This window comes from Canis aureus, chromosome 13, assembly GCF_053574225.1.
Source record: "Canis aureus isolate CA01 chromosome 13, VMU_Caureus_v.1.0, whole genome shotgun sequence".
In the NCBI taxonomy this organism is placed as follows: Eukaryota; Metazoa; Chordata; class Mammalia; order Carnivora; family Canidae; genus Canis; species Canis aureus.
This window is the reverse complement of record NC_135623.1, coordinates 19,366,815-19,650,312: the sequence shown is the minus strand read 5'-3', so window position 1 is coordinate 19,650,312 and position 283,498 is coordinate 19,366,815. Positions and strand designations below refer to the sequence as shown.

General features: G+C 54.9%; 2 protein-coding genes and 3 long non-coding RNA genes across 17 annotated transcripts; 2 read left to right on the top strand and 3 right to left on the bottom strand.

Moving 5' to 3' along the window:
* Positions 1-64,403: 64,403 nt before the first annotated feature.
* TRABD2B (TraB domain containing 2B) lies at positions 64,404-278,018 on the bottom strand. Of its 13 annotated transcripts, none has more exons than XR_013350368.1 (10): positions 277,893-278,018; positions 275,354-275,914; positions 104,916-105,062; positions 99,020-99,194; positions 84,350-84,440; positions 81,100-81,372; positions 80,833-80,913; positions 75,300-75,436; positions 74,148-74,965; positions 72,842-73,814 (listed from the first exon to the last, which is right to left on the bottom strand). XR_013350368.1 is itself a non-coding variant. In XM_077845029.1 (9 exons), the coding sequence occupies exons 1-9, from the start codon at positions 277,992-277,994 to the stop codon at positions 72,023-72,025; spliced, it is 1,911 nt and encodes a 636-aa protein (XP_077701155.1). In that variant the 5' UTR covers positions 277,995-278,018; the 3' UTR covers positions 66,912-72,022. The 13 variants fall into 13 exon arrangements, 8 of the variants coding, with proteins under 8 accessions (XP_077701159.1, XP_077701155.1, XP_077701156.1 ...); XR_013350369.1 differs by having other exon boundaries at positions 72,847-73,814; positions 74,148-74,355; XM_077845029.1 differs by lacking the exons at positions 72,842-73,814; positions 74,148-74,965 and adding an exon at positions 66,912-72,366.
* LOC144281998 (uncharacterized) lies at positions 92,543-108,457 on the top strand. The gene is made up of 3 exons (XR_013350372.1): positions 92,543-94,540; positions 94,871-95,472; positions 106,328-108,457. It is a non-coding gene; the product is annotated as an uncharacterized LOC144281998 (long non-coding RNA).
* On the bottom strand, positions 99,212-100,666 carry LOC144281999 (uncharacterized). The gene is made up of 3 exons (XR_013350373.1): positions 100,388-100,666; positions 99,675-99,791; positions 99,212-99,577 (listed from the first exon to the last, which is right to left on the bottom strand). It is a non-coding gene; the product is annotated as an uncharacterized LOC144281999 (long non-coding RNA).
* LOC144281560 (large ribosomal subunit protein eL37) lies at positions 140,601-140,978 on the bottom strand. Its single transcript, XM_077844373.1, has one exon. It carries the CDS (start codon positions 140,947-140,949, stop codon positions 140,656-140,658), a length of 294 nt encoding a protein of 97 aa, XP_077700499.1. The 5' UTR covers positions 140,950-140,978; the 3' UTR covers positions 140,601-140,655.
* On the top strand, positions 231,062-233,731 carry LOC144281559 (uncharacterized). The gene is made up of 3 exons (XR_013350023.1): positions 231,062-231,208; positions 232,245-232,456; positions 233,375-233,731. It is a non-coding gene; the product is annotated as an uncharacterized LOC144281559 (long non-coding RNA).
* Positions 278,019-283,498: the final 5,480 nt, after the last annotated feature.

Below are 283,498 nucleotides of genomic sequence, written 5' to 3'. Positions count from 1 at the left end.
TTCTTCCCACGGGGTGAGCAGAGCCGGCTGTCTGATAAGGGGTCCCCCTGGCTTGTCTCGGGTTTTTCTCGTCATTCATCTCTTTCTTTGGCCTCGCCGCCCCTCAGCAGGTTGGAAGCACTGGTGAATGGCTGGGAGACCACGGGGCATATGAAACAAATTAGGTCTCCCTTACAGCCACCCAGAGGCGGGCGATGGATGAGGGCCTGCGTTCACAGCAAAGCTAATTGGCAACACACAGAGACATCCAAGAAAGTGTATTATTTCGCCAGACATCGAAGTCATTGGTGTTTTTTTTTTTTTATTGTAGAACATTATACAGCCAGAGATAAAAAGCACAGTGAAAGTTTTAAATCTAATAAAAGCATTTGACTGTGGAGTAAAAATAACATACACAGAGAAGTTTGATTTGGATTCAGGTTTTATTAATGTTCTTTCATTGCAAAATGTTTCCAATTAAAAAACAATTCCAAGAGCGCCACATTAATAAGCTGCTTGTCTTTTCGGAAGGGCCAGAGGTTTTGAAATGCAATGGTGGACAAACACACACACAAACATACGTGGGGCTACTGGGAGTAGGTTCCAAATCGGGGCTCATCCCTGGATGGAGGGGGAGAAACCTCATGGCTGAGCCAGGAGAGAAAGGACCCAGAGGTCATCCAGTATCACCTGATCCAAGGACACCTCCCACAGGGACCTGGCTCCTTTATCAGCAGCTGGGGTCGGCAGAGATGGGACCATCCCTGGTCTCCTTCTCCCCACTTGTAAGACAACGCTGTTGGGTTCAGTGGTCATGTAGGATTTCCTCCTTTTTGATTGTTCCCAAAGATTTCTTTTTTTTTTTTAAGATTTTATTTATTTGACAGAGCGCGCGCATGCACACGCAGGGAGCAGCAGAGGGAGAGGGAGAAGCCGGCTCCTCACTGAGCAGGAGCCCCATCCATGGGTGCTGGGGGGGGGGGCTCGACCCCAGGACCCTGGTATCACGACCTGAGCTGAAGGCAGATGCATAACTGATTGAGCCACCCAGGTGCCCCTCAAAGATTTCTTTATCCTTGTTTTAGGAAACGTTAGTTAAATATGAGACTGACTAGCAGCCAGGAGACCAGAGCACAGTTGGAACCCGTCAAGCCAGGGGCCGGCGCTTGTGCCTAGTTGTTTGTAAAGCTTAACTAGTGACTTGACTGACTCCAACTGGAAGTTTGCAAGATAACCAGCCGGCTTCATAATGTGGGGGGCGGGGATGTCAGGTTATTTTTAAAGGGTGGTTTTCAAAGGAACTTCATGTTTGCAAAGTGAGTGGTAAATTAATCAGTTCCTTGACTAATTCCCAGCGAGTTGTTTTTAGAGTAATTGGTCATTTTCAATACAAGCGCTTGCTTAACTGTATCCAACTGTTTTGTTTGCTTCCCCCACACAACTGGAGTTCTGACGCTGGGGAGGAAATAGAGCTCTAACTCGGTGCCTTTGGAGGTGAGTGAGCTGTTTGGCCTGGAGGCCTGGCCTCTGAGGGTCAGTTTGGGGAAGTTAATCTCTCTCCTTAGGAGACCTTTCACACACTGATCACTGATTCATCCCGGGGGCGGGGGCGGGGGGGGGGGCAGGGACACAGGCCCCAAACCTAAAGATAAGCCCCTCCTTCCCCAAAGGCAAGAAGCCGGGCCTTTGTGCTGGGAGGGAGTCAGGGAGGGCTGGCCTCGGGTTTTGCCCCTGGCAGGTTTGGAAGCTGAACGCAGCCCTCTCCACCGCGTCCCCATCCCCCCGCAAGGCGACTCCCCAGTCAGCCTCCCAGCCCAGGCCCTGAAGGGGAGCCCCCCAGAGCCGGGCGGAGGCGGCCCTGAGAGCCCGCAGAGCCCCTCCGTCATGCAGACGTTCCGAGCCAGGTTTCCTGCGCTCTCCTCCCGGCGGGCCCGGCGCAGCCAGCTCAGCACCAGCTGAAAAGCCCTTCTTGGGGCAGCTTCCCAAACGGACGAGAGGAGGGGAATTAGCTCATGCTTCTTCGCGGCGGCCCCTGATCCTCTTCCAACTTGCCCTTCCCACACCTTCGGTGTCTCCCGCCGGCTTCCGGGGTCCTGGGGAAAGGGCACGGTCCCCCGCCTCGGGCCTGGGTCTGGTTTCCCCGAGGAAGGTCAGCCCAGCTCCCCGGCCACCCATGACCCCGTGACCTGTCCCATGCCCCCGCCTGGGCCCCGCACCTCGGCACCTTGGAAGGCGGGCTCGTCCCGCGGTGACCACTGCCCCGGGGGCTCTCTCCTCTCCACCTTCCCAGGGCCTGGCCGGCCTTTGAGTAAACAGATAGCCCAGCGAGGTATGTGATCAATTAGCTTTGCTGAAAATACAATCATTTTGTTATTCCAAGCTGATGAGAAGGCCTCTTCGGCCTGCCCTCCCAGCCTCCACATGCCAATCAGCCCGTGTCACCGATATAATTTTCCACATAAACACAACCTTTGTGCAACATCTACTCTTGTAAATAGATGTAATTCCCAAACCAAATAACGCACTTGGAGGGGAAATGATATTATGCATGCAAAAAGGAAAGCCAGCGATTTTTACACTTTCCAGGCAACAAAAGATTACCCCTAATTGCGACGGGGGAGGGGGGCCGAGGCGGGGCGAGGGGGCGGCGGCTGCTGCTGGGAAGCGGGGCGGCCGGCTTCCAGGCGGGTTTTGTCCTCCCCCTGCACATGTGTGAGAGCAGAGCGGACCACCGGGAACTGCTTAACCCGGGATGCGTCCTGTTTAGGCAACGGGGAGGACGCGGCGGTGGTTGTTGATTCTTCAAGGAAACGGCGAGTTACTTAATTATAAGGTTTGGTCTCCCTTGCCAGGAGAGACCCCCTCCAAACCCGACACCGTGCACATCCTGTGGCGGAACCGACCCCCTAAATTCTTGGACACGAATGGCCTCGGTGGGCTGCGGAGTGGGAGTCGCTCTGAAATGCGCTGCTGCGCCTTTCTCAATGTTCTGCTCACTTACGTGGATCCCTAAATTAGCCCTTGAAAGCAGCGGAAGTGCCCCCAGCAGCCCGGAGGGAGCGCACCCCAGAGCCCACTGTGTAATCCTGGCCAGGTTCTGGGCCCCGGCTGCCTCCTGGGCTCTCCGGATGGCACGGAAATGAAAGCCGGGCGCCCCCTCCCATGCCTCTCGGCTCCCCAGGCTCCCTGGCATTGGAGGGGAACAGCCCCTTGGGGTCCTAGTGGGCCCCCCAGGGGTCCCGGGCCAACAGCGGCCGGCACAGGGGTGCTCTCAAGGGAGAGGGTTGCTGGGGAAGAGCTGCCCCCCTGGGGCAGCGTCCCCCCAACACCGGCCCCAGGCCGGGGCATGCAGCACGGTGCCCACCCAAGTCAGGCTCCCCCGTGTATCTGGACAGCCACAGTCACGGAAGATGTCGATTCCGACAAGGATTATTTCTGTCTGTTGCAAAGATGCTTCTATTAGCAGGTGAGTAATGACATCGTGGTCTCAGGAAGGCCGGACGCTTCTGGGTCTTTATTCTGTCCAAGTTTGAAACAGCGAGTGAGGAGTTAGCGCGGTGGCCCGACCACGGGCTCTCTTCCAGGTTCTGACTCCAGGCCCGGACTGGAAGGCCGGGGACGCAGCACTTCAGCTACAAAAGATTTTTCTTTCTGACCCCCGCCCCCCACCTCTCCCCCCTGCCCACGAAACTCGGCCTAAGAACCCTTACCCCCCAGCTTCCATCCGTCCCGGGCTCCTGAAGGCCATCTGAAACTCATTAGCTGCTTGAAATGATTGTCATGGGAGCCCTTGATGGGGAACAAGAAAGGGGAGAGGGGTGCTTTTAAAGGACAGCAATCGGGACCCAAATGCTGGCAGATGTTTGGAAACCTGGCTGTGGAGGAGGGGCCCCTGGGAGGCGTGGGGGCCACCCCCTCGGCCTGACCCTGGGCCGGGGCCCCCACCTCCCCACGCCTTTGTCTGCGGCAGCTCTGCAGCCCCGCAGCACAGACCAGCCGTTTTCACATCCCTCTGACCCAGGAGGAAGGCTCAGCGGCCCTGGGACTGGCTGCGACCTGCCTGATTCGGGGGACAGCTGTGGAAGCCACGCAATTCTTTGCCAGTCGCAGCTGAATTCCCATACTTTGCCACGGAAGCGACTTTCTGTTTGCAATAACGAAATCATAAAATAAGTGAAATGTTGGAATTAGGGGAACGTGCAATATGAAAATCACAGAGCTGAGAATCTTAGAATTACAGACTCTTCAAAAGATAAAGCTTGGAATAAAAATATCTTCGTGTTGTAGGATCTTAGAAACCCAGAATATTAGAATTATAGGCTATTAGAATCCTGGGACAGAATGATTCGTAGACTCATAGGAATGCTTTGGGTTCTCAGTAGCCTAGAACATTAGAATTATGGAATTTTAGGATTAGGAAGTCAGAAGTCTAGAATACTAGAAATGTGGAGCATTAGAAATGTAGAAAATTTTTTAGAAACCCAGAATCGTGGTCTCTTAGAATCACAGAATTCGAGAACGGTGGAATGTTAGAATATTAAATTAAGGAAACGTCGAATGATATAATCTTAGAATCACAGAATATTAGCATCATGGAATGGAAGAATTAAACAATCACAGACTTCTATAATCATAGCAGTTTATAATTACAGACTCATTGGATTATAGACTCTTAGAATCACAGAACATTTGAATCAAAGAGTGTCTGTTTTGTTAGAGAAGCATAGGATCTATGAACTATAGAATTTTGGAATTACAGGCTTTTAGATGTAGCCTTGAAGAATCTCAGAGGCAGAAAGGGATTTAGGGGTCATTCGGGCCTGCTCCTGGCCCAGCCCAAATCTTTACCTAACCCTGTACACACCCACACCCACACTCACACTCACACACGGAGCAGCCCCTTGGCATCCCTGTGTTTATGTCTAGACAACACAGTCTGGTTTGATCATTCTCTGTGTTTCCTAGAGCCGAGGATCTCCCTTTATGCCTCTCTCTGCTTTGCCCGTCATCATTATAAATTCCTACCACCCTTTGCTTTCCGAGGGATGGCTTTGCTTTTCTTTTTGCAAGCCATCCGGAGCCTTAACTCCTCATGCTGCTGCCTTGCAGGACAAGACTATCTCTATCATTTGAGTTTTCATGACACGAAGCTTTGGCCCCTCGGAGGCACAGGACGGGGAGCAGCGGGGACAGGGGGACAGGGCAGTCTTCTGTGTCTGGCATGTGTGTCTGTGGCCTCTGTCTCGGAAACAGCGGCCGACAGGTCCAGATTTGAAGCTAAGCTGCATATTCCCTCTGGAAGGACATGGAGCCATAGTCGAGGCTGGGACCAGGCAGCCCGGCCTATCAGGTGAGAGGAGATTGGAAACTATAAACCATTTCATGCTTATTTATTTTATGATCCTCACGGGCTGGGGTTTACACAATCCGGACAACATGTGGATTAGATAATTGGCTGGGAATTACCAGCCTCTGATGGTTATCACACTTGGGGGGTGATGGAAGCCGGCTTGAGGAGGATGGCTCAGTGATGAGTTGATGATGTTATGTCCTCGCTGGGTTCAGAGCCATGTGGAGGCTCCTCACCGGCCATAAATCCCAGGGGTGGGGCGGGCAAAGGGGTGGATGGTAACACTCAGGCTTCTATTACAAGGGTGAGCAATAAACCAAAAAGCAAAACAGCCAGCTTCAGAGTCCCCCTGCTACCTTAGAAAACATTCACTTCCTAGTGAGTTCATCCCCAAACTCTGCAAAAGGACTAGCCCGAGAAACAACTTAAATATAAAACCTCCTACTTTTTATGTAAGCATTATAAAGACAGAGTCTGTGCGGTGGTCATTTAAACGTGAGGCTGTCTTCTTCGAAAGGTCTTCTCTCTGGCTCAGCTTACACCCAGAATCTCCCAGGCCGGTGTCCACCTACAGCTCCCCAGAACTCCTTAAGGAGGGAGGTGCTCGAGTTAGAAATGCTAAGAGATCTTGCAATTTTCCTCCGTTGACCAAACTTTGTAAACAACCTCTTTTGCCAATTTCAAGTCTTTCCTTAAAAACCAATTTAGTTTAGAAGCTGCAAAGCCCCAAAACCAAACTGCAGTGCCCAACTAGTTCGAGGAATACCATTTCGATGCAGCCGAGATTTTTCCAAAACTGAAAAGCCTGCCTGAGAGGCAGAGCGCAGCCCAGGGCCCAGCCCTGCCTGTGATGCTGTGTGCCTTGAGGCAAGCAGACCTCCTCTCTGGGCCGCAGTAGGCCCACCTACAGATAGGAAGTTGGATTAAATAATCTAAACGTGGGAGCAAAAATATTAGAAACAGGAAAAGAACAATTTGGCTTTGTTTCCTTTTTGTGAGTTGAATTTCAAATTAGTCAGGCCAGTGTTTCTATTTATTTTTGAAGTAGTTCAACCAAGATTGCTGTTTTCATGGCTCTAGCTTTTGATTTCAGATGCTAAACAACAAAACCACGACCCCCAACTTCCTCAACTACTGACTGCAGCTTTTATACACATTTTCAATGGTGCGGCATATTGGATTAACACAAATGACAAATGCCGTTGCCTTCTCAATACTGAAAGAAACAGTGGAAATGAGCTAATGGGACGGCAAGCCGGGTGTCAAGGGGTCTCGCTGTGTGACTCTTGGTTTCCCCGTTTGTAACCTAGGGAGGGGAGGGAAGCAGGGAGAGATCTGCATCTTGCCTTCCTGCTCCGAAGCACAGTCCAGGTTTCCGAGGCCCCAGCCCCGATTCTAAGCCAGAGGCTTGGGTGTGCTCTTCGCTCTTGCTCTTACATCCGCCACCCCCGCTGATCCCAGTGATGGGAGGGGTGGGGCCCAGGGAACCTGAGAGCCTTTACAAAAGGGATGATGGCAAATCTCCAATTTGTGGACAAGTCCCTTTCACTGGGAGCCTGAAAGGCCAAGGGGGGGTGGCAGGGTGAATGGGGCAGATGGGATGAGGACTCTTGCCACGGCCCCATTGAAAGTCCGTGGATGGGTCAGCGATGAAAGGAAGTGAGTTAAAGAGACAAGTGAGGGGGGCTGTGCTGGGGGCGCGGCGAGCCCCCAACTCTGGGGACAGGGTGATGGCTCAGGCCCCAGGGAGCACCAGCCAGGCCGGCAGCTGAGTGGTTGGCCGGGTCCTCCATTGGGCTTTCTCCTTTCTTGATGTGAAGCCCGATTTTTAACATGTGACAATACTGCACGTCCTCTCCCGGTGGACAGGGTGGGGTCTGGGGCTGGAACATTTGAGATGGAGTCGCCCGGGAAGGCCAGCGTTGGCACTAAGGTGGAGGGGTGGGGTTGGTTTGGGCCTGTTTGATGCAGGCCCCAGCCCCGTCGACTTGGCCAGAGTATCCTGTCAGGACAGCCCCCAACCAAGCCCGCGGGTCCCACAGCTGGTCACTAGCCGCGCACAGCCAGGCAGTTCCTCCCGCAGTGGGTCCATTTAGACCAACAATGGGGCAGTCCAACCAAAATAGTCAGTCCCAGCTGTAAACACGGTGGGGAACGGGACCGAAAAACAGCAACAATACCAGTTCAGTTTTTAAAAAGGAGCCATGCAAGCTCCTTGGCTGTTGTATAAGGGAACGACCAGCAGGTCACGAAGACTGTAACCGCCTGGTCTGTCGAAGCAGTCCATGACTTGAGAACGCTCTGGAGGTGGAAACACTGAGCCACAGGCCTTTGGTCCAGGCCAGCGACCTTGTGACTGGGATTTCTCACTGTCCTCCCCTCGCAGAGACCCAGCCAGACATTCCCCAGCAGGGGGAATATCCCAGACCCTTTGAGGAGGCTGCTGGAGGGGATTTAGAGACTTCCCAGGCATTTCCCTGTGGCCCCACTGCCTTCCTGCGGCCTCTGTATTAACAGCATTAAAAAAAAAAAATTCAAACAAGACAAAAACCTCTCGGTTGGTAAACAACATTTCTCAGCTTACTGGCTAGGTAGAGAAAGGGGTGTACGGACTTTCTCTCTTAGGGGAAGTGGAGAAAGAAAGGAGGAAGGGTAGAAGGAGCTTGGGGAGGGAGAGACGGAGGGGGAGGCAAGAAGGCAGGAACGTGGAGACCATACATCCACTGCGCCCTCCTGAAGCACTTTACGGATCGAACTTATCATAGTGGATTTTGCGTTGATCCATTCACAAGTAACCCTTCGATAACTAGCCCATCTCAAAGATGGGGAAGCCGAGGCCCAGGGCCGCAAAGGAACTTTGCCCATGTTCCCACAGTCGGTTGCCGGTGGAGCTGGGATAGAGCCGGGGTCTCCCACTCTTGTCTCCCACCATGAAGCTCCCTAACATTGTTAGAATAGGGAGGGGGGGCTTGGGAATCATGCAGTCTCATCGTAGGGGTGATGAATAGAAACTAAGTGCCCCGAGTCCTTACCAAGAGAGCACAGTACTTCAAGAGACTCCCCTTCTTCCTCCGAGCTGATGGATCCCTCAGTGGTGGGAAGTTCCTCCTTGGGTCTACCCAGACTCTCTCTTGCTGCAGGGCCAGCTTGGATGCTCCTCCTTGTGGCCGGTCTCTGGAGGCAAGAGTGCCAGTTTTGCCGAGCCTAGGAGCGGGGCTGGAAACCCCTCTCCCCCAGAGGTAGCAGAGGGGCTGGATGGCGGAGGAGAGCCCAGAGGGCCAGCTCTGTGTTTGGTGAATAAACACGGGAGTCGGGTTTCTGGCCTGTCACTCTGCAGCCTTTCAGCGAGTGAGGGGCCAGGTGGGCCGGAGGGAGTTCCCGCGGGCGGCACATGAAGAGGCCGGGGCCCGGGGGGCTGGGGCCCGGGCAGGGCCGGCTCCGGGCAGCCAGCAGAGTCGGCCTTTGCAGGCCACGGAACTTCACACCTTTGAAAGGCTCCAGAGCGGCACGCAGAGAAAATAAACCGTTCCTCCCATCCGTGGCAGGCCTGCCATCCTCAGGGGCTCCCCGTCATGCACGCGGAAACCCTGTAAAAGGACCCAGTGTTTCCTTTTCCACTCCCCGAAAGGATGCGTGCTGAGCCCTGGGAGCACTGCCGGGGCTGGGTGACAGTGTTCCGTCCCGGCGGTGAGCTGCCTGCCAGCCCCCTCCCGCTGGGACGAGCCCCCCAGCTCTCTGGGTTGCGTGGGACGGCTGGGAAACAGGAGTGAGAACGCCTCCCTCGAGCTCCGTTTTGTGTGTGCCTGATGGTGGAAGGAGGCCACACGTGAACGCACCTGGCCTGCAGTAGGTGCTGCCTCAACCTTTTCCTGCCTCTATAACCTAAAGCAAGTCTCAGCTCCTCCCAGAGCCTCCGGTCCCTCCTCTGCGAAGCGGGGCTCCCGCCCCCCCAGGTTCCGGGAGGCGCACAGAGGCTCTCCAGCCCTGGTTTCTTCCTTGCTCCTGTCTTCTCATCCACCCTCCTCCCCTCTGGGTCTCGGGAGCACCTCTTGGCCCATGCGACCCGGCGGTGCCCCTACAGGTGGAGATGCCGCAGCCTCGCTGGGCCACAGAACCACAGGACAGGCTAGGGCTCAAAACACTTCAGCAAACAGCAGAGAACACAAGGATCAGAGTGTCCCAGGGACATTAGAACCAACCTCACGCTCAGGCCTGGGCTCATCGGGTGTGACGGTTCGGGCAGGAATGGTAGGGGCCTTGAGAGAGGTGGGCCCTTGTCACCTCTTGGCACCCAGGAGGGCTTCCTGGAGGAGTGCTCTGTCCAGCTCTGTGGAGCTGAGTCTTTGTAGCCAGGTCTAGTTTGTTGCAAATGCTTGAGGCCCAGACTGGGCTCCCAGGAAGTTGTGAGATAGCCCCAGAAGTGCTCTCCTTTTCCCATCTAGGCTTTTCAGAGCTAGGAGAAGACAGACCTAGGACCAAGAGGTGGTCAAATGTAAGAGCAGATCCCAGCTGTCTCCGGAGGGAGTGAGCTCCCTGTCACAGCACATGAGTGGCTGGAAGGCCCCCGGACGGCGCAAAAGGGGGACTGCGCCCAGGGGTGAGAGGTGGGAATATCCAAGAGGCTTTGGAGTCAGGCACACCTGGGCTTCAGTGCCGGCTTTACCACTCACCCCTGTGCGACCTTGGGTTAGTCTCCTAAACTTTGTAAAATCCCAGTTTCCTCCTATGTAAATAGGGAGTGATTCCTACTTCAAAGAGTTGTTTGTTTAAACTGGAGAGTAAATGAGGGAATGCATGTAAAGCATTTAGCACAGTCAGAAACGTGGGTTCCCCTGTCCCAGTTGAGAGTCTAAGCTCAGACAGGATGAAGTTTGTAGGGGCTTAAGATCCTGTACTTGGAAGATTCCGAAACTGTAGGAGATGGAACACTTCGTGTCAAATACTTTCTTAGGGGCTTTACAAATACTCACTTGCTTAATTTTTTAAAAAAGATTTTATTCTATTTATTTGAAGGGGGGAAAGAGAGAGAGAATGAGTGGGGGTGGGGGGCAGAGGAAGAGGGAGAAGCAGACTCCCCGCTGAGCAGGGAGCCCAACACAGGGCTCCATCCCAGCATCAGGGGATCATGACCTGAGCTGAAGGCAGATGCTTAAAGCAACGGAGCCATCCGGGCACCCCTGACTTGCTTAATCTTTGCAAGAACCCTATACGCTCCACAATCTACAGATGAAGGAATGTAGACAGAGAGAAAGGTAAGTGGCCTGGCCGCAGTCACACATCTGAGGAAGTCGGGGAGCTGAGACTGGAGTCTGGTTCCACAGTCGGTGCACATGAGATCCTAAGATCACAAGATCCTAAAACCACTCCATGTTCCTAGGAGCCAGGGAATTCGATATTATGGAGCTTTTATTAGTAATAATGAATGTCCAGGATGAGAAGGTTCTAGAGCAGGAGTGGGCAAACTTACTCTGTGCAGGGCCAGTCAGTCGATATCTTGGGCTCTGCAACCCTGAAGTCTCTGTCAAGGCTACCCACCTCTGCTGGCTGGGCGTGGCTGTGTCTCAATAAAACTTTATTCCTAAAAACAGGTAGCAGGTGGATTTGGCCTATAGGCTGTTGTTTGCTGACTACTGTTCTCAAGACACAGGTTGTGCATCTTCTGCTCTGCTGAGCATCCTGCTGAGGGTTCCACTTGGGGATGATCCTCAGGAGAGCCCCGCTCTCCCCTGTTTTGGAGAGGCAGAGGGGCCTGGGACGGCCAGGGTGGCTCCCCGGGGCGTGGGTGCCTCTGAGTGTGGCTCTCTGTCTCCGTCCTAGAGAGGCTGTTGAAAAGGCTCCTCTCTCCAGCCACGGAGCCTCATTACTCACGGGCTGGAAAACAATGTTAATTTTCCCCAAGCGGGAAGCAGCTGCACTTGTAGCCAGGGCTCATTTTGCTGTATGAATATTTATGGCATGTCCCCTAATTAAGCCCAGAAATAAAATTTACCCTGCTCACAGGGGCAGTGGAAGAGTGGGAGGCCATGTCAGGAACCAGCCTCTTGTGCCTGGAAAGTTGGGTTGTCAACGAAAAATTTGTGTCCAGAGCCACTTGGCCTGGGCCAGTGTCCATGGGGGGCGGGGGGTTGCTTTCCCAGAGAGGGCAAGCACCCTTGGTCTGGTCACAGGCTGGCGTAGGGGGACATTCGGGCCACCTCGCTGAGCCCTGGTGGGTGACTACTCTCCCAGATGTGCATGGGGGGACACAGAGGTGCCTCGAGGCGAGGGCCCTAGCAATATTATTTTTCTTTGGTCAGGATGACTCAGATATTTTGTGAACGGACTTCAAAGGTCATGCTAGTGGCAGCAGCTCAGGGAGGAAAGCCCCGGCTAGGAGCTGGGTCTGAGCGCCTCCTCTGACATAGATTCTGTAGGACCTGGGCTGACCCAGCAGCAACCCCAGCCTCAGGTCCCCCATCATCTCAGTGCAGGAGGAAGCCCCCAGGACTAGGCAGCTTGGAGCTCCTGCTGGGAACCATGGGGGGGTGTCATTGTGGGGAACGGTTCCCACTGCAGTTCTGGGGTTTCCTTTACCTCTAGGCTCTCCTCTCAAACCTGGAAGCGGAGGACAGCTGGCTCGGCCTGGCCTTGAGTAACCTTGAGGGTTTCCGGAAACCATAAATCTTAGATTTCCTCTAGGGGTCCTATCTCCAGAGAACTGCTTGGGCCTCATATCCGCTTCCGAGGAGCCAATAAACCAAGCAAATACCATAAAGCTTCTCACTGCGGCCCGAGCTCCGAAGGTTGGAGTCAGACCTGGAGCGCAGAAGCCAGAGTTTCAGCATACGGCCATCAGGTTGACCAGGAGTCCTGCCCCTTTCCTTCCCAGAATGCAGCTTGCCTTTGAGGTCTCCCTTCGGTCACCTTTTCAATTATTTCCCCCTTACAATTGTTCGGAGCACCGGAGAGATCCCGTCGTGTGTGTGCCCGCCTCCACCCCAGGCCTCCGGTGAGCGTGGAGCAAGGAGGATGCTTTCCTAAGGTGGGTCCCGGTGTGTAACCGTCCCGGGGCCTTGACAATTGGCACACCTTGTAAATCCCAAAGTCAACAAGACAGGGAAGCAGGGGAGACCGCCAGGCCGGGGACGTGGCAGGTTAGTGCCCTCCACCTCCCACACGAGGAGCTCTCACTCTCCACCATCCTGAGCGCCGCTCTGGTTGCAACAGCCCAGACCTGAAAGGGACCTGAGAGGCCTCTTATCTCACACCTTCTCACCACAGGTGGGGAGGCTGCCAGTGTAGAGGGGGCCTTGCCCAGGTCAGCATCAGGGCAGGTCAGGCGGCAAGGACGCTGGGCTGGGGTCAGGATGACTGGACTCAGGTTCTTGTCTAGGCTGCACCCCGATCCTAGTCACACGCTGAGCCCGGATCCTCACACTGCTGAGCCCCGACCCAGCTGCAGAATGTTGCCTCAGCCTGTGACCCACGGTCACAAGAAAGTAGGAGGAAAGATCACAGCTTCCTATGGCCCCGGGCAACTGCAGGAACCTCTTACTGCATTTCACACCCAGGACGCCGACCTCAGGTGCCCTCTTACTGGTGCGGAGGTTTAAGCAGAACCCTTAAACAGAGGCGTGGCTTCGGGAAAAATCACTCTACTTCTCTGGGCTTCAGTTCTCTCATCTTTAAAATGGGAATGATAATTCTCATCCCACCTCTCCCCTCAGCTTCAAATGAGACAATGATTATGAAGGCGCTTCGTTAGCCAAATGCATGTGAAGAATAAGCATTAAAGTTATCCTGATTGTCGTTCTTGCGCGTTTACTCTCCTTCCTGCCTATCCTGGGGGTCTCCCCTGTAAACCTAAGCCCGGCGAGCAAATTCCCTTGGTCGGGGGCCAAGAGGAGGCCCGGGTGCCCAGAAGACTTGAGAAGCTGCAGAGTTAGAGGCTGAGCACCCTCTGTCCTGTGGCCCCCACGTGGTTGACACCCCTTCATTTAGTGCTAATACAGGCTCCCTCGGGAGCTCAAGCACCCTGGGTGCCCAGGCTTGGGCTCTGCCTCCTCCTCACTTCCATGGAGCCCCCACTCCTCCGGGGAGGACCCAGGAGGTTCTGGTGAGTCTGGACCCCCAGCTCTCCTTCCCTCTCCCGATTTTCACCAGCTCTTGTATTGGGGGAGGGGAATGTGGTCCACACACCTTGGTTCATTTGCGTTAAGGCTATCCCAGAGCTTTCTTCTTTTAAGATTGTATTTATTTATTCATGAGAGACACACACACATACAGAGGCAGAGACACAGGCAGAGGGAGAGGCAGGCTCCCTGCAGGGAGCCCCATGTGGGACTTGATCCGGGGACTCTGGGATCACACCCTGGGCCCAAGGCAGACGCTCAACCGCTGAGCCACCCAGGTGGCCCTATCCCAGAGCTTTTTTTTTTTTTTTTAATAATAAATTTATTTTTTATTGGTGTTCCATTTGCCAACATACAGAATAACACCCAGTGCTCATCCAGTCAAGTGCCCCCCTCGGTGCCTGTCACCCATTCACCCCCACCCTATCCTATCCCTCCTCCTATCCCAGACCTTTGTAAGAGCCGGACGTGCTGGTGTGTCCTGTTGGAGAGTCATAAGCATCTTTTGAAGGCTTTTGTCTCCTCTTCGGGGGTGGTGGTGGGGGACAGGGAACCTATTGCACGAGGAGCAACCAACTTGAAACCTCCGGTGCTTCCTTGCCCATCCTCTGCCCTGGAAAAGGCCCAAGTCAGTCTCCCCTGGAGCCCAGCAAGCCCTTAGGCCTGGCGGTCAAAGCCTCCGTGATTTGCCCTAAGCGGACTGGACAGCAAGAGCCCCTGGCTTCCTACCATGCAGGACCCTTTGCAGTCAGGACCCACCGGGCTGCGAAGTTTCTCGCAGCTTCTGTTGACGCCGTTCCCTCCTCTCCCGGACTACATTTCCTCCCCGCCAGTCCTGGAGTCTTACCCGTTCTTCGAGATTCAGCTCCAGCCCAACCTCAGCCTGCCCTTGATCATCGCCAACGAAGGCATTTCTAGCCACGGATTTGGTCCTGAGCGCGACAGTACGTGTTTCCTGAAGGATGAACAGAAGAAGGGATGCGGGCCGGGCTCAGGCCCACTCTTGGCTCTCTATGTTCCTTTATCTTCTCTGTCTCCTCACATGTGCCAGGCTGAGGTTGTGACCCACGCAGAGGTTCGACCGCACACCAAGGCATGAAGGGGTGTGCGGCGAAGGAGGGGGTACGGGCATGCGGGCACGGGGCGCGTGCCGTGGGCCAGGCGCCGATGTCAGCCCTGCCCGCGATGCGCTTTCTGCCCCCTGCCCTGTCCTTGTGGCTGAGAAGCCAGCCTAACAGACAGTGGCACCCCCAGTACTTACTTCGTTACTCTGGTGATAAAATGCCACGAGAGAGGGAAATTAATAAGTGAGTAAGTGAGTGTGTGAGGAGTGAGTGAAGACAGGGGTAAGCAAATAGAATAAGAGGGAATGAACGTGCAAATGAATGCGGAGGCGCATGGATGTGGGAGCGGAGGAATGATGGAGGCAGCTTAGTCCCAGGGCCGAGGCCTGGAGGCCAGGAGGCCAGGGTGGGCCTCGTCAGCCGCCGCCGTCAGCCGGTGCAGCCTCCCTGGGCCAGGGCAGCAGGCGGTGAGGGAGGGAGCCAGGCCCTCCGTGCGGAGCTCAGCGCACCGGAATGGAAAGTCCGCCTGGGAAAGGGCTGCAGACTCTGCCTCGGACAATCTCAGCGCCTTCAGGGCCTGACCCTGGCTGAGCCCCAGGAACAAGGCTCAGACCAGGCGGGGCTGCCCTAGGCACACCCTCGGGGTGCCCACTCCAGGCACACCTCTGACCTTGCCTCACCCCCTCTCCAGGGCCCCCTCCAGCCCCCCTCCCTGCTCCTGGTGCCTGTGGGAAGCCTCAGCTCTGAGTTTTGGGCTCTGCGTCTCTCTGCAGGGGGTGCGTCTCTCTGCAGGGGGTGCGCGGCCACACACCTGTAGGCTGGACTCGCACTTCCTCAGGCCTCGGTACCTGTAATTCTATCCCTGGCTGTTTCCTTCCCTTGCTGGGGTTTTTCTTTACACACTCATCCTCATCTAACACACTGTACGGTTTTCTTATTTATTTTGTTTAGTATCCATTTCTCCACCAGGAGGGCAAAGATTTTCATTGCTTTGCTCACCCCTGGATCCCAGCGGCAGGAGTAGGGCTGCCACTATTTAGTGGGTAAACCAAGCAGAGGCTCGCATCCAGCCTCGCCTCTCCTTCCAAAGGCCGTAGGCACTGTCTTTTCTTGCCTGGACACTGCAGCGGCCTCCTCCCTGACCCTTAGCTCCCTCTTCGGCCCAGAGTGATCTTTCCTCTGTGATAAACATGAACATATGAATCCCCTTCTGGAAATTCTTTACTGTTCCCCTCTTGTCTTTCTCTTGACTCTGTCTTTCCTGACCTTATAAACTAAAGATCTAACATAATACAGGAGGAGCATCTGACACAGAGCGCATAGTAAGTGGTGGTTACCGTTACCTCCGAAGACAGGGGCATCCAGGTGGAAGGTGCGATGAGGTGGGAGTGGGCTGTTGCAAGGTGTAGCGGTGTGTCGAACAGCATGGACCAGCTCATGGGAATGGCAGCAGCGTGTCGCAGGAAACGGGGGGTAGGCTAGGGTTGTGGGCACACTGATATCAGTGGGAGAATTGGTTGGGTCAGATCCCAGAAGGTATTGACTGAAAAACTCAGGAGCTCTGCTTTATCCTGCAGGCTGTAGGAAGCCTCTGTGACCTCCTTCAGCAAAATTCAACTCGTAGTCCAGCACTGAGTAGGGGTCAAGTGCTACAGTGGGCACTTTCACATGCAGGCTTCAGTGGATTCCTTTTAACTATACTGTGAAATCTGTATCATTGTCCCCATTGTACATATGGGAAAACCAAAACATGGAAAGGTTGAATAACTTTCCCAAGGTAACCTGCGGCAGAGATTTGAACCCAGGCCTAGGTGACCCGAAATCCTCGAAATCTTTTTTTTTTTTTAAGATTTATTTATTTATTTATGAGACACACACAGAGAGGCAGAGACATAGGCAGAGGGAAAAGCAGGGTCCATGCAGGGAGCCCAATGTGGGACTCGATCCCGGATCCTGGGATCACGCCCTGAGCCAAAGGCAGACGCTCAACTGCTGAGCCACCCTGGTGTCCTGATCTGAAATCTTAGTATCTGTTTATCACCCAGAGGCCTATTGTTTGTTGGTTGAGTGCAAGCCTTGCCACAGAGAGACCCCAATAACCTGGGGGCTTATGATACTTAAACCCACCAGCCTTCCTCGTTCCCAGAACACTCTCCATAGCTCCACACGCTGCGAACCGGGCCTTCACACAGCCTTTTGTGGACTTGGAAGTCAAGAAGAGAATTCACAGTACTTTGGAAAACACAGTTTCTTTTAAAGAAGAATTTTTTGTTTTCATTTCAAACAGCCCTGGCTGGTGATGAGTGGTGAGGAGAGGTGCCCTGTTTTCCATCCTAACACCTATTTCCAGGTGGGGGCAGGGAGGGCTCCAGCCCGAAATGTTATTTCAAAACCTTTCCGGGCCTTGCAGCTCCATTTCCAGGCCACATGCTGCAAAGAAAAGCACGATTTCCCATTACGTCGTGTTGCCCTTTCTGGTTTGAGCACCTTTCAAAGTGGGAAGACCCAGTCTGCTCCAGCACAGCCCCTCCTGTCCCCATAAATAAAGTCTCACCACTTGATGTGGGGCTGAAATAAATAGCCTTGCCAGGTACCCGATGGCCACACTCCTGATAGGCACGCTTGCCAAGAGCAGCAAACTCGGCCTGCAGCTCCCAGCCCTTCGAGAGATAGAGAGAAGCCGAGGCCGGCGTGACATGTCGCTCCCTGCCCGCTTTCTGCCATCGGAGGCACATTCCGAAGGAAGCAGGCCAGCGACGTCTTGTCTTCTGACGGGGTGCCGACAGAGATGGATGTCGCACTCCTGCCAGGGGAGGCCACGTTCAGACGCCCCCCGATAGCCAGCTGCCACTTTATTAACAGCAAATATCCCCATCTGAACCAGGCTGGGAAAGAAAATATTTATGCTTGCCTGTCAGGAAGACCTTCATTTTTCTTCCGAGGGAGCCAGCCAGGGTGCTGGTCCAGAGCTGAAAGAATGTGACATGTCTGTGGGCCCTTCTGCCACACAGGCTCGGGGAAGGTTCCAGGACACCCTCAGGACAGCTCCGGACAGGCCCGAGGGGCTTGAGGAGAGAGGGACGGGGAGCCCAGCAGAGGAGGGGCCCCACCGACCTGGGCATATGGGAACCTGGGTGACAGTAGGGGGGGGCTGCCGTTAGTGATCACGTCCCCACGCACCCTTAAATGATCTCATTATTAATTCAAAACACGTAGCTGTATCAATATGAAAAGTGACTTTGTACTGAGCATAAAATAATCTTGTATTTCAAAAAATGCCAACACTGAAACTAAGCCTTGTCCTTTAGCGGGGCATATATTGAAGTCAGTTAATGTTATTACTGTACGATGGTCATTTTTTTTAAAGATTTTATTTATTTATTAATGAGAGATACAGAGACACAGGCAGAGGGAGAAGCAGGCCCCATGCAGGGAACCTGACGTGGGACTTGATCCCAGGTCTCCAGGATCACGTCCTGGGCTGAAGGCGGCGCCAAACCGCTGAGCCACCCAGGCGTCCCAGGATGGTCATTATTTTGAACAAAAGTCACAAGCCAGTTCTTCACTGGCTTCAGGGACGCCTGTCCCTCCGCTCCGGGAGCCAGCTGTACCCAATTATGGTAATTGGGTTACAAGGTGCAAGGCTGAACAAGTCAGGTGGCCCCGGGGAATGGAAGCTTTGGTCTCATGGGCACCACAGGACTGTTCTCCCAGGACCTTGGAGAGACTTCCCTTCCCCAGCTTTGGGTCTGGGTCTCTATTATCCCTACAGAGCCTGCACAGTGCAGCCGGGAGACCTGGGTTCAAATCCTGACCCAAGTTGCAGTTGTGCAACCCTGAGCATGTTATTCGAGATGTAATCTTTTAGAGAAAATGGAGCCAATGCATGTGTCCCTCTCGGGACCATCTTGACAATAAGGTAAGGTAAGGTCTGTAAAAACACTCAGCACAGCGATAAGCAGCAGGAATGGTGGGAATGGTGGGAATGGCACACATGACTTTACTCTCTCTCTAGGAGTATGTCAATAATTTGTATTCACATGTGAGTCAATATTTGCAAATGTGTGCAAGTATAACTCCTGTATTAGCCTGCTTGGCCGCCGTAACAAAATACCACAGACTGGATGGCTTAAACAACAGACTTTATTTTCTCATAGTTCTGGAGGCTGAGCAATCCAAGATCAAAGTGCTGGCAGATTTGGTTCCTGGTGAGGGCCCTTTTCCTAGTTTGCGTGTGACCACCTTCCCACCATGTCCTCATGTGGCAGAGAAAGGGGAGGAGCTCTGTTCTCTCTTCCTTTTCTTATAAGGACACTAATTCCATTCAGAGGACCTAAACCTAATTATTTCCCAAAGGTCCCACCTCCTAATACCAACACGTGGGAGGTTAGGGCTTCAACGTATATGTAGGAGTACTGACAATACTGACTCCATCTTTGGCTCTCCATCTTGTTCATATTTGCTCAATAGCCTCTCTTGCAGCTATGTGTTCCAGCCCCCCTAAGAGATTAACATACATGCCTTAGATGTGCCCATCAAGGCCAGGATTGGGGAGACTTGCTTTGGCCTTCCTGATGCACAGGTGGTTCCACAAGATCTAACTAAAGGCTGGCTGTCAATTTGGTGTATACAAATCTTTTGAGATGCACGTCAGACCTGACGTGTACAAGAGAGCCTAGCACGGGTTAAAGTCATGGGCTTAGGCTGCAAGCGTGAGTGTATCCATGTGTAGCATGTGCATACATATGTGTGTACAAGTGTGGGCAGGGCATGACTCCAACCACAGTAGGCAGCTGTCCCTCGGCCCAGCCTGGCGGGGCTCCTGTTCCCACCAGCCCACAGCAGCTGCTGGAGGGACCTGGGGAGAGGGGCTCTGAGGCTCTCTGGGATGGGGGATCTGGTGAGCCTGGATCCTCAGCTGCATGTACTGGAGGTTGTGTTCTATGTTGCAGAGGAGCCCCAGCTTCTGAGAGCAGTTTTCCTGGCGAGGGGATATGGAACCTGTCCTTGATGTTGTGGGGAACTTTATTAGCTCATCTTCATCCAGCCTGGGACCCATCTTCATCTATTCAAATGGATCATTTATCTCATTTATAGCCTTCCGAGCTTCAGCCCAAATGACATTTGCTTAGCAATTGGCCTGTTTGAAAAAGCCGATGTATTAGAGCAAAACACAGCACCATCTTTCTGAGCTGGGAGTGCAGGGACACAGCCCCAGGGGAGAGGGTAGGAGGGAGGTGGGGGGCATTCAGGTGGTCAAGGATCCCACGGAAACAGGCAAACACATTATCCACTCCAACACAGGCAATTTTTTCCCCAGGGTGGCTAATTAGCAGGTGGCTGCCCAGGCTTTCTACTTGACTTACTGAATTAAAATGCTCAGCACAGAGATGTGTGTTGATGCTCAAAATCTGTTGTTCCTCTTCTCCAACCAGGAGAGGAGCTCTGGCTGTTAGCTCTGGAGCCTGGAGACTGCTCAACTGGCATTTCGGGGGCCTGGATGGAAGGCCTTCTCCATAGAAACTTCTGCCCTGTTGCAGGCCTCAGAAAATAGCAGGCTCATCAGTGCAGGCACCCAGGACATGTCTGCAAACGGACATGAATATCTCCCCTCTTACATAAACATGACCAAGGTCACAGGCACACAAATTCGCCCAGTGGTACAGGCACCCACCCTCGGAGACCCACACATGTGAACAGAGAGTTGCAGGTCCTCACCCAGCACAACCACTCACACAAATACCCTGAGACCCCCAGAGACACGTAGAGATCGTACATGCCTACAGTAGCCCACACAGCCTCCACAGCCTCCCTGGAGCGGGCGTGTAAGAGCACACACGGCGAGTGAAGGCATCTGGCAAGATGGAGCCAGAGAAACTCTCAAACGAATCTAGAGAAACAAAAATTCTCAGAACCCAGCCTCGGTGATTCCCAGTCACAGTCTCCCATCCGAATCGGATGTGAGAATGATATATCAGATATCTGCTATCAGATTCAGAAATCATATGCAAATCAGAATTCTCGGGTTAGAATCATCAGTGTAAACCCTCATACTGGGTTCCCCCAGAATCTGATAAGCCATCGGTAAGGCCTGTAGTAGAGTGGCTGCCGGGAGAGTTGGGAAAGCCTCCCTTGTATAATGAACACAGGACCATTTCATGAACAAAAATAAAAGTAAAAATAAATGGCTTATGGCTGATTATTAGGAGGAAGAATAATTTGATTGGGTGAGAACTCTTAGGACTTTTTAAAATGGCTTTTTTTTGTTTTGTTGTTTCAAGAACACAGAATAACTGGGAGCCAGCTTTTTCCCGGTTGGCTTTCTTGTATCTTCATTAAACAGATAGGAACAATGACAACACACACACCATGTCCAGATTTTCATTCAATCACAGATGTTTCAGACTATCTAAACTGGAAGGTCCCACCCCTTCTTGCCATGGAGAGGGAAACTGAGGCCCAGGGAGGGCATCCTATTGCTGAAAGTCATATAGCTGTTAGTGATTTCTTTGGGCACACAGCAAGAGCTCCATAAGTGCTCTCTGCCATATTATTATGATTATTGTTCTATCATTAGTCATTCTCATTAGCCGAGCAAGGCTAAGAATCCAGGTCTTCCTCCCATCTGGTTTCTGGTCAGGGTTGCCTTCCCAGTTGAGAAGACACTGAGGCAGTAGAAATCTGGGCACCCCGCCCAGTCCCATCTTCTCTAATTATGTCCTGATTCCAATTCTTCCACTTTCCAGGGAAGGGAGCAAAGGGAGATTTCTGAGAGTGGACAGGGTGGTGGTAGGATGGACTTGGAGGGGGAGGGGAGTGCCCCCTCTCATGAGGCGCTTCAGAGGACAGCATCCTCCTTCTACCTCTGGGGGGTGGGGGCCTTCAAAGGCACAACTTTGATTAGCATCTGGCAGGATAGAGCAGTTGCAGGTACTGGGACTGGGAGCGCCCTTTCTGCGGCAGCTCCCAGGAGAGTCTCTTCAGGCCAAGGGAAGCTTTGTTCTAACCACTTCTACTGAGCCAGGGTTGCTGGGTGGTCTCGGGCAGGAGGGCAGAGTGGGGGTGGGGCAGGGCAAGGCCAGGAGTATGGGGTCGAAGGCTGGGTGTGTGTGTGTGTGGGGGGGGGGGGAAGAGGGCAGAATCTGCCCTAGGGTTGGGGTGGGCTGGTGCAGAGGGAGAGTTGGGGTCAGCATAGGGAGGTTTGGGGGCACTGAAGGAATAGGAGGGACCAGCAGATGCCAGAACCACTGGGAGGGTCCTTGAGAGTGAGGGCATCGACAAAACCCCTTCCCCAGACCCTGCGCCCCAGGTGGCTAGTGGGAGGGGTCCACCGCGGGCCCTGAGCCCCCTACACTTTGTGTCTGGGGACCCAGAACATGTGGCCGCACGCCCCCCACCCCCTTCCACCCCCGCCGAAGGACTGCCATTTGGAACGCATTTGCAGACACATGGATTGTTTTTAAGTTAATGCTTTTTAATTCACTCTGTTTCCCAGTTGTCGTTTTTTATTGAAAAGGCGGATTCTGCTGGTGTGTGTTCCTTTGCGGGGGCGGCGGAGGGGGGGTGGGTTGTGTGCTTCGCAGGCCGATATCCGAGGAGAGGCAGAGACAGGGGCAAAGGCTCAGCCAGACCCGGGGACTGAGTAAACTGAGTCAGAGAGCGAGTGAGGGATGCCCCAAAGGCGGGGACTGAGACACCCAGAACTCTGGAGGGGGAGGGGAGCGACACAGGCCCTAGAGGCAGGGCGTGGGTGCTGGGGGGCCCCGGAGGACACCCCACTCCAACTAAGGCCCCTGGGGTGCGCGCTGAGTCGCATCGGCGCGGACAAGGCTCAACTGGCCACAGGGAGCGGGACGGAGGGACGCGGCGGCGGCGGCGGCCGGTGCGCAGGAGCGGGGAGGCCGAGGGCTAGGGGTGCGAGATCCCAGAGAGGGGGCCCGGGGGCAGGGGCGCCCCCCTCCCCGTCCCCGCAGGCCTCGGGGTTCCCAGCGCAGCGAGTGGGGGCCTGCCGCCGCCTGCAGCCGGCGTTAACCTCTCTGGGCCCCGTAGCCACCTGTGGGAGGGGCGCGGGGGGCGGCGGGGGGGGGGGACCTGGCGGCGGGGAACCGAGCTCCGTGACGCCTCGGCCCGCGGTCGCCGCGAGTCCCGGGGATTTTTCGGCCGCGCCGCTCCCCGGGGGGCTCCTGTCCACCCGGAACACGGCGCCCAGGCGAGCGGAGGAGCGCTCCGGCCCCTGAGCACCGCCACGAGCACCCCCGCAGCCCCTCCCCCGCAGCCCCCCAAAGTCCCTCCACCGCCCCTCCCTCGCAGCCCCCCTCCGCCCCGCAACCCCTCCCCGCAGCTTCCCCGCAGCCACCGCCGCCCCACCCCGCCCCCTCCGCGCCGGCTCCTGCGCTCCCTCCCCTGGCCCCCCACGCGCCGCGCGGAAGCAGAGCCGCCCATGTGCCCGCACGTGGTGGCGGTGAGCGGGGATGGGGGGCGCACACCGACCCACGATGCGAGGTGCTGGGGGCGCGGGCGGGCGCGGCGCTGGCGCGGAGGGGCAGTGGCCACACGGCCGAGGTCCCGGCGGCTCTCCCGCGACCTGGGTGCCGCTGGTGACGGGGTGCGCACCGCGGGCCGCCGGGGGCGCGGGTGCGGGTGCGGGGGGGGGGCACCTCGCGGCCTGAGCCCGCCACCCAACCCAGGGGAGGGGCTTCGCCGCGCGGCGCGGCCTGGGGCGCCCAGGGGCGCACGGAGGGGCCTCGGCCTGCGGCGCGGTTGGTCCCGGGGGCCCGGGGCTGTGGGGGCGCCGCCGGCTCAGAAGCCGGGCCCAGAACTGGGTCCGAGCACCCGTGGCCTCGGCTGGGGGGCCCGGGGGATGGGTCCGAGCATCTGGGCCCTTGGGCTTCTCTGGTGGCGGGCCTCGGTGGCGTCCCTGTCTCCGTGGCAGATTCGGGGCGGCTCTCGGCACTCCGTCCCCGGGCTCGGAGCCCCCGGTGCCTGCGGGGCGGGAAAGCCGTGGGGCCGGTGCTGGCCTCGGGGACCCGCCGGCCCTCCCCGGAGGAGCCACCGGCCCGGCAAGAGCGGCCTCCCTGAGCCCTCCTGTGCGCGCCCGCAGCCGGGAGGGGCCTCGGATGGATGCGCAGGCCGGGGGGACGGAGAAGGGGTCCCTCCTGGGTGACCGGGCCACTCCCCGCGGGCTCCCGTTGTAGCTTTGGGTTGGGTGGCCGACTGGGGTGGAGTGGCGAAGGGGAGGGAATTTTATTTCTAGATTCATAGGTGAAGCTCAGAGAGGCCGAATGTTTCATGAGCGGTCACGCAGCGGGGCGACGCAGCCGGTTTTCCGGACGTGGGCTCGCGGGTTCAGCCTCTGCGCGCCCGCGGCACCGCGCCCGGCGCCCCTGGGGCCCGGGCACCTCCGGCGCTGCGCGGAGCCGGCCGCGGAGCCGCGTGCAGATCGCCGACAGCTGTCGCCGGCTGCGGTGGCGCGGCCCGGCTCGCGTGGGCCCCTGGCGCCTCCTTGCGCTCGAGGCCGGAGGCGCACCTGCCGGGGCCTGGCCGGGCCCCGCCGTCCTGCGCGACCGCTGCTGAGGCGTCGGATTCCTCTGCTTCGGTTGCCTCGCGGGAGAGGGTGACGGGAGGGCGGGAGGGATGCGCTGCGGAGCCGTGAAGCACGGTGCGCGCCAGGCCCCAGGGGCGGGACTCCACGGTTCCCCTGCACTTCCCGTCCTTTCTAGGAGTCCCGGGAGCCTGGCAGGCGGGAATCCTTATTCCCCGCACACAGATGGGGCAGCCGAGCCACACCCGGGGCCACTCACTGGCCAGAACGGGAGTCCGCACCCGGACACGACCTGCGCTCCGTCCCCGCGGGGACCCTCTCCGAGGCCAAGGGATAGAGCTTTGGAGTCACGCATGTACTCAGATACTCCGTCTCGTGCTGGCTGTGGGACCTCAAGCAAACCACAGAACCTCTCTGGGCCTCAGTTGTGAATCTGGAAAACCGGACTGATGGCACCCTTCAAGATTGTTGGGGGAGGGGTGGGTTAATGGGGCTCAGGGGGTGTACAGAGAATGGAGGACGGTGACCTGTGCTGGCGCGGTTGGTGCCTTCATCAGGGGGGTGGCAATTGCTGCGACTGGGAGGGTCAGGGCTTGGAGGATTGTACCTTTCCTGGGGCCACCATGAGCCTAGCATCTCAGGGGGCTGGCAGCTGCTGGCACTTGAGCAGCAGCTTGTTGCCTATGCCCACAGCCCTGAAATCCAGTGACAGTGTCCAGGACCCCAGGGAGGCCTCCTCCTCCTTATGGGGGGCGGGGGACATACAGCCCTGAGACAGCAGCCACTTCCCCAGGGCCACAGGAAAGATTTGGGCCTTGCTCTAGAGACCTGGGGCGCAGGGAGGGCTGAGGCTATGAGGGGCTAGGTCTTGCGGGGGAAAGGAGGAGGTACCAGGTAGGATCCTTGCTTTAAAGAGATAAGACTCGAGAACCTTGCAGGGAGGCAGGGTCCCAAGGGCACTTAGAGGGACCCTGTGGAAAGGCCAAGGACAGGAGGCCTATCTGCGGCAGAATGATGAGAACAGGAAAGAAAGCTGTAACCCCTCCACCTCTGCACGACTGCGATCAGGGGCAGGAGCCCTACCCAGGGTGAACCAAAACCTGTTTGGTGCAGGTAGGGCTTCCTGAGACCTGGCTGGGGAGACAGGGCCCTGGGTGCAAGTGCAAGGAGATAGTGCAGTTTGAGCCCAGTGGTTCTGGAGCATCAGAGTCACCTGGAGGGCTTGCTGAAGCGCCGGTTGGTGCCTCCCCTCCCCCCGGGGTTTCTGAGGCCTGTTTGGGGTTAGAAGTAGCATTTCTAACAAGTTCCCAGGTGGTGCTGACGTTGCAGGTCTGAGGACCAAACTTTGAGAATCACTGCTCTAATGCTTCAGAGAACTCCCTGGAAGTTCTCACCAGCTCCACATCTTAATAGCACAGCTGTCCGGGTCACTCTTACTCTGGTCAAGTTCAGGGAGCACGTCCTGGCCTTGCCCTCAACAGCAGAGGTGCAACGTGATGGGCCCTCCAAGCCCTTCTCTGGGTCCCTTCACTCCAATGGCTCAAAGAAGAGTAAGTTCTCTGTCTGCCGGTTGGGGCAGTCAGGCAGGCTCCCTGGAAGAGGCAGACTGAACTTGAAGGACTGCTGGAGGGGAGTTAGGGCAACAGCTGGCCAGAGGCTAAAGGGTGGGGATGGAGATAGAGTACGACCCTCCAATGGCTGTGTGTGACATGGCAGGGACTCGGGGGCCTCCTCTGAGTACCCGCTCCCCCCACCCCACCCCGCCCCACGACAGGGAGGGGGGCCGCAGGAAGCACTCAGATGAACGAAAACCAATGTCCCGTCGCCAGGTGGTCTGGCCGCGGCAGCCCGGGTGGCCGCAGAGTCCTTCGGATGGTGGTGCCACCAGGGGTGGGCCGCAATGCGCTCAGCGGCTGCCCTGCCTGCCTTGGTTTCTCCATCTGAGGAACGCGTCACGTGTTTGCCGGTTCCCTGACCTTCCCAAGCTGCCGGCAGGATAATATATGGAAATTGCTTTGACCTCCTGAGAAAAGAGGGTCTCCAGGAATAGAAAGTTCAGCCACTAATCCCGTCCCTCCAGACTTCCCACTAATTCCTGCTTCCGATGTCAGCCTGGCAGGTTGAATTTAGCAAAAGAAAGAACAACTTAGAGGGATGATGGTTTTTCTAATGGCCCCAGTTCTCCAAACACATCCACACACAATACACATGCACACACAGCCTGGTCACAGGCCCACCCTCACGCACAGCCCTTCTCTCCTCTGGCGCACACACACGCCTCCCACAGAGCAGTCATAATTGTGGGGAATAATTAGAACTAACATTTGCGCAGTGCCTTGCCACTGACAGAGCAGTTCCACCATGCCCTGACGCTGAGTCCTCACGACAACCCGAGAGGCAGAGATGATTGCTATTATTAAGAGAGGCTCGGAGGGGTTAAGTGACTTGCCCAAGGTCACTCAGCTAGTAAGTGAGGCATGCTCCAGTTTGGGTCTCCTGACTCTAAATGCTGTCCTCCCTCTGCCGCCCCATGCTCCTTCCTCCATGCAGTTACGTGCATTCCTTTGTTCACTCATTCATTCATTCGTTTTTTTTAAAAGATTTTATTTATTTATTCATGAGAGACAGAGAGAGAGAGGCAGAGACACAGGCAGAGGGAGAAGCAGGCTCCACGCAGGGAGCCTGATGTGGGACTTGATCCCTAGTCTCCAGGATCACACCCTTGGCTGAAGGAGGCGCTAAACCGCTGAGCCACCTGGGCTGCCCTCATTCATTCATTCATGTATTCACTCCACAGATATCTATTGGGCATCAGTCACAGGCCAGACCTGTGCTAGGTGCTACCTGCTGACTGCACCTTCCTGCCTCACTCTCCTGACAGACTGATGAGCTGGGCACTTTTCCCATCCCCATTTTACAGTAGAGGAGATGAGGACAGACCAAGTGACAGAGTTGAGATCTGAGTCCACAGTATGACTCGAGAGCTCCAGCCCCATGCTATCCTGCTCCGGTGCGCGCACGCCCGGATTCACACACACCTCTGTGTGCTGCGGGCGTGCACTCCTCCAGCCCCTACTCTCCTCGGCAGGGGCCCAAGCAGTGAGCGACCTACCCAGGCCCCACATATCAGAGCCCCCAGCCTGTCCCTGTCACCCAGACATTTCAGCTGAACAGGCCCAGAAAATCAAGGATAGGATTTTCTCCAAAATGCCATTGGCATCTCTTGGGACCGAGTCACATTTTCCTACTGATTACACAACACCGTAGCATTTACAATAGTCACTCCGTCCGTCAATACTGGTTGGAGGTGGTAAGAAACGTCTCCCCCACCCCCAACCCTCTGCCGACCCAGGCTGAGAGCAAAGGCAGGATGCGGGGAAGAGGGGACATGGCCCCTGCCCTTCTCAGAACCCAGGGATAAAGGAGAGATGTACCCCCCTCGGGAATGGCCTGGGGGTTACTGTCACTAATACCCGTGGACCTTAGAGTCGCACAGACTTAGATTCTGATCCAGGCTTTGTGCTCTCTAGCCACGTGACTGGCGAAATTTAATTACTTCTTCTTTATGAGCCTCAGTTTCCTTGAGTGCAAAATGGGGACAATGACACTGCCATCACAGAGCTACCTGTGCAAACTGAAGGGGGTGCAGTTTGAGCACTGAGAGAGTGGGAAGATGTAGGCTGGTGGACCTGAGCAGAGACACAGTCTCAGACTCCGTCCTGTCCTCTCTTGGAAGGACAAGCCCCATTTCCCAATGGGATTGTCTGGTGTCTCCTCTGCTCTGTACTCCAAAAGAGGGTCTAAGTGAAGGCCAGTGATGACGTGGTTGACGTCTGCGGTGTGCCTCTCATGCCAGTACGAGGCCAGGTGTGCTTGGAAGTCTGAGTCCAGAGGCCTTTCTTCTCCTGACACTGAATCTGTGGGTCAGAAGGTGCATGAATCCATGACCTCATCCAGGCAACCCCAGGGAGCAGAGATGGGATAAGACTTCAAAAAACAAGTGGCCTATGGCACAGGAGCCATGCGTGCGTGCACATGCACCAGTGTGTGGGTATGTGTATCATTGTGGAAAGAACGTGGTTTCTGAGGCTTGGGTTTCTCTCCTCATTTATTTAGTACACGTATATTGAGCACCTACTACGTGCTAGGGTTGTTCTAGATGCTGGGGTTGAAACCATGAACAAGATGGGCAAAATAGCAAACCTCATGGAGGCTGGATTCTAGTTAGGGAGACAGACAACGTTCACGTGAACAAAAAAATCATGAATCCTAGCTCTGCTGTGGGTCTCTGAGCAAGCTACTTGGCCTCTCTGAGCATGAGCATCTCCATTTGGGATATTACATAAGGACTCCTGCCTCACAGTACATTTCTGAGAGAATATATATAGACTGAAAATGTGTAGCAAACTCGAAAGCCCAGTGCTCATGTGCATTACTCTGGGTGTGTGTAAACATTTGTGCTTGCCAGCACCTGTTTTCCTTGGCTCGGTGAATATAGCACCTGTGGGACTCCGGAACTGGTCCCGAATTCCATAAAACCCACAGCTCCTCCCACCAGAAATGAAGGGAGGAAACCACATGGCTCTGACACACTGACTTTGGGTTTGGTTTTGCCTAGAGACAACACACCCTGCAAGTTTCTCTGCTGAGAGTGTGTTTCTCAAGCCCCTTGTGCTAACAGGTCTCATTTTAAGGAGGGCAGAGTACGGGGAGCTGAACTCTGGGAGTGCCCTGTGCCTGGGGAGAGGGGATGCGAGGCCGGTCCCAGGCGGTGGAGAGAGAGCCCAGCGAGGGGCATGGAAAGAGCAAACTGACCTCCTCCAAGCGTTCCTTCCCTATCACTGGCTTTGAAAAACCTCGCACTCCACTGGACACAAAGGGCTTGGCACTGGCATCTGAGCATCGGCGTCATAGTGGCTCCCAGTGCAAATCACCCAGCTCCGTCCAACCCCTGCCCACACCGCCCAGCCCAGCTCAGTGTGGCTCCACCACACATTCCAAACCTTCCAACTCAACCCAGTCCAACCCCTCTCCCCAATGCCGGCCAACCTCGCCCATCCCACTCATTCCAGCCCCTCCCGGCCTAGCCCAGTGGTGGCAGATACTGCAGACTGGCTCCTTCAGCCTGGGGTCCCCTCTCCGTCCAGTGTGCCTTCTTGTCCCACAGCAGCTGAGGAGCTAAAATCTACATTTCCCAGACTTCCCTGCGGCTAGAGGACTGGACGTGAAGCAGGTTTCACCAAATGCCACGCACTCAGGAATGAAGCAAATGGACAGAAAGTCAGGAAATGAGATATCCACTCAAAACGGTATTTGCCAAAACAGCATATGCAAAACCAGAGAGGACAGCGTGGTGAACCCTACGTCCCTGTCACCCGGCTTCAACAATTGTGAACGTTTTCTCACTTTCGTTGTTATCTTCCTGAAGAATTTTCCCAATCACATTTTTTTTTTTTTTTCTGAAGACAGAACCTGTCTATGCTTTCATACTGAGGTGTGCATTTAGCTGGTCTGGACATACAGAGGAGCGTGTTTCTGGAGCCAGAAGCTCAACGGGCGGCTTCCTGGCTTGGCAGATGGCTTCCTGATGGTTGTAAAAGGAGCGGCTGCCTTGGTGGTCCGGTTCTGCAGCATTGCTTTGGGAGTTGGTCCTGAAGATGCAGCCTAGAATCTGTTTCTCCAGCTCTTCAAGCAGTTCTGTAAGCCATTAAAAACCCATTCATACATTTATTTCTGCTGAAACTATGCAGAGCGGAGTCTGTCTCTGCAACTAATCACCAAGCAATCCCCGACCTACCCTACCCTACCCTACCCTACCCTACCCTACCCTAACCTAGTCCATCCCCAAACCATTCCAACCCACCCAAGACTCTTCAATCCGCCTGACCCTGATCTGTGTGGCCCAGCTGAACTCAGCCTTTACCCATGTGCACCCCCCTCACTTCCTTCCACCTCGGCCCATCTAGATACCATGCAACCTGTCCCGGTCAGTCTATGCTAACTCCCTTCAGTCATTTATTTCCAACTCGGTCAGTATGGTCCCAAATTCATCCCAACTGAGTCCTTCTGAGTCCTAATCCAACCTATCCAGTGACTCTCAACCCATTCCATGTGAATTGGGCAGCACAGCCCTTTACCTTCACACATGTTTACTGAGTCTCCTCTGGGAGCCACCACAAGGGAACAGAGTGAACCTGAACTTCCCTACAGATATAAGGCTGCATTCTCTAGCATTTCTGTTCTGTCTCCCTCTTCCCTATTTCTCCCCCATTCACACTCCCCACCACAGACCCTGCCTCCTTGTCTGTCCATCCACTTTGGCCACCCAGTGGTCCCACAGTACTTTCTGGGTGTTCTAGGCCTCCCAGGGAAGCCTCTCCATCCCAGTCTCACCCTCTTGGAGAGGGCCCTTAGGACCTCTACTTCTACAAAGCCTACGCTCTGGAGTAGGCAGGATTTCTACAATGGCTTTCCAGAGATGTCCTGTCCTAATCCTAGAACTTGGGAATATGATGAGATGTGACTCCTGTGATCGTACTATGTCGTATAGGTCAGTCAGCCTTGGATTGGGGAAGTTATCCTGGATTAGCTGGGTGGCCCCACTGAAATCACACGAACCCTTAAAAGCAGTGATTTTTTTTCCACCAGAGAGTAGAAGAGTGGAAGTTAGAGGTGATGGGAGCATGAGAATTGCCTTGCAGCTGCTGGCCTCACAAATGGGGGAGGCCATGTGAAAATGATGCATTTGACCTTTAGGGAGATGAAGTCAGCAAGGAGACGGGTCATACTTTCAAGAACCTGGATTTTGCCCACAATCTGGAGGTACATTTTTTCCAGAGCCTCCCTGTAAGACCCCAGCCAGCTGACACCTTGGTTTTGGCCTTGCGAGGTCCTGCCCAGAGGACCCAGATGAGCCCATTAGGATTTCTGGTCTACAGAGTGCGAGGTAATGAAAGCTTGTTGCTTTAAGTTGCTAGGTGTGTGGTAATGTGTTACATAGCAACAGAAAACAAGTGTGCTCATCTTACTTCCAAGCTCTCAGAATTTTCATGACTTTTTTCCTAGTCAAGCTGAAGAATAAATTCCTGTAGATTTGGAGAATAGAATATTGGACACAAATACACCTGCGTTCCAGTTCTGGCTCAGGCCCCTGCAAGCCACATGACTTCAGCTAAGTGATGAAACTCTTCTCAGGAGAACTTGACTTATCAGCAAAACGTAAAGATGATGACTTTCCTGGTCAGTTTGCTTGGAACGCTAAGTATAATACACATTACATGCATAGCACATAGTAGGGTTTAACTTTTGGTTTGGGATAGCAATAAGCTAATATGAAGAATTGGTTCATAGGTTTTAGAATAAGTGAAGTTATTTATTATTTATTTATTTATTTAGTGTGTGTGTATGAAGCTGGTTTTTTTGTTTTGTTTTGTTTTGTTTTGTTTTTCCCCCACCATCACTAAGAGTAGGACAATTTTACTACAAGACCATCTGCTTAACACAGTGGAAGAGCCAATGGTGGAGTTTAGGGCACTCTGATGGGGAGGGTACTCCGCAAAGATCACCAGCTCTGCCTGTGTTTGAATCTGGGCCTCGGAGTAGTTGCCTGGAAAGCACTGGAAGACCAGGCCACAGGAGGAAGGAAATGCAGAGAAAAGGACCAGCGTGAAACAGAAATAAATCCGTGCAGTACTCACCAAGTCCCCACCTGGTCCCCCTGTCTGGTCGGGGGCGCAGCTGAGCCTAGCCCTGGTTCTCTTCCCTCAGGGACTGCGAAGCAAGCAGAATCGAGCTCACAGCAGAGTCTTGTAATAATCAGGGAGGTTACTAGGGACCATTTCCCTCCCCGCCCCACCACGTCTGAGCTCTCGGAGTCATCGCTAGTACGCAGACTGCACACCGAGCAACCCTTGCTCTGGAGAAGGATGGGTAGGCTAAGGCCGAAGGCCATCTGTGCTTCAAAAGGAGCATGAGAAGAATCCTGCGGAGTCTCCAGGGGACATCGCCGGGGGTTCCGCCTTTGGGCCCCACCCTTCGTGGGACCCCTGCCCACCCCACGGTCCACCCCACGGTCCACCCCACGGTCCACCCCACCACCACCGAGTGCAGAGCTGCTTGGCGCCCGCGCCCCAGTGCCCAGAGGACTCGCAGTCCAGCCCCACTATTCGGTGGCCTCACTTTGGGAGCTGGAAGTCGGCCACGGCCGGTCTCTACTCCACAGGAATGGGCAGAGGCTGCACCTGGGGCTTTATCCTGCCTGGAGCTGGTGTAAAACATTCACCAACACTGACGCTTCTAGCTTTGGTGGCCTGGGGGCTTGGGGTGCCCACCCCTTTCTTGCCCTTACTTCCCTCCTTAGTCAAGTTTGGGCTGCCTTAGCTACCTTCTACCGGACTCCTTCCTTCCTCCCTCCCTCCCTCCCTCCCTCCCTTCCTTCCTTCCTTCCTTCCTTCCTTCCTTCCTTCCTTCCTTCCTCCCTCCCTCCCTTCCTTCCTTCCCTCTCTCCTTCCTTCCTTTCTCTTTCTCCCTCTCTTTCTTTCTCCCTCTCTTTCTTTCTTTCTTTCTTTCTTTCTTTCTTTCTTTCTTTCTTTCTCTCTCTCTCTCTCTCTCTCTCTCTCTCCCTCCCTCCCTCTCTCTCTTTTTCTTTTTCATTAGACACCAAGGGAAAGAGAGGAAGTGCCGATAACAAAATTACTGTTTTTGTGGTTAACGCTTCAACAACAAAATTCATGCTCATAGTAATCACATCCAGGAAGCACTTTGTCTGTGCGAGACTCCATGCTCCATACTTTATCTCAGTCCTCTGTCTCATTTCAGCCACACACGTATCTTATTCAATTAGCCAGGAAGCTACTTGGGGCAGAGAACATTTTTCCCCCTTGGCTCTGAAATTTGAGTATCCAGATATAAATCAGGTCTCTACCTCTTCCTAAGTGACTTTGACTAAGGCACTTAATTTCTCTGTTTCCTGATTTGTAAAATGGGAATAATAATAACAGTTTCTACTTCTTAGGGTTGTTATGGTGAGAAAATCTATGTAAAATGCTCGGGCCGGTGCTAGTCACATGGTAGCACTAAATTAGTGTTAAATATCACCATCCTTGTACCTGTAGGGCCCACACAGGCCCGGGCCATGGCAGGTGGCCCATCGGTGTGGGAATAGGAAAAGATAGCAGATGACAGAGAGGAATCCTTTACCTGTACTTCCCTCCATCTTCTGTTTATTTTTACTTACTTATCTCAGTCTCTAGCTCTCATACGGACTCTAGAAAGAGTTCGAAATTCATTCATTGAGTCACTCATTGAACCTTCCGGTGCCAGGCCCTGGTTTGATGCTCAGGAATGAGCTCCGGGTTTCACCCACGAGTCGGGGAGGCCTCCAGACTTCCAGTGGGGGTGCAGTGAGCCCCCAGACCTGCCAGAGGGCACGAGCTTGGCACTTGCTGGGAACGGGGTGGCAGCAAGTTGAGAGGGTGGGATGCCCACCTCCGGGAACCGCTGTGTTCCTGCTGCCACCTGCCGCCATGGGCCCGAGAGTCAGGTGGCCCTTGGTTTGAACCTTGGCTCTGCTGCCAGAGGTGCTTGTGCTCCTGGACCACGTTCTAAGCCACGGTTCCTTCGTTGGTCAGAAGGAGCAAACCACCTGCCGTGCGAGTCTCTGTGTCCATCTTCTGGGCCTCCTGTGAACTGTGCACTTGAGTGAGGTAAGGATTTAATCCCTCCACGATCTACTTGGTCGGTCCCCCATTTTGCAGATAAACTGAGGCCCAGAGAGGGGAGGAAACACCCCAGGTTCTCAGGTTGGCCTACTGTGAGTCGTGGGGAGCAGGATTCCAGCCCGGCCCTGGAGTCCAGGCTCTGCCCCGGGGAGCGGTACCCCCACCCCCAACCACCCAGGATGGAGGAGGGGCCACAGGGGACCTCTGGTTGGAGGAGGCCACCTGTCTGCTCGGCCCAGGCAGGCCCCAGGCAGGGAAGCCTCAGCTGTGAGATTCAGCTGACCCCACACAAATAAACCCTGGTGTGGGGCCGGCCTGGGGCTCGTGGGGATGGCTCTAGGGCAGCGCTTGAGTTTCACTTTGTGCCGGGCTCAGATGGAGAGTGACAGGGCTGGGGGCCTCCAAAGGTCCAAAAGGTTATATGGCTGGAGGTCGTGGCTCGCCTAAGATGTGGTTCCCTGTGCCCTCAGCTGGGAAAACGTGTGCAGGAAAAACGTGCCCTCAGCTCCCCGCTCCGGGTATCCTGCTCCCCTCCTCTTGTGGCTCGCCTGCAGTGCTGCGGGAGGGGACCCTGGGGACCCCCTGAACCTGCCTCCAGGCCCTCCTCCTGCAGGAAGTCCACCTGGCACTCTCCTGCCCCCACCAAGCCCCTCCTGCCCCTTCACTGACTTCAGTGAGCACTTACTGTATGCGGGGCCCTGGGCCGGGCACCGCTGATGCTGGGTCCAGGGTCATACTCTGTCGGGTAAGATCACTCATGGGCTGGGCAGGAGCAACAGACAAAGTCAGATAATGTCAGGACAACACGGCCCAAGCTAAGATGGCAACTTCTATTTCATGAGGCCTTATTACAAGCCACAGGTTTTATTTTTATTTATTTTTATTCTTTTTAAGAGATTTTATTTATCTATTCATGAGAGAGACAGAGAGAGGGAGAGACATATGCAGAGGGAGAAGCAGGCTCCCTGCGGGGAGCCCGATGGAAGACTTGATCGCAGAACCCTGGGATCATGCCCTGAGCCAAAGGCAGAGAGATGCTCAACCACTGAGCCACTCAGGGGCCTCAAGCCACGGGTTTTCTCTTTTTTCTTTTTTAGATTTTATTTATTTGTTCATGAGAGACACAGAGAGGCAGAGACACAGGCAGAGAGAGAAGCAGGCTCCATGCATACAGCCTGATGTGGGACTTGATCCCGGGACCCCAGGATCACACCCTGGGCCGGAGGCAGGCGCTCCACCGCTGAGCCACCCAGGCATCCCTTCCAGGCCTTTACCCCTATCCTGCTTCTTATTCCACTCAACCCCCTTTCCCTACAAGGCCTCACCATGCCCCCAGCTTCAGCTGCCATTTCTCTGACAAAGACATGTCTCTCCACTCAGCCAAGAGCCATGCACCTTACTGCCCACTTGACCTCTTCATTTAAGGGTCATGAAGGGACTTGAAATGCAAATGGGCCCCAAACACAAGGCCCGTTCCAGGGCTCCATCTCAGTGCCCAGCCCCAGCAGCCAGCCAGCGGCCCATCCCCAGGACGGTCAGCCTGACACGTTCCCCGTCACCTCCCAGCCTCGCTGTCACCAAAGCCTGTGTATCCTCTCTGCACCCGCGTTGCCGTCTGCAGCCCTCCACCTTGTGTACCATCGTGGTATCCCATTGGAACACCAGCCGCCTCGCTGGGTGCCCTCTCCGCTCCTGCTCACGGTACACCCCCTCCCAGCACAGTCACCAACGGGCTTCTTTAAAACCACAGGCCATGCTGTTGCTTAATCCGTGGCTTGCTATTGCTTTCAGGATAAGATTCCAGTTCCTTCTCGTGGCTCCCAGGATCTGCTGACTTCTCCAGGTTTACCTTTCACCCTGGGACCCCTGGGACCACCACACGGACCATCAGATGGATGGGGTGCTTTCTAGTTCTGTGAATGGCCCGCCTGCCTCCCACCCAAGAGCCTCCGAGTGCACAGATTCTTCTGTTGGGAAGGCCACTCCGAGTCACAGCTGGTCCCCGTGGAGGGAGTGCCTGGTTTCGCCAGGTTCCATCCCAGATGGTACCACCTCAGGGAAGCGTCCCCAACCCTCAGAGTCCATCGCCGTGGCCTGTTAGATGCACTCATTGTCCCCTGGACTTCCCTTGGTAGCACTTATCCGTTTGTGATTACATATTCAATTCAAAATGACATTGTTTCTCCAGGAGACAGACCCTTGCCTGTTGCTGGCCACCGGCCTGTCCCCAGTGCCTGCACAGTAACTCTTTTTTCAGTCGAGTCCGTCTTCTTTCTGGTCATGTTCTCTCCCCTGTTAGACTGCTGGCTCCTCTGGCAGGGCCATGTGGGGTTCGTCTCTGTCCTGCTCGCAGTGTCCAGCCCAGCCCAGGCCGGGGGCCAGCAGCTGCCAGGGCAGACCCCCGGGATCTGGTATGGTTTGGAGGTGTGACTGTGGGTGCAGGCTGAGGCTGAGATTAGCGGGAGGTGCTAAACCCACCTGAGAACAGCCCTGCATCTGTCACTGACCCTTATATCTCAGAGTAGACACACTCAGGCCTCCCCACTGGCTTTCCTGTGTCAAGAGCTCTCTGTGCCTTAAATCACTCAGGGGATTGGACTCATGACCGTGTTCTTCAGCCTATGACTCCAAACTGAAAAGCTGCACGGTGCTGGTGGCAAAGGGGTTGGGTTAGAAGCCTCCGGAGAGGCTAGAATGATTTTGAGGTTGTGGGAGACGTGGGCGCTCAGGGCCCAAGGGGCTCCTGCTCCTGCTCCCACTGCACATGGGAAGGCAGCCAGCAGTCGACCTTCCTTTCCACCCTCTTCTCCTCCACGACTGCTAGCACTCACCCACACACCTCCAAGGTCACGTTAGGACAGAGGATGTTACATCTTGTGTTAAAAGGTTCACAGTGGTGACAGATGGGGACCTTGGTCCCCAGAGAGGTGAGCACTGCTACTAACGTGCCTGTATTTTTATCTCAGGTAGCTGGTTTATCGTCTTTGTTTTACAGTTGGGTAAACTGAGGCCTAGAGAGGGTAATTGTTACTCTAGGGTCACACAGCCAGGCGATGATGACAGAGCTGGGACTGGCCATCTGATGGCAATGTTCAGGAAGCTGCTGGTTGGTAAGTCAGGCCTGTTGGTGCCTGGGGGCAGGTACTCTGGACAGAGACCCGGGCAGAGAGTCAGGATCCCTGGTTCTAGATCCATGGACTCAGGTTTGTGACTTGGCAAGTCAACCTGCTTTTCTGGGCCCTGATGGGAAGAAAGCAAAGGGTCAGGACCAGATGGCAGAGCAGGTGAGAGTGTTGGTGGTGAACTCTCAGCTCCCAGAGTTCTGACTCTGGGTGTGGTGAGCCTTCTGCGTGGCACGGCCTTGCCATGGTGACCGATGGGGCTCATGGCCAAGCCCCTTTCCTGCATGCTCAGACATTTGTCACTCATTTACCAGGGCGGAGGTATCATGGGAACAGGCCTGGGCCTCTTAGATCTTATCTAATCAAGATAGCAGAGGCTAGGGGTAGAGGGAGGAGTGGAAGGAAGGAGGCCACCCCCTTCTTTGAAGGCCACCCACTTCCCTGACTCCTCAGAACCTCTGGTCAGCTCCTTCTGGACAAGGCTGGCATTTGGTGTAGGCAGGTCTCTCATGCAGGACATTAGCATCCCAGGGTCATCCACATGTGGCAAAATGTCCCCATACATTCCCCTAATGCCCCCGAGGGTGGAATGCAAACACTTCTGGCCCACCCCATCACCTCTTCTGCTCAGCACCCAGGAGTCCGTGTGCTTGGTGTACTGCTTAGGGATTGGGCCACAAAGGAGCCAGGGTCTTGTGCAAGGGAGAGCAAGGCACACATTTCCCAGTGGGGAGACTGGTCTCTTTCCCCTCCAGTCCCCTCCCCTGTCACACCCACTCTAATGGTGTCCCGTAGGACACAGGCCATAGGCAGCCAGGCAGTGAGCAAGAAGCACACCGCTGGGGCCCAGCCGCTCACGTGTTTATTTATTTATTTTATTTATTTTTATTCTTATTTTTTTTGCTCAAGTGTTTAATCCCTGCTCTGATGCTAATTTGCTGAAGGAGCCCAGGCCTTTCCCTCTCAGAGCCTCTGTGCTCCGCTGCCAGGTGGGAGATAAACAGGAGCTCAAAAGGGGTCAGCCGACTTTACCGGAGGGGGGTTCACACAGCATTCCCATCACCCCCTACCTGCTGTGGATCTGGCATTTTAGGCTACCTGTTTCCAGAGGGCCGGCAGCAGCCGCAGGGCGTGGTGGGGGGAGCATGGTCTGAACCCCAGTCCTCTACTTCCTGACTTTGAGGTTCTGGTCAAGGGACTTGCTTCCCCTCTCTGTGCCTCAGTTTCCTCATTTGTAAAAAGTGGAGAAAAGGATAGATGTGGGGATGAATGTGATCTCTGCAGCACTGGACACTTCCAGGCAGTCATTAAATGTGCTCTCTGGCAAGTGTCCTCATGGTGCAGGTGGAGTGGACAGGTGGGAATAGGCCGAGGAGCCAGGCGGGCGGCAGGACGAGCTGCAGAGCCCCCGCCCCGGGGATTCCCAGCCGGGAACTGCCCGGATTTACTCGGACCTGCGCTGGGCACGTGTGGCAGGCACGCCTGGGGCACTGGGTCCAGGCGCGCAGCCCCGAGCAGTGAGAACGCAGCCCCGCGGGCCCGACCCGGCTCCCCGGGGCCACTGCTCCCGAGATGAGGCTGAGGCTCGGCCGGCACAGGGCAGGGACACAACCGGAGCTGCAGGGAGCTCCCGCGGCTCGGGGCGAGGGGGCACCCCGGGCACCCCGCAGGCAGACCTCGCATTCGGAGGGGGCCCTGGGGCGCAGAGGCCTGGCGCCGTGGCCCTGCGTCCCGGGGCCGCGCAGGGGGCCCCAGCACCCCGCCCCCCGCCCCCGCCCCCTCGGCCGCAGCGGCCTCGGCCTCCCTGAGCCGGGGCGCGCGGGGCGGGCGGGGACGCGCATTATGCGGGCGCATGGCCGGCCGCGCCGGGGCGCAGAGCAAACTTAACCTTCATTTGGGAGCGGCGGCGGCCGGAGCGCGCGCAGCCATCGATCGCGGCTAATGGCCTCGTCTAAATGCGGAGCCGCTGCCTCCGCCCCGCGGGTCAGGCCGCCCCCGCCCCGGCCCGCGCTCCCTGCAAAATGGTGTTTACCAAAGTCAATATTGGCCGCGGCGCCCGGCCGGGGCGCGGGGGACCCCTGGCCTCCCCGAGCCCGGGGCGCGAACGGGCTGCCACGGCCTCGTCCTTGCGGTCCCAGCTGCCCCGGCCCGCGCGGGCCTCGCCCAAGGGCGCCCAGGGTCGCGGAGGAGCAGGGGCTCTGGCCTGGGATCCCCGGGGTGACGCCTGGCTCCGTCTCTGTACCTGCGCGCGCATCCCTTCACCTTTCTGAGCCCCCGGAGTTGGCACCTTTATTTTATTTTAAAGGTTTTATTTATTTATTCATGACACACGCGCACGCACAGAGGCAGAGACCCAGGCCGAGGGAGAAGCAGGCTCCATGCAGGGAGCCCGACGCGGGACTCGATCCCGGGTCTCCAGGACCAGGCCCTGGGCTGCAGGCGGCGCTAAGCCTCTGGGCCACCCGGGCTGCCCGAGTTGGCACCCTTAAACGCCTCCCCAAAGGGCTGTTGAAAGGGTGGCAGTAGAGACGGTGTGAGGCAGGGCCCAGCACACAGCGACTGGCAGGGGCGGTTGCCCGGTGGCTGGGCCGGCCCGGGTGGTGAGGTGTCTGCTTCCCCCGCAGCCCTCCCCGCCAGCCTGTTTCTGCTTATGGACCAGCACGCTCTGGAAGGTTCTGCAACTGAGTCCTGGCCTCGCCACAGAAGAAGCTGAGACAAATCCTTGACCCCTTAGATCCTCTGCTTTGTGTCCTATAAATGTGGCAATGATCATTCTTGCCCTCCCAAGCCGAGGGATGTCCGAACTGGGGTGGGGGGGCGGGCAGTGAAGACCGCACAGCTTCCAGACAGCCCAGAAGCTGGGAACATGTGGCCTCGGCGGGGTACGGCTCCCTGGATGCAGTTACACCTTTCCAGCCTGTGCCATTAGGTGTTTATATGGCATTGTATTAAGCTCATTTGACAATAAAACCACCTCCCTGCTCAGGTCCCCTTTCATTCTTGCGCTGTGGATCTTTGGATTGATAAGAAGCACGTAGTAATCGCAATTTCTCCTCCCTCGCCTTTCACTCTGTTCCCATCAGAGAAAGACATTTTTTTAAAGGGAGAGATTCCCCAGAAGACGGGTTCTGGTCCCACCGCTGAGCTTGGGCCTGGCGGGTTTCCGCGGGGACCTGTAACCCGAGCCCGCCATCTGGTGGCCGCAGCTAGGCTCACAGCCCTGCGCCCGAAAGGATGGAGGAGCCCCAGTCCCTGGGAATTAGACTCCGGCTCAACCTCTGAAGAGTCACAGATTTAAAATCACAAGACAGTATTAGGATTGGGGAATTCTAGATGCCTGGGTATTGCATGCATGGGATTTTAAAATGCAATAATAACTGCCAGGCAGGTTGCTCTGTGCCAGAAATTACAGTAAATTGTCTTTCTTTCCATCCTCTCCACAGCATCATCCCATGGCAACAGTCATGTCCTCATTACGTGGGTGAGAAAAATGAGATCTTCCTTAAGCAGTTTGTCCAAAATCACACTATGGTCAGCAGTGGGTTAAAATGTGAACCCCGGGTCTCTAGGCTCCACACCCAGGCCGTTAACCACCATATCTTACCATTGAGCCTTAAGATAGTCTAGTCTAAGATTTCACAGTCTTAGTGTCAGAGAATCAGAGGGTATTAGGATCTTGGGGAATCTTACGATTTTGGAATCATGAAATCCTGGGAAGAGGGCAGCGTAGACTTGTGGCCTGAGGAGCTGTGCATGGGTAGGAACAGGGGAGGGTCCTTGGTCCATGGGGGTCCCTCTGGTAGGGCAGGCTGCTGGCTGGCTGTGCAGGACAGAGTGGGAAGTGTGGGCTTCCTACCTCCTGACCCAGCATTCTTTCCACCTTGGGTTTCTCAATCAAGGCTTTTCCAATCATGTTCTTTTATAGCCACTGCAATAAAGCTGTGGACTTTTGCTCCAGAAAGCACATAAAATATCCCATTATTTGCCTCTTAACCCAGGCTTCTGTTTTACATCTTAAGTCTAAAGTGTAAGCCTCATAAAAGGTAATCATCTAAGGCCCGTTCAAAGAGAAGCCATAAATTGGCCATTTAGCCTGATGGGTCATGATTGCGTTCCTCCGGGCACCCAACCAGTACGAGCCTGTGCCCCGCTGAGAGGACAGGGGAGCACAAATGTCCATCCCTGATAATGTGCTGCTTAGCTTTCCTTTGGGGAAGAGCGTGCAGATGCTGAGTCAGTGCAAGACACATAAGTGGCCCTGGGGATGCCATTCCACGCTGGATGCAGCGACGGGAGGGGCCGGCGTGGGCCGCGAGGGAGTGAAAGCAGAAGGGGGGCTTGTGCGTGTGCGCACGTGTGTGTGCCCGCGCAGGTGTGTGCTGCTGATCGTTAAGTAATTAGTACACACTGGACACTGCGCTGTGTATGGGAGGCATGTTCTCACACGGAACCTCACGTAATTTTATGGGGCGGACGTATGAGCAAAGCGAGGCTCAGAGGGGTGAGTTTGGCCAAAGTCGCAGAGCTGCTCCATTCTGGAGGTGATTTGGACTGAGGTCTCTCTGACTCCAAAGCCATTGCTTTTAATCTCTATGTGCCACTGCTTTGGGGTTGGGCCTTAGGTAACCGCAGTGTAGACCTTTGAGGAACGGAGGCCGCGTGGATTCTGTGGATGTGCAAGGCCGGGCGGCCCGAGGAAGATGGGCTGTACTGGAAAACGCCTCCCCTCTGCGGGCTCACCCGGCTCTTTCCAGGCTCGTTCTTGGCTTCGGAGGCTGATCAAGGCAACTGGTCTTCTTCTAGGCCCGGTGACTCAGAATTCAGCTCTATCCTTAGGCTGTCTTGGCCTGGGCAGCCCAGACTCCTGTGAGCCGCCTCTCTGTTCCAAATCTCATCACTAGAGGCTCCTCTGGTGCTGCCTCCCCTCTCTCCCACCCACCACCCACCCCCAACTCTCTCCACAGCCCACATGCGTGTAGGAGAGCCCAGGGTAGGGGTCCTGCTGCCTCTCTAACAGGGGTTGTCACCATCTTCCTGAAGGCATGTCCGGCATAGGCATGGGCTTTGCCTGTGACCGTGGGGACCCCTGGCTCGGAGGCTCTTCCTGGCTTCACTCTCTCCCTCATACTTAAAGGTCACCTGCCTACCTTCCTCCTTAATCACTCCCCCCAACCACAATTCTCACCCTAACGCCATTTCCCATTCAGCCCTTACCCAGGCCTCATTATTTCATACCTAGAAGAGGGCACAGGTCTCCTCACTGGTGTCCTGTCTCCTTTACCTTCTCTCTACACACAAATGCGGGCAGTGTGTAACTGAGAACCCTCCCTTTGCTCTCAGGACAGCTTCCAGTCCCTTTTGGGGGTGAGAAGGCCCCTCTTACCCACATCTATTGGCCTCTTAGGTTTCCCTCTCTTCTGGTTCCTTTGCAGATAGAGTAAGCCTGGACTAGAATCTTAGCCTCACTGCTATGAGCAGAATGGTCTTGGTCAAGTTACTCAACCTGTAAATCTACAAATTGGAGACAATAACAGAAGCATCTTTGTAGGATTGCTGCAAAGATTCAATAACCAGCCCTCCAAACATGCACAAGTAAAATGCTTTTAATGCTGCCTGGCACAGAGTGAGCGCTCAGTAAATACTACTTTACCATCACCATCATCACCTGACACCGTAATCCTTCTCTATGAAGCTACATGCCATTCTCTTAACTCACTCGGCTGTTTCACAGTCTCCTGAATATTTAATGGTCAAGGTAGATTCAAAATGGCTATAGGTTCTTTGGTCCTACTTCTTTGAAGAGATGGAGTCTGTATTCCCTCTTCATCAGGGTGGTGTGGACTGTGACTACTTTGATCAAGAGGCAGAAGTGATGCTTTTCTGGTGTCCCGCCTGCCTTTAAAGAATCACTTTTGTCTTAGGGAGCCTTGGCCCACGCTGTGGCAAGTTCGACTATCTTGTTGGAGAGATCATGTAGAGAGACCCCGAGACCTCATGAAGGGGGTCCAACTAAGGCCAGATCTCCAGCCGTGCCCACCAAGACACTAGGCATCTGAGTGAGTGTGCCTAGGCATCAGCCAAAAACTACTAAGTGGCCCAGTTGACACTGTGTGGAGCAGAAAACATGTCCTGCTAAGCCCTGCCTGAATTCCTGACCCATGAAATCAAAGAGATATAATAATAAAATAATTGTCGGTTGAAGCCACTAAAAGTTTGGGGACCATTTGTATGTAGCATTAGATAACTGAATTAAAAAAAAAAGATAACTGAATTAATGACCAAGGGGTGTTTGGGTTTGCAGAGAAAGACCTCTACTACTGGTATTTTAAAAATATTTGATAATATTTTTAATAATATTTGATTTTAGTAATTACATCTAATAGTAAGATGTTAAAGTTTTCTCAAATATTTAAATGTTATATGTAAACTTAAACATATTGCTTTATGTAGTTTAAACTACAAGTACAAATTTTATTTTATTTTTTTACAAGTACACATTTTATAATGTGCTTTTGAATCCTCCAAATTCATGAAACAAATAGGCAAAACATACAAAACAGAATTATTAAAACTCAAGACTATGTTGACATTTATACTTATCCTAAGCATCTTGTCTTTGGGTTATTTCTTCATTATTTTTATACCTTCTTTGTTTCTTGGATTTTTTTAAAGATTTTATTTATTTATTCATGAGACACAGAGAGAGAGGCAGAGACACAGGCAGAGGGAGAAGCAGGCTCCATGCAGGGAGCCCGACGTGGGACTCGATCCTGGGACTCCAGGATCAGGCCCTGGGCTGAAGGCGGCACTAAATCGCTGAGCCACCAGGGTTGCCCTTGATTTTTTTTTTTTTAATACTCAGCTAGGGTTGCAATAACTTTCCAAATTGAAAAGAAAAGTGAGTGACTCACACCAAGATCTGGGTTACAGTCATTTGGTTCTTGGTTGGACATGGAACGTGATTGTCTCTCCCAAGGGCTTCCAACAAGAGCTGTTGGTCAACAGACTGAACTACCTTTCTTTTCTTTTTCTTTTTTTTTTTTCTTTTTTGGCTTAATCTTCACATGTTACATCACTAAAATTTGTAAGTCCAGGCCTTTCACACAATTATTAGTTTTATAGCAGCCTCGGTGTCTCTCCCCCAAACTTTATGCATTGCCAATTTTACTTGATCACTGTCATGTAACCCATTGTCCTGCCATTGTGACATATGGATCTGGTCCAGGAGCATTATTTAAGACTTCTAGATACCTAATTGTCTTATAATTAGTGAGGTCATCTAAGGTTTGATAGGAGCTGAAGGATTGGGGCTGTGTCAGTTTTCTCCTCCCTGAGACATTCAGCTGATCCATCACCGTGGGACCCCTGGTGAAATGCCCTCTCTACCTTTACCTTTTACACTTACCTTTTAATGACAACCACCTTTTTGCATGCTTTATATTGACTTAAAAAAAGATTTTATTTATTTATTCATGATATATATATATATATATATATATAGAGAGAGAGAGAGAGAGAGAGAGAGAGAGACTCAAGCAGAGGGAGAAGCAGGCTCCATGCAAGGAGCCTGATGTGGGACTCGATCCTGGGACTCCAGGATCACGCCCTGGGCTGAAGGCAGGTGCTAAACCACTGAGCCACCCAGGGATCCCCAACTTCTTTTTTAAGTGTTACAAAGTGGCAGTCTTTCATTAATTTACTTTGTCTAATAAACCATCATTTTTCCTGTCCTCCTCCTTGTCTTCCTTCTTTTTTTTATTTTTTTATTTTTTATTTTTATTTTTTTGTCTTCCTTCTTTTTGATGTTCAGATGATCACAACTTTGCCAGTAGAAGGTGCTTTAAACTGCCCTCTCCACCTTTTAATACACTGATATCCTAAAGGTACTGTTGTTTTCTGGGAACAGCAGTATGCCCCATATCCATCTGTAATTTTCCTCTATGTCCTCCGGGACGTAGAACCACCTGTCCTCTAAAACATACTGATTCTTTTCCATGGAGAATGGTATCAGAGACCCTGGTGTGGGCTCTAGGCGGGCAGACATAGTCTTGATGCTGTGGCTCTAGCTTTTCCTTTTGGGTCTCATGTGATGCTCCCACGAAAGGACCAGAAGTGGTCATGCTTCAGACCCACAGGGCTCTGTTAGGATGTGCCGTTGGCCTTGGGAAGTGGTGGACACTGCTCTCCCCTCCACCGTGCTGTCCTAGCCTCCCCTTAATTTCTCCAGAAGAGCAGACACAGTCTACTTCCTTTGATTGGAAGGCTCAGAGACAAGGGAGTGGCATTTAGTAGAGAATAAACCATCACTACTATTTGTGGCTTCCTTAAGAGCCCTAACATCTAAATCCACTCTAAGATCTCTTTCAGAGCATTCTCTGCCTCCCTCCCAGCCTGTCCCTGCAGGGGACACCCACCCCTGTCCCAGCCAGGAATCCACGGAGGATGTCTCCATCAGAATTTCAGACCAACTGCCAGCAGGACTAATGAGAAGGAATTTCCTCTCATTCCCAGGGAAGGTCCACTTTTCCCAGGATCTGGATTGAGAGCTGCCTGGAGGGTGGGCAATAGGAATGTGACGTCCTGATCCTTACTCACAAGAATGAGACTTTGTCCTAAGTGCCCCAATGACTACCATGCTGGAAAGCAACAACTGAACATCCAGTGGCACCTCTCCAGAGTCCAGGTCACATAGCTGAAGTGGCCTGTGCAGGACTGTAAGACATCCAGGACTGACCTCAGTTGAGCTCTGTCCAGTCCGGCCCAGCCGGTTGTTACCAGTGGTCCTTCAAGGATCATGCTTGGACCTCGTTCTAGGTTCTTAGCTCAGACCACGCGGTGGACTAGTTATAAATAAAAATCATGTGCGCACATACAAGTACAAGGAAGTCTAACTCCTACAGAGCAAAGAAGTATTTATTACTTTTCCTTTGTAAAAAATTTATTTTATTTTTTGTTTTAAATTTTTTTTTAGAGGGGGCCAGGAGAGGGGGAGAGGCAAGAGGAGGGGCAGAGGGAGAGGGAAAGAATCCATAGCAGGCTCTGTGATAGCGTGGAGCCCAGCGCCGGGCTCAACATCATGACCCTGAGATCATGATCTGAGATGAAATCACGACCTGGGTGCTTAACTGACTGAGCCACCCAGGCATCCCCCTTTCTGTTTTAAAAAAGGACAAAATCTACAGAAACACAGCACTCACCACAACTACATGTGCCAATTTACGTGGCCAAATATCTGCTTCAAGCTATTCAGACATTCCCCCCACGAGGAATTGGATGGGACTTGCTTTATAAGATGTGACTAAAGGGCCGGGTCTAGTGCTTTTCCAAAATAAATGGTATCCTTTCCCCAAAATATCATATGTAGATTTAAAAAATGTAATGCATTCTCACAACTCCAACTTCAGAAATTACAAAGGATACACAATGAAAAGTCTCCAACCTGCCACCCCACCTCCTGCTGCCCCAGGATCCAATGCCACCAATTTCTTATACCCCTTCCCTCTTTCAAAAAATGCATGTTTTATGCATTTGCAAATAAATGTGCTACATGGTCTTCTTCCACTCCTTTAAAAAAAACATGAATGAGAGCACACTACACACTGTGTTCTGCATCTCATTTTTTTTCACCTAAAAATGTATCTTGCAGATCATTCCACAGCACCTCATAAAGATGTTCTTATTCTTTTCTGAGCCAGAGAACCACGGTGAACATACCTCAGTATGTTTAACCACGTCCCCTGTTGATGAACACTTCGTTTCTAATTCTTTGTTACAAATTATGCTACATTTACCAATTTCTGTACATACATCATGTAGCTCGGGTATTGTTGTATTATTGCATCTGCAGCATAAACTCCTAGAGGTGGAGACCCAGGGTACGTGCAGGGGACTTTGACATTGCCAACTGCCATCCAAGGGACTCAAGCCAGTTTGCGATGTGGGCTGTTGCCTTCCGTGTGTGTATCCTTGCCAACAGAGTATAATGTCATGATCAGTCTGGTCAATGAAAAAAAGGATCTTAGAAAGTCTTAATTTGCATTTCTTTTATTACAATTCTGAGCATCTTTTCGCGTGTTTAAGAGCTATTTGTATCTCCTTTTCTCTGAATTATTTGTTTTATATCCTTTGCTAATTTTGGAGGGTGGAGTGGAGTGTTAATCTCTTTAGTTGGTTTTCCACCCTTATATATATATTTTTAAAGGTCTTATTTATTTATTCATGAGAGATACGGAGAGAGAAGCAGAGACATAGAGGGAGAGAGAAGCAGGCTCCCCACAGGGGAAGCCTGGTGTGGGACTCGATCCCAGGACCCCACTGGGATCATGACCTGAGCCAAAGGCAGACACTCAACCACTGAGCCCCCCAGGGCACCCCCATGCTTATATTTTAAAGGAAATTTACTTTTGCCTGTGATATAAGTTGAAAGTATTTTTCGCAGCCCATGATTTATCCTTCATTATATTATGAATATTTTTTGTTTATTTACTTTTCAATGTGAACTCTAGAGTTTGTATAGTTCTGCACCCCGCCATTCTATAGATATTTCTATTGAGTGTTTCTTGCCATGAGTAAAATTTGTATTTTTTATAGTCAGATTATTCAGTTTCCTTCATTTGTGGCTTCTTAGCGTTATCGTTATCGTATTTAGACAGGCCATCCCCGTCATGAGACTATAACATTATTTTCTTTCCATGTTTCTTATAGTACTTTAAGTTTTTATATTCAGACCTTTGATCCATTTAGAAGCTATCTCGGGTGTTGCCTCCTGTGTCTGCCTTGCTCCTCTCAGTAGACTGTGGTGCCTTGTGGCAGGCACAGTGGCTAAGATACAGTCCCCGCCACAAAGATTGAACCACCCAGAATATGTGCACAGCTGCTAAACACCTGGAGATGCAATGGACAGACTGGCTTGTGTTTCTTGACCTTAAATCAGGTGGGTCTCAGAAGACCCCAGAACTCTGTGGGAAAGAAATAGTCTAGAGATTTCCCAGCCTCTGGTGAGGAGTCTTGTAGACTATTTGAGAACAATTTTTATCCAGGTTTTCCTATTTTTAATTTTTTCTCAGATTATTCTGGTAATTTGGGGGCTAATTCTAATATTTCATTGTAAAATAAAAATCAAGGTCTTTACAAATATTTTAGGAAATAAAAGGAAAAAAGTAATCTCCTGGAACAACCACAAAAGATCTTTGGGTCTTCTCTTGTAATCTCTCCCCACTTGTATTTGTATTTTATGTGATTGAGATCACTCCTATACAAGCTATAACCTGTTTTCTACCCCACAATAGCTTACAAGTATGTCCTTACGTTACGAGAAAGCATTGGTGTGCACTATTTTCGGTGGCTGCATACTATGCAAACAAGAGGATGTGCCATACTTAGCCGGTTTTCTATTGTTGGGCAGGTGCGTTGTTTCTGCATATTTGCCATTACGTACAGTGTTGCACCCAGAATCCTGGACATAAAGCTCTGTACACATGATGGAATAACTGGAACAATTTTAAAGGCAGTTGGTCCAAACTTCCAGAGTGAAGCCCATGTCTTTAGAGACAAAGAAATGATAGCTAAGACTAAGTGTAAGACTTGCTTCCATTCACATGGTTACCTCAGTAGCTCTGCAAATTCCTATTGTTGTTACTCATGGACTCCTTTTTTTTTTTTTTTTTTTGACTCATGGACTGTTTGATGCATTGTTATACCGATTGGAATCACAGCTAATGTTCGATAATGAGCCACAGAGCTGGGAAGAGGAGGGGAAAGGCAGGGAGACCAAGGGATAGAGGAAGCTCCCACCTTGACCCACATTGACGGCCCTTGCTGTCTGCTGTAGTTGTCTCTCTTAAAGTCTCCACTAGACACTTAGAGGGTTGTAGAAATGGTGAGGTCTCGAGGCCAGGAAGGCCAGGTGTGAGGACCCAGAGATGTGCCCAGAACACACGGTAGCGCTGGGCTGGGCCGGGCTGGGCAGGGCTGGACAGCGGCCCACTGCTCTAGGTTGGCCCATCTCAGAGGTGGACTCTAGGTGGCGCCGTGGCTGCAAAAGTTTTGGGCTGAGAAATTTTGGCCAAGCTGTCAGGACTCCAGGAGGGAGAAAGGAAGCCAGAGGAGCAAAGAGGGAGCAAGAGTGTGCCAGAGGGAAGGGGAGTAGGGGGGAGTGGAAGGAGTTGGGGGGATCAGGAGAGAGAGAGAGAGAGAGAGAGAGAACAGTTAGAGAAGGACAGAAAGGGGGAAAGAGATGCTCCAGGTGTGCTTGGTCCCCAAGAGATGAAATAAGCCGAGGACCCATTCATTCCCGCCACGAGCCCTGACCCTCGCCCAGCCTGTGCCTGGCACTGGGGTAGGAAATGGGGATGGACGTGGGCTGAACAGCTTCATTCCCAAGTCCTGTTGCATATGAAAAGTGAGAGACACCAACATTAATCAAACCACCGTGAGTAAATAGTGGCACACGTGCGTGGGCCCCGAGGAAGGGAACCAGGACCTAGGAAGGCCTGTGATGGCCTGCGTTGTGGGCGCCCTGGGAGGAGGTACGGAGGCAGTACTGCAGGTGGCCCGGAGTGAAGGAGGGGAGAGAGGAGAAGGAGGGAACTTCTGGGCAGAGAAGACAACATGTGCACAAGCTTGTGGCCGGAGGACATAGTGTGTCTGAGGCACTGGGAGGAGAATCAAGGCCAAACCAGGCCGAGGGAGACAGGCTGTGAGGGGCGCTGGAGGGGGGACGGCGGTCCAGGCCATCCAGCACCTTCTTCCCCGTGGAGATTCGGGTTTGGGCAGGGGTGCGTGTGAGTGAGTGTGAGTGGGTGGGGGTGTGTGCAATCTTCAAGATTTTCTACATGGAGGGACACGTGTGTGGCTCAGTGGTTGAGCGTCTACTTTCGGCCCGGGGCGTGATCCTGGGGCCCTGGGGTCGAGTCCCGCATCGGGCTCCCTCTGCCTGCCTCTGCCTCTCTCTCTGTGTCTCTCATGAATAAATAAATAAAATACATATTTTTAAAAAGATGGTAGATCATGTTGTCCATAATCAGAGATAATTTTACTTTTTCCTTTCCAGTTTGGATGCTTTTTTATTTTGCTTATTTTATTTTACTGCTTTGCTTAATTGCTGTGGCTCCGACTTCTAGGACTATGTTGAATACAAGTGGCCAGACTGAACACCCTGGTCTTGTTCCTGATCTTAGGGGAAACGAGTTCAGTCCTTCGCCATCGAGTATGGTGTTAGCTGCGGGTGTCCCATATATGGCCTTTGCTTTGATGAGGCACTTTGCTTCTATCCCTAGTTTGTCCGAGTGGTTTTGTTTTGTTTTTTCTTCTTTTCCATTTTGCTTGCCCCCTGCTCCCTACTCTGGCAACACTGATCTGTTCTCTGTACCATGACTTCAGTTTGTTTTTCTTTTTTTAAAGATTTCATATATAAGTGAGATCATACAGTGTTTTTCTTTGTCTGTCTGAGTTATTTCACTTAGCATCGTGCCCTCGAGGTCCACCCATATTGTTGCAAATGGCAGGATTTCCTTCTTTTTAATGGTTGAAATATACATACACACACCATATTTTCTGTATCCGTTCATCCGCTGGTAGACACTTGGGTTGTTCTCACGCCTTGGCTATTGTAAATAATGCTGCAACAAACCTGGGGGGTGCAGGTATCTTTTAAAAATAGTGATTTCATTTCCCTCGGATAAATACCCAGAAATAAAATTGCTGGATCACGAGGTGGTTCTATTTTTAATTTTTTTGAAGAAACTCCAGACCGTTCCCTGCAGTGGCCCACTTTACACTCCCACCAACAGTGCACGAGGGTTCCTTTTCTCCACATCCTTGCCAACACTTGTTATTTCTTGTCTTTTTGATAATAACCATTATCAGATGTGAGGGGATATCTCATTGTAGTACACATTTTCCTGACGATGAATGATGTTGAGTACTTTTCATGTACCTCTTGGCTATTTGTGAGTTTTTTGGAAATATGTCTGTTTGGATTCTCTGCCCATTTCTAAATGGGATTGCTTTTGTTGTTCTTGTTTTTGCCAATATTGAATTGAATTGTATGAGTTCTTTATAAACATTTTTCCTTTCTTTTTAAGTTAACGCTTTTTTTAATTAAATTTTTTTCCTTCGTTCTGTGAATGTGGTATATTATACTAATTAATTTTCATATGTTGAATCACCTTGCATTTTAAAAATAAATCCCGTTTGGTTATAGTTTCCATTTGCTGGTATTTTGTTGAGGGTTTTTGCATTAATATTCATCAGGGATATTGGTCTGTAGTTTTCTTTTCTTGCAGTATCTTTGGCTTTGGTATCAGAGCAATGATGGTCTCATAGAATAAGGTTGGAAGTGTTCTTTCCTATTTTATTTTTTGGGAAGAGTTTGAGGGATATTGGTGTTATTTTTTATGCTATATCCTTTTGCAGTGAGGGGAACATACTTTCTTCACACTGACATTGGATTTGTTTATGTGACTTGATTTGGCCTGTGGCAAGTTGGTGACTATGACAGCAGAGTACTTACAGGAGCTGGGCTTCTGGTGATTGCCATGAGAAGAACAGGCCTAGAGAGCCACCTTCAGACTGCCCCAAAGTGAACACACATGGACTAGACCTGAACCTAACCTTGTAGCCTGATGCTCACCTGGATGGCCGTCAGCCTGAGCAAATCTACACAGCTGAACCTAGACTAGAAAAGCAAAGCTGAAGCTGACCTGCAGTCTCACAGGCAGGGTAATAAATATCTATTACTCTAAGCCATTATGTTTCGGGCAGTTTGGTATATAGAATATTTGTAGCAGTTACTGACTGATATAGGACCGGATCTTGTGCTAAGTGCTGACTTGAATTAAAGAGATGAATCAGACACCATCTCAGTTCCCTGAAGCTCACAGTTTAGTGGGGGTGGGGGTGGTATAACTTGAGATAATTTTTAAATTAAATTCTAATTCCTAAAATTCCTATCTCAATCAAAGAGGCAAATACAAATTTTCTAAATGTGTTTTTTACGGACAGCCTTAGACTATTCTTGAAAGGCAAAGTCAACAGGTTAAAAAAAAAATGCTGCTGAATCCATACAGCGTACCAATGGCAGGATCTAATTCATGATTGCAAGAGGCATCCAAGCTGGGAAGGCGCCTTTATTGAATGACACCATCCAACAACACATTTAATGGACTCAAACAACTGATTTAATGAATGAGGTTAACTTGACTCTTTACCCTTGAGTTGTATGAAAACATGGATGTTAATGATTTGGCCATTTTTCTTTTTTATTTGTTTTGTTTTGCTCAGTGTATAATGATGATGTCTATGAAAACATGTTAAAACGTGCTTGGAGCACTTTTCAGCCAAATATGAGGTTTTGGGAGGGTTGAGTCCACTGGACAAATACAGAGCTGTGTGAGTGGGGCAGTCGGGGAGCGAGAGCCTGTATCCAGGCCACTGCATGTGCTCACTCACTGAGAACACCTCACCTCAGTGAGTGCCTCCCAAAGTTGATGGTGCCTTCCACAGGGGAGCCCAAAAGACAAATTTTATTAAGATATATGAGTAGTGACTTTAATACTCAACGCCGAAAGTAAATTTTTTTTATGAAGTCAGAATTGGCTATGAAAGCACAGATGCGCTTTGGAGGACTCAGAAGATGCTTGATAAAGTTTTCAACATCTTAGGGTCAAGTTGTTTTATTTATTATCCTTGATGGCTTGAAGGGGGTGGTGTTATGGGGTGGAAGGCATTTCACCTTTGTTTTATTCTGAAGGAAAGAGCCAAAGAAGAGGTAGAGTCTGAAGATGAAGGAAAGAGGGTCAACTGAAGTGTCGAGGCCCTGGAGGAGGTGAGGGAGAAGGTAGGGTGTTGTGTATGAGAGGAGGGGCCAGCCTTGCAAAGGAAGAGGGATCTAGCTGAGACTGGGGGTGATGACGTGGAAACAGTTTGGCTGGCATATTGGGGTTGGCAGGGCAGAAGGTTGAGGAATTTCCAACCAAACGCCTTAGTGAAGTAGGAGGCAAAGGTCTGCCCTTGTGAGTGGAGGCCACAGCAGTGGGAGAGAATGGTGAGGGGAAGGGCAGCAGAATGAGAAGACTGTCCAGGGACCAGGGCTGACAGAGGCTCAGGGGTAGGAGGTGGGGTGGATGGGCGGTGGGGGTGGGTGTCCTGTGTCCTGATGCTGCTGACTGAATTTGTACCTTCCTGTCTGCTCAACTGTGTGACTTTGTCTTTCACAAATGCTCTTCTGGGGGCACCTGGGTGGCTCAGTCAGTTAAACATCTGCCTTCAGCTCAGGTCATGATCCCAGGGTCCTGGGATGGAGCCCCACGTCAGGCTATCTGCTCAGGGGGAGCCTGCGACTCCCTTTCTCTGCCACTCCCCCTGCTTGTGCTCTCTTTCTGTCAAATAAATAAATATCTTTTTTTTTTTTTTTTTTTTTTTTTTTAAGAAATGCTCTTCTTCATGATTTTACTCCTATAGTACTTCTTCAGGAAGCCTTTCTTAATTCTACTCTGTTTGCCCAGGCTAAGTGGGGCCCCTCTTGGGTGCTCTGGAAGCCCTGAGGGGTTCTCTCTGCTGGGAGCCTTCCCTGAGTTTGCAGCCTTCCTTCTTTGTATCCTCAGACCATGTAGGACATACATGTGGGGTCTGTCTGGGGCTCTTGATAATTAAGATGAGGAGGCTGAGGTCATAAGCTTCCCCTTCCCCCAGTCAGACTCAGGTTAAATGACTGACCCAGGGCCAGTCCTCCTTTCCTGCCTGTCACCCCCTCTCTGCCCTAACTCCCGGTGGCCCTGTCTCTTCCTTCTCTTCTTACCTTGAATCTCTCCTGGGCCTTCTGAGGAAGTGAGTTCCGTCACTCCTGAGAGGAGCCCATGGGCTTCCTCTACCCTCCCTCTGGGATTTAATTTTCCCATCTGTAACACAGGATAGTAACACATCCTATTTAGGATTATGGGGAGATTAGAGGCCTTCCAAGTGGAGCACAAAACCCAGAGCCCGGCACAAATAAATGGAGGTCCCCCTCTGCCAACTTTGGCCTTCTCTCATCCCCCTTACCAAGGTGTGGTTCTCTGACGCTGTCACTGATTTGCACGAAGTTTCCCTCTCTGGCCCTCAGTCTTCCCATGTGGAAATCACCAATACTGAGCACAGAGCTGAGCCTAGAGGTGAACTCCATCGATGTCAGTTTTCATGGCTGCTATTACTGTTTCTGTGGTGGCTCCTGTCACTATAACCCAGAGCTGTGCCCTTAATAGTGCAAAGGTGGGGTGGTAGTCCCTGGTTAAGAAGCCCTCCTATGGGGGCGCCAGGGTGGCTCAGTCAGTTGGACATCTGGCTCTTGGTTTTGGTTCAGGTCATGATCTCGGGTTCTGAGACTAAGCCCCATGTGGGACTCAGTCCCTTATCCCCTCAGCATGGAGCCTGTTCCAGATTCTCTTTTTCTCTCTCCCTCTGCCCTCCCTCTGCTCCCCCTCAAATAAATAAATAAATCTTAAAAAAAAAAAAAGAAAAAAGTAAAGAGGGAGTCCAAAATGGTGGAGGAGTAGGAGACCTTAGTTTCATCTGGTCTCAGGAATTCAGCTAGATAGCTATTAAATCACTCTAAACACCTGCACACTCAACCTGAGATCTAAGAAAAGAGTAGCTGTAACCCTACAAATAGAAAAGTGACCACTTTCTGCAAGGTAGGCAGATCGGAGATATCACGAGCACCGGGTGTTATACAAGACTGATGAATCACTGACCTCTACCTCTGAAACCAATAATACATTATATGTTAATTAATTGAATAAAAAAAAAAAAAAAGAACACACACCCCAGGACTGGCACCGTGCCAGAGGTTGGCTAAGATAGAAACATCTGCTTTCTAAATATCAGGAAATGTAAGTTTCCTAATTAATGTTATGAATTTCAAAAAAAAATGGGATTTCATTGATAAATGTTGAGGTTTAGCATTCACCTAATGGATGTTAAAAATGTGTACTCAATGTGGAAAATTAGAAATATTGATTGACAGAAACCTTCTAGATGCCGTCCTTACTCTTCCCCTCCACAAAAAAAAACATGGTAAATCTTCTTATAGCCTGTATACTCAGCACAGAACCTGAGACTTGATTCCCGAAGAGTCAGTGGCTAACCAGTGATTCAGAAGAGTCTTGTGTAAGTATGCAGACCCTGAGTCCTACATCCCACCCCAAGAACGCTGTCTTGATGCCTTGAGCGAAACTTTTGTAAAGAAAGTCAGATCACCTAAGTGGACAGAGATTTGGGACTTCTGTAAGCTCAGCAAACACCATGTAGGAACTTACTACTACTGCTTGTAAATATGTGCTAGATTTTGATCTAAAAGCTGCTTTTGTTAAAACTTACTAGTGAGTTAGGGACGCCCGGATGGCTCAGTGATTGATCATCTGCTTTTGGTTCAGGTCATGAGCCTGTGGTCCCGGGATCGAGTCCCACGTCGGGCTCCCCGCAGGGAGCCTGCTTCTCCCTCTGCCTGTGTCTCTGCCTCTCTGTGTGTGTCTGTCATCAATCAATAAATAAAATCTTAAAAAAACCTTACGAGTGAGTTTATCAGGGGCTAGCTTATGCATCCAAAAGCACATAAGATGTGCCTGATGTAACTGATCAAATTCACTTTGCTTGTGTCACCACAGGTACCTTATTTAAAATTTAATAACTGCTGAGTCTTGGAGCAGTTTTGTATATTATTATGTACACTGTGTATCCAATTTAAAGCATGAATAAACTATTCACTAAAAGTGAAAAAAAGAAAGGAAACCCTATTGTTAACGGATGGGCCCTCACAAGGGGCCAGAGAGAAAGTTGTTTGCCTCAGACTCTAGTCCTATCCCAAGGAGTATGTGGGTCCCTGGGGTCCACCAGGAACAGACGGGAGCATGCATCTGAGATCCGGCCAATGGATCAGTCCCTGAGTTGAGGTCTGGGGTGAGACCTCCAATTTGCCTGTAATTATATGCCTCTCGTTAAAATATGTAACTCTAATTTCACCACAAACAGAACTTTTCAACATTCACTCCACAAATATTTTTTGAGCACGAGCTCTGAGTCAACCAGTGGAGACGGGGTAGGGAGTGCGCAGAGAAGGTGTGAGCTGTGGGGGCTCTAGTTCTGGGTCTCGAGGAGCCAGTCAGTGGGCCCATCAAGCACATACGGAAACCTGAACTAGAATGACAGGCGGTAGGTAGTGGTATGAGGAAAATGAGTACTCCAGGATGGTGGGTAGAGAGCCGTAGGGAAATACTTCATACAGATGACCAGGGGGGCTTCTCTGGGAAGGTGGCATGTAAGCTGAGAGGTGAAGGGGGCGAGGGGAAGTCAACAAAGATATGGGGGAAGAACATTCTGGGCCAGAAGAACAGCAAGCACTAAGTCCTAACACTTAAAGGTGTTACCAGTCTTCAAGGAGCAGTATGGTTAGCTTGGAGCAAGCAAGAAGAGGGTGGGGGGTGGTGCGGGGCCCAGGCCGGGAGGCCCGGTTGGCTGGGGTAAGCAACTGTGATTTCACAGAAGAGTCTGATGAGAGAGCTTGGGGATTCAGGGCTGGGGACTGCCATGATCTCGTTTACATTGAAAAGGATCGTATGACCTTGTGGAGTGTAGACGAGGGTCGGCAGCAACAGGGAAGCTGGTTGGGAGGCTAGAGAGATGAGGGAGGCACAGCCCAGGGTAGTAGTGGGGGTGAGAGTCTTTTTCTGCATATATTCTGATGGTAACAGGATGGAAAGCATATAGGGGATGAGGGGAAGAGCAATCATGGTCACCTCCGCAGTGTGTGCTCTGAGGGACCATGGGAACCGTGGCACCGTACACTGAGTGGGACGTGGAGGGAGGAATGGGATTAGGGGCCGAAATCACAAGTTTTGCTTTGAATGTTGAGACGTGGAGATGCTTTCTGACATCCAAGAGCAGAGGTTTCGGTATTAGCTGGATGTCAGGGCGGAGGACAGGCTGGTGTGTAGCTTTGGGACCCATCACAGATTATTTCGAGCCGTGGCACTGGCTGAGGTCACCAAGGGAGTGAGCGGAGACAGAGAAGAGGTCTGGAGCAGAGGGAGCCATTTAAAAAAATAGCTGGCTACCTACGAATGTGATTACATACGTCAGAGTGACGTGGGCCGTAGGGGCAAGCGGCGTAGTGTGATGGGGGTCACAGGGGCAGGACGCTTCTGCCTGGAAATCCAGGGACAGTTCTCTGAAAGATGGGGTCAGGCCAGGGGCCAGGAGTGAGTAAGACGAGGGCATGACCGAGCTGGAGTCTCCAAAAGGCAGGGGCTGAGGCTGCACCAGACTGACGTAGGGTGTTGGAAAAGCTCAGACTTAGAGTCTTATGGGCCTTAATTCTTATTCTTGCCGCCACTTCCCAGCTGTGAGGTCCCAGAAGAGTTCCCTCATCTTTCCAAACCTCAGGGTCCACGCCTATAGAACAGGGCTGGCCGCACTGACTTCTCAGAGCCCCAGCAGGCCGAGCGCGGGAGACGGTCACGTCCAGCGCCCGTGTGGGAACGCCCAGAAAACGAGGCCCCGACGTAACGGTTGGATGGTTGATACTGGCCTTTTGCAGGCGAGACAGGAGCTTGAGCACCACGGTTGTGAGTCCAGACCCGTTTCAGGCCAGAGGAGACATTGTCAAGGGTCTCAGGCGAAGGGTCCTTTGAGCCGATGCTTCACCACGAGGTGGTGCCTCTGGGTGATGCCTTGGTTCTCTCAGGGGGGCTCCAGAACCTGGACTCTAACCCTGTTTGGATGTGTCCACACAGTCAAATCTCTAGGAGTTCAAAAAAAATCTATAGCGTGGACTCTCATTTTGAGAAAGTTTGAACCTATCCTGAGATGAAGATGATACACGGCCCGTTGACACAATCATAGTTGGATCTACTGGCTCTGAAGCCCACGGGAGTGGCTTCTGATATGGGGCCCCCATGCCCTTTGACAAATGAACATGTGAGCCGGTTACCAGGGCGGCCGGGAGCCGACTCCGCGATGGTCTGGTTTGGATTCTTGTTCACCTTGTGCTGCCTGATGCTGCGCACTCGGCCAACTCCACTGGCCTGGTTTCCAAATATAACCTGCTTGATCTGCTTGGGCTCTGTGGGGTTCAGAGAGAGAACAACTTTAATTTCTTTTCCCCAACCACTCCCTTCAGCTGGCTGTGTGGCCCCCCACCGCCCCTGGATCACATCCTGCGGGGATCCAATAGCGCTCCCAACACCCATTAGATGGGTCTCCTTTTCTGGTATTAAAAACTCTCATCTGATCAAAACCAGTCTAAATTTCTCACAAATTCAAAGTGTGTGCCTCCCTCCTCCTTCCAATCTTGGCCGCAGCGCCGCTCAGAGTAAGCCCAGTCACACGCTTGCGTCATGGGAGGCTGCCCACGGCTGCTGCCAGGCCGGGCAGGATGGTGAGATGAAGAAAAAGAGGGAGCAGTGCCCTCCGGGTGGCAGATGTCCAAATGCTGGCCGTTCCTGGGGTTGGGGACGTATGTGTGGGCGTCTTCAGGGACACCGGGCCCTTCCCTGCTGCGGGCGAAGGCCTCCCTGGCTGGCGTATCCACCGCCTCCGCAGCTCCCACCCTGTTGATCTGCTCCTCCGGCCTCACCCCTCCTGTGTGCTGGGTGACTGGTGTGCGGGTGTTTCCCACCCTTGGTGCATCCTGCAGGGCTGCTCTGGTTTCCTTCTTCCGAGCGGGGCCACGCTGTGTTTATCCTTGGGACCTGGCCTGTGGCTTGGAGACGCCAGGAAAAGTCCGAGCAACACTGGGTCAGACTCCAGCTCTGTCCCCTCCACTGCGCAACTTGGGTCTCAAACACAGTGCGGGTTCTGGGGTTCAGCATTGGCTAGCTGACCACGGCCAAATAACCTGACCTCTTGGAAACCCTGTTCCCTGGTTTGTCTCGCAGGGACGATGGTCTTTACTCTCAGGGACACTGTGGAGACTCGACTGTTGCCCCTGCGTCAGGTGGCCTGGAGCGAGCCGCGTGGACAGGAGGGATCATCCGGGGAGTTTGGAACCGTCCTTGGGTCCTGCCCGGGTGCGGGGCCCGCGGGGCTCTCTCGGTGAGTGCCGAGCCCACCTGGAGCCCACCTGGAGCCCCAGCACCCTAGTCACATCTCAAGGGCCCTGCAGGACCCTGATGTTGTCATCGTCACTCCCATGCACAAGGAACACAACAGACTCAACCCAGGCTTGTCTGGTCCCTCACTTCGCCTCCCTGGCCTTCTTGCTCGTGCCCCTGTGTCAACGGCTCTTCTTCACTCTGGACCTAACGGGGCATCACTTTGAGTGAAATCACTTCCGGCCCGGAGTGACCCCGGAAATGGTCCCCCCCCCCCCCCCCCCCCCGCTCCACCAAATGACGCTTCCCGAGTTGCAGCTGTCACAGGCAGGGTCGTCTCCATCCACAGTCTGCCTGCCAGTACGTAAGCTTGCATTTTCATGAAAAGTGTCCGGTTAGCACTGACTCAGCATCAACCTCGGATCCAACATTGGATGAGTCATGAAGGGTCATTTGTTTTCTGATTTTATGCCTCAAATCCATTTAGAGAGATAAGAGATATATGTGTGTGTAAAATTGCCAGCGAGGCTAAGATGCGTGTAGCGGGTGAAGGCACACAAGGGCTGCCCCCCTAGGAGCTCAAAGGCAAGAGCAGGCCGGGGGCTGGCGGCTGGAGAGGTTAGAGGTCGTAAGAGGTTGCCCGGGAGAACCTGGGCGGGTGCTGAGCCCTGAAAACCAGGTGCGATTTGGACAGGTGCGGGGGAAGACAGCATGCTTGGTGTGTTGGCGGCCAAGGGGATGTGGGTGCCTGGAGCGGCAGGCACCCAGCAAGGGTGCAGGGACTCGTTCTTCCAAAGGAGCCTCTCTTTTACGACCATGAGCCTCTTTGCTCCCTGCTTGGGGGATTTTTATGACCCCATCCATCTGTTTGCAGTCAGGTTTGCTTTGAAATTCAAAAGCTGAAAGGGAAGTGCTATATTGGAGCCAGAGCGGGGCTGGGCAGCTGTCTCTAGAAGGAGGGAGCGGCTTCGTGGAGCATAACCCACAGCAGGCAGGGCACCTCTTCTCGTTGGCCTGCGTCCCCGGGAAGCTTGGGACGCGGGGTGCTCGAAGAGGTGGCGGGCGATGAGCTCCCTGGAGGCTCTTCTTGTGGGTCTGAGCTGGCAACCCCTTGCCCAGCAGCGGCCCCCCGAAGGCGGAGGCCAACAGTGCACACTCGGGGTTCCTTCAGTGGGGGCTTCGTGCCTGCTCCAGATCCGGCGGCCTGTGTTTGTTCCTCCTTCCCGCTCCTTCCTGCTCCGGCTGACGGGCCCAGGCCCGCTGTGAGCGTCGCTCAGCCCTCCAAGCCTCCTGAATTCCCTGGCCCAGCTACCCCCGCTGCATTCCTCACGAGCCTCCGTATCCCAGAGAGACAAGATTTTTTCCATCTTCTTGGATAAAAGACTTTTAGTGACAGTTGTTGATCATACCCAAAATCCACAGCAGGGACTTCCAAATAGTGCTCCAGGCCCCTGTCGTCCCTCAGCCCCATGTCCCCTAAGACCGCCCCTTAGCTGATGGCCTTTACTGGGGCCAGATCCATCCCCTAGCACATTCCCCGTGCCCTCCTTCCCTGCCATGTACACAGCCAGCAGAGGTCTGGACCCATCTCTCTGGGAAAATCCTTCCTACCGGCTCCTTCTTGCCCACCCTATCCACGTCTCATGCTCCCATGGCTGCTCTCCCTGCCCCCATTTCAACACCCCTCGAGCCCTTTCTCCAGGCCACCACCGACCACATACCTGGGTGTGTCTTTGGATCTCTGTTTAAAGATGGGTGCTGCTCAAATGTGTTTGGAGTGGCAGCTGAGGCTTCTGTGGGAGGGCAAAGACTACTAGCTAGGAGGTGTTTTATTTTTTATTTTTAAAGATTTTATGTATTTATTTGAGAGAGAGGGACAGTGAGAGAGCGAGGATGAGTGAGGGGGAGGGGCAAAGGAAAAGGGAGAAGCAGACTCCCCATTGAGCAGGGAGCTCAACAGGGGGCTCGATCCCAGGACCCTGAGATCATGACCTGAGCCAAAGGCAGATGCTTAACTGACTGAGCCACCCAGGCACCCCGAGGAGGTGGTCTTAAGGACGTGGGGCTGAGGGAGGTCAGGGGGCTGTAGCACAACCTGGAATTCCTTCCTGTGCATTTTGGATTTGATCGACATGGAGCTCGAGCTCCTGCTGCCCTGGAGAGGCCAATGGCCCTTTTACAAGACAGTCAGGCTGCTGCACTATAAGCCGCAAGGCTCTGAGTTTTAGCATGTGGCGCAAACCGACATTTTTGAGCGGGTGTTTCAAAGCCTCGAAGCTGAGTTAAGAGCTTGGAGGGTGGAGAAAGATTTCGACATCCCAGCCTGTAAAAGCTAGGAGATTCTTTAAAGATCATCTGCTCCAAGTCCTGCTTTTTTCAAATGGGGAAACGGAACTTCAGAAAGGAGGTGTCATTGGCCTAGTGTTATGATGGAGTCAGTGGCAAAGCAGGCCTGGAACCCACTTTGGGGCTTGAATTAGCCATAATCTTCTACTCATACCACTTGAAGGCCCCAGGAGAAGACTGGGGGGTTGGGGAAATTCAGGGCACAAGCCCTTTTCCTCAACAACCGTAATAATGTGCGTTGATGTTGACTTTGCAGAAACGAAGCACTTCTGGCCCACGGTCTCAGTCACCATTACAGACTATAAAGTAAGTTATCCTGGTGCCCATTCCCCAGATGAGGAAAGAGGGGACGAGGGTTAAGTGACATGCACAACCAAAGGTGACCAGTAAGGAGCCAAAGAGAATGTTGTGCCCAGGCCTGTTGCTCTTGGCAATAATACATCCCTCAGCACCCCCATTCCTTGGAAGGTGCTATTCTCTTTTGGAAAATCAGGCATTAAAGGCTGGAGGAGAAAATAAGCTACAAGGACTGTAGCTACAGATCCTGGGATCTCATGTAGTATCTTTTTTCAAGGTTGAAAGATACATGTAGAGCAGGGTCTCTTAACCCTTCCAGGTCCAAAGTCTCACTTTATTATAAATATATATTTTTTTATTTTTATTTTATTTTTTAAAGATTTTATTTATTCATGGGAGACACACAGGGAGAGAGAGAGAGAGAGAGAGAGGTAGAGACACAGGTGGAGGGAGAAGCAGGCTCATGTAGGGAGCCCGATGCGGGACTCGCTCTTGGGACCCCAGGATCATGCCCCGGGCCGAACGCAGGTGCTAAACCACTGAGCCACCCAGAGATCCCCCAATTAAAAATATTTTATAACGTCCCTTTCTAGACTGATATGCCCTGAGTCTTCACAGTAACTCTGTGGGTTCAGGGCTGTCCCCTCCCATCAGGGCTGTGCTGAAGGGGAAACTGAGAGTCGGTGGGAAGAAGAAATTGGGCCCAGGGCACCAAGCTTTTGTGCTACTTCACCCCACTTTGTAGTCAGCTGTCTGGGGCTCCCCGCTACCCGCAGGGCAAGTCCGGTGTCTCAACCGGTAGGCGACAGCCCGTCACACCTGAGCCCAGCCTCCTGCTGGAAACCTCCCTGCATGCTCTAGGCCTGAAGTCAGTCGGGGTTCAGATCCCTGTGACAAAGGGCACGTCTCCTCCACCCCCACCTCTCCCGAGAACTCAGACTCAGAATGAGTATTGGGCCCAGCCAGCCGCCTGAAAATCATCTCCGGAGAGCCCACCACCTTGGCCTGCTCCCCTCCAGGCTGAGGCATCTTCAGGCTCCCAGCTGCCACCTCCAGGGTGCCAATGACAGTTCCCTGGGTGCTGGGACTTGTTTGCAAAGCTTTTTTTTTTTTTTTTTTTTTTAGATTTTATTATTTATTTATTCATGAGAGACACAGAGACAACGAGAGAGAGAGAGAGAGAGAGAGAGAGAGAGAGAGAGAGGCACAGGCTGAGGGAGAAGCAGGCTCCATGCAGGGAGCCCGACATGGGACTCCATCCCGGGACCCCAGGATCACGCCCTGGGCCGAAGGCAGTGCTAAACCGCTGAGCCACCCGGGCTGCCCATGCAAAGCGTTTTTAACTGCGTATCTCATGAGACCTCCATTACCAGCTGTGCCAGAAATATTTTTATTAACCCCACTAAAGAGAAGAGGAAAAAGACTCAGGGAAGAAGAGAGCAGTACCTGGTGCCCAGCCCGTGACCCTGGCAGAGCCTGCACCACTTCTGTGCAGGGAGTGGCGGGGGGGGTGACCTGTCCCTAGAGGCCCGCACATCCTCCCCCAACCCCGCACCCCAGCCTCTGTCTCAGCGCCACGCTCCTCGGAGACCCTGCTGTCTTCCATCTCGGGGACCCCACCTGACCATCTGCCTCTACCTTCTCTCTCACCGCTTGCTCATTATCCTTGCTGTGTGTCTCTGGCACCGTCTGTCTGTCCGTCTCCCCGTGGCCCCTGGCTCCGTCCTTCTGCGTATTGCTGTCTTTCCAGCTCCTCCTGCACCCGCCACCCCTCGTGGCCACCCCGCTCAGCCCCTTCCACCCTTCCAGGGTCTCGGGGGCGGGGGGACGGGGGGTGGGAGCCGAGCAGGTGCTTGCCTGGCAGCTTGTGTCTCCAGGTCGGAGATGTCATTGTCCTTTTCTTGTGACTGGTCAGGGAGGAAGAAATGGAAAGGAGGATAAAAGAAACCATGGGAGCTGTTTGGTCAGCCCAGAGCCGCCAGGTTAACAGGGTTTTATGACCATTTTCTGCAAAGAATCTCTTTTTATGGTGCTGTAACTGGCGGCCCAGCTTGCCCGGCCCCGGTCAGCGGGTCAGGGTGGCCTCCCGCAGTGGCAGCCCTGGAGGGCTGGTGTGGGCCCGGCTGGCCTGGCCGGCTCGTGAGCCCGGAGCTCCCATACCCTGAAGGTCTGCGGCCGCGTGTGCCTCAGTGACCTGCTCCGGCACAGCAGGTTCGGAGGGCCTGGCCAGCCAGCCGTGGGGCAGAGGCCCAAGCCCTCCCGGAGTCGTGAAGTCCCCGGGGCCCCTCACTCCCTCGTGTGTGTGTGTGTGTGTGTGTGTGTGTGTGTGTGTGTGTGAGATGGTGTGTGTGTGTCTGTGTGTGTGATGGTGCGTGTGTGACTGTGGGCGAGGGTGCACACCATCATCTTGGCCTCCAGCTCCCTGCCATTGACCTTGCCACGTCTGCTTCCCACCATGCTGACCTGGCCACGCAGACCAGCCCTGTCGTGCCCCCCGACCCCGCACCTCACACCCCGCATCCCAGACTTTCCTAAGCACTGGGGCCAGGCCCGGGGCCAGGCAGGGCCATCGGGGGCAGGTCCCCACCGCAGCCGGCAAGTGCCCACTGTCTGCAGGGTTTCTCCCCACCGAGGAGTACTCCACCTGTCCTAGGGCCTCCCCATCTTCCCAGCTCCTCACCTTCCTTCCTTCCTTCTCATGAGTCAGTCCTTCCTTCTCTTGCCCTCCTTTTCAGGAACAAAGTGACAAAAGGCCTCCATTGGTCAGGAGTATCTTCCCTCGGGCCCCCAGGAGGAGGGAGAGGGTGGTGGCCCCTGCTACTCCAAGCCCCCACGGAGGCCGTCTTCCAAAGACACTGCTCTTCCTCACAGGGAATCAGCGAATGCAGCTTGCTCCTCCTTTTGTGCAAATAAGGAGCCTGAGGTCCAGAGGGGAGAGCTTGGCCCAGGCCACACCGCGGTCCAGGGCAGGGCCGGCTGGAGCTCAAGGCTGTGGTCCTCTTGCGGCGGAGGATGGGGTGGGCATGTGCCCAGCACGCTGTCTGATGCTGCTCTGTGGGGTTGGGCGGTAAGGGTTCGGGGTGGGAAGGAGGGCATCAAGGAGCATAGAAAGAGGGAGAAGGAGGAGGGGCGCCGAGGTATGAGAGCAACAGAGACAGAGGGCGATAGATGGCCAGTTGGCCAGCCCCTACCATGTGGCGGGGATCTCTTGTCCCCTGGGCTACCCCGTCACACAGCTCCCCTGTCAGGGAACCTACTACCTCCTCAGCAGTGTGACCTGCTGGGGGTGGGGGTTGGGGTGGGGCAGGGTGTACAGGCCACTTGGGCCACTCCCGGGAGCTGGAAACTTCCTCACTCCCCTGTGGCTCTCCCTGTGGGCTCAGCTCTGAGCTTTTTTTTTTTTTTTTTTTTTTTTTTCAGCTCTGAGCTTTGTATCCGTGCAGAGAAGCCTCCGGTCCGGGGCAGCCCTACAGAGATTTGGGATCCCCTGGAATCTAATGACCGACCATCAGGCAGGGCTCCAGTGTCTCTCGGTAGAGCACCACAGTGGGAGCCCGCTCAGAGCAAGGGACCGGATCTGCCCGGGCAGGAGGGGGCAGGGCTCCCAGTTAGGAGCTGCAGGCACTCCAGTGTACCAGGTACAAACACCTGAGTGTTCCCTCTTGCCCTCATCCATTCCATCACGTCTCAGACCCTGTTCCTGGCCGTAGCTTCTCTCCAGGGACCACTTGAACTGAGGGCTGCATCTCCCAAGGAAGGGCCAGGGCTCACTCTCACTGAGCTTCTAGAAAGTGAGATGACAAGAGCCTCTTTTCTTGAAAACAGCTGGTGCGTGAGGGGCAGAGAACACCGGGGTCACAGGCCACAACAGGACTTCCCAGACCATTGGAGTCAGCCCTCTAAGACCAGTGTGGCGGTGTGGGGCGGGGGACAGGCACCTCCATGCAGTGTCGAGTAGGTGGGACAGAGGTCTGGGCAGGCTCCTCGACATGGAAGAGGCTCATTTCCCTGGGCCATGGCTGGGTACTGACCTAGCCTACCTGGCCTGTGACATGGGGATGGGGACACCTCCTTGCCCTCCTCACAGGCCACAGCCCACGCACGGCCGCATAGCCAAGTAAAGGTTAAGAGAGTCATCCTGGAGTGTAGCTACTTGGCTTTCCGTCCTGGCTCTAGCATCTACAAGCTATGGTTGTGGTCAAGTCAATCTGTGCGCATGTCAGTTGCTTCATCTGGAAAATAGAGATGGGGAAGAGGAGCCGTGAGGGTGACATCGGTCAGGCTGGCAAAGGCTCAGAACGTTGTGTGTGCATCCTTAGTGCTCACTCTGCGCACGCTTGTCTGGAGGCAGGCCCGCCACGGGCAGCCCACGTCAGTCTGGATGGGAGCCACCAAGAACCCGTCAACCATGGCCAACAAATCGCCTCTGGTGAAGGCTTTGTGGCCTCAGAACCAGGGAGGCCTCGCCTACTCCCAACCCCTCAGCGACCTGCCCCCTCCCCCAAGTCCTAGGAGCCTGGGCTTCATGGAGCAGATGCCATGGGGGCTGGGTCACGGGGGCTGGGTCACGGGGGTGTAGGGGCCCCAAGAGCGGGAAGCAAGGAGGGGAGAGACGGGAAGACGGTCAGTGCTGGGAGCAGCAGGTGCAGAGACAAGGCGGGTGAAGGGTGGGAGGCCTAAGGAAGCATCGAGGCAGGCGGTAATGGGAGTGCTGGGTATGAGAAGAGGAGCTGGAAAACCGGGAAGCTCATGCTGGAGATCCTTCTTGCTGGGAAGGAGCCGGGCTGCAGAGAGCTTTGTGTGACCTTGACCTTTGCCCTGGGAATAGTGGGGACACGCTGATGGAATTTCAAAGCAGAGGAGATACAGGGCCATTTGGTGGTTTACAGAACTCGCTTTGGCCGCGGGGGTGGGACAGGGAGGGAAGTGGGGGGCACAGCTGCAGGTGGCCGTGGTTCAGACGAGGAGGCCTCGACCGGGGCGGGAGCAATGGCGATGGAGAGAAGTGGAAGGTGGGTAAAGAAGAATTAGTTGGTCCTGGTGAGGAAGGAGGCTCTGACGGTGACCCCAGATGCCAGCTCATTCTGGCTGGCCAGGCCTGTCTGGATCCCCACTGGCATGACGCCTCTCCAGTCGCTGGACCCCTGCCTAAGCCACTCCCCACCCCCCCAATCCACCCACACTTTCGCATGGAAAATGGGCCCCGTCCAGTTCCTCCAAACCACTGCGTCGGTCGTGGACCTCCCAGCAAAGGCGATTTCCCCAAATGTTCCCTGGCAGGGGAGGGGGAGCCATCAGGACACAGAGCCACCGTCCCATGGAATTCATAATGTCTTTTATTAATATATTATGCTACAAAAATATTTTTGGCAAAATAACATTAATAGCATCTTTCTTTGTCTTCTATATTCTTAAAGGACTCTTCCTGATAATTCACAGAGGTGAAGGGAGGAGGTGGTTAAACGAACAACGTCACCAATATCTTTCAAATACATTAAGATCTGAAGCTTGTGTCACATAATGAGAGTCAACTGGGGACCTTCTGCAATCTCTTTGAGGCCCAGGAATGGGGCAGGAGCTCCAGCTGCCCCTGCTCTGGCCTAGAACCTCCCCTGGCCAAGGGTCAGCCCCCGCTGCCCGGGCCACTGGGGCCCAAGATGCCACAGGGCCTCACCGATGTCCTAGACTCGGGCTCTGCCAAAGCCCACTTTCCCTGCAGCAGGTCTGGGATGGAGCAACCTTGAAGGCTTGCCCGTCTGTCACCTTCCCTGTCTGCCACATGCTCCGAACCCCGGGGAAGTCTCCCGGCCTGGGAGGAAAGCCGAGCACTGAGCCCGAAGAGGGGTGGTGCCTCACCTCTACAGAGCCCTGCGATTGCACATGCCATTCCTCCAGCCCCCAGCTCAGCTCACGCAGGAAACAAGGTCTCCATTTAACAGATGAGGAAGTGGAGGCTCAGGAAGGAGCAGGTGCTTGCCCAAGGTCACCCAGCAAAGTGAAGGAGTATCCAGAGCGCCTCTGGAGAGGAGGAGCCAACAGCTGGAAACAGCATGAGGAGATCGGAGGGTATGCTGATACTCCCGGAAAGGGCCAGGAGGGGGGCTGATCAGTCCTCGTGACCCCTCCCTACCGGCCCCCAAGGTCAGGGGCACGGGGGAAGGAGTCCCGGGCTGGGGCCGGGGGCCCTGGGTTCTATTCCAGCCCTCCCCCAGCACCCAGAGGCCCCCTTGCCTCAGGGTAGCAGGCAAGCCTGCCAACTGACGTCAGGCCTGGCTGGGGCGTTGAAGAACGGGGGTGTGAGGCTGGAGAGATTCCTGAACCCTACTGTTGAGACAGCCAGCCCGGGTGATGTTTTTGGCTGCATAGATGAATTTTTGTTAAAATAACAATGTTCAAAGAACCTGAGCATTACGGAGCCAGGAGGGACCCTCGATGTCATCTACACCAGTCCCCTGCCAAGACTTCAGCTCTCATACCACATCTCCAGCCAGCGGGCCTACTGCCCTGCTCACACCTCCTGCGACAGGAAACTCACCACCTGCAGGGGACAGCTTTGGCTTTGCAGGGAGTATTCCACTAGCAGAGCTAAGGTCTTGGTCTCTCCTTTCCGCTCTCCAGCTCTTTCTTCTTCCTTCCCTCTCTACACGTCTATTGAGTGTATCAAATGAGGATACGAAGACGAATTTACATGACCCCTGCCACCCAGGACCTCACGGTCCGATAGGAGGGAAGATATGCTATTACAGTCCCAACACTGGTCAGTGGGTGCTGTGATAGATGTTAAAGAAGCAAAAAAAAAAAAAAAAAAAAAAAAAAAAGAATCACAGGGGCCTCCCTGGAGGAAGTGCTATATGAGTTAATCTTCAAAAAATGAGGACTTGGGGAAAGAGAAGGGAGTTTCCAAGTCCAGGGAGTAGAAACATCCTATCTATTCTAGAAATGACAGGATTTAGTCTGGTCAGGCACAGAGTGGGAGATGGGAGATGGGCTGGCAAAGTCAGCAGGGCCCGATCACGGAGGGTCTGAGGACTTCTGTTCTTATCCCACAGGCACTGGAACACTATCAGCAGCCCCAGCTCTGCTCTCTCCACCCAGGATGCCATCAGGGCTGCAGTTCCAGGCAGAACTGCCCTTGTCCTACATGGTGGTGTGCATAGACTTTCCTTTCGATGGAGGACCATTCTTTGGGATCCACTGTGATGAGGGCACCAGGCTGGAGACTGGGCAGGTGGAATCAGGGTCCCGAGCCCTGGGGCTTGCCCAGGCCTAGCTGAGGCGAGGCAGTAGACAGCAGAGCATTTCGTATGAGAAAAACCAGCTCATGGTTATTTGGCGTCGAGGCAAATTTGCCAGTCAGTGCAAGTTTCCACGCGTCATTGGCTCTGGACCTTGGCATCTCAGCTGGAGGGGACCTTGTTCTGCTGCTGCAGAACAGCCTGGAGGAAGACTAGAAGGACGTGACCATACTGGCAGCTTCTAGAATGTCCCTGGGTCATTGGGTCAGTGTTCCTGAGACAGGAGACCTAGGGCCACCACTAACATGAGGCCTAACCTCAGGCAGGTCACTCAGCCTGCTGGGTCTCATCCTTCTATCTTGTCTGCCACCTGAAGGTCTAACATGAAAGCCCTAAGAAAAGTACACGATGCTCTCAGAGCCACAGGGGCGTTTTATGAGGCCAGGCATATAGAACATGCTGGAAAATATGTCAGCAGTGGTGGAGAGATCATCCAAAGGGTGTAAGTGGGAATGGATGGTGTGGTGGTTCCCTGGCTCAGGATGAGAGGATTCAGCGCCCCGGCCCTGCAGGTTTCCACTGACGTGCCGCTGGTCTTCTGGGACGTGAACCAGCAAGCTCCGTTGTTTCCGGCCCCGGCCAGTGGGGGGGCCGTAGGGGTCACCGAACCCAGGCTGCCGATGTCTGATCCACATGGCTCAGGCCGTCCCCTCGGACATGCCTACCTGATGAACCGGCCCAGCCACCTGCAGCCTTCCATCTTTCTTTAAACACTTGAGCGCTTGCTGGAGGGGAACTTTGGAATCTCTCAGTCTATCCAGAGGAGGGATCTGGGGAAGACGAGGGCTGAATCTGTGGTCAGGGGCCTGGGTAGGAGAACCTCTAAGGTTCCTTCCAGGAACCTGCGATTGGGCTGCTTGTTCCACCTCGATGACGAGGAGTTCCTCCCGGCCAGCAATGGTGCGTGGATGAGGCCTCAACACAGAGCCTGGCACCGCGGGTGCTCAAGAGGCACACACCATGTTGCTTTACCTCTCTGGCCCCGTGCCTGGCACAGATCTGGGCATGCAGTCAGGTACCTGGGCTGTTCACCCAAATGCTTCAATTTTAATTAACCTCAGCTTGGTCTGAGTGCATCTCATGCCACACTCTGCCCCGAACAGAGAGAAATCTGGCCTGTGCGCTTCTAATTCCTCGACACTTATCTCATCCGCAGAGTGCTCCACACGATCTGTTTGATGTCCAACAGGCCTTCTGAGCCTGCTTTATAAGTCAGCTAAGCCCCTTCCCACTCAGAAATAGGAAGTCACATCTCTGCCAAAGATAAACGGACTCCAGCCCTGGTGGGGTCAAGTTCAGTTTACAACGTGATGCCCATGGGGCTGGCTGGACCCTCTGAACAGATCTCAGGGCTCCTGCCAGGTCTCAAGCTCAAACATGTCCGTCCAGGGCTGTGATGAAAAGAATTTAGCTGCCGGCCAAGATGCTCACAGGACCTCTGACCATCCAGAGCCGCTCAGAGTTCTGTCTCAGAAGGGAGACAGCTGCTGGGCTGGGCACAGTGGCATTGGGTCCAATCAGCCAGTGCCAGGCCTGCCAGGGAAACCCACGGCGTGCTGATGCTGTGGAGCACTGGGCTGGGAGTCAGCAGACCTGCCCAGCTGTGTGGCCTTGGGGAGGTGCCTCCCCTTTCTGGGCCTCGTTATTTCTCTTACTGTCATTATCTGTCAAATGAGGGGCCCTTTTGACTGTTGGGTTCCAAAACTCTGTGATGAGCTGCCAGCCAGTGAGGATTTAGGGCCAGGAGGCAGCCAGCCGGGACTCTCTGCTTTCTCAGCTATGGCCTTGGAGGCGGAGGAGTAGGGTCAGTCTCTCTGAGTCTCAGTTGCCTGCCTGCCTCCGTTTGGCTGCTCTGCCTCCCCAGCTGCCCCAGCTGCCAGCCACTGATTTGATAAGAAAGCCTCTCATCGGCTCCGAGATAGACAAGTTGGGGCGTGGGACTATGTGGCACAGGCTGCTGGCTGAGCCCTTCGTTCATAGGGACCAACATGAGGGACTGTGGCCCAGTGGCCTCTTGGGCTGGAGCAAGGAGGCTGTGCTGGTCCATTCGGGTGAGATCTGCCTCCCTGGAGCTTCCCAGGTGGAGAGAACATGGGAAAACATGGTCCAGGGGACGAGCATCGCTTCTGAATCACACTGACCTGGGGCCGCGTCCCAGCTAGGTAACCTTGAACAAGTCCATTTATCTATTTGGGGTGGGGGGCTCAGTTCCTCATCTGTGAAATGGGGACACATCTCACAGAACGTCATGAGGATCAGTGATAAAGTGAGTGTGCAAAGTGCCTGCCACGCTGCAGGCTTTGGACTAGCGGTGGCTTACATTAAGATTATTACCATGCGACTCCTAGAGCCCCTGTCCCTAAAATTGTCCTTCTGTGCCCACTCCTGTCCTTTGGCCCAGCTCACTCTGTTTGGCCGTGACTTCAACAAGCTCTTTGATAAGCCATGCTTATAGAAGATTAATGAAGCCAGAACAGAGGGGTCTGGATTCACACCCGGGGTCTCCCACTTGCTGCATGACCTTGGGCAACCACATTCCTCTCTTTGGATCTCAACTTAACCATCTGTCACCGAGGGCTGGGGGATGACCTCCCTCAGTACCAGCCGCGCCCCCTACCCCCATACTTTGGTCCAAACACTTACCAAGAGCTCTGGAGGGCCAGTTCACAGACACTCCGGGTTTTCGAAATAGCAGCATTCTTTCCTAAAGTATCTTCCCGCCCTCGGATGCACCCAGGGGAAGGAAGGATCGTCCGTTCACATCTCTGGCTCCCAGATCCAGCTTCACAAAAGCTAAGCCTGTCTGCCTGCCCCTGTCTCTGAGGTCCCGTGGTGGGAGAAGCCAAACCCAGACACGGAGGCTTCTGCTGGTCTAGGAGCAAGCCAGCTCCAAGCCACAGTCTGCCTGAGGCTGCAGGCGTCCTGGCAGCCTGGGTTCACTCCCTGGGTTGGCGTTGGGGCTAATTAAAGGGTTAACATAGGCCACATAAAAATAGTTTTATCGGTAGAATAAATACATTTTTCTTTTTTAATATGGACACGTATTTTACAAAAGAGCCCCATAGCACTATGGGAAATTAAGATCCTTCTACAAAAAAGAAGATGTAACCTGGGTACAGTAAAGCTCTACCGTTCTAAGGATCCCGCCTGGACCGCCCGCGAGGGCCGGGCACCCGGCGGTGGCAGCGGGGCCAGTGGGGGCGGCTGCGGTCCCCTGCGGTCCCCTGCGGCTCCTGGGCTCCTGGGCTCCTCGGCGGCGGGTCAGGAAGGCCCGAGGCTGTGCAGCAGGAGGGGGGCGGCGACGCCGGCCAGGACGGCGCGGAGGAGGCCCGGGGCTCGCTGCAGGCGGCCGGGCGCTGAGCGGCTGGTGGGCGCCGGCTCCTCCCGCGGCTGGAGTGGCTCCGAGGGCTGCGGGGGCCCGGCTGGGCGGGCGCTGGGCGTGGGCGGCGGGGGCGGCGGGGGCGGCGACGCGGCGGTGCTGCGGGGACACAGAGGGCGGCCGGTGACGGGGGGACAGAGGGCGGCCGGTGACGGGGGACAGAGGGCAGCCGGGTGACCGAGAGACAGAGGGCGGCCGGGTGACGGGGGGACAGAGGGTGGATGGGTGACGGGGGGACAGAGGGCGGCCGGTGACGGGGGACAGAGGGCAGCCGGGTGACCGAGAGACAGAGGGCAGCCGGGTGACGGGGGGACAGAGGGTGGCCAGGTGACCGGGGGAGAGAGGGCGGCCGGGTGGCGGGGGGACAGAGGGCGGCTGGTGACGGGGGGACAGAGGGCGGCCAGGTGACGGGGGGACAGAGGGCGGCCGGGTGACAGGGGGCTAGAGGGTGGATGGGTGAGGGGGGACAGAGGGTGGACGGGTGATGGGGAGACAGAGGGCGGCCGGTGACGGGGGGACAGAGGGCGGCCGGGTGACATGGGGACAGAGGGCGGCCAGGTGACAGGGGGACAGAGGGTGGACGGGTGAGGGGGGACAGAGGGTGGACGGGTGACGGGGGGACAGAGGGCGGCCGGTGACGGGGGGACAGAGGGCAGCCGGGTGACCGAGAGACAGAGGGCGGCCGGGTGACGGGGGGACAGAGGGTGGACGGGTGATGGGGAGACAGAGGGCGGCCGGTGACAGGGGGACAGAGGGCGGCCGGGTGATGCCCACAGCCTGGCCCTGGGCTCGGGCCTGAGGCTCAAGGAGGCCTTAGGGGATCTGTGTGCCTATAAACCGGGGTGGAGACAGGGAGCTGGGCACGGAAGCCAGCGGCCCCCAGCCTCGCAGCCGCCCACTGTGCCCCCGAGGCCAGGTGCCCGTGTTACCGCGCACACGGGCCCCAGGGGCAGGAATACCTAGGGCGCCGTGGAGGAGCTGGCCTGGTCACCCCCGGGCAGTCAGGGCCGTGGAAGAACTGGACCTGGGTCACCCCTGTGGCAGTCGGCTGCACCTGTGTGCGCAGGTGCTCCCCTGCCATCCCTCATCCCCACCCCGCCCCAGCCCGAATCCACAGGAAACAAACTACACAGCCACCTCCACTGTCCCCTCCCTCCTGATCACGGCTCCCAGGTACTGTCATCTCTCTGACCTCAAAACAAACCTTCACAGTGGGTCTCATCACCCCCTTCCCCAGACGAGAGAGCCGGGGCTCAGGGAGGCTAAATGCCCCAGGTCCCGGGAGGCCCGGGACAGCCACCCTCTACGTGAGCACAGGGAGGCTGAGGGAAAGCCACGATGAACTTATAATAGAAGAGTCCGGTTTTGGAGGGAATGGATGGTTGGCTCAAGAGAACCTATGAAAGAGAGAAAGAGGGAGGGAGAGACAGAGAAGTAGGGAGATTGAGTGCAGGAGAGCCTGCTGGCTGAGCACAGCACCCAGCGCCATGGAGAGCTGCAGAGGGTGGGGCCAGGTGGGGTGCAGGACCCAGTGACCGGCTCAAGTCCTGGAAAGAGAGAAGGGCATGATCAACAAAGAGAGGGTCAGGGACCGAAGAAGAGGGGGTAAGGACAGACAAGGACAGAGGAATAACCCAAAGAGGCCTCGGGGATAGAAGGCTCCAGGAGGGTGCTGGGCCCCACGGGCTCTCATAGAGCCCTGGGCGGGGGAGGCAGATGGAGATGCAGACAGAGCACCTGACAAGTCCCATCAGAGCAGAGGGGCAAAGGTGGGAGGGGAAGTCGGGCAGGGGGCACACAGAGGGGCCCCTGTTCAGGGCAGGGCCGGGAAGGCCTCCTGGAAGAGGTGACAAAGCAGTCAGCCTGAAGACAGAGTGTACCTTGCACGTGCTGAGAGTGCTCCTGGTGGCCAGAGAAGTAGCAGACCCAGCCTGCGGCAGCTCTGCACCAACACGTAGTAGATGTTAACCCCTCGTCCTCATGGCAACACTATGAGGCAGGTCTGCCTCTTATGCCCATTTTACTGATGAGGAAACCAAGGCAGGAAGAGGTGGAGTAACTTGCTCTAGGACTCAGGAAGGCTGGGATCTGAACCAGGCACACAGAGGTGTTGGCTAGCAGCTGCTGCACGGGCACGAACTCGTCCCTCCCTGGGTGCTGTGCTTGGGCAGCCTCCTCCATGTGGGACACAGCCCTCCCCAGTAGGTGGCTCACTCGCTGGGTTCCTGGAGGCCCCCCTCTACCTTGGGCCACACTTGCATGTGCTAGGCACAGGGTCTCAACAATGGCCACAACCCGTGGGAGCTCTGTACTCATCACCACCAAGGTCCAGCCCCTTGACATCGTGGCCAGACACCTCGCACACAGCCTGGCTCAGCCTCAGGCTGGGAGGGTATACGGGGGAGCCTGGGGTCTCCATGCACACCCCTGCCTCCAAGCAGGCTGGGACCTCTGCTCTGCGAGTGGGTGTCCAAACGCCCCAGTCAGGGAGAAGCTCCTTGCTCCCTGGCCTGTCCCTCGTTCTCTACTCCTGGTCATGCTCCAGCCACAAGAACCTGCCACACGCGAGGTTCTTCTCAACCTGGCACCTACACTTGCCATGTACTGGGTTCCTCTATCTTTAGAAGCAGCGATCAGGAGAGGGAGCATGTCACGCGCCATGGACAGAGGGAGGATGCTCCTGGGGGGGACACTGTGCCTGCGGAACAGAAGCCACCAGGTGGCTGGTACTGCGCCCCATGAGCCACAGCGCCCGGCAGATGACGCCCCACCCTGTACCAGCCTGTGGAGCACCGGGACCCCCCACAGCCTGGGGCCGGCCGGCCTCACCTCTCCTGGCTCTGCCCGCACACACCACCCTGTCCAGTCACACTGCCGGTCCTGCTGCCATTTCCAATCCGCCTTTGAAGGCCTGGCTCAGCGTCTCCTCGCTTGGAGGCCTCTTTGCTGGGTCCCCCTCCCCCAGGGCCTCCAAGGAGAATTAAGGTTCCCACAAACCCTGTACGTGTGTCCCTGATGGAGCTGCGTCATACCTATTTCTGCATCCGAGGCTTGAATGGGCTCCTGCGTGGGAAGTGCTGAGAGCAGTGCCCGGCCCGGCAGCAAGCCCTGCAGGCTTTGGCTCTCTCCAGCATCACTGTTTGTCCGTGTCTCTCCCACTAACCGCCTCCTGGGAGCCAGCAGACACTGCTCCTGTACATGTCACCTCATTCTCCCCATTTCTGGGATGAAGGGACAGGTGCAGGGGCTCAGGCTACAGATGTATACCCGTCAGAGGGCACCGGGGTGCAGCCTGGCGCTTCCTGCTGAGACCTGGAAAACCTGTGTGTGGAGGCTCCCCAGGGTGGGAGGCGAGGCCCACTTGGCTGCAGGGGCGGGGGGGGGGGCGGCGTTCCTGTGCCCATGCCTCTGCCTGAGCCCCTTCCCTGCCTTTCTCTTCTAACGATGAGAGACATTCCAAACTCTACACAAAGAGTCCATGACGGACCCTTCCCAGCGGCTGCCCTGTCCTTCCAGCCTGAGAGTCCAGGAGGCTGGGGGCCCCGGCCTCAAGAGAGAGGCAACGGCCGCCTGGGGTGCCCGGAGCGGGGACCCAGGCTGGCTCAGCCAGCCCCGCCATCAGAGGGACCATCAAGTTGGACTTATGAAAATTATGTCTCGCACAGAGCCCCAAGGCTTTTGCTTTCACACTTTGAAAACCAAAGATGCTCACCAACCCCCCCTTGGAGCCTGAGCGGGGGTTTTATTGCTTGGAAGGGGTCCCAGGGAAATGGGGTGGGGTGGGAAGAAAGCCCTCCCAAGTGGCCCCCCTCCCGGCCCCCTCTGCTCACAAAGCTCAGTCCCCGGGTCCAGATCGCCCGCTCGCCCCCAGGCGCATACGGGGGAAACCGTCTCCTGGCGAAGCGGCCTCAAAGCCAAAGCAAACACTGAGTGTTCCCAGGCTCCGCGGGCGGCTGGCACCTCGGGCCGAGTCTGCGCCCAGCCCGCCGGGCCCCTCGCACGGGGACGAGCCTCGCCGCCTGGGTGGAAGGCTGGAGCCCCGTTCTAGCATGCCCTGTGTCCCTGTTTGCCGTGCCTTTGGGGCGAGTCCTGCCTTCTCGGCCTCGGTTTCCCCGCCTGTACGAGGAAGGAGCAGAAGCAGACCCCTGCATTTTAAAATGTTTTCTGGCAGCCGAAGCCAGAGGGAGATCTCAGGCAGAGGCCCAAGGTGTACGGCCCGGGGAAGGCGGGCTGGGGCTTGACACAGTGTCGGCCGTCAGCCCACTGAGGCCCTCCAGGGGCTTCCTGGAGCCCGCAGGCCGCTCTGCACCTAGAAGGTCTCCAGCAGCTGGGTGCCCGGGGTCGCGGAGGATGGAGTGGAGAGGGGGCTTGGGCGTGCAGGGCCCGGCTGGCGGGTGGTCCTGCTGCCCGGGGTGCAGCTCTCGGTGCCGTCGGCTGGAGGAGACCCGCTGTGGGTCTGGTCTGGCCTCGGCCTCTCTGAGCCAAGCGGGCCAGAGGCCGCAGAGATCTGAGGCGACAGGCCCGCCTGCAGCCCGATGTCCCCATGTCTGAGGCCCACGCCTGCCTCTGCCTTTGGCCTCACGGCCTTCTCCGCCGGAGAGGCCCTCCCGATCCCCGCAGCCCTGGCTGACCGATTCCTTCGAAGGCACGGGAACGCTGGCTGGGGCTCCAGGGCTCCTCCAGCCACACCAGGCCGGGGAGCTGTCTCTGCCTGGCCATGATCTAGGCCTCTCAGGCTCTGTCCCCCCGGCTCTCACCGTGGGACCCAGAAGCCCTTCCTCCCCAGTGGCTCATTCAAGGCTCGAAGCCTAAGACAGGCTAAGGGCCCATGAGCAGCACCAGCAAGGCGGGGGCAGGGGCGGGGGCGGGGGCAGGGGGACAGCATCTCAGACCAGAGCAAGCCTCCCCAGCAACTCTGGAGACCACGGCCACCGAGGGTCACCAGGGCCACCTACCAGTGCAGCACTGCGTGTGCACCCTCGTTTACTCTCCAGGCATCAGAGTGAGCACCAGGGAGGGCTGGGGTCTGAGGCCCACTCTGCCTGCATGCTGTGCTTTCATTCTCGGAGCAGTCCTGTTTCCCATGTCTCACGGGGTATCGTCTAGCTCTGTCTCAGGGTATTCTGGCCTCACACAGAGATGCTGAGCACGCCGGGCCCTCCTAGAAGGTCTGGCTCTGCCAGGAGAAACGAGCTGGGGAGCCTCAGGCAGGATGAACAGGCCAGCGAGAGGTGTGCAGAGCTCACACGGGGGCCCAGGGGGTGGAACGTGGTGTTTCTTCCCCTTCGAGGGGGCCCCGGACATCTGCTCAAACCTCGGGGAACGGGAGGTCTGGAGGACAACGACACACTGTGTGTGTGCCGCCCTCCCTCCTCTGCACGGAGCACCCACAAGGCCCGGGGTCTGTCTAGACTGACGCCAACCTATGCCTTGCTGCCGGCCACGCCCAGCCCTCGGAAGGAGCTCTCTTCCTGCACCTGCCTCCTCGAGACTGTTTCTGTCCTGCTGGCCCAGCACGCTGCTCCCCCGTCTCTCCAGCCCTCCGCCCCCATCACATGCTCACACACCCCAGCTGTGCTCTGAGAGAGCAGCAGGGCTGGCGTGACCTTCAGAGACCCGGCAAGGCCCTAACTGCACAAAAAGAGAGACAGAGGATGGTCATAAGTCCCACATCTCGTGACCTGGGAAGGAACCCTGTCCTGCCACCCCCGCTCCTGGCCCTCAGATGTGGGGCTCCCTGAGAGCTCTGTGCCGTTGCTACACAGCCGTCTGCAGACACACGCTTGGCCCTTTCCACGGGTCCTCATAAATCACCCTGCCAATGGGCTGCTGCTTCTCTAAGCTTCCTCTATGTTTCTGTCTTGGGTAATGAGGGGCAAAGGGAGGCCGGCTTGTTCCAGGCGGTGTCCTGGCCAGGCGCTTGTGGCCTCCACCCCAGTGCTCTCCTGCCTTGTCTCACTCATGCATGCGGTCAGCAAACCCTCAGCGAGGCCCCTGGCAGCCAGAGAAGCCCAACCCAGATCTGGTGCCCAGAGCCTCCAGGCTTTGGAACACAAGTGAGGAACTGTGCTAAGACAGGAGCACTGGCTGGGGGCTGGGGGGTGTAGGAGAGAGAGAAGGGGCACAGCCAGTGAGGATGCAGGGGACCCTTGGAGGCAGGGGCGGGAGGGGCATCTGTGTGGCCACGGGTGACTGTGACCCTCAGCATTAGTCAGACCTGGGTGGGGGCTCTGACTCCAGAGCTCACTTGCTGTGTGGTCTTGGACAAGTTACCTGACCTTGCTGGGCCTCAGTTTCCTTGTTTGTCAAACAAAGCTTACTTCTGAGACTATTGACAGGCCCTGGGGCATGAGGGACGTAAGAGCCTGCTGCGGTGCCTGGCACAGAGTGGGGGCTCAGCCATGTGTTCTCATGCCCACCCTCGGCAGAGGGAAAAGCAAGAATGAAAGTGGGAGGTGGGCCAGGCATGGCCGGTGGAGGCGCAGCACACAGCCTGGCGAGGACCGGGCCTGCAGGAGGGGCAGCCTCAGGCAGGAGGAGAGGCCGCGGCTCTGCATCCAGGCTGAGCAGCGGGACGCTCACTGGCGGGGGCAGGGAGCAGTGAAGAGTCTCAAGCTGCTAGGGGCAGGTGCGCTTGGGGCTGCACCTGCTGCAGGGTCACAGGGGGAGGATGAGCCGGAGAGGTGATGGATGGCTGCGGCAGGATTTGGGGGCAAGGAAACGAGAAAACTTGGAGTGGAATCATGGCTCCAAGGCTAGAGGGGCCACAAATGGGCCTTGGGTTGCTCCTCGGAGAGCTCTCCTCTGCTCCCTCTCAGAGAACCAAAACTTGGGAAACCCCAGGGGGGCAGGTGAGTCCCCCCAGAATGACAGAAGCTGTGCCCTCCCTAGGCCTCTCGAGGAGCTCAGGGCCTGCTTCCCTGAGGAACATCGAGAACTCAGACAGGGTGCCCATCCGTGGAAGCTTCCTTCTCCAACCCAACCAGATGGAAGAAAGCCATCCAACCACAATTTACCTGTTAGGTTGGAGAAAGAGCTCCCTCTTGCCAAAGAAAAGCTATTTTCTTCTCCTGAAGCCAGGCTCTGTTTCAGAGCTACGTGTTCTGAAAAGGAAACTGCTTGGAGTCGTTTGACAAAATTTATCTTTCAGAAGTGGTTAGGGCTGGGAGTCTGCTGCTGGAGTCCACAGCCAGCCTCCCGTCACCTCATGGGCCAGGCCCACCGCTGGCTGAGGCTCATGGTTGTCCCATCAGGTTGACGAGGGTCCTGAGTGACCCTCCTGGGGCTCTTCACGGGCTGCCAGTGCCTCCACGTGCCCCGCTCCCCCTGCAGCCCGCAGGCCCTCCCCAGCGCCGAAGTGGCTCTCTGACGTGACTGCATGTCTCTGCTCCCGGCTTGGAGGGGGCGGCCCGTGCTGGGCATGGGACCCAAATATGTCACAGCTCAGGTAGCTACGGCGGTGCCTCTGCCTTGGGCCGGCCAGGCTGGCCTGGGCTCCACAGAAGTCCATTTCCCGGGAACCCAAGTCAGATGCTTTGAAACCAAAGCCCAAAGGAGCAATGGGCTCTACTCCTACTTGCTGGAAGTCTTTTTAGAATAGCACACATCCCAAACCTTAGGAGAGTGGACTGCACTATGTCAGCTTTTTGTCATTGACTCAGAGACCTGGCTGCAGGAGGACCATGAAATCCATGGGGCAGGAGGCAGCCCCTGGTGGCTTGAGTGACCCTGGACAGACACTCCCACCCCCCCAGCCCGTAAACGCAGAACTGGCTTCACATCTCCCAAAGCCACTGAGACGACTCTCCAGTGCACATTCAACCCAAGGGTGGATTCAACACACGGCTTCCCAGGCCCGTGCAGGGCAGGGTCACATTTACAAGGTCTGCAGTGGGGCCTGGCCGCTCGTTTACCCCAGATGATTCTTTCTGGGGATGCTGACGAAAACCCAGATGATAATATTCAGGGTTCTGACTCTGAGTTTCCACAGGCCTACTGCTGGGACACGAGGTCACTCCCTGGGACACCCTGGCTGTTCTGGTGACACTGTTCACTAAGCCCTGGGATTCCTACCCTGAAGTGGAATTGAGGGAGACTGTTCTGTATGATGGCCCTGCCGGCGGAAGCTGGGAGATGGCATCCTGGTTACAGCAGGAGCTTTGGTGACAGACAGGTTGAGAGGGTGGCACAAGGGGTGGCAGGTGCACATAGAAAGGGGACGGACAGGTATTGGCACAGTAGGATGATCTCTGCACATGCCCACTCTCAACATCGCTCACCGTAGATCCCCCACGCGCTGCCGAGGTGAGGCCCAAGCATGAAGGTCATCACCGGCCTTCTTTCTGCACCCTCCCTGCCCGGGTGTCAGCCACTCAGACCTCTGGAGACAGGGAGCTCACACCCTTCCGATGCAGCCAGCCTGCTCTGTGCTCTCCTAGTGCCACCTTCTGGCCCCGGGGCGGGGGGGCAGACACAGGCTGCTTTGCCCCCCAGGTACATCCAGGGAAGCTAAAGGAAAAGTAGACTTTTGTCCAGTGCACCTGAGCGAACTTTCTATTCTCTTACCTTTTGAAATGGAAAAAAATGTACTTGCTCTCATTTTGAGAACAAAAATGAAAAATCAGACGCGAGCATGCTCTGCAAACCCTGCAGGAGGAACGGGAGGGGCCTTTGTGAAGGGATGCGGTCAAGCTATGCTGGAAGTTTCTGCTCAAGTACCCAGCTGGCCCACTTCCCCTGGAGCTAGGCCCACGGAGGGCAGGGGGCCCGGGCCCGGCGGGGGGCGGCTGGGAGAGGCCTCCAGCCCTGACAGGCAGCGCCGTGCCCGCTCACCTGTCCTCGAGGCGGACCCACAGGTCATTGAACTGCCGCGGCCGCTGCTGCTTGTTCTGCCGCTTGTGCCACTTCTTCTGCCGCCCAAACTCCTCCAGCTGGCTGAGGCTGTCAGGGAGCAGGAGGTGTGGGGACAGGGCTGGGTCCTCCTCCTCAGGCGGGACAGTGGGGGTCGTCGATGGCGCGGTGGGGACGGCGGCGGCGGCGGGGGTGGCTGGGGCCGGGCTGGCCGAGGTCCCCTCGGGTGGGGGTGCAGGGCTCCGGGTGGCGGGGCTGGGGAGGAACAAGAGCACATGAGGTGCACTGTGGGCTGGGCACTCACGCGTGACATGGATGCCACCCAGTGGGAAGGCTGTCGCCGCAGGAGAGGGTGCCGGGAGCCCCAGGAAAATCAAGTCGGGTGTCGAGAGATGGAGGTCTGAGTCCTCCCACTGAGGGACTCCAGGCGCCGGGCACTCTTCTAGCAATTGGGCAAAAGCAGTAACCAAACCAGGTCCCTGTCCTCAGAAGTGGAAGATGGACAGTAAGAGTGGCAGATGCTGAGAGCCCCTGCGGAGGGCAGGAGAGGCAGGAGAGGGAGTGTGGGGGTGCAGGGTGCCAGGCAGGGGGGGGTCTGGTCACTACCGGGTGACATTCGTGCCCAGACTCTGGGAGGGGAGGGAGCGAGCCGCAGGCAGGTCTCTGGGGGGACATATCTGACCTCCGTCAGGGTCTTTCACCCCACACACTGGCTGAGCAACTTGGGGCAAGTGACCTAACTGTGTGTGCCTCCCTCCTGCTCTGCAAAATGGGGATGCCACAGCCTGCACTTCCGGGGGGCATCAGGAGCGTTTCCTGAGTTACCACACGCAAAGCCCTTGGCACAGTGACCGGAGAACAGTCAGCAGCCGAAATGTTTTAGGAACTTACATCACTCATTCAATATCATTAAATATGGATGTGGTCGCGTCTATCATTCATCCAACCACCACCCATCCGTGCGTTCAACATCAACTTCCTGAACACCTCTCTGGGGAGGCCGGGCAGCGTGAAGCCCGTGAGAGCTCCGGGGGGAGGTAGATGGACGTGGGTTTGCATCCTGGCTCCGCAGCTTGCAGGCTGCATGGCCCAGGGCAGGTGCCATGGTCGCCCCGAGTAACAGGAAGCTCGACGCCGGCAGTAGTCATACCACCACCTACTTCATAAGCTTGTCACGAGGATGAAGGACACGAGGTCTTAACACAGTGCCTGGCACATAGTGAGCATTTCTTTAACGTCAGCCGGCAAATAAAGGGACTTGGCTGGGTGGGCACGGAAGCACTGATTAGGTGTGTGTTTGTGCAATTCACGTTCCATACAGCGCCATGTACACAGGTCTCCTGGCCTGGGGACATCCTCTGCTCCTGTCCCTCTTCTTCTTTCCTCTCTGTGGCCCCGACACACTTTCCCTGGAGGACATGAGACCCCGAGGAAGGCTGGACGTGGTGCGGGGAACCACACAGGTGCGGTGGCACCCGAGGCGGCATGCAGCCAGTCCTCCTCCTCCTCCACTCCCGTGTGCACATGGGGTGAGGGGCTTCTCTCTCCTTGAAGGAGGGAAGGCCATCAGCTGAGCCTGCCCGTCCCCAGCCCCCACAGCAACCCCAGATTCCCAGGGTCCAGGAGATGTTGCAGCTGCTAGGGAGATAATTCAAAACAGGCAGACAAAAAGATGGATCCAGGAAGCACCTGTGGCCGATGATGGCTTTTATTGTTGGGGCCTCCTCAGCATCCCTGCCCCTGGCCCCACCCGCAGGATTTCAGCGTGTGCTGGAGGCTCGGGCTGAGAGCTCTCAGAGCAGGGCCGGGCAGGGGGGCGGCCTTCCTCTGAGATGAATAGGAGCCCAGGCAGCCTCACCTGCCCGTCTGCCCACCCCGCCTGGCCTGGACAGACACAATGGGCTTCGAGATGAAGTCCTTGGGGCCGTGAAGGGGAGCGTGAGGAATGCCCTTGTCCCCGATGCTGCCTTGGGTCCCTCACTCCTCCAACACACCCCTGCTCTGGCCCAGGGTGGACTGCTTTGTGCTGCACTCCAATATTCAGGAAGAATGGTCTCATCAGGTTGACTCAGAAGAGGAAAGAGTCCAATGTGAGGGAGCTTTAAGTTCCTCTAGAAGCGCCACGGAGACAGCGGAGAGCAATGGCCCAGGGCTAGGAGACCAGAGGCTCCAAGCTCCTGGCAGGCATGGGGGGCAAGCCTCATCTCTGCAGAGCAAGGAGCAAAGCCTCAGTGTTCCTGAGCACGCACGCCCCCAGCCCACCTCCAGTCCCCAGAGAGGGGGCGGGGACTGGTTAGGGCTTAAGGACGCTCTAGGGCCAGACCGCCATATACGTGAGCTGTGTGTCCTTCTGCAAGTGACTTTACCTCTCTGGGCCTCAAGTTCGTCAATTTTCAGATGGGGACACTCATAGTTCCCACCTCATGGAGCTGTTGTGAGGATCTAACGAGCTAAAAATGCTTAGAGCCTGGAGTACGGTGAACCATCAGTGAATATTCGCTGTGATTGTTCAAGCTTCTTTCTGACTCTGGCTCATTTTAATGTCAGAGACAAGGGCTGAAACTGCACTGTGGTCACCTCTGTGGGCTAGTGAAGGAGAGTCTTGCCTTACGGTTGGAGCGCGGGCTGCATGGAACCCCCACATTCGAGGACCCTGCCATTACCCCCCTCCCGGAGCTGCCCAGCATGTGCTGACACCCTGTCATGCCTGCCCTGGCACTGTGGACCCAGCTGGGCCCTGCCCTCAGGGCACCCCCAGCCCAGGTGGGTCCACAGTGGGAAAGCAGGGTAGGAGGGCCCAGCCAGGAGGTGTGGTCAGAGAAAGGTGAGGACCAGGTATGGGAGGGGCTGGGCGTCCTCCCCCCCCCCCCAGTTCTCTGGGCACTGGGCAGCACCCCAGGTGTCCTGCAGAGCCCTCCCACCCCACCCGCTCACTAGGCTCTACATCCTGAGCATCTCTCAGAATCTGACGACCCTCCCATTCCCACGGCCCCAACCCCCAACCAAGAACGCAGGGCAGCTTCCTTCCTGGGCCCCTTACCTCCAGCCCAGCCCCTCCACTCCCAGCCGCCTGGGCAAAGCCGGTCCCTACAGGGCTTCTTCATAATGCACCCTGCAGGCCCGAGCAGGAAGACAGGGTGCAGCCCAGCCATGCAGCACGGGGTCAGGTGTGGTTCGTGGATGGTGGCAGCAGGTGAGCCAGGCCCGTGGCCCCAGCTGCCCAGCTGCTTACCTGTGGATGGTCTGCCCCGCAGGTGTGTGCTCCACCTCCAGCCCTGCCTGCCGAAGGACGTCGATGACTGTGTTGTTTCCCAGAAAATGACCTGGAACACAAGAGACGGAGAGGGCTCAGCCACATGCCAAGCCACCAGTGGCTGGGGACAGCTTTGGTGACCCATACCGAAGGCAGTGCAAAATGTATCTGGAAGCCATCCTGCTGCTCCCTGCGTAGGCTCTGCTGCCTACCCATCATCCCTCCCCTGGCCCCAGTTTGTGCGTCCCCTTCCCCTCTGTGAAGTGGGAATGATGGTAGTGGCAGCCTGTGGGGCTGTGAGGACCGCGGGGACGGCGGCTGGCCTTGTGGCAAAGGTTCACAAGTGTTTCAGGTGGCATCACTGTGGCTTGTACCGTTAGGCTGACCCAGCCCCAGACTGTGATGACCCGCAGCACAGTCTCTCCGGCTGGGCCACACGCAGTTTTATACCAGAAAAATGAAGTGAATTAAGACAAACAAACAACAAAAAGAAACAGTCAACAGGGGTCATGCAAGGCCCAGCTCTGAGAAAACCTCCTCCAAGAAGCCCTCCAGCCCTCAAGAGCTTTGTGGCTCATCTCGCCACAGCTCGAGGCTCCCTTCCTTAGCACGGGGCTGGGTTCTGGTGTCCACGTCTGTCTCCCCACTAGGCCCCACAAGGCAGAGACCACTACCCTGTACACGCCGGCTGGACCTGGGCCTTCATGGATTCATTTGTTCACCTTCTATCCAATGTGTATGGACCACACATAACAACCCAGGCCCCTGGGTGGCTCGGGAAGATCCGTGAGCTGTACGATTCCGGGGAAGGAGAGAGCAGCGCATGGTTGTGCCGGCTGCAGGGTCCAGCAGACGGCAGCAGTGACCCAGAGGAGATGTGAAGCCAGAGCTGCACAGACAGGGGTGGCCCCTGCTGGGGGGCCGGTCTTCATCTCACCCCGAGCCATCAATCATTCATTCAACACATGTTTATGATGCACTCGCTCTGTGGCCGCCCTGTGCTGGTGGCTCAGACTGCAGAGAGGCACAGCCCCAGACGATCCCAGAAATCACCGTCCTTCAGCAGGACGTAGGCCTGAGGTCTGGGAACACAGCGGAGGCCCTCCAGGGCTCTGGGCAGGAGGAGTCTCCGGAGGCAGGACCTGCTGGGGGGCCGCAGCCTGGCAAGCCCTCGCTAGGCCTCGGTCTCCCCACCTGTAGGCTGCAGGCAGAGTGGCAGGGGCCGCTGGTGGCCTCCTAGCCGCCTGCCACCCTGCGACCCCCCCTTGCTCAGACGGCCATTCCCCTCGGCGCCCCATCCATCCCAGAACCTGGGGGAAAATCCCGTCCTGTTACTCTAATCGCCTATGACAGGTGGTGACAGGTGGGGGGCCACAAGGTCAGCACGCTGACAGCCCCAGGGAGGTCTGAGGAGAACGGAGGGTGGACAAGCTGTGTGGGAACTAGAGGTTCCAGCCTGGGCGGGCGTGAGGCTGGGAGGCAGGGGGAGCCCGGGGTCGGAGGGCGGGGCCTGCAGCACCCCTGGGCCCCCTGCATACCTCTGGGCTGGCTTGGGCTCCCTTACGCTGCCTGACCACGGCCTGACTCCACCTGGGGATCACTGTGGAAGGCCGTGGGCCTGGGAATGAGAGACCCGGGTTCTAGTCCAAGGCCCACCCGGCAAGCCCATGAGGTTCAAATGCTCTTGATGTCTCTGTACAAGGAAGGGATCCATGGCTTTTGTTTGACTCCAAAGACCCCTTCGAAGATGTACTCTCCGCCCTGCTTCCCTTTCTCCCTTTCTGTACCTATTCAGTTCAGTCATCTGACAGAGGCCAAACGAGTGCCCATCCCGCGCGAGCCAGTGGTGAAGCGACAGGGGCAGGTTCCAGGCACTCAGTCTCAGAATCAAGGTCTTGATCTGGGCTAAGTAAGGACGTTGCCAAGGGAAACATAACCTCAAGTAGGGAAGACTTCCTGGAGGAGGCAGTGATAGCTGAAGGGTGGGGTGAGAATCAGCCCGGTGACAATGAGAGTTGGGTACATGGTGGGTGGTGTTGCGACAGGGGAGCGCCAGGGGGAGGGCTAGGGGATACGCGAGGCTCATTTGGGAAGCTGACTGCAGGAGACACCCACGCCCTCCCAGGGCTCTGGCCTCCACCGGGTCCTGGTGGGGATAGAGGCCCAAGCTCCTGCCATGGCTGTGATCCTGCTGAGCGAGTGGCTTCCCTGCCCCCAGCCCCAGTTTTCCTGAGTGTCACATGGGCATCCATCCCTTTGGAGGGCCGTAGGGTCCTAACAAGGCAGGGGGAGTGGCTGTCCTTTGGAAAAGCCCAGTGTGCACTCGGGTGACGAGCTAAGCCAGTCTTCGGCCAGGAGGGACCGCAGAGCCCTGCCTGGAGTGTGACGAGCTGGGGGGGACCCGGGCACACAGGTGGCAGGAGCGCCCTGCTGGCCGTTCTTGGAACTCAGTCCTGGCAGCCAAGGCAGTTCCTTCCCTGCCTCCCTGGAGACCCTGCACAGGCAGCGGCATCTGCCTGCAGATCTCAGGAGCCCCCGGGGGGATGGAGGGGGCAGCGCATGAGCCGCAGTGTCTGTTTGCTGAGGCTGTGCGACTACTCTGCAAGGAAGGTTCCCGATGCTCTGGAGGCACTGTGTGGAAGGGCCCAGCCGCCAGAGCTCCAGCTGGGTCCCAGCGCTGCTGGACAGCCATCCGGAGGCCCCTCGGCGCCCATCGTGTCCTCAGCCTCAGCAGCTCCGGGTTCTAACTGTGCAGCTCAGGACCCCGAACAGAAGACTTGAGATGCTTCGAGAAGTTGGAAGGGATCAGAAGGGTTTTCTCAGGCCCCAGCTGTCCTGGTCTTCACCCACCTTCACTGCCTTGCCTGTGGGCAGGGAGAGGCCATCGGGGCAGACGGGGCTCCTGCCTGGCTGGGGGGCGCCCTCCCCTGCAGCCCATGCCCCAGGACGGCCTGAGCCCATGTCCCCGCCCAGCCCCCCTCCTGCACAGGCCCCCACGACCCTGTGCTGTCCCGCTTCTCTTTGTAGCCCTCTCACTGGCCCAAGGCCCCTTCTTGGTAGGTTCCTCCTTCTGCCCTGTGAACGTGGGGCCCCCAGAACCCTGTCCATAGCCTTCTGTTCCCTCACAAGCTGTGGACAAACTGTCTATCCATGTGGCTTCAATTACCATACAGCACGGACCACTCTGGAGCTACTGCTCCGGCCCAGACCTTTTGTCGGGCAGCCCATTGGACGTCTCCACCTGACATCCTCCAGAGCCTACAGAATCCAGCTCACCCTCCCCTCCTAGCATGTGTCTCAACTGGCTCGGTTATCCAAGTCAGATGGGCCCTGTCTTGTCTCTCCCCTCCTCCTCGCCCAATCAGTGACCGAAGGCCCCGATTTCTCCCCCTAACCATGCTTGACCAGCCCAGGGCACCATCAGCTTCTGAGTCACTGCACACACGCTCTTCCCTGTTTTCTCTCTGCAGCGAGAATGATCTTCCTACCCCCGAGATGCCCGTCAGGATGTTCCCAACAAGCCATTCGAGGGGAGGAGCCCCGTCTGATTCATCCTTGGCCCCATGTCTGGCACACAGCGGTGGCTTAGTATGTTTGTTGAATGAATGAGTGACAAGACCTGTTACTCCACATCCTTGCCGTGATCTCATCCTATCCCCAGAAGGCTTGTGCTAGCAGATCCGCTTCCCTTGTAGCCCCCGCCCCGCCTCCTGGTGATGCTCCTGCAGATTCCACCGATCCCGGAGCTTGGGCCTCGCACCAGCCCGAGTCAGGGCCCGGTGCATGCTGTCCCCAGGGGCTGGCAGACAGGGCCTAGGCTTGCCTCCAAGGTCACAAATCCTGAAAAAGTCACCACGCCCATCCTGGAGACTGGAGGAAAGGGATGGAAAGTTTCCAGAGGGGCCCCACAGTGTTGGGGCTTAGCCTGCAGGCTTGCCCAGGCTCCTGGGGTCTCCTGGCCACTGCGCAGCACCTCCTTTCCAGTACTGACGGCTGTTTTCTGGCCAGCTCTCTGCAGGAAGGCACGTTCCATTTCATCTGCTGAGGCTACATGCATGGGGAGAGGAGGGCGGAGAGGGAGGAGAGCGAGGGGCAGGGCGCACAGAGCCACAGGGACAGAGAGTAGAGGAGACGGGACAACAGAGGGCCCAAGAGAGAAGAGGGACACTCCCAGGGAGAGCCAGGCAGAGGAAGAGAACGCCAGGACACAGAGAAACAGAGAGAAGACAGACAGAGGTGAGGGGGGGAGAAGGGCTGGGAGACACAGAGATGGCAGGAGGGAGAGAGGGGAGGGGAGAGACACTGAAACACAAAGCGAGAAATAGGAAAAGACAAAAACAGAGCAGAGATACGAAGCGACAGAGATAGAGAGGGAAGGAGAGAGAAAGAAAGAGGAGAGAAGAGACAAAGAACCCAGAAATGAAAACTGGGGCACAGCAGCAGAAAGAGCAGTCTACCGAGGATATCATGGAAGGCTTCCTGGAGGAGGGCCTTGTGTAGCCAGGACTCCCAGGACGGGTGGGGTCGGGCAGGCCGGGAGGAGGGGGATTATTGGTCTTACAAATGGTGGGACTGGTTTGCCGGTTGTCTCCCGCCCCACAAGCCAGGGTACCACTTAAGGACATTCCTATGCAAACGGGAGGTGTCCTGTGCTGAGTGGGCACAGCCTCCTGATGTCCCGGTGCAGAGACAAGGCTCCCCTTCTTCCAGGTGTAAGCAGCCGTGCGCCAGGGCAACGGGCCCACAGAAGAGCAGAGGCTGGAGCTAGCCTCTACCCGTCAGCTGGCCATAGCACCCTCCCCGTGGAGGCAGGGGAGGGCGGAGCGCGGAACCCTATTCTGGGTTCAGGACCGAGAACCTGGCTCAACAGCCACCTGGCTGTGTGACCTCCGGCAGTTTCCTTCACCTCTCTGTGCCTCAGTTGGTCTCATGGGCCTTCCCACCTCTAGGAGTCCATCACCGGATCACCTCAACACAAGCTCTGGGAATCTCCTGGGTACGCGGTGCTCCTCACATGTCATCCCACTTCATCCTCGTGGCACCGCACTTTACAGACCAGGCACTAGAGCTCAGAGAGCGGAAAGGCCCTGGGTGGGTGGCACTGCTGGCAGGAAGCTCCGAGTCCTCTCCAGCAATGTCCTAGGTCACCGCTCGCTCTGATACATTTGCTCTGAAGTCTTAGCGTCTGCGAAGGATCCTGAGTTCACACTCGGGGGGCAGGGAACTGTCAGCAACGTGTGTCCTTTCAGCCTTCACCAGATTGGAGAGAGGGGCGCGTGAGTGCTCAACAAGGAGAATGCGACAATTAACAGGGTAACATCAAGGTAGTGTTGCGGGGCCGGGCGGAGGGGGAACCAGATGTTCCCACAAAGGCTCCAAAGTCCCACGGGCTCCCCTCGGCCAGCGCACGTGTTTTCTCTCCAGTGGGCCCGCTGGGTTTCCAGTGTTCTCTCCTGGAAGGGGAATCCCAAGCTCATATTTATGTTCTGTCTGAAATTAATGCACAGGGAAACTTTCAAATGCTAATCTAGCTGCCAGGATTAGCCGGCCGGATGTGAAGGGACAGAGGTGTTTGTTTTCCTGAGGAAGTGACAGGAGAAGGCTGCGTGGGGGGGATCTGGGGGTGCAGGGGCACCTGGGGGCACCAGGCGGCTTCTGGTGGCCCAAGGAAGGTCCGCCTGGGAAACTGGCAGGGCTGGGCTTCCTCCCTTCTGTCTTGCCAGCCAGGCCGGGGCAGGGCGGGGGCATTTTTAGGTCAGTGAGGACTGAGAGGACGCCTCCCCTGCACCCGGACTTGTGCCAGGAGCTGAGACACCTGGCCCGCGCCCCAGAGGAGATGGCAGAGGGGTGGGCTGGGGGCGGCAGGCACGCAAACCCTTCCAGGGCGGCGAGGGCCCTGCAGGGACGGAGGGCCGCCAGGGGCTGTGCGGCTAAAGGAAGGCCTTTCCCGAAGGAGGACTTAGCGCTTGCGGGGGGCATGATGGAAAAGAGGGTGTGGGTGTGGTTCCGGGTGGTTGGAATATGAAGTGAAAGGGGAGGTGGGCTGTGGTGAGGGTCAGGGCAGTGGGACAAGCCAGGGAACTCTGAACCGTGGCAGGACGAGTCTAAGGGGGCAGGTCTCAGCTGGGCCAAAGAACACTGTCCTGGGCTACTGTCCAGCTCTGTAAGGGGGTGGGGGCCCCGTCCCTGGAGGAGTGCAGGCAGAGAGTCAAGGAGTGCTTGTCAGGCCCACGCATCCGAGATTCAGATACCCTCCAGGGAGCTGGGCATATCTGGCTGGAACCTGATTCTCCCCCTTAGCCATCTGCTCTGCTCCGGACGCTGCCAGAACCCAGGACGTCAGAAGCTAAGAGCCCTGAGCCTTCAGCTCAGCTCTGCTGTTAAATAACAGGAGGATGGATACAAATACCAAGAAAAGCAACCCCACCCTCCATTTCTCCAGAACTCAGCCTGAAGTGGACACTGATTCCTAGTGTCACTTGATGCCACTATGATGCTTCCGAGGCCAGAACTCCCCAGTGTCACACAGGTGGAAGGCAGCAGAACTGGGGCTCGCCTGAGCCCCTTCAGGGCTTGGAGTGTGTGTGTTTAAAGGGCATTTCATGGGGGCAGCTGCTGAGGTGGGGGCTCCCTGGACACCGGGCAGCCCTCCCCCTCTGGGGCTGGAGCTGCTTCTGGGCCTCTGACACCTGTCCGAGGGTTGCCCAGCTTGGGGGCCCGCTCGGGACCTCCCCCAGTTGTGCACTTCCTCTTAGAAGCATGCCCCTACCTCCTCGCTCCAGGCCCATCCCTCTACACCAATCCTGTTGGTTCTTCTAAAATCCCCAGGGTTTGAGCCTTTTCATTCTCTTTGGACCAGATCCTCTTTCAATTATTACCGGTTAGAGGTGAGGAGGCCTCCCCCTTGCACCCCACCCTATCGGTGGGACAGAAGCCCTGGGGTTTGGGCCAGTCTGCACCCTGAGGGCTGGAGCCAGGAGAGGCTCCTCAGCAAACTGTTAGGGACCTCCTACCCGGCAGGCACGTGCCAGGCCCTGGGGACGCTGAGACTGGCCAGACACAGTGGCCTTTCCTCCTGGGGCCTGACACTACTCGGGACCCACGCGATCATCAGGCAGAGTGGTTCAAGATCATGGCAAGGCGCCGGGGGGGAGCCCCAGAGACAGAGCCTGTGATGGGTTCTGTGACCCAGGGGGTGGTGCCCAGCCCAGGGCTCACTGCTCTACAACATCCAGATGCTCCTTTCCTAGATTTATAGCACCCGGGACCCCAGGAGAGCTCCCTGCTGGCCAACGTGCTCCTGAGCCTCACTGTCACTTGGAGCTGAGGCCAGCTCTGGGGTCTCCGTGTAGTGACCTTGCCGGGGCCTCAGAGGCCACAGAAGTCCTGTCCTTGGGGGACTGTGGGCTCTGAGGGGCCAGGACTCGGAAGTATTTAGGACACCAAGAGCTCACATTTATCCAGGGACGGCGCTGCCCTGGGGCCTGAGCGAGGCCAGTGCCAGCCCCCCGACTCTCAGGCTCCTTGTCCAGAGGAGGAACCTGATGGCAGAGAAGCCAAGTACCTGGTCTGCCCAGGCCATTTCCTCTAAGGAGAAGCACCAGGTTTCCAACTCAGGTGGTCTGGCTCCAAAGCCCATGCTCGGAATCTAGACTACTCTCTTCTCCGGCCTTTGTTCACGGCCCAGCAAGAGTGCCGAGCCCATGGCCGATGGTCCATAAATCCTGGCTCACAGATGCAGCCTAGAACATGGCCCTCCATCCTCCACTGTCCCCCACCCACAGGGCAGGGTTGGCTCCAGTGGGGGACAAGCCAGCAGATGGGATGTTCCTCTGGCTGGCTGGCTGCTCTGGGCTGAAAAAGGAAGGGTGACTCTGGCCAGGGATCACAGCCCGGAGCAGCGTGCCAGCTGCCAGATGTGAACATGGTGGGAAGCAGGGCCCTTTGAAGCTCCATTGGAAATTCTGAAGCACTTCCGGACGCTGTGGCCTCATGTTCCAGCGTGGGGAGTGTGGCAGGCCATGGGCGTTCCCCCGGGAGAGGAGAAGGCAGCTGGGTGTGGGCTGCCTGCTTGCTGGGTCCCTCATTTCTAAGGTTCAAAGGCCCCACGTGGGACATGGCTGCTCTTCTGTGCTCAGCTGTGAGCTCTGCCCCTGAGGCTACCGAGTGGAGAAGCCAGGTGGGAGGGAGGTGGGTGTGAGTATTGTCCTGAGGACCATGGACATGGTGAGGAACCAGAAGGCAGCTGGACCAGCATCAGGAAAAAATGTAACTGGTTTCCACCTCCTCCAGGAAGCCTTCTCTGACTTACCTTCCCTCCTAGAATGGGGACGACAAATGTGCTCGGCACAAGCAGGGCTGTGATAGGGAAATCCTGCAGGGCTGTGGGAGCGTAGAGAGGAGGTGATAGAAAGCCCAGGCAGGAGAGGAAAAGGGTACCATCAGCAGAACAGAGGGCCCAAGTGGCAGCTGGATTTTTTTTGGGGGAGGGAACTGGCCACCAGTAAGAAGGGCCTATCAACGTGACCATCGTTCCACTCCAGTTCCATTTCTCTCACTTGCCATCTGCCTCTTGATGTCCCCGTCTGCCAAATGGAATAATAAATACCACCCCGCCTCCTCCAAGAGGACTCGAGGACACAAGGGTCATATGGACGTCCTTCAGGCAGGAGATGCCACTGGCAGGGAGCTGTGGCCGCTGCTATTAACATGAAAGATGTTACGGTGGTCGGTAGGCTGGGCTTCTAGCCCTTCTCTCAAGCAGAGGTCTTCAGCTCAATCGGCCTGTGTCCCGGCCCCCGGCGTGCTTCTGAGTGTGAGCCTGTGGCCCTGGGTGATGCTGGGTGAGCTGGATGTGCGGGCACTTGGTGGCAGTTGGGGCACCTCTCTCTGCTGCCCACACAGCCCGCCTGAGGGCTCTTCGAATCCCACTCCCCATCTGGACCTCTGTTCCTGGTGGGGCAGGTGGCAGCAGCCCCGCAGGGAGGGATCTTAGCTCCCACACCCTCCCACTAATCTAAGGGTGACTGAAGCAAACTACACTAGAACGGGAGAAGCCCAGATGATAGGCTGCTGGGGTGTTAGCGCCACCCCGCCCGAGAACAACAGGATCAAAGGGCTTTGGAAGGTCAGAAGGTAGAACCATATTCAGATTGTAGCACTTCAGGGTTCTGGAAAGTACGGTAACTATCGGCTCTAGCGTTTGAAGTGAATGGGGCAATGGGGCCTAGTGATTACGTGGTCCACCTTCGGGTCTGGTTTGCATCTCCAGCCCAGCTCTGCCAACTTCTACATCACTTAGTCCATTCCAGATTCTGGGATAGCTGACAAGTAAACACATCTCAAGAAGGCCCAGTTCCCCGGAGCTAGGGACAAAATTACAATTTTCTTTTAGTGCCCGGGACACAGACTTCCTTCCCCGCTTCTGCAGGGCCCAGGCGATACTGTGTGACTACACCTAATGAACTTGATTCGGATTCTGGGCCATTTGGTCTTTGTAGAACGTCTCCTGGGTGTTGGCGATTCTGCGAAGGCGTGGGCCCTGCCGTGGGGTAGCTCACACACAGTGGGATGCTCACTGAGCAGGGGGTGCTGGCCAAAATCAGGAGAAGGCCCGGGGCACAGCATTCACATTTACAACCTGGCCGTTCGGTGTTGCTGTGACTGGAGCCCCCACAGGTTGGCGGGCCCTCGCTGCCGGTCAGCGTCTGTGCTCCTAGTGGTCGGAGCAGATCTCGGGGCCCAGGGCCGACATCACTAGTCAATCAAGACCTTTTCTGTGCTGAGCCCGGATGTGGCTTTATTATCCTCTATGCCACCAGGCTCCAGGCAGCCACCACGCATCGATCGCAGTCGGCCCAGAGACCTGTTTAACTTCCTGTCCATGCCAGTTCTTACGGCCGGTCTCGCTTGCATTTACGCCAATGTTCTCTTTTTAAACTGAGAACCCTCCTCCACTTGCTTCCTCATTCTCTGCAGATGACTCCCCCTCCGCCCCCCCTAGAAAGTGGAGCTCTGATTAGAGAGCCATCGGGTGACTTTCCCACTAGCAAGTACCAGTCTGCCGGCCTCCTTCCTGCTTCGATTGCAGGTAAGGAGGTGGCCTTTACCCGTGGCCAGACCCTCTACTTGAGCTCTGGCCCCACTCTTCCTGCCTCCTTGGAAGCCTGGGTGAGTATTTTTCCCCGCTGAGCAGCCTCACCCCTCCTATGGCATTCTTTCCATCACATTTCAGGCATGCTCAGTTCTGTCCCATGGTAAGAAAAGGGGGTAGGCAGGGGGGACAGTACAGTTACCAACTTTTTCTTTGGTCAAGTAAGGCCTCTGAAAGCTCCCTTTGCTTTATATTACCATGTTTTGTTTTGTTTTTAAAGCAAAAGATGTTTAACTTCAAACATGGTAGAAAGGAGATAATTTCAGAATATTAGATGAGCTTGTAAATTGAAGACATTTAGCTAATAAAAACTCATTATCTCATACCTATTTTTCTGCTACTTACAGAGGAACAGAAATCCAAGAACCTGCACAAGATCTCTGGGGGCCCGGCAGGCTCAGCTTGTCCTTGAGCCTGAGAGTGGAGAATCAGGCCTTCCCTCCCCCGGGGCGTGCACTCCTTTCCATGGCCGTGGTCTAGGTCGCTCCAGAACATCTGGGTTTGCACACTGGCCGCAGCCACCTCCTGGAGTGGCAGGGCTTCCGTCTGGGTCCCTAGATGTCACCCAGGACTGCTGAGAACTATCACCCATGTTCACACCCCAGGTGCCCCTGAACCCACTGAATAACCTTCAATAGGGGTCATATAGAGCCTTGCTACAGAAACATCACTGACACCACCGACACTGACATCACTGACACTACTCTTCTGTGGGATGTGCCAGATAAAAAGATGCCCTTCCCACAATTGTGACCATTTCTGGAATTCTAGAGCAAGGGCCCCATGCATGGAGGAAACCGCGAGGACTGGGACCCTAAAACCAGGGCTCAGGTTGAAAGTCCGCCTGCGTGGCCTTGAGGAAGCCGTTCTTCCTCTCTGGGACTTAAGCTTCCATCTGCAAAGGGAGTATCATAAACCCCACCTCATGGAGTCATTGCGGGAATCCAAGGTAAGATACCCCATGAGCGTGGAGTGGTGGCTGGCTCGCAGGAGGAGTTTTTATTTATAAAGATCCCTCCACCGTGGCTGAGAATTTTAACCTGTGATCTATAATGAACATATTGAGCACAATCTGATGAGGCAGGTATCTTCATTTTGCAGATGAAGACACTGAGGCCCTCGGAGGGGAAATGGCTTTCCCGGGGTCTCTTAGCTGACAGTGGTGGAGGCACACTTTACACCCAGGCATCCTGACACCAAACCTCCTACTCTTTGTCCCAAATGTCTCCATAGAGCAGAACAGAGAAGGAGTGGCCGACTGCCATCAGCACTGGAAACCCCAGTCTGTGCCCCTGGGCGTTCAGGAAGGATTCTGGAGCAGCGGTGGGCTGGGGAAGGGTCTGGACGGGCACTGTGGGAGGGGAGGGCAGACAGGGGAGGCTCTCCAGAGCCGCAGAGCCCGAGGCTGGCCTCTAAGGCTGGTCTGTCAGAGAACAGCAGAAGCTCAGCAGGGGCCTGGTTCAGCATCACGTTTCTGTTTTCTGACATTTTTCCTAGAGACACCATGAACCTGGATCTGAGAGGCCTTTGCACGAGCAGCCACGTCCGGGGGATGGGTAGGCCTGTTTCCAGGGGCAGAGGCCCTCCCCTGCTTCTCATAGCCTTGGGGGATCCGGGCCTTGTTTGAGGACCAGACAGAGAATGTGGAGTAAGGGTCAGTGCCCGATGGTCTAGGGGTGCCGGGGATGGGACTGATAGGCGCCCAGACAGGAGCGTGTAGAGGACTGGAGTACCTGCAGCTTGTCTGCAGGCTGCATGCTGTCCAAGATGCTCATCCTGGCGGGGCACGTAAATCTTCGGCTGGGCATAGGATGTGGGATGCGGGAGCCACATGGCCGTAAGAACGCCATGAGGCAGGTGTGGGCTTTTCTGGCTGCAGGCCGTGTGAACGTGTCCCATGCCAATACAGTGGCTGTCACACGTCTGCACAGCTGGCTCCCTGACGACACCTAAGAACAGAACCCCCTGGATCAGAGCTCCTGGGCCTGGGCTCCAGTCTGGCCTCTGACCCTGACTTGCCAGGAGCTTCCCCCATATCTTGGCCTGTAGGGACCTCAGCGTGTCCCGGGCTCGGAAGAGGTGGGCAGGCTTGAGTTTGGAGGCTGCATCCAGCTTTGAAATTCTCAGGTTGAGGGTAGATGTGCAGCGCAGTGTAGACCATTGTTTCTGGGGCGGCTGGGCCTCCAGTGGCAGCTGCCGGCAAGATCTGTGCAGGGATCTGGGCTTATTATTGGACAGCAGGCCTCTGAGAGCCGAGGCAGGGCTCACATTGCCCTGACCTGTGCACCAGGCCCAGCTGAGACCAGGAGGAGAGGATCTGGTCCATATTCATTCACTTGTTCGTCCTTCCACTCATTCATTCTTTCATACACTCATCAAGCTTGAAACCTATTACATGCTACTAGAGACACAGGGTGAGTACGTGGCACGTGTCCTCCCAGAGCTCAAGGCGGGGTGGGAGACGGAGCCAGCAGGGGTCACCGGCTATGTTGTGGGGAGCAGCCTACAGGCAACGAAGGCTGGGCTGGGGCTGATGGAGGCTTGGATGGGGACAGTGGCCCTGGGGATGGACAGAGTAGATGGATATGAGCCTTTTCAGGGGTCTGTCAACTGGACCAGCCAGGGACCAGCTGGATTTCAAAGATGGGGAAGAAAGTGGAGGTGAGCATGGTCCCTGAGTGGACATTTGTGTCTCCACAGATGTGGGTTTCAGGAGAAGCAGGCCGGTGCCCAGAGCCCACACTGCTGTGATTTTCATCTCCAGGCTCTCCTGTTTCCTCACCCGCAGGGAAGAGCTAGCCTCGGACCCTGGTGGCTCTGGTCTCGGGCCCTGGGACAGGTGGGGCATGTGCAATGCTGGATCTCTTGCTGGCCTCCCTCAAGGACAAGGTTCACCAGGGGCCCCTCTTACACTTGAAGAGAAGCCTGGCGGCTGGCTTGGCTCAGAATGCCTCCCTTTTTATAGTCAGTGAGGGGCCATTCGGAGCAGGAGCACTGCCCAGATGCCCATGGAGGGAGGCAGCTGGATGCTGACCGGGTGTGTTGGGGAGCACTTACTCTCCTCACCATCCACAAAGCTGTCCTAACTCACGCCTGGTCCCCAGGATGTGTCCTGCACCTGGAGAGTAGCCTTGCCCTCTTCATCAGCCAAGGTCCTGCTCCTGCTGGCTTCTCCGGACACCCATACGGGAACCCCTCTCTTCTCTGAAAACTGTTTAAATAGCTGCTGGAATCACTAATGGCCCAAGTGCTTTCTGAATCCTTCTGTTCAGATGAGGAAACTGAGGCTGCCAGAGGGGACAGGAGGCCATGGCAGTGCTCTCACACAATCTGGGAGTCTTCTGGTCCAGCTGCAGATGTGGCTTCACAGAGGCTGTCCCACGAGCCTCTCCTGTGCTGAGGGCCCCCCAGGAGGGAAGACAGGCACAGGCTCTGGCTCTCCCCTCGAAAGTGTATGAGGTTGAATGCAGAGCGGGGGAGGCAGGCCTCACTCAGTGGACATGCCCACTGCAGAATTGGCATGGTCCTGGGCTACAGAGACGCGCGGCCTGAGTGGGCAGGCAGGGGAGGGAGGGCGGAGAGGCAGCGGCCGTGAGGGCTCAGCCCCAGCACCCCAGGCACGGCCCCTCTCCCTTCATTGTCAGGCAGCAGGAGGTGGACGGCGTCCACGTGAGCAAGAGATCCATTTCTATGCTGTGGCTCTGCAGCCAAAGCTGACCGACAGAGGAGGCAAGTGCGATCCCCTGGTCCCATGGTAGACATCGCTGTCATCACGGGAGACAGCACAGGGAAAGGAAGGAGTGAGGGAGGAGAGGGAGGAAGAGACCGGAGGGCCAACAAGCCTTGCACCTGGACATCGCGCTTCCCTTTGCACAAAGAAGCCAGAGGAGAAGCACCAGGCTCACGGCCCGCGGCGGGGTGATCAAGCTTGTAGTGACTCAGGGTGCTGACGATGACGGTGAGGGAGCCCCAGCCTGAGTTCCTACCATTAGGTAATTGAAATGTTGCCGCTAATCTAACGCTTCCCCAGATAGCGGTTTTCAATTCGTCAGATGATCATTGCTATCACCGCCCACGCACGGAAGAGGGGCCTGAGCCCTCGCAGGTACCGGGCAAGGTCACGCGGCCCGAGCGGGCCGGGCCGGGCCACAGGTCGGGGTGTGGGGCACCGGAGCTCGCAGGCGTGGCCCGGCTCCACCGGGTGGGCTCGAGGCTGGGCTGCCAGGGGCCCCGGCTCCCGTCTGAGCCCTCCGCACGGCCTCCTGGGGCGTGAGGGGCTCCCGAAGGCGCCCGGCCCTGGCTCGGCCCCTCCTCCGGCCCGCGGGGCCTAATGCGGCAGAAGCCTTGGCTGGAAACCGCGGAGTGGGCCGCGTGGCTTGCCCTGCTCCATCCGGCCTGCGCCTCCTCCTGCATGAAGGACAGACCAGGACAGGGTCTACGAACCTCCCAGCCCCCCAGGATTCTGCAAGCAGGCCCTTCCCCACGCCGGCCCAAACCTGCTCCGAAGGCGAAGAAGCAGATCTTGTCCTCGTTCTCCTGCAGAAGCGCCATGACCCTCTTCCCCATCCGCTCGTTCCTCTTGTAGATGAGCTCGTGGCGGAAGTAGCTGTCGATCTCCTGGGCCGTCACCTGCTCGTGCGGCGGGAGGGTGGTGTTGATGAAGCTGGGCAGCTGCAAAGGCAAGACAGAGGCGCCCTCAGTGCTGCCGGGCCAGGGTGGCCGGGGCTTTACGCAAACGCGCCCCGGCAGCGGAGCCTAAGTGCCCCTGCGGCGGGCTACACGTTTGGTCTGGGTTTTTCATCAATTCCAAAAACGCTTTGAGTGGAGTGTGGTCATTCCAGTTTTACAGATGAAGAAAGCAAGAGTGGAAAGATCCAGAGACTGAGCAAGGTCACACAGCCACTGAGGTAGCAGCGCGGGGAGGAGAGCCCGGCTGCCGCCTCGCACGTACGGCTCCCGCGTCTCTGCCCTGTGGACTCTCAGCTTCCCGACGCCAGGGTCCGCAAGGCAGGACGGCTCTCAGCTCCTTCGCTGTCCTCCCGTCAGCCGCCAGCCTGGAGTGCAAGGAATTCGGGTCAGCAAGCGGGTGTGGAGGGTCAGCGGAGCTGCCTGGCGGGGCAGAAAGGCCGCAGGTGACAGGGGCAGGCCCACCTGGACTCAGGCCCGGTTCTGACGCTCTGCGACTTCGGCCAAGTTACTTAACTTTCCTGGGCTCTAGTTTCCTCGTGTGTGAGACGGGGATTATGTGAGAGCTACGCCCAGGGCACCCTACAGAGATGACAGGAGAGGTCACAGGCTAGTCCCCCAGTGCCGGAGCCCCGGCGGCCACCACCTCCCCTCCCCAGGCCCTTGGCTCCCAGGGGAACCCTTCCATCCCTCCTTAAACACTGCAGCTCCGGGCCCACGGCCGCCTCCCGTTATGATGGTTGAGTCTACAACCTGGCTAGAACTTTCCCCATTTCTCAGCTCCAGGCCCACTGTCCACGCCCAGTTCTGTGGCTGGGGGCGGGTGTGGGGGCAGCATCACTGACACGTTGCTGAATTAGGCAGAGAGCTCCCTGAGTCCAGGGACAGAGCTCTTGCCCTTCCTGGCCCCCGGGCCCCACACAGGGCAGCTGCCCAGCAAGGCTTCTGGAACCACGAACATAAAGTCGTGCTGTCCTTCCCCACTGCACTGCCTCCTCCTGGGCTCTTCCATTCCCAACATTTTGTCTTCCTGGCCTGGATGTCAGGCCCAGTGGTTCTGGCACCCTGGCCTCCAATGGTGGATGGGGCCTGAGAAGAAGCCACGGGGCCATGGGGGAGACTGAGGCATGAGTCAGAACATACTCTCTATTTCCCGCAACCCCTCACTGTCATTCCACCTTCCGAGCTCTTGTCCACAGGATGTCTTGCATCTGGAGTCTCTTCTTCCATCTCTCTCTCTGTCAACTCAGGCCAATGCACAGAACGGGAGGCCTCTCTGACGGATGGGCTAGCTAGGTGGAGCATCTGGCAAGAGACAAGGTCCTGCAGGGCTTAGCTCCCAAGGGTCATGTGACCCAGCCACATGGCTTTTAGAGCCACTGACAAGTTGTCAACACTCTTTCTGAGGAAAATGGAGACGTCAGCAGAGGCTGAACCTTCAAGGATTTGGACGGGGCCAGGACATCTGTCTCTGATATCTGTTGGGACATCTGTCTCTGATATCTACTGGCCAGGCACCAGGGTGCTCCCCAGAGTGGGAGGGGAGGGGCTTTTCCACCACAAACTCCTGATTCACTGTTCTGGGATGACAAGGCAATGATATGACTGATGAAACCTAAACTTGTTCAGTGCACAACCCGAGTGGCTGTGTGCAGCAGCCCTGCCAGTGCCCAATCAGAGATTGGTGCCCAATCAAAGTTGGGGTTTGTTTGGTAAACAGATAAATGGAGGAATGGAGCTTCCACCAGTGACGGGGAGGGATGATTGGCAGCCCCGACAAAGCAGGCCACATTTGGGCTTGATGCAGCTCCAGGAGAGGCTCCTGAATGGGGGAAGAGTTGTGGCTTAGAGGGTTATTTCTAGAAATGTGGTCCTCTCTGTTCCTCAGGCCTCAGGCAGGGGAGAGAATGTGGATGATGGTGTACCGAGAAATAGACATTTATTCAATCGGTGAACAAGTACGTGAGGGAATGAGCTGAGAGGCAGTCGGTGGTTATGGACGCGGGTTCTGGAGTCAGACAGCCAGCGTAACCTGGGACGGGGTCCCTCCTTTCCCAGTTACCAGTTGGGTTGCCTGTCTGTAACTAGCAAGTTCCTTGTGCTGTCTGAGACTCCGTGTCCAAATTGGTGACATGGGAGTAATATATGTTGTTGTAGGAATTAAATACAGTCAGTTTTGGAAAGTGCTTATTAGCACAGCACACAGCACAAAGAAGGTCTTGACTACACGGCAGCTTTCTACACCTCGCCTGGGGGACGGAGCGGGCTTCGTCACCTTTCCCCCACGATGGCAGAGGCTACAGTGAAGGGTGGCCTTGGGCAGAGGGTAGAGGCAGGTCCAACAAGTAGAAGCCTTCAGAATCATCAGAGAGCCATGAAGGAAGCATCCTGCTTTCCTTCCCTCCCACCAAGTGTCCCGGCAGAGGCTCTTCCTCCTCTGATTCTTGACCATGAATGTGCATTTGTGGAAAGACAAATCTCCATTTGTTCCTTAGGGAGCTAAAGACATTTAACGAGGACAAGAACCAGAAAGGTCGATGTCAAAGCCACGACGGAGTTAGGCTAGCCACCAGGGTTTCCGGGGCTGCCCGGCAGCTGGCGGCCATTCTCTGCACGTTTCAGGCTGACGGGCCCTGGCTCCATGCCAAGGATGGGACTTGGGTTTGGGCCCAGGCTGGGATGGAAACAAATTAGTGATGTCATTAGACTTGTCAGGAGCCTTAAATCTCCTGCGACAAGTTTAAGTGCAGGATGTACCATAAAGGACATGTCAGGTCCCTGGGGTGCTAGAGCCGTGAGCTGGAGGTGGTGTGATGAGATAGGGCAGGGCGGGGGGTGGGGAGTGACTGCAGTGTAGGCTCCCCGGGCACACAACCAGGACAGGGTCAGGCCTGGTGGTCAAGTGCTCCGGTCTACTGATGTCATTGACCTCGATGGTCTCACCCCTGCTCTTTGGCCCATCCATCCAAAGCCACTTTCCATGAACTTCCATGGGTCTAGCTAGGCCCGTGTCAGGCTAGGGGTCACAGAGCACCCTCAGCCTGGGTCTGCTGCCCTGGATGAGGCTCACAGCCCAGAGAGGAGTCCGAGCACTGTGGGATCCGTGCTTTGAGAGGGATGTGGGAGCTTGGAGCCTGGCCCCTGACAGACAACCATGTGTCTGCTTTGTTCAGGACGGTCCAGTTTCATGGCTAGGCTAGACTGCCCCATGCCTGTTACTTATTCTGACCCCTAATTATATTTGACCTTTCACTCTCCAAAGTGTCTGGGTATGGATGGCAAGTATATGGCTACTGTACACCTAACACAGGCTGAGGGCTCAGACAGGGCCTCCTGGGGAAGCGGCCTTCGGGTCCCTGCTGATGATGGGCCATTGATGGTGCAAGGGACCTGGGAGCTTTGGAAGGCTGGGGCACGAGCCATTTCTGAAGGCGAGATGGAGGGGTGGGGAGGCAAGAGAGATCGTGGCTGAGGTGCACCCAGCCCCTGCCCCCATCCTGGACCCTGCACCTGTACCTTTGTCCTGCTTCAAGTCTGGACACTGCCAGGGGACCCAGTGCAATTCACCTGCCAGGGGCAAATCAGGCTCAAAGGAAACCTGAGCTTGCTATCTGCTGAGGTCATCCCATTCCTCCGCCTCTCAGCTCAGTGTCAGCCCCGGCCCCGGCAGGGCCCTGTCCTGCACACTCCTGCCCCCAGCCCGGTTACTTCATGCCCAGGCTACCCTGAGTGTTGACCGGGTCCCCTCGGCCACAGAGCTCACCAGCCTCTCCCCCGGCGAATGACACAGGGCGGGGCTCTGGCCCAGAGCTCTCAGACAGGTACATCAGAGTCAGAGCTCTCAGAGTCCTGGGCCTCCTCTGCAGGGTCTCCAGATCCTTCCTTCACTGTCTACACTTCATGGAGCATGGAGCACACCCACATGGCATCCTGGATAGCCGTTCCCTGATCCTCCCTCTGTCCCAGCAGGAGGGAGCAGCAGGGCAGCAGGACAGAGAAAGGTGCAGGGTGTACAGGGCGGCATGCACGCTCAGCCTGGTCCCCGGTTACACCTCCAGCCCAAACCCACCTCCTCCCCTGCTCCTTCTTGCCTCTGCTGGAACATGCCTCCTCCTCCTGTCCGTGGCCAAGTGGGGTTCTTCCCTGACCTCTCACCTTGCAGGCATCCTTCCTTTTTGTCCCAAGTCCATATAAACTCTTGCTCCTGCCACAGGCCCCAGCTGCACCCCGTACTCTCTCTCGGAGCAAAGGTCACACTTGGGTGCCTTTGCTTGGGGAATGTCCCGTTCTCTCCTAGGAGACTGGGAGCCCCACAAGGGCCGCTTTCTCCGGCTGCCTTGCCCCTCACGGCCCCAGATCCCTTCTCATAGCACTGTGCCTGGTATTTACCAACAGTTTCATTCATTCCTTCAGCACCTATTTACCGAGTCCTGCTCTGAGCCAGGCACTGGCCCAGCGTCAGATTACAGATGAATAAAACAGACCAAATCCCTGTCCCTAGGGAGCTTATGCTCTAGTGGGGAGGACAAACAATAAATAATCACTTATCGATGAATCAAAATACGAAAGTATGTGAGAAGATGATAGAGACCTCAGCGGGGAAGCAGAGCCTAATAAAGAAGTTGAGGGTGTGGGAGCAGGGGCCAGGCTGCAATTCTCGATCAGAGAGTTGGGGCCCACCTCCCTTGGATGACGGTGTCTGGGTTAAGATGGGGGTGAGCCCTGCTGATACCTGGGAAAGGGCAAAAGTGAAGCACCCCCAGGAGGTCCATGGAACAGCTCGGAGGCCCACACCCTCGAGTGGTGCATGTGAGGGGAGGGCAGAGGACATGGGGCTGGGGGTGGGGGAACACCCAGGGCCCACACAGGTCATTACATAGACTGGCTTTTACCCTGAGAAACGTGGGGAGCCACTGAACTGTCCTGAGCAAGGAAGTGATCTATTCTATCTCAACTGCTTCTTAAATAAGTGGTTAACCAAGCATCATGACGGAAGGCACAGGGACCTGGAGAGGCCTGGGGGGAGCATCTAACTCCATCCAGGGTATCTGGGGGGGCTTCTCGGAGGAAGTAACAATGGGCCATGGCCAAGCAGGAGGAAAAGAGGAGGGAGGAGCCTGAACAGAGGCACAGCGGCATCAACGTGTGAATGGCGTGGGGGAGGCTACAGGTGGCACAGGTCAGCAGAGCAAGGTGCACGCGGCAGGGCGCCTGGGCCAGGACATGGTCAGCAGAGGGCGAGGTGGATGCCTGGCAGAGTCATGCTCAGCTCTTCGGGGTGCTCCTCACTCTCTGCCCCACCTGTGGGTGGCTTGACTCAAGGCAGAACACCTTCAGCTGGACTCCAGCCCAAGCTCTAACCACGAGCGTCTCCTCAAGGCCTCTAATTTCCCCAGAGGCTGACCTGAATCAGAGGCCTCCCTGCTCTTACAAGGCTAAGCTCCTTAAGCCCACACACGCCAGACTCAAGTGCTGCTCTGGATAACTTGGGAACTCAACAATTAAGTGGTGTGGGCTTGCACAAGTCTCTTTGTGTCTTTGAGCCTCAGTTTCCCCGACTGTAAAATGGAATACCTGCGGAGAGAAGATTGCCTGCACCTGGCACAACATCGTAGGTGTCTAATAAATGCCATGTGGGTTCATACGGGCCGGGCCTGTGGAGCTGGGGACCTAAAGGCTCTCTGGGTGGGAGGAGGGGAGCCTCACCTGGGCTGTGTCGTGGTTGAAGATGACAGCGTTGAGATCCCCACAGTTGTAGTGCTTGATGAGGTCCTCCGTGGTGTAGGGCGCCTGCAGGCTCCCCGCCCGCACGCTCTCGTGCTGCAGCAGGGTCTGGTTCAGGGCAAACAGCACCTGCGCAGAGGAAAGAGCGAGGAATGAGGGCTGTGATTCTAGATCAGCCGAGGGCCCTGACACCTCCAGGCCCGGCTGGCCTCACTCTGCACTTTGGGGCAGCGGACCCTGAAACGGAGACGGTGCGTGGGGCCTAGGCCTGAGTGGTGCAGCCCGAAAGCCTCCGCTGGCCTCTGTTCTCATCTGCAGCCCTTTGCCCACGCAGGCCTCCACATCCGATCTCATAATGTGGCAAAATGAGAACCTAGCTGTGTCTGGGTTTTGGAATGATGGGTGAGTTGGTCTTTTGACTAAATTTGTCTTATTCCTGTGCTAGGGAAGCTCTCAAGTGAGCACAGACTAATTCTGTAATCAGGAGCATGGCAAACAAAGCAAGACAAACGAACAAAACAGAGAACCACTTAGATGTCAAGGCCCCCACCAAGACCACTTTTCGCAGGGTCCCCCTCACCCCCAGGCGAGGCCTGAGGAGCCAGGCCTCTCTGAACCATCCCCATGCTGGCGCCTGGCACGTTCCCTCAAGCTCCTCCACTCTGGGCCGCTCTGCGGGGCCCTGGGAACACAGCTGCACCCTCTCCAAGCCTGCCTGGCATGGGGATCACGTAGAGCACCGGACACAGTATCAGATGCCCTGTCCCCACGCCCGGGACCGGAATCTCCGAGGGGGAGCCCAGGATGTGTACTTTTAACAGGCTCCCTGGGAACAACGTTAGTGGTCTGATTGCTTCTGGAATGAGGACCACCGCTCTAATGGAACATGGCCTGCCCCAGGTATGAGGGCCCTGAGAGATGATCCCAAATGTCCCATTTTAGATGGGGAAACTGAGGCTCCTGAGAGGAAGGGACTTGTTCAATTCTGCACACCTGGGGCTGGAACTATCCCAGACCCCTCTGGCCGACCAACGGGAGGAGTCTGACCATGATGTCGATTCTTCAGCACAGGTGCAGGGAAGGCTGCTGCGGGTCTGGGCAGAAGGTCGGAGGCAGTCTCAAGCCACCTGTCCTTGTCGTCGCCTGGCCACCAGCGTGCCAGTCCTCAGGCCTTGCTCGTGCTGTTTGCACGTCATCATCTGTTTGCCATCTTGGACCACAGTCCCGGGCGGGCCTCTCACCGCCAGTTCAGTCCTGAGCATCTCCCACTGGGCCCAGTGCAACCTGTCCCACTTGCCCCGTCCCATAGTCATCTGCCACAGTCACCTTTTGAAAGCACAAATCTGATCGTCTTCCTTCCTTCTTTTTTTTTTACCCCCTCAAAACTTTCCCAGGTGCCTCCTGCCCTCCAAATAAAGGCCTAGCTGTTCAGTAGAGCCTGCAAGGCGGTGACCTGGCCCCTGCTGTGGTGATGACCTCACTTCCTACCCAGCCCTCCGTGCCTCCAAATACCCAACTACTCAGCACTCTTCCGTCTCTGGGCTGCTTCTACGGTGTTCTCTGTGCACGAGAACCTCCCGCCTCTGCGCTCCACTTGCAAATTCAGACTTGGCCTTCCAGGCTCTGCTCAAATGTCTTCTCTGGGAAGCAGCTTCTCTGAGCACCTGGGGGCTGAGTCAGGCCTCTCCCTGGGGTCCCCCACAGTCTCCTTGTGTGGCAGACTGACCTAGTAGTGGCTCCAAACTTTAACCTGTCCACGTATCCATGCCCTTGGCCGTGGAACTCTGGCTCCCTCTCATTCTGACTCTGGGTATAAGTAACCATGACGCACAAGCACAGAGGCCAGGGCTGCTGCTGCCTCTTGTACCTCTGGGGCCCTGACAGTAGCCTGTGCTAGCCCACCAGGAGTGGGCAGAGCCGAATTGCCTCAGTTGTCCCACCAAGGCCATCCCAGTCCAGCCAGCAGTGGACTCCCAGACTATGTGAGTCAGGACAGCTGAGCCCAGCGGGGGCCCCCTGCCACCGGGTTCAGATACCTGAGCACATGCTCAGTGCTGGTGCTGCCCAGCACAGCTGAGGTGATGGACGAGTGACCCGCCATGCTTTTGTCCGCCCCGTGTGAACATGACATTGTGCCTGCTATTTAGCCGCCTGGCTCTTCCGTTAGGCTCTGAGCTTCTTGAAGATCAGACTGGCATCTCACTCATTTTTTATCTGCAGCTCTCTGCACAGGGAAGAGAGGAGGCACTCTATCCTTTCCCTAGCACCTTAGTGCCACCTAGTGCCACCTGCTGTGGTCAGTCACTTCAGGTTTCAAGGCTCCTCATTAAGCCCCTCAGACTAGACCCCAGAACTTTGGCACTCTGCATTTGGGGCATGCTGCTTCCATGTGGCATAAGTTTCCACCAGTGGCATCAGCCACATGATTCCAGAACACACGATCTGAACAGAAAAGCTCAGGTAATAAGGGGCGTACTGAGGTGGGCAACGGGGCCCTTGGGAGGTCCCCTCTGCCCATCCTCCCCACACTTTTGTTTCTGGTAGGCAGAGAGCTGGATAGGGCTGGGGTGCAGCAGCCCAGGCTGCACCCTGTAATGAGCTGGCTGGAGATAGGTCAGACCCCACCTCTGAGCCTTCTCCTAGCTCTGGCGAGCACCCTGAAATTCAATCCATGACCACCTGGTGCAGGGTGTCAATGGCAGCTTGGTGGCTGGGATGAATCACAGTAGGCTGTGGCCCGTTGCTGTGCACATCACTAAGGCAACAGGCACTTCCTCCCACACAGAACACGCCTCGCATGAAAGCATCCACGTCAAGCTGGGGTGCTCCACTTCTCCTGGGGGCGGGGGCCGGGATGCACAGGTTTCCTGTGACCACACCCTGCCACTGCATACACCTGCTGCTCTTCAGTGTCAGCACCACCTGGCCTTGGTGAGGTCATCTGTTCAAGTGCCCAGAAGACCCCACTGGAGGGGAAATGGCTCCCCTGGGCCTTTCTAGACACACAGAGTCACTTCTGCAGTCATGTGGCTTTCGTGGAGCTAGGAGGTGTTCCCAGGAGTTGGGTTACAATCTGTAGGGTGCTAGGAACGGCCCTGGCGTGTAGTCAGAGAATGCTTGGTCAATAATAAGACTTGAACTTTCCCAGATTGGACCTGGAAGGACCCCTGTAGGTCATCTGGTCCAGTGTTTTTTTTTTTTTTTTCTTTTTAATGTTTCTTGGCCACAGAATCCTTTTTTACTGTTACTGTTTTCCAAAGGACTTAGAACTCCATATGTGGAGCAGATTAAAAAAAAAAAAAAAGTGGAACTTTTTGTGACTGATGGGAGAAGACCTGCAGCAGAGACCCCAAGCCTCCTTTGTGGAACCCATGGGTCTCCTGGAGCCCAGTCTGAGAACCACTGATCTCATCCTGTGCCCCCATCATGTAAAAGAGACAGGAGACAGAAGCCCAAAGTGGGCAAGAGAGAACTCATCCAGGCCCACGCAGCAAAGCTGGGGGCAGAGCAGACTCAAAGCCAAGTCTGACGCCCAGCCCAGCACCCTTTGTGGAGCTACAGATTGGGGCTGGATGTCTGGATATTCACTGGCACAGCCCAGGTTCATCCCACACACGTCTTTCCTCTGGAGCCTTATGATACAGCCAGAAATAGCCACAGAGTATTTATTATTAGCGTGTTGCATATAGAAAACTGAGACCAGATCATTTAAGAGGCATTCCCAGTGTGGCACAGGCAGTGTGGTGGGGCGTGGGTGGAAACCCACGCCTATCATTCTGGACTCTCGTGACCCCTGGGTGAGGTCTATGCCTCCCACCCCTGGTCTTGGCACTTATCCCGTTAAGTGTCCATCTCAAGTGATTCCCTGTTCCCTGCCTGTATAGACCAAAAGCTTGGTAAGGGCAGGAAGCCTGCCTCTCTGTTCATGGGTCACTGCTGGAGCAAAACAGATTTTTCGGGAACCGTTCTGGAAGGCAGACTGTGGACTCTGAGTCACATGCCCTTTCCCTACAGCTCTCACCTCCTAGCCATCCTTTGGAACTCATAAAGAGGTCCTCAGCGGTTCATTATAGGGTTGTCATGTTTTTTGAGCACTTACTCTATGTCAGGCATCTTCTAAGCTCATGTTATTTTTTTTTTTTATTTATGATAGTCACAGAGAGAGAGAGAGAGAGAGAGGCAGAGACATAGGCAGAGGGAGAAGCAGGCTCCATGCACCGGGAGCCCGACGTGGGATTCGATCCCGGGTCTCCAGGATCGCGCCCTGGGCCAAAGGCAGGCGCCAAACCGCTGCGCCACCGAGGGATCCCTAAGCTCATGTTATTTAATCTTTACAGCAACTCTGAGGTAAATCTAGTATTAGCTTCAATTTATAGATTTAGAAAACCCAACCCTACAGCAAAGAGACAGTAAGCAACTCACCAAAGGTGACACAGCTGGACAGGGATGGGACGCACGCTTGGGCTTGGGCAGGCCAGCCCTGGAGCCCATCCTCCTAACTGCCCACTGCCCACTGGGGCCTCCCTCTGCTCTCCCTGGGAGAAGGCCAGCAGAGGTGGTGTCCTGATTCATAGATGGGAAACCAAAAAAGCAGAGAGTGCCCAAGGCCACATGGCTTGTAAAGGGCAGAGCTGGGCTTTGGAAGGATGTCTGTCTGGCTCCAGACCAGGTTCCCATGACTGGAACTTCAAAATAATATGTGCTTCTTCATAAGCACTCTTGGTGCTTCCAACAGATATAGGGAAGCTACACTTATTCATTCAATCAACAAACATTTACTTTCTGTTGATTCTCTGACCTCCCAAGGGCCCCAATGCCCACGTCAGTACGCTGCTTGTTACGTCTGCAGAGATCTGGGGTCGGTGGATTAATTGGGCTTAGTTTCCACCTCTGTGGGGGCTCATCTCAGAGGCAGACATCCCAACTGACCATGACGGTAGAGGGTGGTAAGTGGGGCCTCTGAGGCCCCGTGCACAGGCACAGAAGAGCCTCGCCCTGATTTCTGCCTCCCCCTTACTCAACCCTGAATTCCCAAGCCTGGCGCTGGTCACAGACTCCCGGGCCTTCACGTCTTCTGCTCCCAGCCACTTTAGAATAACAAACCCTCCTCGCCCAGAGCCTCCGTGGCCCACTCTGGGATAATGTTTATGATAAAGCTTTGACATGGAATAACAAACGCTGGGTGGAGGCTAGAGTCCCCTTGTTCCCCCTGGATAACCACGTGAGGAGGCCCAGCCACCAGGAGGACCTGAGCCTCCCGGCGCAGCCCCCCTTGCCAGCGCTTGCCCGCCAGGAGCTGGCCCGCGGTGTCTGCTGAGTGTAGGCCCAGAATTTAAACACAGCTTCAAAGCAGGCTGAGGATGGAGTGAGGCAGGCGCCAGGAGGGTGGGGGCAGGTTTATTGTTCCAGATTAGTCTAGTAAACAGTCCTGAATGGGCTGGGGTGGTGAACACCAAGGCCTTGTGCTCACTTGCTGGCCCAGCACTGTCAGTGAGGAGAGGCAGGCAGCAGGACCCCTCTGTCAGAGAACATGCTGCAACCCAGGGCTCCGTGGGCCATGCCTGGCTCTCGGGCTGGGGTTCTGAGGTGGATGATGAGCCCTTCTCACCCACCCCGAAACACAGGGAAATCACAGCAAGGGCCCCAACCCACTCAGCCCTGCTTACTGAGTACCTGCCATGTGCCAGGCACTGTTCTAGATGCTGGCAGTTTGGTTAGGGACAGAACAGACCCAGATCCTGCTCTCATGGAGCTTACGTGCTGGGGGCAGAGGATAAACAAATGATTAGTGAAGCATTGGTATCTAGCATGTTAAACACACACAACAATGATTCCATTGAAGAGGGGATTAAGACGGCCTCCGGCCACTTAGAGCTCCTCATGCCTCTGAGTCAACAGGTAAAGAAGGGAGTCACTGTGCTAGCTGGCATGACTGGTCCTGATGGGCAGGGAAAATGGACTGCTGCCCCACAGGGAGGGGGAGCACAGGACATCTGCAGCACACGAGATCCCTCAGGGTGCCTCCTCAGATCACCACGCCCGGTGATTAGCCAACGTCAATGGAAAACCACAACAACTCAATCCAGGCAGGACTACTAGTAGCCCAGATCCTTCAGGAATGAAGCTGTGGGTCATCCCACCAGGTGGGACCCGCAACCAGCCGAGGTGCTTGCAAAAGATAAAGGGATTACAGTAGTGATAGTGGAAGGAGAGGAAGGTGGTTCTAAACAGCAGCCGTGAGCACATGACGGGCAGGCAGAAACAGAAGACTCGTTGTCAAGAGTATTTCTCCCTTAGTTTAAGAATATTTGTGTGTGTATAAAATGTTTTCTTCACTCTCCTCTTTCTTTTTTCTCCCCCGGTATGTAGCATAAGACAAACTGACTTTATGTCATAGCATTTAAGTATTATTAACGCTACATCATAGCATTCAAACTGTGGTATATCAAGGAGAAGAGTACACGTTACCCAAAGGCTTTGCCTCATCTGGGGAAGGCGCTGACATACTCTGGTCGCGCGCAGGATCATTGTATCACGTTGGGTGGAAGTATGAACTTGTTATTGTCTTTATTTGGAGATGAAGAATGGTTTAAGGAGATACTTGTGGGTGCCAAGTTAACAAGGGATGCACTTATGATGGCTGATTTCATTTGTCCACTTGGCTAGGCCAAGCTACCCAGAGATTTGGTCAACCATTATTCTAGATGTTCCTGTGAAGACACTTTTTAGAGGCGATTGACATTTAAATCAGCAGACTTTGAGTAAAGCAGATTATGCTCCAGAATAACTAGTTGAGGGTGGCCTCATCCAGTAAGTTGAGGCCTTCGTAGAAAAAGACCAACTTCCTTTCTCAAAGAGAATTCTGGTGGCACATTGTCTTTAGGCTGAAACTGTAGCATCAGTTCTTCCCTGGGTCTCCAGCCTGAGCCTACCCTGCAGACTTGGACTTGCCAGCCTTCACCATGTGTAAGCTAATTCCTTAAAAAAAAAAAATCCATCCATCCTTCCATCCATCCTATTGATTCTGTTTCTCTGGAAAACCCTAACAAATACAGTATGTATTACAGAGAGAAAATAAAGCAGGAAAGGGGGCAGGGAGTGATGAGGTAAGGGGGGGTGGCAGGTGCAAAGGCCCTGTGCGTACATGAGGAGCAGCAGAGGCCAGGATGGCAGGAGCTGAGTAAACAAGGAGGACAGAGATGGGAGATGAGGTCAGTATTGGTTAGTATGCCAGGCTCCATGGGCCATTGTAGGGATATTGAGAAACTGTCCTCTACCATAATTCTTCCAGAGAATGGATTGTTCTTTCATGTGACATATGAGGAAATAGGCCTTGAGGACGGTGAAGTCATCTGCGCAGGGTCTTGAGTTGATGAGCTAGAACTGGCATTCCAATTCAGGTCCAGCTGACAGGTACTGGGGTGTTTCTGCGACCCCTGGGCCTGACCTGCCAGGCTATCTCCACCCAGTCGTTGGCAGGAAGAACAGACATAAGGAGACAAACAGGGACTGTGTGGGAGGCCCCATGTCTGAGTGGTCAGCTGGGAAGGAGGGATGCTAGAACCGTAGCCACAGGCCTGGTCAGAGCTGACATGAGCAGAGGAGAGAGGTCACGCTTGCCAAGGTAGCCCGCCGGGGGAGGCCTTCCTGCACTATGGCTCTCTGCCCTGGCCTGTGCAAGTCTCTTTCGTGCCACATTCTTCCCGGCCTCGGGACCGTCCCCCTTGCTCCTGCACTGCCTGAAACCACCTTTTCACCTATTAGTTCCCGCCCGCCTCTCACTCGGCTGCCTGGGCTCCTTCCTCAGGACATGGGACATCCCTGGGCCAGGGGCCGGCCAGGTTCCTTGGGGGAACCAGCGCTTCTTGGACGCTTATGCTACCCCAGCTTCATGACTGTTCCATGCTGGGTCTGCGTGCTCTGGGGTGACGCGCCAAGGGCAGGCCCATCGTCTGACTTGGTCGCGGCTGTTTCTCCAGCAGAGAGCGCAGTGCCTGACCCCCAGTAAGTGCTTCAGAAATACTTGGAGGATGAATAGAAAGCTGAGTGAGTTAGCCAGCCCGGAACCCCCTGTCCCGAAACCCCCCGTGGAGCAGCTCCCTGCCTTGACGGCTACCCCCCAGGGCACAGAGCTGGGGTAGCCGAGCCCCCCATGCCCGCCGGGTTGGGGTGGAGGGGAGCTCCGCCTCATGGGAAGGTTTCTCCAGCCTGGGGAAGATTTCCTCAAAGGTTAGAGCCCAGCGGGGTCTGCTGAGGTTTATTTGTGTTATGCTCCCGGCCCCATCGACAGCACCAGAGCCGACGACGTCCCTTCTTCCTGCTCAGTGTTCTGAGTCCCCTGGGCCGCCCGCACAGAATCCTGTCTCCGGACACTGGGCTACTGAGAAGCCGGCATCCAAATAAACACGGGGCTTCCTGGAGCCAGGGCCTGGCTCTGGGCTGGCAGGTAGGACCAGAGGTGCAGGCTCTGTCTGAGTCTGTACTATGGAGACCCCGGTAAATCACTTTCCTTCCCTGGGCCTTGGCTTACCCACTCTTGTAAAGGACCAACTCACACATTCATTGAGGGAGCATGTGTGGAGAAGTTCTGTATCAGATGCTGTTCTGGGCCAGACGTACAGCCGTGAACACAAGTAAAGATCCCTGCCCCAACAGGGCTCTCACAGGGAGGAGGGACAATGAGCAAAACCAAAACCAGCAAAACATCCATGTTAGAGAGTGACAGTAGCTAAGGAGAAAACGAGGCAAGGAATATAAGAAGTGTGTGTGGGGGGCACTGGGGGTTGACATTTTTGGGATGATGTCCAGTAAAGGCACAAAGAGAAGTGAGGTTGAAGAAGAGATCTGACGGAGAAGGAGCTGAGGGAGGTGGTCCCGTGGACACCGAGAGGAGACTGGTGTGGGGCAGAGGCAGCACGTGTAAAGGCCCTGAGGCAGAGGCAGGCCTGCTGGGTGTGAGAGGCAGGCAGGAGGCCAGTGTGGCTGGAGAGGAGTGAGCCAGGGGGAACAGGTAGCTGAGCTCAGGACCAAACAGAAAACAAGATGGCGCATGGTCAACCATGTGAGCTTTGGTGAGGTAAGTGCAACTGCAAGGGTAACTGATGGGAACATAGACAGAGGTGCAGACAGGGGCTGGGGAGCACTGGAGAGAAGCAGGTGGAAGGCTTCCTGCCCCTGGGTCTTAAAGGCAAAGGAGGGGTGAGAGGCCTGGATGTTGGAGGACAGCACGGCTACCCCTTCATGGCCTGGGCCATCAGGGCGGCAGGGAGGAGGGGCGGGCAGGGGCGAACTATCCCAACTCTCTTCCCCTCCCGCCTACCTCTCCTGCCAGCCCTTCCCACTGACGTCAGGATGAGGGAGGCAGGTGATGTCCCATGGGCCCTGGGCTCAGCGTGGGGCGAAGAGAGGGTCCCTCTGGAGAGGAAGGCGGTTTGCAGGACAGAGTCAGAGTAGGCGGCGTGGGCAGGGGGGCACATCCAGAAGGTCTGTGGGCTTTGGCGGCCTTGGCTCCGGGGAGTGAGCTGGGAAGGCCTGCAGCCTGAGCGGGGGAGTGCTGGGGGGCTGGGGGGAGGCCAGGAGGGAAGCTGAAGGCAGCTCTGCCGTACTCCTGAAGGGGGAGCAACGGAGCCCACTCGGCCCTTCCCCTCACCATCCCCATCCCAAATCCCGTGACCCGAGGAGAAGAAAGGGGACTTGGCCTCCAGCAGGTCCCAGCCACATCCGCCCTCGGCACTGCGGCGTGGGCCGGCCGAGCCCTCTGCCTCCCGGGGCGGGCAGCGGAGGCTGACTCACCCTTGCTTTCTTTCCTTCTTTTCTCTGAACGCCTAGTTTCTCCACCCAAAGACCACCCTTCAAGATCCCTGCGTTCCTCTTCTGTCCTTCAAGTCATGCCAGGAAATGCTCATAAATCCGGAGCCACCCACATGAGGAGATTAGCATTCTGCTGGGTAGGGAGGCTGATACCGGGCTGGGTATGGGGGAAAGGCAGGCCCGGATGCTTGGGTCTCCAGGAAGGGAGCTGATAGGGGGTCTGTTCCACTGGAGGGCAAAGGGGTCCCCTGGCTTTGGGTTTTAGGTGCAGGTGGGCCTGAGGCAGACCAGAGACCCAGATTCTGGGGGTGCCAGCTCTGACCCAGATCAATCGTGGGACCCACTCTCCGGGTCACAGGGTCCCCCTCTGAAACACGAGAGTGTGAGCCTGCAGCTCTGGAAGTCGTGTTCTGTGAGCATAGCGTGTTCTGTGAGCATAGCGTTTCAGAACAGTGCTACCCGACCCCCACCACAGGATTTCAACAACAGTCTATGATTCTAGGCACTTTGCATACGGAAGCTCATTTCTTCTCTGCAAGAGCCGTGTGAGGCCACCATTAGTGATCCCATTTCACTGACGGGGAAACCAAGCTCAGAAAAGGAAGTGACATCCATGTGTCCCTGCTGTCAGGTCCATGCGGACCAGGGCCTCAGCTCGGCCAGGCGTGAGGCGCTGAAGTCTCCCTCCCCAGTGTCAGTTCTCTGCCATGAATCTTTTTTGGTCCCCAGTCACCCCCTCTGATGTCCTAAGTCGAAGGCATACTGCACGTGGAGGAAAAAGAGAGCAAAATGTATCAGAAAGACCCACAGAGTCACCTAGGCCAACCTATTCTCACGCATAAAGCTCTGAGGAGGGTCAAGGTGGTGGAGGAGATGGACAGAGAAACAGATAATTATAAAGCCAAGTGGTAAATTCATGATCAAAGGGAAAGACTGGGGCCTTTGGGGCCTCAGAGGGTTTCTGACGCAGCCTGGGCATGGGTGAAGGATCAGCTTCAGGCTGGGCTGTGCAGGACGGGTGGGGTGGGGAGGGAAACGTGTTCAAGGTCAGGCGGCCCAGAAGCGCTCGGTGTCCTTAAAGATGTGTCAGGAGCTGAGCCCGCAGAGGGTCCAGGGTGGAGGGCCTTCCATCTCAGGCCGCGGGCTCCGCGCTCCACCCAGCTGGCGGACTCGGCCCTTCCCCGCTGGATCTTCAGACGCGGCCCGGCAGCCGACAGGGGTGGGGACCGCCGAGGAGCACACGACACCCACCGGGGACAATGGTGTGCCGGGCGGGCGGGCGGTCAGCGGTGGCCACGGTGGCCACCACCACCACGAGGCCTGTGAAGTGGCCGATCCACGGGCTGGAAGCCGGAGCTTGCTTTTCCCTGCTGTCTCAGACCTGCCTGCTGACACAGCTGCCTGGACTTCAAAAGGCAAGTCTCCATTTTCATTTGCAAAATCAGTATGAAATTCCTCGAGGGCTTGTCTAATTCCTTCTGGCCTGACCACACGGCAATTACCAATGTGCAGGGAGGAGGGGGCAGTCTCGCAGGCCCTCCAGCAGCGTGGGCACCTCCGCTCGGGGGCCCGGGCAGCCGCCAGGGAGGATGGCGCGAGAGCAGGCCCTCGGGTGGGCCCGGGGCCGAGGGCTGGCCCTGGGGGCGCTCAGCGCTGACCAGTGAAATCCTGTGTCGGCTACGCCGCAGGCTACCAACAGCTTCAGAGACCGAGGGTGGGAGCAGCGGGAAGGGCAGGGCTCTGGCCCAGGTTCAAATGTGGGGCCTGCTAGGTGCAAGCTGCATGAAGCTCCTTTCTGGCTTGTCTGGTGGGGGGCCGCTACGAGAACGGGGGACAGGCCCTCCTCGCTCTGAGCCTCAGTTTACGCATCTGCCAAGTGGGGAGAATAAATAAGATCTGTCCCCCCTGGCTAGTGAGCTAGCCGCCTAAAAACCTCATAAACATTACTGTGCTTCCTTAGGGCATTTTCAGAAACTTCTGTTCCCTAAGCAGCAGCAGGGCAGCTCTGAGGAGGGGCAGGAGCCAGCACGTGTGGCCTGGATTCTCATTCACTCCCCAGTGTCCGATATGGGTCAGTGCAGGCTCCGTGTTGGGCACTGATTCTATCCTCAAGGCCCTCAAGGTCAGGGGTGGGGAGGAGCAAGCAAGGAGGGGCCCCAGGAAGCCCTGCAACAAGATGCTAACACACCCTGTGAAAACTGGGCATTGGGATAAACCCAGGGCAGCAGGAGGGACTCATCCTGCCGGGGAGGCCTGCATCCGGGATTCAGGGGAGGCAATCTGATCCGGATCCGCAGTGGTGTCTGTGGGCGCAGACCCTTGTCATGTAGAAGAGAAATAAAAAGGGCTTCCGGGTGCTGTCAATGTCCATGCAGAGGCCCGGAGGAGAAGCATGGATGATGGGGGGGGAGGGCAGAGCGCGGGGTGCGGCTGCCAGGGGCACAGGGCGGCACAGGGCGGGAGGGAGCAGGTGCAGGGAGGAATCTGGAGCTCAGCCAGGCGGGACGCCACCAAAGTGACGAAACAGGGACGGGCCAGGCTGGCCTTCCACTGGGAAGCTAGGCTCTGGCTGTTTCGTGGAGAAGGTAGGAGAGGCAGGGACTGCAGACGGAGGCAGTCGGCCCTCTGTGGGCCTGGACAGGTGAGGAGGACAGGTGAGGAGTCCCACCTGGACCTGGGGCCTGGGGATGCCCAGAGGAAGGAAATGCAGGCTATAGAATTCCAGTTCTTTACTGGTTTAGATGTTCCAGAACCCTCCGGCTCAGGGCTCTGAGCCTCTTTCTTCACCTACCACTGCCCCTTTTCCCTTGCTCTGAATTTTGGGCACTGGCCTTCCCCCACAGCCCTCCTCCACTTGAGGAAGCCTGGAGCCCCACTCAGGGGAGCAGTTGGGCAGAGGAAGGGCAGCTAAGAATGGCGAGAAAGAAAGAAGACGGCGTGAGGCTGGCAAGGGGCCGTGGCCTTCAGAGCCGGGGATGGACCCTCTTGCTAGAGCACATCAAAGGAGACAGCCGCACAGAACTGGCCTTGTAGACTAAGATGCAGTCCCAACGGCTCCCGCTTTTCACCTGTTTAAAGTCACAGGCGCCACTTCCTGGCAGCAGGAAGGGAAAGTTGAGGGCAGGCGAGGGAGGGTTCTTCGATCCTGCAGGGGGTCCTCACCCTGTGGAGAGGATGCTGAGACCCAGAGAGGGCCACAGGGCGCCCAGGGCCACCCGGCAAGAAGGGGATGCAGACTACGGCCAGAGCCAGCCATCCGACTGTTTCACTTGGGCAGCTCGGGTCTCCTCTGCCCCCTTGTCCCCTCTTTCCCCCACCGCAGAAAAGAAAAATGTTTTTAGACCCGAGGCAAAAGAATTTGAAACTGAAACCTGAGCCTTGGGTCTTGGGAAAAGAATACAGAAAAGTCCGACACATTCTGGAGGAGCAAGGAGCTGCTTACTCCGCTGACGGGAAGTGCTCAGGGTTAACCAAGGCTTCACTCTGTGCCCCTCGGAGCAGCCGGGGCAGGCCCGTGGGAACAGAGAAGGACCCCACAGGTGCTGGGTGAGGGGCAGAGGGAGGGCTTCTCCCGCCTCTTAGCTCCCCACCTGCAACCTTCCGGGGGATTCCTGGACTCTGCAGAGCAGGCCAGAGCTGCTTTCTGCCTTGGGGTGTCAGAGACTCTACGTGAGCAGGAGTTGTGGAAGAGTGAGTGTGTGCACATGGGTGTGAGGAGAGCGTGGCCGATGGGGATAAAAATAGATATGTAGACGATGGAGAGACGACAGATGACACGTGGATTCGGGAGCGGCGTAGCCCACCCCGTGCTGGCCCACACCATGAGGACGCCGGACCCCAGACTGCCATCTGCACACGTCACAAAGATCTCCCTGGGTGCGGAGCTGGGCAGCAGCCCCGGGAAGACTGCCATCAGCGCCACCGCGGTTCCCCGTCCCTGGTGCCACACAGTCCCATCGATCCTTCTCCACGGCCCAGGCTTAGACCCGGCCCCGCTAGGTGTATGTCTCTGCCTCCCCACTTCACGACTATTTCTATTTGCTGCACAGGGACATCCTCCAGACTCTGCCTTGAGCACCGCTGACCCGACACGGGGCCTGTTGGTTCTGGGCCAACCAGGGACAAGGGATGGTGTGTGTATGTGTGAGCTTAAAAAAAAACCCACCTTAAATGAGAACGGCACTCCTAGGCTTATGTCCTTCATGGCTCTGCTCTGCTGTAGGGACAATGATTGACTCCTTCGAGCAGGTCCCACTCGGCTCTGCCTGCAGGGGTCCTGCCTGCTCCCGGGAGTCCTCTCACTCTCTGACCTCCTCGCTTTGCGTTGTCCATGTGGCCTTCACAGAGTGGGAACATGCTATCACTTTCCCACCGCAGGGCCTTTGCACATACTGGTCCATAATAGTCAGTCTTCATGTATCTATGTATATGACCATTTGTTTGACGTCTGCTTGTCCCAACAGGAGTTTTAACTATCACCGACGGATCATTTGTTCTGCGCCACACCCTGCCCAAAACTCTTCTCAAATATTATTTCTTTGAAGCCCCCAACACCCCTGTGAAGTACTTATAATTTTTATCCCACTTTATAGATGAGGTGAAGGAGCACAGAGTGGCTAAGTGACTTGTCTGAGGTCACACAGCAAGTGAGCACTAGAGGAATCAAGATAGTTTGGTCATTTTAGTCACATACCAAACGGTCTTCAGCTGTGTAGACTACTACTGCTGTGTAGACACAATGAAGCAGGTGTGTCTACATCCCTAGTACCTACTCCAGGACTTGCCACTGTCAGTTCCCCACAGAAGGGAAGGAGGGACAGGGAGGCTGGGGTGCCAGCTATTGGAAGCAGTCCTTGGGCAGCCAGCTCTCCAGGAGCAGCATCCAGAGGCCACGTCTTCCTTCCCCCTGGTTCCCAAATTAGGAGAAACTGTTCAAAGCCAGCGAGAATGCCTTTTCAAAATAGGATGGAGGGAGCTTGGGGAACCCAGACGTGGAGCCAGAGCTGGACAAAAGCCCAAACGTGTACCTGAGCCTCAGGATGAGGTGCAGCTCATAAGTGGTGCAGTCTGGAGGCTTCAGCCCCAGGATTTCTTTTTCTTTTCTTTTCTTTTTTTTTTTTTTTTTAAAGATTTTATTTATTTATTCATGAGAGACACAGAGAGAAGAGACATAGGCAGAGGGAGGAGCAGGCTCTCCACAGGAGGCCATTGTGGGACTCGATCCCAGGACCCCGGGATCACACCCTGAGCAGAAGGCAGACGCTCAACCGCGGAGCCACCCAGGCGTCCCCAGCCCCAGGATTTCTGTTCCAAGCCCACCCCACTCCAGGTGCCACATCTCTGTGGGGGACAAGCCACAGGTACAGAGAGAGGGCGTTGCTGGTTAGTGGCCGGGAGCTCCTCTGCCACCGCAGGCCCGCGCCATCTCAGGGCACGAATGTGGCCTGTGGAGAGGGCCTTCCTAACAGAGCCCTAATGTCTGCCTCCTGGAAGCTTCCTCTGCCACGGGTGCCGCTGAGCTGCTCCTGAGACTGGCCTCCACGCCGGAGGTGAGGACCGGTCCCTTCACAGAGCACCAGGGGCGCCCCGGCCCCCCTCCCCGCACGCTGCACCCAGGCCCGAGCAGCCCGCCGCTGGCCCTGGGGGTCCGGGCCCGGGAGCAGGCCTGGGAGGTCAGCAAGCCTGGGAGGCTTCCCCCCGCTCCCCGGCCCCCCTTTGAAGGGGATCAGGTTCCCCCACAAACATAATTGAACGAAAATATGAGAGAGAAAAGGCCTTTGTTCTCCCATTTACAGCGTCAGAAAATATGTAACAAATTAGCCGTTTATGAGGTAAGAGAACAGGGCTGCGCGCCGCGGCGGGAGGCACTGCGGCCGCACAAGGGGGCCTTTCAGCGCCGGGTGTGGGGGGCCGCGTGGCCCCCGACGGACGGGCCCGGCCCCGGGCCTGCAAGCACGGCCTGGCACCGGCGGGCGCACGCGGGCCCCTCTGACCCCCGGCTTGGACCGGGGGAGGCCTGGCGAATGGAAACAGGGCGCCAGGCGGGCAGGGATGAGTACGGCCCTTGGCAGGGTCAGGCGGCGGGGTGGGCCAGTGGGGCCGGAGGCTGCTGCCCTGGGGCGGCCCTGCGTGACCCCTCTCCTGCTGGGGACCGCTGCTCCCTCTCTCACCGTGATCTCCGAGGTCGCACACGTCTCACAGCAGGAAGGAGCACAGAGTGCTCAGTGGCTTGCTTCTCTACTGACTTCCCTGAACCCGGGGGGTGGGGACGTGGTTCGTGGCACTGCACGGGACTTTTCTCTCAAAGAACTTCGAGTTTTCTTCTAGGGTTTCAGCAACAGTCCCAGCCAAAGCATGGAACGGAGGGTGTCGTCAAGGCCAGGGGCGGGGGCGTACCTGGCCCCAGGGAGGGGGCTGGTGTCAGGAGCAGCCCCTCGGGGGGAGAGCCCCCTGGTGCTCTGATCTGCTTCCCGGTATGTCCAGAAGAGCGAGGGGGTGGGCTGCGAGCCTCCTGGGGAGGTGCCTTGGGCTGCCCCGCGTGGGGATTCTCAGAGCTGGGACTTAGCGACCCTGCTTTGTCCCTCGGGGGTTCGGACGCCAGGCCACGGTGTCACTTCTGTGCTGGAGTTTCTGATTCCGTGTTTCCGCCACATGATTCTGGGCTGCTGCTTCCCCGATTTTTAGGGGCCCGCGGGCCAGCGAGTGCCCCGCAGGCAGGCGTCCAGGGCCACAGTGCCCCACGCTGCAAGCCAGGGCCGCGGGACCCTCCTCCGGGGCACACTGTCGGTGCTCAAGCCTTGCACTCCCCGCTCTGGGCGCACAGGGGCAGGAGGCTCACAAGGGCCCCAAGCCTCTGAGAGCACGTGTGGCTGAGATCATGGGGCCGTGCCAGTCTAGTGTAAGGAATCCCTGCGAAAAGCGGGGTGCTGGGCTTCAGCATGAATATCCTGAGTGTTTCGTCTGCAGTCACAAACACATCGCTTTCCTGGATCTGATTTTATTTATTTTGATTGGATCTTAACGGTTCTTTACAAGGCTGAAACCGAAGCCGCCTGGGGTCCCCGGGAGACTTGCTAAAACTTCAACTGCACCCAGTTTAGCAGAGCAACTTGAAAGTCAATCAGTGGTGAGGGACAATTTGCCTCATTATTTCCAGCCCTGGAATTTGGCAGCAGATGGAATTCTGGGCCTGGTGTGGACGTGGTGCCGGGCAATCAACACAGCGGGGTCTGTCGCCCCTGGGCACGTCGCGCAGGCCGGGGCTGGAGGGGCCGGTATTCCCTCTGAGGCCGGTGCCCGCAAGGATTTCCCGTTCCGGGTAGCGAGGGTGACACGGCTCCTGGACCCCAGACTCAAGGCTGCGGCTCCAGACCCTGGATCAATCCTCCTGATAAAGGATTCGGGGACCCCCTGTGTGGGCCGAACCCTGGCTGGGTTGCGAGGAAGTGGAAGTGACACAAGACAGAGGTGCCGTCCTCCAGGAGACACAGCAGAGACACCGGGGTTCATTCTCCCAGGAGAGAGCCCAGGGAGGGTGGGCGGGGGCGGGGCGGGGGCGACACCTGCGTCTACACAGTCGGCAGGAAGGCTCACTTCCTCAAGGAGGTCCACTCGGACCCCCGAGTTAAAGCGCTAAGGCCCCTCCCCAGCGCCCCCTTGCCCTCCACCCTGCTGGACGCGTCCGCTCACCTCCTAACACACGATGCCAGGTGCTCGTTGATCACGTCTCCTCCCGCTAGAGGGGAAGGCACTCCCGAGGGCCCGGACGTTTGTCCCGTGCACGAACACCTCTCCAGCCCCGGCATCTGAAATATACTCCGTAAGTCTTTCACGCGTACGACTGAATGTAGCTGGCGGCAGTGCGTGGCCGGGAGCGTGTCCAAGTCGTCCCGCGCCAGTCCGGGACCTGAGCCTCCGCCCTCTCCGCAGCCCAGGCGCTGGCGCGTGGGGAGAAGGGCTTACGTGCCGCCAGGTGGCACCCCCTTGGCAGACAAATTCAGAGAGGGGTAGAGGCCTGCCCGAGAGCACACGCTGCTGGAGCATGGTGCCCACTCCAAGCTCACGGGGGTCTCCAGCCAGAGCCCCCCCGGGAAGGAGGACCGGGAGCCCTCGGCCAGGCCTCGGCTGCCGGGCTGTCTTGCCCACCCTGCTTCGTGCCCGGCCTGCCCCCTCCCTATGCAGGAAGGACCGTAAGTCCACGGATAATGCGTCTGTTCAAGCTGTGAACTCTATACACGTGCCCACGTAGAAAATCTCACTTACTTCTCCCCCGATCCTGTAATTATGAATATTTCACTTTTAAAAACCACAAGACTAGGGCGCAGGGAGGTCAAACAACCTGCCTGGGTCACAGATGTCATGGCGGGAAGTGTTCTTTCTTTGCTGGGGGTTTGTGCCCCCCCCCCCCAAGAGTCAGATGTCTCAGGGCTAGCAGGGGTTCTAGATGCGCCAAGCCTGGTCACGCCCTAGGAATACCCTTCAGGCTGCCGTCAGCCCCCCTCAACAGCAGATGCGGCACCAGAGGAAGAAAACCTACAGGGTCGGATCCACGAGGCCCGCTCATGAACTGTGAGCCACCAGGACAGGGGGCTGACCGCCCTGCCCGATCCCAGGCTCTTGTGCTCTCTCTCGTACACCTTCACACGAGCAATCACGCGCACACGAGCCCAGACACTTTCCTGCTCACAGTCTACTCCAAGTCACAGCCCCGAGATTCTGTGCAGTCCCCTGGACACGGAATGGACACAGAGTGCGTGTGTGCACACACACAGCAACACACGTAGTTATAGTCACACACACACAGCCACACACGTGGTTACAGTCACACACACACACAGCCCCACACACGTAGTTACAGTCACACACACACAGCCACACACAGACTTACACACATTCACACACAGAGTTCCACACACACATACCAGGCCTTCCCCGTCACACACCGAGTCAAACCCAATCACACTGTCACACACACGGACATACGCAGTCACACACAGTCACACACAGACACCCTCTCCTCCAGTGGAGATCCTCTCTCCCGAAGCACAACCAGCTACTTCGAGCTCCTCTGGGCTCCCTTCCTCCCCCATGCAGCAGGCTCACCGTGGGAAGAGCCCCCCCCACCCCAGTCCTCCTCCTAGCATCTGGGAAACCCAGAAACCAGGCCCTGGCTCTCCCGAGGTTGTGGCAGGAAGTGCAGAGCCCACGACAGCAGGCAGGTTTTGGTACACCCCCACTGTCCCCGGGCACAGGCGGCGGGTGGGGTGGCCGGAGCACAGACCAGAACCAGAACCTGGCTGTGGACTCGAAGCCCACGCACACAGTCTCGCCAGGGCACCTCCTTACCTGGAAGACAGGGTCTGCATTCCTGCAGGGCTGCTGGGGAGGCTGGAGATAACCTACACACGATGCTTTCACTTTTTAAACTCTTTTGATTCCTTTAACATCCTAAGGTAGCTGCTGGTGTTGTCACCACTTTGAGGAAGCTGAGGCCTAGAGGCGTTATGGGCACACAGCGCTGTGATCCCTGTTTGTGGCACCACCCGTTCCCAAGATGACTTCACGGTTCTGTTCTGGCCCCGGAGGGTCAGGAAGCCAACAGTAAGAACACGCTCGTGAGCAAGGCGGTCTTGCTGGAGAAGTCCATGGCCCCATCGAAAGCATCACATAGAGAAAGCGGCACCCTACCCGCCACCCTTGGGTCCTGGAGCCAATGCTAGCCCGGGCCCTGGTTGCCCTGGAGTGGGCCTCAGTTCCCTGAGCCAGCGTGAGGGCGTGTGAGGAATCACGAGTGTCTGGCAGCCGACAAGCCCTGATGATGTCCCTGGGCTGTACAGTCAGCATCTCAGCAGAGACAGTGAAGCGCCCCTCCAGCGCCGGGCCTGGGGACACCTGGGAATTTGGAGCCGGGGGCTCGGGCCTCTGCCTTGAAGGCCCCTCACCCCAGGTGGACTCCTCCTCCCCGAGGGAGCAGGGACTGGGGAGCCATCGCTGTGATGGAAGTCTCGCTGTTGCCCGTGCATCCCCTGGGACACTGCGGTCTTGCCCAGGGACACTGTGGTCTCCCCCGGGGACTGCTCTCTGGACACTGGGTGGCAGCCGGGAAGCCCGAAGCACGGGACACAGAGCTGCACAGAGGCAGCCCACGGCAGAAAGCCCGCCACGCTGCTGTGGCGTCAGCACATTCTGGGAGCAAACGCACCGAGAAGCCCATCCTCGTCGTCAGACCCAAGTGAGAACGAGAGCCTCGGGGCCTTGTTGTCCGGCAGGTCATGCCGGGGTCACTGCCTGGGCCTGGAGGCGCTGGCACGGCGGGGAGAGGCCTGGCAGGCAGGCCCCTCCTGGTGTCCCTGACCCGGAACACCTGCCCCTGCTTGCACAGCCCTGGTGGCCTGGTGATGGGGAGCTCACAAGGCCCAGGGTTTCAGGGTGGCCCACGGTCCACGCTCCGGGAGGCAGGCCTGGCTCTGGGGTGCAGCCGCGTGTGGTTGCAGATGCAGGGGGAGTAGGGGGCTGCTGGCCTGGGAGGAGGGTGGTGATGGAGAGGCCTCGGCCCTGCCGTCAGGACAGCGGAGGCCCGGCTTCAGACCCACAGTGTCAAGGCCACAGGGGCCTGTGCAGGTCTGCCCTCTGGGTTTTCGCAAGGCAGGACCCAGGCCAGGACCCAAAGCCTGCGAGTTCAGGTTCAGAACTCCTATTGGGAAGCCATGTGTGGATGGGATTGGAGTGGTTCCAGCAACCACCTTCACCCTCGGGAGGGCACCCCGGGGCTCGGCTGAAAAGGCACAGCACCCCTCTCTCGGGGGTGGGTGCAGGCCCAGTGGTGCAGACGGCTGTCTGGGCTCCCGACCGCCGGCCCTGGAGCCATGCTGGCCATTCTGGCATCCGTCCCGGGCCTGGATCTCCTCACGGGTAAGCGGAGGCTGCTAGTACCTGTCTCACCTGGAGACTCAGCCCCACTCAAGGTAACTACCTGGCCCAGGGCTGGTGTGCCGGGCGCTCAGGCTGGGACTCCCCATCTGGGTGTGGCGTCAAGGCCTGTGAGCGAGGGGAGCGGCCACCCACGGTTGCACTCACTGATGGGAGGCCCAGGCCCCACCAGCATTTCCTTGTGTTCCCCTTCCCTCACTCCCGTGTTTTCACCTGTTGGGGCGGCTGGCCTCCTTACAGGCCACACAGACCCGTAAGCCCAATCCCTGCACAGGCTGCGGAGGCAGGGCCAGGGGGAGGCCTCCACCTGGAGGGTTATCAGCTCCGCCTCAACGTGTGGGAGATTCAATGCCGGGCTCTGGTGACCACCCATGCTATGCTCTCACTGGTCCTCACATGATCCTATGGGTGATGGGCTGCCCTCCCTATCTCACAGATGGGGACACTAAGGCCCGGAGAAGTGCAGTGACATGCCCGGGCACACGGCTCACCTTGTAGGTGGAGGAAGTGGCACTAGAACTCAGTCTGCCTAACTCCAAAGTCCATGCCCTCCTCACTCTGCTCCTTAAACAAGCTGGGTGCAGAGGACACAGGTGGGGAAGGCTGTGGGAGAGGGCCCTGAGACCAACAGGTACAGCACAGGTGCAAGGCACCAGATAAATTACTGAGGGTCACAGTCAAGGCTCCTGGACCTTCCCTCATTGTTCTGGGCCCGGTTACCACCACTGTGCCCACAGTGGCACATCATCAATAGTCTGTAAAAGCCCTGGTGGGGGCTCAGCTCACACCCGCAGAGCTAGACAGTGCCCCCAGCACACACAGGCACGTGCACACGGCTACCCACAGCAGAGGCCAGGCTGGCCAGCGTGGGCCCTGGCCATGCTACGTCTTCACCTGGGTCACAGGCTCCCATGAGGAAGGTGGATGGCCAGCCCAGTGCTTCCCCTGGGGATCTCAGGCCCAGGGACAGAGGGTGACTTCTTCAGGGTCACAGAGTGGAAAGCGGATGGGGCAGGCACATCAGCAGGAATAAAGGCTGACCCCACTGGTGGTTTCCCAAGCACTTCCTTTCTTTTTTTTTTTTTAAAGATTTTATTTCTTTATTCATGAGAGACACAGAGAGAGAGGCAGAGACACAGGCAGAGAGAGAAGCAGCCTGATGTGGGACTTGATCCCGGGTCTCCAGGATCACGCCCTGGGCTAAAGGCGGCGCTAAACCGCTGAGCCACCCGGGCTGCCCTCCCGAGCACTTCTTACCCTGGGTTCTCATCAGTCGTCACACTAGCCATCTCAGAAATGCAGAAGAAAGCCATAGTCTCTCCCAAAGCCGACCTTGGGAATGACCTTCCCACAGCAACACCAACCACACGGTCTTGCTCCAAAGCCTACTGTGGCTCCCCACTGCCTCCTTACCCTCTTCTTTAGATCTCTCTCCTACTCACCCATATCCTGGTTCGGAAAAGTCACCTAACTACTCCTGAGTCCCCGCAGACAACATTCTCTTTCATACCTCCACTCTTTTGCTTGGGCTATGCCCTTGGCCTGGAAGATCCTTCTGCTGCTCCTCCACCTGGATTGAGCATCCAGTCTCTCATTTCAGGGACCATGGTCTATCCTTGCTGGCCAGCTATCCTCATTGGAGGCGCCCACCCCCTCAACCTCTGTAAGAAGGGTTCCTGTGAGCTCAGGGGACCCTCCAGACCCTCCAGGTGGGCACTAAGTGGCAAGACACGGCCGAGTTCCCACCCCTTCAAGGCAAGCCAACTCTCTGAGGCTATGACAGCATGTGGGGTCTGGAGCTGGGAGTCAGGAGCCTGGTTCATGTTCCGCCTTCACCACTGACTTTCTGGGTGGCACGAGGCACGTCTCCACCCCTGCTAGGTCTTGGATTCCTTGTCCGATGGGGAGAGGTAGAGGACTCCAGCAGGATAGAGTACTGGTCTGTGTGCTCATCAATGTACGCTCTGTGCCTTGCAGATGCTGGACGTTCAGTAAATGCTTGGTGACCCACCAGCAGTGATTCTCGGTGGGCTGGGTGGGTGTCAGACTGGCTGGGGGTTGGGTGGAAGGGACATTGGTAATTTTATCACGGCTTTTGGTTCTGGTTTAACTCATGATATGTAACTTATTTAATGTAAAATACATTGAATTCGTATCTCATGTGTTTTACATATATAACTTATTTCAAAATATATATTTATTCTGAAAAGGTAAAAGAGGGTCTGAGATGTGCATGTTGAGTTAGAAAGAGCCGTGGTGTTCGGAGTTGGGAGGCACTGTCCTGGGTGACAAGATACTTCTAGGAAGACATTCTAGAGAAGACAGCATTCAGCAAGTACTTGGGCAGGGCTCCCGAGTCCCTTCTGTAGTGACCTGACATGCTGGGAGTGCCCGGGCAAGGATGGGGAAAGTCTGGGGCCTCAGCATCCCGCTGTGTCAACGGGTCCAAGCTCCACGCCAGACCAGGCAGGATGGGGGTGTGACTGCAGGCTGGGAGGATGAGGGCACTTCAGGGGCCCTCGCCAGGGCTACTCAGGGTGTCACCCAGGCTCCCCAGCCCCCTTTAGCAGCTCCCATCCCAGCAGGCTCCCCAAAGCCAGCCTCAGGCCCCTGAGAATCGGGAGGCACGTGATGGAGGAGGCACCAGGGAACTCTCTAGTGCACTAGCTCAGGACTCCAGAAACGTGAACAGCACCAGTGGGCTGTTTGATTTCTCCAATCAAGGGGCTGGTCCCTCGATGACAGCAGGCTGCCTCTATCTTGTGCGTGCATCCTGTGTGACCTGTTGGGCAACATGTTACTGACAGGACAACAGTGCTGATGGGGACTGTGGGCAGAAAACAGTGCTCTCATCTGATGCCTAACAGGGACAGGGAGGGTGGTCTCTGAGGCCTGGCGAGGAGTGACCAGTCCAAGGTGACCCACAGAAAGCCTGTGCCAGCCTTGTCCCTTATGCTTGGACATTAGGAAGGGCCTGGCCTTGGCTTTTCAAATTCTTATAAGAAGCTATTTTTAAATATCCCAGAGGGCAAGCCCCAAGGACTGTGTTGGTTTCTCAGACCTTGGAGGCTGCCCACAGGCCCCTATTTGGCCTGGAGAAGGCTCTGGGTTGTTTCCGTAGGAGCCCTGAAGTCGCACTCACGCCCTCCCTGGGGAAGGGTCCAGCTGGGCTCAGGGAGGAGGGTGCTGGAGGAACTCAGGAGCTGCTGCCTGAGGGATGGGGAGCTGAGGCTCTGCTCGGTGCCACGGTGACTCAGGGGAGCTAGCATGTCACTCCACTGGGGCTCGGTTTCCTCAGCAGTCACAGAGGGCTCCTAACCCCAATCCGCCTGCAGGAGCAGCTGCCCTGGTCCCGGGGTCAGCCTGGAATCCATGTCCTGGCCACCACCCTGCACTGGATCCCTGAGCCTACCTCCCAACTCCTCAACCTACCACGCCTCTTTGCCCCCACTCCCCTGTTCAGGCCATCTCTCTGCGCCCCCCCACCCCTTGTCCCCATCCCCTTCACTTCATTCTCCATCAACACTGAGATCCCAAGCAGAACACAAGTACCCATGGGTATTCGGTGACTATCCCATGGATGAATTCACACGCGACCCTGGAGACACACCTGGAGACACACCCTGGAGACACGCGACCCTGAAGACCCCATTGTTCTTAGGGACAAAGCCAAGCCGTTACTGAGCATCAGGGCCTCTGGCCTCTCCCTGTTCATCTTTCATCACTGCTGGTTATGTCTCTGTTCTTCTAAAACATCTCTGGCCTCTGGGTCTCAAACTTGCTTCTCTCTTCCATCTCCTTTGCTTAACTTCTGTCCATCCTCAGAAATCACAGCTGAGCATCACTCCTGGGGCCGTTGCCTACCTGGCCAAGTGTCCTCTTGTGCTCTGGGCACTCTGACTGGTCTTCCTGGGGTCTCACCGCCCTGCCCTTGGATGGGACCTCCCCGAGAGCAGCAGCATGGCACCCTCATTCACTCCTGGCCTTGCTCTCAGCCTAGCCGGGGGTGCCCTCAATGTGTCTCAGATAAACACAAGACAGCCAGCTCACCTACAGGGACATCAAGTACTAGATCCTTGGTAGGCAGTCAGGCCAGAGGAAGCTCAGGGGTTTCCTACACATGGGGAGTGGGCTTTGCTACTGAGGAATGAAGCAGGTTAATACACTCACTGGAATGAGAAAGCCCTCCAGGCTGGGAACCAGAAGAAGCTGGGTTCTAGGCCCAGCTCTGCCTCAACACTAAATCTCTTCTCCTCCCTAGGGCCTCAGTTTCTCCCCCTAACATAAAGGACATGACCCCACTTTGTGTGTCTTTGAGGATCAGACAAGATAACGGTGGTGAAAGGGGCTTTGATGAGTACAAAGCTCTAGCTAGACGTATAGGATGACGGATATTATTCAGGCACAAAGAGAGGTTTCTCCAAGGCCTTATCTCTTCTTTATTTTCTTTCAAGGAAATGGCTCAGACCAGCCCGCCTGCATTATTGTTGGCACTGTGCGCCAGGGGGAGAGGGAGGCAGAGAGGGAGAAGGAATCTTTAAGAGAGACTCTCTGGGGGACACTAATATTTTTAATAGTTTGTGGGTTATGAAGCAAATCTCTGTTCTCCGTATTATATATCTCGGTCGGGCCTGAAGAATGTTTCCAGAGTCTTTAATGAAATTGAAGCAGTAACCCAGCAGAGAGAGAGAAAGGCAGAAAGAGGAGATTTATTTGCAGAGATGTTTGCTCAGAGAGAGGAGAGAGCGGCTGGAGGCAGGGGGCCGACTCAGCCACATTCCCCCCGCCATCCAGTGCCCCGATGCTGGCCTTGGTGGGGCCAGACCACCTGTCCTCACCTTGGAAGAGCACAGGCGGCGGCCGTGCGCATGACCTCCTCTCCCCACGGCTGGGGGTGGGCGCTGTGTTTCCCCCTCTAGTGTCTGGAGAGGAGGGCGAACTCGCCAGCAGTTGGGCGGGGGGGCGGCTTTTACAGCACAGGAGAGAGAAGGCTGTAGCCCAGGGCCTTGGTGGGAGAGCGGAATTATTAATAGGTCCTACCGAGGCCCCGGGAAAAATGCAGGACTGCGTGGAGTTTAAAAGGTCAGCGTGAATAACAAAAACAGACTTTCTGGGGAGTCAGAATGGATTTAAAATACACTCAGAGGAGTCCGGGGCTCCTTGGCTGTGGCGGGCGCAGCATGACCGTCTTTGTGTGTTCGTGGGTGTGTGTGCGCACACCTCTGGGTTCTGGAGACGTTTGTCAGCTCCCAGGAGCTTGCCGTGGGTTTCAGCTGCACAGGGTGTGTGCTCTGGGCAACTTTTGAGTGCCAGGAACGGCAGCTTGGGGGCTGGATTGCCGTGGCGGGGCAATCACTCACCTCTCTCTATAAATCCAGGAGACTGGATTAGCCGGCCCTCAGAATATTTCCAACTTCAACAGTCAGGGTGGTGGAGGATGGGAAGAACCTGGCCCCTGCACTGCACAGGCCTGAGCTCCAGGCCTTAGCTGATCGCATCCCTGGTTAGGGGACCGGACAGGTCGGTTCCTTCCCTGGGGCCCCCGCGACAGTTCCCACCCCACGGAGCTGCTAGCAGGATAGAGTCCTCACTAGCCTGCACCATGCCTGGCTCACTGAGGTACTGAAGACCCGTGGCTCTTTCTCCTCATGCCAGGCCTCTTTGGGGGCTGTCATCACTCATCCTTTACCCGCGTTTTAGAAGACTCCTTCGTTCATTCAATTAGACCAATATTGATGGAACATCTACTATGTGCCAGGTGCTGCTCTAGGCACTGGGCTACAGTGAAACACTTCTGCCCTCTGAAGCTCATGTTTTATTATTTTATTTTATTTTTTTAAAGATTTTATTTATTTATTCGTGTGTGTGTGTGTGTGTGAGAGAGAGAGAGAGAGAGAGAGAGAGAGAGAGGCAGAGACACAGGCAGAGAGAAGCAGGATCCATGTAGGGAGCCTGACGTGGGACTCGATCCTGGGACCCCAGGATCACGCCCTGGGCCAAAGGCATGCATTAAACCACTGAGCCACCCAAGGATCCCCTCATGTTTTATTATCATTTGTGTTTGCCTGTCCTGGGGTGGAGTGAGTCAGACTCACTGGAGGAGGAAGGTGGAAGCGCTGATGGGGAGCCCCAGGTCTTAGGACCAGTCAGACTGACATTTACTGTGACCACAGAGGAGGCACAACATCATTCTGAGCCTTGGTTTCCCAACTTGCAAAATGGGGATAACAAGAGTGATCCTCTTTGGGGGGATGATTTTATAGGCACAGCGTTTAAGAAATATTTGTTGGTTAAAAAAAAAAAAAAAAGAAAAAAAAAGAAATATTTGTTGGTGAATGATGAAGAGGTGAAAACATTTGTAAACTTTAAAGGGCCATAAAGCCTTCCTTCTCTCTCTCCCTTTCAACGTCTTCTGCACTTACATTAAGCCTGCGTGTTAACAGGTTGTGGTGAGACTATCAGGAAACTGTAGCAAGTCCCAAGAACTTTATAGTGGAGACCAACATTGCTAGAGCACCTGCTATATATAGGTCCTGGGTCTGACTGCTGGGGACGTAGAGATGAATCTGGGAGGTTCTCGCTCTTGTTATATCCAACGTGGCTGGGGAGACCCAGCTTCAGACAGGCACCTTGTGTGGATATTTGTAGGTAGGGGACAGAGGGAGGCACTAGAGCTCCTGGGAGCCCAGGGGGCCATCTAACTCTGCTCTGAATTGCTGGGAAGACTTTGTGACTCCTTGAAGGAACCACCCCACCCAGCTGTCACAGTTCTGGACTCCCAAGTTTCAAAGCCTTCTTACAGACCTTCCCCCTTATTTTACAGGTCTAAAAATTAGGACCATATAACTCATATTCTTAGGGCATACATATGGTAAGTGGCAAATCCACCAGGTGTGACTTCCAGGCTAGTAACCCCTTGGAACTTGTATTTCAGGAAATCAGAATTTATTAAATACAGATGACTGGACAAGGCAACAATTTAGTGATGATGGTGGAATTCCAGGTGCTGTGGGAGATGGTGGCAGAGAGGTTCTGACATGGGGAGTCCTGATATGAGACTAGATTTACCTGGTCCTAAGCTCTGATCAGCAGGGGAAAGGACACATCACCAATGAGGAGAAGATGGTGCTAGGTTTCAAGATAAAGGCTCAGGTCCTACCTGGCTGAGTAAGTCAAAAGGTACAGCCTGGGAAAGAGGCTGAAATTTTAAAACTAAAAACAAATCTCCCAGATGGAGCAGTGGCATTTGGTTAGTTCAGATTAAAAAAAGATCCTAGTCAGAGGCCTGGCCAGTGAATGACTGAGTACTCGCATAAGAGACTGTCAAGCGGCAGAAGGTGCCAGGTTGAGTGAATGTACCTTCCCTCTTGCCAGTCCTGGCAATCCAGGGTTTCACCTTCTCCGGTAACATTTACCTATAACTCCATGTACCTTGATTGTCTCTCCTGGGGATTCCTATGACCCTTATTATCATAACCAGGCCTCTGGCACGTAGTAAACCATCAGCAAATTGCCTTCTGTGTTGTGTCCTACACCCAACTTTGCCCTTCGTGCCTATGTATCCTGCCTCCAGGCAAAAGTGCAAGGACATGGATATCATTAAACCATTTGGTGAAGTAAGGACCTCCCAAAAATTCTCTTTTCCATAAAAGCAATAAGGACACTGGAAAAACTAGTTAGAATAAACTTTCTTCAGAACTCTGGAAGTTAATCAAAGGCTTGCAGCAATCCAGGGAGCATTTATTCAATAAAAACAACTGAATTTCAGTAAAAGTAGAAAATTTTGTGGCATCTTAACTTGTCCTATTCCCATACTCTACACTTCACCATAGCAGCTATGAAAAACAACGCCTGTAATCACAGTGAAAATCAGTAGCCCAGCAGCCCCTGGAGGGTACAAAACCATGTCAGAGCTCCATTAGAGCCTTATTTCTAGAGAACAGTTACCCTATGACCTGCCTGGTGATTCCCTGGAAAATCCCACTGTCAGTGTTATCTGTCTATATTTGATCTGTCTTTGGTACTCACCTAGTGCTAAGAGACTTGTCCTTGGTGTGTTTGTTGAAAACAGTCAGAGGCAATAGTTTACTATCAAAGCAGTCTGGGATAGTGTATACAAGTTGAGGCAAACAAGATCTTGCTCATTAGCTGAACATTAAGCTAACTGAGCAGAATTTTCAGTGGCCACACATGACAAAGAATATGTACTTTACAGAGTTGGTGTAGAAAAGTCACTAAGCAAATAGTAATATCAACAAATAGCAACAACTTAACCTGAAGAGGCAGGAGAATCAATTTCCAGAGTTGTCATATTATATTATTTTAAATGCCTAGTTTCCAACAAAAAATTATAAGACATGCATAGAAACAAACTATGACCTACAAACAGAGAAAAAAGCAATCAGTAGAAAGTGTCTCTGAGGAAGTCTGGAAGTTGTACTTACTAGACAAAGACTTTAAATCAGATATTTTAAATATGTTGAAAGAATTAAAAAGATGAGGACCAAAGAACTAAAGTGTGGGAGTGACGTCTCATTAAATACAGACTATCAATAAAGAGACTGAAATTATTTAAAAAAAGAAACAATCACATCTTGTATAGTTGAAAAATACAATAAATAAAGTGAAAAATTCACCAGAAATGCTCAAGAATAGATCTGAGCAGGAAGAAAGCATTTGCAAACTTGGGGATAGGTGAACTGACATTAGATGGTATTAGGAACAGAAAGAAGAAAGAATAAAGACATATGAACAGAGACCTGTGGACACCATCAAGTATATCAACATATTCACAATGGGAGTTCCAGATGGAGAGGAGACAGAGAAAGAGGCAGAAAAGATATTAACAATGGAATAGCTGAAAACTCCTCAAATTTGATGAAAAGTATTAATCTACACATCCAAGAAGCTCAATGAATTCTAAGTAGGATCAACTCAAAACGATTCACACAGAGACATATACTAATCAAACTGCTGAAAGCCAAAGATAAAGAGAGAGCCTTAAAGGCAGTGAGAAATGACTCATATTTCTGAATAAGATTAATAGCTGATTTCTCATCAGCCTGCACCATGGAAGCCAGAAGGCAGTTGGCTGACATATCACTGTACTGAAAGAAAAGAACGTCAATGAAGAATTCTATATCCAGCAAAACTATCCCACAAGAAATGAAGAAATTAAGCCATTCTCATATAAACAAAAACTAAGAGTATTTGTTGCCAGCAGACCTTCCCACAAGAATCACTAAGGCAGTCTTTCAGGCTGACCTGAAAGGATACTGGACAGTGACTTGAATCCACATGAAGAAATCAAGAGGAACAGTAAAGGTAACTTTATAGGTAAATATAAAAGACAGTATAAATGCTTTTTGTTTGCAGCTCTTTTTTTCAAGTACCTGATTTAATTTTTTTTAAAGATTTTATTTATTTATTCATGAGAGACACACACACACACAAAGAGAGAAAGAGAGAGGCAGAGACACAGTCAGAGGGAGAAGCAGGCTCCATGCAGGGAGCCTGATGTGGGACTTGATCCTGGGACTCCAGGACCATGCCCTGGGGCAAAGGCAGGCGCTAAACCACTGAGCCACCCAGGGATCCCTCAAGTACCTGATTTAAAAGGCAACTTTATAAGGCAACAATTATAATTCTTGGTTGGTGGGTTTTGTAATACCTAAGGGTATAATTTGTAAGACCACAGCAGCACAGAGGGAGAGGAGGGAAAGAAGTTATATAGGAACAAAGTTTTATACGCTATTGTAATTAAGTTGATATTAAACCAATGTTCTACAGATTAAGATGTTAATTATACTCCCCAGGGAAATCACAGAGATAAATAACTCAAAATGCAAGTACTGTCAGACCTGGGTTCACATGACAGAGCTATCATTTCATTCCTAGATGACCTTGGGCAAGCTACTTCCCCTCTGTGTCTTAGTGTCCCCATCAGTCAAATGGCTGTAATTAGCCCACAGGTTTATCCATATCCCCGATAAGGACATTTATGTACTGTGCATGTTGAAGGAAACAGGGGCCACACTGGAAGCCTGGTTGTGAATCTTGCTCCTCAGCCTTTTTATGTGTGTGACTTTGGACAAGTTATCCAACTTCTCAGAGCTTCAGTTTCTCCTTCTGTACAGTGGGAAAAGAAACAGTCTGTATGGAATTAAATGGGGCCATATATATTGTCCCTATCCAGCAGAGGGCCTGGCATATAGTAAGTATCCAATAAATGTTGGTGATTATTCTGAACTGGGAGCAACGCAAGGGTAGGGATGCCCCGTTAATCATCTCTGGGTCCCTGGGGCCTAGTATAGAGTAGCTGTCCACTAGATGGAGTCTTTGTTAAACTGAAGTCCGCTATCTCTTTTATCATCCACGTGGAAGTCTAAGATCTTGTGAAAGTTCACACCACAGGGGAGAGGCCTGGGGCTCAGAAGGCCAGGGCTGGAATTAGAAAGTCGCTGGTGGGATCCATCTCTGTCCCCTGCTGTGCTCTGGGAGTCCATGGTCAGGCCTAACAGTACAGTAGACTCCTTAGCAGGAAATGTCATAACCTCAGCACCAAGACGGGGCTGGTTTGCGTTTTTCCCACATTAGGACATCTTGCTAAGAATGGGTTCTTGGCCATGAAAGATGTTTGGGATGCAAGGGTGACTAGGCTCATTTAAAATCTCTTAAAGGGACCACCGCAGCCTCCTTCAGCCCTGCACCACCCACTTCTCCTTCACAGCCAACCTTCCTGACAGTCTCCACTCCCAACGTCCCCTGTGCTGCCTGGGCCATGGTGTCTTCCTCCTCTGTCACTGCTCTTGCACAAATTGACCCCCACAAGGCCTCCTTGCAACTGAAGCCAAGCCCAGAGCCTTGGACTCACCTCCTGGTGGACTGTATCACCTGGACCCTCAGGCCTCTGCAGGGCCTGGAGAGAAGCTAACTGGGCTTCTGGGGAACACACCTCCCATGGCTTGAGAGTCCTTCTGAAAAGTCTGAGTGATGAGTGAAAACAATCCAGAGGATGATTACTGCCTAAGACTCATACTTTCAGCCAGTGAGCAGAGAAGTAGGAATCACATTGCTTACTGTGAATCAGATACTATTATGGCCCCTACTTGATCCCATGAGGAAACTGAGGCACGGAGAGATTAAGTAAAGTGCTCAAGTCACAGAATGAGAGAGTAGGGCCAGGACTGGCATCTAAGCAGTCTAAGGGGAGATGTCACGCCCTTAACTAGAACCCACTTGGGCTCTCAAGGTGGGACATATGCCCACGAGGGCAGCAGAGCCCCAGCCCTTGTTTAACTTAGGGCTAATTCACAATTTGGGGCTGGATTTCAAAACAATCAGCTTCAATGAAAGCAATACCAGGAGAAAGCAGCGTGAGAGAGGAGGGGGTGCAATTTGTTTGCCATCAGACTTGGCATCATCCTCCCTTTCCTGCCTAGGACACCCTGCCGAGGACACCGGCTTCACTTAGCAGACGTCCTTGGCTGGCTCTGGAGCCAGGGCAACCTTCCTAGAAGTCATTCACCCAGGGCCCTGGAGACGTTCTAGCAAGAGAGAGTGTCAATTGTCTTCCTTGGATGATAGGGCATGTGTGAGGAAGGCTGAGACCTCTGTGGGAAGCATCCAGCATGGGGATGGGCTCTCCAAGAAGAGGGTGAGCATCCTATCTCTGGAGAGGTCTAAGCAATGGGCTGCAAGTCATCTCTGGGGTTCTTGCTGGCTCTCTGAGTTGCTGAGTGCCTGTCGCTCACCGGGCGTCCTTGGGGATTTCTTTCACATCTCTGGATCTCCCGTGTCCTGCTCACTAACACAGGGCTGTGGAGCAAAGCTTTAGAAATTCAGGGGTAGTTATAGCTGACAGGTTTAGACAGTCACCCCCAAGCCATACCCTGGGGAAGAAGAAGTCCCCTTGGTGGCACTATTAAAGAGGTGCAGGGTAGACGGGGAGCCACTGGCGCTGGCAGGAACATGGCTGTCAGCTGGAACGACCGGGTGGGAACAGGGCCTGGGAGGACAAGTGCCTAATGGACGGCCATGCAGCAGATCCAGTGTGACAGGGCCCCAACCCCGGGAGTGGGCAGGAGACAGGGGAATAGGTGCCTCCAGCAGAGGGTAAAGACCAACCCCTAAGGGGCACCTGGGGGACTCAGTGGTTGAGCATCTGTTTTCGGCTCAGGTTGTGATCCCAGGACTGAGTCCTATGTCAGGCTCTCAGCAGGGATCCTGCTTCTCCCTCTGCCTGTGTCTCTGCCTATCTCTCTGTGTCTCTCATGAATAAATAAAATCTTCTTTTTTTTTTTTTAAAGACTGAACCCCAAGTACTCCCAAAAGGAAACAGGGTAGCAGACCAGGGGCTAGAGCTGCACTTGGCCTAGGGCTTGGCAGGTTCCATCAGCCCCCAGTACTGTCTCCTGTGGGGGGTGGGGGATGCTGGCCAGCATTTGCCCTCCACGGTGAGTAGGCCATTCTGAGCTTCAGGCCCAAAGAGTGGAGTTAAGTCAGATCATGAATACAAAGCATTCTCATGACAGGACATGCTACACAAGGTAATTGGTGCTGCCCAAGAGGCCACGACCCCAGCACAGACCGCATTCTCTAAGAAGAGCTCTCTGCCTCAAGGGTGGGCTCTGTGTCACAGCCATGACTGAGGGCCATGTCACAGAATGAGAGAGTAGGGCCAGGACTGGCATCTAAGGGGTGGAGCAGTAGGGGACACACGGGGTCAGCTTCCTCTGGACCATCCCCGACTTCGTGTGCAGGGAGTCCAGCTTCCCCTTTGGTTCTGCCACCTTGTTGCCCACCACACGCTCACACATGCACACATGCACACACACTCATGTGTGTGCATACCAACATATTCACATATATACATGCACACATGTGCACACACTCAACCTCACCAGTCTCCCCGAGCAGGCCTCTCATACAGCACCAGGTGCCATGGCCCTCTCTGCCCCGAGCTCACACCGCCTGCCTCGGGGCCTCACTGCTCTCTACCTGGCCTGGCCTATCACCTGCTCTCCAGATCCTTACCATCCAGCCTGCAGCTGGGGGAATTTGATCAAATGCAAACACACCTCAGAGGGGAAGGGAAGAGAGAAGAACTAAGGAGTTCAGACCCAACAGCTCTGGAGCAGGCCCAGCGCCCAGGTGGAGTGTGTGGTGACCCGGCAACGCTGGCAGTGGCCCCCACCCCAAGGACCATGATGGCCGGCGGTGCAACACGGTACGGACCAGAGGCGGAGGACCGTGTGTTCACCACCTGCTGCACCACTGACCTCTCTGAGACTGCGAGCTGCAAGGGCGAGGCCCTGTCCACCTGGTCGAGGTGAGGGAGCTGAGCCGACTGTGGGCAGCAGGCAGCTCCGCATCTGGCCCAGCTTGTGGCGTCACTGCCACCCCTGTTCCTACAAATCCTGGTGGGTGCAGGCATCCAACCCACCCCTTGGACTGTGAGTTCCTGGAGGGATTTACCTCCTTAAATTCAGTTCTGGGCCCTGGGGTACAACTGAGGACCAGGCCAGAGCCCAAGGCTGCTGAGAATCTTGTTTGAATCTCTGTCAGCTGGTAAGAGCTCAAAGAACCAGAGAGGGACCAGAGGGCAGGGTGGCAAGTCCACTTCACAGAGGCGTAAAGTGAGGCTCAGAGATGTTTAGGATGGGCATGCGCTTTCCATAGCAGTTATTCCTTGTGAGGAGTGGCTGCTTTGTCCGTCCATCTATGGGAACAACAAGGTCGGGAATGAGAAGGTGAAGCACGCTGCCCACACCAGGGCTTTTCGGAAGCAGAGGCCAGGCTCTGAGAGCTTCAATAACACGTTTGAGGTCACACCAGTCAAGCCAGTAAGTGGTAGAGCCGTGATTCAAACCCAGATCCCCCAAGTCTCTGTTCAGACAGACCTTATAGCCCGGCTTCTCGGCCCTCCCTGAAGCAAAGCAGGGTCTAAAGCAGGCCCCAGACTTGGTCCCCAATATCCCCCGGAGCACTCATGTTTGAAACAGAATTTGGCAGGCCCACTGGGATTAATTAATTACAGGCCTATCTCCAGGGTGGCCTGGTCGGCCATCGAGGCTGCTTGCATACCTGTTGATTGCATAATCCATAAATACATTTGACATCTTTAATTGGAATCAGGCCCCCCAGGCCCTGCCCACAGTTGAGTTACGAGCTCCAAACTCCCTGTTGGCAGTCCTGTGCTTCTGCCTGAATCGGGGCCCAGCGAGGAGGAAGCCACTTGGGGCCTGATGACATTTCTCCACGATTAGGAAGCAGAGAAAAAAACCAGTGTTCCACTGTAGGGATGGGGATCTTCCCCTGGCTCTGTGGTTATGGACCACCTCCCAGTCGCATCTTCCCAAGTCCAGAAAGCCTTCCGAGGCCTAACCCTGGGCTGCCAGAGCCGCGTGACAGCAGAAGGACTGCACTGGTTTTGACAGGCGGGCTCAGAGGGCTCTCCTGCTGGTGCCCACAGCGGTCCGTTGTACGCGTCTCATCTCCTAAGGCAGGCTCAGCACGACATGTGCAAGCCAGATGCTGGAGCAACGGGACAGGACCCCTGGGTGACAGGACGCTACGGGAGTGCGCAGGTCAGAGGCCGAGTCCCGGTACGGTCACCCACGGGCGGGCAACGCTGCACGAGCCACACCAACCACTGAGTCCCCACGCACTCATTCATTCCCCCTCACTCAGTAGCACGGATTGCCTCCTGCTTGCCAGGCTCCCTGAGATGTGCCACGTGGGGATGGAGGGCAGCTGCGCCTGTCTCAGGGAGTCCGCAGCCCAGAGGGACGGGGGGCACCCACCTCAGCCTGGGGAGGGCTGAGCAGATGGAAAGGTTCCTCAGAGCCACAGCCCCGACCTGAGCTGGGCTTCCTGGACGGATCCTGCAGGGCCTACCCCACTTTCTTTTCTGCCCTGTGATCTTTTTTTTTTTTTTTTTTTTTAAAACCAGAACGTTTATTTTGACTAATCGTTGAAATCCTTAAGATGAACTGGATGCTGCAACAGCTGCCCTCTTGGGCTTAGGTGTTGTTCCTTCACGGAATCCATGCCTGAATCTGCGGTATACAATTTTTAGGTGCCTCATTCGACCGGTCCCAGTGGTATTCCGTCTTTTAGCCTTGGCACTCCAGTTATACTTTCTCTTCCGCTTGGCAGGGTAGCCACACTTGCCGCAGGTGGACTTCTGAAGGTGGTAGGCCTTAGAGCCACAGCGGCGGCACAACGTGTGCGTCTTATTGCGACGCTTTCCGAACGATGACGTCCCCTTCGTCATCTTGTTTCCGCGGCAGACCCCAAAGAGCTCTGCCCTGTGATCTTGATAACAAAGTGGGTTGTCGTGAAAATGTAAACAAAAAGTTTGTAGAAAGTGCCTGGCGCAATGCAGCTTTCTGATCTGGGTTCCCTTCCCAAGCCTCTTCCCTTCCAGCCTCATATGGGAAATGAAAGCTTTGGGCACACTGGGATGAAAAGCAGGAGTCCTGGTTACCCCGACCGGCGGGCTCGGGGTCATAGTCTGGCTCACCTGTCAGAAGCTCTGTCTCAGGTGTCACACATCCCCGGGCCGTAGGACCCACCCTCCCAGGGCATCTCCCGGCCTCCTGCTTCGGTTTCTCACTCTGGCTGGCCCCCCACTGGGGCTGTGACCCCCCGGAGGGAGAGGACTGCCCCTACCGATGTCCTCCCTTCCTCCCTCAGCACCAGGCCTTGGTAAAGCTGCCAAGTGACATGGTTTGGAAGACCCAACTCCAGGAAAGGAAAAGCACATTCTGTGACAGGACATGGCAACCAGAGTTGGCTTGAGCCCCCACCATGGCCAGACGCTAGCCGCGCAAACCTGGGCAACTGGTTTGCTCCTCTGAGCTTCATTTTCTTCCTCTGCAGCCCTTCCTAAATGGTTAACTGGATGATTCACTCATCTGAACGTGTCTACTACATTCAGAAATTGTTTTAGATTCCACGGATACAGCAGTGAACAAAACAAACCCTCTGACATGTTGAGATGATGTTCCAGCGGAAGAGACAGGACTTGACAAGTAAACATATTTGCATGCTGGGTGGTGATACTGCTATGGAGAGACACGAGGCAGGGTAAGGGAGATCCGAGGGTGTGTGGGGGGGTGTTATTTTACTTGGGGAAGGCTTCACTGAGAAGGGGACGTTTGAGTGTAGATCTGAAGGTGGCTGGAGAGCAGCCATGGGGGATTCCTGGAGAGCACTGGAGACGCAGTCTCCAACCTGAGGGAGGAGCATGGTGGCATGGCTGAGGAACAGCACGGAGGCCGGTGTGGCTGCTGGCAGCCAGGGGTAACAGGGTGGGGATGCAGAACGATCCATGGACAATCTCAGGCCATCATGAGGACATTGGCTTTTCCTCAGAGTGAGGGCTGTTGGGAAGCTGAATGATTGCTGCGTGGAGAACAGCTCGCAAAGGGACAGAGGCAGGGGGAGGGAGCCCGGGAGTGAGGCGCCTGCGGGGATGGTGGGGCGGGGCCGTGGCTTTGGGGCCAGGGAGGTGGAGGAGAGATGGTGATGCTCTGGATCCACTGTGGAGGTAGAGCCAGTAGGATGTGCTGACCAGCGGATGTGGGGTATGAGGGGAAAAAGGAGCCGGGAACGAGGAGAGTTGCTAGGGCCTGAGCACCTGTCAGATACAGGCTCCATCTCCTGAGTCTGAGAAGAACGTGGGAGGAGCAAGTTCAGGGGTAGGGAAGACTCGGGTCTGGCTTTGAGTTTGCTAACATTGAGGCGCCTGCTAGACAAGCAGATGGAGATGTCAGGAGGGAAGTCCAGCGTGGACACAGACATCGGGACATGACTGAAAATGGGCTGTGAGGAGGGAGGCGGGAGAGCTTTGAGGATGGAGTCCCCACGGCTCTTGGTGCTTGGGCGTCAGGGACACGAGGGGGAGCCAGCGGGGCTGCAGCGACGGAGTGGCCAGAGCGGGGCCTGCAATTCTCGTAAACATTTTCTCGAGGAGAAGAAATGACCAGCTCCATCAGAAGCTGCTGAAAATGAGATGAGGCCTCACAGGAGAAGAGAGATTAGGTGCGCGCAGGACCTGAAAAGCAGAGGGAACCCAGCACAGGATCGCTTACCGCCCTGCCCTCCCCAAGGTGCTAACTCAGAATGGGTCTTTCTGGAAATGGAATGGCCAGAGTCGTTGACTCTCCCTGATGGGCTCCCAGCCCCAGGCCCACAGGCTGTGGAAGAAAGCCCTGAGAGGGGCCGACCTCAGCCCTCACTCCTGGAATGCCTTTGAACCCCTCGAGGAAAAGCGGGAGCTCGGAAGCAGGTAATTTTAGCCAAGTGCACTGTGTTTGCTTAGAGTTTGGGTGCAGCGAGCAGTTAATGACGCAGGTAAATCATGTCCCCGTCCCCTGCAGCTGCAGAGCAATAACACCGTGCTGACCACACTTTTAAGGGTGATCTAAGCCTCTGAGTGCGAGCTAAGAGGTTTTATAGGCCGCCCTTTGAATGGGCCTCTTTCTCCCGAGCCCACAGGAGTTGTGCGGGCCCACGGCCGCCCAGTGCTGGGGCGGGAGGGTGGCTCTTTCCCTAGACAAGGGCCACAGGACTTGGGATCAGTCCAGGGCTGGCGGTGGCTGGGCAGGAGGTGGGAGAAATCCATCTTTTGTGTCCTCTGCGCACATCATCGCGATGTGTCTCTCCCACGCCCAAGCTTCCAACTCAAATCTGCATCACAAACATCCGCGGGGCCTGGCCAGGTGCTGAGCGCCTAGAACCCAGGTGAGCCGAGGTTTGTCCCCGTCCTCCAGGCGGACAGAGAAGATGGAAAAGACGGGCCGAAAGTCTGCCCCGACGCCGCGGCAGGATGAACTGAGTACCTCCCGAGAGGCTGAACCCCAATGCAGTGTGAACCTCGAGGAGGGCATGACGGATTCTGGAACATCTGTGCCTGCAAGGCCTACAAGGATAAGATTTCAACAGGCAGGCCCCGGGGGCCAAGGAATTCCAGGTGGTGGAAGCAGCATGAGCAAAGGCCCAGGGGCTTGAATGTGTTCTGAGCTGGGGCCCTCGCAGAAGCGTAGACCCCTTGCCTCGAACACAGAATGGAAGACCCCCAGGTGGCTGAGACTATAGAATGCAAGAATTCCAGCTCTTTGAGCAAGCTGGAGGAGCACTTGGTCCAATCTCTCCCCCACCTCCGCCCCGGGGGGCAGGAGACCCTTGCACTAGTCACCAACAGCTGGCACCCTATGGGATGGCCAGAGGCACCTGCTCCGCAGCTTTGTCCCCATGCATCCATCTCCAGACACTGACCAGGTGCGTGCTGGTGACCAGCTCTGGCCCTGTGTTCCAGAGCCCCGGCCGCCCCTTCCTCCCTCCTGAAGGCTCCCCTTCCCACCGCGATGGCGTTTCTGCTGCGGGTCAGAGACCGGGCCCAGTCCGCCGGCGCACCAGTGACAGATGGCAGTCCGGCATCTCCGTTAAGATTTTGGTCTCTGGCATAGCCTTACCCTCACTTATTTTACTTCCCTAAGCCACAACTTCGTCTTCTTTAATATTAGTATCCCAATAGCAACAGTGAGCAATTGTTCTGTTCTTACCGAGCGTCTGGCACTGGGTTAAGCGCTTTATAGGCATGATCTCTGCTAAGCGATCTACAATATAGGCACTATTCTTCTCCTCTTTCCTGTTGGGAGGCTAAGGCGCAGAGAGGTAAAGCAATTTGCCCAGGATCACCCAGCTAGTAAATGGTGGAGCTGGGACAGGACGAAGGCAGTCTGACTCCAGCGCCTGCTACTAACAGCATTGGGAATTAGTAATAATAATAATAATACGAATAACAAGGTACCAGCCTTCTCCAGGAGGACACGCAGCAAATTCAGTCTGAGTGAGTGTTTAAAGTCTGTCTTTAGGGGTTTAGGATATAAAGTATGAGTAGATGGCCTGAGGTGGTGTGGCTGCTGAGAAATTGTTACTTTCTTTTTTTTTGTAGCGAAGAATATATTTTTATAATCTGAATAATTTCCTCCCAGCGTATTTAGCCTTCATTAAACCAGGGAAATGAACATGTTTTATTGAACTTGAAGTCCCCAGAATAATGCTCGACACATAGCAGGTGCTTATGGAGGCTGATCATCCTCCCAGACTCACACAGTGGGCCTCCTTTCTCCGAGGCCGACCTGCATACTGGGCACGTCAGGGATGGAGGGGGTGCACCGTCTTCACGCATTTGCAAAGGGGGTCTGGGTGACTGACCAGGCACTGCGAACGTTCCCATGTCTGGTTTTCTGGCAATACTTTAACAGCTGTTGTGCAAAGACTCCTAAAGCCTCTTGATGCAGGGGCTTAAAAAAAAAAAAAAAAAAGAACCAACATACAGCTAAGATGTGGTTCATACATCCAACGTGCTTCCCCCTCCAGTTAATTAGAAAACTTTATTACAGGAAAGTTGAAGTGGCTTTTCTTTCCAAGGCAAACGTACCAACTTCTGAGAAGTGGGAGAGAGGCATGCCAAGGGCTGACACATCATCATTTCCATCCTGCTCTCCCCTGGGTTTGCTGACACTTGCCCGACTGCCGGGAGTCCAGTTTGTACGGGAGGGGGCCTCGGCCTGCACCTGGGCCATGAGAAGGCACTGCCCTGGCAGAAAGGACCTGCGCCCGCGTAGGAATCACAAAGCCCGAGCTCCCCATCCTGCTTCGCAATCTGCTGCATGCCCACAGCAGGGCATGCAAATGCTCTGGCCTCGGTCTCCGCTCCTGGGAAAAGAACTGGTAACGGCCCCTCCCTCTGAAGTGGTGGGGGGGGCGGGGATGAGCGAGGCAGGGAGTGGGGCCCCTGGCTTAGGGAGGCCGGGTCTCAGGGGCACCTGTACATCTGGTCAATTCAGGGAACAAACGAGAAGAATCCTAGTGGGGGTGCACCCAGTCGTCCAGGCTGGGCGTCTGCGGGACTCACCGGGTTTTCAGCAGTTTGAACCATTGCCGAGCAGCTCCATGGAGCATGGTTGGCCATGCGGGCCTGCCGTGCCTGCCTAGACCAGGAGTGAGGCACATCTTGTAAGACATTCCGGCTTAACATAATGCAGGCCAGGTGAGGTTAAAGCACACGCTCACTCAAAAATGAGGGCTGGGTGCCCTCTGACCCTCGGTTCAATAGCTACCTCCTGGGCAGTGATCCTCGGAAGATAGGAGTGTCCACATCAAAGGATGCAGAGGGGCAGATTTATGGGCGTGCAGGGGCCCCTCCCAGGTGTTGCTGCTCCCACCCCCGCCCCACTGGAGCATCTGGAGAGGAGGCGTTGGCCTTGGAAGGGAGAAAGGAAAGGGCTTTTCCTGGAGCCAGCTTGTCCGGAATGTCTTAGGGGAACTTGAAGGTGGTCTTGCACTCGGGGAAGCTGGGCCCACTGCCAAGGCCCCAGATGGGGTTGAGGGGGACAGCACCTCAACTGACAAACTCTGCAATGGGTCCTTCCTGGCCAGGCAAAATGGTTTCTCCTTCACAGTAAGCACCTCCCCCTTGAAGCCTTCCCTGCAACCCTCCAAAAGGACCAGTCGCTTCTGTATTCTCAAAACATGCAAACTCTTTCATCCAGCTCCTCTTAGATAATTCAGCCTCATGCCTGCAACGCCCGGCACAGCACCCAAAACAAGTGTGGGGTTGCAGTGAACAGAACCATTCTTTTTTTGTTGTTATTTAAGATGTTATTTATTCATTCATGAGAGACACAGAGAGAGAGGCAGAGACACAGGCAGAGGGAGAAGCAGGCTCCATGCAGGGAGCCCGACGTGGGACTCGATCCCAGGTCTCCAGGATCACGCCCTGGGCCGAAGGTGGTGCTAAACCCCCGAGCCACTCAGGGATCCCCCAGAACGGAACCATTCTTGACATTATCCTGTAGATTGATCTATACAGTGCTCTCTCACTGGAAAGGTAGGGAAATGAAGGCCCAGAAGGAGGAAATCACTTGCCTGAAGTGGCTGCTGGGAGTCAGCACCCAATGTGGAACAGAATTCAGAGTTCCCTCCCTCCCACTGAGGCGCTAGGTGGGCCCATGCACACTGGCCCGGGCTCCAGAAGAAAGTTCTCCCTCCCTGCCTTGCCCTAATCTACTCGACCACGCTGTGCACAGCCCAGCCAGGAGGGGGAAATGTCTACATTACAAAAATCATACGAAAGAAATTATGGATGGAAAAATCATTACCTTATAAATCGGCCGAGCTGTTCAGAACTTGTAGGAAACAGGGCATATAAAATTCATATGGCACGTTGGGGCTTTGATAGCGCCTCATTACAGCCCTCAGACTCCAGTGAAAAATGTCCTCACCCAGAGAGGGCTAATTTTCCTTTATTAATGACATGGGGTGGGGCTGACACCATAAATTCCAGCTACCTGAGGGCTCTGGAGCTTGGGACAAACTCTTTGGAGCGGAGCGACAGATCTCTCGATGCTTCTATGCTCCTACCCTGCCTTGCCCCTGCGGTGCCCAAAGGAAGCAAGGCAGGGGACGATGGCCTCCCCTTGCCCCCCGGCCCCCCAGCCTTCAGACAAAACACAGTGGGGCGGGGAGGGTGGGGGTTAACTTTTTTCTGATGAGGGCCCAACCTGAAATGCTAAATAAATCAGCTCCTTTAATGGGAGACGAAGTGCTGAGGAGAAGAGGATCCACATAGCACTCCAAATTTTAGGTGTGATTCCTGTCATGGGAGCGGCATGCACTATGCCATCTGTCCTCCAGTCTGTGACCAGGGCAAGGGCGCAGCCTACGACCGGGGTCAGGATTCAGCCTATAACCAGGGTCTGTACTCAGGCCGTGACCAGGGTCAGGGCTCAGGCTGTTCCAAGTAGGCAGGACTAGACCTTGGTCACAGGCCCTTAGAGGATCCAAGAATCTAGAGTCACGGTCATAACACCAGAGAGCAGCCAGCCAGGCCTGGCCCCTGAAAGCGAAGCTGGCTCCTGGCCCGCGGTTTTGCCTTTGTTACAGGCTGCGGTCAGCACCAGGCTTGCACAACTCAGAAATCCTCTAGGTTAAATCCTGTCCTTGCCCACGACACAAATGAGGAAACTGAGGGCTGGCAAGTAGTCCTGGAACGCAGGCAGGGTGACCTGGACGGGCAGGGAAAGTGAGTCCAGGCCACCTGTCCCCCCAGCCCCCACCCTGGTGTGGTCCCGGCCGCCCACACCTCCTCTGCAGCAGGGAATGATGATAAATCACAGCAGTCAAGCCAGGCCCCCAGTCCTATGTCCTGGCTCTTCTTGACCATCCGCCCCAGGACAGAAGGAAAAGGGGAGCTCATCTGTCTTCTGAGATAGTCACGTGCCCCCAAACACCTCCTCTACTGCCACAGCTTCCTGAGATGCCCCAGTAGCCCTCTGCCTGGGGGCCCCCTGTTAGCAACCCTTCACACCGGTGTGGCCGTTCTGGGCTTTGTGCACGTTGCCTGATCTGAGCTCCACAGCAGCCTTCCGGCCGGGTGACAGATGAGAAATTTGGGGGGCAGAGCGGTTGGGTGGTTGTTACAGGCTGTCGTGTGACCAAGCCCCTCAACTTCATATGCTGAAGCTCTAACCCCGTCCTCAGAACGTGACTATATTTGGAGATAGGACTTTAAAGGAGTAATGAAGCTAAAACGAGGCCTTCGGGGAGGGCCCTAATCCAATCCGACCCGTGTCCTCACACAAAGAGATTAGGAGACACAGACAGGCCCCGGGCTTTCAACACAGAGAGAGCAAGAGGGCAGCCATCTGCAAGCCACCAGTGAGGCAGTGGAGGAGGCCAGCCCTGCTGGCACCCTGACCTCAGGCTCCCAGCCTCCAGAACTGCAGAATGAACGTGCGTGGTGGAAGCGCCCAGTGATATTTGTTATGGCGGCCTGAACTGACTGAGACAGTGGTCTGCCCAAGATTGACCAAGAGAGGGGCACCTGGGTGGCTTGGTGGGCTCAGCGTCTGCCTTCAGCTCAGGCCACCATCTCAGGGTCCTGGGATGGAGCCCTGCATCGGGGAGTCTCCCTCTCCCTTTGCCTCTGCCCCCACCCCAACTTATACACCCATGCACATCCTCTCTCTCTCTCTCTCTCTCTCTCTCTCTCTCTCTCTCTCTCTCAAATAAAAAAAAAAAATCTACCAAGATGAGACTTTAACCCAAGTGTCTGGTTCCTAGTTCTGATTCTTCCCCACCAACAAGTGGGCACCTCCCAAAGCTCCGGAGAGCTAGAATCCCGAGGTGATAGAAACTGCATCTGGGCCTCCATGTGTCCATCGCCTGGCCAGCGTTGGGGGTGCTGTGAGTCTCTGCTGTTTCATGGAACCATGAGTGAGCTTCTGAGGTTGGTTTGCTGGGTGAGGGGATGGATGGGGCTGCTCTGGGAGCAGGAGGAGGGGAGGGGGCACAGGGCACGTGGGCCTCTGAAGGCAAACTTGGCCTCCACCAAGTGCTTTTGCCTTTGTTACAGCTGCGGTCAGCACCCGGGGTTACACAACCACTTTTTTGCTTGGTCCCCACCCCTTATAGCCAAAAGAAGAATCCCCTGATAGGACGTTTGGCACAACCCAGGATTTCACAGGCCTGTTCCTTCCAGAAGAAGCTGCAGACCCAGCCAGCGCTGGCCCACAGATTCATAGGAGAATTGCAAAACTAAGGCATTCACCCCAGATCAAATTCCCTCTCCTTGGGTCTTTGAGCTACTTGTTTATGCAGAAAAAAATCTATTTCCCACCCTCAGCAAGGAGGCAGCTGGACACAGATCATTGTGTCATTCGGGTACAGCACAAGAGGTGTGGCTTCCGAGGGAGTCTTCCACAAGCCACGAGTCCCTGGAGGATGCTGAGGACTTGTCCCAAGAGCTGGCCTAGGTCCTGTCACCCGGCGTAGGGACAAAGCCTGGACACGGAATCAGTGGACACAGTGATGGTGATGAAGTCCCTTCTCACAATCAGAACTGTCACGTGATGGGACAGGCTGTGCCCAGCAGTGCTGAGCCTACCCGGAGGGGTGGTAGAAAGGCTGCCGCTGGAAGGTGAGGAAAGGACTCTCACATCATATGGAAGGTGGACCAAACTGACCCAAAGGCCTCTCTCTGCCCTCAGAGGGTAGTAGTCTGAGAATCTAGATTCATCCATTCAGTGTATCTATGCGCCCTGTGTTGTGACAAAGGAGACCTGCCCTGAGGAGCTGGAGGGGAGAGCAGGAAACAGATGACCACAGTCCAGAATCATGTGTGAAGTGACAGATGGATGCCCGGGATACTTCCTCGACACCGCCCCTGCTCCACCCATGTCCCCTCCCCTTAAACACTCCAGCCAACTTTCAACTGCCACCACCTGCGTTTCTTTGCCTGAGGCCTCCTCTAACCATGAGATCCCACTCTGCCCGAGCAGGCCAGTGCTGGGGGTGAACACTGCCCTCTGGATGGACGACGACAACAGATAAGAACAGGAGTATCAATACCGCAGCTCCCCTGACTCACAGGTGGATGATTCTGAGGCACATGGCCTGTACCATTCCCAGCTATCCCAGCAGACTGTCCTCCCCCTGCCCCCTGCCCAGCTCTGATCTATGACTCAGCTCTGCAGACCTGGAGGGATTTGAGTATCATTATATGTTTTTTGGAGACCTAAACCAAGGAGTTGGGGAAGTAAATTTGGCAGAGGGAGGGGGAGAGAGAGAGTTTTGATATTATGCTCAGCAAGAAATCTAGATCTTCTTTTGAGTTATACTCGAGCTGAAGAAATATCAAATAGTTTTCTAGAGTTGGAGGCTTCTGTTCACCTGCCAGGTGAGTGAGCTCAGGTGATGGAACTCAGTATCCCCAACTATTATGGGAGTGATAATCCCAACTTCACAAGGTCATGGTGAAAATTAAATGAGATGAGTGTGTGTGTGTGTGCGTTTGTGTGTGCATCTCACAGTTGTTGACTTACTAAGTACTAGACATGAGCAAATTACTCCACATGCATCACTTTCCTAAATTCTCCCACTGACCCTGCTATTAGCATTTTCATTTTATTGATGAGGAGGCTGAGGCTCAGAAAAGTCGAGTGAATGTCCCAAGATCACTCAGCTAGTATGTGCCAGACAGAGGTGGGATTTGAACCCATGCCATTTGGCTCCAGAATCTGTGCTTTGAATCAATGTGATTCACATAGTAGGTCCTTGAAACGACAGAGGAGAAGCCAGCAGCTGGTACAAGCCAAAGCCGGGGAAGATGTCAAGAGCCATGTCAGAGCTCTTTGCTGAAGGCTGAGGCTGAGAAAGCAAAACAGGAAGACAGACACTGTCCAAAAAATAACCCCAAACGCAAACACCCACAAGCCACAATGATGGCCCCTGGCATGGCTGAGCTCCCAAGAAACCTCAGGGGCTCTGGAACCAGGGCCCATGCTGTGGCCCAGGACAGAGGAGGGAGGGCGGGGATGAGGGCAGAGCTGCTTGGGGAGGTCTGGGGTCTCCCTGCCCCTAAAAGCCCCACTCATAAGGACTCTCAGGCCACCTTTGTAGTCGTAGAAGCCCAGAATTCCAGGTCAAAGTAATCAGATGGACCATGAATGGAATGGAGTCTCGGGCTCCCTACCTCCCCGACCTCCCCACCCACTACAGGATCCATTTTCACGATCCCCTTTGAATGGTGTGAGCTGGAGAGAGCTGGAAACAGGCCCGGTGTGTCCACTCAGCGCCAAGGATCTGAACCACCTCTGCAGCTCCCGGGGCCACCACTGTGGACAGGTGAGCCACAACTCTTGGGAACGTCGGCTCAGGGCGGAATCGGCAAATTCCCCAGCTCGCTGCCGTGACTGCCCCTACTCCCGCTGCGTCAACCCGCCTCTCCTTAGGGCGCACCAGTTGTGTTCCAGGCGCTCATTAGACCTCAGGTCTCTCCATCCCGGAGGAGGCGGCCCTGCTGTTGCCTCTACCCTGCCGATGGGGAGGCCGGGCGGCTGGGGGGTGAGGTTGAGTAATTTGTCCAACTTCACTTTCCCGAGTCTGACTCAGAAGCTCTTAACAAACAGCTTGCCCCCAAACTGAGTGACTCCAAGTGTATTTTTCTTGGTCGTCGCTACAATGAGGGTGATGGCGACTAATACCTCTCCAGAGGCCCCGCTGGATTCTCATATTCCCTTTGACGTTTAAGAGCCCCACTGCTATGGGTTCCCAAAGGCAGCCAGAACTGGGTGGGGCAGGTAAAGGGGGGTGGGCAGGAAGGCCGCCTCTCACACCCTGGAGACAAGCCTCGCAGAGAAAAGCCTTTTCTAATGAGTGTTGGCTAAGCAGAGCAGCCCCTGCACAAACACCCGGAATGGGGGGCCTGGCTGGTACTGGGGCCCGGGGCTGCTCAGCCGGGGAATGTCAGGCTCTGGGGGATGAGCAAACAGATTGCTGTGGAGTCCACATTCCTCGGCCTGCAGCCTAGGGCCCAGAGCCACCGATGTGCCTTGGTATTGTCTGGAGGGGCCTGGTCTGGGCAAAGGGGCAGGATCAATATTTGCTGGTACATATTGTGCCCCACCTCCAGCGGCATCTGTGTTTGGACAGCCCTGACTCCCATTCCCCAGCATCCCCTTCAAATGTGCTCTGGGCCCCCCAGGTCCCCACAGGAGGGTGGTCCCTAGACTCAAGCCCCAGAACTGGGGATAACTCCAGTGGGATTTCCTATAGTCTGACCTCTAACTCTTCCCCGTAAATCAAAACTAGGGAAATCATGTAAGAAAGAGTCTGAAAAAAATGTCAGGGTGCCTAGCTTCGGGCCTGTGTGCAGACCATGCTAATTAATATGGGTTATTTTGTGGTCATCCTTGATTCCTTTTCTCTCCTTCCAGATCCCACCACCCTCCTGTCTGTCCGACGGTCCATCCATCCATCCATCCATCCATCCATCCATCCAATATTTATTGAGCTCCAAACAGCCTGAAAGCCTATCTTCTCAACTGTATTGACCCTAGGTACACCCTAGCTCCTCCTGCCTGGACACTATAGCAACTTCCAGCCAGGCTGCACCGGAGCCCACTTCCTAAACCACAAAGAGGATCATGCCTCTCCCCTGCCATGGCTTCCATACCTGCAGAACCACACCTAGCAACTCAGAGAGCTCACAGAGACTTTAATGATCTCATTGCTGCTTCCTTCTCCCTTGGCCTCGCTTGGAACACCACCCCCCACCCCCTGCTCCCCACAAGAATATGATGTAACATTTATGAGCAGGGCTTTTGGAGTCAGAAAGACATGGCTTTCGACCCTGCCACTTACGAGCTATGTCATTTTGGGCAAGGCCCTTAAATTTTCAAGCCTCTGTAAAATGCAGGTGGGCTCTTGAGCATGAAACCAGGAAAATGTATTTCAAATTCTCAGCACAATGTCTACCACCCCCAGTGTTGGCAGGGATGAGTCACGCTACAACCCAGAGAATCAGGAGGGGCTACAGGAAGGTGTCTGGATGCCTCACCTGCTCTCAGTATCCCCGCCTCCCCCCCAGGGCTTTCATTGCCCCTGTCCCCTTCCTTCCTCTGATCTCTCCACTCCAGAGCGTCTAGTTCCATTTTGATCAGGGAAGGAAAAGACTGGGGATGAGGCCTGGGGAGTCTAAGATTTCCTTCCTCTGAGGACATACACATATCCAGATGCAAGCGGAGCAGAAATGCTCACTCCAGCAATGAAACTGAATCACTCTGCTAATGGCCTGGAAGAAGCCACCGCCCTCTACAATGTGACAGCGAGGGTCTGAGCTGGGTGCTAGGTGCCACGATCACGTTAGCAAGGAAGACATGGACAAGGCCCGTGAGGCCCTGCTGGGAAGCCACACCACAGTTTGCATTCTGCAATGAGGACGAGTGAAGCTCAGGGAGGGAAAGGAACTCACCAAAGCCCACAGCCAGTTGGTTGCAGATGCAGGATTCAACGTCAGCCTCTAACCTCTCACCCTTGAGCTGGTGGTTTTCAATTGGTTTCGTGTTTGAGTCGATACCACTTCATGAAGAGTGGCAGCTCGTGTAGGTGGTGAGACATAGAGGAGAGAGCTTGGCTTTAACGTTACAGGCACCGGAGTTTAAAACTCAGATTTTCCACCAAATACCTCTGTGACATTGGGTGAGTTGCTTGCCACCCCTGGGCCTATTTCCTCATTTGTGAAATGAGGGTAGTCGGCCTTGTTCTTGGAATCACAGGAAGATTCCATGTAAAAAAAGGTTCAACAAGGGCACCTTGCACAGGGCTGGAACTTCAGAGGCCCTCACACATGTGGTTCATGTGGGTTTTCTAGTCAGACTGTCTGGGTTTTGTTTAAACTTCTTTATTTAGAATGAAATATTTCAAACCAACAGAAAAGAACAGGGCGCTCTAACAAATACCTATGTGCGTACCACTGAAATCTAACACACATTTGTCTTCTATCATATTCGCATTACATATTTTTTAAAAGAAATAAAATTGTAGCAGCAGAAGTCCCCTTCCCCCCTCCTTGATCCCATTCACCTCTCTTCCCCTCCAGAGGCAACCACTTCTGAGGCTGTGGTGTATCTTTTGTCTGCATTTCCCTTTCTTTTATTACATGCATATGTGCATATACCCAACATGGAATATTATTCTGGTTTTCAATTTGCATAAGTGGTAGAAGACGATTTGCCTTTTTAACCTGACATTACGTGAGATTTACCTGTGTTGACACAGGTAGGTCATTCATTCTGGGTGAGCTTCGTGTTCCGTCGCAGGGCTATCGTATGCTTTACTCCCTCCTCTGACGGACGTGTCCCCAGCCCCTGCCCATGCTGTTCCACTAAACCACGGTGAAGAAGAGTGAGGGGGGAAGAGAAGCCACTTTCCTTGCAGGATGGGCCAGCAGTTCCCTGAGCACGAGGCTGGACAAACAGAGGAAGGCCCTGAGATGCGGCCCCTCCTGGGTGAGCACACAGGTGTGTCTCTTCCTCTGGTTAGTGGGGGCGCAGGCTTCCTCTGTGGGGATACGGAGGGGATCTCTACCACCCCTGCCCCTGTTGCACGAGGACCCGGGAGTTCCCCCGTGTGCACTGTGCAGTGCTCCCCGCCCCTGCTCCTCCGTTCTTTCTGCCCCCGGTGCTCCCCGTGGACCCAGGCTCCCCACTCTGCCACCCCTGCAGGCTGGGTGCCTGGCACCCAGTAGGTGCTGGGGAAATACTAGTGATGATTGCACAAGAGAGCGAAGTGACCATGAATGTGTGTGAATGATGAGGGGCTAAGTGGATGAGTGCAACTGATTCTTGAGTTTAGGGTCACTTTGGGCTTCCGGAGCCAACTCCCTCGACCTCGGGAAGGCAGTTCGGAGCGGGCTGAGAGCCCCGTCCTTGGTTGTTAGCCCAGCCCCGCCGCCGGCCACGTGCGCTCCCCGGCACGGCCCGGAGAGGCTCCCGAGGTCTTCCTGGCTGGACCAAGCCATGATGTGCTGGTTCCGGGCGATGCCGGGGCCGCCTCCCTGCCCCGCGCCCCCACCCGCAGGCCTGGGTGTGCACTGTCCGCACGCACCCTCTCATTTCTCAGGAGCACAGTCTGGGATGAATGCCTTGCTCACCACCTATGGTAAAGGAGATTTATTACCCCACGAACTCATTTTATCCTCCTCCTTCCCAGAGACTTTGATGGATTTTATCTTGATAAATGATGAGGCCTGAGCCCTGCAGGCACAGAGAGAGGAGGGCGGAGCTGGGAGCCTGGAAAGGAGAAGGAAAAGTAGAAAGAACCAGAGGCTCTCGGCTCTTGAAGTTCAGGAGGGACTGTCACTCGGAGCTCTGAGGCTGGGACATGGCGCCTGAATTGGAGAGTTTGGACATTTTGGCAAAGTTTCAACAGCTTGCTGTGAGCACGGCGGCGGTACTGCTTCTTCTCTGCGGACTTTGGGCTCGGACAGGACTGCTGAAAAGGCACCTTCTGCATCTCGGCGCGAGGCAGGCGAAGTGGCCTCTCCCTCTCTCAGACCTGGGCCCTTAGCAGGTGCTCCGTAATCTGCGGCCTGTGGTGTCCTGAGCCTGCCTCCTTCCCGAAGCTACTCCCACGGGCTGTTGACCGAGTGCTCACCTCCCCAGGCTGCGGCCTCCTCAGGTGCCCCGGCCCGGGCACACGCTCGGCACGAGAGCACCCGTTGCAGCTTTGGCCCTGCCCTACGGCACGTATCCATCTGGAACCCTCCAACTCATCTTCCTAGGTGCGGGCCATATGCCCCTCATCGGGGAGGCTCAAGGGCCCCTTCTCAGTACCTACTGTGTGTATCTCCCCAGAGTCCTCCTGGCACTCTGCCTGCAGCCTGTTGCTCACCGGCTGTCCCTTCAGGTGACCTCCAGCGACTCCGGGTCTGATCCACGTCGGGGTCCCAGGGCCCGCCCGGCACAGGCCGTGTGCAGGGACGGCCTCCAGGCATGAAGGGACAGAACTCTTCTGGGACCCCGCCCCTGCCCCGAGTGGCCGGCCTCCTGGACAGGGGACGGTCCTTAAGTTCTCTTAGCATTGCTTCTGCCACACAGCGAAAGCTCAGGAACTTGTAACTGCCGCTAATGGTTTCTGTGTGTGAGGCACTGCGCCAGCCACTTTATATCTCATTTAATACTCTTAACAGCCTGCAAAGTAAGATTTATTATCCCCGGTGTCAGACAATGGAGGCCAGCCTGAGCAGAGGAAGGAGACTGCCAAAGTCGCATGGCTTGTGCGCATCCAGATTCAAACGTGACCGCCCTGCCCCCTAAGCCCCTGGTGTCTTCCCTCTGCCTCAGATGGCAGGTGCCTCAGCCTCTTCTGGAAGCTGGCCAGGCAGGAGGGGCTTGCCCTGGCCCTGGGGTGGGACTCAGGCTGGTGGCCTGGAGGGGGACCAGAGAGGTGGACGGGCTCAGCAGCGGGGGGAGCTCCTGCCTGGGCGTGGGCACCGTGGTGGCTTGCTCAGGGGGCAGCCTGGTCTGTTCTCTGAACCAAACGCAGCCACAGCTACCCTCCCTGCAATGCGCACCCACTCATATATCCTTCCTGGGCCCCAGGAGGAGGCCCTCTTTGCAGTCCAGCAGCCCGTGGCCTCTGCTCCACTTGGTGAGGAACACGGGGGCTCCTGCTGGGGGGTCCCCACTTTCTGGAGACGTGGGGCTGCCTGTCGCGAGGCTGGCATCGCACTGCCTTTCGGCAGACCCCAGCTTTGCAGGCCCATGCTTTCTCTTGCCCCCTCCCGCCCTCTCTTCCCTGCCAGGGAAGCCCCCCCCCACCCCCCCACGGCCAGTGCTGTGGTCTGGCGGTTACCCAGAGCCGACACGCGCCTGGGAAACGCATATGGCTAACCAGGGGCCCAGCCGACCCGGTGAGCTCTGGCCAGACCCTGGCCCCTACACCCAGAATCAGCCCAGAGCTCGTTCCACCTGCTACCCTCCGTCTACACCTCTTCCCAACAACCGGGGCTGAGAGCAGGCTCATGTGCCCCTAGGCGTTCCCTGTCTTGGTTTCGACTTGTAGAGCTTGGGTCAAGGAATTCAGAAGTGTCCCTGCAGTGGCCCCTTCCTGGCCTGGCCCTGGGGTCAGGGGAGCTTCTGCGTGCACCAGCAGGCATGCAGGCCCAGCCCCAGGGGGCCGACCACGGCTGCTGCCCGTGCCGGTGGGGGAGGCAGGGGTCACAGCACCCTGCCCCGAGTGGCACATTCCCTGTCACCTCCACCTGCCTGAATAGGCAAGGCTCGCCCAGCCGCGCCCCAGGCTGAAGTCCTCCGCACCTTCCCGCCTTAACACCTCCCTCTGGGTGCCGACCCCACCTCGCTTGGGATGGCAACACCCACTCCTGACGCCGGGCAGCACCTTGAGATGACCCAACCCAAAGGTGCCCAGGAGCTCACTCAGCCCTCACACGACCTGGGGGGACAGCCCACAGGGGGACCTGCAGCTTGGGGAGGGGCAACCCAGCTGGGGGCTTGGGGGATGGAGATGGGAGTCTGCTCTGTGGGATGGCACCCCCTGAGCACCGGCCCGAGCCGGGGCGTGACGCTGAGCAGGATGCTGACCCTCTGGCAGCCCGGGTGGCTCAGCGGTTTAGCGCCCCCTTCAGCCCAGGGCATGATCCTGGAGACCCGGGATCGAGTCCCATGTCGGCTCACTGCATGGAGCCTGCTGCTCCCTCCACCTCTGTCTCTGTCTCTCTCTGTGTGTCTCTAATAAATAAATAAAATATTTAAAAAAAAAAAAAGGATGCTGGCCCTCGGGCCTTGCGCTGCCTCCGAGCTGAACGCAGGTGCGCTCAGATCGCTGCCTCGTGCCTTCACTCCCGCTTTTCCCCTCTCCTTAAACTCCCCTCCTATTTCCCAATGGCTCAGCTAAGTCGCCTTTCGCAGAGAGTTCTTTTCTACTGAGACCCACACCTCCCTCCAGACGAGCACAGCTACGCAAGTCCCCCCCGCCGCGCATGGCAGCCGTGAGACCCCGGTGAGTGGAACCTGCTGGAACAGCCCTGTCTCCTCCTCCCCCTTGTCTCCTAACTAGCGCCTCCTCCTTGTCTCCTAACTAGCGCCTCCTGGCACAGCGCTGAGCACCCAGACAAAATGCCGTACACACCAGCGGGGGGCGGGTGAGTCTGCATGGGAAACAGTGCCAACTGCTGGACCTTGGTGACTGACACGGAGAACGGATGAGCCCTGGACCCCAAGGGACAGCAGGCACCTTCTCGCCTTGGGGCCTCAGCCTGGGTTAGTCAAATGAGGCTGTCATTGGTCATCGGTCATCGATCATCGATCAGTGGAACATTAGCCCTGTGAGCATCTCTTTCTACCCTCCTGCGCTACAGGGAGAAGACCGGGCCTGGAGAGGTTTGCTGCTTCCGGCAGAACCAGGACTCTAGTCGCTCCGGCCTAGGTGACCTCAACACTCCCTTCTAGGCTGAAATTCTTTGATTATCCACAGCAGTGGTTCTCAACCTGGGGGCAATGTGGTGTCCATCCTCCTGCTCCCAGGAGACATTCAGCAATGTCTGGGGTGTTTTTAGTTGTCGCAAATGGAGGAGGGTACACTACTGGCATCAAGTTGGTAGAGGCCAGGGGTTTAAAACAGTCTACAGTGCATAAGACTCAGCGAATAAGTGAGACTCAGTTACCCCAGCAGCCTCCAGGCCTCCCCTTTCCTATCAAATAGCCCCTCCTGAACCCCACCCCGGATGTGCAGGAGGACCCTGACTGCCCTTTGCCCCAGGCATCCCATCTCAGGCTGACCCCTGGCTGTGGCCTCCACTGCTCATAGATCTTGGGGTGCAGGCTGGGTCTAGAGGAAGGCCTGGCTGCTGGTGGGAGGGAGGGGCGTGCAGGGCAGCCTGGGTGTATGGTCTAGCAATCTGCTCCCTTCTCAGAAGCACCTCTAGTGAGCGACACTCCTGCCCTCAGCATCACCCTCCAGCCCAGGTCCCCTCCCCAAGTGGGGGTCCCCTTGGCTTGCAGCTGGGACCAGGAAGCAGGAGTGGGGCAAGAGGCCCAGAGTCCCCCTCGGGGTGGCCCTCCCTCCGGTGCCTGGCCTGTCATTGCTCACGGTCTCTCCTTCCTGCAATGCTGCTTGACAGCTACTGACCTTCCACCCCACACTGGTAGATGGCCTGCTGGTGGGCTCTTGGTTGACTCAGCTCATCAGTGCTCATGACAAAGTTTCACCAGAGCTTTCACAGTTTGGGGGGATTTTGTTACACACATCATGGTTCACCTTGATGGAAAAGAAGAAAACTTCATGACACGGGCTGTGCCCCAGAGGGTCCAGGAAATGCAGCTGTGGAAACTGAGGAGACACTGGTCCTCTGCCCGGCTCCAGTTCTCAGCCTCTCTCTGAGCCTCCTTTTCTCATTTGTAATGAGTCTGGACCAGTTGTTTCCAGCCCTGCTTCCCGGGCTCCTGTCACTGCCTGTGAATGGCAGTGGCACCTCTGGCCAGCAGAGGTGAGTTTTTAAACTCACGCTGTGAGTTTAAAATGCAGACCAGAGAGAGAGACAGGCTTTGGCCGGGGCACTGGGGGGTTGGGGGACTCTGCTGTGCATGCGGCAGATTCGGAACCCCAGGGGCTTGGGCTAAGTCTCAACTTTCCACTTGCTACCCGTCACCTAGCAGCTTTCCTCCTTCTCCTATCCTTCAGTCTCCTCATTTGTAAGGGCCTAGCACAGTACATATTATTACTACGGCTGCTGTTAGTTGTCATCACAGGTCAAGGAAATCATTCGCACTGACCCTGTCCTCAGCCCTGTGTGCAAACAGGACAGTGAGCCTCGTCCACATGCTTGGGAGCCTCCAGGGTGGCAGGAGGTCAGCCCTGACATTAAAAAAAAAACCCTCAGGGAATGAACTGCGCCACACAGAACTAGTTCCTGACATCAGTGCTCTGTCACTCAGAAGACACTGTCCCGGGAGGTGGGTGCAGGGGCCAGTGTCTCAGCTCAGGGCTGGCTAGGATCGTCAGCAGCAGAGAGAACACATTTCAGTGAAAGTCCCCAAAGCGGGCCTTGAATCCCTAGGAAATCAGAGAAGGCTCAAGAGATATAATTTGACTTTGGAAGCCTTGACTGTTTCTCTACACCCAACCTCCTTCAGGGCCACTGTGGGGGCAAAGAGGGAGCCCCCCCCCGCCGCCCCCCCGCCCGCTTCCCAAGGACGAGGCTGTGCTCTGGAAGAGGGACGTCGGCTCAGTTTCTCTGAAGCTTGCAAAATGGTGAGTGGCCTAGCTGGGACAGGGCTCCCTGTTTGCCAACCCCACTATCACCAGCACAGACCTCCCAAACCCTTCCCAGTCCAGGAGAGTCCTGGAAAATTTCCAAGGCACGTGCTGGGACGAGGGTGAAGGATAAGCCAGGAGGCCCCTTGGCTGTGTTCCTCCTTTGCTTTAGAACTTGGCTGTGTCTGTGATGCAATTCAGTGGACCCCTCTCCACCCCACCCTTCCCGTCCAGGCCTGTTATTCCCTGACTTTCTAACAAGCGCCCAAATGAAGGCAGGCTGAAAGGCCCCGGGGGCCTCTACGTCCAGGCACAGGCTATTAGGGGATTTCAAAGACCCAGATCTGACTGCAAAGCTGCAGCCAGCAAGACCCTCCTTCTCAGGCCCTGTCACAGCCAATCTGCCCCTCGCCAGCTGGTAGGAGCTTTCCCTACACTCAGCCATAGAGTCAGACTTCAGAGCCACCTGCCTATCTCCTGCAGGGAAGTAAAATGTGTAATGACAACTGCATTTACAGAGCTGCCCTGGAGTGTGGACCCAGATGCTCTGAAATCATTCTTGGCTGTAATGTTTGCAGTGGCACATCCGCTTACAAATGAGAAAACACGGTCTTTTGCCGAGAGGGAAGGCAAGAATGTCAGTCCCTTTCTGGCTTGCACCAACGTCCAGGCTCCTGCATCCACATCTTTCCCTACAGGGGAGGGGGTACCCAGTGTGGCATCAGGGTGTGACTCTGGGAGTGGCACGGAGGGAGGAGCAGGCGGCTAAAGGTGCAATAAGAGGAAGGCTGCCTCTGGCGCTTCCTAGCTGGGCGACCCGGGTCAAGTTCGTCAGCTTGTCTAAGCTTCAGAAGGGGCTGTTCGGGGGGATTAAATAAGATAATGTTTGTAAAGTACTTAGCATGACATACATTGGCTCCCTTCCATTTTTCTGGAAGGAAGGAGGGACGGACAGAGGGAGTGAAGAAAGAAATTGGTGATCCTTTCCAAGGACAGGCAAACATGCTCAATGGACATCTGAAGTGTAAAATTGCATTTCTGCAGGCTGCAGAATAACTTTCCTGTGACATGTTGGATTTTAATGGATTCCAGAAACCTTAACGTTTCTCTGCAGTCAGAACAGGATGTTTAACTTTTGTCCTTCACGAAAAAAACCAAAACAAAACAAAAACAAAAACGATGCACTAACTAATCTCTTCATTCACTGGAAATATGTGGGAAACAATGAGAAATGGGCTAAAAAAAAAAGCCAACGTGAAATGTCCTGTTTTTGAATACAAGCAACCAACAAGAGTATTGCAAAATGTGGCTGGAATCAATAACAAAACTTTTGGAGATGAACCATTGAAAGTGATGCTTTATCAGGGGCAAAACACTTGGGAGGCTCCAATTTTGGAGGCCCTCAATGGGGTTTGGACTTCCTTTAGTACCTCAAGGGCAGGAAGAGGAAATGCTTTTATCGGAAGGGGATAGGAGGCGAACTGGCAAAAACAACCCACCATTTCCTTGTCTCTTTCTCTTGAATTCCTTCCTAATATGAAATGGGGACCAGAACCATTTTATAGAAAATGTTAATGTGGAGAAACCCAGCAGTCCCCAAGCCCCATGGCATTTGGTATCTAGAGGGATCGTATCATTCTTTCCTTAAAATAACATGAATTCCTGAACAAGATGCTTTAGGAAGCCAAGGCCTGTTGACCTTGCACATCGCTATTCCCAGAGTTGCACAGCACCTGACATGTGGCTGGTGCTCCGTACACATTTCTGAATGCTGGCAGGAACAAGAACTGAGATCATGGAATGTAAACTTGAATGCGTGGCCCAGATCGGGGGACGTCACTCCGCTCAGCTGTGATCAGCCTAGAAGCAGATGGGGATTTTGAACTGTGAGGCCTCACCTTCCCCAGCTGGGCAGACATCCTTGGTCATTTTTGTAAAAATCAAGATGTCCTTCTTACTTGTTGGTGACCAGAGAACTCTTAATCCCAACCATCCTTACTTCCTGGGGCCTCACTCTAGAAGCTGCCCATGAGCCTCACCCAGTAGGCAGGGGAAGTTCAATGCCTCTTGCAAGATTCCCCAACTGATTCCCCTTCGTCTTCCCTCCTTCTATCTTTCCCCCAAGTGAGCTCGGTTCATCTTCTATCCATGTTCATCCCCAAGAGCCCCACGTCATGGGATTGTCTCAAGTGTCCATTCCTCCACCTGAAGGATGGGAGCTGTTTTTACACATATTCACATTTCCATCGCCTACCATGTAGTTGGGTCTCAGGACTAGTTTATTAAATGAATGGGCCGATATCACTATGATAAGCAGGGGAAATAAAAGGAAAAATCTCAAGACTTGTCTAACATAAAACACAACAAAATATTTTCTGATTTTGAGCAATAGGCCCATCACGCACTGGAGAGTGAACCTGTCGCAACTATTAGGACAGGCAGGTATGCGCCACTAGAGTCTGTGAGTGGAAGTGGTGCTGTGTTGGTTCACATGCTGGTCTTCGTCTTGGATGCCCACAGCCTCCCAGGGGTAGCGACCCAGCAAGGTGCAGCAGGAACTGGTCTGCAAGGTCTCCCGGGGCTGTTGAGTTGACCAATTCTTGGCTGGGGCTGCTTCCTCTTTCTCAAAGAGAAGGCAGAGAGGGCAGGAAAAGAAGGCTTGAAGAACATATTTTTGAGGTTCAAAGGCCATCAGATATCACTCAGAATCACACTGCCTTTGAACACAAGGGAGCTGAATCAGAAACACATGGCATCTATTCCCTCCCCGTCACATACGGTTTGAGAAATCAAGGCAAACCAAAGAGCACTTGAAGGCCACAGAGGTAACCAGAGCTGGGTCCCCAGGGCTGTTCTAGGGAAGGAGAGCAGGGTTGTGGAGGGGGCAGTTTTCTCTAGATCCAGCCCATCACACCAATAGGATCCTGGAGGCCCTAGTCTATCAGTGGGTGTCCGATGGGGGGACAGAAGCTGTAGTAGACTGAGTGCACCCCTCCCCCCAAGTTCAAATGTTAAAAGCTCATCCCCCATGTGATGGTATTTGGAGGTGATGAGGTCATGAGGACGCGCTCTCATGATTGGCATTGGCATCTTGCCACTCCCACCACTGGAGGACACAGCCAGGAGGCAGCCTTCTAGGAACCAGAAAGTAGGCCCTCACCGGACGTGGAATCAGCCAGTGCCTCGATCTTAGCCTGCCAGCCCCCAGAGCTGTGAGAGATCATTTCCATTGCCTGTAAGCCCCCCGAGTCTGCAGTAGCCTGGAACAGCAGCCGGACTGACCAAGACAGAGGCCACGGTGCCTGGGGCAGGTGATGACTGGCACACGGAGGGGAGTTCTGCCCCGGCATCTCGTTTAGACCTCCGAACCACTTTCATAAGGAACTGAATGCCACAGCCTCATCCTGCCGTCTTCCTCAGTTTCCTACCTCCACCCTCCTCACGCTCAATCCGCACAACTCCCTCTCTCCAGTACCCGCCCCTGTCTGTCCCTTCACCATGGTCATGGGCACCGTGCATGGGTATCACCTGTGTGCACAGCATCACCTGTATGCATGGGCGTCACCTGCATGCACCTTCTCCTCTTGTCCTCCAGCACACATGGGAGGAAAGGAGTGAACATCGCCTGCCTCCCCTGCCCTAGGCCTTGTGCTTATATGGGAGACACGCAACAGGTGTCCTGTCCCTCATGGGCCCTGTCCTGGAGCAGCTCGGAGTCTAGTGGGGGAGACGGACACTTGAAGAGACACTGGACAGCATGACAGACACCATGCGTGCTCCAAAAGAGCAGGAGACACCCTCCATGCGCTGCGCATGTCCAAGAGGATGGAGCCGCCTGAACGGAGTCTTGACGGATGGGTAGGGATTTCTGGGCAGATGACACAAGGAAGGGCGTGGAGGCAGGGAGGGCACATGTGGAAGCCGAGGAGGCACTGACCTGACCTGCTTGGGCCAGGCCAGCGGGGGGACGCTCCCAGGGTTGGAGCAGCACCACACCCAGAGCCGCGGCGCCCAGAGCCGCACTCACATTCTGCACGTCATTCTTCACAGGCTGGACAAGATCATCAGTGCTTAGGTGGGTTAGCTCTTAATCCTCACAAACAAGGCTATGAAGTAGGTGCCATTATTCCCATGGGACGGTTGAGTGACATCAGGCCCAGGTGCCTTGCCCAAGGCCACCCATAGTAAGGGCAGAGGGTGACCAGAGCTGAAGCCAGATAGGGGGCAGGAGCTGGGGGTGAGGGGCGTGAAATCCTAGAGGCCCAGGAAGCCCCTGCACACCTGCCAATCAGAAGGGCCCCTCCCAGACCCTCTCCTGTCCACTCTCCCTCCCTAAGCAGGACCCGACCTGGATGGGGTCTGAAATCTGCTGAGCGGCAAGATGGCTTAGAGGCAGCAAGGAAATACATTCACTTTCCAAAAAATTATATTGTTGTTTAAAAGAAAGAAAGGAAAAGAACCCCCCCTCCACCCTGATGGGCCGGAAGAGAATAAGGTTGCTGGCCTCCTTGGGGTGAGGCCCTTGCACCCTGGTGGGCTGGTCACCCAAGACGCACAGAGGCGGCTCAGACGCTGGGAGGGGAGGTCAGGGCAGGTTGGGAAGATGCGTCAGGGGGAGCTGGTCCTGCCCCTTTGCTTGCTGCTCCACAGATGAGGAGAATGAGGCCCACAGAAGGTGGTGGTGCCCAAGGGCCCAGGCAGGTTAGCACCAGGGCCTGCGCAAGGGTCCTGGCCTCTAGCCTCCACTCCTGCTTTCTTTTTCCTTGTTCACTCCCTTCCTCCCAGGCCCCTGGACGTCATTAGCTCCCTGCACCAGCAAGGCCTGGATCTCGGTTCACAGGCAAAATGGTCTCTGTAGTAATCAGGGGCCTCTCTGAGGTGGGGGAAGAGCCCAAGAGGGCCCCTGGGTGCCTCTGCCTCTGTGCACTGCACTGCCTCTAGGGATATCTGGGATACGGGGCATTCCACGTCTGTCCCTGGGGGGAGCAAGTGTCTACATGAGACCCCTGGGACTATGGGCTCCTGGAAAGCACGGCAGCTCTATGTCCAGGTGCATGTCAACCTGTGACACCCAGATGTGTAAGCCCAATGCACCCCAATGGTATTACCAACACCCTAATGCCGTCCCGGCACCCCGATGCCAACTCCATCACCTGATGCTGTCCCCAACATCCTGATACCGTGCTCAATGCCCGATGCCGTCCCCATCACCTAATGCCATCCTCAGCACCCCGATGCTGTCTCCACCACCATGATGCCATCCCCACCACCACGATGCCATTCCCACCACCCGATGCCGTCCCCAGCGCCCCGATACCGTTCCCACCACCCCAATGTCATTCCCATCACCCCAATACCGTCCCCAGTGCCCCAATGCCATCCCCACTGCCACGACGCCGTCCCCACCACCTGATGCTGTCCCCAGTGCCCCAATGCTGTCCCCACCACCCGATGCCATCCCCACCACCTGATGCCATCCCCAACACTAGATGCCATCCCTAGTACCCAATGCCACCCCAGCACCCGATGCCGTCCCCACCACCCAATGCTGTTACCAAAGCCCTGATGCCATCCCTAGTAACCTATACCGCCCCACTGCTCAATGCCGTCCCCAGCGCCCAATGCTGTCTCCACCCCCTGATGCCATCCCCACCACCTGATGCCATCCCTACCACCTGATGCTGTCTCCAGCACCCTATGCTGTCCCCACCATACAATGCTGTCACCAAAGCCCTGATGCCATTCCTGGCACCAGATGCCATTCCCAGTACCCGTTGCCATCCCCAGCACCAGATGACGTCCCCACCACCTGATGCCGTCCCACCACAAGGAAGAGCGTGACCCCCAGGAGTCACAGCAGTGCTGTTCCCACCCTCTCCGGGGAGCCCTGACTCCGTCGGCTCCTGTCTATTTTGCTGTGCGCTATCTAGCTTGAGTCCCTTGGCCCCGCGTCCGGCCTCCTGGATGACTTTCCGTTCCGCTTCCAGGCCGACTCAGGTTGTTATAGTTTCAGATGACCTCGACCAGGCGGCTGCATCCCTTGGCCTCATGGAGCCCACTGTCTGCCACTGTCCCTGCCACCCAGGGATTTCGGAAAGAATCCTGTCTGGAGGAACGAGTGGCTGGATGAAGAGATAAACGTTAGGCTCAAGGCCCCACTAGAAGCAGGGCCAGAAAGAGCTAGACCCCAAGGATCCTGACTCCCCGCCCAGGTACTTGCTTCTGCTCCCCAGGAGGCAGCTGCGCAGAGGTGGAAGGGGAGGCAGTCTGGCTGGGGTGAGGTGCAGGGTGGGGTAAAAGAGGGTAAGGCTAAGGGACAAGCAAAGGGAGAGAGTCAAAGGACTGACGTGTCCGCTAAGAATATTCTTAAAGCCGCTTGTCCTGGTGTTAACATCTGACTCAGCCAGGCTGCCTGCGCAGATTCACTTACTAGTCGGTGGTTAGCAAGTGCCTTGACCTGTTTGTGCCTCCGCGTCTTCATTTGTAAATTGGGGACAATGTCGAGGCCTCCCTTACGGGGTTTTGATGAGGTTAAATGTGGCGATACATTTTAAAGGAGTAAGACAGAGCCTGGCCTACTGGGCCATATTAGCATTTGCTCTCATGATTAACTATGGGAAGCTGAGCATCCAGTGGTGTGTCTCCTTGAGGCAGCGAACGCGGCGAATGCATACGATGTTGGCCCACAGCCGTTATCCTGGTGCTGACCAGGCCCCGGCCAGCACCGCAGCCCTGCCTCTCTGAGGACCCTCTCCCATGGACTGCTCTGGGAAGGGATCGTACCTGCCGTGTGCTCCAGCCCTAGTGGGCATCCCGGGAGCCCTGGACGTGTTCCTGACGACTGGCTGTGCTGGTGGCCGGGCTGCCCGCACCTGCCTCCTCTCTGACAAGCACCTGGTGAGACTGCAGGTATTTCTGCCCTTTGCCCCACGGGTTTCTCAGCAGCCCCACGAAGGGGGGGTGTAGTGTCATTTTACACAAGAAGAAATTGAGGCTCTGCAAGGTAAGAGAACTGTTTGAGGGCAGCAGAGCCATAAAAGGCAGAGGGTGAAGGTGCATTTGCAAAGGGCCCAGAAAGGTGTCATAGAGGTCCTTGCCAACGGGTCCTTAGAAGCCACTTTTTTTTTTTAGATTTTATTTATTTATTTATTTATTTATTTATTTATTTATTTATGAGAGAGAGAGAGAGAGAGAGAGGCAGAGACACAGGCAAAGGGAGAAGCAGGCTCCATGCAGGGAGCCTGAGCCTGACATGGGACTCTATCCCGGGTCTCCAGGATCAGGCCCTGGGCTGAAGGCGGTGCTAAACCGCTGAGCCACCCAGGCTGCCCTAGAAGCCACTGTCTTTATCTCAAAAGAAAAGATGTGGCTTGAGGAGAGCCTGGATCCCTCAGGGATTAGAGAAACCCTTGAGAAGCTTGAAGACTGGAGAAGGAAGGTCTAAGGAAGGCGGTACAGGGTTGCGGGTCTGAGACATCCAGCCTGGGAGTGGGGCTGAAGGCTCCTGCACCTGCCACACCATGATGCCTCCCATGTTTGAGCCCAGGATCCAGAATGGAGAAGAGGGAAGCACAAGGTTTACCTAAATGCCACAAAAGGGTTTACCCAACACGCCTGCTACGTTGATACCAGGCATAGCCTTTGTTGGCTACTCTTCACCAGAATTACTGGGTGGATGCATCCATTTCTGGCTCAGTATCCAAAGAGCTCCAAACACACACTCTTCACAACCAAAAGGAGAAGGGGCAGCAGTTAGTGCATGGCTGGGGAGAAGGGACTGTGCTACAAGCAGCAAACCCACGGGGCCAGGGCGAAGGAAGCAGGGTGCTGGCTGGGATTCAGAACATAGCATCATCTTCCAGACGTGTCTACACCACCACATTCCCCTGTCTAGACCATGCAACTGATCTCCCACTAGAAGTGGAAAACTATTAAGGTCCGAACACATTTCAAATAATGCAGGACCTCCATGGCCCTGCAGAGCCTGGGAAAGCGCCACACCAACCAGCTACGGTGTGCCAGGCCCTGGGGACCAGAAAGCTGCCTGGATGCTATTTTACTATGTCAGGCCTGCAAGAGTGAATGCAAGGGGGGAATGCCAGCAGCGAGCCTGGGACCCGTTGTGATCCTAAATCAAGTTGGTCTTTGCTTTTTTTCCTTCTGAAGATAAAGCCCTGGGTTTCTACATAAGGACACGGGCTACAAGAGGATGCTGATGCCAGGGGGAAAGTGACGGGAAAGCTTTCTGTCACACGCCTCAGAGCAGGGCATGGCCAGGCTATGACCTTTCATAGAGAAAGAAGACTGCCAGCCCAAGAGGTCAGGGGAGGGTGCACGGCTTGTAAAACCGGAAAGTTGCAGAAAGAGCCTTGTCTAGCACTGCGGCAGGCGGTACGGGGCTGAATTTCCAACTTGCAACGTGGAAGATGAGGGAGCAACTCATGGGCCAAAGGAGGTCAGAAGAGGTGGACTTGTGGGTTGGACTTTAAAAGACAAGAGGGGGATCCCTGAGTGGCGCAGCGGTTTGGTGCCTGCCTTTGGCCCAGGGCGTGATCCTGGAGACCCGGGATCGAATCCCACATCGGGCTCCCGGTGCATGGAGCCTGCTTCTCCCTCTGCCTATATCTCTGCCTCTCTCTCTCTCTCACTGTGTGACTATCATAAATAAATAAAAATTAAAAAAAAATAAAAGACAAGAGGGATGTACCAGCGGGGCACGAGGTGGAGGGGGACGGTCCGCTCACAAAGTGGTCCGCCCTTGAATGAGAAACCTCGTGTAGGCTTAATGCTGGGCTGGGTTGAGACAAACCCACAAATTCTCTCGGCTGGCCCTTGCCTCCTGGATGCTTCAGATTGGCACCCGGGTAGCTCGGCAGAGCGTGGAGTGCAGAGATGGGTGGGAGGCCCTGCTCGAGCCCAGCAGCTATTCAAGGAGCTGCGTGGTCCAGGGAGAACCTCAATTTTCCCAACCACAGAATGGGAATAGCCCCTCTGTCCCCAGCCCCGCATCTCCCCGACATAGCAAACGCCGCTCATGAGAACAGAAGACTGTTCGCAGAAAGAACAGAAGACTGGTTACACACGTGGGATAATGGGAGACCGTGGCAACACGTCCCCGCCTGGGTATTCGGGGTCTACGAGACACAGGGTAACTGAAAACCAGAAGGGACCCCAGGGAGAAAACAGTTCAATCCTCCGTGCCCTCCCGTTTGAGAGCTAAGACGGAGGTCCAGAGGGAGCTGCGGTTCTCGACTCCTCGCTCACTGCTTCTGAGCCCAGGAGCTGCGCCACCCACACCTGTGCACCTGGCTCTCAGGACCTGGGGGCTCAGGCGCCTGAGTTAGTGCCGTCACCCAGGGCTCTGCGCGCCGAGGGAGGTCACACCGTGGACGCGTGGGTGCAGACTGGGAGTTGGGAATGTGTCTCTGGGGGGACCGAACCTTACGTGTTAAAGGGAGGTCAGCACCCCCATAGGAAACACTCTGTTCCAGGCTGTTAAAGGCTCGTTAGTGCTCCACTGAGACATCTCCCTGAGTCTCCTGCAAGCCTCGTGTCTGCTATTCTGGTGAGGGCAGGGAGCGTCCAGTACGCCCCCGCTCCCCGCCCCTCACACACACACACACACACACACACACACACACACACACACACGGCTCTGAAAATGCTGCCCATAAGGCCTAAAGCTTACAGCTTAGACGCCACCAGGCTTGCTCTTCAGCTAAGAACAGCGTGACTGATACGGTCCATGAGGAGGTCACTACACTCAGTGCCCCGAGGACCCAAGAATTCTGGGCTTGAAGCCTGGCTGGCATCTGAACCCAGTCACAGCTCAGAAGCAACTCTGGCCGCAGGCCTGGCCTCTCTGTACGTGCACACCCATTCACGTTTGTGCCGCCCACCGACCTTCTACTGTGCTTGGCACCACGTGGGCACTCAGTCAATATATATTTATGAAATACGAATACGTGAACGAATAATGTCACAAATCAAATCCAAGAGAGATGGGTATACTTTTCCACAATGGAAAAGCAGGACTGATGGCACGCAGAAGGCCACGGTGTCCCCCCAGCCCCGTAGGGGCCCCCACCCCCGAGAGGTCAGCAGGTCAGCAGGCACTGAGTCCATCCACTGCACTACTCCTGCTATAACAAGAATGAAGAGAAGAGTCTGTGTTCGGACAAGCCTGATTTTGTCACTGAGTAGCTGCGTAACCTTGAAGTCAGCTGCCCTCTCTAAGCCTCAACCCGGTGAATAGCCCTGAGATCTTAGAGCTGCTGCAAGAAGCAAATAAAATGACTCACGAGGAGCCTTGTGAACCCCAACTCCAAACCACGTGACATCACAATTGCCATGAGCCTGAGAGCACAGAGTGGAGATCCCAAGAGGGGGACCCCCACCCAGGCCACCCAGGAACTGTACCTATTCCCGACTTTCGGCCCAGGGCAGACTCTCTTTGGCCAGCCCATCCCATCCCCGGAGCACTCACTCATGATGTCAGCAGGTCAAGTGGTCTGTGCGTGGGCGACAGGCTAAGTGCACAGAAGCCGTGTGGGTGGTGGGACGAGACAGGAGAAACCCCTGCTTCCCCAGCATTGGGACCTTCTGGAGACAGTCACCGGTTCATGTAGCGGACGCTGCAGGCCTGCTCCCCAGAAATCACCCCAGCGCAGCGCTGGCCCGTGGTGCCTAGCGGGCTGGGGGGGCTCAAAGGGCAGGCAGTGTTGCCTCCTACCCCAAGAGCTCTGGGGGTAGTGCTCAGTCCTTTTTTCTGCTTTCTCATTAAATAGGTACATACAACCCCAACTGCGCACTACGCACTGTGCTACATGCTAGGTTATTCGTCCATTCATTCGTTCGTCGATCATTCCTCCAGTAACGAGCCTGTGTGGAGCCCTGACTCTGTGCCAGGAGCTAAGTGGGTGTGGTAGTGGATGAATCACACACGGCCTCCGTTCACATTAAGATTACAGGCAGGTGGGGGAGGGAGACAAATAAATATAGGTTACAAGTTGTGCTCAGTGTCACAAAGGGATCTAATCAGAGACAGCAATAATCCTGGTGCAGGCAAGACACACTGAACAGACCTCCCCAAAGGACTCTTGGATGGTAGAGTTCAAGGAAAGGCACAAAGGACCAGAACTCAGCTCCCCATCATCGGTGTGGGTGAGGCAGGGCGGGGCTTCTGGTGGAGGAGACCCTCTGGGAAGGCCTGGGGGGTGGGGGTGGGGGTGGAGACGGAGCTCAGCGTGCTGCAAGAGCTCACAGAAGGCCAGTCTGGCCCCGGGAGGGTGAAGGTGGCAGAGAGGGGGCAGTGGTGTCTGGGTGCACGCTCCACTCTCAGGGCACATCCAGCTTCGAGTGACAACGGCTGTGGGCCCTCTGAAAACGACAGAGACACGTGTCACCCGCCCCCTTGCCCATTTCTAATAAATGACAATGCTCCGGAGTTGGCTGGCATTGGGAAATCAGGGATTAGCAGAAACCTTCTGGGCATGATTTTGCCATTCCTATTAAAACCCTTTAAAACATGCATAGTTTCTGAACCAGCAGTTGTGCAGCTCAAAAGGAAAGGCTTCTTCCATTAAAAGAAAGGCCTGGGAGGCATGCAGAAATTACCAGAAGGGATGTTGTGGGAGCATCATAGATAAAAATTATATGTAATCCAAAAGTCAGTAAGAGGGAAGTGATAACAGGATAGTCTTCCATAAATAAAATAATGACACAGCTGCTAGGAACATGTTTGTGAAATGTGTGAAGTGAGTAGGCTAGCAGGAGGCAATCATGACCACACGGCACATCACGCAGCATCCCCACGGCGGGAGGAAGGCCGGCCGCGGGCGCAGGCAAGGACACGGGGCAGCTCTCAGGGCTGGGACACTGAATGACAAAGCTAGTCCGAGAAACATATGCACGGCGCCCGTCATTCCCTTTGTGATGGAGTTTATTTTATTTTATTTTATTTTATTTTATTTTATTTTATTTATTTTATTTTATTTTATTTTTTGTGATGGAGTTTAAAGACACAGGTAGACTCCTACAACGCACAGCATCTATATGACACTGTATTTTTTTAATTAAAGGAATAATAAATAACAAAATATAACACAGAGTTGTCTCTGGGATGACAGGGACCAGGAGAGAAGGAACACATAGGTAGACGCGAGTCACTCGTAATATCTTAGCTCTTGGGTTGAGTGGCAGGTTCATAGTTGCTTATTACGTTATTTGCAAAGAAAACAAACACAAAAGAAAGTCTAACCAACACAGACCGGTGGTGACAACGTGGTGAAGAGCGAGATTCCTGCAAGTGGTGAAGAGGCCTCCGGACTGGACCTGGTCAGTGTAATATAAAAAATATACTGGAAATTTATATTTGTACTTTTCTAATTCTACAATAAATTTATATTTTGTAATTGGATTTAAAGAGAGATGGCCAAGAGGCACCCAGGTGGCTCAGTGGTTGAGCCTACCACTTTCGGCCCAGGGGGTAGGTCCCAGAGTCCCAGGATCGAGTCCCACATTGGGCTTCCTGCAGGGAGCCTGCTTCTCCCTCTGCCTCTGTTTCTCATGAATAAATAAATAAACTCTTAAACAAAACAAAACAAAGAGAGATGGCCAATTCAAATGCTATCTATAACTCCTCGGGGAGCCCAAAAAGGGGCAGGTGTCAGATGGTGAAGGACCCTGAGGTCCACATGGCATGGGGCTGTGCTCCTGTGACCCCGATGTGGGCAGAGAACCATGGGGAGGCCACCCCCACGTCAGACTAAGGGCTGGTTGCACCTTTTAGCTCCCATTTCAGAAATCAGCATCTATTCCTCATCTGCCCTCTCTCCCCATTCCCTTCCCCAAACACCTAGAGAGGAGGAGCCCCTTGAAGAAATGAATAAATCTATCAACTAATCAATAACTACAAAATTCCTTTTGGGGGAAGGTTTTTATTCATTGGTTTGTTTATTTCTATTTTTTTTTTAAGATTTTATTTTCAGGTAATCTCTACAGCCAACATGGTGTTCACATTTATAATCCCAAGATCAAGAGTCCTATGCTTCTAGGACTGAGCCTGCCAGGCGCCCTGGACCTGAAGGCCTTTATTTTTATTTTTTAAATTGGAAAACAATAATCACATGGGGGCTAGGAAATAATCAGTGTTGTCTTAAGCCTCAAGTTGAGGCCACATTGCTACTCAGCAGAAGCCACTGACTGATGCGCGGTCAGAATTGGGGCCATGGGAGGGCAGGGCAGGGCAGGGCGCAGCAGCTGTTCTGACTTCGGGGAAGGCTGGAAGGTGGTGGTGCATGGGGAAGGTCACGGGGGCCAGCATGTGCGCATGTTCTGTGCCTTCCAGGCCCCAAGACTTACCTGGCCAGACCTTCAGGGTGGGGTGCCTGTTGTCTGCGGCACTGTCTGGAACTATGTGGTTAATCTCTCCAATTCTGGAATCATCAGGAGGTCTCACATCTTGCAGGAAGTTATAAGCCTCAATCTGAACTTTCTCAGCAAAAAGGTTATATTGGGCCCCCATGGGCCATCATTTCATTTCTCAATCATTTAGAACTCAAGTGGCACTGTGTGGGGGACCCCCTGGAGCAGTGTGGGGGTACGATGAGGGGGAGAAGGGGGCAGAGGCAGAGCACGGAAGGTCGTTAACTTTAGGCTGAGGAGGCTGGTTCTTGGCTTGTAGGCCCATGACCTACAGAAGAGTCTGTGTGTTTAGGTGGCTAGAAACCACGCCGCACAGTAGTGCCTCCTTGGCCGAGAACGTCTCTGGTTCCCCTCAGCTCCGCATGGTTCGGTCATGTGCCTGCATGCGTGTGAGAAGGGGGCATGCGTGTGAGGTACACACAGGTCTGTTTGCAAGCCCCTGTGCTTAGGGATCTGTGGTCCCTGCGTGTTCCCCTGCGCCGTTTGGTCCTTGTGTGTCTCTGTGTGTCCGGATATATTTGAATGTCCCATTTTTCCAGAAGAGCTTTGGAAAGTCCATAAAGGACTTTATGACTGCTTTCTCACTTGTGTCTTCACAAGGACACCACAAGATTCAGACGGCTGTCATCCCACTTTACAGCTGAGGCAACGATGGCAAAAAGGTTCAGACACGAAGCCAAGAGAGAGAAGTCAGACAGAGAAAGACAAATCCCATACGATATTCCTTATATGTAGAATCTAAAAGGCCGAATTCATAAAAAACAGAAAGTAGAATGGTGATTGTTGGGGGGTGATGGGGGAGGAAGGGGACGGGGATTGGGGAGATGTTGTTTAAGGGTACAAGCTGGAACTCGTCGATAAAGAAGCCCACAGCATGGCAATGAGAGTTCAAAGTCGCAGGGAGACTAGATCTGAATTGTTCACTAGCTAAGGTAATAATCGTATTGCAATACATAAATACATCAACATGTTACACCTTGAACTGACACAAGTTTGTATGTCCATTATACTTCAGTTAAAAAGAAAGAAAGAGGGATCCCTGGGTGGCTCAGCAGTTTAGCCCCTGCCTTTCGCCCAGGGCCTGATCCTGGAGTCCTGGGATCGAGCCCCACATCGGGCTCCCTGCATGGAGCCTGCTTCTCCCTCTGCCTGTGTCTCTGCCTCTCTCTGTGTCTCTCATGAATAAATAAATAAAATCTTAAAAAAAAAAAAGAAAGAAAGAAAGAGTGGGGGGCCCGGGTGGTGCAGCTGGTTAAGTGTCCAACTCTTTGTTTTAGCTCAAGTCTTGATCTCAGGGTTGTGAGTTCAAGCCCCACACTGGTCTCCACATTGGGCGTGGAGCCTACTTAAAAAAGAAGAAAAAGGAACAAAGAAAGACAGAAACCAATGTGGGGTTGAACAAGTCTGTGGATCCTATTTCCCACCTCGCCCCACCCCCATCAGGATATAAGAAGGGAAGGGTCGGTGGGGGTGGGTGAAGGGGTGGACAGGGCAAATGGGAAAGGATGGAAGGAAAAGAAATCTGAGGTCACGCTTCCAGCAAAGGTCGGTCCAGGAGCAGACAGAGGCAGTTCCCGAAAGCCCATCGGAGCAGGTCCCTGTGAGTCTGGGTGTGTGACCAGGTGCTTGGGGCCTGAGCGCAGCGGGGCCAGCAAGCCGCGTGCTCCCCAGGGCTCCCCCCCGCCACCCGATCGCAGGCTCCGGGGCCTGGGTGGGCTGTGTGCGGGCGGAGGACACCTGGCTCCGTCCAAGCCGCTGCCCGTGGGGAGCGAGTGGCGGCCGCACGAATCCCGGGCCGCGGCGGGCAGGGACAGGCCGCGCTGCTGGGGGCCTGGCTGGGTTATTTTCAGCCACGGAGGAGTCCCGCGGCGCTTAATTAATTCCACTCCCTGTGCGAACACCAGCTCACACGCGGTTCCAAAGGCACCAGCGCCCGCCTCGCACCCCCTGCGGCTGCCACCGCGCGGGGACGTCCAAGGTTCGTGCCTCACCCGCTCTCCCCGCGCCCCTACAGAAGTCCTGCGGGGCTGGGGCGGGGGGGGGGGGGCGTCTGTCCTCGGCTACCCCACCCCCCAGCACAGGGACCCAGCTTGGACCATGCAGGCCTGTCCCATGTTTGGTTCAGACTGAACAGCCTGTTGGCCTTGCTGTGCACGTGGGGCGTCTGCGTGCGTGTGACACAGGGACGCCTACATGGGGGCCCACGCAGGTCTCACCAGCGACAGCTCCGCAAAAGCTAATGTGCTGAGCAACCTGCTGTGGGGGGGCAGCGGTGTGCAGACCCCCCATCAGGTTGTGGCCAAATAGCCATAAGGGGGTAGTTGTGGGAAAATTTTTCTTTCCAGGAGTGAGGCAGGTGGGGGTGCAGAAAGAGGCACCTGGGGGCGGGGTGCAAAGCAGAGGCAGCTCTCAGGAGGTCCCCAGAGGGAGGTAGGGGCCCGGGGATGGGGGGGGGTCTCAGAGAAGAAGCTGTTTCTGCAGCTGCTCTAGTTGGTGGTCACAGAGCAGCCAAAGGCAAGTCACCTGGTAGCCCGGCCTCCCTCCCGAGGCGTGAGTGTGCCTTTACACACCGACACACACTAACTGGCGCTGGCGCAGCTCCCACTGCGTCGTAGGCCACAGTGCCTCCTGCACCTCACCTGGCTCACGTTCACGTCTCGGTGCCCAGGCCGTGCGGGACAGAACGGAGGGTCAGGGAGTCATCTACCTGCTGCAAGGCCAGGCCCCAGGTGGGATGCAGCCCCTGCTGCGGCTTCTCCCAGAGCCCGAATCCCACACGGCCTCGGTTCTCCGGCTCCAACCGGGAGACTTCTGGGCTCCGTGTCCCTGCTCATTTTAAGTCATCTAGGAATTTTAATTCCACTGACACTCAGACCTGTTGGCAATAAGACGGAGACGTAACCAGGGGCCAGGAAGGAGAAGAGGGAAACTGAGAGAAGATGGAGGGGAGGAGACTCGGTGCCGAGAAGGGAGCGTGGCCCCGGGCCTGGGGGCCTCATGGGGAGGTGGCTCGGGCTGTCTGTGTCTGCAAACCTGGAGGGACCAGGAGCTTGAAGCCCTCAGCTGTGTCACAAGATCAGGACATCTGGCTGGTTAACCAGACCCCGAAAAAATAAAATGCCCCAGGATACATGTAGCATCTGCACCAGAGCCAAACGCATTTACAGTCATCTTGTTCCAACTACAGGGAGGTGGATGCTTCAACCACTCCGACAGGGGGTGGCAAATGCAAACCCCCTGTTTGGACTCCACGGGGTCTCACTTCTATGTGTAAACGCCATCGACTTTCTCTTTATTTAGCAAGTTGCTTTTATTGCTCATTTTAGGGAAAGTAACAAATATGCACAAAGCATTTGGGAGGTCCACACCCAGCCCATCTTTCCCAGAAGCTCTGATGTTTCTGAAACGGAATTCTTGCTCCGTGGGGATTTTAGGACAGTGAGCCTGGTGGCTTGGAAAGGACGACTGTGCCTGCTTCTCTGGGCTGGTGGGAGGATGGAACGTGACCAGGTACACGGAAATAAATTCTAAAAGCAGCAGAGTGATGCTTGTGGTGGTTACGTAATGAGAAAGCTGCATGGTGCTGCTCATTAGGGCCGTCCACGAATAGTCTGGTTCTCCGGGCTCCCCGAGCATGGCAGCACTTTCCCGCCCCCTTTGAAAACAGACTTGGCCATGGCTTTGGACAATGAAATGTGATGGAGATAATGGTGTCACTTCCCGGTGAAGCTTTAAAATCAGCATGACATTTGCCTGTCCTCATTCCTTCCCCTTGGTCTACACAGCAGCTCTCTGAGGCCCACGGCTGATTTGTGAGTCACATGGTATGGGCGAGAAGTCAGCTCTCATGGTTTGAAGCCGCCCGGAGTTCCAGAAGCAAACCCTAGCTACCCTGACTCTCAGCTCCCACACCCACGCACCTGCCGGTGGTCCCCAGGGGCACGGTGTGACAGGCATCTGGCTCATCCCAGGCGCTCGGATGGCGGCCGGGCCAGTCCTTACTGCCCGTCCCACACGGCGGCCAGGGGCGTCTTCTGCAGTCCCAAACCTAATCACAGCAGGGCCGTCGACCCTCCCGGCCAGTCCACACTCCCAAACAGGATAAGGTTCCAGGACTTCATGGAAGTAGCCCTAGCTCATCTCTCCAGTCTTGGCTCCTGCTTTAAACTTAATACTTCTGAATTATTTTAGCCATTCAAAGGCACCATGCTTCCCCTCAACTCCAGAGAGGTCACATGCTATTCTGTGAAACACTCTTCTCTGTCCCCATCGCTTAACCAACTCCCGTACATCCTTTGGGCCTCGGCTTAGTGCCCACCTCCTCCAGGAAGCCCTCCCTGATTCCCGTGCCAGGCGTGGTGCCATCGTGGTGCCTTCGCTCTTACATGTTGCAGCACTGTGTACTGTCTACCTACTCGCAGACCCCCTTTTGGGCAGTGGGTCTGTTGAAGGCAAGGGCTGTGCTTCTTTTGTTGCACGTGTCCCCAGTGCCCACCACAGCGCTGGCCACTTGATAGCTGTGAAGTACTGTTGACTGAACGGACGACATGTCCGTCTGAGAACAGGTCCTCTGATGGCAGGAGGGGACAGGGTTTAATGAAGCTGGGGAAGCTTCCATACGCACCCTACCCCCAAATCACCCTCGAAGGGGGAAGGCTGGGAGCCCGTGGTGACGAATGGGAGCCTTCCATGTGGCTGAGTGGCCGGAACACCTGGAGGGTGACAGCCTGGGGGCTCCTAGGGAGCACACGGTTTTCAGGAGCAGTTGGACAGGAGCCCCACAAACAGCCCAAACAAAACATAACCTCTCCAGGACCCCTCTGTCCCGAGTGCTCCGCTCAGAGAGAGCTCAAAGGGGCCTAATGAATTATTATGTCCACATTTCTTGCTGATAAATGACAGTCTCATGCTCCATTACCAAATGCTGGTTGTAATATTTAATCAAAGTCTAGTTTCATGCACCAGTTGGTTTTGGAAATAATATTTATGGGTCTGGAATGCCTTCAACCTTCAGGCATACAGCCGAAGAGAATCATTGTTTTGCTGCTACTGGTCAAGAGTATAGAACTGAATTAAAGAAACTTTGAAGTGCATTATTGCCTGCTCAATGCCACGTGCCCTCCTGGATGTCAGAGATGCTGCGATGAATACAAAGCACTTCTTTCTTGCCCAGGACCCATCCTCAGGTCCAAACCTTTGCCCTCAAGTGCTCCATCTCCTCCCAAGTCCAGTTCGTCATTCCACCCAGCAGTTCAAGTCCTGCCTCCTCCAGGGAGCCCTCTGTGACCAACCCACCTCCAGGGAGCTCCTCTCCCCTAAGCTCCGGGGGCTGTGCTGTCCGTCCACCACCACAGGCCCACCTAACCCCCGAAGTCCTGGCCATCCACCCAGACGAGACACTCTGCTGCTTGGCCCTCTCAGTGCTCATGCTGGACACCTGGTGGTGTTAGTCCAAGTCCGCTTGATTGGACAGAATTGAATTTATAGCCTCTGGACCCTGCACACAAAGGGGGTTTAAAAGTTATCTGATTCTATTATAAATCACTCTCCAAATTTTGTTCTTTTCCCTGTGCTCCCTATTTCAGTGACTACGCCAAGCCAGACACCTGGAAGTCATCTGTGAGTCCTCCCTCTGCCTCTTTGAATTACCCATCCATTCATTCATTCACCCATTCATTCATTCTTCCATTTCTTCAACAATCAAAAAAAAAATGTATTATTTGCTTACTCACTGCCAGGCCATGTGCTCGGGGCCAGAGACAAATTGTGGTGAATTAGCCAGAAATGGCTGAGTGGGGATTTTTACCTTCTAAATAGTTGTTCAAATTGGTTTTTCTCCTCTGCACTCCCCAAGGCCACCGCCTTGGTCTGGGTCTCTACCTACCTATTAGACCTCTAATTGGTCCCCTGCTGCAGCCTTCTGCACCTCCAAGCCATCATCCATCTCACCTGGTCAAGTTTTGAGACCACAGAAGCAGGAGTGGGGGAGGGAGGAGATGCCCCGAGTGGGGGTTCGGGGGGCTGGCTTCTGGCTCCCTGTGTGAATGTGGATACGTTTTTCCCTTGTCTGAGCTTCGGTTCCATAAAAGTAGTGTGCTAATGATCCACACTTCAGTGTGGGTCTACCTTGGGGGCAGATTTGGAAGAAATAATAGGAATGATTTACTCAACAGGCCGAGCACATCATTACACACAGGAACTCCCAGGATTAGGGTGGGCAGCCATTCCTCTTGCCCCTGTTCCCATTTTGCAATATGACAACTGAGGCCCAGGGAAGTTAAGTGGCTCCTCCCAGGTCACACAGCTCCAAGCCGTACACCTGGGACTCCACACACAAGGCTGATTGACCCCAGAGCCCAAGTCTTAACCCTTGACATTTTGTCAGCTGTCTGCGAGGATGTGCTTACTATGACTAGAGCCTTCACCTGTGGCTCTGAGTGGGGTGCGGCTTGAGCGTCATGCCTCAGTTTCCCCTCAACAGAGACAAGAGATACCCTGTCTTAGGAGGTAATCACACTTAAACCTATGACTTGTCACAGTGTCTTCAGATTCTTCACCGTAAGTAAAGATGTGGAAGCCCTGGGGGCGGGGGGAAGTGATTACACGATAAAGCCAATAAAACAGCCTTAATCTGAGCATAGCACGTGGCTCCTGCCAAGGGCACCGAGGGCCAGTGGTAGTCCCGCAGGCGGAGGCACCCTGGGGAACCACGTCTGCTTCTTCTCAGGCTGGAGAAGGGCGCTGAGAGGATCAATCAGGAGGGAAGGGGCCAGGTTCCTGTCTCCCAGAATTGCCTTTAGGCCCTTCCCCTCAAGCCACTCCTGGGTGCTCCCCACCACCCCCGGCAGCTTCCTCTCTCATTAGGATTTCTCTGACAACCCCAAGGATTTACAACGTGAAATGTTTCCATTTCCCTGACATGATGTCTCCGCTTCAAAGCACCCGCGCCTGCCCTCCGGAGCCCGGGACGGAGGTGATTTTGAGAGGGAGACAAATGAATCAAGGGGCTGACACCCATCCCTTTCTTTTCCCCCCATAATACATCTGTTTATTATTGAATGGGGGCTTGCGGGGTTCCGTGATGAATTGTCTTCTCCTCCACAACCACGTCCCCAGACGGCCAGGCAGGCCCAAGTGTCTTCCAGGAGCATCTGCTTTTGATCTCTGGTCCTTTTAAATCTCGGGTTAAAATCTTTAGCCTGACGGGTATGAAAGGCAGCTTCTAGTGGCAAAGGAGCCTTAAAACCCTTGGGGAGGATCATCTGGATTCTGGGTTCTCTCCAGAGAGAGCTCCGGAGGATTTCCTCCTCGGACACGTTGAAAGTAGAGCAAGGGGCCCTTCCACCTGCAGGAGGCCCCCACTTTGGGCTTGAAGGTCCAGTTGTCAGCCACAGGCACTGTGCCCCTTGGGACCTTGGGAGGAGCAGGGGGCTGGGGCTGCTCGCCCATCAGGGCCGGGGGCTGCCCGGAGAGAGGCTGGACCTGATCCCCTAGTCTCCCCTTTAAAGCAATCGCTCCTGACCACCTCCAAACTGGGTGCAGCAGAGACTGCCACCTGCCCGCCAGACGCCCGTCCTCTTCTTTCTGGCACCCGGCTGGACTGCCTTCCCAGCCTCCCTGGCAGGTGGGCAAGGCCACGTGACTGATTCTGGTCAGAGGAACACGAGGCTACTTGCAAACCTGGCCCTAAGACCATCCCCTGTGTGATCTCCACCGCTCCTTCCCACAGAGGCTGCCCAGGTGTCCCCGCCCAGGGCAGAGACTCTGTCCACCTGAGTGCCCTGAGTTTTCCCCGGGGCAGCCAGAAATATCCATGTGGGAGCCGTGAAGCCACCCAAATGTGGGGGCTGTTGTCACACTGTTTGGCTTCCCCTAGGTTTGGTCCCTCCTGTTCCTGGGTGTGCTCAGCACTCTTCACACCATTTCGTTCTCTGGAGTGACTTGTGTGCTGTCTCTCCCACGAGACAGCGTCCTACCTGAGGGCGGAGACTGTCACAGCAAGAGGCCAGTGCACAGCGTAGGATGACCGCCAGGTGATGGTGATCCTTCTGAGAGCCACCATGCTGCTTAGTATCGATCAGAGTGGAAGTATGGATGGAGGCTGCCCAGGATGTGAAACCGGGAGCCTGCCTGAGACCGCAGCCCTGGCCTGCAGGAGCGGGGTGTCCTCCTTCACTTCACGGTACCTCTCTGAGGCTCGGGTCTCCTTATCTGTTAACTGGGACCAGCTAATACTCTCACATCCTGGGCTTGGCGGTGAATAAAGGCCGGAGAGCGTGTGGGGTTGCCCAGTGTGGTGCGTGCCGTGTCAACACTCAGCCACATCGGCGGTGGGTACTGATACTTCAGAATGCCAGGGGTGGATGGAACCCTACAGTGTTAACACTGACCCGGGCCACTGTCGGTTCCCCCTGAGCAAACGTGCAGGAGGCGAGGCAGACGGTCCAGCAGATGGTCCAAATAAAACCCAGAGAGGTTTACTGTGAGGTCAGAGATCCGTAGCTGCTGAGAATCGGAGACCAAGGTTAGGTGGGAGCATGACTATGGAGGTCTCCAGAATCCTGGACTAAAAATGCTTCCACCTTGACGCATCTTCCCTGACCCCTGACGCATGGGCTCTGGAGCCAGACGGTGCCCTGCCAATGTCCCGCTGGGCAACCTCAGGAACAACCTTTACCCTCTGAGCCTCAAATCTGGGGGTGACAACATTCACGTCTTATTAAATGGGCGAATTTGCACACGCAGCAGGTGCAGAATCCGACCTGGAGGAGGCCCTTTGTAAATTCGACAATTGGCTCTTCCTGTCCTCTGAGTGTTTTACTCCTGGGTGGCACCGTCTAAGGTGCCGAATGGCTCTGCCTCACGGGATGTGAGTCTCCCTTTCATCGGCAGTACAAGACTCCCTGCCCACCTCGCCAACCCGCTGCGGCCTTCACAGCAAGCACAGCGCCAGTCTGTCTGTAAGCCGCGTGACATGCCACCTGTGTTCATGAGCCACAGCTCGTAGCAGGTGGTCACCAGAACATCAGAGGCTGTGGCTGCAAATGGGAGACATAGGTGCGGCGGAGCTGGGTGACAGAGTCAGGAGTCAGGGCGCTGTGCTCACGACGGATGGACTGGCAGGAGTGACAGAAAGGGGTCAGGGCAGCGAGAGCCCCGGAAGTAGCGGCGGTCACTGTGCTGTGGGTGACACTGCTGGCCAGCATGGCATGAGGGTGATGGCAGGGGTCACGGGGGTGGCAGTTACAGTAGCAGTGGAACCACGGATAGGCTGGTGGCAGATGAGGTGATGCCAGCGTCCACTGTGTACCAGCCCTGCTGACCTCCTTTCTGCTACCGGGCCCCTCGCAGCCTGCTGTCCCAGGACCTGCCGTGTGGCTGTGGTCCTCCCTGAGGTCAACGTTCCACAGTGTGAGCAGACAGCGGGGAGGCCCTCCCTCAGGCTCCTGCGGCCCAGGGAGCCCAGGCGTGCGGTGACCGAGCACCCACAGTGCTGCCAGAGGATCGATGGGCCTGACTTCCAGGCCAACCACCTCCTCCAACCCTCACCCCACACGGACCCCCAGAGGAGCCTTTGGGAATCCCCTAAGCAAATCTAGACGTCCTCGCCTCCCACTGTCTCTTTTAACACTTGTGGATTCCTTCAGTCAACATTCACTGGGGACCTACTGTGGGCCCTGGAGAACAAAATGCTTGTGGCCAGCTTTAGAAGGCTACGGTCCGGCGAGGAATCTCAAGTACATCTTTGTTCCAAGAAGCGGGTTGCTATGTTAGGGACGGTTACATGGCTGCCCTCAATATTCTTAGAGCCTGGTACACAGCAGATGCTCACTGGCTGGATTTCTTTCATCCAACAGATTATTTTTGGGTCAGCCACCATGAAGAGGCAGAGGGTGCAGTGGTTAGGAGTCCCAGGCCCAGCTCTGTGGGACAAGTGGGCAAATTCCTCAGTCTCTGCCTCAGCTTCTTCAACTGCAAAGTTGAAAGTGGGGGAAACACTAGTACCTATTTTAGAGGTTCGTTGAGAAGGCTAAAGTAATCATGCTCACAGTTAAAGCATTTAGAATAGTTCTCAGTGCACACAGTCATGCTACAGAAGTGCCAGCTAGGAACACGGCCAGGGACCATGCCCGGGCACTGGTCACCTAGGGATGCACAGAACCAGGTCCCAGCTCTCCTGGAGTTTACATTTTAGTGGGGGAACAGATGATAAACTCATAAATATGTAAGTCAGGTAGTAAAAGGCACTAGGGGCCATAGGCAAGGTGCAGAGATAAGACCATCACGGGGCCTGCGATGCCGGCAGGGAGGGCTTCCCTGAGAAAGTGAGGTTTGAACAGAAGCTTGGGTTGAAGGTGTGGGTCACGTGACCAGCTGGGGCCCACGGGATCTGGGGGAGGGAAAGGCTAGTGCAACCACCGAGGCAGGACTGTGCTCTGTGTGTCTGAGCAGGAGCAGCGACCAGTGTGGCCGGAGATGGAGGGAAGGGGTCAGGACCAGGAGATGATCCTGGGATCGGATTAGGCAGGAGCTCTCAGGCCACAGGGAGCCTAGGGCTTCGGTGAGGAGTAAAATCAGGAGGCCACGGGGAGCTCTGGACAGAGAAGCTGAATGGATCAGACGTAAAGTTCTGATGGATTATTCTGATTATTATTCTGTGGGGAGCGCCGACTCAGGCTGGGTGAAGAGGGACAGGAGGGGACGTTTAGGAGACTGGTTACTGCCTGGTGAGCGTGGCTGCGTCACAGCGCAGAGAGGCGGTGAGCTGCGGTGGAGTCTGGACATATTCAGAACGTGACCGTGAGAGAATCTGCTGGTCGACTGTGCGCACGGGATATGGGAGGAAGGAGCATTCGAGATGACCCTAAGTCTTCCAGCCGGAAGGAGCAGCAGGATGGAGCTGCCACCTGCTGAGGCGAGGAGCCCCGAGGATGCAGTGGCAGGGGCACCACCCATCTGGGTTCAGGTTAAGCTTGAGACGTGCACTTGCCCCTAGGGGAGATTCTAGCCCACAGGTGGGGCTGAGAGTGAGGCAGCCCGTACAAATGGGCATTGGAGCTCAGGTCGGGAAGTGTAGACACCCTGGGTGCAGAACAAGAATGGGGACAACAGTGGGAAGGGCCGAGGACTGGGCCCTAGGACCCTGCAAAGTTTAGAGTCAGGAGGATGAACAGGAACCAGCATGAGTGTCTGGCAAGGTAGGAGGAGAGCGGGGAGGAGGTGATGCTCAGGAGAGGACGTGCTTTGGGGAAGGCTGCTGATAGGTTGAGGGGGGTAAGGACCCCCGCAGTCCTCATGTGAATGGAGGACGAGGAGGTGATAACAGCTGGAGGAGGCCCAGAATCTGGAGGAAACAAGCGCTCCTCCAGCAGCTCCTGGAGGGCCAGTGCAGGGAAACAGCGGGTAGGAACCCGGTCTGTAGTTTTAGGGCCCTGGGAAGTGCAGTCTGACATGCAGAGCTTTTAAACTTTTATGAGGGCACCTAGAGGAATAAGAAAGGGAAAAGAGGTGAGCTGGTGGGGACTGATTTATGCTCGCTGTGGAATTACATGAAAGGCGCCGGTGGCTCCAGGCACCCTGTGAAAGGCATGGGGAGGTCAGCGGAGGAAGTCCCATGGAGTCCATGTGGGATGGTGTGGGTGGCGTGGGAGGCACTGGGGCCAGATGGCTGGCCCCTCAGCCGGTGGGCCTCACCTCCCTGGGGGTTACCAAGTGGAGTGGACACAGTTACTGACCTCTTGTTATTATTTTGTTTCACAATTTGATTCAATTGATCATATATATACAATTTTCAAATACCTTAAAAAAAAAAAAAAAGGATTTGTTTTCTAGGGATTGTGCTCCTCATGCCCACTCCTGGCTTTGCCTGGGACGGAGGCTTTTTCCCAGGCCCTTCCCCTCCCAGCACGTTGAAGTCAGGCTCCAGGGTACATCCTCACTCCACCGCTTCCTGGCCGCGTGATGTGGGACGAGGAATAGCCTCGCGGAGGTGACTCCCCAGGTTGTTGCCTATTCAGGAAGCCCGGCTCGTGTGCACCGGCCCCAGGCTGGCTTAGGCTCCCTTTGCTCCCTGGCTCCTACCACGTTCCACCTGTATTTTAATTACCCAATAGCATGTCGATAGCTCGACTGTAAGCTCCTTGAGGGGAGCACCCGGGTTTAGTGTGTCACGGCACGTGCCTTGCAGAGAAGCCACCAGATACATAGGTGCTCAATAGGTGCTCAAGGCCTGTCGCTACCTGCCTAGGGTTGTTTCAGGGACTACAGGAGAAAAGCTATGAGAAAGTCCCCAGGGGCTCAGCAGTTCGTGAACTGCCGGGATCCATCAGAAGGGGGACCTCCTGGGTTCTGGGAGGGCTGCTCCGGGGTCCTGGCTTGGGTGACAGGTTCCGATAGTGGTTGGGGAGACAATGATCCTCCAGGCATGGCAGTGTCTTCACAGTTGAGGACAGGTCTCTCATACCCCAGCCGTCCCCAGTAGCATGCCATGGATCCACTCTCAGAGAATTAATTATGCCCTTCCTGTATGCTCAGCCTATATTCATTAATCATCCACTCATTCATATTCTTTCTTTGCTTTGATAATTCAAATAATATTAGTGAGTCCTTAGTATATGCGGGGCCCTGTTCTACGTGGCAGGGATGCGGCAACAGGCAATATGGGGTGAAGGTACTGTGGACACACATAGCAAGAAGAGCAAAGATTCTAGAACTGAGAGCCAAACTGCTTGCTTCACATCCTGGCTCTCAACTTAGTCCCAAGATCTAGGGCAAGTTACTTAACTTCTCTGTGCCTCAGTTTCCATATCTGTGCAATGGAGATCTAATGATACATACCCCACTGGTTTAAGGGGATTCAGTGAATCAATCAGATGGAGTTCTATGGACAGTAGTAGGTGCTCAACAAGCGCTGGCCGTTCTCATAGCACAGAACATGACAGACCTTTTCTGTCCTCACAGCACAACGTTCCAGGGCAGACACCTACCAGCACATCGTCCCTGAGCTACATAATACCCACTAGCAACAAGAGCCACAAGGACTAGGGCAGGACAAGGGAACAGACTGTGACCAGCGTGAGCCCCTGGACACATGGTGGTCAGGAAGGCTGTCAGGGGAGCGAGGCTTCCAGGGGGAGGGGACCGCCAGGCCCACGGGCCCATCCACAGCAGGACGCATGCCTTTCTTGCATTTCCTCTATAGTCCCCTTCTCCTCCTCGACAGAGTGCCACTGTGGACGGGTGGGACCGGGAAAAAGCCTGCTACTCCAGCCCACCTTGTCGTCCCACGCTGCTATCCTCTGGCTCCCACTCCTGCCGTCATTCTTCCCCGAGCCTGGGGAGGTCCTGTGTTGGTCATGGCACAGCACAATGGTGGAGGGCCCGCAGCCTGGCCCCTGAGCTTCTGCTCAGCCTTATTTTTCCCATGTGTGAATGGAGGGGGCTGCGTCCTGGCAGCATGAGGACTCATGGCTCTGTGATCTCTGGGGTGGTCCTGGCAGCAGGCACAGAATGGATCTCAAGCACAATTAGTGGATTCCAGGAAGAGCATGTCACTTGCAGTCGTCCTCCACACAGACCCCGGGACTGGAGGAAGCCACATCACCTGGCAAGCTTCACATGGAGGGGAAAGGCTCTGGGGACAATCGGCACCAGCAAAAGCCTCCAGCGCAAGGGATGGGCTGGCTGGTCCTTATGGTGTTGCTACGGGTATTTTCTGAGCATCTGGACTGTGCCTAAGATGCCAGGCCTTGTGGGACCTCAGAGAGGCCCCTGTCACATCTCCAGCAGGAGAGGCAGGACTCCGGCCGGGGTCTTGACCTTTAATCCCAGCTCCACCAGATATTCGGTGTGAGCCACTGGGATCCTCAATGTGCCCACCTGAAAAATGGGAGCAATGGTGATCCCTGCTCCTCCTGCCCCAGGGAGAGGAAGACTAGCCAATAACTGATAAGAACGACACTGCCCATTCCCATCTGCCACAAACGTGACGGGCGGCGTACACTTCAAAGGCCATCTGGACCAGAGGCATATTACTGCATAAAAGGACCCTGGGGTCAAAGGCTCCGGTTCCGGATCCAGCCCTACCATCTGCTAGCTGTGTGTTCCTCCCTGGTCACTTCTCACCTCTGAGTCTGAACCTTAGCATCTGTAACGCAGGCCCTTGGAGCTGCTGTAAAGATGAACTGAAATGCGTGGGAAGCGCTTCTTCATGAGCTACAAAGAGCCTCGCGCGTGTTAGCAGCTCTTATTATTAGTAGCATTTGACATAATTGGCAACATCAGGACAACGGGTGGCTCCCTTTGTCATGGGATGCTGGGAACCCCGGCCTCTACCAACACGACCCCATGCCTGTGGGACGTGGGAAGTTCCCTCCCCTGGGACTTGGGCTCAGGGGGTGGGACGCTGGGAATATCTGAAGTCCTGTGTCATGCTGCCCTTGCACGAGATGGGGGACCGAGGAGCTCTGCGGGTGTGCAGAAGGAGCACGAGGCACGCCGGCCATCGTCTCAGCCCGCTTCTCCAGGAAGGGCAGGTGGGATGTGGTGAATTAGAAAAAGGAGCACGTCTTTCTAGTCAGTGAGCAGATTTTTCTTGAGATCCACTAAGAGGAGACCATATAAGCAATGAAGACAGAGGTCTAGTCTGTCTTCCTTTGGCTTCCCCCAAAACAGACCCCGAGATGAGGACTCGAGCAGCCAATCTGGGACGTGATCCCAGGAATGGTGGCAGAAAAGTGAAGAACCACGACAGGGCAAGGGAAGAGCCAACAGAAGTGCATCTTCAAGGGCTGACAGGTATTCAGAGGTCCCTTGGGACACAATCAGCTCCCGTAGCCCGTGTCCCACCCCGAGGATGTGGATTTGATTAACATTCTCCAGGGACTTCCCAGGAGAGGAACACTGGGGTTTCAGGGGACAGTCCTTCTTGCAGCTTGAGGTGCAGAGGACGAGCTCAGGGACAGCGGATGGCCTTGTGTGGCCCGCTCCCCCACCCCCAGCTGGCGGGCCCAGCCCAGCACCCGCTTCTCACTGAAGTTACCACAAAGCACGGCCTGTATCTGGTCACCCTGTGTGAGTGCTGCAGAGAGCTGTGGACTGCCCTGTTGAGCAGAAGGAAGCACTCACATTTCCAAGTTCAACAACCCCGCTACCTGGCAGAGGGTGCCTTGGGACTGCCCGGGCCTGGACCCCACTGCCCCCTCACACCACAGTCGGAGAAAGGCTCCTTGTTGAGGAGAGGAGCTGGTGAGGCTCCCTCTATGTCTCCCGCCCTCAAGGACCAGGTGTTTTGCTCGGCAGCAAACCAGAGGTGTCCTGGAACCAACCTCGTTCAGACTATGTCACCCTGTCCATCACCCTGGCGTGGCTGTGGGGCCTGCAGTGGCAGGAGGTGGCGTTCACTCCTCATTTGTTTTCAGCACTCCTCCCTGGGAAGGCTGGAGTGAGTCTCTGGGAATGGCAGTAGCCCTAGGGTCATCCTCCTTCCTGCTGGGGGCCCACGGCAGAGGCATGTTCAGGGTGCACCGTGGGGAGGCGGGCTGGGAGAGAGCCCGCTCCCCCACCTTGCAGCCCGGCCTCATCGTACCAGTGTTTGCTTTCCCTCAGGCCTGCCCTTATTCCCTGGCACTAGGACGTGCCCCACCGGGGGAGGGGAAAGCTACCTGGTACTTGGGCCCCAGGCGTCGGGATCCACTCCAGCAATGGTTGTTGGAGCACAGCACCCAGCACAAGGCTACAGAGGCGCACGTGGTGATCCCCAGCCCCTGACCACAGGCTGTCCCCTGCATGTCAAGTGCAACCTCTCCCGGGCCACCGCCAAGCCCCTCTGAACAAGCTATCTTTATGAAATAAAATGACTGCCCTTAATATATTAAAATAACACCTCCCCAGGAAGGACCTTGCGTCAGGGCTGCTGCACAAAGGGACATTCACAGGCTGGCAGAGGGGAGCCAGGGGAGGCTTGGCCTAGGGCCCAGAGGAAAGCGAGGATGGGGAGCTCAGGGCTCTGGCCTTACAGACAGGAGGGCGGGTTCGGGAGGCACAGAATGGGCTGCGAGCCTCCAGCAGGCAGGATGGCCCAGGCCCGCTGACGGGGCAGGCCAGGGCTCCCTCTGGCCAGTGCTAATCTCGCCCTCTTCCTGTTGCCATGGTCTACACGGCCTCAAGCAAGCAGGGGCCCTGGTGTGGAGGTGAGGGTAGAAGAGGTGTCGGATGCCAACACCTGCTTCCCAGAGATGCTGTAGCAAGAGTGGGCACTGCAGCCCACACTGGGGCTTGGGTGCCTGGGTTAGCCGGCCTGTCTGCATCCTAGGCACGGGCTGGGCTTGCCCTCTCCGAGGTGCTCTCCCTTTCAGCCCTGTACTGCCTCTTCTTGGGTAAGAAATTCCCCCTTCCTTAGCATCAATATCCCCATCTGAAAAGTGGGGACCACGGCAATGAACTAAAAAGATTTTTCATGATGGTTAAACAAGAGAGTGCCAGTAAAAGTAGTGTCCTCAGGAGGCACTCCACACTGGTTTTCTTTCCTTACGCTCCACCACGTAGCAGGATTTTTAAATAAACTGAGCTCCCTCCCAGAGCTCCCAGCCTGGAGCTGAAAGGCTGAAAGGAACATTTAAAAGATATGTAAAATATTTATTCATGTTTATAATAAATATGTATTATAAATTTCATAAATACAAATATTTATAAATAGTTATGTGATTTAATTTATGTACTATATTTAATATTGTGTTAGAAATATAATAAATTAAAAAATAAAAATAAAATAAAAATAAAAAAATATAATAAATTATGTAATACACAATATATGATATATAATATATAAAAACATAAATTTTATAAAGATGAATTTTATAAATGTTTATAAACATAAATATTTTATATATACACACATATATAAAATCATCACAGACAGAGGAGGAAGGCACTAAGTAAAGTTTCTCAGGCATCAAGGAAGGTATCGCATATTAATTCAACAAATGTATCCTGAACCCCTGAATGCTGTTCTAGGTATTGGAATAGTGCACCACAGGCCCAAATCCCTGCTCTCCTGGATCTTACAGTCTATTGTGTGTCAGGGGGTGAGACACACAGTAAACAGAGGACGTGACACATCAATCATATGTACCCCGTTTGGGTGGGGGTAGGGGAAGTACCAGGGAGAAGGGGGCAAGGTGGGGCAGGAACAGTGCATTGAGGCCTGGGGAACAGCCGGTGCGAAGCCCCAAGGCCAGACAGGGCGAGGAAGCCAGCGCAGCTGGAGGGTGGGGTGGGCGTGGGGGGAAGATCAGAGAGCTGGGGCAGCTGTGCATTTGGGGCCTTTAGGCAGCTGTACGGCTATTTCTGCTATTTCTTACACCATCATTGAGCAGTAACCTGCAGGATGGCCCCTGGCGGATGAGGAGGTGCTCACGGAGCCAGGAAGCAGGGAGGGAGCCAGGAAGCAGGGAGGCTCAGAGGTGTGTCCTGAGAATAGACTCTTCCACAGGTGGACGGCCCCCAGAGGGAGGCTGTCGGGACAGAAGGGTTTTGATGTAAGTTTTGGTAAACAGCACATTGCATCCGAGGAAGAGATAGCTCTTCTTTTAGGCAAGGTGGGCCCACCCTATCACAACCTGCATCCACTGCTTCTCTTCCCATGTACCCTCCTGCCCCCATCTCCTTCACCAGTTGTTGGTAAGAATTAAATAACACTTGAAAAAATGCCTTGCAAACCACAGCATCCTATACAAATACAAGAATTAGATATTGATTCGATGCGAGAAAAAAATAACTGCAATTTACTTTGATCCTTAAAGGGTTTTCCTTCAGTATCCATACCGCCCAAGTCACTGAATAATCATACCACCACCACCCAGTCCCGTGGACACATAGTACATGCGCAGAATGGTGTTGGTTGAGTGAACGAATGAGCCAATGAGGGAAAGGAAGGGCCCATGCACAACAGCCTGCAGCCCCTGGTTTGGGCACGTGGTTCTGGAGAGTGGTGCGGAAGGGCCGTTTGTCAGTGTGGACGGCAGTCCTGGAGCCCTGAGCCTGGACAGACTGGGAAGACAGGCTCAACCTCCCCATCCCAGGAGGTGGCCACCCCAATTCCTGTGTCCAAGCTGGCTCTGCCTGACTGTGAGTCACTACCCTCTCACTTAGCAGGTGCCTTTAGAATGCTAAGGACGTGTGATTAGACCTGATGGGAGACTCCCATCTCAGTGATCTCAGTTGTCCTGGAGGCAGAGGAGGAGAGACCCAGGGAGCTGGGGCCCAGCTCAGGGGCTGCAGGGAGCCAGGGAGGCATGGGCAGCGCAGTCAGGGTCTGGTAAGTGCTCTACATCCTCAAGGGGACTTAGGAAGCCAGAAACAACCCTGGCCCTCACTCCCTTATTGGCAGTTCCAGCAGCCAAGAAGCTCTGAAGAACCACTGGTCATTGGTAACCTGACCTGAATCTACAAAAGACTATATGGGGTCTTGATCTATCCTACTTTTTCTGGATATGCATGTTTTGCTGCACAACCATTAATGTGTTTGATTATGGGTGCTGTTCCCAGGCCAAAGGGGGTGCTAAAAGATAGATGGATATGCATATCTAAAACCCAAAGAATGGGGCACCTGGGTGGCTCAGTGGTTGAGCGTCTGCCTTTGGCTCAGGTCATAATCCTGGGGTCCTGGGATCGAGTCCCGCATCAGGCTCCCTGCAGGGAGCCTGTTTTTCCTTTTGCCTGTGTCTCTGCCTTTCTCTCTCTATCTCTCATGAATAAATAAATAAAATCTTTAAAATTAAATTAAATTAAAATAAGATAAAACCAAACCCAAAGAATACTGCATTCTGAGACAAAGGATTGGGGATCCATTCTACCCAGTTGCAGATTTCTTTAATTGTTTGTTCATTCACTCGCTCATTCACTCATTCATTCATTAATTTACTCATTCACTCACTATTCTTTTGCTCATTCACTGAGCAAGTCTTCCTTCACTGCCTTCATCACCTACATTTCTCCTTTTGCTGCTGGAGAAGAAAGCTCCGATCATCTGCTTTCCCCTTGGCAAGCCCCCACTTACTTGATGTGACTGCGTGATGTAGCTAACCATGCTGGATATGAGACCCGGAGCTGGGCACAGAGGGGCTCACCTTGTACATCTGCCTGTTGCTGAACTTGTCCCGCTGGGCTACGGGCCTCTGTTTCCATCTGGCCTCCACTCCAGGCTGGGGTTCCTATGAGTACAGGGCTGCATCTCCCACGTTGCCCGACGAAGTTGGGCAAGCACACAGGCCTCAGCAAATCAAGTGTCCCCAGGGACCTCCTAAGACACAGAGAAGGCCTGGGCCGTGCTCCGTAACGTGCTCGTGCACACCTAGAGAAGCAGGTCACCCAGAGTGGGACCCGCAGGGGTCACAGAACAGCAGGGCAAGAAGAACTTGCCTTTGCTTCTAGCCCAGCTCCTTCCAGTGCTTTGGTCTCCTCAACCAAGGCTATGCTGAGGTCACCTGAACATCCCGGAGAACCACTCCATAACCCACTCCTGGGAAAAGGAAATCTGTGTTCCTGGCATTGTTCCCAGATATCTCTGGAGAAGTGAGAGACGGATTTTGTCTTTCCTAACCGAGGTAGGCTGTCTAGAGAAGGAAATACTGCAGCATTTTGAAGAGAGAAAGGATTTGGATAAGCCTTGCGTGTTTGTGCAGTGGAAGGAAGAGTGTTTCATGTATGCATGTATGTGCAGATCCTCCAGAGAACTGCCCAGACACGGTGTGGTGGGTAGATAGTGTTCCAAGGGAAGCACTCGGGAATAATCATGGGTCCTGGCTGTGGAAGTCAAGGGAGATGCAGACCCCAGATGCCTCTTTGATGAGAGACTTGCCCCAGCTGCGGGCAGTGCTGTCAGAAGGCAGGCTTTGGGGCTTGCCTCAGCCACAGGGCCCGCTCGCCCAGGTCCTGGCCTTCCCAGAGCACACCCCGCAGCCAAGGACGGACCGAGGCGGGTATGCAAAGGCACCACCAGCTATCTCAGATCCAAGCTTCCCCGTGGAAGGCAATTTAGACCTGCATCTCCTCCACCCGATTTGCTTCCTCTCCGACCCTTTTTCCAGACAGAGGTGTTGATCCCAAGGGCCTCGCTAATAAACACTAGGCACACGAACCTCTCTCAGGGGCTGCTTGCCAGCGATGGCAACCTGTGACACTGAGAAGCTCCCAAGAGGGTGCCTGAGGGCACTGCTGGAGCCTGAGAGCTGGGAGGCAGGAAGAGGCACCCTGCCCTTCATGTCATAGGAGCCGGCCAGTCCACTGGCCCCCCTCACAGCAGGCGTGGGGTTCTTAGCAAAGGGCCAGCCTGCTCTTGTGGGAACTCGAGGGGCTGGTGAGAGTGTTGCGAAGTGGCATTGGCTGAACACGTGCTCTCTGCCAGGAGCTACACACCTATTAGGGAGTGGGGTCCCCACGGTGACTCTACTGGTAGGTAGTATAACTCCTTGTTCTTTATAGATCAACAAACTGAACATTGCAGAGGCTCAGCCACTGCCCAGATCATGAGGCTAGAGCCTGGCATTGAAGGCAGGTCTGACCCCAAAGCCTGTGAGTGTCCCCGTCAGAGGCCCCACCCCTCTGCAGAGCAAAAGCCCCCATGTCTCTGAGGTCCAAACCTGTTCTGAAAAGCTAGTTTCCTTCTCCTGATGCTCAGAACACGGCGAGGGTCAAGGCCGAGGCTGGGGTCAGGGCTCAGTGCCTGACCTGGGGGCTGGGCCCAGGTGTGGGGGGGAGTTTGGGTTCAGTCTGAGACCACAGGACCTGATTTTTGTCTCTGTAAAATTAACTAACCATGACCCTGCTGGAGCCGTCCTGCTCTCTCATCCCAAACAGCATCTTTTAAGAGCAAAAGAAAGCAGAAAGTGGTGGGAGTGAGCACCGAAGAGTAAGGAGACAGACTGAAGGGGTTCTATTCAACCTTTTAACCATCATCAAAACCCTCCATCATTAAGATAGCTGTGCCCGTCTGTCCCATAACATTTACAGTCGATCATAAAAGGGAGGGTAATGACAGCAATTACAACTGAAGGGCTGGTTTAATGAATATTAAACAGCTTTGAACATCAAAGTATTGACTGAAGTGGAAACCTAATATCTCTCCTTCCAGCCCCTTCCGCCCTGCGAAAGGGCAAGGCAGATGGCCTGGCCTTCTGTGGGGCTGTCAGGAACAATTTGCACGAGTCACCAAGTGGCACTTGGAGCAGACCCTTCTGCCTAGAAGCCAGCCCGACAAATAAAGGGATCTGCTGATATCCTCTCGGCAACAGTCGATCAGCAGGCGGGGCCGGGGCCCAACAGAAGCAGGCAGGGGACCACGCAGGTCACATGCAGGGGAGAAGACCTCGCGGCTCGGCAGTGGGGAGCCGGGGCCAGGCACCTGTCTGGCCTTCCTTCACATCCCTGAAGCCCTCCTGGTCCCCTCCCGGTTCTGTCCCCCCCGCAAATCCTCTGCCTCTAGGCGGGGGGTCACAGAACTGCCTCCACCCTTCCCACCGCTGCTCGTTCGTTCGCTCCGGGACGTGGGAATGGAACAGCAGAGCTTCACCGTCTAACGGTGGACACGGAGATGTAAACAGGTAGTTGGACGCAGAGGGGTGACAACAGGGGTACACTCACGGGGAAGAGAGGAGGAGCATGGCTGGGGCCAGGGAGCGCAAGGGTGACAGGCAGGTCTGGCCCCACCCGGACCCAAGTCTGGCTAAGGCGCTGGAGACGTCTGCGGGACCAGTTCCCGCTGAAACCCGGAAGGCTCCTCAGCCCATCAGGGAAGGTTTCATTGAGGAGGTGACGCTGGAGCTAAGCACGGCACAGGGAGAAACCGATCTCGGGGGCGAGGAGGCGGAGGGCACCCCAGGACCAGGCGGCCGCTCCCACCACCCAGCACGCCCTTCAGTGGGCCATTGCCCACGGCTCCCCTGGCCCGGCAGGCTGCACCCTCCTGTGCCCTGCCCAGCCTTCTCTGAGAGCTGGTGGCCGGCGTGGGGAGCCTGCTGCGGTCCCACGGGCCCTTGACATACATCACTGGGGAAGCTTCTGACCCCTCTGCAGGGGCCAGGTCCTCGGTATCCACCTGGTAACCAGGGAACCGGGCACAGACCAGTTCATAAAGCCGCTGGGGCACCAGTGAGCAGCCTCCCTGTTTGCGTAAACGGAGGGGGAGCGAAGAGCCGCTGCCCTCCCTCCCCCGGAGGGCCCGAGTCCTTCACGCCACTCAAGACCCTCCACAGCCCGGGCCGCTGCAGGCCCCTCCCGCGGACCCGCAGCTACTCCGATCCCAGGCCGGCGCCGGACACTCCAGCTGCCTCGCGGCTGGAAAGCCTGTAATGCAGCTCTGCCTCTGGCCCCACGAGGCCGGCAAGCACTTGACATGTGGCTAGTGTGACTGTGACTGTGACACTGAATCTTAATTCTAACTTAACCAATTAAACTGTAACCAATTTAAATTTAAATAGTGCATGCGGCTCGTGGCCACCACAGAGGAAGGCACAGATCTCGCCACAAATTCATCATGGTCTTTCACATGACCGATTTTTTTTCCATGTCTCTGGGCCTTGGTATGCATCATACCCTCCGCCTAAAATGTCACTTCCCTCTTTTCCGGCTGGTTTCACAATTCAGCTCGAGACGCTGTCCCCAGGCAGAGGGAGATGTCCCCCTGTTTCCCACAGCCCCCAGGCTTCCTCTGGTCCAGCCCCCAGTCGAGTGCTGCCTATCTCAGCTTCTAGCCCTGTGCCGTGTATTGGAGAGTACACTCTGATGGTGTACATCATATCACCTGGGGGTCTGCACACCCCGACACCTGGGTCGCTGCACTTCTGCACCTGGGTTGTACACCTCTACCTGGGACCTCTGCACACCTGCACCTGGGGCCTCTGCACACCTGCACCTGGGGCCTCTGCACACCTCCACCTGGGGCCTCTACATACCTGCACCTGGGCTACTGCACACCTCCACCTGGGGCCTCTGCACACCTGCATCTGGGCCGCTGCACACCTCCACCTGGGCCGCTGCACACCTACACCTGGGGACTCTGTACACCTGCTTCTGGAGGCTCTGCAACCCTACACCCATGGCTTCTGCATACCTCCACCTGGGCTGCTGCACACCTCCACCTAGGCTGCTGCACACCTGTACCTGGGCTGCTGTACACCTCTACTGGGGCCTCTGCACACCTCCACCTGGGGCCTCTGCACACCTACATCTGGGCTGCTGCACACCTCCACCTGGCTGCACACCTCCACCTGGGGGCTCTGTATACCTGCATCTAGGGGCTCTGCAATCCTACACCCACGGCTTCACACCTCCACCTGGGCTGCTGTACACTTTCACCTGAGCTGCTGCACACCTCCACCTGGGCTACTGCACATCTCCACCTGGGCTTCTGCACACCTGTACCTGGGCTGCTGTACACCTCTACCTGGGGCCTCTGCACACCTCCACCTGGGGCCTCTGCACACCTACATCTAGACCACTGCACACCTCCACCTGGGCCGCTGCACACCTACACCTGGGGGCTCTGTACACCTGCATCTGGGGGCTCTGCAACCCTACACCCCTGGCTTCTGCACACCTCCACCTGGGCCTCTGCACACCTTCACCAGGGTTGCTGTACACCTCTACCTGGGCCTCTGCATACCTCCACCTGGGCTGCTGCACACCTCCACCTAGGCTGCTACACACCCGTACCTGGGCTGCTGTACAGCTCTACTTGGGGCCTCTGCACACCTCTACCTGGGGCCTCTGCACACCTACATCTGGGCCTCTGCACACCTCCACTTGGGCCTCTGGACACCTTCACCTGGGCTGCTGTACACCTCCACCTGGGGCCTCTGGACACCTTTACCTGGGCTGCTGTACACCTCCACCTGGGGCCTCTGGACACCTTCACCTGGGCTGCTGTACACCTCTACCTGGGGCCTCTGCACAACTACATCTGGGCCTCTACATACCTGCACCTGGGGCCTCTGCACACCTCCACCTAGGCTGCTGCACACCTACACCTGGGGGCTCTCTACACCTGCACCTGGGGGCTCTGCAACCCTACACCCACGGCTTCTGCACATATGCACCAAGGGCTGCTGCACACCCCTATGCCCTGTTCTTCCCTGGAGATCCAGCTTTGCTGATCCTCCTCCCTGGCTGAGCCTGAAGTCTTCTGACTCAGCTGTGAACTGCAGTGCAAGAGAAAGGGCTAGCAATCATTTCTCGGGGCAGAGGTGAGAAATGAGGGGCTCCCTGGGGGAGGGAGCTGTGTCTGCCTCTCCTCTGTGTCCCCAGTGCCCAGTACAGAGCCAAGCACAGGCCAGGGGTGAGGATCCCATGAGGACGGAGCCATGAGGCACTGGGAGCTGCCCGGGGTGTGTAGTCAGGGCTTGAGAACCCAAGAAAAGAATTAGAAGCTGAAACTCCACCTCCAGAGGGCAGTTGGAGTCTGGGGTGGGGGTAGGGGTTTCTGAAACTGGTCTGAAGGCAGGTGGAGGGAGCTCCCTCCCCAAATCCCCCAGGTCGCACATGCCTCCCATTACCATAAATGAAAATGGCTGTTAAATCCTGCATTAGGCTAAACACTTAACACCCAGTAAATATTTATTGATCACATGTACCCCTGGTTAACCCCTGCTGTGCCAGAGGCTGTTAGGCTATGGGATCTGTCTGCCTCCTTGAGTTAGTGGCTCTCCCTTACCCACAGTCACTGAGCATGCCCTACGGGCCTTGGAGCTCCTTCAAGAGTTCACTCTGGGGAAAAGAAAATGATGAGCACCTTCCCCCTAAACCTAACTTGAGTAACAAATAACATGAGGCATGCAGAAGAAGCTATAACAGGGTACTGAAGGGAGGCTGCTGTTTGCAGCAAGGAAATGAGGGAAGGCATCCTGGAAAAGAAGCCATCTGAGCCTGACCTTAAGGATGGATGGGAAGGATGTGGTAATGGGTCAGGATCAGGGAGGCCATTAAAAGAGATGAGAGCAGGGTGACCGAAGGCTAGGATGGGAGAGCACAGAGTGTAGGGGAAGCAGCAAGGCGGGCACAGAGGGAGGGAAGGAGGCACAGGAAGTGATGGTAGGACGGTCAGCAGGGTCCACATCTGGGGACACCAGGCAGAGAAGTTTAGATTTTATTCTGTGGGTGAAGATGTCTATACTGTGAGTCCTTTCCCTTTTCAGGCAAACTCTGATTGGAGCAAATCCCCAGTCCTTGCAAGAAACCATGCTACTGTGGTTACAGCAGTGGAGACAGAAGGTCCTCTAACCAAGTGCCTAGGATCCCAGGACCCTTACTCTTCAGCCGAGTCTCACTTTCACAGTGTGACCAGGTGCTCTAGGAGACTGTGTCGTCACCTCTCTCCTCCAGCGCAGCGGCACAGGATGGAGGAGCGCCCCAGAAAGCCAAACCCACCACCACCCAGTGAACAGTGAAGGGCTCTCTCCCAACACGCATCCCCGCCCTCTCCTCTGCCAGAATGCCCCCATCACTCCTCACTGCACTTGCCCCCGTGTCAGAAATCCCACCGTGAGTGCCGTCCTGCCACCTGAGTCAGGCATCGTCCTCCATATACCATGTACTCTGCCTCAAAACATGATCTCCTCCACCCCCTCTCCCAATATAGCTGACTCCTAACGCTGCAAATCATATAAACTGAATTCAGGAAGCCTGCAGATTAATTAGATTTAATTAATTTTTTTAGTTTTTATTCATTTATTTAAGAGAGAGAGAACATGTGCATGGGACCGGGGTTGGGGGCTGCAGAGGGGAAGAGGACAAGGGGGACGAAGAGGGAGGGAGAAGAAGGGGAAAGAATCTCCAGCCGACTCCGAGCCTAGAGCAGAGCCCAACACCGGGCTCGATCTCACAACCCTGAGATGATGATCTGAGCTGAAACCAAGAGTAGGACGCTTATCTGACTGAGCCTCCCACGCGCCCCTGGATTTAATTCAACAGAAGCGAGTCAACACGCTGAAGCTAGAGCCCAGGTCTTGAAGGACACACAGGTAGGCCAAAGGCCGAGCCTGCCCTGGAAGAGCTCACAGTCAAGGTGGAGGGGACACAAGTATGGACCTAGAGAGAAAGAGAAAGTGCCAGATCAGACATTCACAGGCAAGAGGAGCTTGAAAGATCAAATTAAGTGAGGCAACACATGTGTAAGTGCTCAGCTCATGCCTGGAGGGCGGTAGGTTCTCCGTAAATGGTTGCTAAGTTCAAAGGCCACTCCTTGGTTTTCTCAAACGCTCCAAGTCTTGGGGAAAACATTGGTGGGAGGAGCAATGAGAACCAGCTTCCCAGAGGAGCAGGCCCGGCCAGACCCGTGGTGGCTGGGGACAGGGAAGGAGGTGCTAGCCACATGTCTGGGTGGGAAGATCTCTGCTCTCCTTGGTGCTCTTTGGGGTGCTTCAGTCCGAGTTCTCTAGGGAGTAAGCCCACACCTCCCCCTCCCACACATCAGCAGCGAATTAGCACCCTGCATCCATACGGTTCCCCAGCTACCACTGCCCCCGCCTGCACTTCCATTTCAGATGGGAAATGTGTCCCTCTACCTTCTTTAGGGCTGTCTCCGGCTCTATGCGGTATGAGTTCTCTCACCTTTCTCCTTCCCTCTCTGCCTGTCTGCCTCTCCATCCCCCCTCTGCTCCCCGCCCTCCCCTGTATCCTTCCCCTTGCCGGCGGCGGCCGCCCAGCCCCTGGTCTCTCTGGCATATACGTTGGGAGCACATGGCACACACATTTGGGAGGAGTCACCTCACATGTTTGCAACTTCCTAAACCAGTCTCAGGGGGAAAGAGAAGAGGGACAAAAGGAGAGGCTTTAATTCTGGGCAAGGCCGGCCTACTGATCCTGCCTGGGATCTTACCAGCCCCCACCCCCTGCCCCTGCCTCTCAGACCCGGGCACCATGCCCCTGGGCTTAGAGGCCTTCACGGCACTACTCCCATCCTCCATCTCTGGGCCGAGAAACGAGTCAATAACCGCTCAGAGAGGGGCACGGAGCTGCCTGAAGTTATACCACAGGCCCGCAGCGGAGCAGGGACCAAAAGCCAGGCTTGCTGACTCCCAGCCGTGAGCACCCCCATTCCAATGCAGCTCGGGGGGGCCTTGTGAGACGCACAGGAACAGCATCCCCAGTGCAGCGCTTGCCATTGACTGGGCACGGTGCTCAGTGCCTTCAGGACTCATCGAGGAGACTCCTAACTCGTTTCATCTTGATGGCAAACCCTAAGAGGGCACCATTATTTCCCCCACTGTGTGGGGGAGAAAACGGAAGCTCAATGGAATGAAGGAACATGCTGAAGGTGAGCGGCGAGTACCTGGAGAGCTGATGCAGGGAGGCCACCTAGCACCCAGCTCCACGCCCGCTCCCAGGGGTGCTGAGACCTTTCCGAGAACCCAGGAGTTCTGATCGCAGTCTTACTTGTGCCTTTCGTCCCCTGCTCTCAGCTCTCTTTGCCCCTAATAGCGTCTGAAGGTGGCAAGGCTCCATGGGCCTCCCCGTGGGGACAAGACCGATTCCCCAAGTCTGGACCTGCACGGCTGCAACCCCTCTCGGTAGCAGCCTGGCTGGGGGCTGTCAGCCGGCTGTCAACTGCCCCGCAGGGAAAGCGGGATTTCTCCAAGCCGTCCCTGTAGTTCAAAGGAACAGGGGCCCGGAATCTTGGCTAGGATGGCCAGCATTATGACAGGTCCAGGAACCTTCAAAGCAAAAGACAGCTTAATAATGCAGCAAAGAGAAACACAGGTCCCTTGGCCCGGCTCTTGAGGGTAGCCAAGAGCTTGGCAGGGGCACCAATCCCTTGTGCTGCTGGTCCCCTCTGGCAACAGGCGCGATGTGCCCTAGGAACACTCAGTTCTTGCCCAGTTTCAGCCCTCTCTGCAGACAACTGGGGCCTGTCCACTGCAGGACGCTTGGAGGCTTCCCGCCTGCACATGGCAGGCGGCAATGTGCGTACTGGCCAGCGCCGGCGTGAGGAGTCTGACTCCAATAACACATCAGTTCCCAGGGCAAGAGCGTGGCCGTTCAGGCAAGGCCACCATAACGTCCAGCTGCTGGGGCGCCAGGCCCCAGCCACCTTGGCAAATACGCTTCCTGCTTATTGGAAACGCTTTCATGATGGGGAACTTGTCCATTAGTTGGGCTGTGCCACGAACACGGCTTTTTACAAGGGAGTCTACGGTCACTGGATTCTGATTTCCAAGCTCTCTTTAGCCACTGAATAAAGAGAATATTTAACCAAGAACAGGTGGGCCCACCTCTCTTAAAGAACATTCTCTGAGTATGGAAACTAACAAGAGTTTCAAAAGCTATTTGTTGAGCACCATTCTGTTCCCTGCCCTACACCCCCACCAACCATCCTTCACATTCCCTGTATCTCTTCCACTTAATAAATAGGAAACTGAGGCTCAGACATGAACCAGGGCTTGAGGTTATCTTGGAAATATGGGGAGAAGCCAGAATTTGGACTTGACTTGTCTCACTGTTGGGTCTGGTGCTTTTTCCAGCACACCACATCAAGGAGGGAGAAGCTAGTGCCCCAGGGTGCACCCACGCTCACTCTCGTTCTCGGTCCACCTGAAGGAGGAGGATCCCAGGCACCTGGAGACCACGAGAAATGCAGAGGGAGTCCTTGTTCCAGAAAGCAAGTTGGCAGGAAAACCCTCACGATGTTTTGTTTGACCTTTTTCCCCTCTGTGTAATAGCTGACTTAAAGAAATGTGCTTTGGGGATCCTTTTAGCCATAAGTTAGGTGATTGAAAAGATTCAGCGGAGGCGGAATGGCTTAGAGCCACCCCTGCTCCCCACCGCCCTGCAGAGGAGATCCAGGTGAATGGTACTGGCACGGGAGAAGGAAAAGAAGGCTGCTTAGTTTTTGCCTTTTTGCGCCAAAGTTTCTGGATTTCTTTTCCTTTCTCATTAAAAAGTCACGTTGATCAGTGTTCTCTCCATGTGCCTATGGAGATCTGGAAGTGCTCTCAGCGTGCTCTGTGTCCACTAGGAACGATAGCATGGGCATGGGTACGTTTTTAGTGCGGTGGGAAAATGTTCAGGATGTACAGTGAACTGAATGAAGGACGGCGTGTACAGCGATGATCCCATTTTCACAAATACCTATTCATCTACATGCACATATATCGGGAGAGACATAGATGTGCATGGGGGAAATGTCAGGACGGATCTTCATCAAATGTTAACAGTGGTTATCCCACCAGACGGTGGAATTTTATAATTCTTTGTTTATGCCTTTTATAAAGATTACATACTCTATAATAATACAGACCCATCCGCGTGAGGTTTTTTTTTTTTTTAAGAGAAGAAAATGAGAAAGAGAAAGCTTCGGAATCACATCACGAACTGGGTGAACTAAGCCACAAAGTCCTCAGAGCCCCAGCTTCCTCATCCCAAATGGGGCAGTGGGGCGGTCGCTGTCCTGGCTCCTACTCTCTGTCCCCCCACCTCTTCCTCTCTCCTGTTTCCAGTCTCCCCCCACCATCTCTATCCCTGTCCCCCTCCATCCTATGTGGAGAGCTCACCTCCAAGCCTCTCTGGCTTTTGCCCCAGCCCATGCTCACGAGGAGCCAGTTCCGCCACACACAAGCCCGTTCTCCATCCAGACTGGAGGAGCAAGCCTGCTTAGCAGAGCCCCGGGACATTGATAGAGGCCTGCAGAAGGGCTGACGTGGGGGCAGATCTTCCTAAACCCTCTGTCTCCTCCGCTGCCCCAACCCCCATCTCCCTGTCTAGCCTCCTGAGTGGCCTGTGCATCTCTCACCATTCTGCTTTTGCTCCTGCCAGAGCTTCTGCTGGGTGTGCTCGTACCAATAACTGGCATCTATTAAATACCTACAGAGACGTTAGAATGCTCACGTTAGCTGCATGAAGTAGGGACACCTACTATGCCCATTTTACAGATGAAGAAAGTGAGGTTTACAGAGGTTAAATAACCTGCTCAAGGTCAAAGGGCTAGGAAATAACTCCAATTCATTCACCAAGGCTGACTTCCCCAAAGTGTGATGTCCTCAGAAGGCCCTTCCTGACTCCCCAGCCCGGGTCAGGGACCCCACCAATCAGCCGCTATGGCTCTGTTTGCCCAGGACCACCCTGTCATTATCCCCTGAACTGGAAGAGTAATAATTAATAGCTGACAAGGTTCTAGGATGGCCCGGGGAAGTAGTGAGAACACCGTCCCTCGGGGAGTACAAGAATGTACCGCCTTGCGGTGGCCCTGCCCGGGGGGGCGGGGGGTGATGCGCTGTCTCCCCTGCTCCCCTGGCGTCCACGAGGCTCCTTCCTGAGGCTCACACCGCCAGAGCAGTAAAGCAGTGTGGGTACTCGAGAACGCCCAGCCCCACGTGCTACACCACCCGGACCAAGTCATTTCTCTCCTGAGCCTGCGGTCTCATTCCAAAAACTGAGACACACGTATCCACACCGCACGTGGCACACGGTCGCCCGGGAGAGACCCCCCTGCCATCTCCCCTGCGGCGTGGCGTGGACAAGTTTCCAGTTGTGGCTGATAAGATGTGACAGTATGATGGGTCTAATTCCCCGCCTGGCCCTCTCCTTGCCCCGGCCTGGAACGCCAGTGCAGCAGCGTGTAGCCCCCGGCGTGGAAGACCGTGCTCCTGCGGCGGAGAAGTAGAAGGAGGCCGCGTCCTTCCTGGGGCAGCCACCACCCAGCTAGGACTCGTACCCAGGAGAAGACAGGGCTGCATCACCTAAAGCCACTCTACCCTTAGGTTGAGTCCATATTCCTCCCAATGGCCTTATAAGCTCATTGAGACAACCCAGTGAGAGATGCGTGGTGGGGGACACCTCAGTGAGGCACATGGCCTGCATCCTGATGGTTAAAAGGAACTTTCTTCACTGGAGCGCCCCTTGCAGAACCACTCTGGACCGGCCTGGGAGAGACACCCACCAAGACAAGTCTCCTTAGAAACTGCTGGTGCCAGGCATCTTAGGATAGAAAGACACAGACATTTGGGAGCAATGTGTCTTTTGCCCTTGCAGGGGAAAAAGGGCCAAAGACCCCTCAGGTCATTGCAGCTTCTGGAATCACTTAAGACAATGCACTGTCAATTCCCTACAGGCAAATACCCCCTCCTCCACACTAACCACACATGGCCTGTCCCCTACAAGGCTACTCACTCCTGGGAGGGCAGGTCCTAGTCTCTTCTCTCCCTTGTCTCCCCTCCAGGACCTGCTGCACAATTTGCAGGGCCGAGTGAAAGCACAGAGCCCCATGTTCCTAAATTATTAAGAACTGCAGGATGGTGACAGCGGAGCATCAGAACGAGCCCTGTGCGGCTATGTGGGTTTCATGCCCACCTGCCCACTGTCCTGCCCCTCGGTGCCCAGCCTTCTGTCCTGCATAGGGTAGGCAGCCAGCAAGCCCATGTTCATTGGCCTAACTGCAGTCTGTGCGGGTGGGCCGACGCTAGAACCGTCTGGCCTCCTCATCACCACGACTGGGCTGGAGGTAGTTTTGTTTTCTTTTGCCCGGTCTCAATTCTTTAGGTGTCTTGGAGGAGGGGGCTGAGGCAGGCACAGGGTTCAGGGGCCAGAGGTCACGCAGAAAACACGCTTCTTTGGATGAGTGAGTGGGCAGGAGCGAGCGACAGGCATTTCTGAGCCGTTCTCCTTCTTGTTCCTTGCCACAAGATATAAACTAATCTATTTAGTTAGAAAAACATGGTTTATTGCAATCTAAGTAATTTGTATTTCTTTTTCTACCACAAGATGTAAACTAATCTAGTTAGCTAGAGCAAGTTGGTTTAACTGAATTCAGAGTAATTACCCTCCAAAGCAAAGCGATGTGTGTGTTTTTTTGGTTTGCTGGGCTTTTTTTTTTTTTTTCCTTTCCTTTCCAGTATTCAAAGGTTGAGACGTATATGCACTTATGATTAAATAAAACCCAGCCGTCTTTCTGGTTTGCTGGGACCTTGGCCTTTCTGGAGGGTCTCAGCCCCCATCCCCACCACCTGGGATTTCCCGAAAATGTGCTGGGGGTGCCATGGAAAATCCAGTATGTGCTCTGGTGGAAAAACAATTTGTAACAACATTTCCTGGAGCAGCAGAGCTCCAGCTCATGGGGAGGGTATTTACCAGAGGCAGGGAGGGCTGACGGGGCCGCCGAAGGTTGGGGAGATGGGACACTGGGTCTCATCCGGTCATTCGGCTGACTGCCTCCAAGGTGGCCTCTCTGCACCCGGGCCTGTGCCACAGGGGAAGTCCCTCCTCCCAGGCACGGGTGTCTGTGTTTGTCGGGGCGGGGAGTGCTGCATCTCACACACCCTAGCCGTTACCCTCCCCGAGGGGCAGCGTGGAGGTCCAGAGCTCAGAGGCAGATGACCTGTCCGGGCCACAAGCCTGGGCAGCATTCCTAAGTCCAGCAGCCCCTGCAGAGGCCAGGCCCCTGCCCACTGCGCCCGTTGCTGACTAACCCCCAAGGGCCCGGCAGCTCTCAGCTGCAAGAAAGCCAGATCCCACTTCAGTTCTTCCCCAGCAGGCCCAGCTCCCTCGGAGAGAGCCAGCCAATCTTACCCTCCGCTCCAGGCCCCTGTAGGTATTTGGGGAAAGCGGTTTGTTCCTCCGTGAGCCCTGGAGGCTCCTCTGCTCCATTCCCACCTCCTCGGCCAGACACAGGCCCACTCACCCCTTAGCACCCACAAGCAATGGGGAGGGCACAGCCTTGTCTCCAACTGCCCTGCCAGCTGGAAAGAGGATTCGGCTGGAATAAACCCACTTGGCTGGATAAGCCGGTATGGCTTCCAGTGATTATCCCACCAGAAGAGGGATGCTTGGGAGTGGCCTAAATGATACCATTTTCAATGGTAGAGGGATGCCCAGTAGGAAGCTCTGTCTCTGGCAGATCCAGCTGGTGGCTTATGTGGCATCTAGTCTGTCCTTCATCCTTAGGTCAGGTGTCTACCGTTCCCCACTGGACTTTCATTGATGACGCTCTACGTGGCTGCTTTTTTTTTGGGGGGGGGGGTCTCTTGAGGCCCCGGCACAGACGCAACACGGGAACACATGGAGTGGCGGGCACACTAGGACCATGAACTCCTATCAAGCTGTCTGGCATAGAGCAGTTCCCGCGTCCCTGCTCCCTTCCCATCCCACCTGACCTCAGGAGAGGAAGCAGATCTGTCCTTTCTGATTGAAACTTCAGGAAGAGCAATAAGCAGGTAAATAAAGGAATTTGGGGAGGTGGAGAAAGAACCTCCTGTGCGCTCACACGGGCAAGCACTCCCTGGTTTCATCTTCACAGCCAGGCCGACAGCCACAAACGCCTCTCACTGTCACTTGGGTTCTGAAAACCAGAACCAGCCCGGAGAGTGCAAGCGTGCCACACACTCCACAGTGTCAGGAGGAGGGAAGGGTCTAACCTGAAAGCTCTCCCCATCATCAATGTTTTCCTTGGGACATTTCCTCCCCTCGGCTCCTTCTCTCAGGTTCCCGTCCCGGTGACCTGGGGAGGAGAGCGGGCCTCCTTGGGTGCAGCATGATGGACTGTTGGAATTAATGAAGGAAGGGGCCTGGAGCCAGCTCCTTTGCCCACGGGCAATTTTAGCAGCAGTGTGCAATTGGATAATTGAAATCAGGGGCGAGCACTGGCATGCAAGGAGCCTGCTTCCAATACAAATACAGAAGACCACTCCAGCACCCACTGGCCTCGCTCCCTCCACGGCCGAACCTTCCAGAGTGTCTGGACTGGGCGGCCCCCTTCGCAGAGAGAAAGTGCCCATGTGAGGTTGAGCCAGCAGATCTGAAACTGGCCTCGGTGGGGGCATGTGGATGGAGTTACCCTTTCGGTATGAGCCACAGGGGGTCGAGCTTGCCAGGACCCTTCACTTGCTCAGCCCATGGGCACTGGCTGGGCCCTGAGCCTCCCTGGCTCCCAGCTGGATGCTGGGGTGCTGTGGGGAATCAGACACGGCCCTACGTGCCCGCTGCTGTGGGTGGAGATCCAGGAAGACATGCTCCCTGCCCTCCGGGACCTCAGTCACTGGGAGGACAGATGTGCACACAGCCCACCCCCTACCATGACATGTCCCAGGCAGACATGGCAGGGGGCAAGGGGCAGGGGTGCTGGGAGCAAAAGGCAGGGCCGGTTCACCTCTGTACTCCAAGTGCTCAGATCGGTGCCTGGCCCTTAGGAGGGCTCAGGACTCAGGTCTTGTGACTGAAAGGAGTGAGACCACTGGGGCAAGGCGTTCCAGGCAGAGGGAAGGTCACACACAGAAGCCTGGAGGTGCAGCTGATGGGCTGACCTGCGTGCAGATGAGAAGCAGCTCCCTAGGCCTGGGCCTCAAGGGGTCAGGGGAGAAGAGGCAACTACAGACTCTCCCTCAAGGCCTGGACAGGTGAGAACGCCCGGCCTAAGTTCAGACACACTTCCTTAGTGATGGAGCCAGAGGGATGGGGGCTGGCTTTTAGCAAACATGTGTTACAGCCCAGGCCCTGCACTGAGGTCATCTGCACGCATGCGTGTGTAAGCTACCTCTCCTAGTTCCCGCCCACAACCGGTTGAGAAAGTCTTTACTGACCCATTTTACAGGTGAGTAGAGTAAGATGCCCAGAGGAAAAATAAGCTGCCTGGGTTCACGTAGCTTCTAAGGGGCGAAGTAGGGATTGAGGCCAGGGGACTAGGACACCCGTGCTCTTTCTCTCCCTGGAGAGAGGCAGAGGTCTGAGACTGTGGAAGGAGCCTGCGGGCCAGGCCTCTGTCCATGCCCAGCTGTCCCCCACGAGCTGTCCCCAGTGAGGACCCAGCTGGACCCAGAGCACCATGGGTCTTCTGGCCTGGGAGGGGAGGTCCCTGTCAGTCAGTCTCCCGTGACAAGGGTGTGAGGTGGCTGTTGCACCCGGTGCTGGGCCTTGGGAGCCGAACATTCCGGGTGACTACTGCCATGCCCACAACCCCATGCCTCCAGGCGGTGACCCCCAGCTGCCGCACCGCCTGCCTCGTAGGTCTCTGGGAGACACCTGTTTCTCATTGCCAGCCCTTGTGGCTCTCTGGCAGTGGCTGTGTTTGTTTTGGGGTAGGGGGTGGAGTGGGGGGGGTTGTTTCTGCAGGTCTGCAAGGCCCTGGGGTCACAGAGGAGGCCGCAGATAGCCCTGAAGGGAAACGCGAGTGGGATGGCATCCCCAGCACAGCCAAGACCCAGCCCCTCACCAGCAGAGGGGCTACAGGCTTTGGGGGAGCACAGGAAGCAACAGAGGAGATGAAAGTGCTGAGGACAAGCCCTGATCGAAGCCTCCCCTGCTCCCCTGTCCCCCTCGCAGTTGTTCATTCATTTGTGCACTCATTCATTCAACATTCAAACACCCACCGAGCATTTATAAGGAGCTCACCACTGCTGGGAGCCAGGGAGACACAAAGATGAGCCCCACAGGCTCTCAGCCTCAAGGGGCTCACAGTCTGGTGAGGGGGAAGCTAAGCAAATAGACCAAAGGTGGTTGCTCACCCGTGTGAAAGGAGTGAAGAGGGGGCATGCAGGAAGGGAAGGGCTCGCTACTAGGGACAGGGTCCATCAAGGAGGGCTTTCAGGAGTAGGGGGCCCCTTCAGAGCCAGGAAGGTCAAAGCTGAGGTGGAAAGGGAGACTATAACCATCCCATACAGCGTGAGGAGCAACAGCTGAAGGAAGAGAAGTGGAACAAAATTTGGTGCAAATGGCAAGAAATTATATCCAGCTAGAGGAGAGGGTGCTTGGGAGACTGCAGGACTCTAGGCTGCAAGAGCCAGGGGCAGGAGGGCAGGCTTCTCCTCCCGCCTTTAATGCCCTGCCTTTAACGCCCTCCCTCGGCCTCTTCCCTTCCCCTAGTCAAGCCCACTTCCCATTTGCCTTCTCTCCATCCCCTTTGCAAGCTTCCCCTCCCTCCCCCCTCCTCCACTTGCAGCCGTGATGATAAGCGTCACATCCTGAAGCTCCTACTATGTCTCAGGCACTGGCTGAAACACTTTACCCACTTTAAGGTCTACACTTATAACCATTTTATGAAGTGGGTATTATTTTCCCAACTCACAGAGGTTGAAACGGGCTCCAAAGGCCCAGTAATCTGACCACGTCTACCCTGGAGCTCCTGCAGAGCAGAGCCAGGAGCTGCATCCAGAAGCCACACAGCCAAGTGTCAGACTCTGTCCGGCACACAGAGGACCAATCCCAAACACTCCCCTGGAAGTGTGGACTCAAGGAAAACCCTTTTTATTCAGCTTTCAAGGCCTGGTTAGGATGTCGCCTTGTCTCCAGAGCCTTCCATGGCTACTCAGAGTGCCTCGAGTGGGCCCCAGACCCAGGCTCTTCGGGCTGCCTAAAAAGAGCAGGCTCGCCTGCCAATCTCATGGCTGGGCCGTGAGTGCTTTATGTGGACACCCACACCTCGAGGGCTTCTAACACCCTGGACGGGCTAGACAACCAGGCAGCAAGTGGATGCATAATAAAACATTTCCCACCGTGCTTCGGGACCCTATGGTGTGTCTGAATGGGCGTGTCAATAATGCAATCCAGCTTCCAGTTAGATGCTATTCGTCACCTTTACAGAGAAGGAAACAAGTTCATAGGGACCCATCCAAGGTCACAGAGCCAGTGAGCAGCAGAGCAGAATCTGGATCCAGGCCTGTCTGATTCCAAACACAGTGGCCTTCACAGCTACCTTACCAGATAAAGACATTGTTGGTGACTTTACTCCTCCTCCTTCCCACTCTCCTTCCCTTCCTTTTCCTCCGAGGCAGACAAGCAGTAGTAGAGGAGGCCACATGGACGTATGCACCCCAGATAATCATCTGGAAGACTGGCCATAAGCCAAGATATGGCTGGAGAGGAAGATCAAGCTCTTCGCACCCAAGTAGGCTCATCACCTCCTGCACCCCCACACAGCCTGGGGAAAACCAGCGACCACAGCTGCGGAGCCAAGGCCAGAGGTGGACAGCTCAGGAGTTGCGGCCGGGCGGCAGCCTGCACCTTGCTTCCTGCTTCCCCAGGCTGATGGGGGCTGAGGGGTTGGGGCAGTGCAGGCCCAGGGGCTCCAGAGAACCTCATTAGGAGCTAAGGGACAGTCCTTCCTCTTCTCCTACCAGAAGGACTCCGGCTCAGCCTTGGAGGCCAGCTTGGATGCCACCTCTGCTGGGAGGCTCCTCTAAGTCCTCCTCACCTGGGAGTGTGCCCGCCTCCAGGCTGCCCCCCACCCCACCCCCAACCCTGTCTGAAAGGATCATTCTGTTTGATTATCAGTCTCCCCAGGGAGCATGCGCTTGGTGCTCTGCATTTGCTTGTTAAATGAATGGATCAATCGACAATTAAGTGGGCCCGTGAATAAATGATTAAAGGAGCAAGTGAAAAACTTAGGTAAATAAACAAAGAGATGGACCAGAGAATGAAAGGGTGAATAAAGGAGTGAGTGGCTGGCTGGCTGGGCGAATAAATGAGGGGCATGCACCTGGCCCTTCCCGCAGCAAGCTCTCCAAAGAGACAGCAATCTCTCGCCATAGGGAGCTCCAGCAATCTCTCGTGAGCCAAACAGTGAAGTTTCCTGGGGGCTGCCTGAGGCTGCAGTCCTCTGGCAGGTAGCAGGAGGCAGGTAGGAGTGTCCTTAAATCCCTCCCAGGGAAGCTAGAGAAAGCAACTGGGGTGCTAGTCAGCTCAGCCATTACCTGCCAGGTGACCTGGGGGAAATCAGTGCTCTCCATGGGCCTCAGTCTCCCTATCTGAAAAACGAGAGGACTGGGCCAGATCAGACAGTTCCAGACTTTCTCCTGGAACAATGCACAGTCAGAGCACTAGGGAGGATGACCCAAGGGAAAGGAACTCCATGTTGGGCCCCCCTCAAGCTAGGCCACATCTCCATGCCAGCCCCTGTGCCTGAGCTGTGGAGCTCGGAGTGTGGGGTCACTCCTCCCATCCCCTTCTGTAAACGGTCCCTCCACATGGCACACCGAGTGCACGGTATGAGTTAGTGTGTGCAGCTGCTTCTCAAGAATCGTGGGAGCTCAGGAGGGAGGATAGGTATCCCTGGGGGTGGGGAGAGTGCTGGTGCTGGGCCAGGAAGGATGGAGGATTTACATGGCTGAAGAGGTGCGGGGAAGGCTTCTGGGTGCAGTGAAAAGCATAAGCAGTGCCTGCGGAGAGAATGCTTCCCCAGCTAATGGGGGACAGGGGATGGAAAGGGATCCAGGAACAAAGCTGATAGGCCCTCACTCCCTACACAGCCCTTTGACAGAAAGCCCAATGCCTTTGAGACACGGTCAGCCACTTTCTAGTTGTGTGTGAGGCTTCGGTGTTTTTATAGTCAAATGGGAATAACCATGGTATCTGTATTATAGGGTTTCCTGAGGACAGTGGCTTAATGCATGTCTAGGACTTGGCGCATACTAAGAACTCAGCATCCGGAGGGGCAGGGAGAGGCAAGTGTTATTATCATTCTAGTACAGTGAAGGCAGTGAGATTCAGAGAGGGGAAGTGATGCACCCAAGGTCACAGCAAGCCAACCCTAGTTCTCTGGGGGCCCCCAGGCCTAGTCGCCAGAAGACCAGAGGTCAAGAGTGCCCTAGGTTAAGATAAGTGTCCCCTCTCCCCCCGCAAAAGGATGCGTGATCTAGACCATGTGTTTCTGAGTCAGAGCATTTCCATCCAAAAAGGGTGCTGCCTGTGGAAGGTGGCCTATGGGAAGGTGGGGGGCAGTCTAGGAGCTTCCCCACCCACCCTGCCCTGGGGGCCACCGCCTCTTTGGAAGCTATTTCGGAAGCTGAAAATCATCCCTCAGGATGGCTCTGGAGAAGGTAAACTCTGGTCTTCTGAGTCTGGTTTCTGGAAGTAAGTCTCATAGTCAAAGCAAAGAGAAACAGAATTTAGCCACACCGTGCCCTGGGCTCAGCTTCCCGGCAGTGCTTGTCCCCAGCTTGGGCTGTAAGGTGAAGGACAGGGACACTATGTTCTGTGACACCGAGCCCAGGGCTGTGTGTCACAGGTGCTTCAGAATGAAAGAAAGAATGAACAAATGAATGACACGGTGGGAGGCCTGGGGGACCTCTTAGGCATCACTTGGTCTGATTTTATGATGGCCCAGCTGGGTGGGGGGTGGGGGCCTTTTCCAAGTTCACACAGAGTCCGAGATGCATCCAGAACCTCCATCCACCCTCTTGTACTCCAGGTACAGTGCTCCTTCCACTGCACAGCCCGCCCTGACGATGGAGACTACTAGAGGAATGAGCTCTGCCCTTGAGGTGGACATCCTTGGCATGCTGCACCCCGCATGGCCAGCCTCACTCACCCAGCGTCTTTCAAACTGGACCTTGGCATTTCTTCTGTGCTCGGAGCTCGGGGAAACTTCTCCCCAGGGGGTGTCTCACCCTATCTCCAGACTCCCCAGGTATGCCGGGTCGGGGTGGACCGATGGCTGGGTCAGGCTGACCTATGAATTCCCAGAAGTGGAGGCATATCTGGGCTACAGATGATCTCTGAAGATGCAGAAGTGCACGGGCTGGCAGGGTAAGAAAGCAAGTCCTTGGGGTGGCCAGTGGGCCAAACGGAAGCTTCCTACGACCTTCCTGACTCTTCCCAGCGCCCCCCAGGCTTCCAAGGAGTCTCTGGACTGTGGCGTGCACGGCATTCATCACAGGAGAGGAAACACAGAGCCACTGTCCCCCTCCAGGGGCCCAGACCAACGCCTCTCCCGCCCACTCTGCAGCAGTATCTCCACTCCATTTTAAAACAAATTGGATTTTTGTTGTATGCTGGAAAGATGCTCCCGAAAAATTGATAGTCTGGGACTCAGTGAAGCCAACTGCCTCTGAAACTGTCTTGGGCCCTTTTCATTTGCAAAGCATATACTACATGCAGGGGAGTGTGCTAGAAATTCTGACGATGCCAGGAGGCTCCGGTTGTCACCTCCCATCCCTAGCATCCAGTAAAGGACCCCACATCCATATACACAGTGGCTGTTCAATAAATGAGCACAAAGAAACCTCGAAGGAGCTGATGTTTATGGAGAACCTAATATATGCTAGGTTCTGCACAAACAATATCTCTGAGCTATACTTCAGCTATAGATAGGTCCTGGGATCCACAGCCGACAGTAAGCAAACATGCTCAGAGAGGCCAGGGAAGCTGCCCGGGGCTGTACCGCTAGCAGGTGGCAGGGCCGGGGTTCAGACTAGGGCTGCCCACTGCCCTTTCTGCTGCCCGCGCTGCTGCAGGCCCCCAGAGCTCCGTGCTGCTGGCCAATGAGCAGCTTCTACACCCCGTCCTCTGGCCCCCCGGGTGACCAGCAGTGCGAGCCAGCTAGAGAGCTGGGGTGCAGAGCCCAGCCTAGCACCGGGCACAGAGCGGCCACGAGCTATCTATGGAGTCCAGACGAATCAGGAAGCCTTGAGTGGGAGGTCACCAGAGGTCAAGAGCAGGGCTGAATGGGTGACAGGGTCCAGGCCTGGTTTGGGGTCAGGTGGGCATTGCCTGGTCCTCGGCTGCAGCCGCAGCTTACTCCCGGAGTTGGGGCTGAAGGTCAAGGACTCCCAGCTGGCGGTCAAGGACTCAGAATGGACACGATGGGTCACCACGTGGAATCTAAGCTTTAGCCATATTAACACCATGGTGGACCAGCTGGATTGAAGACAGCCGGCCAGAAACGTGCCAGAGGAGCAGCACAGTGGGCCCGGCTGCACCCAGCTTCGCACATCACTGGCTGGGTAAGCTTGGGCGAAATGCCAGGTCTCTGTCCGTGCCCCACTTTATAAACGGGGGGTAACTGCATGCAGCTTTGATGCCTCCCTTTGCCTCATCTTCCGGGTCCAAACATGGGGTCCTATTGATTCTGCTCCAAGACGCTCCTCAAACGTCTTCTCTGCTCCTCATTCCCACGGCGCTTCCGCGGCTCAAGTCACCGTGGTCTCCCTGCTGGAGGTCTGCAATTACCACCTAAGGTTCCCTCATCTACTCTGACTCCTTCCATTCCACCCTCCGCAGTCCACTGAGCGCAACTTGCCCAAAAAGACAAATCTGCTCATGTGACTCTATTGCCTCAAACCTTTCAGGGGCTTCTTGGGTCTTCAGGCCACAGTTAGGGATTCCAAATGGGCCCACAAAGCTTAGAGGCCAGGCTCTGCCTTCCTCTCTGGCCTCAAACAGGTTCTCCTTCATTTGCACAGCGCACAACCTGTGGAACCCTCCAGCTTCCCACCAAGTCTCAGATGTGTTAAACCCTTCCCCACCTCATGGCCTTCACCTGCATGGCTCCTTGGCCCCAAACCCTCTCCTCCTCCTCCTCCCCCTGCCCCCCTTGCTTGTCCTTCAGGGCTCAGCTTGAACGTCACCACCTCATAGAAGCCCCCTTCAACCCTGACCCCTGTCCAGGTCCCATGCCAGTCATCCTCACACACCCTGTCCTACTTGTGCTCTGTGGGACTCACCACTCTGGACACTACATAGGACAGATTTGGGTAATTACTCATTCCATGTCTGTCTTTACCACTGGATTTTCAAAAGGAAAAGGACCAAGGGTGACTTGCTGGGCCTAACCCAGTGCCTGGCGCAAAGTCAAGACTCAGTGTGGTATATTTACTGGATGAACTGATTAATCCTGTTCCACAAGGTTGTCAGAGGATTGGGGGAAGGAGGTTGAGAAAAGGTATTTTCCATTATCATTGGCTCTCCAGATGTAAAGTGATGTGATGTTAAATTTTGTGTATTGATTTTGGCTGAGTACCTAGATACCTGGTCAAACATTATTTTATTTCTGTGAAAGTATTTTCTTAGAAGAGATCAACCTTTAAATTAGCAGGCTTTGAATAAAGCAGATCACCCTCCGTAATGTGGGTGGGCCTCATCCGATCAGCTGAAGGCCTTAAACGAAAAAAGACTGATTTCCCTGGATGGACAAGGAACTCTGCCGGCCGGCTGCCTTCAGACCCAAACGGCAACTCTTCCCGGGGCCCCTGCCACCAGCCTAAGCTACAGATTTTGGATTGGCACCTGCACAATCAGGTGAGCCAACTCCTTAAAACAGACCTCTCTTCCTCACTCTCCGCAGACACACAGGCGTGTGTGTGCTTCTCCAGGGAAAAGGAGACCTATCAGTTCTGTTTCTAGAGAAACACCATCAGAGTTCTGTTTCTCTAGAAAAACCTGACTAATGCACATGGTGCCTGGGATTTATGGTCTGGAACTTCCCAAACCTTCTTCAGTCCTCAGACTCCCACTCAGAGGGGCAGCTGCAGAGCCCGGGGTCCGAGGACTCGAGGTGGGGTTACGGACGTGCTGTGGAATACACGGTGGCCTCCCCTGCACCAGCGCTCTGGCTGGGCTCCCATGGGCGGAAGGGGTGACACTTGCCCTGTTTACTCTCTCCCCACAGTGACCGTGACAGGGGATCAAAGCACAAGACAACATAGCAGTGCTTTGTGAGCCGGGAAGCTCTTTGCTCCAGCTGACGTCCGTGTTCAGAACGCAGACTCCTACCCTGGAACACGCTCGGCTAAGGAGCGCAAGCCCAGCCAGCTTTCCCTGAGAACAAGAGAGGCAGCCCTGGGGGAGCAGGCCCCCAGCCCATCCGTCCTCTCTCTAGTCCTCGCCTTTTCTCCTGTGGCCCCCCGCTGAGGTGGGTGCTCTGGGGCCCCGAGCTGGGCTGCCAGACAAACGGCATGGCATTTTCAGAGTGCAATCCTGCCTGCACCTAGCCGGAAAGAGGAACAGGGGTAACCAAGGACAGGATATATAAACTACTCAGGGCCTCCTCCCCCAGTTCCGCTTGCACAGCTCCTCCTTTCAACAAAAGGGGGGGGTCCTGTGGGTGGTGGCAAGGACCGGATCAGTGCTCTCCTGCCTGGCGGCGGGAAGGGTGCAGGGAGCCAGCCTCACCCTTCTTCAGCCGTGGTCCCGTAGTTGTGAAAATGGCAAGGCTCTGCCTGTGACCAGAGGCTCATTTTGGGGCCAGGGTCACATGTCAGCTTGTGACCTCAGGTGGCTTTGAGTCTGTGGTTCCCGAGAAGTCATCCAGCCCAGCAAGTAACCGCACCTCTTCCTGATGTTTCCAGAACACTGACTAAACCTCCCTGAAACCCCGTCCAGACATCTCAGCCTCTCTACAACATAAAACAGGCCAGAAACCCCTCATGATCGCAGTTGTGACTGGTCCTACCTCCAACTGCTTCTTGTTCCTTTCCCTCAAAACACCTGTACCCCATGCCCTGGCCTGCTCACAGCTCGTGAGAACGGCACCGGCACAGGCTCTGGAGATGGCGCAGCACGTCAAGGAGCCTTCGCTCCTGTTCAAACTGAGCAGAACTAAAAAAGCCACAGGAAATTAAATTGAAAAGGGGGTGAGAAAGAACAGGGAAAGAACAGAGAAAGAAGAGTTGTTATATTTTATATTGAGAACAATCCTGGTTAATAGTTCCCCTCGTGAGAGGCGAGAACCGGGCGCTGAGAGCAGGTGAAACGACGGCTGAGCACGCACCGGCTCTGGTTCGGACGGACCCTGATCCCCCACTGTGCGCTGCACGGTACGGGGCACAAGGAGGCCGGGGCCTCGTGGCCTGCTTTGGTTTCGATGCGATCTCGGGGCCACAGACAGTCTCGGAGCCACTCAGTTGCTTCTATGACGTCTCTTCTTGGGGGAGCGAGAGATGGCGTTACCACTTCCTTGAGCATTTGCTACATCACGCACACGCTAAGCCATTGGCGTTATGTTGTTTAGGGCGTGGATCAGGTCATGTGATGAGCGTTATCTTTTTTTAGAGCGAGGAGAAGCAAGAGTCCCCCGAGTCGGAGCCCACCGTGGTGCAGCAGAAGGGGGCCCGAAGAGGAGGACGGGTCTCTGCACTATGGGCTGCTCACCACGTTCGGAGGAAAAGGCACCCAGGCCCAGGATGACGCTGGGGAAGTGCCACTTGACATCACACGGCAGCACGGCATCGACGGCGCCTCAGTCTTGGGGCCTCCAGGCTGCTGGAGCCTCCAGAGGGGGCAAGGGTTCCCCAAAGGAGTCCTCATGCCTCTGCCCTCCCCGACCTGCCAGGGCGCTCCTGCCTACGGGGCTGCTGGCCCTGGCAGCCGGAGGGGCCAGCCTGTTCCTTCTCTGAGCTGTCCCCTGGCAGACCGCCCAGACCGCCCCAGGCCCCATCGTGGTGTGAAGAAGCTACAGGCTGTGCTAAGAGCTGGGTGGCGGGTCCCTTCCCGGCTGGGAGGCGAAGCCACTGCTGCCCAGTGGCCGTGTGCACAGAGGGCTCGGGGAGAGGGAGAGGATGGTGGGTGTGGCACAGCCTCCGAACATTTTTATAAAGGAAGGAAGCCAAGGTAACTTCTTTGGGGAGTGCAGTCCTGCAGGCTGGTGCAAAGTTTTGGGCCCCATCGCCTCCCTCCTCCGGCCCCCCTGCTTCAGAGAGCCCATGAGGACAGCCTCTTCTAAGCGCTGCCTGCATACGGAGCCGCAAGATGCACACGCTCTGTAAGTGCTAGCTCCTAGGTTCAAGAAGTGGATGAAAACCAAAATCTACCCACAAACAAGGCCCTGCCATCCGTGTATATGCACAAGGTGCGATGTCAGGCAAGGGCTAGATCGGATGCTGCAGGCCAAGTCACGGGAAGGAAAGATGGAGGTGGGTGCAAAGCATGGTGGGGAGGCCCCGAGGGCATTCCTGGCAGGGGAACCAGCGGGGGCAGATGCTCAACTGCCGCCAGGAGGCCTGGTGCAAGCTCACAGCGGCCCCGAGGGCTGGGTGGGCTCAGACCACCAGAGGTGCCAGGTGCAGTCTTCCTGCCCAGGGTGACTCAGCCCTGCAGCCCCGTTTCCCTGACAATGCGGGTAAATACGAGGCCTGTAAAGCCATATGCAAACATTCCCTCTTCCAGTGCTTTCTCCCTTCCAAGTCAACAAGCCTGAAGCTATGCCAGAGAGCAGGAGCATGGCAGTGCTTCATGGAGCGGCTGCGGGCATGAGGACGGGCCTCCCAGGGGTGAGCCACCCCTCCAGGGAGCCTCCAGGGAGCCCATACCCTCCTCGGCCACACGGGCTGCAGGGAAGCCCGTCCTCATGCTCGCAGCCGCCCCCTGAGGGCCGACTGCCCAGCAGCCACAGGGGGTGCTGCTTTCTTGTCACAATGAACCCCCCACTAGGGAAATGGGGGACCACCCGTAACAGGAGACGCCTGTTGAACCCTTTACCCCAATAACATCTGCACACTCACTGGACTGAGAAGAGGGGACAAGGTAGGCAGGGAGGCAGCCAGGCTCTAAACGTTAAAGATCATCTTCAGTTTAAAGTTTAGACCACCCTGGATCACCCTGGATCACTCTGCACACCGCCACCAGTGCCTCCCCTCCGGCGTCCCCCCCTCCAGCCGGAGGCCTCCCCCTCCCCCTCCACGCATACCTACGCCACTGGCTTGCCAACCGAAATGGCCCGCCTTTTCTGTCCTTGCCCCACTCGGCTCCCCGTCCTCACCTACACACACACACACACACACACACACACACACACACACACCCCTGTGGTGGTTCACACACCTGTGCCCTTGCCCACTTTGATCCTTCTGGCTGGAACACCTTCTCCCCGGGCCCCCCTTCAGACTCGGCCTGGGCGCCTTCCTTTCCCGGGCGCCTGCCCCCGCATGCCTCTCTGCCTCTGCGATTTTGCATGTGCTGTTGCCTCTACCTGTATGCTCTTCCTGCTGCTTTTTGCCTGTGTATTTATTTTCTGTCTTCCTCGAGCCAACGGCCCTCTCCCAGGATCCCTGGCACTGACGCCATACGAAAGCAGCTGCTTATTGTGTGGACTTCACTCCCACCGCCCCCAGCTCCAACCACCCAGATACACGTACCCCGCAATGCTCAGGGGAACGACCGTCCCTCATCTCCAGTCCCCTAGCACCCGGCCAGGGAGGTGCTCAGGTGTGGAGCAGAGGCTGAGCTGCAGACTCTTCCAGTTCCCTGCAAACCCCACCGAGACCTTCTCTGCCTCCCTCCCAGAGATGGCCCCTGAGCCACGGTCTGCTGACGTTTAGGGTTCAATTTTCTGAATGCCTTTCGGCATCTGACAGGAGACACCAAAGAAGAGAAAGGCCAGGAGGCTAGGTGACTTATGAGGGAAGTGTTGGCTCTGACAAAATTTGAGCCCCAGAGATTAGGGCAGGCAGGAGCACAGTGCGCAGCCCTTCCTGAGGGGCGGTGGCATTTTTCTGGGTATCTGCACCTTGATCCCTTTGGATCAGGGCCTGGCTCCTGGCTGACTCCAGCGGCTCCCCGGCTCCACACCCTGAGACAGAAAGAAAAGAAAGAAAGAGAAAAGAAGGGACGCCTGAGTGGCTCAGCAGTTGAGCGCCTGCCTTTGACTCAGAGCATGATCATGGGGTCCTGGAATCGAGTCCCACATCAGACTCCCTGCATGGAGTCTGCTTCTCCCTCTGCCTGTGTCTCTGCCTCTCTCTCTCTCTGTCTCTCATGAATAAATAAATAAAATCTTAAAAAAAAAAAAAAAGGAACGCCACTCGCCGTTTCTGGGGTGGGGGAGAGAAGAGAGCCATGGTAACTGGGCCTACTTTGTCCACCCTCCTGGCCCTGCTCTGCCCCTCAGGGCTACTGGTGGACGCAGGAGACTCGAAACCAGCTGTGTGAGCATACACATGGAGCATATACATGAGCCTAATGTCCGTTCATCCCCTGGCCCTCCTCCCAGAATCACTTAACCCCCCAAAACACCTTCAGGCTTCTAGTTCACCAAGTCTTGTCTCTCCCCCACTCAGGGGCCTGTGTCTTCAGGGTCACTTCAAGTCCTTCACTTTGTAGAGAGGAAAAGTGCAGCCCAGAGAGGGAAAGGGACAGACCCAGGATCCCACAGCAGCTTGTGAGCAGAGCTGGGACCAGATTCTGCACCTGTGGACTCACGTGCTCCCCAAGGCCACACCCCATGGGTCTTGTCAGCATACCTGTCCAACTGGAACAAACAGAAGGTAGGTGTGTCTGGGCAGGAGGCGTGGGGGAAGAGAAGGGTCTGGTCATACCTTCATGGGGCTCAGTTGGAGGCTCTCTAATGTTCCCCTGTTCTAGAACACTCTACACAAAAAAGCCAAGGAAGAAAAATCATCTAGATATTTTTAAATAATGAATCAAAACCTACACGAGATAAGTGGCTTATTCTACACAAAACCATGCATTCATTCATTTGTTCACTCTTCAGTTGTTGTGATCCCTCCTACACACCAGGGGCTGCTTTAAGTGCTAGGGGTAAAGCAGAAAATAAAAGACAAAGGTCACGACAGCCAAACTGTGGAAGGAGCCTCGGTGTCCAACGAAAGATGAATGGATAAAGAAGATGTGGTTTATGTATACAATGGAATATTACTCAGCTATTAGAAATGACAAATACCCACCATTTGCTTCAACGTGGATGGAACTGGAGGGTATTATGCTGAGTGAAGTAAGTCAGTCGGAGAAGGACAAACATTATATGTTCTCATTCATTTGGGGAATATAAATAATAGTGAAAGGGAATATAAGGGAAGGGAGAAGAAATGTGTGGGAAATATCAGAAAGGGAGACAGAACGTAAAGACTCCTAACTCTGGGAAACGAACTAGGGGTGGTAGAACGGGAGGAGGGCGGGGGGTGGGAGTGAATGGGTGACGGGCACTGGGGTTATTCTGTATGTTAGTAAATTGAACACCAATAAAAAATAAATTAAAATAAATAAATAAATAAATAAATAAATAAATAAATAAATATTTAAAAAAAAAAAAAAGACAAAGGTCTCAGCCCTCTCGAAGCCTGCATCCTGATGAATTCCATGGGACATCTAAGAGTAAACAGATGCAGCAAACTGAGGGTGGCCACCAAGGCTTCGACATTCCTCCCCCCAAACAGGTGAGGTCTACAGCCCCACTCCTGGAACCTTGGCGGGTTCCGTGACTTCTCTGAGACACTGGTGGAAGTTTTCTGGCCCGGGACTCAGGCACACTGGCACTTCCACCTCCTGTGTCTGAGAATGCTCACTCCTGGAGTCTGGAGCCACCGCGTGCGAAGTGCAGCTGTGAATCTGGACACACCACGTGGAGAGTGCCTGAGACTACGTGGGGAGAACCCAGCCTTCCACTGTACCTGCCTTCTAGAGTGGGCCTTTGTGAATTCTCCACACCAGCCCCGCTGTCAGCTGAACACCCCTGGGTGACCTCAAAGGATGGTATCTGGAGTAGCTGCTTCCTGTCCAAATCCCAAACCTACCGATCATGAGCATAATAGAAGGACTGTTGAGCCACTAAGTCTAGGACGGTTTGTTATATGGCAATAGGTAACCCGATGGCCAAGTAGTGACAAGCATCAGGGGAGAAAATAAAGCAGAATAAAGGCACATAGAGTGAAAGAGGTATTACCTTCCAAGGGTGTGCCTCTCTGGAAAGTTGATATTTGATTAGAGAGGCCTTAACAAAGGAGGGAGCCAGCCATGGAATGATCCAGGGAAAGAAAATGCCAGGCAGGGGACAGTAAGCACAAGGGCCCTGGACTGGGAAGGAGATCAGCTGGCTCTTAACTTTCCAGGAGCAGCAAAGCAGCCAGCAAGACTGGAGTAGGCGAACAGAGGGGCTGGGCGGGGGGGGGGGGGGGGGGGGGGGGGGGTAGGGATGTGGTGAGATCCAGCAGGGTCAGATCACAGGAGGCCCTTGGAGATGGCTTTGCACGTATTCTAAGTGTGAATTAAAAAGTCACAGAAGGGGATCCCTGGGTGGCGCAGCGGTTTGGCGCCTGCCTTTGGCCCAGGGCGCGATCCTGGAGACCCAGGATCGAATCCCACATCAGGCTCCCGGTGCATGGAGCCTGCTTCTCCCTCTGCCTGTGTCTCTGCCTCTCTCTCTCTCCGTGACTATCATAAATAAATAAAAATTAAGAAAAAAAAGAAAGTCACAGAAGGCTTATAAGGCAGGAGAGCACTGTGACCGGGATGAATGAGGATCCCTATAGTTTCCATAGGAGAAGAAACGGTAGGGAGACCAGCACAAAGCAAGCACCCATCGGGGGGCTACTGCAACTAAGATGCCAGGTGGCCGGGGTAGAGGGTGGCAACGGGGCGTGGTGGTGAGAGACAGGAGTCAGAATTTAGGGAGAAGCAGTGCTGCCTGGACTTGCTGATGGTTTGGATCCAGGAGTGGAGAGGAAAAGAGAGGGATCAAAGATGGCTCTGGGTTTTTGGTCTGAGCCATTCACCTAGATGAAGTCTTGGGGGGCCCTGGAAGGTGCAGGAGGGGTGCCTGACATCAAGAATTCTTTTACTAGCATGTGAAATCCCAGATACCTGAGAGGCATCTGGGGAGAGTTGCCGTGTCAACAGCTGAACACACTAGTCTAGAGCTCAGGGCTAAAGGCATTAACTCAAAAAATAAAAATAAAAATAAAAATAAAGACATTAACTCAGGAGTGATCAGCATGGCGCCAGCTCGTTCCACCACTTACTGGTCCTTACCAGTCCTGGCCCCATCAGCCCTAAGACCTCTGCCTGTGTCGGTGACAGAAAGAGACGGCGGCATAACTGGGAGTACAAACACGGTGTTCAGGACCGTGGAATGCAGAAAAGAAGGGCCACCAAGGACAGGACTAAAATGATGCATGCTTCAATGTGGCAAAACGGAGGTCCTCTAGTGGCTTTAACCCAAGTGGTGTCAGAGCAGCAGTGAAGATGGACTAGGGGTGCAACTGGCTGGGAAGGGGTGGGGAGTGGGAAGTAAGCCAGGGGCAGTGAGGGCAGGTGTGTCACTAGAGGAGCTTAGCTAGAGAGGGAAGCTGAGAGGCGGGCCAGGGCCTGGCAGGGGTGGGGGTGGGGGTGGGGTTGAATCTAGAGGGTTGTTTCTAGATGGGAGACACTGTGACACCCATGCATGCCGAATGACCCTTAGAGGGGGATTGATACAGGGGAGACCAGGGATATGCGCAGGAGAAAAATCCACAGGGCAAGGGAAGGTGTGTGTGAGCAAGGGACCAGGTGACCAAGCAGGTGCGCAGCTGTAACGTGGCGGGTTCTGGTGTTCGGAGAGGAGAGGTCCCAGGCGGCCAGCCCGCCGGATGGCAGGCCGACACTGGGCAACTCACTGCTTCCTCATCTTCACGTGGGGATTAACTACCCCTGTCCAACAGGGTTGTTGGAAGGATACACAAGCTGTCAGCTGCCAAGTGACTGTCCCAGAGGATGGATGCTTCTAGCAGTTTAGGCCTGGGTCACACCACAAACTTCTATGGGTCTCAGCTTAGTGGTTCGGTACAAGCAGGGGCGGGGAGGGGGGCAGCTACAGCAGGGCCCTTGGGCTCCGCCTGCAACCTCGTCCGCAGGCAGGACCCTCCTGATGCGGCCTGTCTCCTGTCCGTCCCCACCTGGCACTCCAGGCTTTCCTAGGAATAAGTGACTGCAGGGCTCGTACGCGCTACGTGTTCAGCTTTCTGTCTGGAAATGCCCTCGGCCGCTCTACCTGGAATGTCACTCTCCACCTTCCATCCTTTATAGACCAGCTTAGGTATTGTCCCTCCAGAGAACCGTCCCCACCTCCCTCTAGGCTTTTCTAGGCGCCCTTCCTCTGGGCCCAGCATCCTGGCATTGCTCGCGCTGTCTGCACATCTCAGTTGGTAGACCGTGTGTGCTCCTTGAGGGACAGGACGGTTTCAATAATCTACATATAATAACCCCAAGGTCTGCTCCAATGAGTATGTGCTAGGGCTAGCTTTTCCCAAGTAGCAGATGGACGTGGAGGCAGCACCGTCCAATAGAACATTCTGCGATGATGTGAATGGTCTGCCCCCGAGCTGTCTAATACGGTGACCACGCAACATTTGTGCGTGGTATGGAGCATTTGACATGTGTTGGAGCAACTGAGAAACCGATTCAGCTAGGTTTAAATTTAAATCGTGACCCGCAGCACAGCACAGATAGAGGGTGGAAGGAAGGGGCGGCAGGGAACTGACATGACGAAGCGCTTGGCATGTGCCAGGCCTTGGGCTCGGTGTAACAGGTTCATCTTCACAGTGATCCCGGAAGATGGGGCAAGTATCATTTGTACTTTACAGACGAGGGAAGCAGGTCTTGGAGAGAGGCAGTGTCTTGCTGCCGTCCCCCCATTTTTGTACCTGCCCAGCCCGTCTGATTCCCATGTCTCCGGCTCTCCCCAGCACACGGGGCTGACCGCCCGCCTCCCCGGGGCCCGGCCCTGAAGGAGCTCTAGTGGACGAGCCCTCCCCATTCCCATGTGTCCCCCCCCCCGGGGGCCTGCAGTGCAAGGGGACGTGGTCTGAGTGCGGCGGGGCGGGAGGGCCCCTGGCCGCCTGCTAGCATCCTGCTCCCCGGATTCCCACTCGCGTGAGTGGCTTTGGGGAGTTCTCTGGTGCTGTTGTAATTTATTGTTTCTGCTCTAATGATTGCTCCATGTCTGATTATAAATGCCTTCTGGCTCAGGGCCCAGATTCAGAAAATTCCCATGATCTGCTTCCAACGTGGATGGAGCCACAAGCGGGACTGATGTCTCCGTTTCGTCATCGGCCACATTTCCAAGGTGGGTGGGGGTGGGGGGACGTTCAGAGCCAGACGCAGGACTCAGAGTTGGGTTGCCAGAGGAGCATCCTGGTGGCCCGAGGTTCCAGTAAGAGTCCCACACGGGCATCGCCTGCATCCTGAAGAGCCTTCAAGGTGCCACTCGCAGGAGCCTGCTCCCCTCCTCTCAAAATAGAAGGCAGAGTCTGCGTTGGGAGCAGTAGAAGATGCGGCTCCTAGTGAAACCTGGAGACGGCAGCCCAACCCCGCCCATGCCCTTCTCTCCTGGCAGACTCCCACTCAGCCTGCAGGAGGCAGCTTTCCCGTCATCTCCTGTGACAGGCCCCCTTGGGCCCCCAGCAGGTGGTTAGTGACTCTGCTCCCTAAGCCCTCTCCAGCACAGCTCCCCATGATCACACCTGCTCCTGACCGAGGCTCCGCTCTTTGCCAGAGCCCGCGCTGAGTGCAACATGTACCTTATCTTGCCTACTCCTCACCCCCATCCCTGTGCGGCTGGAGAAACTGTCTTTATCCACATTTTATAGAGGAGGGAGCAAAAGCTCAGAGAGGTGAAGTGACTCATGGAAGGTCAAACAACTGTCAAGCAGCGGAGTTAGACTTGAATTCTGATGATTCCTGCACCGGGGCACTTGGGTGGCTCAGTGGTTAGGCGTCTGCCTTCAGTCCAGGGCGTGATCCTGGGGACCCGGGATCGAGTCCCGCGTTGGGCTCCCTGCATGCAGCCTGCTTCTCCTTCTGCCTGTGTCTCTGCCTCCCTCTCTGTGTGTCTCTCATGAATAAATAAATAAAATCTTAGAGGAGAAGAAGAAGAAGAAGATCCATGCACCAAACGTTAAGCTCATGGCATGAGCTTCCACACCTCTGCCCCATACCGCACTTCTCTGGAATCGAGCTTCTGCGGGTGGCAGGCAGGGGCAGGTCCCACCCCACACAAGGTGGGTGCTCAGGACCTGGCTGCTGAGTGCAGTTCACATGAAGAAAGTCGTGCTGTAGGCAATACAATGAGGGCAGACACCTATTACTGGCAGGATTTTTCCTTTTACTGGCAGCATATTTGGGTGCCCTGAAAAAAGCAGGGAGCACACGCTTAACGAGCAAGCAGGATGTGACTGCAGAGAAAAATGCCACATCTCTAAGGGGACTGAGAGACCAGAGTTTTCTGGGTTAGTCCTAATTTCAAATATCATCTCCCACGAGCCACTGATGTCACCGGAATGGCCTAAAAATCCCAATATTTCATATCTAAACCATTATCTCCCGAATGATTTCTCAGGCCCAGAAGAGGCATCCCAAAGTTCCCACCATGTCTTGTAATTTTGGATTTGGGGACTAAAGCCACGGAAGAAAAGAACATCAGCGTCAAGCCTCAAATGCAAACATGGGACTGCGAGCCGCTGCTCCCCAGGATGGGGAGGAGCAAAGAAGAGAACACAGGGAAAGCACCCAGGATGGCGCTGGCACCCGGAGGGCTCAGAAATCATGAGCTCTCTCTCCTTCTCCCTTAGGTGACATCAGGGGAGAGAGAGCCCTTCCCAGCAACAGACCAGCTGTACGCAGAGGGTGCGACGCTCCTGCAGCCCAAGGGTCAGGGAGAAAAGATGGGCTTCCCCGGAACTGAGATCACCGATTGGCTGCTTCATCACTTACAAACTCACGAAGAGTGTGGATCGAGCAACTGTCCACCCTAAGGCCAGCCCGACACTAGGGTGGAGGGAGCCAGAGGGACGGCCATGGTCCGGCCCCCTTCCAGCTCCGAGCTCACCGGGAGCTGCAGTGGGAAAGTAAGAGGAAAGGAGAACAGGGAGCTGGCCAGTGTGAGCGGAGAGACAGACGGACACACAGGGACCCGCTGCCAACCAGGATCTTCACTGGGGCTGGGAACGTCCGTGGGGACTCGTGGAAGAGCCGCGTCCTAAAGAACAAGCAGAACTGGCAGGAAGGGTGACTCCAGGGGCCGCAGGATGGCACACGGACAAAGGAGGAGGCGTGAGAAAAGATCATTTACAAATTAGACAGTCGCTGTATTTTAGATTCAGAAGGAGCTTAAAGAAAATCCACCGCACTCCCTCGTTGTCAAAGGTATTCTGTGTCTCCCGTTTACGAGCCGTGCGATCCTGCCAAGTTAACTACTCAACGCCTCAGTTTTCTCATCTGTGGAATGGGGACGATAGGAGCACCCACTACACTGGAAGGCTGTAAGGAATAAGTGCACGGAGACCACTCACGACACCTTCATCAGTGGGCAGGGATTGTTACAGACGAGGAAATGGGCCCAGAGGAGGGAGGGGGGTTAGAGGGAGTTAGAGACCAGCCCCAGCACTTTTATTTTTCTAACGAAGACAGGATTTTTAAAAACAAGCTTCCTGCAGCCGGTGGGAGCACGGAGCTCCCCAGCGAGGGAGACTGGGCCAGGGTCTACCCAGAGGCATCTCCTCGCACGGCCCATCTTCCTGCCTCCCGCCTTTATGGTGCCAACTGTCCTTGAGCGAAGCTCTCACCATCTGCAGCTGACGGAGGGCAACATCTCAAACCTAGACACCAGGGAGAGGAAACGAACAGCCCAGACGTGGAGAAGGCTTGTTGACGGGGGCACACATCTGTCACGACGTCCCCTTCCAAGAGGAAACGGGGAACCCCCCCCCAGCGCCCACCCCAACCCCACAGCGGTCTCCAACAAGATTACCATTCTCTGACTCGACCACTCATTATGTCTTTTGCCAGCCGCAAACGAGACCTAAATTACATATCGTAGCCACTAAACCCCGGGCACGGGCCCACAGAGCAGAGCTTGAGGGAAATTAGGTGAGGCGAAAGGGAACCCGGGCCTGGAAAAGACCAGAAGCCACACAGAGAGGGCCACATGGCCCCGCTCACAGGCTCACTCTTTCTTCGGGGTGCTATGTCTACACCGAGGGTTCACCACAGGTGTAGGGAGGGCAGGGCAGGTGGAGGTCAGAGCGGAGGGGTGAGTGAGAAAGAAGAGAGCTCAGCATGAAAGAGCCACAAAAGCTCTGGGCTCTTCTAGGCCCAGCGCCATCCCTCTCTGGAACAGTCCATAAACCTTTTCGCCTTCTCCTCTGTTTGTCTGAAAACTACAGTCCCTTCTGTCTTGAACCCTGGGTTAAGCACAAACGGCAGGCAGACGGGGGTGCACGAAGATGCGTGCCTCGGTCTGTCTTCTTTCTGGAGCCACTAGGAAAAGACACTTTCCTGCCTCAAGAAATAGTGTTTTCTGTGACTTTATGTTCCTGACAGCCCAGGGGAATCCCACACGAACCCTGCTCTCTGGGACTGGGGTTGGGGAAGGAATCAGAGGGTCTCCCACCCTCCTTAGGGTCCCTATCTGTAAAGGAACGGAGTTGGGCTGGATTCAATTCAACTCATGCATGAAGCAAATGGCACTGGCGGGGGTGGGGGGGTGGGGGGGTGGGCGTGCACACAGCAGGAGAGAAGGCTTCTTGGAAGAAGTGGGATGAGAGGCTGGCTTTGACAGGTTCTGATCCCACAGATGGAAAAGTCAGAGTGTGTGCATTTGTGCATGTGAGAGAGAAAGAGGCAGACAGACAGACGTAGCGTGTCAGGAGGAAGAAACAGCTTAGGGAAAGATCGAGAGGCGGAAAAGAGCTCTGCAGGCTCCGTGCCTGGGGTAGTTGCATTGAGGAGGAAGATAGGGAGCAAGACCTGGACATCACGCTGTAAGAGCCTCCGAATCCTAATGCCCCCCAAGATTCTCTCATTACCGTTTACCAGTCAACTCCACTTTAGACAGGATTTGGAGTGGGGAGATGGGATTGGTGGCAGACAGTTTAGAAGTCTTGGGAGTCGAAACCCAAGAGAAGCCAATGTGACACAGAGGCACTGGGGGAGCAGCCTGGGGCATGGGAGACGAGGAGGTAAGGATGGACAGGTGAGCTCCTGCGGGAGCGCAGCATGAACACTGCGCTAATCATGGAGTGGCAAGAAAAGGTTTTATATTTTTTTAATTTTTGAAAGGATTATTTGCAAGAGAGAGAACAGGCGCGGGGAGGAGCAGAGGGAGAAGCAGACCCCTGCTGAGCAGGGATCCCGACGCGGGGCTCAATCCCACGCCGCCAGGATCAGGACCTGAGTTGAAGGCAGATGCTTCACCCACTGAGCCACCCAGGTGCCCCCTAAGAGAAGATTTTAAAGGATAGTAATAATAACAATAAATAGGCTTGCAGTAAACCACAGCAACGAGGGGGAGCAGGCGAGAGGGCTTGCTACCGCCAGGTGCTGCGCTGTCGGGATCTCTTCCTCGGCCCCTCACAGGCCCCTCACACAGGTACCACTGTCCTGCCCTTTCAAGGACCAAAATCACAGCAGCACTGAGGGTGACGTTCTCACCCCAGTCGTCCAAGGAGTGAGAAGTGGGCCGGGAGTCTAGCTCTGATGTTCATCACGAGACTATTTCAATGTCACTGTTACAGATGGAAAACCTGAAGCCCCCGAGGACCACTCCTGACTCAGCCGGTCTCCTCCTTCCCACGGCTTTCCCTCCAACTTGTATGCAGAGCATCTTATGTATCAGGGCCTGCTCTAGCCCAGGACTTCAGGGCCCCTCTTCTGGGCCCTTCCACAGCCTCCTCCCTGACTTTCCTGCCTCCAGCATCTCCTCTCAAGTCCACCGTCCACATGGCACCCAGATTGGTCCCTCTGAGATCCGAGCAAAGTTAAAAACCTTGTGCCTGGCCTCAGGAAGAGCCCTGTCACTGAAAGGCCACTGTGGCCCAACTCCTCTTCCAGCCAGAGCGCCCACACCACCCCAGATGGCCCCTTACCCCAGCTGCACCAGGCTCCCGCTCACCCCGGGCACCACCTCTCCAGGGGGACTCTGCTCACACTCTCTGCTGCTCTGTTCACAACACCCCGAGGCATCTTCCCTGTCCTGCCGACTCTGACTCTTCAAGGAACGGGCTTGGCAATCCTCTCCTGGTCCCCAGATGGAATGAAAGATGTTGGCACTGAGGCACCCAGACTCCAGTGCAGCAAGATCCCGCTCCCCTCCTCTCACAGGCACCAGGTGGTTACGCGTCCCCCGCCCCCCCCAGCCGACTATGAGCATCTCGAAAGGATGATGGCATAGGTTGGGGAAACTAGGGACTAGTATTATCTCAATTTCCATTCATGGGGAGACTGAGGCACAGAATGATAGAGGAGCCCACCCAGGTTTGTGCACCTTGGAAAGGACTGAGCTCAAGCACGTCTACCTGATGCAGAGGCCACATGTCTCCACTGTCACCCACAGGGACGGTCACCACACATCCCTCCAGTGACCTGAAGAGCAGTGGTGCCAGCTCCGGAAGCCTCCAACGCCCCGCTTCTGGGCCCCCTTCCCATCGGCCAGCCCGGCCTCCTGGGCAGGACCTTGCTGCCCGGTCACGAACCAAGTCACACGTCCCCAATCACGTGCTCCTGACACGGACAGCAATGAGACCCGAGCCGGCTCTCGTGTGTGCAATCAAGGGACACGGTGGCGGCAAGCAGGGCGGCAAGCATGAATATAAATAGACAGGCTTCAGTCAGAGCAAAGAGAGTGAGCAGTGTGGGAGGGGAGCTTGGGGGGCATGCAGTCCAGGAATTTGGAGGGGAAGAATGCCCATAATGGCATATTTTCCAGCAGTGAAAAACATTAAGACCCACTTTAAAAATGTAGTTCTCACCACAGCTATTCCTGGACTCCGGCCCAGAAGAGCAGTCGGGGCGTATGAATGACACTCCCTGCCCACACTTACCCACTGCCGGCCGTCTGATTCAGTCCCAAACATCTTGTTCCTGGGGCACCTCCCCGTCCCCCCCCCCAGCCCCTGGGCGGCAGACCGTGCCAGAGACCCTCCCTGCCCATCCCTCACCCTAACGCAGAGACGGCGGCGGAGAGCACAAGGGACCGGGTCAGGGTCCCAGAACCTCGGGGGGAGAGCCAGGATGCTCGCCCAGGTCTGCAGGTAGGAGTCTCTGAGCTTCCGCCTGCCTCCACTGTGTCTCGTTACCCTCCCAACTGGCCCGCCTCCCCTCTAACGCACGCACCGGCCTGCACACTCAGACACACGCGTGCTTGCGAGCACACAGAAACCTGCGCGGGCACATCTGTGGACACACACACACACACACACACACACACACACAGAGCCGGGTGCAGGAAAAACTCAGCTAAGAGCCAGCAAACCCGAGTCCAATTTAATCTGAGGACAGACTAGCTGTGCGAACCCGGCCACGTCATTTCACAGCTCTGGTCCCCCCTTTATCCACCGGCTAATAGTCCCTGCCTGCCTGCCAGGGCTGCCTGGGGGAGGAAAGCAAGCCCGAGAAGGGCTCATGAGCCTGCCCTGCTCTCTCGAGGGCCCCACGGCGCAGCAGCATGAAGCCCGGCCTTGCGCTGCAGTCCCCTCTGCTGCTCACCGGCTGTGTGCCCCCGGGAATCTGCTCCACCTCTGTGCTCCTGCTTCCTCATCTCCTCATCTACAAACTCGGATACAGAACGTCCCCCTGGGTTTTAGGGTGAGGATTAAAGGAATGTGCAGTTGTGAAGTTCTTAGAACAATGCCTAGAATATCTAAGCGTTTGACAAATATTAGTCCATGGGATGCCACTGTCTTCATTTCGGCGACGTCATTTTGCCTGGTGCAACGTGGGAGCTCAGTGAATGTCGGCATGAACACTCTGGGGGGCAGGCGGGAGGTAAGGCCGCCAGATTCCCTGGCTCCTGGGAGTGGAGAACTGGTCTGAAACGACCCTTTCCAGCCCCTTTTGCCCCCGGACTCCCTGACTCACTGGGGAGGCCAAGGGGCCCGGGGAGGCCATTCCTGGTCGTGTTTTCCACCGTCCGCTCTCCTGGGGAAGCAGGGCGGTTCCTGGGCTCACGGCCTGAGCACTTGCGCGCTCCAGCCAGAGCAAGGCCAGGGCTGGAAGGGGCAGGCAGGGCGACGGGGCCGGAGCAGAGGAGGCAGTGTCTCCACAGCTGGGGTGTTTATACATTTGCAGGGTCCTGCTCCAGGAATCATCCAGCGGTATTCCAGGAAGCTCGGGGCTCCCTGGCCAAGCAGGGCTGAGGCGCCGCACCGTCCCTCTCCATGAGCCAAACGGGCTGGACCGCGGCCTGACAGCTGCAATGACGGACCCCAGAAGGACATCCCTTGCCACCCACCTAGCGCCCTCCAGAACGGAAGAGCCAGCACATATTGGCCAAGTCCCAGGTTTGGATCAAAATAACGATGGCCACGCCCACAATGATGATAACGTTCCTGATGATAATTCCCAACGCTTCTGGCACACTTTCTAGGTACCGGGCAGGCACTGCTATAAGCTCTCTACGCATCCTAACTTGGTTAATACTTACAGCAACCTAGGCAGTAGTTCCTAGTATTGTACCCATTTCCCAGATGAAGAGATGAGAGCAGAGGACGTTGAGGAACTTGCCCAACAGCAGGTGGCCAGTAAGGGCACAGCTGGGATCGGAACCAGGCCGGCTCCTTGAGGGCACGTGCTTCTTTCTTACTCGTGATGCCCAAGCACTCACTAAGTTGTCATTTCTAATTAGTTTAGAGTTACCTATTGGGTTTTTGTTTTCTTTCTTTGAAAGCCTGAAGGCAAAAGCCCTTGACCTCAAAAGAAGAGCATGGGCTTTGGAGCAAGGGAGCAGTGGGTTCAAAATTCAATCACTGGGTCATTCCAAGCCATTAGGAAAGTTCCTTTCCCTCTCTGAGTCTTGGTTTTCCAGTCAAAAACACGAGGATAACATTGGCTTCCCTGGAACGGGGTTCCGAAGGTTCAGTGAGAGCATGCACACAAAATCTCTACACAAGGACATCGGCACACAGCTAATATTTAATCAACATTGATTTGCTTTCCCCACTTTTAACAAGAAATCTCAAATGCAGGTGAAAGCCTCTGTTCCCCCCACAGGTAAATTATAAAATGCAACTAATGCCAAATTATAAAGTGTTTATTGAGATGAACTCTCAGCCTTCTTGGAGAAAGCAGGTGGAATGGAAAAAGCACAAATAATCTCAATGCAGAAAGTAAATCCAAGTTCATTTCTATTGGTTCTGGACTTTATTGTGGAACCTGAGCTCCGGGAGCGTAATGAACATCAGTCTGATTCCCTATTACAGATGGTGAGTGATACTGAGGCCCAGAGAAGGATAAGCTCCTGGCAGAGCCAGCACTTAGGTCTCCAGCCTACAGACTGCTGCACTGGCCCTGCCTGAGGCATGCACATTTGTGTCCTGTGTCTCAGGAAAGAAACGGCATAGAAGGTTTCATCGACTGTCTTTTCCAACCCTACGAGATGAACAAAACAAAATACAGAACACAATAGAAGGAAACATCAGGGCAGCCCGGGTGGCTCAGCGGTTTAGTGCCGCCTTCGGCCCAGGTCGTGATCCTGGAGACCCGGGATCGAGTCCCACATCGGGCTCTCTGCATGGAACCTACTTCTCTCTCTGCCTCTCTCTCTCTCTCTCAATGTGTCTCTCGTGAATAAATAAATAAAATCTTAAAAAAAAAAAAAGAAGGAAACATCAGCTCCATTTTGTGAGATATGATATAAAGTGGAATTTACTGGAAATCGACCATAAGCCTTTACCATGAACCTGCTGCCTGCCAGGCCACATGCCTATTGTTTTACCTGTATTATCTCTTCTGATCAATCTGGACAACAGTCATATGAGAGTCACTCAGACACCCAACTAGTACTTTCTGCACCCTAACATATGCTGTGCACTGTCATGAGCAGTCACCAGGGCCTGGTGCCACCACCTGGAACTCATTCACAGAAGGCCCAGAAGGAGGAAGCTACCTAGGGCGTAAGACAGGGCAGGGGTAAATGAGCCCAGGACTGGAGGGGCCACAGGGCACGGAGTTCCTGTGTGTGTTTGGGCTGCGGGAGGCAAAGGCAGATAAGCAGGACCCGGCTGGGTGCTCTGGCAAGAGAGCTGTGGAAGGTGGGCCCTGGGAACGCTGGGCCTTGAGAAGTGTTTGTTGAACAAATGCATGAGTTAAGAGCCAGTGAAAGAAGAAGTCAAGACCCACAGGAGAAGGAATAACCATGAGAAGTCCTTCAGGAAGCAGAAGCCAAGACAGAGGTAGATGCATGAGCGACTTACTGCAGGTGATGCTTGCACACAGCCAAGGGAGGGGGCGCCGAGCAGCCGGGGACAGCTTTGAGTGTGGGTTGTTCACGGTGAAGAGAGAGGGTGGAGGAGCCACGGAGGATTGAGAGAAGGAGCAACAGACCAAAGCCCTTTAGAGGAAGGCTCAGCTGGCCCAACAAAACGGCACACAGAGCGGGTTGGGCAGGCACGGCGAGGTCCCCGCACACGCTGTGCTCCGTTGGCTGGGGCTGCCGGGACGAGCACAGACTTGGATCAAAGGGGCGCAGTGGCTGGAGGCCTGAGGGCCTGGAGGCCTGGAGGCTGGCAGTTGTCCGCTTTCCCTAGCAGAGGGCTTTCCCCTGAAGGGCGATGTGAGCAGCACGTGGCCACGGCCACCCATCAGAGCTGTGACAAGTAGAGCAATTTGGGAACAGCAAGGAGGAAGTATGCAGCTATGAACCAGGAGGACTCCCCAGGAGGAAGCATCTCAGGGAGACCCCGGGTTGAAAAGATAGAAATAAGAGGTTTGGGGCCCCAAAGGCACCGATGTGGGAGCCAGTCTGACCTGGGCAGAAAATACAAAGCACTTGAGTGTTCTGGAGCTTAGGCAGGGCTGGGAAGCCAGGTGGGCAGGGAACAGATGGCAGAGGGCCTAGTGAGCCATGGGATGGACTCGCATCTCACAGCACAGGTAGTGGGGGGCCTCTGAAAGGAGGGGCTCCACCTGCATTTCTGTTTTAGCTCTCTGGGGGTTGAAGGCGGGGAGCAGGAGCCACGGGTAGAAGGCAACAACGTTCCAGGGAGAGGAAGGAACCTCCGGAGTAAACCATTTGCCTACCCTGAGGACCTTAGAGCGTGACTAACCTGCTCCTGGATCATTTTTTTCTCCCCTTTTCACCATTAAGACATATTCTTAGTGTACAGTTCTCTGAATTTTGATAAACACCTACAGTCCCATAACCACCCAAATTGAGATCTAAAACAGTTCCCACACCCCAGAGAATTTGCCTGTGTCCCTCTGCAGTGAGCCCATCCCCACCCCCCACCAGCTTTACCATTTTCTATCTCTCCAGTTGCTTCTTTCCCCAGGATGTCACATAAGTGAATCACAGAGTGTACAGCTTTCTGCGTCTGACTTCTCTCACTTTGCATAGTGCATCTGAGATTCATCCACAGTGCTCAGTGGCTTTTTCCTTTTCATTGCTGAGCAGTATCCCATCGTACAGATGCACCACAGTCAGCGTATCAATGTCCCAGGTTAGGGACACCTGTGTTGTTTCCAGTTTGGGGTCATTACAGATAAGACCACTACAAACATTTGCATACAGTTTCCGTGGGAACACAGCTTTCGGTTCCACTTGGGTAAATACCTGAAAGTAGGACTTCCAAGTATGGCAAGCATAAGAAACTGCAAGGCTGTTTTGACAGAGTGGTTGTACCACTTTGCATTCCCAACGGCAACGTATGAGAATTATAGTTGCTCCATAAACTCGCCGACACTTGGTATTGTCAGCTTGAACTGTAGCCACTCTAATAAGTATGCAGTGATATCTTGCTGCAGTTTTTTTTTTTAAGGTTTTATTTATTTATTCATGAGAGAGAGAGAGAGAGGCAGAGACACAGACAGAGGGAGAAGCAGGCTGGTACTCCAGGATCACGCCCTGGGCCAAAGGCAGGCACCAAACTGCTGAGCCACCCAGGGATCCTCCTGCATTTTTTTTTATTGGAGTTTAATTTGCCAACATCTTGCTGCAGTTTTAATTTGTATTTGCCCACTGACTAAAGATGTTAAGTATTTTTTCAGGTGCTTATTTGCCATTCTTGTGTCTTCTTTTGAGAAGTGTTAGACTATTTGGCTCATTTTTTATCATATTTTTTCCTTATCATTGAGTTTTGAGAGTTCTTTATATATTCCGCATATAAGTCCTTCATCAGATACGTGATTTGCCTTATTCCTGATCGTAGGGAAAATACTCAGTCTTCACCATGATGTTTGATGTTAGTTGTCGGTTTTTTTGTAGACATCCTTTATCAGATCAAGAAAGTTCCTTCTTACCTTGGTTTATAGAGAGTTTTTATCATGAATAGTGCTTAGTTTCATCAAAGGCTTTTGCTGCATCTACTGAGATCATCATAGGGGTTTCCTCTCCTTTAGTCAAGTTAATTTAAACAAATTAAAACTGTTTGACTTTTGAACATTATAGCAGCCTTACATTCCCAGGAAAACCCCGTTTCATTCTGATAAGAGTAACCTTTTCTATATCACTGGATCTGGTCAGCTAATATTTAGAAGAGAATTTTTGATTCACCCACATTAATGAGGAATACTAGTCTATGGTTCTCTTGTAATGTTTTTGTCTAATTTTGGTGCCAGGATGATGCTGGTCTCATAAAGTCGAGAAGTAAGCTGGGACGAGTTCCCTCCTCCGTTCTCATGCAGCGTTATATTGTCCCTTTCTTCCCTCTTTGCAGTCTCTTACCTGAGTTATTAGTTTTGTTAATTAATCCATTTCTAAGCTGTGCCGTCCAAACAGCCCAACGGGTGCACAAAGATAAATAAGACCAGCTTTCTTCCACAAGGAGGTAAAGCGAGACAGCGACAGGTTCCATTTACTAATTGTCTGCTCTTTTCCACACATTTTACTCACTCTCGTACTAACGCTTGCTGCAGTCCTGTTACGCCACTTTTAAGGATTTTAAGGATGAGACAGTTGAGGTCCAGGAGAGTTAAGTAGCCTGCCTAATGTCACACAACTCGCCTGGGCACAGCTGCGGCTTGAACTCCGCTTCAAAGCTTGCGTTCCTCCCACTTTATTTTGTCATTTCTCCTAATATTTACGAGTGCCTACTAAGTGCCGCCAGCTTCTTTAAATGCTTTAAGGCTGGTTTTCTGTTCCTCGCTAATCGCCACAACTGTATGAGGTATGTGTTACTTTCCCCAGGTTAGCAGTCAGGAAATTGAGATTCAGAAAGACCAGGGACCTGGCCCAAGGTCAGTCAACGCTATTAGACACCAAAGACCCACAAGTGATGGAGGCAGGAGGTAATTAGCATAATAACATAATTAACACATACGTGTATAAACTGTATACAAAGCAGCTTTGTAGCGGGCGCTAACAGAGGCATGAACGGAGGAGGTGAAAGCAGAGAAGGGATTAATCCTGACTTGGGCACTCCTGGAACATTCACAGGAAAGCCGGCAGTGAAACCAGACAAGAGGGCTGGAGGAGCCGAGGAGTGGATTGAGTTAAAAATCTGGGTAAACAGCAAAGGGTGGACACGGCCCATGGAGCAAATGAAAGCCAAGACAAGCAGGGCACGTAGCTGGATTTTCCAGTGTCACGATGTTGACGCTGAGCAGGGCTGACAGGCACTAAAACAGGAATAGCTCACATCTGCAAAGCACTTTCCTCCCCAGCACTCTATCTTCCCCATCCTCCCAGGCACCCTCTGAGGTCCTCTGCCATCCGTATTTTATAGGTGAGGACACCGAGGCCCAGCCAGGTGAATGACTTGGTGGAGATTCATCTCAAGCCACCAGAAAGCAGTCCCAGGGTCAGCCCTGCTTCCTAGTCCAGGACTCCTTGGGCAGAGAGGCAAGGGACAGAGGAGACCTGATAGGTCTTCGGTGACACGGGCTCTATCTTAATCTGATAATCTTAACCATGGGCTCTGCAATCTTGAGGCTGCAAGTCCTGAAATGCTGATGACACAGGCTCTGCAATTTGGGGGTCAAACACATGAAATAGTAGAGATGGGCTCTGGGATTGTGGGGACAGGAACTCTTGGCATCTTGGGGACAAAGGCGCTGTTATCCTCAGGGCATCCTCTGGATGATGCTGTGCTAGGGATGTCCTTTAGGGGGAGCAGATAGGAGCTAAAGACCCCTAAGCAAAACGGCCTCATAAAAGGTAAGCTGGAGTCCAAATCAAACTTCTAAACCTGTCGCCCCAGCCAACCTGTAGCACCTGGAGCACCTGGAGGTATACATACCTTTCCGGCCATTAATGTTTCACTTCCTGATGCTCTTGACCAAAGGGCAGGGGGACATGGTGTACAGGAAGGCCTTCGGGTTTAGACCTCGAGTGCGTAGACCTCCCTGCCTCTCTCCACTCCTTGGATTGAAAAACCAGAACCACATTTGGATTTTCAGGAGGGTGACAGAGTGGAAGCCCAGCTCAAAGGACTCACCCCTAATCCTTTTCTCGGCATTGGGCTTGTTGGGAAGGGAAATACAAACTCCTTGCTCCTCCATAAGGTTCCAAGACCCTCCCAAGTGGCAAAATCAGATGCTCTGTCTCCCTCCCCTCCTTTTTGGTGCCTTAATCTCTGTATTCCTCCCTGGAAATTCTAAGATGTTTCCTTTCTCTTGGCTAGGTACACACTCCCCATTTCCCTGGCTGCGAATCACCTCCCCTCGCTGGTCCCAGCCCACCCCCAGCCAAGCCTCCTCACTCCTCTCTCCCACCCCAGACTCCCTTCTGTCCATCAGTCTTCAGCTCCCATGACCTCAGAGAGCACATGACGAGTATTTTTTCAATACATCCCCATGACTAACATAAGGGTACATGGGCTATAAATATCAGAGCTGACTAGGAATAATAACTGTACTGCCACTACTAATACTACTAATAATAAAATGAGCTAATGAATGATAATATTAATAACAGTGATTATAGATAACACTAATATTGTCAGGGGCCAAGCATTTTTCTAAGTACTTTTTATACATCAAGTCACTTAGTTCTCAAAACCATCTTTGGGGGGGGGGGTACCATTATTATTTCCATTTTACAGATGAGAAAATGGAAGCATGGAGAGCTAAGTAAATTGTTCAAGGTCCCACAGTCTGTTGGTTTGACTCTGAAGCGTGGTCACATAACTTCTCTGCACAACTCTGTTGGCCTCCCCTGGTGAGCCTACACTATTACTAGACCTTTCTAGGCCCTGGCTCTTCAGATCTATGTCCTCGAGGTCCCAGAAACTTACCAAAGGAAACAGTAAATATTCTGAGAAAAAGTCCCTGAAAATTAAGACACATTTCGGATGTCATTCATTCATTCATTCTAAAAATATACATATTTACCAAGATCCTAGAACGGACTGGGCAAGCTTACATCCTGGTTGGGGGTGGGGGGTTAGAAATACAAGTATACAAGTACTGTGATTTCACAAAGTGACAAATGATATAAAGATAGGGACAGAAAGGTAAGGAGTTAAGGAGTGTGGGTGGGAGGAGACTATTTAATTTGAGCAATGCACTCCCCCTACCTGTCAAGGACCAGCCCCCCCAACATTAGAGAAGAAAGTTTCAGGCAGATGAGACAAGTGCAAAGGCCCTGAGACAGAAACGAGTTTGTGGAGCTAAAGGAGAAACTGCAAAACTGAAAGGAGACCAAAGAGGGGAAAGCAAAGTAGAAGCATTTGTGAAGCTGAGGAGGCCACCAGGGAGCACGTGGAGGCCAGGCTAGACTCTGATCCTGTTCTGCGTGAGGTGAGTGGCTTGGGCCAGTGGGTTGGAAGAGAGACCGCGGACAAGCAGACGGGGCACGCCGAGGTCACCCTCAGCTTCTGCTGACCCACCGATTCTTTACCCAAGTGGTGAAAAGACGCAGCCCCACATCTCGGCCACTGACCCCCCGGCCGTGTGGGCTTGGCGAGTCACCCGCCGGCGCCGCACCTCATTTCTCTGTGTGCACGAGGGCCAGGAAGGCGCAGGGGCGGCGGCGGGCGGCGGCGCAGAACGTGAGCCTCGCTGCGGGGGCGCCTTCACCTCCTGGGGCCCAGTGCCTGGCACGGGGCACGCGCTGCACACACGCCCGGGGACCCGGCTCCCAAGCGAGCGGCCTGCGGGCCCCCGGGCGCGGCAGCCCCAGGAGGCGGGCGCGGTTGGCCTGACCGGTCGGGGCCTCTGCGTGTCCCTGCGGCAGCCAAGCCGAGCGGGCAGCGCGGGCCCACCGGACCGACCGAGGGCCGCCGGGCGGGCACGGGAGAAAGGAGGGCATTGTCTGCAGCCAACCGAGGGGCCCGGCACAATGCAGGGGATTCTTTCGGGAGAAACAGACATGCCTTTCTTCTCGCCGAGTGCGGCTAAAACAGCCCACTGGATTCGATTCTCTCCCATTTCACTCCAAACAAATGATAAATAAATAAACCTCGGCGAGCACGGAGCGCGGAGCCAGGACCCCGGGCCCAGGGCGGACGGGACGCCGTGGCCCCGCGTGGGCAGCCCCGGGCCGGGCACCCGGGGGTAGCGGGCCTGGGCCTCGGGAAGTCCTGCAGGTGGGCCTGCTGTCCCCAGATCAAAGGGACACGCGGTGGGGGGCCAGGGCAGCCCCCGGGGAGCACCACGCTAGAGAAGGCGCAGCTCTGGGGCCCCTGTTGCCTGGGGCTCTGCCCCGAGCCACTTCACGGCTGTCCGCACTCTCAGGTGCTCACTGAGCTCGCGGCGCCCCACCTCCCCGCGGGAGCAGCGGGCACGTTCCGAGGTGGGGTGATCACAGGGTGCCAGAGGTCCCCCAGTATCCTTGCTTTCCAGCTTGAGCTGGGGCACGGAGCGGGGAGGCCACTGCCCGGTGCCACAGGAGCCGGGTCTTCGGACACTGGCTCAGACACTCCGCGTCCTCAGTGGCCCGCCCAGAGAGCCTCCTGCAGGAGCTTACTGTTGACCCAGGAAGGAATGCCCGGCATTCACGGCCCCCCTTAGGAGTGAGCTACGGCCTCATGGAAGGTGCCAGACGTTGTGCCACATGGCACCGTGAAGTGCCCCTCAGTCGGCCCCTGCCCACCCTCCACGTCACATTCTCATCTGGCCCCTGGTTCTGTGCTCTTATGGGGCTCCTGCCCTGCTTTCCTTCCCTACTTCGTCCAAACCATCTACTTCCCTGAGGCTCCACATAGGTATACCTCCTCCTCCAGGAAGCCACCCAGCTCACCCCTGCCCCTGCAGATCTAGCCATCCTCACACCCGCCGCCACCCAGCCTAACAGCTGGGCTCCACGGAGACCCTGGATGAAGGCACCTGGCGACCTTTAGGAGGGTGCAGAAGGCAGCCGAGCCCATACTCGCCCCCTACCAGGAATAGACCAGCTGCCTCACACTGGTCCCACCCACCAGCTGGTACTCCCTCTGTCTAGAACACTCTTTCTCCTCTTCTCCATGAGTCACACTCCTCCTCCTCTAGACTCCATCCCCAACACTAAAGGCCCTCGACCACACCCATCACCCACTCTCAGACTCATGCACATGCCCATCAAGCCTGTCAATGGCAGGATGCACACTGCAGAGAGCAGAGCCATCCCCAGGGCTCCTGGAGCTGTGCCTTCACCCACTCTTCATAGTTGCTGAGCTCCTAGTGAGTAAGACCGATTACCTCCATGCTTCCAGAACTGCTCTCCCACACGACCTGTCTCCTGTCTGGGGACACAGTGACCTCCCTGAGGCAGGTGTCATCTTTCTCTGCTGGCCCTTTCCTGCTATTAGTTCCCATGAGGAAAGCCGGGGTCTCCTCTTACAACCTCCTTCTGCTGGAGAGACTGCCTGGTTCATACCCCACCCCAGCTTCCAGCTCAGTCCGCAGGCACCCCAGCAACCCCCTGCTATCACTCAGGGTTGGGGGATGTTTGCTGTGTTTTCATTGTCTTAGCTCCTAACAGCGCGTGATTGAAAAATGCCATTGAGGCCGGCGCCAACAGCCCGGAAAAATGGGACGAGAGGAGTCAGGCGTGCAGGCTTGTCCCAGTGCAGATGAAACACAGAGGGACCTGGACCAACTCCGAGGAATAACCAGCGGCTTTTTGAGAGAAATCAGGACAGCTGAAAATTGAACACATACGTACGTGCAAAAGCCTAATTCCTTCCTTGGAGCTTTGGAGAGACACTTTCATAGCAATTCATGACATCACGTCAAATGTTTCCAGGCACCGAAGACAGAGTTTGGGCCTAAACACTGCGTATTCAAGTCACACGGTCCCGGCTCTTAGGATCACAGGGCTCCACAGGACCGGGACTCCCTCCCACTCCATACCTCCCCGAAGGTGCACTCTTGCTTCTTCTCTGACACAAGAAGACCTCGTCTAGGTCCAGCAGCTCGCGGGGCCACGGATGGCCAGGCATCAGAGAGCAATGCAGCTCCGCACTGAGGTGAGAATCAGACTTGCTGGCAAATAGGAAACACACGACCAGGTGACCTGTAACCTGCAGGCTCTGTGACCTTGACCTAGTCACCTCACCTCTTGGAACTTTACCCAATGCTCCTAAGTAAGATGAAGACCATGAACCAGTGTCTGAATGAGGCTGCTCTGTGGATTAATGAAATACACTGCAGCCTGTTGGAAGTGGCAGGTTTCATGCTCAACTTGAGAAGATCCTCAGGAAATGTGAGTTTCTTCTCTTACCTCACCTGGGGTTGGTGGCTGAGTAGGGGCGAAGCTCCCACCCAGGGCTCCTGCCTCTCACTCCCGTGTGCTTTCCACCCAATGGCTCGGCCTCCCTTCCGTGTGTTGACTTCAGAGAACCAGACACCCTGAGCTCCGCTCTTCCTCAGTTTCCCCTCTGTCCACACCTCTCATTTTACAGGATGCCACAATGCAGTCGGAGAGCATTTTCCGAGAGCCTACCATGCGCCCAGCTACAGGAGTTCAGGTTACAGCTTCAAGAGGCTGCAGACCCCTTTTACAGACACCTTTGCAGACACCAAGAGACACCAAGGAAAAGGCAGGCAAGGGGACAGGTGGACAGTCGGTGTAGGGCAGCTGGAGATGAAGGTGTGGTTCTAGAAGCTGGAACCACGGGGTGTGTCCCCCCACCTTCCATGAAGGTAGGGGTCTCGAGGCCATGGCTGAGCACCCCCACTGGGCTTTTCAGGCCTGTATGTGCCCCAGCTCCCTGCTTGGGGTCACTCTCTGCAACCAGCTGAGTGCCGTGCCGTGTGCCTGCCTGCACCGTGGGCTCTGTGGTGTTGCACACGTGTGCACATGTCTGTCGGTGAACAGGGATTTCAGCAGAGGGGCCAGCTGGGACAAAGCTGCAGAAGGTCTCCAGGCAGGGCACAGCAGGAGCTGCATGGCCACTACCACCCGGCCTCCCGGGCTGCAGCACCCCCTCCCCTCTGCTTGGCCCCGAGAATGGCCACTGCTGTCATTGTCTCCTCTCCTTCTCTCCATCTTCTCCTTCCCGCCCATGGCCTCACAGCTCTGCCGCGGGGTTTCCCAAGTCCTCATCTCCAGCCCAGACCCCACTCCCAGGGGCCGCACTCCCGGGCAGCCTGTCCGTGGGGCCCTCCACACCTGCCTCGAGTCCTGCAGGAGGGAAGGGGAATTCATTTCTTCCCACAGAGGCCTCGCCTCCTAACAGCCCCCACCCATGTGTCTCAAGTAGCTTATGAGCCCCTGGAGGGGGCTTCTCCTTTCACTCATCTCTCCTTTCCTCATTGTTCCTCGGCCTCTACCTCTGCTTTGCAGGTGTTGGTTACAAAGATGAAGCTCATAACTGCCCCAACTGCCTCTAGTCATCTCCTGCCCCACGCTCTTGCTCCACCCTTCCGGGGCCCTGCCTCTCTTTCCTGATCCAAGTGTCTCCAGTAGAGACACAGAGAATAGCAGAGACTCCGGACCACCACTTGACTCATAGAAGTCTGCTCACATCATGCCCACTGGCTCTTCATCACTAGCTTGGCTTCCAAGGCTCCCTCGCCCCAGCCTTGATCCTCAATCTAATCTCAGGCTTCTTCCCCAGGTTCTCAGGCCATCACTCTGCTCCAGGCACATGACTTTATCATATTTCTGGATCTCGTCACACACAACGCCCTTTCAGTCTTCACTGGACTGGCTACCTCTGCCCTGAATGCTTCGGCTCTAGTCCTCCAAGTCCCAATGGCCCCAGGAGCCATCTCAACTCACACCCTCCACGGAGCCCCTTCTACCTGGACTAGCTAGCCTCGGATGTCTCCAGGCCTCCTCTCCCCCTGCCTCCTATTCGGATGTGGGTCACTGGGAGCTCTGCTCCCATGATCCTCAGGCCAGGCCTGGAGTCCACCGATGGGCCGTGCCATGGGCAGGGTGCGTGGTCGGCTGCCACACACCTGATTTCAGCTGTGCTTGCCAGAAACACTAGGCAACCTCTACCAGGCCTCTGCCTCTGCTTCCCAGCGGGCACTCAGACAAATCACTGGATCCCGGCCTACCTGGTTGGCTCTAGACTGCCCAGCCTGATCTTGCCAGTTTGCCAGATGCCAGTTGTTACACTCCCTGCAATTCAGTGCATGCACGTGCATGTGCATGTGTGTGTGTGGGTGGGTGGGGGGAAGTAGGTACTTGCTGCTCAGAACCAGGAGGAGGCTGCTGGCCACCTGACTTCACCTATGACCCCCTGCCTCCACCACTGTAGAAACCCACCCACCAGATAAGACCCGAGGGCCACAGAAAGCTACAGCCTTAGAGACTCAACTCAAACTGACCACAGCCCACAGAACAATCTCTGACTGCAGCTCTCCCTCTTCCCACCCTTTCACTCTTCCGGAAACTGAGCTGCTCAACAGCTTCCCTGGACCCTCAGGTCCTGACACCCGTCCCTCTCCTCATAATAAAAACATGAAAAAGAGCTAATAGGTAATTAGTATTTACTATGTACCAGACCCTGTTCTAAACACTCTACACATCCTGAATCATTTCGGCTACGTAGCAACTCTCTGAAGTAGTTACTCACACAGCTCCGTTTTACAGATGAGGGGACAGGAACACTGGTACCTCGTGGTGACATTAGCACATGAACCCAAGCACTCTGGCTTCAGTGTGTGCTCCTCACCCCTGTGTGTCCCCATATGCCATGCCCCCGCCCCACCCCAAGCGTGGCCACTGCACACAGCGATGCAGTTTGGCTCCTGCTCAAGGGCTCCCGCCAGGAGGGCTGCACACCCTCAGGAGCAGGTATCTATTCCTGCCACACAAGACACACCATGCAGGTGGGCCTACTGTCCAGCTATAACAGGTAAGCCTGGCCACTGTCTTACCTCCTAGTTGGAACCAAATTTCTGTAATTTCAATATCAATTCCATCATTCAATAAATACTGACCATATGCCTGCCACTGCGTCCATCCCAGGACAGTGAGCGTGAACGGATCAAAACATAGGTCTGCATTTATCTGATGGGCTCTCTCCCAGGCGGGGATTAACAGGTTCCTTAGAGCAGGGACCACCTTGCAGACAGGTGCCCGGCTCTGCGCACCTGTTAAGTGTTCGAAACGTGCTTGTTGAAAATAGTGACAGACAGCAGGCAACATCTGGACAAGGCTTGGACAACTTTTACTACCCCTGCCCCAGGTGACAAGTGACAAATCGACCAGAATGCTGAGGGGTGCCAGGACCCATCTCTGCTGCCTCCCCACTGCCTAGAGGTGCCTCCTGGGGGAAAAGGAAAATTATCTCCCCACCAAAGCACTTCGGAGAAGAAGAGTGGGCCGCTCCTTTAAGCAAGGGCAGGAAGACCCAAAGCAACTCCAATTTGCCCGAAAGTGGGAAGAATTCTGAAGGTCAGAGGACTGGAAGAGGTAAGTTGGGGGAAAAAAGAGTTGGCATTCAGCGGTGGAGATAAACTGCGCTGATAAACGGCCTTTGAACACTTGGGTTATTTATTTATTTGCTTCCAGGTCTCGCGCGGTTGTGAATTCCAGCTAAAGCCCCCGGTGCCCCGCTCACATGTGCGGCGCATTACGTGCCCATCTGGCAGCAAGACGGTCACCTCTCCAGGCCACTGCTCTGAGGCTCCAGACACACTTTCACGTCTGTGTCCCGACAGCAACTGCGTGGAAGGAAACACCGGGAGTGGCCTGCGTGGAGTCCCCCGGCGGGGCTGCGTGGACACGAGCTTAAGGACCACGGAGGTAGGGCGCTGGGGCTGGGCCCAGGGCTGGGGGCCCGAGCCCCCGCGGGAAGCCGAAGGGACAAGAGAGAGCCCGAGAGACGCGGGCCCTGGTAACGACGCTGCCATCCGAGGTTCCCTCTGCGAGAGGAAGAGCGTTTGTTCGGAGAATTTTTTTTTTTCACATTCCCTCTGCTTAAACAAATCCTGCTGAAAAGAACTCCTGCTCTGAGTGTCCGTGGAAAGGTTCCCTGGAATGTTGGCCCAAGTCTCTGGAATGTATAGATTTAACAAGCCAATTTGGAAATTAACAGATGAAAAACGAGTGCTCTGGTTACATTACACGCGGAGTCACTACCTGCGGCCGCGCGGAGGGCACCCAGGGCACCTTGGCGCTTCCTGGGGCGGGCTGAGCGCTTTCCAGACCCGAAGCCTTGGACGCTCTGCAATTCCAGGGCTGGAGGCTTTGGCAGAGATGACCCTTAGTGTTGCTGAGGGACGGACGCAGGCTTCATTAAGAGTTCCGAAATGCTGGCCACACGCTTTCTAAACTTTGTACTGAGCAAAGATCTTCCCACCCAGGCCCGGTAGAGTGTCATGTTTTGAAAAACCTCCCTGCTAAGCTGCATCCCTGTCCCCAGTGATTTTGTTGAGATGCCAGTCCAGGCTTCTGATCAGGAAAGAGGTTGTTACCTCAGGTGGAGCCATGAATATCAATATATTTGAGGGGTAAAAACGTGCCATTTGAGTTCTCTCTGCAGTTTTGCTTCTGATAAATATAATATTCCTTTACTTGTTCATTTAGTACTGAACAGCCTTGGGATTTCTTTTTTTTTTTTTTAAAGAATTTATTTATTCATGAGAGACAGAGAGAGAGAGAGAGAGAGAGAGGCAGAGACACAGGCAGAGGGAGAAGCAGGCTCCAAGCAGGGAGCCCGATGTGGGACTCGATCCCGGGACTCCAGGATCCCGCCCTGGGCTGAAGGCAGGCGCTAAACCACTGAGCCACCCAGGGTTCCCCTAGCCTTAGGATTTCAACTAGAATCCTCTACCAAGCTGGGGAGCCTGGGGCCCGGGCCAGGGCTGCTCACAGCTCACAGCCTCTGACCTGCGGCCACGCACAGGGGACCACAACACCCCACCCGGTACTGCATGGGCCAGGGGCCCCGGAGGCTGCTGCCCCTTGCACAAGCAGACACCATATCCCTCATCCCAGGGCTCTACTGGACTCTTTAGCACCGTTCCTGCCATTCAGGGTGCTGAGCCAGCCTGGTCTTCAAAGAATAAGTCTTTTTGTTTAGACGTGGATTCGGGGACTTTATACACCGCACGTGATTCCTCCTCAACGGCCTTTGATTTAACTTCCAGGACTTGATCAAATAGGTTCAACTCAAGCATCAAGTCCATGTTGTAGGTTTTTAAGTCCCTGGGGTGGGGAGATGCCCCTGTCGGAGGGGAGGGTGTAAGGGGTTCCAACGAGGGCGGAAGTCTGGCTTTCCCAGAAACTGGAGGCTGCATCTCCACATGACAAAGTGATGGACATGTCTGGCAGGGTCCAGGACCAGATTAGAGACCCATGCTTTCAATTAAGCATCCCCCTCCTCACAAAAAAATCCCCTTTGGGGCCAGACAGTCTTGTAAACTCCTGTGGAGAATGTTAGGCCAGAGAGAAGGCCAGCCAGATGCCCCCTGGGCTCACCTCCAGACAGCTGACACTGACTGTCCCCTCCCTCCCATGTCCCTAGGTTGGCTACCCTGGCCTCCCCCACCCCTCCCCAACCCTGGAAAGAAATTGACCTTGGGTGGGGGGGCAGTCTGTTTGGGCGGGGTCTGACAAAGGCCCCCAATCTCTACTTGTGACTCCACACCCTCCCCCCATGTCAGTACATGGGGAGGTGGGATCCACCTGCCTTCCTGACAGTGTGGTCCAGGGTGGCTGGAGTCAGCGGGAGTCCCCCACACCTCTCACTGCCAAGCCTGGGCACTGGAGGTCAGGGAGTGCTGCGGTGCTCCAAAACAGATCTGGAAACTTGGGAGAGTCCTCGAGCCCTGAAGAACAGAGCAGGGAAGGAAGCCTTCTCTGCTCTCCACCCTCCCCAATCCACCAAGAAGATGGTTTTACAGGCAGACACTCCTCAGTGTTTACAGAGCGGGGAGTCAACCAAACAACAAGCCCAAGCCACACTCAGCATCACAGCCACATGAAGCAATACGTGTCACTTGAACAACTGTTTGGCATGGCTTACAAAGAGGCCTATTAAATCCTTTTGAACATCAGCATAGGGTCTGAGGGTTTGAGTCAGCCACAAACACAGGGAGGTGGCAGGGCTGTGCCTTGTGACATCTGGAAGCTCCAGCCAGGCCAGGGGAACCCAGGCGCTGCTCCACAGCACCGACACGTACAGTCCAGAGCCTTCTGGAAGGCAGCGGCCCATGCTTGTCAGTATTTATGGCCTTACAGCTGGGCACTTGACTTGCTCAGCTGTCATCTGACAGCAAATGAGACGTTATCCATTTTTTTTCATTGTTTAAGATGAAGATCTCACCTTAGGAGCCAGGGGAAGCACACCTACACTCAGCTTTCAGTGAAAATGGTAGACGGAGGAGCCTCCTAGACTGCAGGGTGGACGCCCCACATGAAGCTCAGTAACTGGGCCACACCCGGGGAAGAGGGTCACCGTCTTCGCTCAGGCTGCCAGAAAGAAGATCACAGAGGAGGTGGCCAAAACAACAAAGTATGTCTTCTCATAGTTCTAGAGGCTGGAGGTGCGAGATCAGTGTGCCGGCAGGGCTGGGTTCTGGTGAGGCTTGCAGATGGCCACCTCTGGCTGCGGCCTGGCCTCCCGTCTCAGAGAGAGAGAGGGAGAGAGGGAGACAGGGGGAGAGGAGAGTGAGGGAGGGAGGGAGGGAGAGAGAGAGAGAGGGAAGGAGGGAAAGAGAGGGAGAGAGATGGGGAGAGAAGGAGAGAGAGAGGGAGGGATGGAGAGAGAGAGGGATAGAGAGAGAGGATGGGAGACTGGGGAGAGAAGGAGAGAGAGGGAAGGAAGGGGGGAGAAGGAGAGAGAGAGGGAGGGAGGAAGACAGGGGGAGAAGGGGAGAGAGGGAGGGAGAGAGAGAGGGAAGGAGAGAAAGAGAGGGAGGGAGACAGGGAGAGAGAAGGAGAGAGAGGAAGGGAGGGAGGGAGAGGGAGGGAGGGAAAGAGAGGGAGGTGGAGGGAGAGAGAAGGGGAGAGAGAGCCTATCTGCTGTCTCTACTTATAAGGGCACTGATCCCATCATGAGGGCTCTACTGTCAGGACCTCATCTAAACCTTGTTATGGTCCAAAGGCGGCTTCTCCAAATACCATCACATTGGGGATTAAGAATTCAACATATGAATTTTGGAAGGACACACTCTGTCCACAACCATCGCTAACCTGAACTGTAGCAGGCAGCAGACACGAAGACTTAGGTCTGGAGAACATAGCCTTGCCCATCTAAAGTACAGACTTTCTTTTTTGCTTATCTATTTTTTTTTAAGGAGGGGAGGAGAGGCAGAGGGAAAGAGAGAATTTTCAGCAGGCTGCATGCCCAGCATGGAGCCCAACAGGGGGCTCGATCTCACAACCCTGAGATCATGACCTGAGCCAAAATCAAGAGTTGGATGGTCAACCAACTGAGCCACCCAGGTGCCCCTTAAAAACAGATTTTAAAAAACCAATCAGGCCAACCCTTCAAATATATACAGTTTAGCACACACTGATTAGACTTTAACAAAGTTAACAAAATTTTAAAGATTTGAAAACCAGTCAGTCATTCAACAGATGTTTAAATCTCCTCCCCCCCCCCCCCCCCCGCCTCATCCCCATGTGCTTGGATAAGTAACCTGGCCTTTGTGAGAACACCTCTGGTGATAGGAACCCATGGTCCCCCCAAGGCAACCATTCTATGACCAGACTTCTCTATTAGCAAATTCCTCCTTTCTGGAGCTGAAATCAGCCTTCTGGAAGCTTTGACCTACTAATCAGGCCATGAAGAAACACACTGGACCCTTGTGCCAAGAGAGGGCCCTATAGAAACCAAATTAACTCATTACCAACACCACCCTCCCCGACACACACACACACACACACACACACACACACACACACACACACACGATGATAATTTGTGTATCCAGAAGTCGCATATCTAGTAACTCCCCACGTTCAGAATGCATATTCAAACAACAAAATTGACAGCATGCTGCATTCATGCACTTGACTCTTAGAAGAATGCTTCTGTAGTCTCATCTGAAATGATTTGGTTTAGCTTTGGACTCACTTTTCCTAAACCTGATTCTCCAGCTTCCTAGTTCACAAAAGATTAAAAGCAGCCAGTAAGTTGAAAGGCTGCTGAATCCAGTAAGAAGTCAAAACATTCAGCCTGCCTCTGATGGGGGAGTAGAGAAATGGTCAGCAGGACTCGGAGACTCTAGGGAATGAGAGTGGCCTGGGGTCACCTTCTACAGGCACCCCATCATGTGATGGCCGAGCCACCAGAGGTGACCCTGCCTCTCCAACTGAGGAATCTGCTGTTGAATGAGACAAACATACTTTTGAAATCTTCTCATCCAAAGTGAGTATGTCAGCTAACATCATGATACCTAAGTGTCATGATTTCATTATCTAAGAGAAGTCACTTCGGGTGGGAGAGCTCAGTTTAAACTGGTGTTGCCTAAGTGAGGTGTCACTGTGTTATCTCAGTGTGCAATGTGGTGTTCAAGGACCAGTGATGCTGATGACTCTATGCACAGTCACCGCGCCGGCTGGCTGATTCCCATGGTAACTGGAACTAGGAGGGAAAGTACTTGACTAAAAGACACTTACATGACCTGCTCTCAGAGAGATAAGAACTGTTGAAATTAGCATGTTAATATTTGATTCAAAACAAATAACATCCCTGCCTTATGATAAATCCACGTTCACGACCCAGATGCACATTTCCTCATGCATATTTATTTTAATTTCTAATTTGCTCAGTAAACCCTTTTCCTAGAGAGCCCAAGGAGGTAAGCTGCAGGCTGCTCCTAGGACAGTAATTGTGGCTTTAATCCCTCCATCGCTGGAGTCCCCAGACCCCCAAGCCAGCTGCCAGGGGCCAGGACTTGGGCACGAGTGCCCACGAAGGAACAAGAACTTAGTGATCTGGGCAGCCAGGGAAGTACAATCAATGCCAAACAATGTTTGGCCCAAAGTCATTCATCTTGGGCTCAGGAACACAGACTCACACTCTGGTGTGCACACACTCGTGCACACACACGCTCCAAGACAACAACAACATCCCTTGGAATCACCTCCGTGGCTCAGCATGTATGAGCCCCAGAGGCAGAAACACCTGCCACAGTTAGGGGAAATATGCTGCTCTGGGGGTCAGAATAGGGGTGCTTCAGGGGTACTTCCATTTTCACAGCACATATCACCTCCCGCCCACTATTTTACTCACTTCTTATGTTTACTTGCTGCCGGTCTGTTCCTGCTAGAATGTAAGATGCACAAGGGCCCCGAACATCCTTCTGTTCCAGAGAGGAAATTGCAGCACCCAGGACGCTCCCCAACACAGAGCAGACGCATCAGTAATAATTTGTTAAGTGAATGAGAAATGAATGGGTGTCTGATCCATTTGGAGGGCCCAAAAGAAAGGTGTCAGGCCTGGCAAGCACCTGGCCCGTGTGCCCCTGGCCGTGTCTACTGTGTCTGCCATCAACACATCGCAGCCCTGTGTCCCGGGCAATGGAGCCTCAGAATCACTCTCTCTCTCTTTTTAATATATATTTTTTTAATTGAAGTTTGATTTGCCAACATGTAGTTCTCATCCCGTCAAGTGCCCCCCTCAGTGCCCAGTCACAATCATTCTCAACCCAAGATCTCAGGCAGCCTCTACTGTAGACTCCTCATTAACATAGGAAATGGGCTCTGCTTACCATTCCAAGGCCAGACTATTATCACTGAAGCCTGGAGGTTTTGTTTGCTTGTTTGTTTTTCTTGCCCCAACAGATCCACAGGTGGGGGTTTGATGTCTCTTGCTCCGGACAGGTGCAAATAAAAGGTCACTGGGTGAGTCTGTTCTCACAAGCAGGATGCAGCTGGTAGCAATGGGCTTATCTTCACCTCAACCAGCCTTGGGCACTTTCTTTCTTTTTTTTTTTTTTTTTAAGATCTTATTTATTTATTCACGAGAGACAGAGAGAGAGAGAGGCAGAGACACAGGCATAGGGAGAAGCAGGCTCCATGCAGGGAGCCCGACGTGGGACTCGGTCCTGTGACTCTGGGATCACGCCCTGGGCTGAAGGTGGCGCTAAACCGCTGAGCCACCCAGGCTGCCCAGGCACTTTCTAACAAGCAGACACCTCTGTCACACATGCCATCCGCAAGATCTTCACATGGTGCAAGAAAGGAACCACATCACCTTTCAGAGACTCAGTCAAATCAGGACTTGCTCAAGGTCACACAGCAGGAAGGCACAGACTTGGGACTTGAACCCAGGCCTGGGGTGGCCATTCCAGATGAGAAAACAGGGTGGGAGGGGGCCACGGTTTGGTAAAGTCACACTGTAAGGACTTGTGGATGACTGGCTTATGCCCTCCTCTAAGCCAGGCACTGTCTCTGTCATGGGGCCTCCCGCACACCCAGCCTGGGGCCTGGCCCAGGCAGACGAATGAATGAAGGTGTGGGCATAAAGCCTGAAAAGATCAGACCATCTCGACCGAAATTATATATCAAATATAATCAGAATTCACAAACTAGTGGTCCCTGCAGAACCAGGCGTGGGTTTCAGCAGGACAAGCAACAAACGCTGCCAGGTGTCAAGGGGAAGCCCACAGTGGTGTCATCCACCCCCACTGTGTCCTCACCACCAATAACAGGGTGCACACCCACCCTGGAGCTACCCCTCCCCATGCCTGACTCTACTTCCCCCACTATTCCTCACTCCTGCATCCCTGCCCTTCCTCCCTGTTGGCCACACCCCTCTTGCAAACTGTACGGGGAAGGATCCTGCAGGCCTCTCCTCAGACTCGGTCCAGCCTTGACCCAGGTTCACCTGTCCTCTTGAAGACCTCAACAAACACTGGTGAACAAATGAATGGGCCAATGGTTGAATTATCAGAGGCTTCCCCCATCTTAAGTTCTCATGATCAAACCCCTGGGCAATTTCGTTACACATCTATTAACTCAACAGATATTTATTAAGTACCTACTATGGGAGGGGCACAGTCCAGGCTCTGGGTACAGCAGGCAGCAAAGAACTGCAGCTTTCCAACACGCCCTTTGACCTTGGTTTCCTTTTCTCGTCATTTTAACCCTTGTGCACTTCTTTTCAAATTATCTGTCTTTAGTTGATTTGGCTCACATCCCTCCATACTCAACAACTTTTAGCGCCTCCTACTGCCTCCTGAGAAATGATTAAGCTCCTTACACTGAAATTGAAGACCTTCCAAGACTGAGATGACACCTCCACGTCTAGCCTCATCCCCGGTCCCCCACTCATCCCTCCTTCCCTCCCTCCATTACCTATGGGCCAGCCCTTGCCGGAGAGGCCCTTCTCAAGTGTACCAGCCAGCTACTGCTGTGTAACAAAACACCCAAGACTTTGCAGTTCAAAGCAACAGTCACTTCTTCTCACCGTGGGTCACCTAGGAGCTGGCTGATGGGGATTGAGTGTGGCTAGGCTCACGCTGTGCATCCACCTGGTCTTGGATCTTGGTCGTGGGTTGGGCTCAGACCTGTTGTGTTCCTTCTGGGACCCAGAGGGGCAGCAGCCACGTGGGGCCTTCTCTTCTCGTGGTGGTAGAGGCATGAGAGAGTGCTCACTTCATGTCTACTAACATCTGCCTGGCCAGGGCAAGTCTACATGATAGAACCCAAAGTCCAGGAGCCAGTAAATATTTTCCCCGACACGAAGCCAGAGCAAGTCACATGGCCAAACCCTGCATCACTGGAGCCTGGAGAGTGATTTTTTTAGTAGTAATCTAATTTAACACCCCATTTCTGCCTAATGCAGCTGGGCAGATGGTAAAAGAGATCAGGCTTTGGAAATGGAAGGCCTGAGTTTGTATCTTGGCTACATATCCTAATTTCTGAGGACCTCCAGTACGGTTCCCCCCCAACACTTCACCCATTCAGTACGTGTGCACTGAGAACACATACGTGTAGGAATACCATGCAGACCCTGGGCCAGACCGGTGAATAACTTGGTTACATCCCTGCTCTCCTGGTGGTATGCATGAAGCTCTCCACCCCCTGCATGCCAGCTCTCTCATCCACAAGGTAGGGAGAAGCAACAGTGGGAGGCAGGTGGCCTTGGAGCAAGCCCTATTTGGAGCACCATTTTGTCCATGATGCCCCAGGTAGTGAATCCTGTAGGACGGAATCACTCACCAGTCTGAATCCTTAAAACAGCTAATTACCATGTGGTTCAAGGCTCATCCAATCAATGAGAATTTATTGAGGTTCACCTTGGGCCAGGTAGGCCTACCTGGCCCCAACCCCCTGCCCTCATAGCCACTACCTCCTAGCGGGAAGACAGGTGGCGTTCTTGCATTTCTACAGCACTCAGCCCAGCACCAGGCCCAGCACAGGTGGTCAGCGCCTACCGGTGCCCAAGACACCGCAACCCCCTCGGTCTCTCTCTCACGATTTCCTGGAGACAGCCTCCAAGACCGAGGTTTCCACCAAAGCCCCCACCCCACCCCAGAAAGAAAAATGCAGTTAATGAAAGCAATCTGGACTTTTCTTTCCATTCCCACCCCCCACCCCTGCCCCAGAGTGAGACCTCCCCAAGTGATTAAGTGTTACAGCGAGGATTTGGCATATCCACCTCGTCAGAGCATGCGCCTTGTGGTGTCTCAGGGAACACACACAGATGAAAGAGCCAGCAGTGTGACAGACTCAGCAGAGGCCCAGAGGAAAGCAAACAACGAAACCTCAAGATAAAAAAGCCCCTCGTCGTCTCCGTCAATAACCCCTAATCACACACAGACGGGGCCAAGCATGGAACCAACCGTGCCTTCCTGGCAAAAATAACGCTAATTAAGTAGTTATAAAAATTATTGTTATTATGAGCAGTATCATTATTATTATAATAAATTAAATACTGGCTAGAAATTCAAAAGTCTGTCTTCAGGGTCTGATTCCTTCCACTTTTCTTCGACACTGGTTACAGCCGGCATTGGCTCCCCACGGCCCCCCAGGGACAGCTCCTGAGCCCAGGCCGGAGGCCTCCAGGCAGCGCCATGACCTACCTTCCACACACTCCCTCATCCAACAGTCTTCGAGCACCTGTTCTGCCCTCAGCTCCTGGTACATGGGCCATAATTTGACCTTTCCAACCCTTTCTCCCTCCAATTCCCTAACAGAAGCCTTGATTGCACAGCCTAGAGGTGCCCTCAGCTCTCCTTCCATCTCTTCCAGGGAGCCCTCCCTGATGCCTCCGGGTGTCCTGGGGACATGTGCACTCTCTCCGGCGGCCAGCTGTGCGTGTTGTGTACTTTTCACCCACATTCTGTCACCTTACTACGTTAATGTCTTCCCTGCTCACCCACACCGGGACCACAGCCCACGCCTAAGACAGCGTCACACAGTGGCTGGAGTTGAACAAATACTTCCTGACTGCTTCACCGCAGACGTCCTTCAACTCCAACCAGTACCTGCTTACCCAGGGGCAGCTGGGACAGGAAAAGATGGGCTGCCCCGGGCCGGGCGCTGGGAGAGGCGCGAGGGCCCCGCACACCGTGCCAGGCCCATGCCCAGCAGGCAGCAGCGGGCAGCCAGGTCCCTCGGGAACCAGTACACTTTCCACACCCAGACACCTGCCATCTGCTTCTCGTGCTTCGCCAGTGTTAACTGCTGCAGAGAAAGGCAACGTCGGCAGTAACAGAACACTCTTCGTTCCTCGCAGGTCCGCGATGAGCCCAGGGTGCAGCCAGCACTGGTCCCCAGGAACAGCATCCCAGTGGGGCTTCTCTGGCGAACCCGCAGTGTCTGTACTTCTACCATCTACACTCGCTCCTTCCCCAGCCTCCCCCACCTGCAGTTTCCAGCACTACCACGAACCCAAAGGTGCAAGCATGCACCAGTTGTGCAGATCTCTCCCCCAGCGGCTCATCAGACACAGTCAGTTCCACCTCCAAACGTGAGCCCCGCCCGCCATCACCTGCTCCAGGCAGGTCCAGGCCACCACTTTGCCTCGGCTCCACCCACATGGCCCCCCAACTTCCTCGGCTCTTGCCCCCGGGGAGAGCCCCTTCTGCACACCATGGCCAAAGCTGTCTTCTATGTACGAAAGCAAAGAGGTTCGCCCCGGCTTCAAAACCAATGGCTTCAAGTGTTGGAAGAAAATCCAAACACCTTCCTGGAATCGGAAAGTCCAGCAAGATCTCACCCCACCTCCTCTCTCCTCCACCTCCTGACAGGCCTGTGCACACAGGGCTCTGGTCACCACATTCCATCTGTTCCTTCAACAAAGCCCGAGGGCCTTGGCATCTGCTGTCCCCTCTGCCCAGAATGGGCTTTCCCCAGGCGTTCATGGCTGCTCCTCCTCATCCCCCAAGATTCAGCGAGAAAGGCACCTTCTTCCCAGAGCCCGAGAAAACAGGGCAGCTATTTCTCTCTTGCTTCCTCCCTCTGCCCCTGCACCCTGGTCTCTCTCTAACTTACTGCCTTTTTTCCCTTTATACTCCTATCACACTCTGAAATTATTTACTTATTTATTCCTTATTAAATCCTCACTCATGGGATCCCTGGGTGGCGCGGCGGTTTGGCGCCTGCCTTTGGCCCAGGGCGCGATCCTGGAGACCCGGGATCGAATCCCACGTCGGGCTCCCGGTGCATGGAGCCTGCTTCTCCCTCTGCCTGTGTCTCTGCCTCTCTCTCTCTCTCTATGTGACTATCATAAATAATAAAAAAAAAAATCCTCACTCAAATAAAAGTTCCCGTGTAGGACAAAAATCTTTTCTGTTTCATTCGCTGTTATGTTTTCAGCATCTCTAACAGCGCTCAAGGCTCAAGACATAGCAACTATTCAAAACACATCAGTTGAAGGAGAGCAAAACTTCCCACTCCTTAGGCACAGGATGCCCATAGTGACTGCTTTCCAGTGTGTACAGCGCGGAAGGATGGGTGGAAAGAGTAACTTCACGGTGGAGAAACCGGACAAACATTGCCTCCGCTGGGTGGTCAAGATCAATGTTAACAATGATAAGCCACGTTGATGGTATGTGCTCTTGATATGATAGGACGAAAAGGGCCCTTATTCATCTCCAGTCCTCCTCCCTTGAATGCATACCATCCAATAATAAGAAAAACACCAAAACAAGTCCCAACTGAGGGACACGTCTGATTAATACCCAGTGTCAAGGTCACTGAAAACAAGGGAAGTCTGAGAAACTGTCATAGCCAAGAGAAGTCAAAGGCAGGATGACAGACAGTAAACCATACGGTATCCTGGTTGGGATCCTGGAACAGAAAACGGACATTAGGGGAACACGGAGGAAAAAGAGAACGAAGTCCGGACTTTGGTTCACAATAGCGCATGGTACTGGTGCACTCACTATGAGGAAGGTACCATATTAACGTCAGATCTCCATAACAGGGCCACCTGGGTACCATCTTCTCAACAATTCTGCAAATCAAAAACTGCTCTAAAATTTAAAAATTTTATTTAACAAGCACATGTCAGGTGACTGTAACTAAGATACTTGCATGGAAAGGTATTTCCTGTCTTTTTGTAAGAATTCACTGACACAGACGCCAGTAGTAACGTCAGAAGAGAGGATTTCCTGCAGTCTGTTTCACGGTCCGGGGCTACCGTGTGTACAGTGTTGCTTTGCCAACCGCACACCCTGAAAGGCTGTGACGGCAGACGTCAGCCCTCCCCTAACTGAACTTCCAGTGGTTCAAAATGAGGAAAGTTAGGGTCAATGAAAAAAATAACAAATCCTGCCCTCTCTGAGGATGAATCACATTTTCCCACTGCTCTTAAGTCAATCCAGCCGCAAGTACTACTTGGGCTCAGAGGCGAGCTCCTCTCCTAGATGGGGGTTCAAAGTGCCACCCACAGTGAAGCTGGCCCAACACAAAACTCTCTCCCTGGGGGTCAAATGGTATGGTACGGACTACAAATGGCACAGATGTCCAGAGAGGACCAAGCGTGGGAGCTGGGGCAATCAAGGAAGCCTTCCTGCAGGAAGGGCCAGGCTAGATTTGGAAGAAGAAATAGGATTTAGAGAGACAGGAGGAAGGAGAGAGGGCGCTCTGGGCAGAGATCAGGACACAAGCAGAGCCAGGGTGTCCAGGTCCACCTGCAGGGAGCAGTCTGATGAGAGCTGCAGCTTCCCCCAGCAGAGACAAGGAAGAGGACTCGGCAAGCTGAGCCCAGCTGGACCAGAACAAACTTTGAAATCCTCCCAGACTCTTAAGGCCGGGAATCAACACCTCCTCCTTCCCAAAGGGCCTGGGCTACAGTAAGCCTTCCCCCGGAGTGGAAGTCCTCCCCTAGCTCTCGCACTTGCCTTCCGTCCTCCTTTTCACACGCGGTTTGCCTTTCTGTCTGTCTCTCCCACCCACCGCAAGCCTCCCGGGGCAGGGTCCTTCCCTACCTGCTCTAGAGGGTCCGGCACTTAGGGCTCAAAGAAACATCTGGAGCGTGACTAAAAGGAAGACAGCCTTAATGATGGGTTACAGTCTGAGACATCAGGACCCTCCCCCTCACACGGCGGGGAGGCCTGCGAGGTCTGCAGAAGGTCCACGCTAGACAGAAATGGAGATGCTTCTTCCATCATCTCGCCCACCCTTAGCCCTGCTTTGCCTTCCCTCAGCTCTCACCCCACCCTGACCCCCTGACCCTGCTTCTTGTCTGTCACCCTCAGTCAATAAACATTAGCTGACCGCCTGCCACCTGCCACGCGTGTTCCAGGTGCTAAGGATACAGGTAATACAGACAAGAGATTTCGATTCTCAAGGGGTTGATATTCCAAGGATTGGGTGAAGAGCAAAAAATAACTAAGTAAGTAAAATACACCGAATGCCAATTGGTGACAGGTGCCATCGCAGGATTTAAAAGGCAGGGAAGAAGGATGGGGAGTTCGAGGGAGTGATTTGAAATTTTGAATAGGGTGGTCATGGGGAGACCTCATTTGAGCAAAGGCCTGAGGGAGGTGGGGGCAGGAATTCTTTCCTTCTGTGTTCACTGACCCACACCTAGTACCTGGAGCGGTACCTGGCAGGCAGCGGGCATGGACGAATGAGTGAGGGAACGAGTGTGTGGGAAGGTTAATTAATTTTTTTAATTAAACTTATTTATATCTTGACATAATTATAGATTGACATGCAGTTGTAAGAGCTAATAGCCTTCACCCAGTTTCCCCCAACAGCTTACATGACCATAGTACGATATCAAAATCAGGAAAGTGGCCTTGAGACAATCCACCGACCTGACTCAGACTTCACCCGTATGACATACACTCCTTGTGTAGAGGTGCCTGACGTAGGTTGTTTCACGCAATTTTAAGGATGGATTCATTTTTAATGCACAATGAGGAGGACACTTGGAAGTGTCCCGAGGTGAAGGAAAGTGGGATGAAGTGAATCACCGGTCACTGCGAAGGCTGGGCATCCTCACATATGAGAGCTCCATTCAATCCTCACGGCCGTCCTAAGAGGGCAGGTATTCCCATCCCCATTGTACATACATGAAAACTGAGGTGCTCAGAGAAGGTATGTATGGGAAGCCACGCAGGTGACAGGCAGAGACCAGAACCTCAAACCCATGACTGTCTGGTCCTGTCCCTGGGCTCTCTCCTGAACACATGAATGGCCTGAATAGAAAAGCTGAGGAAGCAAGGGCCCAGCAGAAGGCCAGCCTCCAGCAGACCCTGGGAAACAGAGGAAATGAGGGAGGGGTTGATGAGAGGTCTCTGGGACGCTAAGTTAGAGAGAACAGAAGTATCACTCACGGAAAGAGACTGGAGGGCTAGAGGGTTCTGGCGGAGGGGAGAAGGCAGGTGTCCTGGCTCAGCTTGGATCTGCTGTGTGGTCTTGGGCAAGTCGATGTCTACCTCTGGGCTCACGGCCCTCACGAGTGCAGGAGTGAGAATGGCCCCCCATCTCATCTGCTCTAAGGCCAAAGAGAGATGAAAAGGTGGCCCTTTGCAAAGCAAAAGTGCTAGACCAACTGCCAAAACCAGAAAGAAGAACTCAACCCGACAGTCCAGACCGCCTGTGGTCTCCCAATCAGAATGACTGGCTCACTTTCCCAAAGATAAAAATGCAGAATTTAGGTCAGCACACACAGAGACTCTCACTTTGTTTATAAGAGGCAGAGAGTGTGTGTTCCTATTAAATGCCTTCAAATTGCAGCGATGATGAGAGACCCAAGGCTGTTTACCACTCTGGATATTTACTTTTCCCATATACAAATCAGCTCGGGTGCCGTCAGAGCTGACGGCACCTCACACGGCAGGCCTCTGACATCCCCACTCTCCCCGGTGCCTACACATGGTTTGAATTTATTGGTGTTAGTAGCTTTCATTTATATTGTGTGAGGATCACGGAATGACCAGCAAACAGAAGCTCTGTTCTGTGCCCTGGAAAAAGCACGGAAGTGTGAGGAAGGGGGGGTGGGAAGATCCCTCCAACCCAGGGAGAAGCGGCTCTCACCCACGGGGTGGCCCAGTGGGAGCCCCGAGGGCCGCTGTGGGAATGAAGGACCAGCGGGAAACCACAGCCCGGCCAGAGGTGGCCCTAACACGAGGGCCAGAGGCCCAACCACTGAGTGCCAAACGCCAGGGTGCCGCAGTGGGAAATGCAGGCCACTGCCTAGATGCTTAGCCTCTTGGAACCAAACATCTGGAAATCTGGGAACAATGTGGGGTGCGGTTAGGGACTTTCTGTTTTCCACCTGGATACTCAGGCGATGATGTGTAGATGTAGCTGGTAATTTTACAGCTACACACAGCATCCCTGAGTGCACACTTGCAGTCCGGCCCTAGGCAAAGCCAGACTCATTAGATGAGGCTCCTGCCCTCAAAGAACTTCAGTCTATGGGGGAGACAGACATATAAACATATAAAAGACAATAAAATTAAAAATGCCCTTTCCCAGTGAGGTCAGAGCTAGTTTAGAAAGTGGCTTTGCAGCAGCAGGGGTGCGGTTTATGGTCTACCAAGCGCTCACACCCGCTAACAGCTGTCTGTGAGGGGAGGGAGCTGCCCGGGTCATGCTGCTGGACTCCTAACCCAGTGCTCTCACTATTTAAGGACCATTTGTAGACTGCAGATCCCCCTGACACCCCACTTTTGCTTGGGGAGCATTCAGGAACCACTTGCCTCACTCCATCCCTATTTTGAACACGTGGAATCCCGAAAGTCAGCCATCAAAAGGGTCACATGGAATGCAGGGACATGTTGTCCTAGAAATGCTGGTCACGGTCTCAGGCTCCCCCACAAAAGACCCTGTAATATGTAACTACAGATGGTCTCATTCAGCTGCCAGGTACTTTTAGGATCTAGTTCTAAGAGAAAACACTCCCAAGTTCCTTCCTATTCCAGAAGCTGAGAGTCTTCCTCTGGCTCAGTAGTGAGAACATCCTGGATCTGATGAGAGCAAAGACCCTCATACGGCAGCTCCTTCCTCCAGCCAAGGGGCCTGAGAATTTCCAGGCAGGCCTGGCTCCTGTCTGATGAATGATTGAATTGCAAAGTTGGGAGTGGGGGTCACTGCCCCCCCCCAACACACTCTGGATTAAGCCCAAGCTTCTTAACTGGTTTGTGAAGTCACCATGATGTGGCCCATGAGCCTCCAGCCAATTCCCTAGTCTTCCATGCCCCCTGCAAACATGCTCTGCATGTGAGTAAGGGTAGTCCCTCCGGTGGGATCAACATCACCACCAGCGCCAGCCCTGGACGTGCTGTTCCTCCTGAACCCGGGGATACCACTGGTCCTTCACTACCGAGCTCAGGCGGCATTATACTAAAGCTGAGCCAGGTACCGATAAGGATGGGGTCACCTACTGTCTACAAATGGAACATCTTCACCAGCAAAGACAGTTCCTGGACAGCAAGGCTGCAGTCCCTCCACCCTGGTAGCATCTGCAGATGCTTCCAGAGTAGCGGAGCCCCCACAAGGCCCAGGTGCCACACAGGTGGAGGCTCACAGTCAGTGCTTAACAAGGACACACAGGTAGGAGCTGATTCAGTCCAGCTCCTGTCGCATATTGAACGGGGGGACTCACAGCGCAGTTCCCAGTAGTACTTGCCCAACAAACAAATGAAGGCATGGATGAATGGATGAACAGCTTCATAATAATGAAATCAATTCGCTAAGCATTTACAGGGTAGGGCATCCCTTTGCTATTTGAAAATTCATTTTATACCACCTTTCTTTTACAGAAGACCGACATTAGTACCTGTTTCCACAACCGCCCCCCCCCAAAAAACAAAAAATTCCGGAGAGGATTTCTTTATAAAAAGGGGCAAGAAGTGAAAATAGCATGAGAGGCGGTGAGCACTCAAAGCAGCAGCCAGAGAGGCCCCATCGTGCTCCTTCCCTGCACCCACACTCAGCATCTCAGCACCAAGCCACCATAGCTTCGGACTGTGCCTGTGAGCATCTAACTGCTTTATCTCAGTTTATGTTGGGAATCCACTAGCAAGGTGGGTCCTTAGGTATCAGAAAAGGTTTGAGAGGTTATTCTCTGCTTCTAGGAGGGCTCACTAATGTTTCCATGTAAATTAATGATAGTTGCTTCCTTGCTTACACCGCAGGAACTCTCCCCCGTTGGATCGCAGGAGAAACCTGTAGTTCTCTTTGGGAGAAAGAGAGGAGGTAAAACACTTGTACACCAAGGACCACAGAGGGCACAGAGCTCTTGGAGGTTAAGATAGTCCTTCCCAGGCTTTATCCCTTGATTCTCCCCACAACTCTGACTTGCTGCTATTAACATTCAACCGCTGAGGGAAAGGACACTGAGATAGGGGATCTCCCCAGGTCATGATCAAACCCGAGACAGAGCTGGGCCCTGAGCCTGGGTCTCCAGCCTAAACTTCTCGATCCCTCCTTTTGATGTGTCCTCACTCCGGGAAGCAGTGGGAGGTCACAGGGAAGCCAAACCAGAAGGGATACAGTCAGACATGACACACCACAGATGGTCAGCAAAAAATGATCACACTCTGGGTGGTCGGGCCACACGCTTCCAATCAGGTCAGCCAAGCACACCCATCCCTGTTCTGGATGACCCTCAGTGGCTCAGTGCATGAGAGCCTAAGGGACCAAGGGCCATCTTCTCCACGGGCTGGGTCTCCCCTCAAGACAGTGTGAAAATGAGCCAATCACAACAACGAAAATGACCACGACTTCAACCAGCACAGTTAACATTCATCACCTCGTACTTCGTGCCAGGCGCGCAGCGAGGCGGTTTATATGCATTACCTCATTTACTCTTCACAACACACGGCGGGGGTGTGGGGGGGGGCGGTGTGGAATACTATGTGAACCCCTTTCTTCAGGTGTGAAAACATACCCCAGTTCTGCAGCCAAAGCGGTAGAGCAGGAATTCCAACTCCAGTCCAGTCTCTCCCTTAAAGTATCGGAAGATCTAAGAACAGATCCTGGTTCCACCATTTTGCACAAAGCACTTAGACTCAATTTCCTCAAAATAATGAAAATAATACCTGCCTTTCAGGACCGTTTTAGGAATTTTCTGTGATACACCAGAGGCCCAGCACATAATGGGCACTGAATAACAACGGCTGTCTCAGGAGCGGGATAGGAAAGGGAAGAATGCAGTTAACGAAGGGAGGGGTAGAAACACTGTTCTTTGCATGCCCTCTGTGATGTAGGAAAGAATGTTAGGGTTCGAAGCCGATGGCCAAGAAAGAATTCTTGAGACGTCTTGGGTGCAAAAAGGTGATTTTATTAAAGCACACGGACAGGACCCATGGGCAGAAAGAGCCTCAATGGGGTCGCGAGGGGTGGGGATTATACACCTACAAGTTGGGAGGGGGTTAAGGATGGCTTAAGTCTCTAAGGAATTTTGGAAACAAGGTTTCCAGGACCTTGAGGGGGCTAGCTATTGTTAGGAAAAGGTCATTTATTACCATCTAATAAAACCTTAGTCATGAGACCCTTCGGATGTATATTGATGGGTCATAGGCTTGGGTGATGATCGCCAACACATATCTTGGGGGGGAGTGTTTAGAAATTAAGGACAATTTAAAGGAATTTTTATATGTTAAAACAGGCTTACAGGATCGGGGCTAAGTGTGCCTTTTGCCCTCAGCAAGGTGTCCACATAGAGGCAGCTGAGTCCGTAGAGGAAGGTCACTCTGCCTGTTTCAAGGACTCGTCAGTGGGCTGTGAGTAGTAAGGAAATTTAATAATTTTTTTCAACTGTCTCTGTTTCCCACTCGGCATTTTCCCATCCTGGCACTTCTGTTTAACAATCCTCCTTCTTCCCCGTATGGCTTTTTTCCACTCCCATCTCCATGGCTCTGATCCGCTTCAACACGCAAGATCTCCATCAAGAATCTTGCATTCCTTTCTCACCACCCTCCCCACAAAACTACACGGACGGAAGCAGAGTCATATAAAATCACCTGCTAGAGTACCAGCAGGCCTAGGCATGGGGGTTATGTGACTCTGGGTCAACTGAACATCCCAGTCAAGGGCAAGCACAAGGACCAAGTATTATTACCACTGAGGTCATAAGTGTCTCAGTTTACCCTTCCCAAGAGCAAGCCACAGCTCTTCAAGACACACATCTCAGCCGCAAAAGCAAGCAGGTCTGGTGCTCAAAAATGTCTCATAATCCAAAGGATGCTCCAGGCCCTCAGAGGCGTCCTCGTGGGGGAGGGGAGGAAGAGAGGTAAAGCAGGTCAAAGACTGGGAACTGCAAAGTGCAAGCAAATGGTTCGAATTATGGGTTTGTCTTCTCTCAAACCCAAGGCTGAGCAGTTCATGACCTGGAAACCCTGCGACCCAAGGCTGAGGGCTGAGCTAGAGAGATTTCCAAAAGGCTTTCTCTGCCCGCATCTTCCTTTTCAACACGGGCTTTAAGATGGGACTGAGACTTGAATTACGATCGGCCCAGAAGGTGCATTAAGGCTCCAGGAGATGACACTGGCCGGGAAACTTCCAATAACCTTAACAGGGAGGAAGCAGGTAAGTCCTTTAAGCAGAAGCAGCAGCAGCAGTGGAAGAGGAATAAAAAAGGCCTCTCCTTTTATCTTTGCCCTGCGCTTCTGGGCAGGGCTGGCCTGCGGGGGGCGGTCCGCCCCGGGGTACCGCGGGGGCCGACCCCCCAGGTGGCGGGGCAGGTGCAGGGGGCAGCGCCCACCGCACCGAGGACACCTGCACTGGGAGATCCGGATCGGGAGAAGGGGCGGGGGCGGGGAGGGGGAGGGGGGCTCGCCCCGGGGTACCGCAGGTGCCGACCCCCAAGGCGGCCGGGCAGGTGCAGGGGGGCAGCGCCCGGACCTCGCCCCCGCACCGAGGACACCTGCACCGGGGCTCCCGGGATCCGGATGGGGACCGGGGGCGGGGGGGGGGGTGCGCAGGACCCAGCCCGGGGCACCGGCTCCCCGACGGCCGGGCTCCACCCTGCGCTCGCGGCGGTTCCCCTGGGCCCGCGGAGGGGCGGCCCCGCAGATGGTGGGACGCGCGGCTGCAGCTCCGGCTCCGGCTCCGGCTCCCGCTCCGCTCCCGGGGGGCACCGCCGGCCCCCGGGCGCTCACCCTGCAGCCTGGCCGCACACTGGCTCGTTCAGAGCTGCACTCCGGAGAGACCGCCCTCGGGAAGCCTTCCCAGGTCCTCAGGGCTGAGAAGGGTGCGTCTGCTGCGCCCCCACCCAGCGCCTTATCCGGCGACCTCCCCAGACCTCCCTCACCCTGCTCCCCCCAAGCCTCCTCCCCGCCAGGAAGCAGCTGCCCGCCCGGAATGGCATCATCGTCCTTGCTTCCATTTCCATCTCCAGCACAGATCCCAACTTCTGGCACAAAGTGGGAGCTACAAAACATTTCTCATGCTAATTTAAAAATCCAATAATAAGTATGAGCTAGTGTTTACCGAGTGCAGAGTTCTGTGTCTGGCACTGCACTACAGTGCTTCACACTCATCAATAAATCCTCACAGCACTTGGATGGAGTTGACTGATGAGGAGACTGAGGCACAGAAAGGTCCTGTAACGAGGCCCAGGTTACTGACACTCCCAAGAAGTGCATGATCCTGGACGCTGAAGGAGCCCTGGGCTGTCCCCGGCCAGTGCCTGGAGGCTTGCAGTGGTGGGGGTTCCCGAGCCCAGTCTGTGCCACTGCTGTGTAAATAAAGACTAATTCTTATTTCTAAAGGTAGAATCAGACCAGAATGTTCCTCGGAGTGACGGAGGCAGGGAGGAAGCTTTATACAAAAAACAGAGGCTTACAATTTAGCAGCAAATGAGAAGTAGATTTTAACACTTCACACTGCCCTTCCCGACCCAATGGGAAGAAAAGAGTGAACCCCACAAATAAAAGGTGACAAGATCTCAGCACTCAGGGCAGGGGAGTGTTTGCCCTGCCTGCAGGGGAGGGAGGAGGTGGTCAGGTACTGATCTGAAAGCTGCCAGGTTCCCCCACCTTGCCTAGTCAGGGGACGAATAGACTCCTGCAGCAGGTGCCACTAGTCCCAGGCTGTGGCCCAGGGCTCTGACTTGCACAAGCCTGGGCTGATGACCTGCAGGCTCTTTTCAAGGGCACTCAGGCATTCAGGGGGGCCCCAGGTGCAACTCACCCACTGTTACAGACCAAATGTGTCTCCCTCACCCTGATTCATATGTTGAAGCCCTAACCCCCACAATGACAGCATTTGGAGAAAGAGTATTCATGAGATAATTAGGTTTAGAAGAGGTTGTGAAGGTGAGGTCCTCCTCCTGAGGGCTTAGCTCCCTCCATCGAATGCTACCTCTCTCCCACTTTCAACTCAACTCAACTCATCTCTCTCTTTCTCTCTCTCTCTCTCTCTCTTGCTCTCTCCACCTCTCCTAACCGGATCTCAGACTTCCAGCTTCCAGAACTGCTGGGAAGTAAATTTCTGTTGTTTGAGCAGCTCAGTCTACGGTATTTTGTAATTCCGGCAGTCAGCAGACTAAGACACCCACTGATCCTTTTAAGACACGAAACTATTTGCAATATATACAAATACTGAATCAGTATGCTGTATACCTGAATGTTACGTTAATTATACCTCAATTTAGAAAATACATAAATAAGTAAATGAAAAAGACCCACAATGCTGAAAGCCAATCACATCATTGCACCTCAACTCAAACTGCTGAGTTAGGATGAGACGGTATCCACCCTCGAGGTACAATCTGGTGACCACGAATAAAAGTCTGGCTATGAAGGGGCATCTGAAGAGTCCAGGCTTTTAAAATGACTGCCCTCAGGAATCCACACCACTCCTCAGGAGTCAGAGACGGCCAAACAATACAAACTGGGAAGGGTTCTCGGGTAGAGGGAACAGCAGCAGCACACGGGTGGAGGCATGCCCAGGGATGGGGGGGGAGGGGAGCAAGGACTAGAAGAAGTCCGCATCACGGGGGCCCAGAGCCAGAGGAGCTAGTAAGGGGTAAAATTAAACATTTTAAAATGACAATAAAGTGGGAGGGTGGTGAGCCTGGAGAGGCTCATGTGTGCTCTGGGTAGTAAAGGGGAGGGAAAAAGAGGCCTTTGTTTGCAAGTACCAGATGAGGAAGAGAAAACAAAGTGTTCCAGGATGGAGAGAGAGAAATCCAATAGGGCCCACGGATGTCACAAAATCCTGACCAAATGGGCCAGCAGCAGGACTGAACTCAGGTAGGAGGTCTGAGGGCTTTCTGTGAATACAGAGGCCAAGAGCAGCCTCTTGTCAGCCTCCAGAGCTGCCCACACCCCAGCCACAGAACACCCCACAAAGCCACAACTTCAGAACTGGAGCACATTCTGTCTGGTTTTATAGTCAATTGTGAGCCTTATGTGGAGCTGGATTTTGAATCGGGCTCTATTAGGAAAGAAAAGAGTGTTTCAGTAATATTTACAGCATGAAGTAAAATACATAAATATTGAGAGAGTATCATAAAATGTCATAAAAAAATCCATGGAGGAAAAGAACATACGAGGCTGGGTTATCAGGGAAAGCTCTGGACTGACTCTTCCCAGGCCGATTTAGATGGAGGAGCATTCTGGGAAGACTTCCTGGAGGAGGCACAGCTTTGAGCGGAGCCTTGGAAATCTCACAGGATTCGGAATTAGAAGAGAAAGGGAGGAAATTCCTGGAGAGGGAGGGGGCTCAGCAAAGCAACAGCGTTTCCAAGCTTGGGGCAACAGTTTTGTGTTCCAGCGGATATACTGCGCAGATTTAAAAGCCTGTGATCCTGGAGGAGCTGCTCGGCGAGACGGCTTGGCAGCCGCTGAGCACGACTGAAGGCCGGGCCACCAGCTGCCTGTGGATTAAGTAGGCGGACAGAGAGCCAGTGATGGGGGATAAAAGAGAGTGAAGTGGATACTACTTAGAAGCAAACTCGAGGGGGGAAGAGCGTCGGCAGCCCGGCTGGCAGGCCGTGGCTCTCCTCGCATTCTTCGGTTTCCTCCCTCGGAAAGCTGCATTACCAGGCGACCTCTTCCTGGCTCCGAGAGAGGTCCAAATGGGAACTATTAACAAAGGCACACTCCCATTTTTATCTCCGTCCCAAAGTGCTTCCCCGCTCAGGCTTTCTTCTCCCTTTGGCCTGGGATCGGGCTGGCGGGTTGTGGGAAGATCAATGTGTTTGCCGATGGGGCTTCTTGGAATTCTGGAAGACTGGTCCCGTCCAGCTCGAAGATTTTAGAAGTCTGTGTCTATGAGCTGAAAATTCTTCAAAGCTCAGAGGCTAGGATTTCATGATGTGAAGATTCTTCGAGTCAAAAAATGCCTCTGAGCCGAATGTTCTAAGATTTCACCATTCTTAGATTCCCTGAGCCTCGGAGTCCTGGCGTATGATTCAGAGAGTGTGTCTAAGTGTGGAAGGCTTCACGCTGTGAGCTTCTGATTCTGAGACTAGAATATTTCATGACATCTTGGTCACCTCTGGCTTTACAGCCTGACTCTCCTTTGATGGTGGTACCTAAACCATCCTGTGTGTCTGCTTCTGGGCTTGTTTTCCTCCCCCTGAACGTTAGGAAAATATATTCAGCGGTTACAGTCGGAGTTACCCAGGTCAGAGAGAGCGGACAGGCCTGCCGAGCCAGCGGGGGTCTTTGCAAACAGCTCTCTCCCTGCGCACAAAGAATCTGAGACTACGCACGCCTAGGGGTCAACGCTAGGGGGTCCCCAGAGGGACTTCCATACCATGCGACAGACATTTGCTGAACAGCTCCCAACCACAGGGCTCCAGTGGGAGCCACAGCGGGTGTGGCAGGCTGTGGCAGCGCAGGGTGGAGACGAGGCCCGAAGAACCGTGTTTCTCAGTCTGGGATCTGGGTTACTCGGTGCAGACTGGGCCAGCTTGATCCAACACGGACTGAGAGGCTCGTGCTCTCTGGGTGACCTCTGGAGAGAAGAGGGCTCAGCATGGCCCCTGTGAGTCTCCCTGTGAGGTGTGGATGAACCAGGGCACTGGAGACACCAACGCACAGGCCTCTGTTGCTAGGGCTGTAACATGGGGCTAAGAATACTCACTCTCCCTGGCTGGGCAGTGAACCCTCCGCAGCTAAATACTAGGGCCATTCCCGGGTGTGCCCCCAGCATTGCACTGGCCCAGCACAGGGAGGTGCTCTGGCTGAACCTGAAGAAGTGAGGAAGCGAGGGAGGGAGGGGAGCCCCAGTGAAGGAGAGGCTCCGAGGCTGGGCAGGTGTCCAGGGGCTGTGCCACAGCAGGCTGGGCTCCCCGCTCCGCAGACTGGCAGTGGGAGGCAGCAGGATCACCCACCGGAACCAACAGGCTTCCAGATAATTAGGTATCAGCAGCGGCCTGCCGAAGATTAGACTGTCAGCCCCGCCCAGGCTCAAGAAAACCCGGGCGGCCCCAGGCCTTCAGGATATGGGGCCCATAGATGAGCACCAGAGCGGTCAGAACTGGGCCGATCCTGGAAATCATCCGGCCTACGGTCAAGGGACAGAGGGAGCCACCAAGGCCCAGAGAGGGAAAGGACTAGCCCACAGTCACAGGCGAGGTAGGAATGAGGTCAGGACTAGAGCCTGCTTTGTATGGGAACTCTCCACTTGATGATTTCAACATTGTTTTAAAGATTTTATTCATTTATTTGACGGAGTGAAAAAGAGAGAGAGAGAGAGTGTGCACAAGTAGGGCGAGCAGCAGGGAGAGGGAGAGGGAGAAGCAGACTCTCCGACCAAGCTGGGAGTCCAACATGGGACTCGATCCCAGGATCCCAGAATCATGATGTCAGTCAAATGCAGATGCTTAACTGACTGAGCCACCCAGGCACCCCTGATCCAACACTTTGTGTCCCTGTAGGAATGCATGGAGCTATTAAAGTTCAAAGAGGAGACTCTTCACGGTGGCTCCATTCATTCATTCATTCCACAGTGCCGGATGGAGGAAGGGAGGGAGTGGGCATATCATGGTTTCTGACCATTCAGCCATTCATTCATTCATTCATTCATTCCCCAAATATTGATCAAGCACCTAATAACATGTGCTAGCCCCTCAGGATATAAATACAGGCACTCTGACTATAAGGAGACCCTTCCTTATTCAACTGGCAGTGTTAAGGACACGTCTTCACAATGGTGCCTTGGAAAGCTCGGGACTCCTTCCAAGGAAACAACTCATGCCCAGAATGTCTTTGGGAACTCCTATTTTAGAATCAACTTTAGATCCAATTTGTAAGTCAAAAAGAAAATCCATTCCGGCACTTCTCAATAATCTCTACCGTATTTTATTCTATCTCATTTTTTAGCAAAAAAAAAAAAAAAAAAAAAAAGATCTCCCCAACTCCAACACACACACACATCACCAGATAATGCCATCTGACTATGAAAAACAAAAATAAACTCATCTTTCAGAAGCCTGAAAAGCCTGGGCTTTAGCATCAGACACACCTGAGCTGGATTCCTGAGTCCACTGGCCTGGTTGTGCAAGCACAGCCACATGACAACGTTCTTACTTATTGTCTGTGAAAGAGACATGATGATATGACTTGATCACAGAGGATGTACTTCTACCAGGTTTAATGCAATGCCCATGTGGAGACAGAGCTCAATCAATGATGGTTTTGTGGTTTCTAACTCCCTAGTGAGGGCCCTGAAGAATGTTACACACATTTTGGATGCCCTTGGCAGCTGTGCCCCAGTGCTCCGGCTTTACACACATGGGATGGGTAATGTTGCCATGTCTGTTTAAACCACAGCAAAGTACAGCATGGCAGGGCCCTTGCTATCTCAGGCCGGGGAGAAGTATGGGACTCAGCCATATTCTCATCCAGAGCCTCCACTGTGGGGTGGGGGGGACTGAGGCCCCCTAGAGGGAGACAGACAGCTCCTGCGCAGCCCTGCTCCATCAGCCCTGCTCCATCAGCCCTGCTTGTTAGTGGCAGCCAGTGCCAGTCTCAGGCGGGAGGCAGCCAGCACAGCCGATTGAAATCTGCAGATCCCAAGATTGTCACAAGATCTGGACTCAAGGCCCAGGCATCCCCAGGTCCCTGAGGGCAGGGGCCGCTGCCACCCCACTCCAGCTTTGCTTTGTTCTACAAAGGATGGGCAGGGGCCATGGCTGGTGGAGAAGGAGCGAACAGGGCACACATGAGGCTTCCCCTGCGGCCCTCCTCTTTCCCTGTCCTGGAGCCGGCCCAAACGGTTTTCCACGCCCAGGACCTACGTCGAGGTAGCATTTTACACGTTCTATCACCTCCCACAAATAGTGTCTGCTCAGAGCTTTACAAACCCAGCTCAATAGTGAAAGGCTGGTCACCGCTGCCCCATTTTATAGATGGCAACATGAAGTTCTGCATGAGTCATTGGCTTTAGAGCCAGAGCAGGGACTGAAACCTAGAAGCAAGTCGGCTATCTCTCAGCCACTGTGTAAGCTGTCTCATACATCAAGGCCTCTGCCATTCTCGCTCCAGCTCCAGTATGAGACAAACAACATACTTGCTCCACAAGTATAAACTCTCCAAGAACTAAAAATCTAAGCCCTCTGGCTCTAACGGAGAGAAAGAAACAGCAGAAAGGACTGAAGCAAGAATCGCAGAAGGACATGAAAAAACGAAGTCAGCATGGGGCGGCAGGAAGCATGAAGGCCTCGCTTAAGGCCAGGGGGACTGGCTCTGGTCCTCATTAGCCACGTGACCTTGGGCGAGTCACCCAGCCTTTCTGAGTGCTCACCTGAGAGAGCATCCGACCAAATGGAAAAGCATGCCTCCTGAGTGCAGGGTGCCCGGCAGGTGGAATTGATTATAACTGTCCCGTGGAATGTTGGAACTGGAAGGGGCTTGAATAATGACCTAATCCTGGCATCTCAGCTCACAGGCAGGAAAAACCAGGCCAAGAGAGGAGAACTGACTTGCCCAAGGTCACACTGCAAACCCACGTTGATGTTGGCTCCAGCACTCTGAGTTTATGCTGAAATCAGAGACCAGAGACTTTTTCAGTGGCTCCTCGCTACCCGTGGAATCCTAAAATATACACTTTCTTTCTCCACTTAGCAAGGAAAAATGTGGTATTTCTGCCTAGAAGAAAATATAAAAATTCGAGAAATACTAAAATTAAAACTAAAATTCCAGCTCCTCACAAAAACGGCTTTCTAAAACTTTTAAGGTTTCTTTTTCCCGCCTTCCTCTCTCATTGTTTCCCTGCACCAAATATTTTGCAATAACAGTAATGCTGAGAGGAAAGAAAAAATAAAAATCTGATGCACTTAACAGATATTTCGGTACAATAATGCATCACAGATGTTCCTATCAGACTGTGCACGCGCACATACAATTTTCCTGAGAAGGCTGCTCATTTCTGACTTTGGGGTTGAGGACCCTTAACACCCCCATCCGCCCAAGCTCCGGGATCCTTCCCTTCCCAGTTAGCCCACAGCTGCCCACGGGGATGGAGGAGAGATTTCAGCACCTCGCTCCAAAATGATAACAGGACAAATTGGCGGGGTCGGACACTCTGGCAGGTGGTGAAGGGTGTGCAGATTAGGGAACCGAGAGGAGTCCTGTTTTCTTTTGTTCTGGACTTGCTTCCTGCAGCCCTCTTGAGGAGCTAGACCCAAGAACAATTTTAAAAGCGGGCCCAGGCTGGTGATGGGGTGGGCGCGTTTTTGAAACCAGAGATTTGAGTCCGTTTGATCTTCAAACATGGGCTTTGGAGACTGTCAGCGGGCTCCTTGCTGGCCGATAAATGGCTCTCAGGAACTTTTCCTAAAACATAACTTCACACACTTTCCAGCAAATGTTTTCAACCTACCGAAGCCGTCATTTGGTTGAACAGCAGTGCTTCCAGACACCGAGGAAAGATAGTTTTGTTGTTTTAAGAGAGACAGATTAAAGCCAGGGGCTCTTTAACCAGAGGGTTTCTATGCTCCCTCCAGCTCTCCTCGGATTCCTCTGTGGTTGGTACAAAGAGGGTGTGGACAGTGATGTTGGATGCCCCACCTCCCCGACCTAAAGAAGATATCCAGGCCAGACGTGAGGTCTCTGAGCAGAGAGGCCTCCCACAAACCTGCCTCCAAAATGAGATGGGCGGTGAGCGCTGGGGAGCCTGACACAGATAATATCAGCTCCCGAGGCTGGCAAGGGAAAAGTCACTTCAGAAGGGGAAAGCCGGTATGTTCAGAGGTTTCAGCGCCCGGGCCAGAGAATGCACAGGATTTTCCCCCGTGGAGAAGGAGTCAGGCGTAGTCAGAACCCTGCGGGGCGTGACTAACTGCCCCAATATTCCTGCCACCGGGGCCCTCTGGGTAAGGACTCCACAATTATGGGAGAGCCAGCAGGAGAACCAACAAACTCGCCTTTCATTTGGCCGGCAAATCAATCTGGCTTCTTACCTCCCCGGGGACAATATTGCATTTCCCCTGGAAACACAAAGGCCAGAAGATCTCCAAAGGGGGATCGGTTTCTGCCGCTGTTTCCCTGGGGAAGAGGTGCAACATCACGGGAGCAGCAAGCAAGTCTGGTCCCGGTGGTAGAGCTTCTAGCCTGGCCAACTTATGAGGCTGTCTCCTGAACGGAGAAGCCCGCCTCGGGGGCCGCACCTCACCCAGGGCATCGGCCCAAGCCCCGTTTTGAGGCCTCCTTGCAGGAGCCACCAGCCCTGACACGGAGCCCCCCCCATCGCGGGATTGACAGCCTGTTCTCGAGGCACAGATGTGAACTCATTGTTCCCAGGGTCTCAGGGTGGAGTTTGGGGCCAGTGAGTTGCAAGTGACCTCTGCCCATGGAGATAGGGCTTTTAATGACATTTTGCTGGATCAGGTCTCTGGCAGCCAGAGACTTTCAACCTCCGAAGCTCTTCCCTTCTCCCTGGCCCCATTCTTGAGGCTCGGAAATCAGAACTGTCAACCTTTAAGTGAACACATTTCTCTGAAATTATTAACCCCAAAACTATCCTTGTTGACTTTCCCTAGGCCTAGGGAGGCAGTCCGAGGGTCGCCTAGAGCCACTCCAGGCCCCGGGGCCATTCAGCAGTGCTTAACCTTATGCAGCAAGTCAGAGCCACGGGACGCCAGGTCCACTGGCCCTGCCCTGCCCTCCCTGTATGCATCCCCCGTACGTATATGCTGCTGCCCAGGTGTGACCCACATAGCAGCTTCAGGACAGCCTCCTGGCCTTGAGACCCCAGGGCCTCGGCATGGCTGGACGCGAACTTGCAACTCACTCTTGTTGTTCTCCTCACTCTGATGCTCCCGGGAAAATTCTTTCTGCTCAGGCAAGCACGGCAAGTGGGGATTGGATATCCCAACAGGTAGCACCGCTGAGACAGAAGCCATCACCCCAACTCTAACCCCCAGGTTCTAGCACATACCAGCTTGCCCTCCGCCCACCACTAAAGCAGCCCAAGAGCTGCCTCGTTGCCCGAAAGAGCCTCTCCCATTGGGAGAAGGCCAGGGCTCTGGCCACGGAAGGAGGAAGGCAATCAGAAGAGAGGACACAGGGGCTGCCCGGGCCCCGGGACGCCGAGGGCCTACCTGGGAGAAGTTGAGCCCATTCAGCGGGTGGCACTGCTCCTCCACGCGCTCCACGGCCCCGGTGCTCTTCCTCATCTTCTCGGCCTGCTGGGCCAGGTAGAGATCCAGCACGGGCACCCCCCGGGAGCGCACATCAGTCTCCGTGAGGGAGTTCACCATGAGCATCACCCACACGGGCCTCTTGCGCTCCCAGTTGCCCGCGATGGCGTTGAACAGGTAGTCGGCGTAGAGCCCCTTGCCCCGCTGCGCTGGCGTCATCCACGAGGGCATCATCAGCTTCACGTAGTCCAGGTGGCGCTTCAGGCGCCAGTAGAGGTCCCGCGGCAGCACGTCCTGCAGGTTTTCCCCGTGCGGCAGCAGCTGGCAGCTGGCCAGCGCCGAGATGGTGTACGGGTCGGTCAGGTCCAGCTCGAAGTAGACGCGAGCGCTGGCCTGGAAGGCCGCCTTGGAGTTGTCGGGGATAAAGTCCCAGACACGGGTGTAGGGGACGTGGATGGTGCCAAACAGGTAGGCCGGGGGGTCGCGCCGAATAGTCCACAGGAAGGAGTTCAGCTCCCTCTGCTGCAGTGGGAGAGAAGGCAGGCGGTGAGGCTGAAGGCGGCGGGGGAAACCGGGTTAGCAGCCAGAGAAGCAGCTGGGGACAGGGTGGGAGGCAGGGGCCCACGTGGGGCAGGGAAAGAGCAAGGACTCTGGAAGCCGAAAGATCCAGATTCAAATTCCGTCTCGGCGCACTGTTCCACTTCCCACAGACTCAGTTTCCCTGCCTGTGAAATGGGGGTGAGAGCAGCCACCTGAGGGGAGACTGAAAAGACACTACGCATACAAGCGAGCCCTAAGAGCAGCGCCAGGCACAGAGGAAGCAGGCAACGAAGGAGTCAGGATTAGCTTTCCCCGCGAGGGCCAAGGACCTCAGCACCTGAGAACATTCGCCCTCGGCCAAGCCAAACCTTCACCGGTGGTGTTTCATGCGGAGGGTGGGGAGAGGGGGACCGAGAGTCCTGCTCTGGCAAGAAGGGAGGAAGTCATATAACTTTTAAATCCAACCATTAGAAGATACATGCCAAGAGCACTTTGAAAGCAGAACACCTATTAAAAATAGCACACCTATTTAAACAGCTACTTCCCATTCATCGGGGGGATGCGGTGTTCCCGTTTGGAGGGCAGGTCTGGGTGTCGGCTACCCTGCCCCAGCACAGATGAGAAAGCGCTTTAAAAGCGGCAGGCGAACTACAGCCTCGAGGCCCTGCTCTGGGAGGCGAAGATTCCCCAGAATTGGTCCCAGGGACCCTACATACTCTGGGGCTTCCGGCTGCTCCCCTGAAATGCTCCACCTGGCCTCCAACCCCAACTCTGTCACCTTCTGTGACTGAAGCTCCGATGAGGGGCGTTTGGAGGGGTCCTGGACACGGGGGGCCTTTCTCCAGATCTAGCATAGGACCAGGGCTTCCCGGGCATGAGAAAGAGGCTATCATTTCTCGCAGGCAAACTCTGTTTCCAACCAGAAAAGCCCCTGCACTGTGCACTGACCACCTGCAAGCCCGAGGTCAACTCATAACATTTCTCTGCCGGATTCGGATTCCGGCGCAAATGAAAAGTGTGTGGCCGGGTGGGTGGGGACGGTACCTTATTTTACTAACAGCCCCAACTCGTGAGTCCCAGCTCCTTGGAGAGAGACTAAGTCCGAGCTCCCAGCTGGCCCTCGCCTCCCTGTTCCGCACGGAGGAGGAGGAGGAGGAGGAGGAGGAGGAGGAGGAGGAGGGGAGGAGGGGGACGCGGAGGTGCACCTTGCCCAAGGTCCACTAACTCTCGGCTTGCCGGCAGCGGGTGAGCGCCCTACACAACCTTCTCGGGCTCCCTGGCCTCCGACTCAGTGTCATTTTCAATGCATTCATTGGCACTTTGAGGGAGGGAGACTGGGAGAAGGCAAGGAATTCCGCAGTTGGAGGAAAATTAAGAGAACCAGTAATTATTCAACCCCGAAGGAGATATTAGGCCAGCGTGCCCCGGCGCTTCCCTTTCCTCTCCTCTGGAATCTTCCCCCCTTTTGGTGAAATGGGGGCAGTTGGGGGATTGGGTGCGGGGGCCTGGGCTGGAGAGGGAGGAGGAGAAAGTGTGCCTTAGGTGGGAGCGCGGGCAGGGGAGAGGGCAGCGCGGGGACCGGGGCTGCTGGAGGGCGGACCGGAGCCGGGGTCGGGGTGCGCTGCGGGCGGCGGGCGGGCGGAGGGCGCAGGCGGGGCGCGGGGAGGACGCGTCCCGGGGGCCCGTCCCCGTCCCGGTCTCCGTCCCCGTCTTGGTCCCCGTCCCGGTCCCCGTCCCCGTCTTGGTCCCCGTCCCGGTCCCCGTCCCCGTCCCCGTCTTGGTCTCCGTCCCGGTCTCCGTCCTGGTCCCGTCCCGGTCCCCGTCCCCGTCCCGGTCCCCGTCCCCGTCCCCGCCTTGGTCCCCGTCCCCGTCCCGGTCCCCGTCCCGGTCCCCGCCTTGGTCCCCGTCCCGGTCCCCGTCCCCGTCCCCGCGGGCCGGGCGGGCGGGCGGGCGCGCTCACCGATCCGGGCGGCCGGCACTGTCCTGCGTCCGGGGGCTGCGGGCGGGCGCGGGCGGCGGCGAGGAGGGCGGCGAGCAGCGGCCCCGCCAGCGCGGCGAGCATCCTGCCGGGGACGGGGCGCGGAGGCTCCTCGCGGGCGCGGGGCTGCAGCGGCGGGGCGCCGGCAGCCGTGTGGGCGGGGCGGGGCGGGGGGCCCCGGGCTCCGAGCGCGCGCCGACGCCCCGCAGCCGCGCCGAGCTCCCGGGGGCGCGGGGTCCCGGGGCGGGCGGGGCGCGGGGGCGCGGGGGCGCGGGGTCCCGGGGGTCCCGGGGGTCCCGGGGGTCCCGGGGGCGCGGCGCGGCGGGGGGCGCGCGGCGGGACAAGTGCGGCGGCGGCGGGCGCGGCGGGGCGGGCGGGCGGGCGGGCGGCGGGGCGGGGGCGCCCGGCTGCCCCGGGGCCGGGCTCAGAGGGGCGGCGGGCGGCCGCGCGGCCGCTGCCCGGGCTCCGCCATGCTGCTCCGCGGCCGGCAGGGAGGGAGGGAGGAGGGCGGGAGCGCGGCGCGGAGCCGGGCCGGGCGGGGGGCTGGGGCCGCCGGGGCGGGGGAGGGGAGGACCCGGCGCGGGGGGCGGGGGGCGGGGGGCCGGGCCGGGCCGGGCCGCGGGGCGTCGGGGCGCGGCGAGGCGGGGTCTGCGGGGTCTGCGGGGCATGGCCGGCGCCCGCCCGCTCCCGTGGCTCCCCGCCCGCCGCCCCGCGCGGAGGGCGGCGCGGCCCGCAGCGGCCACTTCCCCACTTTCCGAACTTCCCAGCGCAACTTTTTCCTCCCCGCCCCTGCCCGCGCCTCCTCCTCCCCCGCGCTCCCCCTTCCCCGGCCCGCGCCCCGCCGCCCGCAGCTCCCGCGCGCGGCCACCAGGGGGCGCCCGGGCCGAGGCCCAGAGCCGGGGTGCAGGGGTGCAGGGGTGCGGGGCGCGGGGTGCGGGGTGCGGGGGTGCGCACCACCCGGGGAGCTGCGGCCGGGACGGCGGAGGGGCAGGCGCCCGGGGAGGGAGGCCGCGCAGGGGCCGCTACCGCCGTGCGTCTCACCGCCCCGGGCTGACCCTGGCTCGCGCTTAGTAGGTGCTCGGCCAACACTAGCTGCATTAAAACACCGGGCAATCTTCCTCGCGATTCCTTGGCCTCTTGCATTTCAACAGTCTTCTCCGCGGGACTTCCTCGGACCCGCCCGGGGCGCCTGCGAATGGCCTGGGAACAGGGAAGAGTCATACCCCAAATCCTTACACCGTAGGAACTGAAAGAGCCCTTAAAAGCAACCTTCTGTTCCCGAGAGTCAAATGAAGCTTAGAAGAAACCAAAGAACAGGGCCCAGGCTTCTGGGCCATTTGCAGAAAGTGGGGAAGCGGAGTCCCAGGCACCCTCCCCTGGTTCCGGTTGATGAAGTTCACTGACGCGCCCCATGCTGGCAGCAGAGACTGGAGTCCGAGTTAGGGAGAATCGTCAGGAGCCCACCCGGCAATGGAGTGCCAGGAGGCACTGTGCAACGGGAACAGAGAGGAAGGTCTGCTAACCTCAGGGGCTCAGAGGCTCAGGCAAGACTCCTGGGAGCCGTCTTGAATGCCCAGTCCTGGGCAGCTGAGTGGAGGAGCTGCACAAAGTCGGCAGGGTGAAGGGAGAGCAGGTGATAAGGTGCAGAGGAGGGGACATAGGTGCCCGCAGGGGACTGCAAGCAGGTGGACGGGCCTGGAACAAAAGGCCGGTGGCAGGAGCTGACATTGTGTGTCCTCTGGCCACAGCGGAGAGTCGGTACTTCACATGTCCTACGTGACAGGGAGTCTGGCGGGAGCCGAAGTGCTCCCTTAAGAGACATGACTGTAGGTCGTGAGTTGGGGGCAGAGAGCTCAGAGAGGAGTCAGGCAGGCGGTGCAGAGGTGGCCTGACTCCCGGCCCAGTGCCTCCCCACCACTCTGGAGCTCTCCTGTCTTCAGGCACCAGATTAGACAGCTGGACAACGGAGAAGGTTGGGCAAGGAAGACTGGGCTGGGCCGGCCTGGAGGAGCAGAAAGACTTCCAGAGCGTGAAATTTGGGCCTTTGGGCAAAACACAGAAGGAAAGGAGGGGAACGCCAAAGACTTGCAGGTTGGACCACACAAGATTGCCATTTCGTAGGTCAGAAATAACTGATGTTGGCAATCTCGGAGGGTTCAACCAAGGAGGTATCCAGAGCAACCTCAGTCTCAGCCAAGCATACATCTGGCGACAGATGCGGAGCAGGCCAGAGCACCCGGGTGCTGTGAGAGAACGGTGCACTCCATGCTTCCCACCCACAGAGCCTGAGAAGTCACTGTGACCAGAGAAGCCTGCTAAAGAGCCTGGCTCCTCGGTGCTCCACAGCTCCCTACGGAGCCACCACTGTGCTTCCTAAGGTTGGGGTGAACCAGCTGGGAGGTGGGAGGAGGAGTCCACTGCACAGAGAGGGAGAGTGATGGTCTTCAAGGGGAATTAGGAGACACAGGCAGACAGAAGATAAAGAAGGACCTGGTCAGGTTCGAAATGGATCCATATAATTAGAATGATGGTGCATGTGAATATGTGGGTGTGTGACTCTTAAAATGTTCCAAGGCTTGTTTTCTAAAATTATCAAAGTTTCATTGGCTATTTGTCATGAGTGCCAGCTATGACTTCTTCCTTCATGGCTGTGTGACCAGGGTCAAAACAGTTAACCTCTCAGTGCCTCTCTTTCTCCATTCTTGTCTTTTTTTTTTAGAGAGAGAGAGAGAGAGAGAATCTTAAGCAAGTTCCACCCTCAATGTGGAATGTGGAGCCCAACTTAGGGCTCGATCTCATGACTCCGAGATCCCGAGATCGTGACTGAACCACTCAGGCATTCCTCCCATCCGATTTTTCTGAGTCAATGTGTGCAATAATACTTTGGATCTCCATCAGCGTTATTACTGATATTGTTAATAAGATGCAAGAACAAACAGGTTTTTCCACTCCTAGGTGGAAAAGAAATTGGAAACATGCATCCTCACAAAGTAGCAGTGTTATTTAAAATAACTAAAAGAGACAAACAACTCAAAAGTCCATCTATAGATGAATGGACATACAAAATGTGATATGTTCATATGCTGGAATGTTATTTGTCCAGAAAGAGGAATGAAGTACAGAGACATGCTACAGTGCAGATCACTCTTGAAAACATGACACTAGATAAAGGCAGCCAGTCACAAAAGGGCATATATGATATGATTTATTCCTATAAAGTGTCAGAGGCAGCAATAATAGAAGCAGAGAGTAGATTAGTAGTAGATTAGGGTTAGGAGGAATGGGGAGCTTGAGGGACCTTGGTTGAATGCTACTGGGTTGCTTTGGGACATAATGAAAATACTCTAGAATTAATTGTGGTAAAGTTTGCACAATGCAGTGAACATACTACAAACCATTGAATTATATACTTTAAATGGGTGACTTGTATGGTATGTGAATTATGTTTCCATAAAGCTGTTACCAAAAAGAAAGAACAAACAAGTTTGGGGCCCCAGGAGAGGGTGCTCCTCAAGAAAAACAGTCTTGGGATCCCTGGGTGGCTCAGCAGTTTAGCGTCTGCCTTCAGCCCAGGGCGTGATCCTAGAGACCAGGGATCCTTCCCTCGTCAGGTTCCCTATATGGAGCCTGCTTCTCCCTCTGCTTGTGTCTCTGCCTCTGTGTGTGTGTGTCTCTCATGAATAAATAAATAAAATCTTTAAAAAAGATATTATAAAAAAAAAAAAAAAGAAAAGAAAAACGGTCTTAGTGTTTTCCAACATTTTTCCCCCACCTAGTGTCATGAGAGCAGCTCTAGATGAACAGTCCTAAAATCCTGGAGATCCACCGTGCTTCTGCTAATGTCTCACTGAGCAGCTTGGGAGGGTTCCATTGGCCTTGCTGGACCCCAGTTCCCCTGTGTGGGTACGAACAAGCCCATAGAGCAGATAACCCTTAAGGGTCTTCTGTGTCCAACACTAGAATTCAGAATCCCATGGCCACTGGCTGCCAAGGGGCCTGTAGGCAGGATGAGAAAGGCACAGGGCTCAGGAAGCAGGCCATGGTCAGCCACCTGCCTCCTCTCCCAGTGCACATCCGGCCCACTTTCTTTTTATTGCAATTTAATTAAGTTGTTCAATCAGATGGGTACCAGGAATCTGTAGGTTGTAACAGCCCAGGCAGACACAGAAGCCTTGTAGCGTAACTAAACCAACAAGATCTGCTCTTGAGCTGATCCAGGAGCCCCGGGTTCTGTCAAAGGGCGTCTCTCAGGGAAGGGGATGAGGGGCTCCCCTGCTCAGCTGAGCAGGAGAGCAAAGGAGGCCCTTTGCTCTGGGCCTGAGGGCTGCCCCCGTGGCCGGCCAGGGCCTGGGTCGCTAGCCCTGCTGGTGTTTTCAAATAGGCCCAGCCTGGCCTGACTTCCAGTTCAACTCCTGTCCCAGGTGTGCCCATCTCTCACTCACCCAGAGCTCTGCGTTCTCCATCCCAGCCTTCCTTGTCTGGAAGTTAATCCTTGAAGACTGAAAGACAGGACTGCTTAAGAGGTGAGGTGGGGGGAGGAGGAAAGCAGATTCCAGGACCATGCAGCGTCAGCAGTGCTTAAGACAGTCTGGAGTGATGAAAAGAAGTAGATACCAGATACCGAGATGATTCAGAAAAGGGCTTTCCTGGGGTGCCTGGGTGGCTCAGTCGGTTGGGTGTCTGCCTTTGGCTCAGGTCATGATCCCAGGGTCTTGGGATGGAGCCCTGCATCAGATTCCTTGCTCAGCAGGGGGCCTGCTTCTCCCTCTCCCTCTGCCTGCCGTTTCTCCTACTTGTGCTCTCTCTATCAAATAAATAAATAAAATCTTAAAAAAAAAAAAAAAAGAAAGAAAGAAAAGGGCATTCCCTCACGGAAGTGTGAAAATAGAGGCAGGGTCGTAGAATATGGATCGAAGTTGCTGTACAAGATGGCATTTGTAAAAAAAAAAAAAAAAAAAAAATTAAAACACACTTAAAAAAATAAAAATAATGAACAGCCTACCTGTGGTCCAGTTCAGTGGAGGTATGGAGAGCACAGAGGAATCAGCTCAGATGGTGCCCTCAAAGAGCTTGCAATCCAGTAAGGGAGAGAGAGAGAGGCAAATCGTGTGATTTGGGAGACATATGGGGTGTGTGTGTGTTTGGGGAGCAACTTGAGAGAAAGCCAGCCTTAGGAGAGAGGAAATCAGCAAAGGACTTTGCAAGAAGGTAATATTTGAGTTGACCTTTAAAGATGAGCAGGATTTGGGCAGAAAGGATGAGAAGAGGAAGGTCATTTCAGGCAGTGGGAACAAGTGAGCGCGGAGACATGAAAAAGTACAAGTGTCTGAAGTAGTTGGGGAGCTGTGAATGATGATGGGGGAGAGCTAGCATTTGAGAACCGTTGGGAAGGATTGGAAATAAGACTACAGCAGGAAAAGCCATACATGATTGCGGAAAGCCCTTCGTTTTGCCATTCAGAGGTTATAACCTTCTTAGCTTGCTCTGCATAAATTGCAGGTGCTGGCTGAGAGCGACTACATGTCAGCTTCTAGAGGAGATGTGTGTGCAGGCCTCAGTGACACAACAACAATGCTATGCATTGATTG

Coding starts and splice junctions, on each gene's coding strand:
- LOC144281560 (XM_077844373.1), bottom strand. CDS start 140,949: ATGACGAAGGGGACGTCATCGTTCGGAAAGCGTCGCAATAAGACGCAC.
- TRABD2B (XM_077845029.1), bottom strand. CDS start 277,994: ATGCTCGCCGCGCTGGCGGGGCCGCTGCTCGCCGCCCTCCTCGCCGCC. Junction 99,195..104,915: donor TCAACCACGACACAGCCCAG/GTGAGGCTCCCC, acceptor TTGCCTTTGCAG/CTGCCCAGCTTCATCAACAC. Junction 72,367..75,299: donor AGCCTCGGATGCAGAAATAG/GTATGACGCAGC, acceptor GTGTCCCCGCAG/CACCGCCGCGTCGCCGCCCC.